This window comes from Talpa europaea (assembly GCF_964194135.1).
Source record: "Talpa europaea genome assembly, chromosome: 7".
NCBI lineage: Eukaryota > Metazoa > Chordata > Mammalia > Eulipotyphla > Talpidae > Talpa > Talpa europaea.
This window is the reverse complement of record NC_140074.1, coordinates 60634036-60913544: the sequence shown is the minus strand read 5'-3', so window position 1 is coordinate 60913544 and position 279509 is coordinate 60634036. Positions and strand designations below refer to the sequence as shown.

At 42.7% G+C, this 279509-nt stretch overlaps 3 protein-coding genes across 8 annotated transcripts; all 3 read left to right on the top strand.

Moving 5' to 3' along the window:
• Positions 1-45065: 45065 nt before the first annotated feature.
• EPB41L4B (erythrocyte membrane protein band 4.1 like 4B) lies at positions 45066-169837 on the top strand (the record flags this gene model as incomplete). Of its 5 annotated transcripts, XM_084236140.1 has the most annotated exons (26): positions 45066-45368; positions 77965-78069; positions 88185-88227; positions 89046-89124; positions 91059-91103; positions 92921-92973; positions 97908-98028; positions 99096-99183; positions 99336-99424; positions 99712-99781; positions 99881-100050; positions 102026-102135; positions 103298-103328; positions 106433-106466; positions 110320-110384; positions 134144-134358; positions 135870-135988; positions 141208-141333; positions 144396-144463; positions 147145-147243; positions 153132-153309; positions 154888-154965; positions 161322-161438; positions 163855-163923; positions 168676-168821; positions 169768-169837. In XM_084236140.1, 26 exons carry the CDS (start codon positions 45066-45068, stop codon positions 169835-169837), a joined length of 2691 nt encoding a protein of 896 aa, XP_084092266.1. The 5 variants fall into 5 exon arrangements, with proteins under 5 accessions (XP_084092266.1, XP_084092268.1, XP_084092267.1 ...); XM_084236142.1 differs by lacking the exon at positions 161322-161438; XM_084236141.1 differs by lacking the exon at positions 161322-161438 and having other exon boundaries at positions 153123-153309.
• A 6640-nt stretch (positions 169838-176477) lies between these two features.
• FRRS1L (ferric chelate reductase 1 like) lies at positions 176478-195033 on the top strand (the record flags this gene model as incomplete). Its single annotated transcript, XM_084236794.1, has 5 exons — positions 176478-176730; positions 186259-186343; positions 188705-188843; positions 192007-192253; positions 194861-195033. Exons 1-5 carry the CDS (start codon positions 176493-176495, stop codon positions 195031-195033), a joined length of 882 nt encoding a protein of 293 aa, XP_084092920.1. The 5' UTR covers positions 176478-176492.
• A 14550-nt stretch (positions 195034-209583) lies between these two features.
• TMEM245 (transmembrane protein 245) lies at positions 209584-275290 on the top strand (the record flags this gene model as incomplete). 2 transcript variants are annotated; one of them, XM_084236792.1, is made up of 18 exons in its annotated part: positions 209584-210180; positions 218969-219086; positions 220761-220862; positions 226049-226165; positions 227360-227578; positions 229740-229909; positions 231646-231669; positions 236446-236550; positions 239133-239215; positions 240968-241058; positions 242536-242634; positions 244580-244711; positions 248903-249025; positions 249154-249299; positions 257414-257514; positions 259379-259553; positions 261821-262015; positions 275152-275290. In XM_084236792.1, 18 exons carry the CDS (start codon positions 209584-209586, stop codon positions 275195-275197), a joined length of 2643 nt encoding a protein of 880 aa, XP_084092918.1. In that variant the 3' UTR covers positions 275198-275290. The 2 variants fall into 2 exon arrangements, with proteins under 2 accessions (XP_084092918.1, XP_084092919.1); XM_084236793.1 differs by lacking the exon at positions 231646-231669.
• Positions 275291-279509: the final 4219 nt, after the last annotated feature.

Below are 279509 nucleotides of genomic sequence, written 5' to 3'. Positions count from 1 at the left end.
CTGTGCTTCCAGGCGGAACTGGAACTACTAGCATTCTCCTGCCCCGATGCTAAGGACACCCTGATGAATGTACTAAGTGCAAGGTGGTGGGATTTCAGGCCGAAGGACGAGCAGAACCATCTCTGCCCTCCCTTTCTCTGTCCCACCTCCCTGCCACTTCCGATGCTTGTATTTCTGAGAATAACGTCCGAGATGCCCGCTTTCTCCCTGCATTAGTGCCCTCTTCAGGTTCACACCCAGTGCCTGGACCGGATTCGTGATGGAGGCTCGGGTGAATTTTCAGTCGAGTCAGAGGGCGAGGGCTCTCGGCGTTGTGTTGTGTGTTACTTTTAGAAGCAGGTGCTTACTCTGCGCACCTCTTGCTGGACGCTCAGCACCCAAGACTGGAATCATCGACTACTGAATCTACTTCATGTATTGCTGCTACTTCAAGCTCTTACACTTGAAACCTTACGATTTTCCTGAGGAGAGATGGGATAGCCTCTAAAAATTCAGAATCTTTGGCCCTTCCGAGAAAAGATCTAGTCAGTAAACCACCACGGGAAACCCAGCTTCTGTGTGTGTGTGTGTGTGTGTGTGTGTGTCCATGGGTGAATGTTTCTCAGGATTCCTAACTTGATTCAAATTACAGTTGAGTTTATATAAAGAAAGAGTCTCTGTATAGAAGAACAAATGTGCACATTCACCATGAGTTACAATGGTCTCCATTTCATTTCAAAGGAGAGGATCAGACTATCTGAATATAAACACATTTGATGTTAATTTATTCTAAGTACACCATGATTTTGATTGTCCTGAAGAATTCTGCCTTTGTTAATACTGTGTTAAATTTTTTTAAAAATTTGTGACAGGATTGTAGCAAATTACTATTTAAGGAAAATAAATTACATAAAAATTTTAATGTGGCATTTTTAAATAGTGGTTTTTGTGTAGAAGAGGAAGTTAAGCCAGTTTTCTTAACAGGATTTATAGAAAAAGGATGCTTTCATGGTATAGTGCATCTAAGTGAAGCCATTTTGATGTTTAGCAAACTCTGGATCGACTGAGTAGTTTCCTGGTTGTGAGATGGGTAATGATCAGGAGGCCAGGTTTCTAAAGGCTCTTTATCTGCAGACCTAGCATGTTCCCTTGCATACTTCCCACTGATATCTTTTCCCCACTGATATCTTACTGCTAAATGGCAGCAGCGAGGGTAGGGGGGACTGTTATATGGTATCGTATAGCAGATGCCAACACCCCACACTGCGAAATGGAAGACCATCGAAGCCCCAACTTTGTCAGCATAATGCCAAGCTAACAGGATGTAGCGGGAAAGTTTGGAGCAATGGGTGGAAAATTTTTCTCCTGATCACACTCAAAATAACTAGTTCAAGGCACTCCTGTTTCCTCCTCCGAAATAGAAATAACATTGAGAACGTTAGGTTGACTGTGAGGATTGAATAAGATTGTGTTAATGTGACTTTTCATCAGCTGGAATCTAACTGACAGAGCTATTGATGAGTTACTTGGAAAATTAACTTATCAGAGAAAATCGCTTTCCTTCTGGAGAAAACCCAACGCACAAAGGAGTACCCTATCAGTACTTATGTTCAGTCTGGACTCAGAAAATTTCATCAGCAAAGGACCAACAAAGAGGGGAAGACTGACGTAAATTTAAATGTCATCAGGATATTTGGCAAATGGCTGCCATTTGACAGAAATGTATCATCACGGTGTTTGCAGAAACTTGAGAAGTCAAATGTGTTTGGAGATGTATTTTATTTTTTTAAAGCTAATTAAGTTTTTTAGTGGGTTTGCAGAAATGCTGCCAATATGTTACATAAATTTCTGAAAAGCTCACAGAACGTTGCAGCCAACCTCTTTCTACCATTGCGCGGACCACTTAGTTCACACCCAACAGATGTTACCCTAAACAAAAGCCATGTAATACTGGGGAAGAATAAGACTGGAGGATTCTCTAAAGCATCAAAACATGTAAGTACGTACTCTAGGTATTACCAATTAAATTTTGTAGCTCCAGGTTCCTGCGTCACCACCTTATATACTTAAGCAATGCTACTTAACAAGCCTTTTTTAGTCATAAGAGAAGAACTTCATCAAAACCAGAATAAATATTTTGCCTGGGCAATTTGGGTGTGAATGGAGAAGACATTTACATCCTACATTCTGGCGCTCTCGGAAGAGCTAATTAGATAACTTAATGTGCTGACTTAAGACGGGAGATCCCTTCTGGTGTTCCACTCCAGAACTTGCTCTTAGTGTTTTCAATTTCTAGGAAAAAAGAGATTTAGTTGAATTTAGTTGGGGGGAGAAGGGAGTGTTGGATCACAAACTTATGATGGCCTTTATATCTGTCACAGCAGTTTATCCTTAAATATGCTTTTAGAGTAGCAGAGGTGCTACTGCTGCTTTGTTGCTGATTGCCTCTTTTGGTACCTCAGAGTTTATCATTTGACAGCAAGCAACAGGCCTCCTCATCTTCCAGAGGCCACAAGGAAAGGCAGCATCAAAGGTAAAGATTGTAAGAGGCAGGACTAGGGTCTTGACCTAGACCCAGCTGCCCTCAGTTCTTCCCAGCCTTCTCCACGAAGTCTGCACCACCAGCAGGCAGAGAGGGCAGATAAGATGCCTGAGGCTCAGGCCCCTCGGCCTCTCTGGTGGCAACAGGACCTTTGAGAGCATCATCCACAAGGATATACCAGCCACAGTTATTTATGAGGATGACCAGTGTCTTGCTTTCCACAATATTTCCTCTCAGCTATCCACACATTTTCTGTTGATGGCCAAGAATCATATCCCATATTTTTGTAGAAGAAGATGGTGATGAAAGTCATCTTGGACATTTCATGATTGTTGGCGAATACTGTGTTGCTGATCTGGGCCTGAAGAAGGGTTATCGAATGGTGGTGAATGAAGGTTCCCAGGGGATGGTCTCTGTCACGTTCAGCCCCATGGACTTGGACATCAGCAGAGGAGCTGGCCTCCAGGTTAGGCACACTTTTAGGATAGTCTTCTCTGGCTGGTGGTTAAGTTTAGAAGTTTCAGTGTGTTGAACAGTACACTTATTTTGTCTACATATGAATGAAAAAAATAATGCAAAAAACCCATACATAATAAAAGATACTGTTGCATGGTTAAAGAAAAAAGACACTCAGTTTTCTTATATGTTGGACCCCATGACCTCCTTTGTTCGTAAAACATTTACCTTTGTGGGAATTTGTATTCCAGAAAATCAAAATTATTCCTAAAACCCAAGCTGTAAGGCTTCTAGAGAGGTCTGTCACATTTCTGTCACTTTTCCCATGAGGCAGCCCCTCTGACACTGGCGCTGTTGAATGCCAAGGCGACCACTCCCTGGTTCTTGCCCATCGTCCTCAGCTGAGGATAGATTCGTAACGGTGGCAGAGACTGTGACCTCAGTCTGGGGAACCCAGCACATGGAGGCCGACAGCCAGGCTAAGCGCCATCGTTATGTTCTATTCGGAGCAACCAAAGGATTTGTCATAAGTCTTGCAGTTTCAAAAAGTATTTTAATTGATGAACAATGTTCTTTCTGTTAATTTGGAATGCTTTTCATTCTGACCTGTTCTGTCAGTGACTCTACTGAAAAACAATTTGATTAACATAAAAACATTCAAGCTATGCACACTTTTGCTGTGTGTTGAAATTTTTATTCTGATGTCTGGATCTCTGGAAGTGTTTTCTAAGTTTGTTTGCCTTTTAAAAAGCAAATGTTAACTCTCTGGGAGGAAAATGCTCTCTGCTCATCTCTGCCTTCCCTCCAGCCCGGAGCATGACCGTTCACAGTACATATCTCTGCCTTGACTTTGTGTGGCAAATTCTACATCGGAATTAGATTTGGCTGTTACAACACAGTAGCTTATACAAAGTAGAGTTTTCTTTACTCGCTTTCACGCAGGGCTGTTAGGGTGGCTCCAGGATCCCCAAGATACCAGGTTCCTTCCAACTTGTTGCTCTGCTCTACCTGGGGTGCAGCTTCTGTGTGGAAGGTCATGATGGTAGCCCCCTTGTAGGACACGAGAAAGGAGAAAAGCAAGACCTTTTCCCATAGGTTGTGTCATCTGGGTGTGATCCATCCCATTGACCAGAATTTAGTCACAAAGCTGTATGTGCTACAAGGGAATCTGGGAAAGGTTTTATTCTGAGAAGCCATGTGGCTAGCTATAAGTCAGGGATTCTGTTGTTTAGAAACAGGAAGGAGTGGCTTTGAGGTACAGTTAGTGGTCTCTACCTTAGCTCAAACCCTCTGCTCACTTTTCTTGCCTTGAAGACAGCCCATTCTGCCTCTCCTTAAGGTAGAATCCCATTCAGTTAGCACTTGAAGCTAAAGCTAAATCACCTTTGCCATCTTGTCAACCCTGGGGGCTTCTTGTGGTCCAGGGACCTACAAACTCAAGATCAATTATCTCCTCCCAGTCCAGCCCATAAGATAGTGAAGTAGATACAGGCAGGCAGCCATTGGAAACTCATACGAAGGAAGAACAGGAAACACTGTTTCAAGTAGTTACCAAGTCCCACACACAGGAATTTGGTGAAGTGGCCTCTAGAGATTCTCCAGACAGCCCGGTCCACCTCTGGAAGGAGCTCCACGTCCACCCACCTTCACAATTACCTCTGAGGCACTACTGCAGAGGGCAGTCTTGGGGACAACACGGTTTTGTAAACTGCTCATTCCTGGGGCAGTGGGGGAAGGAGGCAGGTCCTCCAGTGTTTCTTCATGGTCTGGAAGAACAGGCTTGTGGGGTGTTTTCCCATAGAATGCCATTAAGAACCCACAGCTCAAAGTCTGATCTAGACTGATGTTCTATGCTCTGCTCATCCCTCTTTCTGAACTTGAAGGTGCCTACAATTAAAGTCACCTGAAAGAAGCTTGGGTGGAAAGCAACAACAGTAACCTGATCTTTGGAGCTATCTGGTTCGAATATTCTGGCAGAGAAGGCTTGAAAATGACTTGCTGTCCCTGCTCAAGCCTGTCACCTGCTAAGGCTGTCACTTCAAGGTCACTGCCTGAATAGCTGCAGTTTAGAAAACAGAAGCAGTGGGTATTTTATATACTTGGAGACTTTAACCAGTATTGATCACAGGCTCCGGACAGTGCCTCTCTCAAAGCAAGATCCCCTCCCATCTGCTGTAGTCTGGCTGGCTGTAGTCCAGTTTGTCTTGGTTTTATAAGACTTTGTGAAAAGCATCCAAGAGGAACAGTCATACTTTTTGTACCCTCCCACCATTTTCTCCCTTGCTGTGACTTGATAACTCTAATTTCATCACTCCGCTATCTTCAACATGCATCTTCCACCTTATAGTCCAAAATGGCTGCCCCACCTCCAGCCATCACATCTATAATTCAGCCAGAAAGAGGAAAAGGGAGAAAAAAAGGATTTCTTTCCCATTAAGCATGCTTCCTTCCCTTTAAGCCTGTATAAACTGCTCTGGCTTACATACAGTTGGCTGAAATGTAACCATATGGATACACCTAGCTGCAACAAAAGTTAAAAAAGGTTGTCTTTACTCTGGGTGACACTCTACTCAGGCAAACTTCAGCAGTTTTATTATTATTAAAGGTGGAGGGAATGATTATTAGGGCACAATTAGCAGCCTCCCTGCAGATTTCTTGGCTTCTGATCTACTGAAGAACTGGTTTATGAGGAGTTAGCCTGTTCAAGACCCAGCACACAGAAACAGATGCAATTATGTCATTTAAGCAAGACTGATTCCCACCCTTCCCCCCATCTTGAAATATTGCACCGTCAGCTACTGATAGGATCAGCACCAATCCATTATCTACACAAGAATAGGCTGGTATCACAAGCCTATGTTCTAGAAACCCCAGAGCTCTGTCCATTCCCCATCCCTAAATTATACAGGTCCATCTTCATCTATGGTCACATTTATGTCCTTGGTTGGTTAATTCCTAAACCTCTGGGTTGCTCTTAGGATCAAGAACTCTCTAGAATTTCTCCAAAGGCTGACTCAGGGTTTCCAACGTTGCCCAAAGCAGAGTTAGAGCCAGGGAAGAGAACCTGTCGGGGCGTGTGGCTAAGGCCCATGGTGGCAGTGAGGGTGAGCGAAGGTGGCTGTAGGCCAGAGAGATTTCAGAGGGAGAAGTATGACTTGAAGACGCATGGGTGTGCAGAGGGAGGAGCCAAGCATGGGGCCAGCTTCTAGGCTGGGCACACAACCAGGAGAATTAGGTGTGGAGAGGATGAAGAGCTTGTCCTCTGGGTCTGAAGTCTCCCTTTAGCGACGTGTAGAAGGAACCAGTCTGAGGATTCTCATGCAACAATGTCGGAACACGAAAGTGGATTCTTAAAATGGCACCCCAGTTGGCCCACAGTCTTGTGCCATTCTTGTTTTCATTGAAATCCAAATGATTTCTGTAATTAAATCCATCTCTGAAAATAGCCTATTTGGGGTGCATATACCGTTGTCCTAGTCTCCTCAGGTTGCAGTAACAGGCTTATACAACGACATTGATTTCTCACCTTTCTGGAGCCTGGCAAGTCCATGATCAAAGTGCCTGGGAGAGCTGCTGCCTGGCTTACAGCCTTAGGCTGTGTCTTAACCGGGGAAGAGACGGAGCCCTGGGGTCTCTTTCCTCTCTTATCAGGCCAACTAGCCAAACCATGACCTCATTTAAAGCAAACCACCTCCAAAGACCCCATTCCCAGACACCAACACATCGGGAGTTAGAGGCTTCTACGTAAGAATTTTGGAGAGGACACAATTTAGTCCATAGCAACAGTTAATTTTATAGTTATTTTATCATCACAGTAATCAGAGATGCAATTTCTCTCTGTATTTTCTTCCTGACCACACCTCTATCTACCTGTAATTTCTTACCCTCACCCCCCCCCACCCAAGACCCGTAAGCAAGACAGGCAAGAAGGTGGGTACTGCTCAGGAGGGGGCTGCATGCCAGGGCTGGGACGAGGTCTCCACCTCAGTCTTGGGACAGTGCTGTGCATCATTTTCCTCTAGCTGTATTCAGTGTCATTCTCATCATGGGGGATCAACCTTCCTTCTCCCCACTGGAGAATGGGGAAGGGGTGGGGGGAAATATCCTCCTTCAGGCCCCATCAGTAGCACCCTCCCAGCCCAGTCACTGAGTTGTACATCCCATCCCTCAGCCAGTCTTTTTTGTATCAAATCTGAGTTGCTCTTAATAACAGCTTGTAGGAAGTCTATTTTTGTCTTATCATTTGAAGGCCTTGGCCAGCAGTGCAGGAGCACAAAGGAGCCAAAGAGCTGAACCCAGTGACACCCCCACCTCCCACCTCCTTTCTCTTTCACTGCTTAAGTAAATTGACCTCAGACCTACCTTTCGCCACAAATTCTTTTATCATCTTTTTCTGCCTCATCTCAGGAAAAGGTCTCTTCTCTCTTCATATCGTCTTGATAGATGTTTTTTAAAAAAAGATGTTCCTGTCAGGATTCTTCGAGTAGAAATAAAAAGTGGAAAACACCCAAATGTCCATCAACTGACAAACGGATAAACAAAAGGTGGTCTTTCCATGCGTGGAATATTATTTAACCATAAATAAGAGTGAATAAGTGATACATGCACCAACATGGGTAGACCTTGATAAGCTAAGTGAATGAAGCCAAACAGTCCTATGGTGTAGGATTCCATTTATATCCATTTCCAGAAAAGGCAAATCCATAAAAATAGTCAGAAGATCGGAAGTTGCTAGTGGAAGAGGTATGGGGAATGATATTAATGAGTATGGGACTTATTTGGGGGAGGGGGTTGATGAAACTGTTCTGAAATTAGAGAGTGGGATGATTGTACCACATTGTGGCTGTTTTAAAACCATTCAATTGCACACGTTGAAAGGGTGGCTTTTATTTATCTGAATTTAATCCCAATTATTTTTTAATTACTAAGATAAGAAAAGTAAAAAAGAATGCCACCAGTGCCCTGAGGGAGAGTTTAAGTTGTTCTGGAGATAGCTGCTTGCAGACATCCAAGTCATTGCATTTGCCAAGCTGCCCACCAGGTAACTTTACTTCAAGGAATCTGACCACCAAGAATAACTGAAAGGTTTTCTTTCAAATATTTTTTTAACAGCAAGGCATTTTTTTCTAATAGTAAAAATTGGGAAACAGCCTCCACGCTCACCATCTGAGTCTAATTTAATGAAGCCTGTTGCATTAGAGCAATGAGAATCTGTGCAACTCTGACGCTTGATGTGAGAGCCACAGGTGTCTCTACACAGAAAGATCCATGATGCTTCACTGAGAATGAGACCCAAGTGACAGAAGAGCATTACTCTGTGAATCTAACTTTAGATGAAGTCGGGGAAGCATGGTGCCTAAGGACAGAGATTCTGGAGTCAGAACACTGGATTCAAATTCTGGCTCCTCACCACTCACCAGTTGTAAGTCCTAAGCTCTCCTAGTTGTTTTCTCAACCTGTCTGAGCTTTGTTGAGCTTCAGTTTTCTCATCTATAAACTGGGCATAATAATAATACCTACTTTATGGGGATGTTGTGAAGATGGAGTTAGTCGGTGGAAAATCAGACTATTCATCATGCATAAAAAGTCGGTTATTACCATTTAGATGGTAGATAGAAGATGTAGATTGATGATAGATGATTGATACATACATACACACACATACATATGTGATAACAAAAACTCAAGGGGGAATGCCACATGTTAAGAGTGGCTATCTCCAGGGGTAAGGGAGTAGGTGGATTTTCTTTTCTTCTTTTTGTTTTTTGGATAGTCTAAGTTTCTGTAATACAGGCATCACTTGCATAATACTTTCTTATTGCATAAAATAACTGGGGTATAGAACAGAGGTGGGGGGGAAGGTGAGAGGATTCACCAGAGACGGAGTGGGGAACAGGACAGGAAGACTGACTGAAATACACTGCTGAGGGGAGCAGCGGGCAAGTCAGGAGAGGCCTGCTGCGCCATGTGGGTCAGCTCCCTGGCCAGGGATTGAACTCATAGTGGTGGTAGTGCTGAGATTTAACCCCTAGGCTATCAGAGAGGCTAGACTATTGCTACTAATGCATGTTTATTGAGGTGAAAGATAGTTGCAGTGAAATTAAATATAAGAATCAGAGTCCCTTGCTCCTTCTCATGTCATATAGGATTCTTTTGATTACAAATGACAGGCTCCCAGCTCAGGTTAACTTAAACCATGAAGGAAGACTGGTGGATAGGACATAGGGCAGGTGTACAGAAGGGAGGGAAGTCTCCATTAAGGGACTGGATTCTTGGCTCCTTTTGTTTCTGTTCTTCTTGGCCTTCATTATCTTGGATGTCTTCAAATGGCCTGGGAAAGGTTCTTCCTCACAGCTGAACCCTACAAGGCCCTGACATTTGGCAGGCCCTACAAGGAGCCTCTTACTAGCCAAAGCACTTGACATCCTGGCCCCTCTGCATAACTGCTTGGAAAGTATCCAGGGCCTCCTCCAGAGTCGTGAGTTACTGAGTTCCAGCCTCATTTTATTTGGATTAAAACTGTATTACCTGAGAAGGATAGAAGACCTTTCATTGTGCTTCCACTTTGATTCATTTCAGCATCAAAGATTTGCTACCAGTCAATGTTGCAAATATAGTATGGATTAAGCACATAAGTCAATTTGGAATTCCAAACCATCATAAGAAGACCTGTTTTAACACAATTCGTTCTTTTTCCCTTTCTGGTTTTTCTTTCTTCCTTTCTTTCTTTGCTGGAGACAGCAAGTCACTCTAAGGTTGAGTGTTTTGGTGTGTATATGTTTTGGCTTTTGGATTTTTTTTTTTTTGCCCGGGCCTCCCACAGTGTCTTCTTGCTCTTTTCTTGGCAGGAATGTGACAATGCTTATTCTCAGCAATTCCCACAGTTCTGTATTCTCTCCTCTTATCCACATATCCCATGCCCTTTCTAGTCACCCAGGTCCAACTCATGTCCTCTCCTCCAGGAAGCCTTTGCTTGCCTCTACCTGAAGTGAAGCCATCTTCCCTTCTTTGGTTCTCTCAGATGGCTTGGAACACGTTCCCTCTCTTTTATTAGAGTCGCCAACTATGTTCACCTTATTGCCCTACTAAAGAGAAAAGCATACATGGCTCTCCCCTATGCACAAATATTTCATCCCCTACACATACACACACACACACACATACACAGAGAGAGAGAGAGATAAGTAGGTATCAGTAAAGTCTTGCTGAATGACAAGAAGCCAGTACTCTTTCCCTTGCATTGTCCACCCAATGGCAGGATCTTTTTAAAGGGTTTGGAAGAGATAAAAGGAAATGATTTCTGTATCTGACCACATAAAAATTCAGAATACTATAAACACAATAAAAGAGAAATCAAGAAACTAAGACAAATATTTGCAACAAATATGACACATTCACATAAGAGATGTCATTTTAGCTTAAACTTGGCAACAATAAAAGTCATGTATTTGAAGCATATTTAATGACAATTTTATGGAAAATATTGAATAGAGAGAAGCCTAGAAATCCAGCAACATTTCAATAGTGATTCAACCAAAATTGTGTGATACAGTCTTTTTAAAGTTTCGCTCTTTTCCAAGAGTTTCTAATAACTAAACATTATATATGTACATAAGTACAAATCAACATATGCCATCATCTGCTGAGTTTCCTGGAAGACTCCATGTTGGTAAGAAATGGTGAGATGAGCATAAATTGCTACAACCATCCAAGAGGGCAATTTGTCAGTATATATTAAGAACTTGAAAAATACTAATATTCCTTAACTTCTAATCATTTATTCTAAATACGGAGTAAAACATGACCAGGAAAAACTTCTAGTCATTGATTTAATGATTAGAATAAAGTGAATAGAAAATCAAAAAAGAAATGAAAGCAATTATTTACCTATAGCAATATTCATTGCCGAGGTTTCTAAAGTGGAAATTTCTTGTGTCCATTGTAGAATATATGGGTTAAATAAAGTATAGTGAGGTCCTAGAATGGAATCATGAAAATGTCATTTGTAAGAATACTTGAATAACATAAAAACTGGTTATGATATTTATTAGTTCACTGTAAAAGGTTCAATCAAAAGCTAGGTAAACAGGTAGCAGACCCCTCCTGTCTTGCCTGCTACTTCCCTCAGCAGTGTATTTCAATAAATCCACCTGTTCTGTTCTCCCCTCTGTCTCTGGTGAATTCTTTCACCCCCGTGCCTCTGGCCTACACCCAATTCTTCCCCACGATAATAACTTTTTAAAAACCAGTAAATTTCACCATTTTTTCCTAGTTACTTTCTATGGGGTGAGGGGGAAACTAGCTAAATAGTGTGGTCTCCAACTTGAGTATCTGCAGATGGACATACTTGAAAAGGGATTCTGAAGACAGTACCAATCCATCAATGGTGAATAGGTTTATGAATTATGGGTGAATTTAGTTTTTTCCCACAATTATCATTTATTTTTATAATCAGAAAGAAAATCACTTTTATAAAGGTGCCCATGATTTTTAACTACTCAGAATGCTTTGTAGTGCCACCTAACATCACAAATGCACCTTACTTTCACCTAACAAGTGACTAATTACTATAGATTAATTTGCCTGTTCTTGAACCTCCTATAAATGGGAAATTACAGGGAAAAAAGAAAAGAAAAATATACTTCTATAAAGGGAATATTCATTTATTTGCCAATTGTACTAGATACAATTATTACTAAAATAATAATGAGAACAACAACATATGTTTTCCAGACTCTCTTGCATCTAGGGTTCTATTGGAGATTAGTTTTTCCCAATTACACCCATGGAAGTCTTTCCAAGGATATCAGGAAAAGTGGGCCTGGCCAACATGTGGGGGTCAGTTGCTGGCCCCCCATCCCACTGCCTGCTCACCTCTTTGTCTAGCAGCGAGACACAAGCAATTCCCGACAATAACGTGGCGGGGGGTCTACAACACAGGTCCAGGGGCAGTGCCTGGTGTCTGAACCTCTGGCCCTTCCAGCAGTTCTGCAAGCATCTAACTCCCTGTATTTAAAAAAAAAAAAAAATTTGAATTGCTTCCCCCAATCTGTTCTGTTGCCTGCTGCCCTCCATCTTCCTGCTGACTGTATTTCTTTGGGAAGGCAGGGGCCAGATAAGGCCTTGGCAGGAGGAGAGGGCTGGCAGGTGGCCTGTTAAAAAATAAAAATACTTGGCAGGCGCATGGTCTGGGAGCACCTGCCCGGTGGGCACGCCGAGGTCTCCTTGTGGAGCACAGCATGTACTGCGGGCAACAGAAGGTAAGGAGATCTGTCCCAGTGGTAGCTGACTGCTCGCGGGCTCTGCTCTGACCCCAGTCGGCCCAGCTCCCTCTGCTGCTGTCCTCCTGTGGTCCGACATCTGGAGTTCGACTTCCCTTGAAACCAGATAGCATCAGCCCACGCGGCTTCATTCCTCACATACCTGCTCTTCCTCCGCATCCCTCAACTCTTCCTTCCAGATCCAGCTGGTTTTCCCCTTAGTCAAGAGCACAGAGGTGGCAGTGCTCCCCCTGGCTCTGCCTGACAAGGTGTTCTGCTTCTGTCCCTTTCCTTTCCTGGGTTTTCAGGAGTTTGGTTTGCCAGGAAACACCCCCTTCCAGCACTAGCCTTGCTAGGGGAAACCCTAGGACCAGGAGCCCTTCCTCACGCCCTGCTCCCCACAGCCACCACACAAACGTAGGTGACCCAAAGGCAGTCAAGCTATTAGTTTTCTGGCAGCCCGTGAGGTAGCTTGACTTGAAAAGATAAGCTAAGACTACTAGATGCTCTCTTGTGGAACTTGTACAGAAATACCAGAGAATGAGTGAGCTTACAGTGGGAGATAAAGCTGGAAGGAAATATTCCAGGCAGCAAAGGTCACAGAGAGCCAGATTTGTCAGGAAGCGGTCATGCAGGCTGTGATGAAAGAGAGGAGGCTGCTGTGCGAACTCCCCCGTCCCAGCCCTTGTGACTAAAGACTTCACAAGGACCTTGTCACAGACCTTGCCTTGGGTTTTCTGGAAGTGGACTCTTGGGTTTTCTGGAGTGTGCACATTTATGGAGGAACATTGTGGGTTTTTCTTTTTTCTTGTGACAATTTTTAAAATTCTTTTATTGAAGGATCACTGCATTATATCATTGTATAGGCTTCGGGTGGACAGCATTTGGATGTAATTTGACATCTGTATATGCCACATTATGTTCACCACGCAAAGTCTGGTTTCCATCCTTCACCATACAATTAACCCCCTTTACCCAATTTATTCACCCCATATCCCCATCCCTTCTAGTAACCACTAATTTTCTCTCATTGTCTAAGTGTTTGTTTCGTTTTGCTTCATAGACTTGGCTGTTGTTCTTTTCTTTTTCGATGTTCTCACATACGAGCGAAATCCTCTGGTATTTGTCATTCTCCACCAGACTTATTTCACTTAACATAATATCCTCTAGGTCCATCTCTATTATTTTAGATGGTAGAATTTAATCTTTTCTTTTTTATAGCTGTGTAGTATTCCATTATGTATATGTACCAAGTCTTCATTATCCATTCATTTACCAGTGGGTACTTGGGTTGTTTCCAACCCTTGACTCTTGTGAACAATGCTATGATGAACATGGGGGTCCATCTATCTCTTTGAATTAGTATTTGGGGAATGCTTTCCAGAGCTATACCTGTAAGAAGATGAAGGGAGAAAGGATTGGATTGATGAAGAAAGATGAAATGTAGTTGCAAGTGAACCTCACTTGATCCTTCACGGAGTTCAGAAGCCATGGTGACTCTTCAGAACTGTCCCAAAATTGAGACAAGAGAGTTGGGCTTATATCCACGCAATAGCCAATCACTGGCATGGGCCTCCCCTGGGTGGGAGCACAACCTGGATGCAGGCAGCTCCCTGCAGCTGAAAGCAATTCCCACTGAGGTAAATGAACAAAGAAGCCTCTCTCTCCAGCATCTGGGGTATTTGTATGAAGGAGCTAGAGAGGGAATCTAGGTGGAGCAGCAGTGCTCACATGACACATCTCAATGCACACACACACACAAACACACTTATATGTGGAGTTCCTAAAGGCAGAGACAGTAACATTGTTTTTCTCATTTCTGGCCTAGCACCTGGAATGGGGCACTGTTAGATTTAGGTTCAACAGCTACACCTTGAACACCTCTGCTATGCCAGGCACATTGTGTGGATTATTTGACAGAATCCTCAAAATGGTTCTATAAAATACACATTTTTGTAAAGTACAATTTTTTAGCACCAGTTTACAAATGGAGAAATTGGGGAAAAAACTTGCCCAGTTAACCAGGAAATAAGGGCAGAAGTAAGATTTGAATGTAGGGTTTGTTCCCTACTCTCAAGATATCACAAAACAGCTAATTACTTAAAAATACCAATTCTTTTTAAAATCAGGGAATCCTGATTTTATGGGGGATGATTTGTGCCCAACTAAAAGACTATATTTCCCATAATTCCTCATGTTTATAGGGTGCCCAGTGAGAAATAAATAGAAACTATTAGATGAGACTTGCAGAAAAGTCTTGGAGAGGAGACACTGATTCACCTTAAAGACTCACCCTTTCCCTTCCCAATTCCTTCCTCCTGACTGAAGTTGATGTGATCTCCAAAGCTGCAGCAACCATTTTGGAACTTTGAAAACAGAAACCACACTCTCAAGTTGACATAATAGAAAGCTAGAAGGAGACATCAGAATTTCCACCAATCTTATAAGACCCATCTCTATCTGTTTAAGCCACTTACTAGTTTAGGGTCTTTAATTCTTATGATTTATTAGAGTAGAGTTTGTTTATTATCTTGTTATTTTGTAGCTACAACCCAATATTGCATTGGGATCAATTGTTCTTTGAAATTGTATGCGAAAAAATATTTTTGCCATAGTCAAAAATTCTAGTAGGCAAGAGACTTTCAAGAAGTATTTAGAATACGCAGTTCCACACTGACATATAACACACTTTTCACATTGAAGTAATCATAGTAACACTCTACTTTTTTCAGCTCCTGTGAAAGGTGCGTTATCTAATTTGGTCTTTCTAACAATGGTGTGAAATAGCCTGGGAGGTGCTACTTTTCAATGGATTAATTAAGGAAAGTGAAATTCAGAGGTATCAAGTAAGAGAATCTTCAAATCTTGGTACAATAAAAGATCTTAAATGGTCTGATTGTCAATTTCATTTTTAGTATCTTTCAGTTCTTTCTTGTCTACAGATAGAATTCAAACTTCTTAGATGGCATTTAAACCATTTAAAGACAAGATCCAAAGCCAACTCTTTGTCTCCCAACAGGACTCTGTATCAGATAATATTACCCCAGCTAATGGACAAGAAAATGTGATGGGCAATGGAGATTTAGCCTGGTCAAGATGCTGAAACAAGAGCCTGAGTGTGGGGAGTTTATTTGAGAATTGACCACAGAAGTAAGAATGAGGTGCAAGAGAAAGTGAAGCAAGAAAAGAGGAAAAGCCAACGAAAGAGCATGCTTTTTTGTTAGTCACATCGGGACCTATGGACCCCAGTCCTGCCTGGGCCCTCTGAAGATCACACAGGGCTCTTTTTGGATTTGTCTGCTAAAATAACTAGAAATATTTATCCATTGACACCCATCCCCTACTTTTCCATAATCGTCCCAGAAGCTCTTCATGCCCCTGCCCTTCTGGGCTGTGCTTGTGTAACTGCCAGGATCTCACATGGCAGCAGGGGAGAAGCCTTGGGGCAGAAAAACGAAAGGTATGTGACCTGTCCTTGAGAGAAGATGCTATGGGGCCAGAGGAATTAAAATCCCACACAGAAGTCTGTTTTCACATCTAAGTAAGATCTGGCTGCATGAATTATCCTACACAGAATAACAGGGGAAAAAAGAGCTAAAAAAGAATTCTCCTGCAGACACCAGCTATAAAATCCAGTCAGGATAGGAAGAGCAGCTCTCTGGAGGCATTAGAGGGGACACAGATGCAGGTGGGTCCTGGGGCAGAGCACTAGAGCTGGGGGGGGGAGGGTGGATCTTGTACAAAATGCTGCCCTATTTTCATAATGTCCACTTTATAATGTGAACCATCCCAGTGTGGCATGAACCCCAGACAAGGAGAAAATCAGCTGGAAAAAAACACCAAGATAACCCAGATGCTAGACTAAAAACCAAGGATTTTTAAATAGCTATCATTCTCTTTTTTTTAATTTAAATTTTATTTTTATATTCCCCATACAATTACAACCCCCTTATTTTTGCCCCAAGCCCTCCTTTCCCCGCCCCCCATAGAGTGTCTCTGGTTCATAGTTATTTGTTGATTTTGATATTTTCTTTCCTATAGTTATTCTTTTTCCTGGTCCCTTATTTAAGTTCTCTAGATTCCTGCTATGAGTGAGACCATCCGGTATTTTTCTTTTTTTTTTCTGGCTTATTTCACTGAGCATGATCCCTTCTAGCGCCACCCATGTTGCTGCAAATTGCATGTGTTTATCTTTTTTGAATGCTGAGTAATATTCCATGGTGTATATATACCACATCTTCTTGATCCAGTCATCTATTTTTGGGCATTTGGGTTGTTTCCAAAGCTTAGCTATTGTAAATAGTGCTGTTAAATAGCTATTATTCTCAATTAAGTAAAACAAAATATTTTCTCAGTGAGTGAGAAGATAGAAAATCTTTTTTTTCTTTTTTTTTTTTTGCTGTGCATATTTTTAATTTTTTAATTTTTATTATTTTTTAATTTTATACATTTTTACATCATTTTTCATTTTTGCACAATGTATGCATTTTCACCTTGGTTATAGTCCCCATACAATTCCCACCCTCCCCCCATTGTTTTGATCCTACTCTCTCTTCCCTTCCCTATAGTGTGTCTCTGGTTTATAGTTGCCTGTTGATTGGAAAGTCCAGAGATGAAAAACATAATATTTATGTTTTTAAAATGTAATGGATGAAAAAAATCCCCAAGGACAGGGTTCAGAGAGTTTGCAGGCAGGTGAACACGTCCACAGACTGATTGTAAAGCATAAAACAGAAACACTTATGCTCAGAATCCACCCTGACCTTGTCCATGGACCTCTTCATCTGGCTGTTCATCTGTGGCCTTTGATAAACTGGCAAATGCATGTGTGGGTATGTATGTGTGTGTGTGTGTGTGTGTGTGTGTGTGTGTGTGTGTGTATGTACACTCATTGCTGATATAGCCCCTAAATTCCAGGCCTTTCCTTTGGTAAATCACCACCAAAAAAATGAATGAAAATGGCTTTGATGCTATCTGAAAAATAAAGAGGTGTCATCTCAATGCAAGGTAAGTCTCCAGGATAGACTTCTGTCACATGTTTCTTGTTGAATGAATGAACTGGCTCTTGGCCCTTGAGACTAATCTCTCTGCTGCCTCATTCAGGGTAGGCCTGTGATCAGCCTCTTAGAGTGTAACACTTCATTGCTCTCTAAACAATTGCTTCCTATATGTAATTGTTGTCTTTCCAAATAATCATTTCTTGTGGGCAAGAGTCTTTAAACACTTCTTTGGTGTTTCTGCAGAATTTTGCAGAGTCCAGAATAAAGACTTAATAAATGTAACAGATGGACTTAATGCAAATGAAAGTAACAGAGGAAAGAGTAAGTGAACTTAAACATAAAGCACTAGAAATTATATAATATGAAGAACAGCCCCCAAAAAATGTAAAGCAGAAACTCAGGAACTGTGAGATAACATCAAACAGTCTAACATATAGGTGGCTAGAGTTCCAGAAGGAGAGGAGAAAAAAAAGAATGGAGCAGAAAAAAACATTTAAATAAATATGGTGGCCATTTTCCCAAATTTGACCAAACACATAAATATATAGATTCTTGGTGTTCCATAACACCGAGCAAGAGAAACATAAAGAAAGTTGTGCTAAATCACATTGTCAGCTGCTTAAATTCAAAGGTAGGAATAAAAGGTTGATAACAGATTGAGTACAGGAAGAGCTGAGTTTATTTGTAGGCATTATGATTGAGTACACGGAAAATCCTAAGGCATATACACAAAAAGTTAAACAGCTATAGAATAAATAAATCCAGCAAAATTCGGGATTCAAGGTCAATATACAAAATCAATTGTGTTTCAGTGATGCCACCAAAGGCACCAAGTCCTTCTATCTTTGCTCTGTGCTGTCCTTGGTTTGTTATCTTCAGTCTCATGTTTCTTGCCTCATTGCTCAATATGGCTGCTGCAGTTCCAGTCATCACAGCATAACAGAAGAAGAAAGAAAGGACTAGGAGTCATACCTGCTGCATTTCTTTCCTTTCCTCACAACAGTGAGTGAATTTCTAGAAGTGCCCTTTAGCTGACTTCTGTTTAGTATTCATTGTCTGGGGGAAAATGTCACATAACTATCACTAGCCACAAGGAATCTAAAAAGTAAGGAACAGAATTGTCATAATTGGCTACCTAGATCAGCTTGGAAATTGCAACTATAGATGTGTCAAATAAAATTAAGAATCTGTTAGCAAGGAACAAGTGTGTTGGATCATTTACTTAGAGTGTCTATCATTTAATCCTAAACTCTAGCCATAAAGAATACTTTTATTTTCCAACACATACCCAGTTCTTTGTATCTGCTGCCAGGAATGACACTGCTCTTTGCCTTCACCTAACAACAACTTCTTTCAAAAAATCAGAGCAATTTTACCACAATAAAGATAATATGCATTAAAAAAAAAACCAGGATAAAACAAAACCTTAGGGCAGACAACATCTCCTTTGGAATATCTTTCCTCCCTCCTGCTCTCCTTAATATTATTCTTTCTCAGGAGTCCCTGAATTCCCAACTGAGAATACCTAATGGATTGTTATGAAACTAAAAGCCAGCTACCTTCCTCCTTCTCCCCTCACAAAGTGAGAGCAAGTGACCAGACACATCTCAGTGACTTTGCATGTCTTGGTTCTAATCCCAGGCTGATGCTTAGCTGCATTTCTGCAGTTTGATTCTGAAAGAGACCCCAAAAATCCTTCGAATTCTTACAATAAATATCCTTCTTTGTTATGTTAACTCAAGCTGCATTCTGTTACTTAAATCCAGTATCTTAATCAAGGCACAGTCCCTCACTCACTGGTATCATAGGATTACCCATGTGGTCAGAGACACTTAATGATCACCCAGTACCTAAGAATTCCCCTACATTTTCCAGCCTCCACTAAGTTAGCTTGGGGTAGACCATGTCATCAGTTCTAGCTATATCTCCTCCATCTCTCTTTAACCCCTGTGATAACAATGTATTCCAGATAGCGAAGCTACAAGATGGAAGGGGGCTTCCTAACTTCCATGGGACTTTACATGAACAAAAGCAAAAACTTTTTTCATGATAAGCCACTGAGACTTGGGAGGGAGGGGGGGAGTTGTTTGTTGCTGTAGAAACCATTAATTACAGTATTATATACATTAAATTATACCTATATATTACTGATCTCTTTCATTAGAACATGATCTGTTTGAGGTCAGTAGCAGGTGTGCATCTTATAATTCCAGCCCCAGCCCCTACAGGGGCCCGAGACATTAAGTGTGCTCATTAAGTGCATGTTGAATAAATTACAAGTGAATGAATCATTCCACTTGATGTTTCAACACCTCAAGTGAACACTTACTAGTAACCTGAGGAGTCTGGAATCTTCCAAAGCTGGAAATAAAGCCTAGAATCTTCAAACTCCAAGCCAAGGACTTTTTGCACGTCATCATTGTGGATAGATGCTGGGAACTGAGAATTAACTGCAATGTGTGGCAGTTCAGCAGACAGGGAGTCTGTGTGTAGCTTTCTAGGACAATTATTCTGGAAAGTCATTTCTGGGAAAGGGCCCAAGAATTTACACACAGCAGAGGAGAAAGACTTCTTTAAACATTGGCTGCTTCTGTTGCTCTGGTCATGAAACTCTGAAAACAACACAAGTCAGAGGCTTCCCAGGGGACAGAGGAGCATCTGTCCTTCCAGAAATTTCAACATTCCTGTTAAACAATTTCTCGGAGTCAACAAAGGGGTAAGCGAGCAGGAAAATTCTTCAAATCTGACAATAAGTCTTAAAAAGTCAGTACAAGTTCAGGACAGAGAAACAAGTTTTAGGGCAGCTTGTGCTGTCTGAATTAACTGCAAATTCAGTAATAATAAAGACAAAATTTGCTTTGCTGCTGCCAATGGGTGAGTCTACTATGTGTCAGGTACAGAACTGGAATCCACATACATTCTTATTCCTTACAGTAAAGTGGGAAGCTACCACATGCAGCTTACCATTTTGCAGGTGAAGAAAATGGGTTCAGCATAGTTATGAAACTCACCGAAGGCCACAAAGCTAGTGAGTGGTTAACGAAGGATCCAAACCCAGACTTTTGAATCCAAAGCCCGTGCTCTAGGTTTTCAGATGTGGTCAAAGCTGATTTTATTTATTTGAAAATCTCAGAAGAGATTGTGAACCAATTTAGACAGTGAGACTTTATTGGCTCAAAGAATCCAAGATGGAATGACCATCCACTGGAAAGGCAAGGATAGTTCTGGGCTTCCTGAGCAGCCGCATCCAGATGCCAAACTTTGCCACCCATTCTTCAGTCTCCATCTTTCCACTGCCCTCAGGGTCCCTTCTTGTTTGCTCATGCGCAGCGTCTTTCCACCAACCAGCAGGAAAGGTGACAGCCAAAGTGTCTGTAACCTCACATCCCTCAGCTCCTGCCAGCAGAGGGCATCTGACCTGCTTCAGTTTAAGTCTGAAAAACCCCAGGGCAGGAAGCTGATTGGTCAACTTGGGTCGAATAGCTCCTCTCTACCTATCCACTCTGGTCATGGGGAGGGGCCCTTTAAGAACAAGGCCATTCTTTATTTGAGAGGATAAAGTAGAAACATATATATACACAATAAGGACATATGTATACACAATATATGTATATAACATACACTATATATATATACTGTATGTGTATATAATATGTATATCATATAGGTATATAATGCATGCATACTATATATGTATATAATATGTATATAATATATGTGTATTTAATATTTATACACACAATATATGTTATTAAGATTTAGGGGGAAATCCCTGTTATCTTCAAACATCTGAAAGTCCCTCACGAGGAAGATTGGAGAGGTACTGGGTCACTACAAGACTTAGAATAGAAGTTTCCAGGAGATAGATTTCAGGTTCTGATTTAGCATCTACTGAGTGCTTCCTGTGTGCCAATATTATATTAAATTCCTTCACATATATCATCTCCTAATCCTCACAACAAATCTGTCAGATAAATTTCATTACTGCTGTTTTGCATGGAGACAGCAGACTGAGATAAATAAAGTTAATTGCCCAAGTGACCGGGATCTGAACCCAGATGTTCTGCCTCTGATCCTGCCACTGTATCATCCTGGTTCTTCACATATAACTCCAATAATTATTCCACTTCAACGAGAGTTGGGATTTTCCAGGAATAAGGGAATGCCTAGGCCTGAAAGTCAAAATGGCCTTCTTCCCAGGACTTGATTAATGGGATTTCAAAATAGTCGAGATAGTTGGACCAGAAAACCCTAAGATCCCTTCCAACTTTGAATCAATAAATTCTTCAAGCTTTCACAAATTCTTTCCCTGTGCCCTTCCAGAGCCCTCTCTGACCTTTTGCACTCTGCTCTCAGCCTCATCCTGCCACATGTAGGCAATGAAGCACAGTCTCCCTTCTCTGGCTTCCAGCACGTTCTGTCTAGTAGGGATCAAAAGGAGGGGGTGAGTGACTGTGAGGTCAACTTTGGTTGGCTGTTGCTCCGACTGAAGGTCACCACTCCCTTCAATGGCCTACTCTGTACGACTCTTGTCACTTCTCATTCTGTTCACTCCTTCCTTACCTCTTCTCTTTCCCAGAAATGGTGAAAACTCTATTTTTCCTATATCCCAGGTCTCACAGCATCCCTTGGGGTCCCCTACACGAAACTTCCATGAACCTTTGTCCACGAACCTTCCTCAAACTGTTCTGATTTTAATATGTCATCATTTCTAACTGAAATTCTGACTTATTTAAAAAAAAATTTCCAGATTTTATGTTCTGATTGTATTTTTCTACTTGTTCAATGTGAGTTTTTCAGATAAAGACTGAAGTAGAAGATAAAAATCATCTATAATCCCATTCCTAAAAGGCAGGTATTTTTTCCCAACATTTTTCTATGCACATAACATGTTTTCAGGTTTTTTTCATGGTGGTCAAATATAAGTAACAAAATTAACCACTTTAGTCATTTGTAAAGTATACGCTTCAGTGGTATTAAACATATTCACAATGTTGTAGAGTAATCACTAGCTAATTCCAGCCCTTTTTTTTAAAGACTTTATTTTCTTGGAGCAGTTGTAAGTTCATAGCAAAATTGAGAGGAATGTATAGAGATTTCCCATAGACCCTGCTCCCCTGACTCCTGCCCCCCCATCCTCCTAACCACATGCCCAGACTCACACATTCTCCTGTACCACAGTGGTCCATTTGGTACAATTGATGAGCCTTCATCCACACACTCTAAGTGCCCAAAGCCTGCAGTTTATATTAGAGCTCATTTGGGGTGGGGGGGTGGGGGTGGGGAAGGTGCACTTACTAATTCTCCATGGGTTTGGACAAATTTAAAATTGTTGGTGTGACCTGGGGAAGCTGAGCCCTACACACACACACACACACACACACACACACACACACACATGCCTTAGGGCCTAGGTCTTGACCACACCAGCTGCTCCAACATAATGACATGTACCCATCATTGTGATAGCATGCAATATTTTCACTGCCCTAAAAATCCTCTGTGCTCTGCCTGTCACCTGTCCCCTCAACGTATGTTTTCACACTGTTTTGATCTCAATGCATAGGCAATTTCGTTAACACTATTGTGTCATACACGTATCCCCATGTTATTAGCATGCCTTTCATAAACATCAAGTTTCAAAGTTGTATATATAACATGGTTATTTTTCTACTTTTCCATTTAGGATTCTTTTTTGGTGTTATCATAAATATTGCTGCTATGATTGAGCTTCATAATTCATGTCAGTCCAAATTTCTAATTTTTTCCTCCTTAACGCTCCAGGAATGCCCAATATGTTGCACACACTAGAGGGAGCCGGGGAGTCTCAGAAACAATAGTTTTCTGTGCCCTATTGAAGAACGAGAATAACCTGCCAAGACCGGCAGAAATATTAAAGGCATTTGAGGGCTCCCTTCACCACCAGGAAAGCTATGCCTGATCTCATAATCAAACAACGCAGGCATTTTCTTCCCAGGACTCAGCCCATCTTGGGTTAGGAGCTGAGCTCGGTTGTTTTGGCTGGCAGCACGTGTGGCCATGAACCTTTCCATCTGTGGATGACCAAACACTGATCGCAAAGACCAAGGCGGTGAGAGAGGCCCCACCCCAGCCCCAGGAAACCACAGTCCCTGAGTGAGTTCCAGAGCCTAGGCAGGCCTTGTTGTGGAACTCGTTGTACGAGTTCTCTGCAGCTGCAGTGGCTGTGCTTGGAAACTGTGGTGGGTAAGTGCCCTCAGCCCAGGCTCAGGGTCACCAGCAAACGAGTGGGTGGCAAGTCTTACAACAGGGCACTGGACTGAGGAGGAGAAGGTGGGGGCTGGGGCCTACACCCGAGCGCTCCAGCCTTAGCTCTACCTCTGTGGCTCCTTCCAGTTTCTTAAACGATTCTGACACAAGAGATCCTGCCAGAGTCCGTGCAGCCAACGCTGGCCTGGCCCAAAAATGCAGGTGAGGGGAGATCACAGAGAGCCCTACATCCTTTGGACCAAGGACTTTGCTTCTTCTTCTGCCATGGTTCCATCTTCCCCAGGATTGAACCTATAGTTGAATCCTCCTGGTTTACCATGTCTGACTTGCTCATTTATGCAGGAGAGAAATTAAGACCCTCTTTCCTAAAAACTAAATGCAAGAAGAGTTTTGACTGCACATCAGACTACGTGTGTGACCTAGGATGGCAGTGGGACTGGCAGAGTTGGCAGGAATGGTAAGCCTTGGAGGAGGCAGATGAAACCAGGTTCAAGGGCCCATGATTTCATTTATTATTTTTTTTTTAGAATTTTTTTTAAGGATTTATTTATTTATTTATACAAGCACTGGGTACAGCCAGAAGCGCGGGAGGGTGAGAGAATTCACCAGAGCCAGAGCGGGGAGCAGAGCAGGCAGAAGGACCGAAGTACACTGCTGAGGGGAGCAGCGGGAGGCAGGAGAGGTCTGCCCGCCATGCAGGACCCTCCTCTGGTGGCCGGGGAGCAGCTGGGGATCCAACCGGCACTGCAGAGGCTGCGGGCAGCTTCACAACCCAGCGCTCAACCGCTGCGCCACCAGGGAGGAAGGGCCCATAATTTCAAATGCTAGAAGCAATACAGGTCGGGTTAAGGTAATACTTCCGTTAAAGCCCTGGTTGTCTCTCTCTTTTTTCCCAAAGATTTATTTATGCATACAAGAGCTGGGGTACAGGCAGAGATGCAGGGGGCAGGGGTATGTGAGATGATTCACAGGAGACAGAGTAGGGAGCAGAACAAGCAGATCCACTGAAATACACTGCTGAGGGGAGCAGCAGGCAAGATAGGAAAGGTCTGCTGCATCATGTGGGTCACCTCCCTGGCTGGGGATCAAACTCGCACTTTAGTGGCTGCTGATAACTTTGTAGTGCTGTGTCCCAACCCCTTGCTTCACCAGGGAAGCCCCAAAGCCCTGGTTCTCAATCTTAACTGGACATAAAATTTCCTGGGGAGTTTTTTTTAAATTCCCACTCTCAAAACAATCACAGCACAGTCTCAGGAGACGGAACCTATAGTTGGCGTTCACCAGGTGATTCCAATGTTTAGCCAATGTTGCGAGCCACTGGCCTTTAAGAATCATGAAATAAGATCAAGGCTTTAGTGGGTTGATGGTCATATAAATTTAATAGCCATTTTTCAGTCTGTACTTAGATTTTATTTCTTTAAATCTTGCTTTATAATGCATTCTAGTCTTCACTTGTAAACTCAATTAGAGATTTATAAACAATATATAATTTTAACAGTTAGATTTAATGAGAAAAAAAGTATCTTGTGTCATTGTGCTCTGGGAATTATCCCCATCTGGAGAATGCTTCCCTTAGCTGGCATACCCAAGGCCACATTTGTTTTCACTGAGCAGTTAGATGGTGTGGCAGAATAAAAGGAAAGGTCAAAATTCATTAAAGCAGAAACTTAGAGTTTGCAGGTGAGAAGCTGGGAGAACCTAAGGTCTACACCCAAGAGAAGACGTCTGCATTTTAGGTACAGTAGAATAACTTAGTGTGTTCAGAGGGTGGCAAAGAGTCAGGACCTCACCTGGTGGCATGCCAACTTTCTGGAATCCCTGGCACTGGACTTGGGCTTATACTGTCAGCAGGAAAGCTGATATTCATCAAATTCCAGGGCCTCCATTTTCTGCATCCTCTTCTTACCTCAACTTCCTTTCCCCTCCTCTGTGGTCTTTTAAGAAGTAGTGTGGGATACAGAACAAAGCAGGGATCTTGGGATCAGACTGATGTGGTTCACAGCTGAACTTCACTTACAAGCTGGGTGACAGTGTGAAGTTTAACCTCCCAGGGCTCCATTTCTCACCTATGAACGTGATCTGAGAACGTGGAGTGGGCTGTCTACTGCTAGGTACCCATGGATCAAGACAGCATCTCCTGTTCCCCTTGGATTAAGGATTTTGCCTCTTCTACTGGTACATCTGCCCAGGGTTTAGCCCTCCTGCCCCTCCTCATCTGGCTTGCTCACCTGTGTAAGAGATAAAGTCAGGCAAGAGGGGTCTCTGCATAGGTCTTCCCAATGTATAGAGTATTGTTTCAGTGTTCCTTTGCATGTACTCCTCTTTCTAAGTGAAATGGTTGTGGGGGCCAAAGGGACCCACCTCTTAAACCACATGCTACCCATCCTATGCCACATGGCAGGCACTGATCCTAAAATTCCCTGTCCTCATGGGTCTGGGGTATGTGGGTGCTGCTCCCCAGATCCATCCTCTTCAGAATGAATTATACTACCTGTCTGAGCCTGATGGAGGCCAAGGGCAGCTGCTGGAAGAGGTGAATAGAGCAGAGACATCTGGTTGCCAATCAGGCATGTTCTCCTGGTGACTTAGGACAGAGTCCATGTTGAGAAGAGAGGGGGGCAATTCTCTCTGTCTCACCACATTTCAGCTCAGAACACTAGTGAACCTAGGAATTCTAATTTTGAACTTGGCCTCCCACATTATGAAGATGTTTGCCAATTTTGGAGGTTAACACAGACTTTATTTAACAGCTTCTTAGCATGATTTCAGTGGTTTGTGGACCTCCCTGGATACTCTCCCCTGCAAACGTTACAGGCAGGCTCTGGGGAAAGAACGCTGTCATTTAGGTTGTTGTAAGGATTAAAAGGAAAAAACTGCCTGAGTGTCCATTCAGTGCTCAGTAAAGATGATTGTTCTTTCCTTCCAGCTCATGAATGCAGCTCAAAAAATGCAGAAGAGAAGCCGTCTTGAGGTGGGCCACTCCCTGGTCCTTTTTGGTTCTAAGGAACAGCTTCATACTGTGTGAATCTACTCAGGTTGTCTAACACACCTCAAGCCTTCCACTTGAGGGGATGAGCCAAATTTGAGAACCGATTCCAAATCCCTCATTAGCTGTGACCCAAGAAATGACTGTTAGGAAGGTTTGGCCCTTGTGAAGTGAAGTGGCTCTGGGGAGAAGCAGCCTTAGGTAGGGCAGAGCTTCAGGAATGGGGCCTTCTGCCTGTGTCCGGTCTTCCGGAAAGAACTGTGGAGAGAGATTTCTGAGTGAAACAGTCACTGGAGATTCTGAGAGCTGTCTGCAGAAGTCCTTTGGGCTGAACTGGGGAGTGGTACCTGAAAAACTGTCAGAGCTTCTACAAGGGCCAGGGGAGGGTGTCAGGGGGAGGGGACCCCACCGGTATGGGACTCAGCAGTTCAAGATTTAGAGAAACCTGACTTTTCAAGTAAGTTAGAACCAGCAGAACTGGTTTATTCTGAATGTGTCTCAAATTGGCTGCAATGTATGTCCTTAATAATTTGAAAGTAAGGTACCATTTATTGTCTGCATTTTAAATAGTAAGTAGGAGTGAGCTAGGCATCAGAAAAGCAATCGGCCATGCTGAGATCCCCTTGAAGCATTCTAATGTTGCTTTATAGGTCACAGGGAAAAAATGTACTTAAGACCCCGTAATAGGGTTTCCTCCCGTGAAAAAAGTTTCTATAAAACTGAGGAAATATTTTCATATTGGTTACTAAATGTCAAGAAACACTGAACCCACCTACCCGTCAAACCTATTGGTGGTTGAACTCTGACTCTGTCTCTATCATCTGCTATCTGTCTTATCTATCATCCATTAATCATCTATTTTTTAAATCATCAGAAATAGCCATTTATTTCAAAACAAAGAAAATTTTTCAGTCACAGCAAAGTTCATCTGATAAGTTTGGCTTACCACTTAGTTCTAGGAAACAGATCCCTGAGAATTAATACAACAAAACATTCCTTATGCCTCAAGATCTCAAAAACAAATTTTCCAAATATTTTCAGGATAGTCAAGTGCTAGAGAGGGCTGTCCCTCTCAGAAACAGGCTCTGTTGGTCATGCTGGGCTGCTTCCATCAGAAATGTGTACTTGCTCTGAGGCAAAGTATAAACTTTTTATATATTTTACCATTTGCCAAATTTTATCTGAAGGGCCTGGGTTTAGGGATCCAGTAAATTCACCCCCATACCCACTCTGCCCTCCTGCCCCCTCTGCACACTTTATTTTAATTCCCTACTGCACCTCATGTGAAACACAGGTGGGCTAATTTTGATGGTAAAACACTAGTCCTTTATACCTATTGTTGGTATAAAGGCAACATTGTTTATTTGCCAAATCCCCGAGAGGCAAAAATCTAATTAATCTAGTAAGGCTTCTCTTGGAGAAAAGTCAAGCCTTTCAGATGGGAAACCTGGGTGGATGTCATCAGTGTTTTGCAACAGGGCTGGAAGGATTGCTGTGGACAAATCAGACCTTCTCTGCCGAGCACGTTGTGGGGTTCAGGCCGAGAGAATAGCAAGCTAGGAAGGCAGAGAAGGGAGCAGTTCTGTTTGGGGTTATTCCGAGGGAGAGGCTTTTAGCCTCCAGGTCAATGCCCAATGCCCTCCAAGAGGAGCAGCCTCCCTGTGTCTCCAGAACTAGGGCTAGAAAAAGGGAAGATGCAGCTGGAAATGGGGCCTTAAACACCCACAAAGCATATCCCTATAATGTTCCAAAAATCATGCTTGAGGGTGAGGTTCAGCTCTACCACGTGACTGTCTCCCCCAAGGCTTTTCCTGATGGGCCTGGCCCTCATGGTAAAAGGGTTCATAAGAACCTACCCCCACCCCAACAGGCCTCCAAGGACAGACACCCCACTGTTTGACGCTGGAAGTTGGATTGACGAGATTGGGCGGTGTGGTCGGGTTTATTTTTAAGCTACAGCTTTTTTTTTTTTCTTTTTTCTTTTTTTTAATAAAGATTTATTTATTTATTTATATTTTATTTATACAAGCACTGGGTACAGTCAGAAGCACGGGAGGGTGAGAGAATTCACCAGACGCAGGGAGGGGAGCAGAGCAGGCAGAAGGACCGAAGTACACTGCTGAGGGGAGCAGCGGGCGGCAGGAGAGGTCTGCGCGCCATGTGGGACCCTCCTCCAGGTGGCCGGGGAGCAGCCGGGGATCGAACCGGCAGAAGCTGCGGGCAGCCTCGCAACCCAGCGCTCAACCGCTGCACCACCGGGGAGGCCCAAAGCTATAGCTTTTCATGTTTTCTGCAAAATCTTAATGGCTCTTGACCCCTAAACTGGTTTCTTCTTTCAAGTCTCCTCTCCCTTACAGGAATATAGCAACCTATCACTCGCTTATTGAAATGAAGACTGTGGCTGTGTTGCTAGAAAAGTGGAAAAGGAGGAACCAGTAAGCCCTCGTTCTCCAGAGGGAAAGAAAACCTCAGCAATTCTCCATCCCAGAAACCTCTGAGGCACACTTAAGAGAGCAGAGCAGCCCTACTCAGAGCTTTTGGCTCCTTAGGTCACCAGGCACAAATGCTAAACCATCTAGAGACTTCCAAACTGGCTTTGTGACACCTGCACCCGCAGGGTGGGTACATCTGGCAGGGGAGTGGCAGGAAGAGATGATGCTTAATCTACAGTTTATCCCACAGAACCTTCTGAAACAAGGGAGTGAGTGACCTTGCCACACTGCTTCACAGCACAGCCACTGGGTATGTGTGGCTGTTGACTATTTGAATGTGACTAGTAGGATGAACTGAAATTTTTATTGTCATTTAAATTAACATATATTTAAATAGCCATATGTGGCCAGCCAGTGGCTACTATGTTAGCTCAGTAAAGAGTTTGCTGACCTTGAGATACAGAGAGAGGGCAGCTTCAATGTCACCCAGTCTCCTTTTTTTTCTGTATTATTTCTCTGGACATTTGGCTTCTCCTTGTTCATCTGTCTGGCAGCTCCATTGCCGAGGCCTATCCTCACTTAACCCTACTGTGCTGGCCAAACTTGAACAAGAGGCAACATTACACTATCTGCTTTGAAAATTTTGGGTATGGCTCTCTCTGAGCTGGATGAGGTTGGCAAGTTTCACTGGAGCTGAGTGTGATCGTCCAAACTGCTAATTTGCTAAAATAATTTGGGAAAGTGCTACTTAAAAACCCTGATGGGAGGGAAAGTGAATTTCTGAAATTTGTGGGAGGCCAAAGTCCATGCTACTGGAGGTTATGTTTGCTAATTGTCTCAGTGGTTGTTTATTAAATGGCAATGGAATATTTATTTCTCTCTGTCAGAGCACTTGGCCCAGAAAGGCAGGCTCATTTGCTGAGATTTTCTGCTTCTGACCTAATCCAAGGATTCAGTCTAATTTGTGATCACCTGCAAATTTGGAAGCACATGGTCTGTGTTTTTTAAAAATGTCTTTGCAACCCAGGCCAACTGTCGAGGGCATAAATCCTGCTGAAAAGAGTGACAGGTAAGAGTGACAGGAGGGTATTGGTGTTTGGATCAGAGTGGGGCATTGATCGCAGAGCATCGATTTCCTAGGCTGCCCAGTGACCTCTGATCTGGCACAAAAAAAGATTCTCTCTCTTTGGTATCCAAACTGGGAAGCAGAATTTGAAGCTAAAAATGTCAGGAGGGGTTGAAAGGGAGGGAAGCAAGTGTAGCGGCTTAGGTAGGGAGCTTGTAGCCAGAGACTACATTTGCACAAATGGGATAAGCCTTGGAATCTTCTTTAAAAAAATCCTCAGGGTATTTCAATGCACTGAGAGCCATTTTGTTTTAATAGCATTATGTGCTTAGTCACCTCCAACAGGACACTTCTTCACTCACACCTCCCATTTGAATCTTTCATCTAAGATACAGCTAGGCTTTTGTTATTGCTGATGGTACTAGAGTGTCAGGCTTTCTATTTAACATTTCCTTAGGATAAACTGCAAGAAGTGGGATTGCCAGTCAAGGAGATATTTATCTTTGTGTTTCCTGCTCCATATTGACTGCCTTTCAATGACTGGTATAAATTAGTGTCATTGGTTCACTGAGTATGTCATTTTCACCAACTTGCCAGCATCGGAAATAGCATTTTGCCTCGCATTCCTAATTCCCCATGTTGTTGTAGTAAATGTCAGAAAAATGCCTCAAGTCTACTTTCATTTGCATTCTTTTTTATTAGAGTTAGGATAATCATTAAGACAATGTTTCTCATCAGTCTCTGTTTTCTGAGTTTCCAAAAGTAATGTCCTGTAGACAGCCCCTTCTACCAAAGCACTAAGCCTTTCCCTGGCTATCGTTTCTTAACTGCAACACAACTTTTAACACTTCCACAGGCAGCACCCTAAAACCCGACCTGTCAGAAAAACAGCTTTTTTCCTATGTTAATTAAACCTTTTTCATAGTTTTTTCCAACAATGTTTGCACATGGCTTATCCAGTATCCATGACACTTTGGTTATGTGGCCACATTGTCCAGTGGTCATTTAAAGATAAGGAAACTGGGTTAAACAAAATTAAAACCAATATCTTAACTCTAGGACTGCTTAGAGCCTTCAACGCTTCTTTAACAAATGCTTGTAAGGGGGAGAATGTATAGGGCGCCTTCCCCAAATCTATTGTGCCTGCCTCTGACTCCTGGTGTGCTGGAGACAGCAAAGGAATGGAGACCTGGAAAAGGTACTTTGAGAAACTCTGCTGTGGCATAGAGGTCACACTAGCATGCAAACATCTCACCTCACTCCACTTCAGACACAACACACAGCGACAAAGCACAGGCGCAATTTGAGAAACACTTTACTCTATTGGAAAGGACAGTAGGAAGTTGGAAAAATATTTTGTGTTGCGTACAGGCAAGGACAACTGGCAAGTGGAAAAGGATCCCATTTTGTTTAGAAAAGAAATGTACATCTTGTGGGTTTCTTCTTGTTGCCGCCAACACCCACCACCACTAAAGTGTAAGTTGCCTACATCATCAACGTCAAGTTATACAGACCATTTTAAGTGTGCTTAAAATTTGAAGATATGGGATCTCCCCTGGTGGTGCAGGTGGTTGAGCACTGTGCTATGAGGCTGTCTGCAACCTCTGCAGTGCAGGTTCGATCCCGGCCAGCCAGCGAGGGTCCTACATGGCGCTGCAGACCTCTCCTGTCGTGCCCGCTGCTCCCCTCAGTGGTGTATTTCATCGGTCTGTCTGTTCTGTTCCCTGCTCTGTCTCTGGTGAATCCTTTCACCCTCCCGCGCATCTGGCCTGTACCCTGGTTCTTGTACAAATAAATAAATAAATCTTTAAAAAAAAAATTTGAAGATATGTTTATATTGATTTTTTTTTTAAAGATTTGCTTATGTATGCATACAAGAGCTGGGGTACAGGCCAGAGATGTGGAGGGTGAGAGGATTCACCAGAGACAGAGCAGGGAGCAGAACAGGTAGACTGACTGAAATACACTGCTGAGGGGAGTAGTGGGCGAGACAAGAGAGGTCTGCCACGCCATATGGGATTCTCACTGGCAGGCCAGGATCGAACCCATGCTGCAGAGGCTGCGGACAGCCCCACAGTGCAGTGCCCAACCACCTGCGCCACCAGGGAGGCCCTTGATGGGTTATTGTGTTTGTTTATTGCACAGTCATGTTATGCTTTCCATTTAAAAATGTGTTTATATTATCCTTTTATTTAACCTACAGAATGCTGTTTACTGAGTAACAACAAAGGCATATGGGAAAATGTGTATAGCAAAATGACTATTGGTTTTCTTTGACTAGTGGGATTGTGTTATTTACTTATTTGCTTTTATTTGTCCCTGTCAGTTAGATATTGCCTGAGAATAATGCTCTCAAAATGATTATGTGTTAATTTTATAAGTGGTCAATTAAAGCCATTTTTATTTTGGGAAAAATATTTCAATAAGGAGGGCCTCCCCTGTGGTGCAACAGTTGAGGACTGGGCTGTGAAGCTGCCCTCAGCTTCTGCAGCGCCTGTTCCATCCCCAGCCACCAGCGAGGGTCCCACATGGCATGACAGACCTCTCCTGCCGTGCCCACTGCTCCCCTCAGCAGTGTATTTCGTCAGTCTGCCTGTTCTGTTCCCGCTCTAGCTCTGGTGAGTTCTCTCACCCTCCCATGCTTCTGACTGTACCCAGTGCTTGTATAAATAAATAAATAAATCTTTAAAAAAAATTTTCAATAAGGAAAATACATTCCAGCATCTACTGTGCCCCAAACATCTCAACTATTTGATATCATTTAATCCTCCCAATTATTATTCCAATTTTACAATTGAGGATACTGAGGCACAAAGAACTTAATTGACTGGCCCACAATCATAATGTAAGTAGTGGAGCAGTATTTTCTTTTAAATTTTGGTAAAATATACATAATGTAAAATTTACCATTTTAACCATTCTTAAGTGTGCAATTCAGTGATGTTAAGTGTCACTTCACAATGTTATGCAATGTAGTGTTGTCATCATTATCTATTTCCAGAAAAATTTCACCATCTCAAACTAAAATGTCATATTGATTACAGACTGAACTCTCCACTGCTCCCTTCCCCAGCCCTTGGTAAACTCTATTCTGCTTTGTGTCTCTGTAAATTTGCCTATCCTAGTTTTCTCATATGAGTGAAATCATACATTTTTTTCTTTTGTACCTGCTTTATTTCACTAAATATAATGTCTTCAAGGTTCAGTCATGAATTGGAATATATCAGTACTTCATTCCTTTTTATCACTAAATAATATTCCATTTATGTATATATCACATTGATTTGTCCATTCATCTGTTGATGGACAATTGGCTTGTATGGTCAATTGGCTTGTTTCCATCTTTTGGCTAATGTGAATAGTATTGCTATGAATATTAGATTATTTTTAAGTATATGTTTGATTATATGCTTTCAAATATTTTGGGTATATAGACTTAGGAGTGGAATTGCTGGATCATAAAATAATTCAATGCTTACCTTTCTGAGGAATTGCCAAACTGCCACAGCATCAGCATCATTTTTCATTCCCCACCAACAATATACAAGGGTTCCAATTTTTCCACATCCTCACCAATATTGTTTTCTGTTATAGTTTTTATAATAGCCTGCATAATGGGTGTGAAGTGATATCTCATGGTGATTTTTATTTGCGTTTCCCTGGCAGCTAGTGATAACAATATCTTTCCATGTGCTTGTTACCTATTTATTTGTCTTTTAGGAAAAAAAGGTCTTTCCAAATCCTGTACCTACTTTTAAATTAGGTTGTTTTTGTAGAAATGTAGGCATCCTTTATACAGTCTGGATATTAACCTGTTAGCAGAGATATGATTTGCACATATTTTCTCCCATTCTATGGGTAGTCTTTTACTCTCTTGATGATGTCTTTTGGTGCATGAAAACTTCATTTAGATGAATTCCAATTCATCTTTTTTTTTTTTTGGCCTGTGTTTTTATCTCATAGCCAAGAAATCACTGCCAAATCTGATGTCATTAAGATTTCCACCTATACTTTCTTTTTTAAAATTAACTTTTTAATTTTCTTACATGGTTTTTCAATTTTTTTAAGATTTATTTTTTACTTATGCATACAAGAAGTGGGGTGTAGGCTAGGGGTGGGGTGGTGGTGAGAGGATTCACCAGGGTAAGAGTGGGGAACAGAACAGGCAGATCTACTGCTGAGGGGAGCAATGGGCGAGATAGGAGAGGTCTGCTGCACCATGTGGGTCAGCTCCCTGGCTGGGTATCAAACTCATGCTGCAGTGACTGACTAGAGATAGCTTGATAGTGCTGAGACTTTAACCCCTACACCATCGTTGTTCATTTTTATACAATTTTTGATTCCTCCCCTTAGGGGTAGTCCACCTATATTTTCTTCTAGGAGTTTTATAGTTTCAGTTTTTACATTTGGGTCTTAACCCATTTTGAGTTAATTTTTATATATGGTGTAAGGTAAGGACCCACCTTTGTTCTTTTGCATGTGATCATCCAGTTTTCCCAGCACCATTTAGTGGAAACACTGTCCTTTCCCTCTTGAATGACCAAGACACCCTTGTTAGAGCAGAGATTGGAATCAGCTCTGTCCATTAAGCAGTATGGCTTTGTAGTAGATGTGTGCCTCAGTGTTCCCTGAAGCTGTCTTTCTCTCAGACTCAGAAGAGCTGTGATAGGCCAGGACTGGAGAGCTCCTGACATTGTGCCTCCCAGGTGGGGTGAAGTGGCCGCAGGCGTCACCCAAGGGCAGTCCTGCTACAGGTCAGCCTGCTCCCTCCAGTTGCTTGCTATACCAGCTGACCCAGCCTGGTCTGGGGACTGCCCAGACCAGTTTGTAAGGTTTCTATTCCCCTGGGAGCTTGTTCTCTGACCAGAGTAGCACCTTTCTCTGTGTATTTCTTCTCAAATTCAGCCCCTCATCCCCACCCTTGCCCCCGCCCCTACCCTTTTCTCACCTCTCTCCCAGTCCCTGTATGCTCCCTGCCAAACTCAGCCCAAAGTCTCTGGGTCACTGATATCACTTTTATCTACCTACCCAAGGCTTAGACCCCTTAATCCCCTAGTTCTCCTGCCAGGCCAGCCAGGCTGTGACCCAGAAGGTTCCTATTTTTTAAATGGATATAAAATTATCCTTAATTACATGAACAGAAATGCTCACAACAATAATTTCACATTTATGGGATACTTTACAGACATAGTTGACATATTTCATGTCATTTAATCCTCACAAAGGACCCGTGAAGTCAATACTATTATTATGCCCTATTCACAGATAAGAAACTAAGGTAGGAGGCCCAAATTCTGTGCCCAAGGTCACACAGCAAGTAATTGGCACAGCCAGGATTCAAATGCCACCTCTGAGCAATGCCTTTGGGCTGAACTAATACTGATTTGTGTGTGTGTGTGTGTGTGTGTGTGTGTGTGTGTGTGTGTGTGTGAAAGAGGTATTGGTGAGGGGTATGGAGGAGAGAGAACAAATGTACTAACAGGACATGAAGGCCCAGGGAGAAGAAGTCAACCAAGGCCAGGATGGAGGGCAGGTATAGAATTAGTTCTCAGTTAGTTTGTTCCCACTCTGGACTATCTAGTTTCTAGCAGGCACTGACCCTTACATAGAGATGGGAGAGCAGGTTAGGGGCTGATAGCCAACAACTGTAACTTGTAATGAAAGTTCTGGAACACACACCCAGGACCACTCATCAAGTGCCACCCCCTCCCACAGACCTGGCTCTGCTCACTGCCTCTGTCCTTCCAGCTTCTCCTGGCTGGACTCACTGATACTACTCTCCTAGCAGGCTCGGGCCTGCCCTGGTTCCTAAAGAATTCCCCCAGTCTGGCCTGCACAGGGCAGAGAATGTAGAAGTAAATAAGATATGCTTCCACCTTCAGGAGTTCTCAGTCTGGGCAGGCAAGTGACTTACCAGCCAGAGCCCAGGAGTCCCCTGACACCTGCCTTTCCACAGCCCATGCATCACCACATCATATTGGGTTCACCTACCTATTACTTCTCAGTTCTGTCCGCTTGCTCTCTCCATGCAAGGTCAAGCTGCCATCATCTTCAATTGCTAAGAACTTTGCCCCATAGGAGAAGGGGAACCACTGAAAGATGAGGCCTCTAAGAGTAAACTCAGATCTAAGGTTTGTTCACCTTCCCAGCAAATATAGACTGGCTAAAAAATATTGATGTAGAATCTATGCAGACATGAAATGTAAGATGGCCCTAGGCCTTTTCATTTTTACCAGTGTCTCTCATCATCAGTCCTGCTAAAAGATTATAAATATGGGAACAACTAAGAGCTGGGTAAGGAATGGGTTGGAGGAAAAGTTGGGGCCTGGGAGGAAGATGTTGAGGAAGGAGCCAGAAACTCTGAGATTGCATCATGGATCGAGAAAGGTCCTGCCTAACTCCCCACACCAGGTAAGTCGCCTTCCTCCTTCTCTGATCTCTTCTTCAAGAAGATGGACACTAACCTGATTGGTCCGATTCCAGCCTGATGATTAGGTCACATTTACTTGTGTGTGGGGTCAATGAGAAAAAAAAAATGACACACAAGAATGTAACTCTTTTTCTTTCACTCATACCTACCTGTGCTCATCTTTGTTTCTCTAGTCAGCTACTGAACAGAAGGAGGAAGTAGTCCCAAAGCAAAGGAGTGAGAAAGGCTGAGGGGGAGTGAGAAAGGCCCTTCCAGGCCATTAGTCTAAGCCCCTGCTCCATTCCCGTTATTCAGAGAGACCCGGACACTTGTGCAGGTCCTGCAAAAACAAAGCACAGCTTGTATCCCTCCTCTCCATATCCTTAGCCCTGCTTCCCTCGGGAATCTGGCTAGAGATAGGGAGTGGCAGGGAAGGGCAGGCCTGCGTGACTCCCATCTTAACATCATGAAAAACCCTGGCCTTTATTTCTAACAGCTTAATCAAAAGGGAGGAAAGGGCTATGGGTGAGGGCAAGGAAGGGATGAAAGGGAGGGCGTGGCCTTGAAGGTCAGAAAATTGCTCTGGGGAGTAAAGAACTGGGCCCCGCCCAGTGAGTCAGGGAGGGCGGGAGCTGGCAAGGCCTTGGGGAAGGGCCAGTTTCAGTTTGGAGAGGGCATGGAGGGAGGGAAGGAGGCCCAACCAAAGGGCTGTGGGATCCAGGGCTTCCAATCCTGGTGTACACGGCTGCTTACCAGCGATGTAACCTCAGGCAAATCCCACAGCTTCTCTGGGCTCTCATTTCCTCAGCTCTAAGCTGGGGATAAGAACACCTCAAAGCCCGGGGGTGTCATGAAGAGTCATTAAGTGTGGTCATGTCTGTGACAGCACTTAATAAACCATAAACCTCTGCACAGTATAAAGGAGTGTTATCCTTTTCATTCTTCCCTTGGGAATGAAAGGCAGGGTGCCTCAGATCAACATTTGTCAATTCTCAGCCACTCCCGGCTTCTCTCCTCCCAGCCTTCCCTCAGGCTTCAGAAAATGCTATCTACTCCCAAACACCCTGGGATATTCCCTCAATCCTTTGGTGTCTCCTTCCTTATGGGTTCTTCTTTCACAACTCCCCTTCAGTAATTTGAATCTGCCTACCTAATTTTGAAATAAGAACCCTGCCAAAAAAATTCTTTGCTGGATTCCATTGCCCCCTCTAGCAATGGTCCCATTTCCTCCCTCTAGCTTTATGTTTTTATAGCATTTTGCAGTTTGCAAAGCTTTCTGCTTTGTTATATCATTAATATCATAGCAAAGCTTGGAGGTTAGTAGTACTCACCCATTTTACAGATGAGAAAAGGGAGTCTTTTCGGCTGTAATACAATTCGAAGTTCCATGTTTTTTCTTTGATATCTCACTGCCTCCCTTTGAAGCTAAACTTTTAAAACAAATGGTCTAGATCCACCATCTCTATTTCCCTGCCTCCATTTTCTCTTACATACGATTCAGTCCCTGTTTCCACCATTCTACTGTGTATGAGGTCACCCAGGTCTCTTTGCTTCTCCCCAGCTAGTCCCTTCAGAGGTTCCTCATTGGTGGACCTCATTGCTCTCTGCCCTTCATGAACACGCTTAGATGACTTAACTCTCCACTGATTTCTGTATAACTCTCTTTCTTCAAATTCTCTTTCCTGACTTGAGTCTTCAATGGAGAAGGAGGTAATGGGGAGAATTCTTTTTGCGTCTGTCGTTCTATCCCTTGGTGGTATAATGCTGATGAGTCATGGGTCCCTCACTTTGGAATGCAACTTCCATGGTATACTGTGAGTTGTGGCAAGATTTCAAAAGCACGTTCCTCTATGACCACCAGTCCATCTACCAAGGGCTTGCCCCAAAAGAACAATTTGCCCTGGTTTTGATCAACTTGGCAGAAGATGATTTTTATATTTGATGGCAAATGGGAGTAGAGTTGTCATTTTGTGACTTGGCTAGGTATGGAAAGTTTAATGTCAGGGCGTGGGGTAGAGCAAAGGGGGTCACCACGTGGAGCTAGACTCTTCTGATAAGTAGAGCAGTGGCTAGGGACTTGGCCCACTGTGATGGTGTGGAGGTGAGGTCTAGTTCTGCATTGTCCAATATGATGGCAACTCATTATGTGTGGTTATTTGAATTTAAATTGAAATGAAATATGTTGCTCCTTCAGGACATTAGCGCCTTATAGTAAATATGGCTAATGGCTGTCATTTTGTACAGCATAGATATCTAACGTTTCCATCAATATAGAAAACTCTACTGGACAGTACTGAGTTTAAACCATTGGGAAGCAGGTGGCTAATAGAGCGTCAGAGACAGATAAGCTCATCAGGGATGGCTAGTGAGGGAGCTCAGCATGCTCAATACAAGGGTGGATAACACTGGAGACGTGGACAGGGCAGGGGAGGCACCATGGAAAAGTGGCCCTTTCACTCTCTGAGTCCATCTCCAGCATGAATGTCAGCATCATTGCATCAGAAGTACACAGGTTTCTCTACAATGGGATGCATATCCTTTGAGGTAAAAATGGGTCCTCAGGTAACTTGTGCATGGGCTGGTATCAGGGAAGAGGCAAGAGGCACTTCTGCTATCTCCAGAGATTGATCTCTTGGGTCTAGACAGAGGGCTGGATAGTAAAAGTTCAGAATGGTGACCTAGGAGTTAGATGTTAAAGAGGAAGTCAGAAATATGATTTACAGCAGAGGTAAAGGATTGACTAAAAATATAAATTTGAGACTCAGCTGTAGTCACCAAAGTCTTTTTCATTGCCACATCTGGATCTAAAAGCTTAGATGACCTAGCTCTCCAATTGTTTCTGTACAATTCAGTGATAAACATCACGTTGCTAGTTATTTTGCTTGGAGGTGAGTCCTTTAAAGAATGAACAAAGTGAGTACATATTCAAAACAATGCTTATACCCATGTTTAGGAAACAGAACATGAAATGAAACAAAAGAAAGATCTTGGACCTGGGAAATCTTCATCCTAATCTGATTTACTGCTTAAATTGCAAATTCCAGAGGATACGTCTACTTTCAGGCACAACTGCATCCAGGCAGTCAAAATAAAATCGTCATCAGAAATCTAGGTCTTTCCATCTCTTGGCTCTATTCTCTTGCTGTTGGTGTCATCCTCAGACTTTTTCCATGTGGTGTCAAGGCTTTGTGGACTCCACCCCCACTCCAGACCAAAGCCATCAAGACATTGGGAAAGACAAATCCCATCACCACCAAAGGGAAGGTTTCTGGGACCTGAGGGTGGAGTTAAGCAGCCAGGTTTGGTATAAAAACCAGACATGTGGGCCATGGGGTCTGGCTCTCTCGCCTCTTGGCTCACCTCCAGCTCTCAGAGTACATTTTGCGATTCCAGATCAGCTGAACGGGTAGGACGCATTTAAGACTTTATCTCCTACTTTTCTCCCTGAGTTGTACATTTCCTCATTTCCCCTTCCCTTGTGAATAAATCTTTCATTAACTTTTTGTGTGTGCCTGCAGTGGAGTATTAAGTCCCTTTTAAGCGCACCTGTGAGGACACACAGTCAGGCAACCAGTTTTATATCAGGGCTGCCCTGTAACAAAGGTAGGCCCATAGCAAGCAGTTCCAGGCTTACCCACTCCTGGGGCATCAGTCCTGGCATCAGGACTGTGAAGGGCGTCAGTGAAGGGCATCAGTCCCTTCACTCAGTAATTTCATCAAGAGTTCCAAGGTTGAACTTCATTGGCCTGACATGATTACTGCCCATTCATGAACCAGTAACAGGGCTCTGGAAAATGCAATGCTTGGATTGGCCAGGCCTGATCATGTGACAACACTGGAGGCAGAGGGTAGGGTCAGTTCCACCAGTCTAGGTCTCTGAGTGGGGGGTGAGAGGTGGTGGACAAAGTATTCCTGCAATGGAACCCAAACTCCGTAACCCCCCAAAAGGAAATGGATGCCAGGCTGGGAGAAACCACAGCTACTTTCTATGCATTCTTTCATTAACGTTAGCTATTATTATTGTAAAACAATAGCAGGAAGATGGAGCTGAAGTTTATTAAACACTTGGAGAGGTAGGGCAGACTTTGTGGAATATAGTAAGGTTTCAGTAAATGTTTATGTAAAGCAAAATTTACAAGGGAGTGAATAGGAGCATACATTAAGGTGTTATCTTGTTCTGTGCAGAAAATAAAGGAGTCCGAAGGAATGAGGGCACAATTTTATTGAGTCTAGGAAATGAGCCAGCAAACAAAGGATAGGGATAAATGGCACATTTCTGAAAGGAGTTCCTTAGAGACCAGACTAAGGGCTGTTTAATTAACGTATAAAGCTACTCTGGAGGAAAGCAGTGCAGAAGGAACTCTCCAAGGTTTGGTTATGACACAGAAGTCCTGAATAGTGATAGCAAGGATGGTGGGAAGTTCTCATGAACCCGAGAAGGGGGGCAAAGAGGTAGTAACTGAGGTCTAACCAGGAGAAGGCAAAAAGGCAATGCTAGGGATCAAATTCGAAATAATACCCATGAAATGAGCAAAGTCATGCGAGGAAAACACCTCGGATGCAGCCTAGACTGTTTCTTGAGAACTTTAGCCCAAGATAGTTCCAGACAGAAATGCTGGTGAAATACTGAGGATTGTGAAAGTAGTCTGAGGACCAAAAAAACCCATAAAAGAGTGGCAAATGTATGTATGGACAAATAGGATACGTATGCAGTTCTGGTCCATTCATATTGGGCAGAGAGGAGGCCTGAGAAAGGGCAAATACAAATTTTGAAGGCGTGGTTGAAAGGATTCAGATGACAGGAATAGGGACTGTTAGGTCTGAAAGGCAAAGATTAAGCAAGAACAATGATTGAAAGACATAACACTGAGTGCAGACAAAATGCAAATTTACTCATCAAAGGTTGAAATTCTGAGGTTGAAACTTGAGTGACATGAATTTTAATCAAGGGGAGGTCTGAGTCTCTGTTTCTCTGTGCAGTGGAGAAAATAGTGCTTAAATCACTACTGTGATGAGGACTGATTGAGATCAGTTAGGTGACAGTGTCTAACACATCTTAGGTGCAGGTGAAACTAAGCAAGCTGGAGTTCCCAGAGGATTCGTGATGACATGGGGTTGTTGGTGGCATGTGGCATCTGGAGTCTAGCGACATGAGTGTGAGCTCATGCTCCACTCCCATCTTCATTTTCCCCATCCGTTAAAGGCAGTAACAATACCTACATCACAGGGCCATGATGGCTATGAAATGAGATCCTGCATTCACTCAGCACACAAAGTTAAATACTGGGTGGGGAAAGAATGATGAATAAATAAAAATCCTGTCCTCATGGAGTTTACTGCCTAGTGGGAGATAGTAATAGTGGATCATCACAAAACTGAATGACACTTACTGTGAGAGGAGTGAGAGGGCCATAAGACTTTGAAAACTGAAATGCACCAAACTAATATCACTTACTATTTTACTTACATTCATTCCCTACTGCCAAGTAGCTAAAAAAAATTATAGATGTGGGCCTCCCCCGTGGCACAGCGGTTGAGTGCTGGGCTGCGAAGCTGCCAGCAGCCTCTTCAGCGCTGGTTCGATCCCCGGCCACTGGTGAGGGTCCCACACGGCGCAACAGACCTCTCCTGCCACGCCTGCTGCCCTCCTCAGCAGTGTATTTCATCAGTCTGCCTGGTCTGTTCCCTGCTCTGGTTCTGGTGAATTCTCTCACCCTCCCGTGTTTCTAACTGTACCCAGTGCTTGTATAAATAAATAAATAAATCTTTAAAAAAAAAATTATTGACGTACCATGCTACAATCCTGGAGGTCAGAAATCTGAGGTAGACCTTACAGGCTAGACTCAAAGGCTGCATTCCCTCTGGAATGTCCAAGGGATAACCTGTTCCTAAACCTTTCCCACCTTCTGGTACCTGCCTGCTTTCCTTGGCTCCTGGACCCATCACTCTGACTTCTCTCACATCACTTTCTCTGACTCTGACACTCGCGTTTCCCTCCTCTGTGATAATTTTTGGACTGACCCAGATAATCTAGGTTAATCTCCCCACCTCAAACTCCATAACTTAATCAAGTCTCAAAGCACTTTCTGCCATGTCAGGCAACATATTCATAGGTTCTGAATATAGGGACATGGACAGTTTGTGGGGAGGAGCCCTATTTAGTCTACCATGATTACCATTTACTCCCTGGACTATGTAATGAAGGAAACTACTGATCTTTAGAAAACAGTAAGCAGGCTGGGCTCCCTTTGAACACCAGCTTGCTAACAGTGTTCTATCAACTCTAGGCTTGAGGGAGGGCAGCACGGTGGGTGTCAGAAGGCTGGTTAAAGATGCTCCCTCAAGGTACTGTCATACGAATAACTCCTGTAGAGTCATAAAGGTAATGCTAGCCAGCAAGTGAGGGTCCTGGCTGCTGCCAAGTAGAAGCTCTAGACGCAACTGCCATAAACCTCAAACTCCACCTAAATTAATGGGGATATGTAGAACTATTTGGAAAGGATGGAGTGAGGATTAATGAAAACATCATCCATGAAATTGTTAGGGGGAAAAGGATGTCCTAAAGTTAATTCCATACAGGCTTTGTGGACTCCACCCCCACCCTAGGCCAAAGCCAAAAGACACTGGGAACTCCAAATCCCATCACCACCAAAGGGAAGGTGGCTGGGACCTGAGGGTGGGGTTAAGCAGCCAGATTTGGTATAAAGCCAGACACGTGGGCTTTGGAGGGAGATCCCCCATTTTGGCTCTCCGCCAGCTCCCAGCGCTTGGGCAGCTCTGAGAGTGCCTTTGGGTTTCCAGGTCAGCGGATCTGGTAGGACGCATTAAAGACTTTATTTCCCTATTTTCTCCCTGAGTTGTACATTTCCTTATTTCCTTTTCTCTTGTAAATAAACCTTTTATTAACCTTTTGTGTGTGCCTGTAGTGGAGTATTAATAAGTCCCTTTGAAGCGCACGGGTGAGGACCCACAGCCAGGCAACCCGTTTTATTTTATATCGGGGTTGCCCTATAACAAAATCACCTAACACACTGTCTGGTCCGCAGTTAATGGCTTTTTTGGAATGCCTCCTGAATTCATACCTCTCTCTTGCTATGGCTACTGTCTTCACCAGGCTTCTCAGAAACCTTCATTATTTGCCCATCACTCCACATGCCTCAGCCTGGCACTTAGAGAGTGGTGAGGAGCAACAGCTTTGAAACTCAGTGAACGAGCTGGTGCTAACCACTGAATCTGGAGCAAGTCTCAAGGTCTCGATTTTCTCCTCAGTACCATGGAGATAAGAATGTCTATTGAACAAGGTTGTCCTGGATTAAGGAGGTGAGAGTGCAAAGGGCTTAGCACAGGTCAGGCACAAAAATTAAGTGCTATTCTTCTCCAGGGATTGCTATCCTTTCAGCCTCCTCTTTTCCACATTCCTTCTTCAGCAACAACAGCCCATTTCCTGAGGCAGGGCTGGAATTTTTCTACTAGAGGGGCATTGTTTATAAACATTTCCCTCTGCCTCCTACATTATCAAGGTATCCTACACAGCTCATCCACGGGGTCTCATTTCTACTCTGCTCCCGGGCAACTTGTTCAAACTCTACTAATTTCTCAGTGATGACTATTTATGGGGGCCTCAATAAGGCCGTGGGTTCCTGAAGGAAGGGTGTTTTTCTGCGTAGTATTCCCCATCCTCACCTTGCCTCAATTTCCCTATTCGGAATGAGTCCACCAGACCGCAATGGCCGAAAGGGCCCTTTCAGCTCTGGCCTTTTGAACTGACAGACCAGAACAATTCAGCAGCCGGGATCTTGTCCACCACCTCGCCTGCTCCTCTCCTTCCCCCGAAGGGGAAACTGAGGGCCCGAGAGGGCCTTCACTTAACGCTCCTCCCTCCGTCGCGCCTCCGGGCCCGGGCCGCCCAGAGGGCTGCCAGTCCTGTTTTCCTAACGAGGCAAAGGGAGACTCTCGGGCGTCTCCCGGCTCGGGGCGCCGGAAACACGTGTGTGCTCACCTACGTGTACACACGTGAGCACACCTACAGCAGCAGGGGGCTGTGGGGCCGGCAGGGGGCAGCACCGGCCCGGCTTGCAATTACCCGGCGCAGCCCCGAGGGAGGAGGGCGTGCTGCAGTCCCGGCGGCCGCGGCGGCTGGAGGTGCAGCCTCCCAGGTGGGAGGCGGGGGCCGCGGGCGCAGGAACAGGCGCCTCGGGAGCGGGCGTTCGGCGGGGCCTCTCCGGGCCCCGAGCGCGGCGCGGCGAGGGGGAGCGAGCGCGCCGGGAGCACGCAGGCGCCCTGCTCCGGCTGGCCCTCGGCCGGCGCGCGGCGCGGGAGCAGCCCGCAGCCCGCCCCCCGCGGCCCCCGCAGCCCCCGGGCCGCCCGCGGCCGGCCGTCGGGAGCGGCCCCTCAGCCGGCAGCGCCGGCGGCTCGCCCGGGAGAGCGCCCCGCGGCGGGACGGCCCCCGCGCCGCCCCGCGCGCGCCCTCCCGCCCGCGGCCACTCGCAGCCGGTGCCGGCCGGGCCGGCGCGCCCCGCAGGCAGCCGGAGCGCGGCCTCGGCCTCGGCGGGAGCGAGCCCCGGGCCGCAGCCCGCGGGAGGCGGCGCGGGCGGCCGCGGGCACTGACGGCGTCGCGGGGCGCTCCCGGGCGGCGGCGCAGAGGCGGAGGCGCAGGGGGCGGAGGCAGGGGGCGCCCCCAGCCAGGATGCTGCGGTTTCTGCGCCGGACCTTTGGCCGCCGCTCCATGCAGCGCTACGCGCGGGGCGCGGCGGGGCGCGGGGCCGCCGGGCTGGGGGACGAGCGCGACGGGGGGCTGCGGGGGGGCCCGGCCTCCGCCGCCGCCTCGACGCTGCCCGCCGCGCCCGGGGGCAGCGTGTTCCCGGCCGGCGGCGGGCCCCTGCTCACGGGCGGCGCGGCGGTGCACATCTCCGCCGCCGGCGCCGCCAAGGCCACCCTCTACTGCCGCGTCTTCCTGCTCGACGGGACCGAAGTGAGCGTGGACCTGCCGGTGAGTGACGGACCCGAACCCGGGCGCTGGCGCCCCGCGCCCCAGGGGGCGCCCCTCCCCCAGGGCGTCCCTCCGGGCTGCTCTCCCCGCGGCTCCCCGGGGATCCCCTCCCCCTTCCCGGAGCGCTCCTTAACCCTGGTTCCATCTTGGGCCACCCCGTCCGGGTCTCTTCCGGGGCCCTGCTCCTGGCTGGCGCCCCGGCCCTGGCACTTTGCGCCGCTGCCCGGCGCCTTCTCCGGCCCCCACCTCGTCCCTTGGGCCTCCGTCCCTCCCGCCCCAGCACACCCAGTCCCCCGTCCCGAGCCCCCGAGTCCCCGAGTCCCCCTGCGCGGGTGACTGGTGTTCTTCAGCCTCCCCCCCACCCCTAGGTTCCAGCCGGGGCTTTCTTGGTGCTGGATTATTGGTTAGAAAATCTGGAAGCAATGTGGGGTGCCCCCGGCTGGCCCACAAACTCGTCACCGGGCCTTGGTGAGATGACAGGGAGAAGCCCTCCCCGTTTGCTGCCTGGCAGGTGCCCCAAGTTTGGGAGGGAGTCAGGGGACCATTTCTGTGCTCCCCAGATCCCCTTTCACCCCGCCCCCCTCATCTCCATCCCAAAGAGCCCACCTGGGCTGCAGCCTCGCAGGGGGTTGGGCCACTTGGGAGCTAACTCTAGAATCCACTGCTGGAACCTGGCCAGCTTTGCGCCGTCTGAGCCCTAGCAGGTGCGTTGAGAGTCGGGCCCCAGGCGGCCTGTTGGCCTGGCGTGCTGGACTTTTCCCCAGGCAACGTGCGTGGGGCCTCGCGGGCACCCGAGGGCGACAGCGCTGGGGCTTGAGTCCCCCGTCACCCGCCCACAGGTGGTTGCATCCCGCCTCCCTCCAATGGACGGCTAGGCTGGTCCTTCTGTCCGGGCCAGGGCGTCAGGCCACCTACTGTCTTTATAGCCTCAGGGGCCAGATCTGATCAAATCAAACCCTCACATTAATGGGGCGCCTGCTGTGCACCCAACCTTGCAGCAGAAGGTGCCTTTGGGAATCCTTTCGTGTGACAGGGCACAGCAATGATTGAGCTTTAAAATAAATGTTACAGATCATCCCGAGGGTCTCAAGGGGAAAAAAACAACATCCCTGGACTTTCAAAGAGAGCATTTAGGCCTCCTTGAGTGAGGAAAATTCTATGGATTTCTTGCGAGAAGAGGATCCTGTAAGGTCTGCAGAGGGGAAAATCAGAGCCAGCCTGACCTGGAGTTTAAAGCTTCCTTGTATATGCTTAATTTTGAGAGGTTTCAATGTGTGGCTCCTCCTATGCCCCCCCCCTTGTGATCCTCATTCTCTGTAGATAATCATTTTGTTATGATAATACCTTTTGGGGGGGGGGCTTTTAATTTAGGGGAAAAGGAGGCAACAGAGCAGTGCTTAGAGCTGTTGTCTTTAAAATAGCCCCAAGAATGAGGCTTCCCAAGAATGAGGCTCTCCAGCATTTAATCTGTTGGGAGAAGAGGACTGAGAGCCTGGCAGTGTAGGGAGGTGGGCAGCTTGTGTGTGGAGAGGATGTGGCGTATTTTGCTTCTGGGATCTGGGAGAGGAATGGCATCCTTGGGAACTTTGACAGTGCTCCTCGCTGATGGTTTTCTTGTCTGTTCCCCGGGGATGATTCGTTTATAAAATGTATTGCTTCTGTCAGGTTTGTGCGACAGGCTTAAGTGGTGTTTCTGGGATGAAAAAATGCAAACTGAGTAAAGTGCGTGCTTGGGGAATAGACCCAAACTTGTACTGGAACGAACCTGCAGGCAGGGGGTGCCGGCTCATGGCAGCTAGGGGAGCCAGCCCTGAGCTCAGGACCCCTTGGGAGAGGCGGAGCGTTTGAATCTGCAAAGCTTTCTTCACTTGTCAAAAGAAGGTTTTCTCATGATGGCAAATGATTTCTTGAGGTCTTTAAGATGTGGTTTATTTACGTACACATGTATATGCGTTCAGTAGAAAGGCAGATAAAAAAACACGGGGGGCTCTGTCACATGAACTCTCTAGGAGGAAATATGAAGAATTGCCAGTGTGCACACATCATCGATTTATTAAAGATTTATTGGGTATTAGAACTGCACCACTGTCTCCTATGCCAGTCTACCCGAATTAGCGTTTCAGTTCTGATTAATTCTGGGATTTATGAGATTAACACCAGGCGGCCAGCTCCTCATCAGCTTGTGTGTGTGCTCCTTCCTCAGACCCGTTTCACTGGGCTCACTTTTTATGTTGTCTTTTTTGACTTTTGGCCCCAATTGTCATCATTCTCCTTTTCTGCCATCCTGAATTTTTACTACTTCTGGACTTGCATAGCTGCCTGTGCCTCACATATGGCTTACCTTTGTTCCCCAAGCTGGACTCTCCGTCTCAGTTGCTTCCAAAGCTCTCTGCGCACTTGCCAAGCTAACCACTGCTCCTTTGTCATGAAAACCTCTGTGTTGTTAGCTTCAGGAATTCCTTTGCTCAGCGTACTCAGTGGTTATGCATTGCCATAAACCACTTTATTAGCCCTCATCAGGATACTTATGTTCTGAAATTGCCTCGAACACACCACCCTCAGTGTGACTGTGCCTGGGGCACCTCAGCTTTCAGTTCAGTCAACATTTATGGAGCGTCTCCCATGTGCCTGGTGCTATGCTGTGGACACAGAAGTGAGTGAGAAGTGTCCTTGAGACGCCACACAGGTTGAAACATCTTTGTGTGAGTGACGCTAAGTGATGTGACAGGCTCCCCAGGGGAGGTAGGAGGGGGGAGGGCTGAACTGGAAAGACTTCCTGGAGACTTTTGATACTTGAGATTATAGGGTCTCTACTTGATTGTCCCTTGTGCATTTTTAGAATACCTGTTGTGTCAAGTCAACTTATTGGCCAAGCTACAGCCCAATTGTGATGTGTAATAAAGGGGGAGCCACTATAATGTTCTTTAGCTGTGATCCTTCTCTGGTAATGGACTTCACCCTCCTGTACCCCTGTGTATTCTCTTTTTTTTAAAGATTTATTTTTTATTTATGCATACAAGAACTGGGGTGTAGGCTAGACGTGCAGGGAGGTGAGAGAATTCACCAGAGACAGAGTAGGGAGCAAAACAGGCAGATCTGAAATACACTGGGGAGGGGAGCAGCGGGGGAGACAGGAAGGGTCTGCTGTGCCATATGGGTCACCTCCCTGGCTGGAATCGAACTCAGGCTGCAGTGGCTGGTGATAGCTTGATAACACTGAGACTTAACCCCTGTGATACCAGGGAGGCCCCGCTGCATATTCTTAACCTTTGCTATGGAGAGTGGTCTCTCAGTCTTGGATAAAATGAATAAAAGGATCTTTCAAAGTCTACTATAACATGCGGCCTCAAGTGGACTGTACACACCCAGCATCCAGTTGAGTCCCTGGCTCACCCTACAAACCAGAATGCCACTGTGAGCCACTCCTCTTCAGAAAACCTGGCCCTGCCTTGGACGGTGACTCCCTCTCTCTAGCCTGATCCTGCCCTGCCCTGCCCAGCCTTCAGGTGTGGTCTGGTCAGAGCCGAGCAGGACTCCCTCTGCCCGCCCTAGTCCCTTTCCTTCTATTAATGCAGCTGAAGATCCCATTAGTGTGCTTGGCAGCAGCACCCACTGTTGACTCATATTAGCTCTCTGTTGACTAAATCCCTGGCATCCTTTTGCTCGTGCGGCTGTTGCTCAGCCCCTCCTCTCCCCTCCTCTGCATGCACAGTCTTCCAGCAGCTATGTGTGGAAAGCTTCAGGCTGTGTGGCTGGCTGGTTAGCTCCCACCATGCCTTGGAGGGCCAGTGTCCGTACCTCAACACAGGCTCATTGCGGTGGGATGCAGCCTTGGAGCTCTTCAGAGGACCCCGGCTTTGAGTATTGCCGGCTGGCTGTGCAGCCTAGGGCAGCAATTTAAGCTCTCTGAGCATCAATTTTATGGTCTTTAAAATGGGGCTGTTAGGAGGATTGCATGACAAGAAGGCTATAAAAAGCCTCTGTAAGCAGCTGGGTGCTGAGGGTTGCTTGCAGGTTGTAATCTTAGACATGTCTTACGCCTCCTCTTTGGCCTATGGAAAGGATTTGGAAAATTTTCTAGTAAGGAACACTTGGGAAAAAAAAAAAGGCTATGCCAGAAAGGCTCAATATTACTTGGGTCTCCTTTAATGAAAACTGGAAGTTGGACGTAGTATGAGAGATGCTTTTTAAGAGTTTCACTTTGATTTAGAAAAGGATCCCCACCCCAACCTAAAAAATTGCAGGTTCTTGGAATTTTAAGACTAGAACTGCTGAGCCAGCAAAATAGACATGATATAACACACACCTTATCGTGGAGTTGAAAGGGAATTTAGGCAGCGCCTATTGTACCTGTTGTGTATGTGGGAAACTGAGGATATGCACTGATGTGGCTTTAGCCACTCAGTGGAGAGCTGGAGTGGGCTTCTTTAGGGACTCTGCTGGTCTGGTCTTTGGAGGTGAGCATGGGAAGACTGGCCCCTGTCCCACACAGGATGGTGGAGGGGAGCAGGATGTATTCCTGGCAGTTGACGGTGTAACACATTTCCCTGAAGGATGGGACTCCCTAGCATAGTGGTTCTCTAACTTCACCGTGCTTAGAATTTATGTAGGACTTTCTTTTCTCGAATTAAAATTTCCAGAATCCACCCCCCAAATTTCTGGCTATTTCAGGAAGCTGGACTTACAGGTAGCCCAGGGGATTCTGATGAAGGTGGTCCTTTCACATCCTTTGAAAATCAGAGGTGCCCTGGAATTGGGAGAACAGATGGCAGCAGCTGCACTGGTCACTAAAAACTGCTGGGCCCCAGGTGATGAGTGGCTTTGAGTTGGGAGTTGACAGTTTCACACCTGAGCATTTGGGAGCCCATTTTTTTTCCAGCAGAATGGAGACTTGGCTGGAGGAGAGACTTAAGACCAATGATAAGCTGTTGCGTTAGGTAGATCAGGTGGGAGCAAGAAGGACAGAGGGTCCAGGGCAGGTGGCAGGCGGAGTTGAATATATGGATGAAGAAGGTAGAAGCATTGTGAAGTCTATCTTGGGGGGGCAAAGGTAATCTCTCTTCAGCCTCCCTTGGGGGAAGAGATAGGGAGCCATGGAAGATACCCTAGCAAAGAGGAGAAGGCAGCTCCTCATTTCCCTCCACTCCCACAGTTCTGACTGCCATGGGCACTTTGCCTTATCCCAGGCTGCTGGGTGGCTTGCTTTTTCCTGCCCTCTAGGGAAGGTATTTGGCTCAGTGTGGCCCTACAGTGCTTAGGGCCTCCCACCCCCTGCCAGAAACCAGTGAGACCATGGGGAGCCTGGAATATCTATGTTTAAAAAACAAACAAAAAACCTTTGTTTTAAAAGGAAGGCTGGGGTAGGGGTGGGAAAGAGGTGGATGGTGAACATCTGTCCTGAATGGGATATGTGTGTGATGTCTAACTCTGGTTCCACATTTCCAGGATTTGGGGTGTTAAGGGTGTGGGGGCATGTCTCCAGCCTCTCAGTGCCAGTAACGTGACCTACACTGGTCCAGGACTGAATAAATATTAACCTGCTAAACACTTTCACGTGCATAATCGCATTGAATCCTGTCCCTAGTGCACCAGTGCACTGCTGTGGATGAAGGCACAGGTCTGTTTAGTTTTGAAATAGCAGGTCAGGGGGGTGGGGGAGGAGGAGTAGGTAGAACTTTCCTTTAAATCCTTGCATAGGGACTGAGAAAAAAATCCATTCTGTAACCGCAGAAATCCTCCGCCCACAATTTGTCCTCAAAACACATGTTTCATCCCTCTCCACTGCCGAGCTCCTTGGCCAGCCTTCTCCTGACTGCCTGTAAGTCTCCGGATCCAGCAGGCTTCTGTTGCCACCCCCCCCCCCACTCTCTGGCCATGGAAACTGCCTGTGGGCAGGGTCAGCAGCTGATTCATCTGGGCCGAGGTGGCTTTCCTCCCAAGCTGGCAATTGCTTGCCTCCCCTACTTTCATTTCACATTAAAACATGTTTATAAAGTAGCCCCATTAGAACATATAGAGAAGTTAAAACATCTCAAATTTCGTCAAATACAATCACTGTTCAAATCGTCGTGTGTATCCATCTGGACTTTTTTCACATTTAGACGTAAATATGTAGTTAAAATGATCAATTTAAATGAGTTGATGAAAGTCTCCCCTTGGGAATTTATACCCCAAGTTTGTATCTCTTTAGGGTGAGGCCCTTGATGTGCCCCCCACCAACCCTTTACAATAACTGGGACCATTATCTGGGGTGGGAAGCCCCCAGTGCAGGTTGCCCACCTGAGCCACTGCCTACTGCTCCTGCCTGGGTGAGCAGCAAACCCTACGTTCTTGGAGCTCCTTCCCCATCCATCAGCTCCACTTTTAATAAAAGATCCTACTTGTGTTGCATTTGGGACTTGTGTTCTAAACACCGCTTTGGGTAGGTCTTCACTCTCACCTGCCTAGAAGGGCCCACATTCTGCTGATGTAGCAGAGACAGGTGGGGGCCTTGGAGCATCCCAGGTGTGCCCCCTCTGCCCTGGACCCCCTAATGTCACTCCTCCTGCAGCCTCTTTAGCTTCTCGCTAGAGATATATGTATCTCACTAGTCCCACTTGATTTTCATTTCTGGCTTACTTTTTTTTTTTTTTTTAAGATTTATTTATTTATACAAGCACTGGGTACAGTCAGAAGCGCGGGAGGGTGGGAGAATTCACCAGAGCCAGAGCGGGGAGCAGAACAGGCAGAAGGACCGAAGTACACTGCTGAGGGGAGCAGCGGGCGGCAGGAGAGGTCTGCGCGCCATGTGGGACCCTCCTCCGGTGGCCAGGGAGCAGCCGGGGATCGAACTGGCGCTGCAGAGGCTGCGGGCCGCTTCGCAACCCAGCGCTCAACCACTGCGTCTGGCTTACTTTTAATCATTTTCCAAAATGTATATATTTTTAGTCAGCAATGGCTTATGAACATTTAGACTACTTTAAATATTGGGGAGGAATACAGGAGGAATGCAGTCTAGCAGGGGAGACATTATAACTTGTAACCTCATGTGAGATAAAGCTGGGGTGAGCTTCTGGACTGTGCAGTGGAGTTGGAGATGGTTTGATGCCCAGAGTGACCTCAGCTTGTCCGAGAGGATGTATAGGATTTGGTGGGCAGGTGTCGGGGTAGAGGAAACAGCAGGTGCAAAAGCTTGGAGCATGGGAGCCAGAGAACCTTGCTCCCTGGGCTCTGGGACCCTTGGAGTTGGGGAGGATTTTGAACTCAGGCTGTGTTCTGGAGTCTTAAAGGGCTGAGTGAGGCATCTTTGAAGTGCACATAAATGTCTTAAGCTAATAAGAGCAAAGCTTACAAAGCCCCTGCTATGTGGCTGGTACTATGCTAGTTAAGTGATTATCTGGTTAAATCCTTGAAAAACCTCTGTTGGTGGTTGCTGTTTTGTAGAGAGGAGAATGGGACTTGGCAGGTTAAAAAGTCTAAATTTGCTCGTGTCACATGGGTAGTAAAGAGAGTCTGGGCAGGTCCCCCCTGTGAGAGCGCGACGGGACATGGGAGGCTGGCTGGGTGGATTATGAGCCTCCCCAAAGGTCCCAAGGTGGAGGGGACCCCTCAGCTCAGAAGGGTGTCCTCCTTTGTTACCTGGGGTTTCCAGAGATCAGATTTACATCTTTTTTTTTTTAAAGATTAATTAATTAATTAATTTATTTATTTATTTATACAAGCACTGGGTACAGTCAGAAGCGCAGGAGGGTGAGAGAATTCACCAGAGCCAGAGCGGGGAGCAGAGCAGGCAGAAGGACCCAAGTACACTGCTGAGGGGAGCAGCGGGCGGCAGGAGAGGTCTGCGCGCCATGTGGGACCCTCCTCCGGTGCCGGGGAGCAGCCGGGGATTGAACCAGCGCTGCAGAGGCTGCGGGCAGCTTCACAACCCAGCACTCAACCTCTGTGCCACCGGGGAGGCCCAAGATTTACCTCTTTAGTTACACTTGCTGACTGTCTTTTTGCCCAGAGTGCATTTTCATTTGATGGTTGTAATTCTTCAACATGGAGATCAGAGTAGGCTGCATTTTAAAAAAGTGCTTAATAGCACATTAAAATTATCACAGAGATAAAAATCTTACATCTTCCCATCCTGCTGCATAGCAGCTAGTTGGTTTCATTCTGTTCCCTTACATCTTCACACTTCCCTCTACTGATCTGTAGCCTTATTTATTTATTTATTTATTTATTTGTTTGTTTGTTTATTTTAAAGGTAGCTGTGGAACTTTATTTTTTATTTTTTTAGGATTTATTTATTTATTTATACAAGCACTGGGTACAGTCAGAAGCGCGGGAGGGTGAGAGAATTCACCAGAGCCAGAGCGGGAGCAGAGCAGGCAGAAGGACCGAAGGACACTGCTGAGGGGAGCAGCGGGTGGCAGGAGAGGTCTGGCCGCCATGTGGGACCCTCACCTGGTGGCCGGGGAGCAGCCGGGGGTCAAACCGGCACTGCAGAGGCTTCGGGCAGCTTCACAACCCAGCGCTCAACCGCTGCGCCACCGGGGAGGCCCCCTCTGTAACCTTTTTTAAAATAAAATTTTCCCCACCTTCCAATCCAGCCTCCTGACATACTTCTTCCCAGTTTGTTGCCCCCTTCTGTGCTTATTCTGAATTATTTAAATCGTGTGTGTGTGTGTGTGTGTGTGTGTGTGTGTCCGTCTCTCCGTGTTGAAGGTTGGTATCTTACCTGTTACACAACCCAACCCCCCAGTCTCACAGAAAGTTTGACATGTCCCTTAATTGTCACTGTCTGGGAAGATATTACTCTCCCCTTCACACATGGTCTGGGGCAGCAGATGTCCACTCAGTGGCAGAGCCAGAATTGAACCTAGGCTTCCAGACTCAACTTCCGGTGCTCTTCCCCCCAGCCCACACCGTGCACACCAGCCTTCCTGTTGGAAATGTGTGCCCCTTGGAATGCCCTGGGAAGCTCAGACTCCTTTGTGATCAGACTGTTGAGATTTCATGCCATAAAAGTCCCCTCTCTCCTGAACCACCTTACCTTTTGGCATCACTGGCATTTCATTTCTTTCTACCACATCTCCGCATTCGTTGCGGCATCTTTCCCCCAGAGTCACGGCTGGCTGAGTGCCCACCATTTCCTTCTTGAAGTTAAGAACTGGAAGGTGATACCCCAAGAGTCCTGTGCTACTGTGAGGTCCACCGGAGCCTCCTTGTTACCCAGCTCTGCGCTGCGTCCCAGTGGGGCACAGACTGCCTGGTTTTGCTGCTGCCAGCTTTGTGGTGTCTCCTCCATGCCTTCTTGGCATCTGAATGTTGTTGTCGGCTGCTGTATGTGTTAGCCTGCTCTGATGGGTTAAGGTAGGCCTGGTAGTGCTTCTCCTTCATCCTGCCTGCTCTCTTCAACTGCATATACCTTGAATTATGGGTTGGTTTGTTTTTTAAATGTGGTAAAATGTAAGTAACATAAAATTTACATTTGAGCCATTTTTAGGTGTACGGTTCTGTGACATTAAGTGTATTCATGTTCTTTCCCAATTGTCGTCCCAAACTGAAACTCTGTACCCACTAAACACTAGCTCCCCTCCAGCCCTGGCAGCCAGTATTCGGCCTTCTGTATCTGTGGGTTTGACTATACTAGGTACCTCCTCTAAGTGGAATCACACAGAATTTGTCCTTTTGTATCTGGCTTCCTTGTCTTAGCATCATGTACTCAAGATTCGTCCATGCTGTAGCCTGGGCCAGAATTTCTTTCCTTTTTAAGGCTGTATGGTATTCTAGGGTATGTGAAAACTGCATTTTGTTTGTGCATTTGAGCTGTGGATTTCTATGCATAGCTCAGTTCTGCCCTGTCATTAGTGATTCTCCCACGGGAGACTTGGGTGTCTCCAGCCCTCCCCTCGTGGTTTTAGTCTCGGCATTCTGATAGCTCCCTCCTGGGACTCTTCTGCTCCAAGGTTCTGTGGTCATAGTTTCCCGCCTTGTATTTTGGTCTGAGTTGCTCAATGTTGGCAAGTCTTCTGTCCAGAGCATTCTTTAAATTTTTTAATGATGACATAGAAATACAAAAGGGTATCTGTAACATGAATAGTTGAACGGAAAAATAATACAGTGGCCATCAGTGTACTCATCACCCAGCTTAAGAACAAAAACCATTACCAATGCTGTTGCTCTCCCTGAAGTTTGTAACTATCTTTCCTTTATAGGGTTTTGCTGCATATGTTTATAGAGCTTTATAGAGGTTTGCTGCATGTTTCCCTAAACAATATGTTGTTAGTTTTGCATGTTTGCAAAGTGATTTTTCACTCAGTACCATGTCTGAGATTCATCTGTGTCAATGAGGAAACTTTTAGTTTCAATTATTCCATTTTATGAATATTCTGGAATTTATCCTTTCTCTGTGGACATTTGGGATGTTTCTAGCTTGGGGCGGTTAGGGGAAAAATGCTGTTTCACACCTTCAGGAATTGGTCTCCTGGTGCACATATATAAACAAGCAGGCATCTCTCCTGGGCATGGACCAGCAGGGAGATGGCTGGGAGAAGTGGGTAGAGCCTTTTAAGCTGGGGTGAAGTTGTTTTCTAGAGCCCAGCAGCATCTGAAAGCTTTTCCTAATCCATTCTTCTATAGCACTTGGCATTGTGCAGTTTTTGTTTTATTTTACCAGGCTAGTGAGAATTTGTTTGGGCTTCTCTTTCCCCTGTTATTGTTGGGGTTGGTGTGCCTGAGTATGCTTATGAGCCATTTGTATTTCATCCTGGAATGCTCTGTTCTATGATTTATGCCTTTTTTAAAAGTTCTGTTTTATTTTTCTCATTTATTTTGCTCATTCCTACTGTTCTTTGTGAAATTGTCTCCTGAAATCCCCTTCCTCTACTAAGGTAACCTTGGTGGAACAAGAGCGAGCACCTCAAGTCCCCACTTAAACATGTTTCCCTTGCCGGCCTTTTCTCGCTATATAGGAATTAGGAATTCATGTGACGCCTTTTGTTGAGAAAGAACCAGAGTCAGTTGCCGCTGGTGCTTTTGGTGGTCAGTTAATTGCAGGAACTATAGGATTCACTTCAGTGTTGCCCACTTAAAAAGTTTTCTAAAAGTAAGCTCTTAGACTATAAAATCAAATTAGTAATCTTAGGGACAGGAAGGGACAGGGGTTGGGTAACTTGGGTAAACAGAATCAAGTTTTTTCTTTCTTTTTTAAATTTTTTTAATTTTATACATTTTTTACATCATTTTTCATTTTTGTACAATGTATGCATTTTCATCTTGGTTATAGCCCCCATACAGTTCCCACCCCCCTTGTTTTGATCCTGCTCCTTCCTTCCCCCCACCCCCCCGACGTAGTGTATCTCTAGTTTATAGTTGCTTGTTGATTTTGATTTTTTTTTAATTTTTATTTTATATATTTTTTACATCATTTTTCATTTTTTGTACAATGTATGCATTTTCATCTTGGTTATCATCCCCGTAAAATTCCCACACCCCTTGTTTTGATCCTACTCTCTTCTCCGCCCCTATAGTGTGTCTCTGGTTTATAGTTGCTTGTTGATTTTGATTTTTGCTTTATTATAATTAGGTTTTTTCCTGGTCCCTTATTTAGGTTTTCTAGATTCCTGCTATGAGTGAGACCATCTGGTATTTTTATTTTTCTTTCTGGCTTATTTCGTTGAGCATGATCCCTTCCAGCTCCATCCATGGTGCTGCAACTTGCATGAGTTTATCTTTTTTGATTGCTGAGTAATATTCCATGGTGTATATGTACCGTATCTTCTGGATCCAGTCATCTATTTTTGGGCATTTGGGTTGTTTCCATAGCTTAGCTATTGTAAATAGTGCTACTATTAATATAGGGGTGCAGGTGCCCTTTTGAATTAATATTTCTTAAACAGAATCAACTTTAAGATGAAGAATAAACTTGGGCTTTTTGTAATCAATTGAATGTACTATATACAGATGTTGATTTATAAAGGTGCACCTGAAACTTATATAATGTTAAATGCAGTTACTTAAAAAAAATTAAACAAATATAAACCTGCCTATAAAAAGTTAAAAGAGAAAAAGTTTTATTATTGGAATTTCTCAGTGTGTTCAGAAACGAACCCCAGGCATCCACTATCACCCTTCACTTCTTAGCATTGGGCCTTATGTCTGTATGCTCAGGTCTTTCCCTTCACAGTTATTTTAAAACAAATTCCAATATCAACCATGTACTTTACATCTCTAAAAGATAAGATAAGGGCTATGTTCTATAAAATATATTTACAATATTAAAATACTTAATTATTATTCTTTAATATTAGACATTAAGTCAGTGTCCAGATTTTTCTGTTTGGTTGTCAGCAAGGTCCTTTACATGGCATTTAGTTGATATTCTACCTAAAACCCTCTATATTGTGTTAAAATTCCCCCTTACATGTAGCTGACAAATAAAAGTTGTATATGCTTAAGGTATATAACCTGACGATTTGATACACAGACACATGGTTACCACAGTCAAGCCTGTTAACACATCCTTCATCTCACCTGTTACCTTTGTGTGTGTGGTGAGTGTATTTAAGATCTATAGTCTTGGGCCTCCCCTGGTGGCACAGGTGGTTAAATGCCACGCTGTGAAGCTGTCCGCAGCCTCTGCAGCACCGGTTTGATCCCAGTCGGCCGCGAGGGTCCCACATGGCGCTGCAGACCACTCCTGTTTCGCCCACTGCTCCCCTCAGCAGTGAATTTCGTCAGTCTGCCTCTTCTCTTCCCTGCTCTGTCTTTGGTGAATCCTCTCACCTTCCGTGCGGCTGGCCTGTACCCCAGTTCTTGTATAAATAAATAAATAAATAAATAAATAAATCTTTAAAAAAAAAAAAGATCTAGGGCCTCCCCTGGTGGCACAGCGGTTGAGCGCTGGGCTGTGAAGCTGCCCGCAGCCTCTGCAGCGCCGTTTCGATCCCTGGCTGCTGGCGAGGGTCCCACATGGCGCGCAGACCTTTCCTGCCACCCGCTGCTCCCCTCAGCAGTATATTTCTTCATCAGTCTGCCTGTTCTGTTCCCTGCTCTGGCTCTGGTGAATTCTCTTACCCTTCCCCGCTTCTGACTGTACCCGGTGCTTGTATAAATAAATAAATAAATCTTAAAAAAAAAAAATCTACAGTCTTAGCAAATGCCAAGTATCCTATGCATCATTATTGACTATAGTTGTCAAGTTGTACACAGGTCCCCAGAATCTTAACTGTAAGTTAGTACCTTTGATCAGCATCTCCCCACTTCTGCTTCCCACCCCTCTCCCCAGTGCATTAAAGTCTTAATCTGGCTCCCCGCTGCTTGTTTGAGCCACCATTTGTGCTGTATAGTTCTCCACTTTCTAGATTTTTGTTGATGGCATCCTCAACATTTGGTTGCCCTGTGACGCAGTTGTACAGGAAACTGACCTTGTTTATTGGTAAAACACATGACTCAGGGAACACAGGACAAAGAGGTTCCTTGCCCTCAAGAAGCTTGAGTGACGGCAAGTAATTATGCTTATTGTGAAAATGCCATAGAGAACTTTCAGTGAGCTCAAAGGAAGGCCTTAGCTGTGGGGAGGGGGATGGGGGATCTCAGTGAGAAATTTGAGTACAGGTGGGGAATACGGGATCTGTCCGTGGGATCCCCATAGCCAAAGCTTCTCAGGCATGGAAGAACACACCTCAGACTCCTGCTCCGTGCTCAATCCCTGCCTCTGAGCCTCCTTTTCCACTCGATGTTGCTCCCTTGAAAAAGTCTATGTGCCTCATCTTTGGAAAATTTCTCAGCGATTTCATGAAAGCATACCTTTCCCTTTTCCTCTGTGCCCACCTTGTGTTTCTTCATCAGCTCCATGAAGTTGATTTTGAACTTATGTCTCCCTTGACCTTCGATTCTTTCTTTCCGTAGCTCAGTCTGGTCTAGTCCCTTTACTCCCTCGGGGAGGCCCCTGTGAGCCCTTCCAATCTGGCCTGGCTGGAGGTGCCGGCAGACATTTTTGGGAAGGCAAAATCTGAACACTTCAGAGAGAAGGGAAATAAGGTAGATAGACTGTAGGGCAGTGGGAATCCCTGGATTTTACCCCCTGGAGTCCTTGGAGGCTACATGTCCACAGCGTCCATCTGGGGTGACAGATCTTTCCCGTCTGCACGGAGCCCTGGCTGCTGCTGTGGTGGCCAGCCGTGCTCACTTGTGGCAAATGGGCAGCAATTGTTGCTTCGGCCCGTGGCCCTCCCAGCTGCCACTCACCGGCCCAGTAACTTCAGCAAGCTGCTTTGGCTCTCCGATCCGCGGTTCTCCACCTGGCCTGGAAGAAACACCGCCTGCCCTGCCAGCTGCCTGTGAAGTGGACCTGGGCTTACTCGAGGAAAGCCGGGTAAACTATGAAGGCTTATGAGAGTCAGTGACTAACCCCCAGCAGTCCTGGCTACAGCATTTTACAACCACATTCCTTTTATTGCTCCTGTATGCTGGGGCCTGAGACCCAAGCCACCTGCTCAGCAGTTGTGGTCTGTATTGGGTGGCGTCTCTTTCATGTGGATAGCAGCAAGAGTGACCGGTCAGAGTCCAGGGAGGGGCCCGGACTGGCCAGGAACTGGCTGGATTCATGGATTCCAGCTGGCATTGTCAGATCCGCGGAGTACTCTAGGATGAAGGCTGAGGAAAGGAGAGGCCCATATGGGCTATTTTGATGCACAAGCAGGGAATCCGAGGTCAGAATGATTTGTTCAGAAAACCTTAATATTCTATATAGGATTAATTTTTCTTTGAAGTCCAGCAATTTTTAACTTTGAAAAGCTGTGGCGGGTAGTTCCTCTTCATTAAATAGACTCCTGAGGAAAAATGCAAAAAGTATGTGCTGTCTTTTAAGAGAAAAAGACTTGTGTGCTTGAATTATTGTACCTTGTCATCTGTCTTATTAACTTAATTCTGGGAATGAGCTCTTCCACATATGTGCGTTTTCCAGACAGCCACAGTATATTCTATTTACTGATAAGACTTGTTCCATTTCAGCTGTTTCATTTGTTTTTTACAAATAAGAGCAAAAAAGTAGAAATCATACAGGCCCGGAGTGAAGAATATGAAGTGACCCAACAGTGTGGATCCTGTTATAAGGAGCTCACTTGGAGAGGGATATGGAGTTTTGTTTGTTGTTTTTTTTTTTTAAGATTTATTTATTTATTTATACAAGCACTGGGTACAGTCAGAAGTGCGGGTAGGTGAGAGAATTCACTAGAGCCAGAGCGGGGAACAGAACAGGCAGACTGACAAAATACACTGCTGAGGGGAGCAGTGGGCGTGGCAAGAGACATCTGTCGTACCATGTGGGACCCCCGCTGGTGGCCGGGGTTCGAACTGGTGCTGCAGCCTTGCAGCCCAGCACTCAACCACTGCGCCACCAGGAAGGGCCCCGTGGAGTTGTTTTTTGACTGCATCATACATCTAGCCCTCCTAAAAAGGAGAAGGAACAACTTTGACCTTGCTTTGCTAGCCTAAGGTCAGCCTGCTGAGGACATGAAGGATAAAGATACACCATGGCCCAACGGTTCCAGATCTTCACATCTTGTGGCTCCTTGGGGTCAGCTTTGTGTCACATTCCAGCCTTTAGAGCATCAGTCATTTCTATCCTGGCTTCTAAGGGAGGATCTCTGGGTATGAGGTGGGGGACCCTTTTCACCTGGGAGTCACCTGAGGTGACTGCTCAGATGCTACCGTGTTTATGAAACTCATAGCATATCATGTAGCATTCCCTGTCCTGTATGGGAATCTGTGGGCCATGTTTCTCTTGAGTGGGACCTAGTACATTTTATGTTATAGCAGTTATTTATATAGGAATTGGGTAATAGGAAAATAACATTATTATTTTGCAAATGATTTCCTTTTTATTTTTGTAAAATACACATTAACAAGACAAGTTGACATTTTGTGACATTAATACACTCACAGTATTTGCAACTGTCACCACTATGTAGCTCCAAAACATCTTCATTATCTTCAGAAGGAAACTCTGGACCCACAACAGTCATTCTTCTTTGCCCACTCCCAGCCCTAGGCAATCACTAATCTGCTTCTCTTTCTAGGAATCTGCCAACTCTAGACGTTTCATATAAAAGGAATATCACAAAATATTTGGCCTTTTGTGTCTGGCTATCTTGTAGCATGATGTCTTCAAAGTTGGTTGGCCATTGACATTGATTTGGGCACTCTGCATAGCTTAACTCATCAACTCCACCACCCTAAGAGCTATTGTTCCTGTTACCATCCTTATGCAGGCGAAGAGACTGGGCACAGAGGAGTTAGGCAGTGTGCTAGAACACACACAGCACGGATGTGCTGTCTCCTTCAGTCTTGCCAGTACAATGTGGCAGACCAGGATGTCTGGGCCTAGCATCCATGCTCTTTGTCCTTTTTTTTAGATCTGAAATTTCTGGTTTTGGTTATAACATACCTTTCTTAAGGCAATGCAAACAGAAAAACCTAGTTGTTTGAATAGGAAGAAAAAAAGGGAAAATGCTAAGAATATTGGTTTTATTAAAAAGAAATGTTATCATACCAGTTCTGTACTTTTTTGAAAGTGTTTGTTTTAGAATGTTTAGGAGTTACTGATTTTTAAAAAGTACAGAATAAAAATCATATATGACACATCTACTATGAGATTACCACTTCATTGAGATTTTGGTGTATATTTCAGCAGCCTTTTTTCTAAGGATGGCTCAAAACTCTTTTTTTCATGGTAAAACATTTTCTTACTCTTTATACTACATCTTATATTTGAAGAAAAGCTTAGGGAGGCTGGGTCTTTCTACTGGGAAGGAGAAATCTTACCTTTGCAGCCAGGGGGCAGCTGTCCCCTGGGATGGATGGGTCAGCAGTGGCTGTGGTGTGAGAAGGCAACATGGCTCATAATAGGGTTGGAGCAGCCCCAGTTCTAAGCCCCTGAAAACATTGGATCTTTGTTTGCACCCCAGTCTTCATCTCCTTTAATCCTCACCATAATCCTTGTGGGTCAGCAGAGCAGGTGTCACAATCCCATATCACCTGACAGAAGAGGTAGCCAAGCCCAGAAAGGTGTATTTGTTTTTTTGATCCTTTGGAGCTCTCTGCCGCTGATGCTTCTTGGATAACCCTAATACCAGGCAGAAACGACTTGGGTGCTATCAAAGCTGGATAGGTGAAGCCTTCTGGGGGTTCCTTGGACGTTCAGGTGGATTTCCATAGGGAGTGGCTTCAGGAGAGGTGATTATGGGTTGATTTTGACATGGAGTGGAGGAGAATTAGTGGTCTAGGTGGAAGAACAGCTTGACTAGCCTCATGAAGGAGGTATTTGAAAAACAAAATGCAGTTCATGGGATGCTGAAAGAGGGAAGACAGGGAGCGAGGCTAAAACCACTGGATGCTTTGAGCTGTGGTTGATGATGGACAGAAAGACCAGCTATTAGCTGTCTTTTGGGTCTAAACTAAGGTGGACCAGGACATGGATAGGAAGGGCAGATGCAATGGAGTTTGAAGACCTGTAGTCTAGTGGGTATGGTGACTGGATTTGCAGTGGAATTGATGGCAAAATCCAGATGTGCTCCCGTGTTCTATGCATAGCAGGTTGGTGAGATTGAGGTCCCAGGGGTGGAGCAGCAGCTGGGAGGGACCCTCACACCATGATCCCTTGGTCCTTGATTTTGCCAAGTTTGCCAGCTGAAGATAATATTTCTATTTTCTTTCTTTAAGAGGACCTTCAAATAGGATCAGCTTTAAGGTGCCATAAAACCTGTGTTCATTCCTAGTTATGTTTCACTTTTAGCTCAGTGTGAGGTGCCTGCAGATCAGACCAGAAACCTAAGGGTTTGTGCCTGTCTGACAAAAAGCTGGTTCTGGGCCAGACGGCCGGTGGCTGCTCACCTGAGCTGTCCCAGTGCACACCGAGCCTCTGAGCACAGGTGCTGGTGTTACTGTCGCCATTTGACAGATGAGACAGGAAGGCAGCCGCGTTTTTGGCCACTCTGCTCTGTTGCTTCCCAAGGAAGAATGAATAATGAAGAGCAATTACTGAGGGCCTGCTGTGTACACAGAAGCAAGCCAGGAGCCAGGGGATACAAGACTGAGTCAAAGATGCATGTCTTTCCTTTAGCAACTGCCAATTCGCTGGGTAGAGGTGTCCTTTTCATTTGCAGAGAACACTGTGGTTTGTATATGGTTTTATCCATTAAAGATGAAGAGTCAGGGCAGGAAATAGAAAAAAATAGTGGTCTACCTTGCTTCTCAGAGGACACTGCAAAGTCGTTCTGGTTGATCAGAGCCCTGGGGTAGTTGCTGCTGCACATTTTAGCAGCAGGAACTGGAATCTGGCACAGGGCCCCCAAGGAAGAAAGTAGAACTTGAGGAACTTGCTGAAAACAATGGTTCTGAACCCCAGTGTGGGTTATGTTTATCTCAGAACTTTCTAGCTTACCCACATATGGTGGCATGAGAAGGGTGGTGATACGTTTCTACAGTTTGGCCGAGACTGAATTTTTTTAAAGCACATCTTTTTGTATTGACACACATTATGCTGAGTAAAAGAAGCTTTCCACAAAAGAGGACCTTCTCTATGGTTTCATGTTGCTGTTCCAGAACTGACAAAACCAATCTGTGGAGAAAAATCAGAATAGCTGTTGCTTCTGGGGGGAGTGCCGCAGACTGACTGGGAAGGGGTATCCTGGAACTTTCTGGGGGAGACAGGGATATGCTATATGGTGTAAGGGTGTAGGTTCCACAGATGTTTCCTTCTGTCCAAATGAAACAGCGCAGATCTGTGCATTTTGATGTAAGCAAATTTACCATCACCCCTGAAAAAGAAGTGTTAAAAAAATAATAATGGGGGCCTCCCCGGTGGCTCAGCGGTTGAGCGCTGGCTTGCGAAGCTGCCTGCAGCCTCTGCAGTGCCGGTTCATTCCCCGGCCACTGGGTGAGGGTCCCACATGGCGCACAGACCTCTCCTGCCGCCCGCTGCTCCCCTCAGCAGTGTGCTTCGTCACTCTGCCTGTTCTACTCTTTGCTCTGGCTCTGATGAATTCTCTTACCCTCCCGCGCCTCTGACTGTACCCAGTGCTTGTATAAATAAATCTTTAAAAAAAAAAGTTTAAAAAAAATAATAATAATAATGGAAGACGGGAGTGGTGAGCAGAGGTGAAGAGGATATAGAATGTTGATAATTGTTAAAGATGAGTGACAGATGTTTGTTATACTATTCTGGTTGTATTTGTTTGATATTGTCCATAATAAAGATTTTATTTAAAGAAAAACTACAGCAGGTGATCTTTATGGGCTCCTCCTTCCAGGAAGTTAGGGAGCAACCCACATGGCACAGTGGACCTCTCCTAACTCTCCCACTGCTCCCCTCAGCAGTGTATTTCGTCAGTCTGCCTGTTCTGTTCCCCGCTCTGGCTCTGGTGAATCCTCTCACTCCCCCCCCCCCCGCCCTCACACACACCTCTGGACTGTACCCCAGCTCTTGTATTCATAAATAAATAAATCTTTAAAAAAAAATGCCGTCTCTGGGATTGGTCCCAGGAACACCCCCTGCCCCTCGGCTGTCGTTTTTTGGGACTTGCTTCCTTTCTGCCTGGATGGTAGCCATGAACTTTGAACTTTGGCTTCTTCCCCCCTCACCTGCCAGGGCCCACATCCTTTTGTCATCCCTTTGACTCTAGAGCAGACCTTCCCCTTCTCTGGGACTTTGCCTGGATAATTTCTTTCATGCCCGTTCCCTTATCTGACCCACCCTTTGTGATTCCAGGTCTGCTGGGAGTTTGTCCACAGAAGGTACACTGGCTTGGGTGTCATTTCCTTTCTGCTTAGGGTTGTGGAGTGCTGCCTGTGTGCTTATTTCCAGAGATCAGGGTTTGCTGAGAATCCGAGGGCCTCCCTTCCCCAGGCCACTGTGAAAGAGTACATGCTCTGTGGTTCTGTTTATATGACCTTGAATAGGGAAAACCAACCTGTGGCACCTATGGGGAGGAAGGCAGGGGTGGACACTGGGAAGAGACACACAAGGAGACCAGAAATGTTCTAATTTTTAACCTGGGAGGTGGTTGCTCTGGTATGCTCACTTCTGAGAATTTCTTGAGTTATACCCGTCTGTGAATTTCTATATGTCACACTTCAATTAAAAAGTAAACCAGAGGTCTGTGTAAGACTTCTTAAATTGCTCCATTTCAGTTAAAACATCCTAGCACAACCGAAAGATCTGATAGCATGGTCTGACCTCCGTGGAGGGGTTGGCTTATGATCCACTGCACACCTGTGAATGTTCACCATTCTCTGCAGCGTCTAGAGTGCCGGTGTGTGGGTGGCACTCTGCAACCTCTCTGGGTTTTCCTCCTGCTTTTACATTCTGTGGATCTCCTGTGTATGTAGGGGAAGTTTGGGGCATTCCACACCTGGCTCAGTAGCAGTCTCCTGAAAATACCTTTTGAGTTGGGTTTGGAATCCTGGCGCTCTGGGGTCTTGTGTGTTAAACTATTTCAGGTGAATTAGTTCTGCACGAACTGGGGAGAATTGGGGTTAGCTCAGACTTATGCATAGCAGTTAAAGATGATGGGAAGTTGTGTTCTATAAGTAATTTCCTATTTGTGTCTTCTATTTTAAAGTAACATAACACTGCCAGTTAATGCTTGTACCTTATTGGGCATTCAGTGGTTGCTTTATATAAATACATATATGATTGAAAGTTTTTTTCTCTATTTAATGGGTCAGCCAACTATTTTGTGTGGTGAACTTGTAGTCAAGATTATTCTCCCAGCAAGTCACACTAACCACAATCCTGTGCTTGGAGAAATAATCTTGGTAATGCCATCCTTGCCAATCCAAACCTACAGAAAGACTGTAAGCATCTCGTCTGAATGTGTTTTTCTCTGCCTTCTTTTTGCAGGAGGCCTTTTTTTTTTTTTTAAGACTACTGACTCACTGAAAAAGAGAAAGAGGAAAAATCAAAGGCCACCTATAAAAAGACAACTCTGTCTACCCTACCTTCAGATGAATGGACAATTGTGCCTCAGTCATAGTTTTATGACCCTGGCAGCCACGCTCACCATAGACAAGGTTAAATAGGTTTTATGTGTGTTTCCAACTCATTAACCTTTTTGAAAATCTTACGTGCATACGGAGCCAAGTAAACAGAAAAATTCTGTTCTTTAGCAGTTGATATAATCACTAAAACACAGGCTGCTTTGCTAACTGGCTTCACTGCCTAGTCTTATGGATATATAGTACCAGCTATGATGGGGCCCACAGAATCTGGGGTCCAAGACTGTGTCTTCCCTGTATTTGCTGCCATATAGAGTGCCACAGACTGGGAGACTTTAAGAACAGAATGTGTTTGCTCATAGTTCTGGACCCTGGAAGTCTGAGATCAAAGTGTCAGCAAAGCTGGTTCCTAAGAGGTCCCACTGTTTGGCTTATAGAAGATCTGTTCCTGCCTCTTCTCCTTCTGTCTTCTCATGGTCTTTTCATGTCCGCTGGCATCCTTGATATCTCTGCATGTGACCTAATCTGTGTGAGGACACCCATTAGGATTAGGGCCCCGCCTAGTGAATTAACTCTTTAAAGACTTTATTTCCAATACAACCGCATTCCAAGGTACTGGGAACTAGGGCTCAGCATATCAATTTGGGGGGTCACCCGACTCAGCCTATCACACTCTCCTGTTGATTAACTTCCATAAATCTCATCTCCTGTAAACCAGCACGCTGCCTAGAGTGGTGCCTCCCCCATCACTGGGTCTATCTTACTGGCAAACCTTGGGGCCACAGAAATTCCTGTTAAATTTATCATTTCATCTCATCCTCAAACATCCTTACTAGGTTAGAAATCTCTGGCCGCCTCCTGCTGTGCCTTCAGTCACTGTATCAGTTGTGATGCCCAGAACTATGCTTTCAGCTCCAAAGGGTTCTGCAGAGAAAGGGGGAGCAGTCACTGCATGTCTGGGGAATTTAGAGGTGCTTCCTGCACAAGGTGGCATGGACCTGCCTTGCTTGGTAAATATAGTTGCTTTCTTAAATTGCAAGCTGGGTGGGAGCAGCGGTTCACCCAAAGTTAGTTCTTTCTGCTCACGTATCTTGGCTGGGTTTCCTTGGAATTTGTTGCATGTTTATTTATGTGAAGTAACTTGCTTTCAGAATTGCAAGGAGGGGGAATCTGCAATCTGCTGCAAAAAGTAATTTGGCAATTTATTTTCAGGGCTGCCCTTCTTCCAGCCGCTTGTTTGAAACTCAACCTCTTGGCACAAAGGCATCCATCATTTTAATTGCAGGTTACTGTTTAGTCAGGCACAAATTTGTTTCATTTTCTTTTTCCTTTCTCCGGCATTTTTTCCCTTTCCTGGTCACCATTAAAAACAGCCAAAAATATTTCCCCAAATCAAGCACTTTTTATAACCAAAGTTTTTAACACTGAGATTTCTGGGTTTTTGGTGGTATGTATTGGTTCTTAACCTTTCCATAGCAAAAACGCCAGCGTTGTTCTTACCATGCCTGTTCAGGTAACAGTCATAATGCAGTCATCTTAAGATTGTCCTGAGAAAGAAAATTCCATTGCTCTCAGGGACAGTATCCAGTCCTGGCTTTGCAGTGGCTGTCTGGTGCCCACAGGCACCTGCCTCTGGCCCGTGTTTACCCAGTTAGCAAAAGGAGGGACTTGGGTGCACTAATTTCCAGAACAGTCTTACTTGGTGGCTTGGAGGAGGGCTCTGTCCCAAGGTCTGCTCTCTGTGGCTATCAGGCAATATCCCCCGAGGAGCTTGACCTGTCCCTTAGCAAAAGTCTGTTGCTCTGCTGGGTCGCAGACTGTAATGCTTAGTTCAGGGTCAAAAATCAGCCCAGTATCCCTCATAATCCCTCATTATGGTGACTCAGAAACATTCTAAGGGGTAAAATCATTGTTTCCATGAAATCAGCTAGGGGAGAGTGTTAACTTTGGTATCTAAAGCTGGAAAAATGTCGTTTTCATTCTTTTACACATTCTTTCTTGCTGTGAAAATGTTGTTTGTGAAACTGAGCACACAGTGTGCCTCCTCTGCACCAAGGATGGGGGTGGGGATAAAATGTGACTTCAGGTCCATGGCCGGTAGGTGCTGGGCTAGGTCCACACAGATCTGTGTGTCGTGTTTCGTTTCAGTGACGTGGAAGAAAATCGGTTAATGGCTTGGAGTCGTTTTCCCTTCTGCATCCCAGAGCACATTCACTGTGGACGCAGACGCCCCTTCCCAGCCAGTGGCTTGGATTCTCCAGAGCAGAGTTTAGGCCCGCAATCTCCAAGTGCCAGCAATCTCCAAGCCCCAAGCTCTTTGCAGCGTGTGAGGTTTTAAGTTTTGATTATGGAGACTTTCAAACACAGAAGTCGAACAGTTTGATGAAGCACTCACATGTATGCACAGCATCCCTTTATTATTATTTTTCTGGAGTATTTTACAGCAAGTCCCAGATAACCCATTTAAGCTCTTAATATCTAAGTAGTTATCTCTCTGCCTGTTTCCTAATATATATAATATATATGCATACATATACCCATAATTCCATTATTATATTCAACAAAATGAACAGTGATTGATTCCTTAATATTGTCTGATACCAAAACCTCTTTTGGTTTGTCCCAGTCACCTCAAAGCCTTTTTTTGCATTGGTTTGTTCTACTTACAGACTGCACAGTGTGTTTGTTAAATATGTGTATGTTAAATATGTTTGTTAAATATCCTTTAATCCCTACCAGTTCCCTCCTTCCCTTTCCAATGCAATTTTTTGAGGTCCAAATAAATCCTTAGTGAATGTATAATAAGGCAGCGCCAGGTATTTCCACTTTAATGTCCTTCTCCTAAATAGTTTGTGGCCTTCAAGAACAATTTTTCAGTTTATTCCCCTCCCTATTTTATTTTATTTTTTTTTAGCGAAAGAATTCACATTTGTTATTCTATTCCCTTGTCTCTGAGCAGGTGATATGTAAGTTAGCATCCCAGTAGGGGAATTTCCTAAGAAAACACTTTTTAAATTACAAAAATAGTTATATATCCTAAATCTTTTAGGTATGCACGTATATGCCATGCACGCATGCTGTGTGTGTACATCAGTGTGGTTTTCGTTCTAGCTCACCATTGTGACCTAACAAATGTCCCCAGTGCTAGGGCCTTAAAACAGCAACTGTTTCCCATAGCTCATGGAGTCTGCTGCCCAAGACTTTGAGTGGGCTTAGCTGGCAGATTCTTTTGCTGCTCGTGGTATTGACCCAGGAGTGCTCAGCTGGCAGGTGGGCTGGTGTGGGGGACCTCAGACTGGGCACGCAATGGCTGGTCCCCTGGCACTAGTGAGCAGAAGGCTGGGCCCAGCAGGACAGTGGGCTGGCATACCTGCTCCTGCCCTCTTCTGCATGGCAGTCTTAGAGTCACTGGATTTTTTACAAGCTGGCGGGCTCTTCCCCCAGAGCAAACATCCCCAGGGAACTGCCACCTCTCTTTGGAAGTCACAAAATATCACCAACACCATCTTCTTTTTGGTTGAAGCCGTGCCCAGCCCTTCCAGAGTCAAGGAAGACTTTGAAGGCCTTGCAGACTTATTTGTAAGAACCAGAGTTTAAAAGAACAGCACTAAAAGGAAATCTTCAGGAACTTGCCACCTGGACCTCTCAAGTCCCCATGTTCATGTTGGTCTTTTGATACAAGATTGAGGCCACTCAGGTGAAAAACACCTGTCTTGGAGGTCATTCAGGCAGCCTGTGCCCCTTCCCCATTCACTGGGCATTCAGGTGGACTCAGTTGGGCAGATGGCATTGTGACAGGCAGGTGACTCACCATCCCAGTGATAAAGGGGACACGGAGAGGCTCCTGATCCAGAACTGTGAAAGAAAGCCGTCTAGTGGACCTTTGTTCTAGGGAGGTTTTGTTATTTTATTAATATCTGTGTCAGTAGGGATAATATATTAAAACATGACTGATAGTCTCAGCAACAAATGAGAAATGTTCATTCAGCATGTGCTGTTTCAGTGTTTCTTATTGAGCGTGGGAGGCATGATATATGAAGTATTGGGTGAAACCAGTTTTCAGAGTAGCCAGGATCAAGTGGCTTTATGTGTCTGGACTTCTTTTAGCATCCTGAGGAATAAATGGGAAACCCCCGACTTACTGTTAATTCACTGGGTCAGCATGCATGGAAGAGGCTATAGAGAGACTGAAATTGAGGTTGCTAGATGTTAGGTGGATTGAAAGAAGATTCATAGGCTCTTGGCCAGTGGGATCATTTAATCCTCACAGCAGCTCTGCGAGAGGGATGTTGTGGAAGGAACAAATGAGAGCTTTGAATCTCCGCTGAGATAGAAATACAGCTTGAACCAAAGTCAGTTTATCAGCCTGGTACAGAGTCTAATCAACAGTCGATAGTGCAACACAGCCTCAGTGCCCTGAATCCCTCGTTAGTTGAAGCCAGTGTGGCTGTGGTAGACATTAAACATAAAGCTGATGCTAAAATATGCCTCTCCTGACCTCCTTAAGACATTGGGATCCCCATCCCTGGTGGAAGAACCCTGATTGTCTGTGGGTGGAGCCAATCAGTGGTGTCACACACTATGAGGACAGTCACCTTCTTCTAAAATTGCTCTTCCTTGTTGATCAAAATTAAGAGCAGTTGTTTTGTTGCTTCCTCTGATTTCCAGGAGATTGTTAGCCAGGCGAGTCAGGAAATTAATAACATGTGCTCTGTTTTACCAGAATTGAATTTCCAGGAGCCACCCAGACTGTTGCTGTCCCTGCCCAGTGTCTGGTTTCTGTGTTTGTGGACAAATCTACATTTCCATTCAGCCGCAACTCTCTCGTTCCCCCAAAGAAAGTGGGAATTGCCTCTCTATCCTGAGGTCTGTTTGTGGTCTGACCGTGTACCCTTGTATCCCAAGACCACGCCTGTCGAATTGGGCTTAGGAAATATTTTTTGTTTGCAGGGCACGTTTGTGCTCAAAGCCGGTGAGGTGAACTGAATGACTGCAGGAGTAATGGATGTACAGAAAGGACTCTCCTAAGATTCAGGAAGGCTGTTGCTGACTCTAGGTCTGCCACTTCTAAGCAATAGGAACTTGGTCCTGGAATTTCTCTGAGGTCTAGTCTCCCTCTGCAAAATGGGGTGACTTTGTATCATCAAAGTACTCTTCAGCTGGCAGGTGGGATTTGCAGGCCGGAGCTTGGTCACCTCACACACTAGTTCATGGACACTTCTGCCTGGCCTTTAATCAGTGCAGCCCAGTTTTGAGTTGCCAAATCTTGCTGATGCTTGAGACGACATTTCTTACTCATGAGAAAATTTCAAGGGAAGTTTATTTGGTGGTTTCAGATATTTTGTCTTTATAACATCCTGGAGTAAACAGTTAATATTTGTTTATGATGATTTAAGTTGAGTGTGGTGGCAGGAGGGACAGAGACCCCGGGGCGCTGTGTGTGTGTGTGTGTGTGTGTGTGTGTGTGTGTAAGTGTATGTGTGAAGTTGAGGGCTAGTTTCCTCCTCCTAAAGTTCATAGAAAACTAGCACATTATCAAGTTTTGGAGGTGGTAACTAACTGTGAAATGAGCTCTTAGAATCAGTGGAAAGCAGGCCCTGAGGCAGGTACCTTCTGGGAACTGCTGACCAGGAAGCCAGTGATGATCCCAGCTGGAGTTCTGAGAGCTGTTTTAAATGAAGGGTGTATAAGAACTTGGGAAGGAAGGAATTGATCTCTAGGGATCAGTGTAGGCCACAAAATTCCCCCAAACAGATTAGTCTTCATTTTTTTTAATGGGATTATTCCACTACTCTAGATCATGGGCCTTCTGTCAGTTTTTGGTTAGCATTTGACAAAATATACATTGTGTTATACTTGGATGAAAGTAACTATAGTTCCTTTGTTGTGTAGGACACCACAATTTTATTCACTTGCTTTCTCACTCTTTCATTAATTCATGACTGAGGAGTTGGTGTCCCGAGACCAGTTCCTAAGGTTTGTGTAGGCCTCCCCACACCAACCAATTCTCCAGCACCAATGGGTGTCTGAGAATTCAGTTCAGTCCTGACACGATCCGTTGATAATGTCAGAATCACAGGTAAAGGCTGCATCTCCCAAGACTGTGCTCCACTTCAGATGCCAGCTGCAGTCACAGGCAGGTACCTGTGCTTCTGGTCCACTGCCTGAGGACACCCTCCTCAGCTTCCGGTAATTGACTAGAACGACACACAGAATTCAGGAAACCAGTTAGTTCACTGATTTATTACAAAGGCTGTAATTCAGGAACAGCCAGATGGAAGAGACACATAGGACAAGGTATGGTGAGAAGGTGCGAAGACCCCCATCCCCACTCTAGGCGTACCCCTCTCCCCAAATCTTTACATGTTCACTAACCAGGAAAGCTCTCAGAAGTCCCTCCTCTGGGGATTTTACAGATGCTTCATTATATAGGCATGGTTGATGAACTAATTGGCCGGTGGCAATTGAACTCAACCTTCTAGCCCCTCTGGTCCCTGGAGATCCTGGGGTAGGATTGGAAGTTCCACCCACTATGCGTGTTGGTTTTCCTGGTGACTACCCTCCCCCCAACCCCTTCTCAGTTGTTTTACCAAAGATAACTTCACTAACATAGCAAAAGTCACCTTGAAAACTCTCAAAAACTTAGAAAACCCCCAGATTCTTGGGGGCTGAGACCAGGACTGTGAAGGAGACATGTACTTCGGTCTTCTAAGTGAACAAATACATATTTCTTATAAATCATATTATCACAATGACTTACAAGGTTGACAAGGCAAATGAGAGCACCCCATTTTTCAGGTGAAGAAGCTCTTGGGGGAGTGCTAGAAAAGAGATAGAACTAGGCTTCTAACCCATATGTTTGCTTCTGAGAGTCCGGGACTTGGCCCCACATGGTACGACTGTGTGCATTTATAACTGGCTTCTGGCCACCATCATAGGGGTTCCCTTAGTACTTTCCAACTGAAGAAAGACCAGTCCTCCTACTACTCCCCAGCTCGACAACCCCTCCCCACATCTCACACACCAAATTTCTCATACTGTAAAACAGAGGTCAGTGACTGGTATATGGGTTAACAGCCTGGAACTCATATTTGTAACAGGAGAGATGATGAGCCAATTTAAAGGTTGAAATTTAATTGGAACAAATGCAAAGCCTGTGCTTAGGTTTAGAAATCATTGCAATTATTTGGTTATTTTTTTAACCCATATGTTAAAAAGCCAGGACTTGATGGTATGTCATGTGTATGAGACACAGTCAAGCTGAGGCCCCAGCATGTCTGTTTCCAATACACCTTTGTCCTAGTCTCATTAGAACACACAGGAGGTCTGGGAGGGAAGATGGGGGTGCACCCAGGTTCCCCCTGGCTAAGCGGATTCCTAGCCCAGACTCAGACTAGAAAGATCAGACTTCTGAAAAGTGGGTTGTTTTATGACTGTTGTGGGAACTGCGCACCTTAACCATCTCAGGGTCTATGTTTATTGAGCTTCAGAATGTCAGCTGGTTCAGAAGCAAAGACAGGGCCTCCCCTGGTGGCGCAGCGGTTGAACGCTGGGCTGCGAAGCTGCCCTCAGCCTCTGCAGCGCCGGTTCGATCCCCGGCCGCTGGCAAGGGTCCCACATGGAGCAACAGACCTCTCCTGCCGTGCCCACTGCTCTCCTCAGCAGTGTATTTCTTCAGTCTACCTGTTCTGTTCCCCGCTCTGGCTCTGGTGAATTCTCTCACCCTCCCACGCTTCTGACTGTACCCAGTGCTTGTATAAATAAATCAATCAATCTTTTAAAAAAAGAAGCAAAAATTAATCTTTTTTTTTTTTTTAAAAAAAAAAAGCAAAGACAAACATGGCCGGATGTTGCCCACAAGCAATTTAATGACCACTTGACAGAGTGTGTGATTAGCTTGTTGGAGGTGGGGAGAGGAGGGGGCAGGTGGGAGGGGTTCCCAGGCAAAGGAAGGACACAGACAATCCTGGGGTAGGCCCTGCTGCATGTTGGGGTACATGAGTTAGTTGCCTGTGTTTCAGCATTTGAGGGCCTGTGTAGGGCCTGGGGGATTAAGATGTGTATTGGATTGGGCAGCACTGATTGTAAAGAGTCCCTGAACCTGGCTGAGCTGCCTGCAGTTCATTCTCATGGGTGTTTTTGTGCAGAGAAGTGACTGAGAGGACTTGTGTGTGGGGATGCTAGACCTATCAGGACCCCAGAGAGGGGGCAGGCAGGGCTGTTGCTGAGCCCAAAGGAGGTAATGTGGCCTTTCTGAAAGCGCTTGCAGAGGCACGTGCCATCTGATGCCTGTGGAGCAGGTGGACACAAGGTCCCATGTGCCTGCAAGGAACTGGCAGCTGAAATCCTTTCACTGCTCAGATGTCAGCTATTTCCATTTTAGTTCGCAACTAGTATGTGGACGCTCGACTGGCACCCTCACTCAAAGCTCATTTTCTTCTTCCAAGCCTACCTGGGAGGCCTGGCTCCTCATCCTGGGGAGACTAATGTCATTTTGGATGCGCTGGCTTCTATCTTCTCCCTTCCAGGACCAGTTAACCTGTTATGTTGTTGCCAGTTGCCTGTTATCTTAGAGGGTCAGGATCATTAATTTATTTGGGGGACAGTTAAGATATCAACAGTGTAGTGGTCTTCCTTATCAGGAACATGGCTGGGAACCAGTACATAAGCAGAATAGGACCCTCTGACATCCAGCAAAGATATCGCTATGTCCATGCCTTGCCCTGCTGGCTGTCTGCCTGACCCAGTCTGTACTTGGCAACTCTGTGCTTTTATTTTACACATGACTTTAATGAGCTTGGGTATTCTGAGCTACTTTCAGATCAGAAGGAGCTGCTACAGAGAGACACAATGACTCAAAACCTCTGGTTGTGGTTCTTGTGAAAAGTGATGTGTTGAGATGGGTAGATGCCAGGACTCAGGAGAGAGCGCTCTGCCCTGCTGCATCTGGGGACAGCTTTCTGGTTCCAGAATGGTGATCAGGACCTAGCAAGGTTTTACATGCAGTTTCTTCTGCTTGAGAATGTGGGGAGCTAAGTGGCTCTGAGAACCTATGGGTTTGGATCTCAAACTGCTTTGGATGACTTTGCTCCCCAAGAAGTACCTGGTTAGTGAGGACTACCTGTAGTTCCTCCCTTCCCACTCTGGCCCCACTGTACTCCACACACTTAGAATGATAGCTGGCACCTGCTGAGCAGTTGGTAAATATTTGTTGAATGAATGAATGAAAATGAATTCATACTGAAGAGGAGACCTAGTTAACAGAGAACGAGGAGCGGCTTCCAATTTTGTCACATTAACAGATCTCCCATTATAACCACTAGACAGCACTTCACTTAATAGCCACAAAATTGTGTTGAGGTAAACAGCCTTGGAAGCACAGCACAGTTCCCTAGGCACTTGTTCGTAGAATACTTAATTTGAAAAGATTTTAATGAGCGTTTTTTTTTTTTTTTCATTTTTCTTGCGGCCACTTTGTGAAATAGCATTCTGTTGGGCATGCTCACCCCATCCCAAGGATCTGTTTCTTGGCTCCAGACCCACCTGTGCCCCAGCCCTCCAGTGCACAGAATTCATGCAGCGCCTGCTGTGTGCCAGCCTTGCACCATGCTTTGCGGATGGAGGGCGGTGAGGAGGTGTGCAGATGAACACAGCTGGTCCCTGCCCTTTGGGAGGGCTCAGTCTGAAACAGCAGCAAGACAGGAACCCAGGCCACATGGTGTAATAGCAATTGCAGTCAATAAAGGCACTTGCTACTGGTGAGAACACCCAGGAGGGGCCATTTCCCTGGGACAGGAGACCCCGTGTTTAGGCTAACCCTGAAGTGATGGTTTATGGGCTTCTAGGGTCTTCCTCCTCCCTCCACCCAGCCCTACCACTGAAGTCCTGGCTGATGGGACAGGTGGACTAAGGTATCTAGAGCCTTCTTAGTTGTAAAAGCGAATGCTCTTCAGGCTGGGAGGAGTGAGAGATGGTGGGTTCAAGGGCTGTGGTCTCCACCCCACCCCTTTCTTCATCCTACCCACTGGGGCATGTTTGGAGGGCCCCCATGCCAGTCCTCATAATCCTCATAATTTTACCACTCTATTTTTGGCATCAGAAAGGATTGTTGGGAATTCTGTCTTCAGCAGAAGAGGATACTTGAATGACATTTTCTACCCACACAGCCCCTCCCCAGCCCAGGAATTGCAACTGCCCTGATTTTGTTGTAATCACACCTTTTCCATTTTTATCACCTAGGCAATGACGTTTTTAGTTTTTAATATTCTCAGGGGTTTTTTAATGTCTCTTAAAGACTCTTTTAATCTGTAGGTTTCCCCTCCATCTTTTCTCTTCCTTGTATCTGTTTGTTGAAGTAAGTGGGTCATTTGTTTCTAGAGTTTCCTACAGGCTGGGTCTTGCTTATCTCCACTCCACATAGTTTAGAATGACCCTCTGCAGGTCCTGCGTTGGTGGCAGGGTTTAATGGTTGAATTGGTTCCAGGCTTGGTTTGGTTTTTGTGTGGAGAGAGAGATTTGGGGAGCAGGTTATATCTTTTGCTCATTGATAGATACTTGATGTTTTTACTTTTGGGCTATTATGAATCATGCTACTTTGTATAAATGGACATTTGTGTACATGTTTCTGTTTTCATTTCATCTTGGGTATGTACCTATGAGTGGAATTGCTGGGTCACATGGTAACTCTGTTTAACAATTTGAGAAATTGCCAGGCTATATCTCAAAGCGGCTGCACAATTTTACATTCCCATTAGCAGTGTATAAGAGTTCCAGTTTCTCCAACATTTGTTATTATCTGTCTTTCTTATTGTAGCTGTCATGCTAGGTAAAGTGGTATCCGATGGTTTTGATTTGTATCTCCCTAAAGATTTATGATGCTGAGCATCTTTTTATTTGCTTGTGGAGCATTTATATCTCTTTTGAGAGCTACCTATCTGTGTATCTATGTATGTATTTCTCTTGCCCATTTTAAAACTGGATGTCTTTATTATTGAGCTGTAACAGTTCTTTATTCTACATAGAAGTCCCTTATCAGACTTAGAATTTGCAGGACTTTTCTCCCATGATTCATTGTCTTTATACTTTCTTGATGTGTTGGCATCCTTTGAAGCACAATAACTTTACTTTTTGATGATGTTTGGTTTATTTTTATCTGTTGTTGTCTCTGTTTTGTGAGTCCTGAGAAGCCATTGTCTAATCCAGAGTCATGAAAATTTGTGCCTATGTTTTTTTCTGAGAGTTTCGTAGTTTTAACTCTACATATACATCTTCAGTTCATTTGAAGTCAACTTTTGTAGATACTGTTATCTATTGTTGGTTACCCAGGGCTATGGACAACCAACAAAACTAAACAGATAAAAAAGCAAACAGCCGAAAAAGCCAGGATCAATGCTTGATCCTTTCCGTTCATATACCAGTGTTCATAAGAAGGCATGGGCTCCCCATGCTCAGAAGTTGTTTTTTATTCATCATTGTAAGTGCTTAGATTTAATGATAAGTTTGTATTACAGTAAAGCAAATTAAGAATTTTAAATGTGTGTACTGTGGCACATTGTCTATGCACTACAAGCCTTTTGTTCCTTACCCAGCTGTCATAGCCTACATTTTCATCTTCCCACTTGTCTTCCAGAAACACGCCAAAGGCCAGGATCTTTTTGATCAGATCGTATACCACTTGGACCTTGTGGAAACAGATTACTTTGGCCTCCAGTTCCTCGACTCCGCCCAGGTCGCAGTATGTATTTCTTGATTCATTTCTGGAGAGATTGGCTTTTCATGCTAATTGTAGACCCACAGTTGCTAGAAATTGGCAGAGAGAAATAAGAATAAAAATACAATATTGACGCAGTAAAGAGTGGGCATGGCTGCCCATGTGAAATGCATCATGATGGCCTTTCCTTGACCAGGATAAGAGGAAAGAGAAGCATTAGGGATTCATAGGCCTGCATCAGCGAAACATTCCAAGCACTGAGATTAACATGGTTGTGTTTGTAGAGGAGGTAGGAAGAAGAAATATCATTATAGAGGTTCCTTTAATGATACTACCTTTTTTTGAAGCAACAGAAGATGCTGTACCACTGTCCTGTGGTCTTCCTGGGCAGGTCTTGGCATTGATTGAGACTGGATTGCAGCTTGTGTCAGGGCAGCAAAGACCACACTGAGTTTGCCTGAGACAGAAATAGTCACAGTGGAGATGTGGAGCCTGTGGGCTCAACCCAGCTCAGAACCTCTCTTTCAAAAACAGGAGCGACTTCAGTTTCTCCCCCAACAAAATGTAGCTTTGGGTTTCAAAGATAATGTATTAAGCAATCTAAAAAGGTTTATTGAGTGCCTACTATGTGCTGGACCGGTTCTAAACACCGCAGATAAAGTAATAAACATGTATTTAATACGATGGATGATAGTAAGTGTTAAAAAGAATAAAGCAAGGCCTCCCCTGGTGGCGCAGGCAGTGGAGCGCTGCACTGTGAAGCTGTCCACAGCCTCTGCAGCACTGGTTCGATCCTGGCCGATCGGCAAGGGTCCCACATGGTGCAGCAGACCTCTCCTGTCTTGCCCGCTGCTCCCCTCAGCAGTGTATTTCAGTCAGTCTGCCTGTTCTGTTTCCTGCTCTGTCTCTGGTAAATCCTCTCATCCTCCCGCGAATCTGGCTTGTACCCCGGTTCTTGTATAAATAAACAAATAAATCTTTAAAAAATAATAAAGAATAAAGCAGGAGTAGGGGATAGATGGTAGGGGCGGTGCTATTTTGAACAGCTTCTGAAAACGTGGGTTTCCAGGTAGAGACCTGGAGTGCATCATGTATGCTTAAACCTTTCTACGAGAAAGATACTTTTTAGGTACTTTCTAAAGCTCCTAGTGACAGTTGTTAGATAAAGATGCTCAAAATAGGTGCCTGGAATTGGAACTGCCTGAGAATGTGTCTCCATGAGTCTGTCCATGGATGATACTGTGGAATGGGGACTGAAATGCATCCTGGCTCAGCACCCCCTGGGCAGACTCTTCCCCCTGCTCCCTCTGTACTTCCAGGATTTCCTGTCTGCTGAGTTGTCCCCTCTCTCCCACGCCATTGCCTTGCACTTTCTAGATGTTTCTTCCTTCTGTTAATGGTCCAGATTCCTTCTCCATTTCCAAGCTGGAGACTCTTACTCTGGACCCACCTGGGCCATGGAGAGGAGGCAACTGATACTTCCCTTTCTGCCCCTTCATCCCATTCATCTTCCTGTACAGCTGGGCCACCCTGTGCCCTGCCCTCTAACCTCGACACTGTCCTTTCCATCCGGCAAGGCCTCTGCTGACTTGGATTTTCTCTTGCCCTGATCAACCTTTGGATTCAGGGTTCTGGACACCGATCTCGTTAACATTTCATAGAGCAGCCTCACACTTTGGGTCCTGTCACCTCCCAATTGCTCCAGGATCCAGAATTCCATGATCACGTCCCTTTAGTTCATCTTTCTAGTTCAGCTTCTGGTCTCAGCCCTTAATGACCCCCTCCCACTTTACTCTCCTTTCTCCAGCTTCCCGGCCCCTTCCTCTGTGCCCTAGCAAAGCCACAGCCGTCTCACCTGTGTCCTCACTTGCCCTTTGATTCTTCTGTCCCATCAACGTTGCGACCCATCTGTTTCCTTTGCTGCTTCTCATGACTGCCAAGCCTTGCTGGAGAGTCACGCTGTGCCTTTTGGCGCCAGCACAGATCACAGGTTCAGCAAAGTCCAAGCCCCCGAGCTGCTCCTCTAGCCTTAAGTGCCTCTCAGCTCTCCTTTTGAGCCTTCCCCGGACTCATAGTCGAGTTATTTGGAGATTCTTCCGACATTGGCCTGCCCTCTAGCTGAGAAGAGCGGGCCGTCTCATGCTCGGGTCTGGACGCCTTTCACTATTCTGTCTTAAGGGAGTACGCCTGAGTCTCCCGCCTCATTCCCTGCACCTGCATCTCAGATTCCTTCCCGTTGCTTCCTGAATGCCAAGTTTAGAGTTTCTGTTCCCAGTGTCTGACCCTCTGCAGCCCTCTTCAGCCCTTCTTGTCCCTGAAATACTTCTCTCTCTGCCTTCTCTGATGTGTCTTCCTGCAGGTGATGCTTTTGATTTCAGAATATCTCAGGCCCTGGACTGGGAATTGGACCTGGACCTTGTTCCCGCCTGGACCCCTGACTTATTAGGTGCGCATTAGTTACGCCACCCTTCCCCCTCTGGCTTCAGTTTCCTCATCATAAAATGGGGTCTTGCAGTTATTCTCTCAGTATAATGTTTGGTGATTCTGAGTCTAAAAGAGAGGCAGCTGTGCCCATCCGGTGCCTCCTCCCTAGTGAGAGAAGATATCCATCACTTCTGCCCTTAGAGCTGAGCCTGTTGCCTGAATGACATGTCATCCCCAGGTAACACTGCTCCCCCTCCCCCAGCCACTAGGGTTCCCAGAAAGCCACGCCTGTGTCTCCATTACAACAGACTTTGCTGTGAACCTCTGCTCCCTCCTCCTCCAGGCTTTCCTGCCTGCAGGGCCCTGGCTCTGGGCAGGCTGGAGGACGCTGACAGCAGGATCTAGGCGCCCTTCCCAGGAACAGACACCTGCAGGCTCTCACACTCCACAGGTCCTGAAGCCTGCCCAGCATCCAGCTCTGCAGACATGAGCAGGTGCAGGGCCTCCTGGTCTGACCGGGGATCCAGAGACCCTTCTTGCTCACCAGTCTTCATTTCTAGCTGGGCTGGGTTCTGGTGGCAGCTGCGCTTTTCTAAGCTGTCTCTGTTGGCACCGGGTCCCCTTCTGGAGCACCTTTTCTCACCTGGTTTAATTTCTGGCCACCCTCTCAGGTGACAGTCCTTTACACAGCATGTTCTAAGCCACTGACACATTTTCCTCTAAGTAAATGTTTCTCTGAGCTTACTTTGCTTTGTGTGGTAGTTTGTTCATTTTCCTCTATTTCCTTATTTGTGTATATGAACAAACCTTGTGTATTAGATCCTCAGCTTAGGACTTCCTCTTCTTGACTGGGTGACTTCTTGATGACAAGGCACACAGCCTAGAACTTGGTCTCTAGTCCCAGAAGGAACCTTCAGAGCCATTTGTTCAATTTTTCCATCTCCTAGATGGTGAAACCAAAGCCTTTTGACCCTGGCAAGTCAATCAGTAGCACAGCTCAACTCCAACCAGGTTTTATGGGTTGAGGTTTAATGCTCATTTTAGTGCACTGGACTCTTGGGTCTCCTCTTTCCTATCTGCATAATTCACAGAGAAATGGTGGGACTTAGGAGGTTACGGAGGACAAAAGTTTTTATAATCCGCATATTGCTGTGGGCCTCCACTTCCTAGCTGGAGACGCTAAGGGGAACCAGAAGTCTTTCCAGCTTCTACTGGAAGTGTACTGAGAAGGTTAACTGAAGCCTGCAAGGCCACCTTGTCTGCAGGAGCAACCGTAGCAGTTTAGGCAAGAGCCCTTTGGGAGGTTTGCTGAGCCAGCTTCTAAGGTAGCATTGATTTTTCCAAGGGACTGGAAGGAGTTGGTGGCAGGTTATTGGGTGCTGTGAGAGGTGTGTTTCTAGGGAGAATTGGGGCCAGGAAGTGGGGGGGGTGCTTGGCCATTGGCTTACTACCCCATAATTGAGGCACCTGCAAAAATTGACACTCCCCCGGCTAGCAGATCTGAGGGCTGGCAGTGGCAGAGCTGTTGGCACAGCTGCCCCAGCTCTCACACCCCAGTTCCCTGTGAGGAGCCAGGCCTGGTTTCCATAGTGCCCTGCCTAGCCCTGCAGCAAGGTCAAAGTCTATTGGCATCGCCTATTTTTAGCACTTGGGGCTGGGGCCTCCTGTTTCCCTTTGCCATATCAAAGCAGGAAGTCCACCCAGGAATCCACTCTGCTAGATCTCACTGTTACACAGCTCAAAGCTCTATTTTTACATGTCAGTGCTGCCTTCTGAAAGCTGGGTCTCTGGCCTAGCCAACCCAACTTTCTCACTGCTGGTCATGATAGCTGCTGTTCAGCTCTGGTAAGCTCTGGGCCAAGCACTGAGATTAAAGGCTTAATGTAGATTTCCTTTTACATTCATCACTGATCTGCAAAGCTGGTCATTGAGCAGATCCATTGTACAGATAATGAAGTTGAGGCTATGGAAACATTGGGAGTCTTGAAGGGTAGGGTGAGGGACAAAGCTGGGATTCAGAACCTGGTCTCATTTCCAAGCCCAGCATTTTCCACAGTAGTGTCTCTTTGTCTGACACACACACACACACACACACACACACACACACACCCCTTTCCATCAACAACCATTCATCAAACTTTGACTTGGAGCTTACTTGATGCCAAGCACTGTGGTGCAGGGTGAGCTGGGCACCGCCCCTCCCTGCCATGTGCTGGTGGGGGAGACAGATGAGCCATCCCTTGGTAAAGTGTGTTCACTTCTACACTCTGTGTGCCTCTATGAGGACAGGCTCCCTGAGTGTCATGGTTGAGATGAGCGAGTTACCCAAGCGGAACGTGGGTGTGGACCACAGAGAGTGAGAGGGATTTGCCAGGAATAGGAGTGACAAGGATTTGGGGCAGGGGCAATAACACACAGCCCCACCTCAGAGGTGACTTCCTCCTGTCTTTGTCACAGCTGTTCTGGAGGGTGGGTGTGGCCATCATAAACCCATTCCTAAGTTGCTCCCAACTGAAAAGCCAACATCTTATAGTGGTACATTTTGCAACACGGAATACAAGAAAAGGCAGTTTTGGTTTTTGTCTCAAGGCTCATGAGGTGTTTTTGCAGGATAGCATCAGGTACATGGGGGATAAGAAACCCAGGGTAAAGAGTGGTTGACACAGCTCTGGTGGCTGCTGGAAGGACCTGGGGGACAACACTGCAGATGCTATTGCAGCTCCATTGGCTTCACTCTGATGATTGGTGGAAATATTATCCCACTTGCCACCTGTGTAGACGCTGCAGTGTGTCCTCACCCTTTGCAGATACCTGGAGGGGGAGTAGAGAGCTGGGAGCAAGTTATGTGATTGTAAGAGGACATTTTTAAGAACCGCCTTCTCTCCCTTTGAATGGTTCATTCCAGTTTCTGTGGACTCAAGTCAGTTCTTCAGACAGTGGCTGCAGATAGCTCAGACACAGATAAGGAAGCCAAGTGCAGAAGGGGGAGCCTTCTCGTGACCACACTCCAGGGGAGCGGCTGGACTTGGGATGTGTGGACTCTGACTTTCTGCCTCCTTCCATTTTAGCACAAAGATCTGTAAAAAGCCTCAAGAAATGCTGCAGGATGCCCTGCAGGCTGATTCTGAATGTTGTCAGTGAGAGAGCAAGTGTTTTCCTGCCAGTGTGCAAATATTGGTGCTGTTTGAGAAGCTGATTAAGGGGTCTGTGCCATTACTATAAGGAACCCCAAGAGAACCTCAAGGAGCTGGTATAAATGAGTTTCCAGGGCTTCATTTTGAATGAGGAGGCGGAAAGACCCCTCCTGTGGGTGAAGAAGTTACATAAGACAACATGGGGCCTGGAGACCTAGAGCAGGAGACACATTCCAGCCTGAGTGAATCTCACCTCTGCCTCTTACTAGTGCCATAGTCCTGGGCACCTCGCGGGCCCTCTCACAGCCACCTCATCTGTTTGGAGGCCCAAAAAAGGGAGAGTTGCAACACAGTCCACTGTGTGTTTTTCCCAGTACCCCCAAGCAATTAATTTAGACACTAGCTACCTAGAGTTAGCGCCTAATACCATGGGTTAAGGGCTCAGTCCTGTAGGACTGCCTGCCCCTTGGTTCAGGTGCCCATCACAAGTCCAGGTTACGCCTGTGATTCAGACCCATGGACTATAGATGGGCTTTGGTTAACGTGCTAGGAAGATTTAACTTACTAGATCACCAGTTTCTTATAAAAGGATATAACTCAGGAACAGCCAGATAGAAGAGAGGCGCAGGCAAAATGTGTGGTGGGGCTGGAGGGGTACAGAGCTTCTGGGTTCTCCCTGAGTTCTTCTCCCCATGTCTTCACATGTTCTCCAGGCTAGAAGCTCTCTGAACCGTGTACTTTTGAATTTTTATGGTGCTTTCCTCACATAGATGCAACTGATTAAATCATCGGCATTGGTGATTGGTTCCACCTCCATGCCTCCCCTCCCCTCCCCCACTTTCTAATCACTTGTTGGGCTCTAACTTTCTAATCACTTGTTGGGCTTCCCTGCTGGCCACCAATCCCCATCCTTAAGTGCTTTCCAAAAGTCACCTCATTAACCTAAAATTGGGTGTGGTTGAAAGGAGTTTGTTATGAATTCCAGGGAACATGTATTGCCCTCATGACTTAGGAAATTTAGGGTTTTAGGGGCTCTGTGCCAGGAAAGGGACAAAAATCAAATACATATTTCTTATTATAAACACAGTGGCACACATATTAAGCTTCCAAAGTGTTCATTCCCCACCTTTTCTTTTCATTTTTTGGGCACAATTAACCTTTAGATTTCTTCCAGCTCTAACTTAAATGAAATAGACACTTATTCATAAGCCAAGAAAATGTACAGGCATGGGGGAAGCCAGTTAAGCTCCACCACTCAGACTTGGTAGTGAGGGCCCAGGGGTTGTTCAGGCAAAGAGTCTTTAGACCCTCTTCAGCCCCTGTGCTTCTCTTTGCTGTTGTGGTTCAAATGTTTCCGAGTAGATATTAGACAATTAAATTCTACAACCAGCTTACGTGTGTCATAGGTCCAAAACTAATGTATAATTAGAAAAGATGGGCCTTGCCAAGTCATCTCATATCTTGATTTATGGGAAGGGTTTTCCAGATGAACTTGGACAAGAAATTCAGATCAGAAACCACTTTTCTAATGCCCATTAGAGTATTCGAATTAAGTGTCTTGCCCTCTGAACTCAGAAACACACCTGTCTGCATTCAGCGACCGGTTTAATTGTCTGTTGAGAGCAAGAGCTAGAGCAACTGGAGACGTGGCTATATTTAGCCAGGATGCTGATGAACAGTGGAGCCGGGTCCAGCAGCTGCTGAATCCTTTAAGCAGGGTGCAGGATATGATTCACTAAATTCTACGTTAGGCCTTAGGGCTGGGGCCTCCAAGTTCCAAGGTGGTCTTACAGGAGAAAATACCAGTCGTCAGAGTCCGGTCAGCTCCTGCAGCTAAGAAGAAAGTCAGGTCATTTTCAACTAGTGGATAAATGATAGGTTTTATCATCTCTTGTTTTAATATTGTGATTGGGTTTCTTATCGCCTCAGATGCAGGCAGGCAAACCTGATCTGAGCCCCATGTTGTCAAGGAGCTTTAAAATGAGCCATTTCTGAGTCCTTTCTCGGCTTAGCCAGGGCCAGATGTTTCACAGGCCTTTACCCTGGCAGGTCCTGCTTTGGGCAGGGCAGGACAGAGACCAACCTGCAGGAATGGGACAGGGGGAGGGGGTGACTTCTACCAGTGTCTCCACAGGGAAAATCAGTCTGCTGTGGGAGTGTCTAGCTGTGCTCTGACTGTGAGTTAACTCCAGCCATAGACATTTGGCCAGTAAAGCCTGAAATTGCTTGAGATTTTATAGAGGTCCAACAGCAGTTTTTACAAGGGGTCATGAATGTTTCAAGCTCCCTAAGATCATTAGGACAGGTTCTTGGGTAGGAGAGGATGTGGAAAGCTTCAGCAGTAAATATTTAATGGATGTAGGCTTTAAGCAACACTCACGTGCCGAGATGCTGTTTCATGGGTCTTGAGTAATCGTGATTGCAGTGCACAGTCAGGGTCAGAAACCACAGCTGCACACAGCACCAGCTGGACCTGGATCAGGATTAGAGTTTGACAGTGGGAAGGTGGACTTAAATTTGTCCTAGTGCAAATATAAGGAGACTTGGGAAAGGAAAGAAATGGGACAAGCTTCTTTAAGCTCTGAGCCTCTGGGGCTAAAGAGATTAGAAAAGGCTGGTTGCGGGAGAACTTTCTGGTAATGGTGAATTCATTTGAAAGTGAGCAAAGACAGGTTTAGTCACAGCAATTGGCATGATGCTTAGCTTTGGCAGGAAGGTAAATACTATGCTTTTATCTGTCTGCATCTGTCCTCCTGGGGGCAAAGGTGATAGGGGGAGTGGGCAGGGGGTTTAACTTGGTTAAGAGCTGCGGGGATATCTAATTCTAATGAGGCAAGCTGATCATTAAAAACTGCCTGATAGGCAATAATGAATGAATTATGTAATAGAAATGACAACCCTCCCTGCCCACGCCCTTGAAAATAATATTCTCATTAAAAATAAAATATTAGCAGAGAAGTTTTTTAGAAAGTAAATGGCATTCATAGGTCCACACCCAGAAATAACTTCAGTAAGTCTTTCTGGGCACATCTTAATAGAAAATAATTTCATATAAATAAGATCTTACCTGCTTGTTTTTTTTAATCTAACATTGTGTGGCAGATCTCTTGCAACATCAATAAATAAAGGCCTAGATCTGTTTTAAAGACTGAATAGTATTTCATTATATGGATGAGCCATTTTTTTCCTTCTGTCTTTGTTGATGGACATTTAGGTCATTTCCAATATAAAGCTATTAACAATGAGATAAAGCATCCTGTGCATGTGCCTTTGAAATCCACATCCTGCTTCAGGGATCTGCCGCTTTTATTACATGGTTGCTTAGCTGGGAGCCAGATGATAAAAGCCCACGTTCCCCCATTGCACTGCTCATAGCTTATTGTGTTATAATTCATCCGTTATTTGCTTTTGTGTTGCCTTATCCCGCTCCTCCTACACTGTGACAATGGGCTCTTTGGTGAGGTGTAGAGTACACGGTGGTACTAATTTAGTCCCGCCCTTTCTCATTATCAGAATGTGCAGAGTTTAGATTGCTTCTGAGAGTATATTGACAGTCAACAGAATGGCCTCTGATTCTGAATAGCTAGTCAGAAGCCCACTCTGGCTGTGTCATTCCAACTGTTATTGTGACAGTGAAGTTCAGTGTGTATTGCACTCATGTAAAGTGACAGGAAAAGTCTCTGTTTGCCTCATTAAAAAAAATCTTTAACATTTATTTCCCAAGAATATAATAAGGACCTGCTGGATGCCATGCTCTGTCCTGGACTTGGGAAACAAGTTGGTGATTAATTACATGGTCCCTGCCTTCCTGGGCCTTAATTTTGCATGGAGGGGCTCACAGTGTTGTTTCCCTAAATGTGGTTTTCCATGGAAGTTAAGCTGCTCCCCGGGACTGTAATACATAATAGAGATACTTTCCTGTGAGGGAAAAGGTTTTGTAATTTCCTTGGATGGATAAGACTGAAATGGCTCTTCTGGTGAAAAAATTCTGGAGGAAGTTAAATGCCTGCTTTAACCAAAGCAAAAGTTTCTTAGGCAAATGCCTGCCTGTTTTTCCATCCTCAGTGTGGGCCATTTTCCTGGCAAAAGAATAAAGGGTTTACAAATTTTAGTTGTATGTTAGAGTTTAGGGAGACAGCACCGCAAGATCCATGTGTGATTAGAGGTTCTTGGTGGTGGGGTTTGCAGTCATCACTAGGTTAAGGGAGACCTGAAATAATTGGAGAAGATTGATGGTAACCTGAGAAGGTCAGAAGCAAAAGGCAGTTGGTGGCTGCACTGACTACAAGGGAGTTCACAGATCAAGTAGTTAAAAGGTTTCAAGTTCTTTCAGGCACCACTCTCAAAAGCTAATGGAAACTGTGGGCCCTCTCCCCAGAAAAAATGCACTTCTTTTTAGAAGTACAGATTTTCTCATGCCATCCTAAGCGGTGAGCAAATCCCCAACCTAAGAGCTCGTGATCTGGTCCGATGCTGGATTTTATGGGTAGAGTTACTAAGACTTGTGTTGGAGGATCACTATGGGGAAATGTATAATCTTGCTGATGAACTATTTCTCAAGAAACATTTTCTTTCTTTCAGCACTGGCTGGATCATTCCAAACCCATAAAAAAACAGATGAAAAGTAAGTAAGCCAAATCTCCCCTCCTCAATTCTTTTATCAGAGAGTAAACTCTTTTGCCAATGTTTTCAAGTGTTAGGATTTCTTTGTACTTGGGAGTATTTAAAAATAGATTCCATTTTAAGTGGATGATTTTTTAATTTGTTAAGATTGGCCAAATGTTAGAGTTTAAAATTTGAATAAGAGTTTTTAGTAGATATTAAAAAATAGACTACGCTCTCAGTGGAAAATGGGGGCACCCCTGCCAGTGAGAACTGATTAATATGCTATTCAGAAACTTGACTTTACACCTGTTATATTCACTTTCCAAAGAGTTACAGAGTTGGAGAATGGGGGAGCAGGAGGGATCTCTGACAGCCTGGTCCTGTGCTCATATTTTGCAAGTGGTAGCCACATTCCCTTCAAGTGGTTTGTGCAAGGATCATTTTAAAAAATGTTTTATTCTCTGGAAAAATTTTAAGGTGATTTTAGATTACAGAACACTGCTGTTTATGTGTCCCTTTCCTCAAGCCCATATAGTATTTTGTAAAACATATCAGTCTGGAGTCTGCAATCAGGTGAAAGCAAAATATCAGCTCTTAGTAATTCATCTGGATCATCAGTGTTTTCTCCCAGAATGAGGTTACTAGCCATATCATCTCTGTCAACGCGAAGTCTGCTTTTCAGTTTTCCACACTAGAACTGAAAGGAATTTACTAGCTCAGTGCCCCCATTGTAGTGGGGACTGAGTTCATAGATTTAACATGTTTTTCCTTTTATCCATTCCGTGATCTTCAAAACTGGGGAAAAACCTCTTCAACCTTCCAACTCCAAATATTTAGCTGGACCTGCTTATGCTTTGCACTTTCGAGTTAAATATTATTCCTCAGAACCGAACAACCTGCGTGAAGAGTTTACAAGGTAGGACAAAATGCAGAACAAGATCCCCCTAGTGGCACTTGTGTGGCTCATAATGTACGGGTCTTCTCAGTTATGGATCTGCCTCTCCTCTCTGTTGTCTTTATATTTCGTAGCGAGAGTTATTAGCACTTTGCTCATTCTTAATCTCTATGTTCTGTTGGAAAGCCACACTTTGTTTAATTTGACCTTGTCTTAGTGACTAGAATTGAGAAGATTCATTTCCTTGTCATGGTTTTATCTTGGTGGACCTTAGATAAGTTGATCAGCTGCTGTGTGTTTGGGGCGCTTTGTTTTGCCCTGTTGCAAAGAGCGAAGGCAGGTATTAGGTGAGCGTGCCTCAGTTTGAAATTGCCATCTTTTTTAAAAACATTTTAAGGGACAGCAGAATGTTCCCATGATTGTTATAATATCAAAGTTGTTAGAATCCCTTCATGCTACCTTTCAACCCCACTGTGTTTCTTTTATGGTGTGCCTGCCCAGGTCTGTCTCTGAGACTTCAGAAACAATGTAGATGCACAAGAGACTTAAATAACTTTTAAGCTTGGAGTTTTCCTCCAGCCATATTTTCTATCAATGAGATTCTCCACCTGGCCTGCTGCTGTTTTTGATGCCCTAGATGCCCCCTGTCACCTGTGATGGACAGTAGAGGTTGGAGACATGTAGGTCCTTGGTAGTGCCCACTAGCTTGGAGATGACCACCAATAACACTTAAAGACTGACTGCTTATCACCATTTCCCCCCTCTTGCTGGGCTTCTGTAGTTAGGTTTTCCTGGAAGAATTGGAAATTGTTGAGTACACAAGATGGTATCCTGATTTCCTAAGTAGGATTCAGTGGTGGTTTAGCACCTGTCAGGGAGCAGCAACTTTCTGGCATGTACTAGAACCTTTAGCTCTCCCCCCTATTTGATTTCTGAGGCACCCACATTCTCCTATATCCATTTCACATAGTGATTGTCTGCATTGTTTTCAAAGTTCAAGCAAATTATACCACTGTTCCTCTTCAGAGTCCTTTATGAAACATGCTGCTTCTAGCTGCCTTCAGAACCAGTGACTCTTAACAGTTGTGTGAGTCAAAAACACCTGGGAAACTTTTGAACAAATCAGATTCCTGGGCCCACTCTTGCACGTCAGATTCTGATTCTGTAGCCATGGAGTGGAGCGTGGGCAGCTTTGGTTTGTAAAGAGCACTCCAAGTGATTCTGGTGCCCCATAACCTCCTAGTAAAAGACCTAGTAAAAAAATTAAGCCAGAACACTTAATTTTTTTTTTTTTTACTTACACGACCGCCCCCCTCCTGCTTATGTTATTTGCTGCCTCCCCACCCTCTATTTTTATTACCCTATAACGAGATACAGTCCAATTCCAGAATTTTTGTTTCTTGCGTGTGTGTATGTGGGTGCATTTTGTTTTTTAAAAGGCAGAGTCTGCAGTGAAACTGCTTCAAAAAAAAAAAAAAAAAGAAGCCTCAAGCAGTTGCTAACTAAGATCAGCTGTAAACATTTTGATAAAATCAACTGCAACCTTTCTGGAATCTGCTGGTGGGACTGGCTAAGGGCCAGGTTCCAGGTCTCCACCCTGCCAGTTTGATTGGACATGTTGCATGCCTGTGTGCTGAGCTCTGTGTGCCCTGATTGGCTCTTTGGGGGGGAGGGGGATGAAGGGACCCGTCATTGGACCTTGCAGTGTTCCATGTTCCATCCTCCGAGTATCTTGCACATTCCCTACACACACTCACCTTTCTAGCTAGGCCCTGGAATCCTTCCTGGAGATTCATGAAGAGATACTTTCACCAAAATTCTCATTTGATTTGGACTCCCTTTTTACAATGCAAAATTCTAGTTGGCATGCGTGGATGGGCTCTGTGATGGGACTTGGAGGATTGGAAGTGGCCGGGAAAGATTATCCTCTGTTGACTTTTGTATATGTTTGTCAGGTACCTGTTTGTTTTACAACTCAGGCATGACATTCTTTCAGGAAAGTAAGTATGTTTTTGTTCTAACTCCTATCCCAGAATAGATCATAGTATCTTTCTAAATAATTCACTGTTGTTTTTTTAACTCTCCAACCCTTGTTCCCTTTTCAAAATTCAAAAAAAGTACACCAGGCATTGTAAAGTGAGTCTAATACTTGTATCACTGTCATCATCATCTTATTTTAAATGATTACTCTATGGCTTGAAGCATTTCCAAGAGCATTTAATATCTTAAGTGATGTGTATTTGGGGATAATTCTTTCCCTGATCACATCATTGCCCCATTCATAATGGCTTTTGTCATATTTGCAAGATACTTTGTTAGTATGTATACACTTATAAGAATTTGGGTAGTCAAAAAGCCTCATTCATCCCCATCTGCATTTAAGTAACATTGTAAAGAGGGCATGTTCTGATTCTGATAGAAAGAGGTTTAGACATCTCATCTCATTTCCTTTCCCCCCTCTTAAAAATGCTTTTAAAATACTAGGCCTCAGACTATACAATGATTGTGGAGCAGGAGAAGCATTGGCACTGAAGTGGTTGATTTTGAGTGCAGTATTTATTTTAAAGATAAGAGATTTCAACAGTATTAACTTGTACAGTTGTGTCATTTCTCTACCTGTGTATTGAATATTTTCTCTGACATGAAAAACTAAGACTATACTGAGTCTAATAAACAACACCAGATATTATCAACAAGAACGTGCTTTGATTTTGAATATAATCTGAAGGAAACTTAAAATGTGATTTCTGAATTTGCAAACTCTCAGTAGAATATGTGCTAAGAAAATCTTAGTGGGACGTACACCATAGAACAAGTAGATTGTACAGTGTATACATTTGCCTTATTCAACCATGCAATACAGATCTTTGGTGTGCATATTATGAGTGAGTGCGTGTTTATTTTTATCACTCTCTCCATACTGTGCTCCTCATACTAAAGCCCTCTTAAATCTAATAATTATAATTGTCTTCAGTTTGGAAAAATAGTAATGGCAACACTGTGCATTTGTACAGTACTTTACAGTTTTTTTTTGCACTTCAGCCTGATTGATCACCCTTCAAAGCAGAATGGTGTTCTGGTCTCAGCACCACCTCCTACGAGTTTGATGATATTGGGCTGGATGCTTTGACATTCAATCCCTCATCTCTGAAATGGGGGATGGGAGAACACCAGCCACATCTATCCTGGGGGTTTACCAAATAGATACATGAAATATGTGTATATGTGAAGCTATGAAGTGCTGTACCGATGTTTGTCATTATTATTTTTCTAACTGTGTTTGTAATATGAAAGTTTGAACGAGATCCCTGGATTTGTAGTAATACACTTCTGTGACTTTGTCTCGGTTACACTTATTAGGATGCTTGACTGTGTGCAGCTGTCCTGGCAGTATGCGATATTGTGTCTGTCTGTTTATTTTTAACACTATGACCTGGTTTTGAGAAAGATTTAAGACAGCTTGGAAAGATGCACGTGCTATTTCAAGATAAAATAAGTCTAAAAATAATTAAGCAAGAAGAGGCTTTCACTCTATTTCCCAAACATCCCCAGTCTTGCCAAATTCAGTAAAATTGCCCACAGGGTTAATATAAACTATACCTGGGTGATTTTACCATATGATGAGAACTGACTTTGGGAACTATGTAGTGTAAGTCAACTTGTTTGCGTTCTTTAATGTGGACAGCAAAAAAACAGAAACCACCAAGAACAAAAATCACTATCTAAATATCACTACCTTTTGAAAAATGATGTATGACATTTTGTGAAGTTATGAGTATTAAAGTTCATATTTACAATTAATTTCTTTTCTTTCAAGATTGAAATGCCCCTATGAAACAGCTGTGGAATTAGCTGCTCTCTGTCTACAAGGTACATTATTCTTTAGTGGTAATTAGCATTTTAATGTTACTGCTTTCATTTCCACAAATGAGAGTCTGTGTGTCCCAGGGACAGTGCTCTGCTTTGGGGGTATCATGGAGATAACACTGTCTTCGTCCCCATGTAGCTTGCAGCCCCATGGGGAAGGCAGGCCACAGAGTCCAGTGCCACTCCTTCTGGGACAGAGGCTGGCGGGAGGCTTGGAAGAGGGGGAATGAGTAGATGAAAAGGAGCAAGGGAACCAAGCCACAGGCAGCAAAGTGCAGAGAGGAAGCAGCGGTTACACAGGGCCTGAGAGTGAAGGTCTAGAAGCTGGATGGGTGCATGACTTTGGACTCTATTGAAAGCACCCAGACAGTCTGCACTGGTTCCTTTGAAGGTTCCTAAGAGGCAGCCGGCCCAGTCAGATGTACCTTTTTTTAGAAAGGCCCCCCTCCAGACACCGAGAAGAAACTGGAGCAAGCCCAGGACTTGGTGTAGCTGAAAGAGAGGTGAAAGCAAACAACTGACCAGGGCAGGGGGCTAAACACCACCTCTCCCCTCCAAAAAAAAGGCAGTGGCAGGATGGGGTGGCATTGGCCAGTGGCCGGTCTGCGAGGGTTTGGTTGCGAGATGCTGGTGGGACCTCCAGCAGCTGTGTCAGTGTGCAAAAGGCTCCAACAGAGAAGCCAGGCCTGAAGCACTGACGGGGAGGCAACTGAATGATCAGAGGCTTGTCTGCATGACGATCAGCATTGAGGCTTCCATCTGAGGCACTGATGGAATTCAGTTTAAATGCACAGGGAACACTTACTAAAATCTACAGCTCTGAGTAAGAGGATACTGATATTTGGGGCACCCTCGGAACGTCATGGTGCCTCAGACACAGTGCAGATGTGTTCACTACCCTCATTGATACCGATGGGTTATGAATCATGATGTAGTCATTTGTCATTGCGAATTATTTTTAATACTTTAAGATTCAATTTCCCACTTTTCTGTTTACCAGTTTTTAAAAGTAAAGTCTTTCCAAATTATAAAATTAATTCATATTCTAGAATATCCGGACAGCAACATAAAATGAGATGAGTAGAAGGAAAGAAATAACCCACTGTCCTGCCAGCCACCAGTGTCGGAATTTTGAGTAGAATTTCTAAGAGGACATACACAGTTTCTAATATTATTTTCTACTTGATATTTTTAGTGGACATTTTTATCATAGAGATGATATTTAATGACTGCAGGACACTCCCTTACCTGACACTTCCTTTCCTTTGTCACTTTTTAGTTTCTGTCCTCTGCTGGGGCTCAGTAAGTACAGAATGAATTGAATGAAGTTGGGGAGGCCCCCTAAGGACCGCTTGAAGGGAGATGTCCACCCATGATGTCTGAGGTCGTGAGTGGTAGAGATGACAGTATTGTCATCTGGAGCCACCTGTGCCAAACACAGTGCTAAGTGCCTTGCAGGCATATTTTCTGGTACAATGACAGTCCTTATGGCCAGAGCCATAAGACTGTGCAGTGGCATGGGGAACATGGAGATGGACTCTCCATCTGGCAGGCAGAGCTGTCACCACCTTGCCCAGTAGTATCCACTCTAGAGTGTAGGAATCACCAGGAGGTTAACCATCAGGTTTGGAAGCCCAGCAGCTGTCAGGATGTGGTTAACGGATGGAAGCATCTTTGTCATACCCGAGGCCATCAGTCCACCATAGAGGTTTCTTCATAAGTCTGTTGGTGAAATATGCAGCTTATAAGTTGTCCTGAATGATTGGAACATGAGGCACATAAGTCACTGTCTGTCCTCCTGCACCCTATGGGATGAAGACATCACCACACTCGAAGTCCAAGCCTCTAGTAGAAGCATGAACTGTGCCCCAGAGCCAGAACAGACAGGAACATCATCAGCTGTCTGGGAGCCCTCCTTGGAGGAATTACCCATTTGAGTTGGAACCACATTTGTGTAATTTAAGATGAAGTCATTATGCTACAAATGAAAAGTATAAAGATCTAGACACACAAATGGGGAAGTTCTTGTGACTTTGTCCCCCATGTGTGTCCCCCACACCCACTCTCCTTCCTGTCAGTAAATGTATAACCTACTTTTCCAGTTCAGCCACAACAGAGCCAACTTGTCTCAGACTGTAACGAGGGCCAGCAGATCTGTGGGTTTGAATGAAATGAATGGTTGTATTTCTTGCTGTGCTAAAGCCTTGAGGACACGCTTGCTATGATAGTCCTGGAGTTAATGGTGCCTCCAGAATCATAATGCAGTGGTCCTACTTGGGTGGAGGCTGTACTCGTTTGGAATCTAAATTGATGATAGATTTAAAAAATTAGGCAAAAAGAAAAGCAGGGAGGAGGGGACATTATTTATTATCTGCCCTTTTATCCTTATACAGTTCCCCTCTAGGGTAAGGCAGCCGAGAAGCAGAGCAGTCAAATGACTTACCCAAGGTCACACAGGTAGTCTGCGACAGAGTTGGGATCCCAGCACCTTCTATAGCTACAGAATCTGCACCTGGCTGCAGAGTCTGTAGACTGAATGAAGTGTCAAGTGTTGCTAAGAGGTTCTTGGAAGGCAGGCACACACCTCAGAATAGGTGTACCAGACCTCACTCACGCCTATTTTAGTCATGTAATGGTGAGGAGGCGTGGCGTGAACCCAGCAGGGAAACTTGCCGTTGTCTGACTTCCTCCTCTTGTGCCAGGTGATGTTAGTTGTGGTGTCCAGACATGCCACTGCATTCTGGACTCCGTAACCTTGTCAGGTCCCTAGTTCCAGGTGAGAGGGGGCCTCCCTGTTGTAGGAGCCCAACCCTCACCTTCTCTGGATAAATATTTCCTGAGCAGAGTCTTCATTTGTGACTTTGCCCAAGGTACCAAGCTACAGCACACCCTGACCCAGACTACCCTGGGGTGCCCTCTGCTTCAGAGTTGCAGGTGAGGGGCTCAGTCAGAGGAGACCTTCAGCAGATGCTTACTCTGCATCAGACACTGTCTCCGGTCCTCCTGCCACTGAGCTTTGTTATAAGACATCCTCTGCAAGTCCCCTGGAGGCCCTCCCTGGAGTGGTGGACTCTGGGACTGCTGTACTCTGTTGCCCCATTCAGGCTGGTGTGGGTGATGGGAAGGGCTGCAGGGTGGTAATGAGTCGCTATCACAGGAGGTGGGCAGGCAGGTGCCAGCTACTCAGTCAGTGTGATTTGTCTGCTAAGTGGTGGTTTCACAGTATGTTCCCCAGTTCAACCACACCATTGTCATTGGGAAGCTTGTTAGAAATGCAAAATCAGGGCCTCCCCGGTGGCGCAGCGGTTGAGCGCTGGGTTGCGAAGCTGCCTGCGGCCTCTGCGGCGCCGGTTCGATCCCCGGCTGCTCCCCGGCCAGCGGAGGAGGATCCCACATGGTGCGCAGACCTCTCCTGCCACCCGCTGCTCCCCTCAGCAGTGTACTTCGGTCCTTCTGCCTGCTCTGCTCCCCACTCTGGCTCTGGTGAATTCTCTCACCCTCCCGCGCTTCTGACTATACCCAGTGCATGTATAAACAAAACAAACAAACAAATATAATAAATAAATAAATAAAAACATGCCTCTATAAAAAAAAAAACTATAAAAAAAAAAAAAGAAATGCAAAATCATACCTGATTCAATATGGAATCAGACTCTCTAGGGATGGCATCCATCCCATGTGCATTGTAATGAGCCCCTTCAGGTGATTCCAAGATACACTCAAGTTCAAAGCCACAGTGCTTCTCAAAATAAAGTGTGCACCAATCACCGGGCATCTTATGAAAAGGCAGGTTTTGCTTGGGTAGGTCTGGTGGAGCTTGAGACTCTGCATTGTGAGCAGGTGAGGCTGATGCTGTAGCCTGTGGAGCCCCCTTCATGTAGCCAGGTGCAGGCCTACCTGCACTCTGTTAGATGCACTCTGTGGGCTACTGTGTTTTTACACCAGCAAAAAAGACTACAACTCACTGAAGGCTCTAATTTTGGTTAGCATTTTTTTAGCAACAAAATATTTTTAATTAAGATAGGTGCGTTGTTTTATTTTTTTCTTTTAGACATAATGCTGGTACACACTTAATAGATTAAAGTATAAGGTAGACAGAACTTTTACATGCAGTGGGAAAACAAACACTTGGTGTGACTCGCTTTATTGCAGTGTTGAGAAACCAAACCCACAGTATCTGAGGTGTGCCTGTGTTAGAGCATTTCTTTTCCTTCTGGAATCTACATCCTAAGCTGCAGGGGTGGCATGGGGAGCAGCAGGAGTAGATTTTCTTATCTCTGTCATCAGGTTCTCCATTCTGGGGGGGAATTAGCCATCCCTGGGATGGGTAGCCCCTCTGGGGCTTTTCCTGGGCCCCCCAACATGGCAGCTCCCCTTTCCACCACTGGCTCCCTCCCAGACCTGTCTGAGTTGTTGCACTTGCTCCTGTAGACCCCTCCCCACTTCCTCCCTGGACCTCTTGCTTTTCCTGTGTCCCTCCCAACTTCCCCCCCACCCCCCCGAATTCTGCCTGTCCTGAATTCTCCACGGGTCCCCTCCAGCATTGCCGACTCTGAAGTGCTGCTCAGACCTACCCTTAATGAGAGCCTCGTTAATGGATGTTTCTGGGCTGGTCCTCATTCCTTATAATTGCCTTTTATTGCAAATTCAGGCTGTACCTCTTCACAGGGGATAAAGTAATGGGACCTCCCTGGGTAGGAGAAATCTTCAGGAGAAACAGAGTAATAACTAAGATGGCAGTGTATTGCCCGATGGGGAGGGCATTTGAATGGTTCCGAGTATTCATGTGGGTACCTAGTGGGAGATCCGTCCTCCTGAGTTGTACATCAGGGGGTACCTATGCTTTATGATCATGCAAAATGCCTTTGGACCTGGCTGCAGCAATAACCAAAAACATTCAATGTCTCCTATTTTCCTTCCTTTTATGAAACTTTCAGCGGAGCTTGGGGAGTGCGAGCTTCCAGAACACACGCCAGAGCTTGTGTCTGAGTTTCGGTTCATTCCAAATCAGACAGAAGCAATGGAATTTGATATCTTCCAGAGATGGAAAGAGTGCAGGTACCGTGATGCTACCCTCTAGCATCCTGATGTATTTACTCTGTACTGTGTAAGCATTTGTCAGACTTTTATCTGCTGGTTGAATTGCTCTATTGATGACTGTAAAATTGCTGCTTCAACTCTTCACTTCTCTCCTGCTTCAGTCCTATATTTCCCAATTCTCACGTGACATCTCTCTTTCCCAAGATGTCCAGTAAGAGCCAGCTGTACTCCTGTTTCTCTCTCTGCTTTACCAACTCTGGTCCTGATGTGCCCCATTGCTGCGGGGACACCCCTGCTGTCCTGGCTCCCTAGAGAAAGCCAGCGTGCTGCCTTCACACCTTCCCACACAACTGTATCTCTGCCCATTCCCTGAATCTTCTAGAACAAACCCTTTAGAAATCTGCCCACTTGTCTCTTAGAGACACTGGTATTTGAAACTATGTGTGGTATATACAATGTGATACTTCAGGCATGTGGTCACTACAGCTAAATCCAACCCTGTCCTGTATCCCCTAGTTTCCCTCTTCTGAAGTTGACAAGTCTAACAGTCTGGACCAATGCCAGTTTCCTCACTTCCTGCCCCTCTTCACCCTACACTTCCAAGTCCCTCCTGGACTCAGAGACTTAGCATGGCTTCTGATGGTCTGCAGTCGTTTGGAAGGACATAGGACTTTTGTGAAAATGCAGACAGACCTTAGGCACCCTTATGTCTCATTGAAACAGCTTAGAAATGTGTGACTGTAGAGTCATCTTGCCCCACTCCCTACACACACACGTGCACACACACACACCTTTGTGCTCTCCTCCCTGCAGAAGCCACTGTCACCCTTCAGGGCTTAGCCTTGCAGCCTTTATCCTTTGCACATGCTCATCAGCGCACCAAAAACGGCTGTTTCCTTAAGTGTTCATGTGATAGGCACTGCTCTGATCAGTCCATCGCAGTTTATTCTTGGAGTCTGTTCATGTTACTATAAGTCAGTGTCCCTTACTCTTTAATGGCCGCCTGCCATCGTGGCGTGGCCGCCCCTCAGGAGTCCGCGGTGTGCGAGTTGCAGTTTACATGTATTTCCATTGGTTTTTCTAAGGGGAAAGAGCCCTGCCCAGGCGGAACTCTCCTATCTGAATAAAGCGAAGTGGCTGGAAATGTATGGGGTAGACATGCACGTTGTCAGGGTAAGAACTGTGTGCGTCTAAGCGCTTGGGTTTTACTGTGACTGAAAAAAAATGTGTGAACGGTGTGTGAACAAAGTAACGTGGTGAGGAAACTGTTTTGCATTGTGACACCTGTTAGAACCTCTACCGACTGTCACTTCGTTTATTTGTAGGGAAGAGATGGCTGTGAATATTCTCTTGGACTGACCCCGACAGGCATATTAATCTTTGAAGGAGCTAACAAAATAGGCTTATTCTTTTGGTAATTTAGTTTTGTCTAATATTAAAAATGTCTTTTCCTATTTTTGTGGTGGAATTATATGTGATGAATGATCATTGAGGGATATTTGCAACACCCAGATTCATTGGAAAGACACCATTACTGCTGTGTTTGTGGGTGTGTGACAATGGCAGTCAAACTTCTGGATAATCACATTTAAATGGATGGTTTCTTTAGCAAATCTAAGCTTAAAAAGTAGAAAGGAAAATGCTGTTTGGTGTGGAGTTTTGCTGCAGATTATACTTTTAAAACATTTTCTCTCTGCCCAGGCCTAAAATTACCAAAATGGATTTTAAAAAAAGCAAATTGACACTCGTGGTGGTGGAGGATGATGATCAGGTAGGGCTGGCTCCCGTCTCCCCCCTCCTCGCTGTGAGTAGTCCTCCCTCAAGATCGCAGACACCCATTTAAACGCGAGCCCTGTGCTTCCTCTTTCAGGGGCGAGAGCAGGAGCACACGTTTGTGTTCCGGTTAGACAGTGCCCGGACCTGCAAGCACCTCTGGAAATGCGCTGTTGAGCATCACTCGTTCTTCCGACTGCGGACGCCGGGAAATAGCAAATCCAACAGATCAGACTTTATCCGCTTGGGGTCTCGCTTCAGATTCAGGTAAGCATCATTTTTTGAAGCAACGGTGTGTTCAAAGGAGGTCAGGAGAGACGTTTTGGTGAAGGGAGCATTAGATTTGTGCACAGAGACTTGAGTTATACATCTGGCTCTTGATGGTTCTTAAGATCTGACCAATAGTTGAGTCAGTCCTCTGGCCTCCATATCCTCGTTGATAAAATGGGACTAATAATAAGAAATGTATTAGTAGCTGGCATTTTCCTGGAGTTATGCTAATACAGTAGACAATGGCCCTAGGTGCCTTCTTAGCTTAATTAATATCAAACATACTTTAAAGGTAGTTTCTCAGTCTCACTGACCACGTGTCGAGTGCGCAGTGCATTTAAGGCCGATGGCTACTGCGGTGGGCAGTGCAGAGACAAGGACATTTGGCACCATGCAGACAGCTGCTGTCAACCACACCCACTAGAACTTCTGTACAAACCGGTAATCCTCCCAATCCTCACAGTAAATGTATTAAGATAAGTCCTCCTCTTATCCCATTTTGCAGATAAGGAAAGTAGGACCAGGGGGTTAGGTCATGTGCCTCAGTCACAGACAGTAAGTGATGGAGCTGAGCATCCCCAGGCAGGCAGTCTGGCTCTTATATCTAACCACGACCCGTTGGTTTGCACATACCAATGGCCATAGCTCTGGTGACAGTTAAGAACGACAGTTAAGAACAACAGTTAAGAACTATGTGCATCTGTGACCCAAGGTTGACTAAGCAAATATTTGAAACTGAAAAGACCAGAATTTATTCTGACCTGTTTTTAATTATGAGTCCACAAACCATGTCTCTCAAAGTTTATGAGACCTCCCTGGCTGCTTGTTAAAAAATGAGGACCTATGACCTCATCTAAAACCTTTGTAATTGGAATCTGTGGGTGCTCACATATGCATGTATGAATGACGCCGGAGAACGTGCGTTTCAAATGCTCTCCTAAGGTTGATTTCTAAAGTGTACTTACAGGTTGGAGAGTTGCTGTTGCCAAGATCAAAAACTTCACATAGTTTCATAACCTCAGCCCACACATGGCATGTCCTTGAACCTTGTGTAAAATGCCAAAAGATGTGCTCATTTCAAATTTATCTCCTGTCAGGGAAATGTCTGTGCATTTGTGTTGAAAGAATTATTTTGTTTAAATGTATTTTTTTACATTTTAAAGGTTAAAAAAATGGGGAGTGGGATTCAAGTCGTTTTGGAGAAAGAATCAATTCAAATGTTAGAACTACAAAGGTTAGCAGAGACTTTGCTGACATTGCTCCAGTTGAAGTGACTGGGGCAGACTATGGGGTGGATGCTAAGGCAGGCTTTCCTGTCCTGGGAGTAAGTCCCCCAGACATGCTCTCTGAGAAGGGGAAAGAGGTGGGGAGTTTGGAGATGAGGTTGTCCCTTGGATATACAAAGAGCAGGTGGCATGTGGCTCCTTTTTGCTGATAAATCATAAATCAAGAGGGATTAATGAAGCAGTGATAGCTTAGACCAACATAACATGCCTCCTGGGTGTCAAGTTGGTTGAAACCAAGAAAACCTTGGTGAAAGAAGTAATGCTTCCCTTGGTATAGTAAGGGAAGCCAAGGTTTAGTTAAGTGGTCATTGATAACTGTCTTTTAAAAGCATTTAATATCTATGCAGTGTGTTTTATGAAAGGTTATTTTATGTGTGAATCAATGTTCTTTTATTCAAATGTTCCAAGTACTCAGCCCTGCTGGGTTTGTGCAGCTAGGTGGCTGGTACCTAAATTGCAGGTTTTGTCCTTAAGTGGAAATATCTGCCCCTATAATACAGCCTGGATTCCACAAAGGTGGTTTTATTTCCAAACGGGAGGCTAAATTTAGTGTGTCTTTACCAAACAAGTTCAAGATAGATTGAAATTTACATTGGCGCTCATGGAAATAAAAGTTCACTTCTGGATATACATAATGTACTGATACTCTGATATTGGTAACATGCAATAAAATATTTGTTTTCCAGTGGGCGGACAGAATATCAGGCTACACATGGCTCCAGATTAAGAAGAACCAGCACCTTTGAGAGGAAGCCTAGCAAACGCTATCCATCCCGGAGACATTCGACCTTCAAAGGTGGTGTGTTTTTTCATTCTGCCTTGGAATTTTACATTGTGGTTTGGTTGGTTGAGGCCCATGAAACTTGGTAAAATAGTTTTGGAAGAACTTTGTACTGTTTCTGCTCTGTCTGCCTGAAGCTTTTGAAAAAACCCGGTGGGATTCTCTTGATGAGAATCAGACCGCTTCTGCCATCCTGCTGTCTTTAGTCTTTTTTCCATTGGATGTGCTTATTCTGCTCCTTTTCCACATTTCTTTTCTTGTGCCTCTTTGCTGCTCTTGGACCTGGGACCTCAAGAATATCATAGGTAAACACTTCTTGCCTGTGGAAGACGATACTGTGTCTTAGAGAGAAAAACAGCCTCGTCTCTCTTCCATCTTGCAATTTCAATTGGGGGCTCATGAAAACCAGAATTCAGACTGCATGAGAGCAGTTCCAGAACTAGTACTTACTTGACTCAGCAGCTCAGACACACCTTGCCCTTGAATTTAGCCAGGCCCTAGGATGCTTGCCTCTCCCCTGTCTTTCTAGACCCGTTGGTGTGACTGTCACAGAAGGGGATGGGTATCCTCTGGCTTGACCCATGGGGTGGCTTTAGAGCTCTTCCAGACTCCAGGTTCTGTGATTCTCTTTCACTTTCTTCCTGGTCTGTATCCTCTTTCTCTTTTATATTACTGACATCCTTTCCAGCCAGAGTTCTGGCATCTTCATGAAGTTTTTAATGATTTTTCTATACTTTTTCAAACAAAGTGGAGTCTAGGTAAATAAGCTCTCCCTCTTTGCATGGCCCTTTCCACCCAGCACACCCCTGCCCCTGGCGGAAGTGTCTGCCCAGAGCCCAGCACAGTTTCATCCTTGGATTTCAGCCTTTGTTATCTGATGCTGTGTTTCACACGTCTCTGTGTGTCAAGACTCTGTCACTCCTTGCTGCATCCTGGAGCTCCTGGCCCTGGGCACTCTCTCAGCTTGCGGAGGGAATTGCAGGGCTGGGCCCAGAGGAAAACAATTCACTTTTCCTCTAGAAAGGAGAAGTAGTCAAGGTGAAGATCGCCTCCTGGGGTTGGGGCTCTGCTGATATCACAGACATCTCTTTCCTGGGCATCTCCTGGTGAAAGTGCTAACGCTCTCTAAGATGTCATGCTCTCTAAGATGTCATACTTCTGTTTTTTTCCTTTAAAGCAAGCAACGCGGTGATAGCAGCTCAGCTCTGGTAAGTGCCCCTGGGCTCCGGCAATGGCTATTTAATTGTTACACTCTCAATGTTGACTGTTTCCTTAATACAATTAAGTCATAGAGTGAGTCACCTGATAGTTTTTTGTTTTTTTTTTTTTCCTTTCTGCTACCTGGCTATACCATCCTTTTGGCTTTCAGCAAGCACACAATAGAATGTTCCAAGGCAGTTTGTTTTTTTGGAAAACACAGCTGCTTTGTTTGAGTAGCTTTGTGCTTTGTTTATTATAACAGGGGTGATAAAGGTGATAGGAATGTGTGCAGCACACCTGCTCGTAGCGTTGCAGGCAGTGATGGGAAAGACAGACCATGTTCTTGAGCAAAACCACACGAGAGCAAATGCTGGATTTGCTCAGTGATGAGCTGGTTTAATAGGCAGACAATGTAGAAGAACTTCATTAAACACCTTTATTGAAATTCTTGCAGGAAAAAAAAGCTCATCACAAAGCTGAAACTCTAGCACAGGAGTCAGAGACCTTTCTGTGAAGTGCTATTTAGTAAATGTTTTAGGCTCAGGTGGCTGCACTGTCTTTTTCATGACTACTCAGCTCTGACTTTGGAGCATGAAAAATGCCATAAAACTGTACATAAATGAATGAGCAGGATTTGTGCCCGTAAAACTTTATTCACAACTGCAGGTGGGCCAGGTTTAGACCAAGGAATATAGTTTGCCAGCCTCCTCCTGGGCACAGGTGTTCTTGAACTTTCCTGTGTGTTGGAATCCCTTGCTGAGCTCTGCAGTGTCTTCCCATCAGCCAGACCACACCCTGGGTAATTTCTGAGGTGGAGCCCAGCTATTGGTAGTTTTTAAGGCCCCCACGTGATCACAGTGTGCACCAGGTGAGAACCGCTGTCTTACCTTGAACGTGTCTCTCATTTTACTGCAATAGCTGTTTACTTATGTGAGTTTTGACCTATTAGGTAGACACCTCTCATGCTATTTTGTCAACTCTTGTGTCCAAACTCCAGCCACTGACCAGACATCCCAGGCACAGTCTCACAGCTGTGCCATGCACTTGGCAGAACTTAGCATGGGGTGGCACAGGGAGCTGACGTCCTGGTTAGGGCTGAGCTCTGGCTGAGTCGTCACCACCTCACCCCAGCCTTCTCTAATCCAGTTCTGGGGCATACCTTTTCCCTTTGTGGCCTCCTTTTTTTCTCATTTGAAAACAAGGAGGTGACCAGTATCCCTCTAAACCTCTGATTTTTACCTCCCAGAAGAAACCTGACCTAGAGATCTAACATAGACAACTGGCCAAGTGGAGCTGCTCTGAATGTGGCGAGTGGGGAGGGCAGGGTCAGTGCCTGTGCTGCTCCTTCTCCTCCTTCCGTCCCAGGCAGCCCAAAACACCTGCCCGCACCCCACCATTCTAGAAAACATAACCCTTGTTTCACACAAGTAGAAGCTCAATTTCTAATTCCAAACTATGGGAAAAGCATCTGACTTGTCATGGGTTCTGTTCTCAGTATCTCATGAAGGGGCTCCAGGGCCCAGCTAAGCACCCCTGCCCCTTCTGCCTCCCCACCCAGGGTGAGAGAAGGTTGCAGTGTTTTGCAAGCTATAGGACTGTAGACTTGCCATGTTTCTAGGAGCCCTGAGGCAGGGCATGCTAAAAGTATTTGCACCTTTCTCAGCAGCTCAGCAGGTCTTGCTTTAATTCTCAGAGGCTTGTGAGTTGTAACATTTCTTTCCTTTGCTCTCCACGAAAATGATTGTTTTGTTTGTTTTTCTCTAATAAAATTACATTTTCTGCTTAGCGTCTAGTGGAGATTATATATATTGGGAACCAAAACAAACTGAAAAAAAAAAAATCTCCACCAAAAAAAAAAAAAAAAGAAAGAAAGAAATCAGTAAATACACCCTTTAGGAACAAATGAGCTAATAACCACTGTTCGCAGCTGTTCAATTGCTGTTCACAGCCCGAGGGATCCCAGGGTGAGTAGGATTGCTATGGGAGGCAGGGATGAAATTGTGCTCTGGGGTACAGAGGTGATACCAGAAAAATAGCACCTTGCAGAACATTTAACCTTCTTGATGAAATCCTGCCCCAGGGGATCCTGGCTGGGAGCCTAGCTCTCAGCACTGGCCCTGTCTGAAAAATGGAACACCAGGCCAGTTAGACCCCAAGCAAGACTGAGAACAATGATAGGCTTCCCTCCCTTTGTTGAAGAAGAAATAAATCTGATTTCAAGCACACACCCTGGCAATGCAGCCCAGCAATCGTGTTTGTTTTGGTTTTCCTGGCAAATGCCAGACTCATGTAGTAAACCCACCGTGTTTTATACCCACCTTCTCCAACCATATATTTGTTTTTATCATAGTAGATACATTTAAGATTCAGTCAAAACAGGATTGTGCATGAGGACCCCAGAACCTTTTCCCTGGCTCTGAGAAAGCCAGCTTGGCTTAGCGAAGAGAATGTAGGTTTGGGGTGAGTAGCGGTCTCCCAGCCCTGGAGGTGCTGCCGACAACCCGGGCAACCCTGAGCAGCCCAGGCAACCCTGAGCAGTTTCTTTACTTCCCTGCAGTTTCCTAACTTCTCTGTTAGGCAACTGTTCCTTTATCTGTAAGACGAGGTGGTAACACTTACTGACCTCAGAACCTTGATGTGTGGATTAAATAGTAACAGATGTGCAGTTCCCAGTCTGGGGCCTTGCTTGGGACCAGCACTCCTGATCGGTCGCCAGCCCACCGCAGCCCAGCCTATGGAGGCTGGAGACCTCCCTCCTGCTGGGGCTGCTTGGTGCTTTGGGCCACGGAGCCATTCCAGTGCAGGCCTGGAGTGGCAGCTGAAATTCTTGGTTTGCCCGACTGAAATGACCTTTCTTTTGCTACTACCATGACATCAGAAACCAGAATGTGCAATGTTACTGACATATTTGTATATGTGAGCTCTGAATCGATGAAGGAAATTTGCCGTTGGTTTCCCTAGTTATATATTCATTAAGCAGCTAATGACCAAAAAAAAGTAGTATTCATGAAAATTTCTAGTCACACTTGGAGTTAGTTTATGATTGCTAAAGAAATCTGTAATAATCTGTTATATTACAATTACAATTTTTCTTTTCTTTTTTTTTCCTTAGTGCTAAAACAAATCCTGAAATTCATAATTACCAGGTGAGATACTGCGTCTAAAGATTTTTATGTAATACTTCATAAAGTTTATAAATGTAATACTTCTTAAAGTTTATAAAGTTTTCCATGTTGAACAGTTATTACCAGATTTTGAAGAAGTCATTACATTACATGTTTGTACATGATTTTTTTTTTTTTTTTGGTAAATAGTAAGGAGATCTCCCTTCCCTATTCCCCCAACCCCCACTCCTGCTTCCTCTTGGTCATCTGAGCTGCCTGTTTTACTTATCAGCTGGCAAGCAGCAGAGACATATGTTTAAGTTTCTGGGTGGTCAAGCACAACCTCATAGGAGCACTCAAGTGAAGCAGTTTTTTGGTCAAAGCCCAGAGAACATGAGGCACTGGAGAGGCATTGAGAGGCTGGAGTGCCTCAGGCACCTGTTTGGAAAGTGCTGCATCCTTCATTCCCCTTTGTGGGGATTACAGTGCCCATGGGAATGACAGACGTGTTGAGAAATCCTGTAAGAATGACGCATTTTATATTTGAAAATCTGGTGTTTCCCAAAATCATCGTGGATAACCCCCCTCCCACTGAAAAAAAAAGCAACAACTAGCTAGTCTTCCCCCCTTTTTAGGGGGTGTCTCCAGTTAACATCTGTGCAGCAGTGGTTTGTAGCACCTCCTTTGTAAAAGCCTCGTGCTGGACCTGTTGCTACAGAAGCAGCCTGGATGTGTTTCCAGGTTCTACTGTCTCAAAGCTGCCAGCTAGGGCCCACACCGTGCCTGCCTGTCCACCCTCCCCAGTGGAGCTCTCGCTGGCTACTCACAGCTCTCTGCAACTTGACTCCAGCTTGCTTTCTGACATTTCTCATCACTCCTCATCACAGATCATGTGTTTGACTCTCAGAGGATTGCACAGGTGATACCTCATGCTTTTCTTTGTACTGCTCTGTCATCCGTATTCTTCTGCCTGGAACTCCTTCACCTCCTGCCTGTACATTATAATAACCTCAGAGTCCACCGCGTAGGCCACCTCTTCCCAAGGGCCTTCTCTGATCCTCTACATTGGCAGTCACTGGTACCGGGGTTCTCACCCCTCTGAACATTGAAACCATCTGAGGAGCTTTAGCAGGGCCACCCCTGCTGAGAAGCACCCCAGACTGATTGAATCAGAATCAGAAGCACCCCAGACTGATTGAATCAGAAAGTGTGGGGGCAGGATCTGGGTGTCAGCGTGTCTAAGATGGTTCTCATGAGCAGCCAGGCGGGGGAGCCCTAGTGCCCTGGCCCTCCCTGCCTTGTTGGCGTTTGTTTGTGCTTGGCGGTGGCATCTGTGTTTGATGACCTCCTAGCCGGGGGTCAGTGCACTTGCTCTGGGAAGGTATGAGGGACTTGGCTCTTGCAGGTTTCTGTGCCCCATCACTGGCTGATTTTGAGTGTCACAAGTAATGGAGCTCCCCCATAGCATGCACTGTGGAGCTCATTCTCGTTGGTCTCGCTCTTGGTCCTCCTTTGCTACAGATAGTAATTCCTGCGATGGGGCTGTATGCTGTCTTTCCAGGGTCTCCACATTATGTTTCAGAAGGATCTTGTGATAGCATCTTCCATTCATGAAAGGAATGGAATCTGTGTTCCCAGCGTGCAAAACCTGGACCATGACTTCTGAGTTTTCGGAAAACTTACAAAGTGCTCTTGACCTGAGACCAGATCTCCTCATCTCCTTGCCTTCTCTAGTTTCTTGAATCTTATTAATTTACAGATTGGTGGGTGGGGTTTTTTGGTTTTGTCTTTCATTTTTTTGGTTTTGTTTTTTCAGGCATTTTCAGGTTTGAGTTGAGTGCCTGGAATGTTGTGGAGGAAGGGAGAGTCGTTGACAGGTGGTTACTGCTTGAAAGAAAAAATAAAAACATCAAAGCAGTCCTAGCTGGACGCTCCCCCACCCTCTCCCTGCCAGCCTTGAGGTGTGTTCTCCCTGTACATTCTCTGCTCAGAGTGAATCTTGAGGCGAGTGTTGAAGTCATATCTGTGAAAACCGTTACCTGGACACTGTTCTCTTGGCAACTCAGGCAACCCTGGGTCCTCTGCAGTTTAGAGGTTCTTTCTTTGTGACTCTCAAGATTTGGGAGTAAATTGACTAGGAAGAGAACATTTTAAGAAATGGCCTGATTAGCATCTGAGTGCTGAGAGAGATTTCCAGGAGGCTGGTATCGCCACCTTTGTGTTATTCTGAGCTCAGCGAGATTAGCCAACTGCAAAGGATGAATTGCTGTGTTCTCCACGAAGACACTGTTGGCATCTGGGGAAGACAGTTCTTCATTGTTTGGGACTATCCCTAGAGTTACAGGACGTTTAGTTTCCCTCTTCTTTGCCCAGTTGTCATAGGTAACCCTCCAGTCATTGAGGATGCAGAAATGCACATGTCCCCAGCTGCTCACTGTTACATCCCAGTTGTGAGCCATGTGAGTTAACATTATTAGAATATTCCTTGGTAGCTATAGTGTGAATAAATTACCAAGGACGCTTCTGAAATTTCCTTCTTCTAGATCTTTATGGATAAGATTCTCACCTTTCTCTGATGAATCTTGAAATGGTTGTGTCTGAAGGTTAGTTGTACAATGAAAGGTCTACTATATTCTGGGATATTCTCTATTGTTGAAAACCAGTCAACAGGCCCTTAATTTTGGGCCTCGTTGTGTGACCAAAACATCTGCAACAATTCAGCTTTGGGCAGATCATCTGAACTCTTGAGTTTCTGTATCCTTTAAGAGAGAAATGTGAAGAGACTGCATCTGGGCATTCTAAAACCCCAGGTCATCTCCTAAATTCTGCTACTGGGACATTTTCTCCAGTTTCCTTTTTTTCTACAACATGTCCCTTTGGGGTCTGTACAGTGAGCTTGCTGACAGACAATTATGAAGGAGAGAGGCCACTGGAATACAGAATATGCAAGGAGGGCATCTCAGGTCCCCGAAACTGAATGAACAGAATTGCTGAGAATTTTCCATAACAAGAGAGCTGCCTCCTACCTATTAACGTAAGCAGCAGGGGAGGGAAAGGAAAGCGTGGAAATAATTAAAAGAGTAATGGGTGGCAAGGCTGTCCTAACAAATGTCAGGAGAGCCTAATTTGCCCAGTAGAAAGTTTAGCCTTGAGGCGCCCCAAGGCTTCTGGCAGCGTCTAGGTCCGCTGCCCTCTGCAGGCCTGAAGTGGAAAGACAGCCCTTACCCAGCCAGGCCCATCTCATTTTGTGAGTCACCCCTGGGGATCTATTTTCTCATCTTAAAAAGGCCATCTTCCTTCCACTTTATTCTGATAAATAGTACTCTGGATGGTTTGGTTTGTGGTTTTTTTTTTTTTTTTTGGGGGGGGGAAGGGTTGGGGAGGAGAGGGTTTGTATTTTGTTTTGGATCACACTTGAGAAAATTATTTTTATTGCTTAAACAATGGAGGAAAATAAAAAGTTCACCCATAACCCTGCTACCGCCTGGGCCTCACTGACCAGTCCTTTATCTGTGTGCAGACATCACTGTCAGGGGTGGTGGGTTGTCGTTTTTAGAAATTGTTTCGGAAGAAACTACTGACCATCCTCCTGGTCTTTCTGGCACCTTCCATCTGTTCCCTCAGATGAGTACTGCCTGTCCTGGGTGCTCTTAGGGACCTTTCAAGGCAGACACTTTCATCTTTCCTCTGAGGGCGACTGCACAAACCCCAGCCTTTGTAAGGGAAATGTGATCCTCCTGGGAAACGCTCGCTCCCCCTCCCGGCCAGGGGTAGTCTGCAGCCACTTTCACAGACCCCTGGCCATAGGTGGAGGCCAGTGAAAGGGAAAGTAAATGAATGAAAACCATTGAAACCAAAGGTCATGGAATAATGGAGTTTGGTGTTTTATTTCTAGCCTCAGTATCATCCCACTGTCCACCCCAGCCAGCCTCGGTGGCATCCTCACTCTCCAAATGTAAGGTAAGTGCCTGAGCTCCAAGACCTGAACTTTCTCCAGAAAAGCCCACATTTTACTGAACTGTAAATGGAGATTCTGCTTTAGAAACAACTGTTAAGAGTTACCTTGTTGTGGCAGAAATCAGCAAGTGGCAGAGCAAACGAAGCCAGAGATGAGACTGGCTTTAGCAGAGGGATGCTTTGTGGAATGAAAATGAATTGGTTTTTTTGGTTGGGTTTTTTTTGTTTGTTTGTTTGTTTATTTTTAGTCATTGTAGCCTCAGATGCTTTTGGTTAATTTTGTGTTTGAAATGTTGCTTAAAATGTTATCCTCTCCTGAGAATTCATTGACTAAAAATGTGACCAAAACTTGGGGATTTTTGTTGTGGATTTTTTTGAAAAGATTTTTCTCAGAGGGGAGAGGGAGTTTGCTTCCTGTGGCAGTGAGTCTCTTTTTTCTAAACCCAGGGATTGGTCAACTTTTTCTGTAAAGGGCCAGATAATCAACATTTTCAGCTTTGTAGTCTCTGTCACAACTACTCAGCTCTGCCATTGTAGTAGAAAACAGCCCCAGACAATGCAGGAGTGAATGGCCATGGCGTGGCTGTGTGCCAGTGCAACTTACTTAGGAAGAGATGGTGGGCCCTGTGTACCCATCTCTTCCCTAGCCAGCCCCAATCCTTCCTAAGTAGTCTGGCATTTGCCTTGCTGTTCCTAGCTAGGCTTGAGAGTTCTTTCTTTCTTTTTTAGAGAGAGTTCTTTTAATGCTAGCTTTGTAAAGGCAAATTTCCTTTTAAGATCTGAATTTTAGATCAGTCTTAATTGGTGTTTATGTGTGAAGCTCTTTCAGAAACATAGTTGGTGAATTCAGCTTGCATTAAGTTATTTCTTGGTGAGGTTGCTGGCATTCCTCCTTGAGAATGGAGTGATGGAAACAAATCCCTTTCAAGTAAAGTAAATGAGATCAATTAGTTCTCAATAGTTCTTACCCAGTTTCTTGGGGATCTCGAAGAACAGTAGTGTAGATTTGTCATAAACAATGGATCGTTTGGACTTTTTAAAGCAAGTTAGTCTAGTGGAGTAACAATTCTAAGTGTTTCTGTGTTGCAGAGGCAGTTTTCCAGACGTAAGAAACGAGAGGTTTACAGAGACTCTATTTTTATCAACCTGATTTTTTACAAAAGTTTACACTTCTTCCTGCGTATTTTGTCATATTAGTTCTTTCTGAGGCATGACCCAGCCTTTCCTAGGGGATTCTGAGGAAGACTGGAACAGTGTTCCCACCTGGCAGCCTGTATACCACCTGGTGCTATTAATGCTGATTCTCAGCCCCACCCCAGACCTACTGACCAGAATCCTCGGGGACAGCACAGCTTTTCACCAGGCTCTCTAGAGTTAGGGAAGCACCATCCAGAGAGCCCCGGACCTCAGCAAATGCTACCTTTGGCATTCACATGTGCTACCCTGAGGGGTCCCCGGTAACAGAGCCCTTTTACCTCCACCCCACTTCCCCACACTGACTTGAACACCAGCCACTCCTTAAGATAGGACTGCTCTCGACTTGGAACTGCATAGATGATGGCAACTGAATGTCAAAAATACTTTTAAGTAGAAAAGGCACGTGTTTCCATTTGTGAGCATCCCTGGGCACACAGCTCATGGTTTCCCCATCCCATTGCCTTTGCGCTGTGTTGTTTCACTCACATTTCTGCATTTTCTTCCATTCCCCCCACTAACCATTCACTCTACAAACAAAACAGGCCATCCTTTCAGGATGACAGGCCACATTGGAAAGCGTCGGCCAGTGGAGAGGACGGCCATTTCGATTATGTCCACGACCAGAACCAGAAGAACTTAGGAGGCGTGCATGGTATAATGTACCGAGATAAACTCATGACTGCACTTTGAGAGACCGAAGCATCTCACTTCCATTCACCACTATAGTTTCCTTACATTCCATGAAGTGTCTTGACATCGCATGGATGTGCGTGTAAAGGTGTCTGTGAGGACTAGTTCTGAAGGTATTTTCAGTGTCCATGTAAATATTTGAAAATAACCACAGCAGCTATTCATAATTGACTGTTGAGTGCATCCTTAATAAAATGAAGGTAGTTAAAGGCTCAGGAATCATTTTCATATTCTGATTTTAAAATTGGAGTTAAAGTCTGTGTGTACCCTTTTGCTCTGTTCCTGACATTTCTTTGTTATTTAACGAATGGGACCAAATAAAACCAAAACAACTTGGAGAGCTACTAGGTGGATCGTTCCACGCAGTGCCGTGTGGACTGACACAGCTGGAATCCAGCCCCTGCACTGCTGGGCATGACCTTACACAACCCTGTCCCTTCGGGCAACCTCGTATTCCCACCTGGACAGAGTAGGTTGGACTAAATGATCGCCAAGGTCTTTTCCTACTCTAAAATTCTGTGATTTGTTAAAATTTAATATTTTCGGGCCAGAAACCTCTCATTTGAACTAAATTTCTCACGGAAAAACCGCCCTCTCCCCTTCTCTAACACAGGCTGACCATTTTCAGAAGCTAAATAAAGTCTTTAACTGTTATGTACATACTGGGAGACTTTAAATTTCAGATCTTAAAGCAGTTTAGCACTTTGATGTTTAGCGATTTTACTAATCATAAATTGCATAGCATCCATTTTGATAGAATTTGCTGCTCGAATTCAAGAATAATTTCTTAATGTCTTCACAATTGGTGCTGCTAACTTGGTGATGTCAGAAGATGTGATTATGAATATACGCTGTCAGAATTTGTAGAATTTGAGGTTTGGTTTTTAGCTTAGACTTTACTCTTTTAAACAGCGACATGCAATCTGAAATGGGTTTATGGCTCAAATCAAAGCATATGAGATTTTCATGAAGTCGTGCCAAAGTGTCCTGTAGCATAGGAGAGGAGAGGGGCGTTGCACAATTTTCGTGCAGAACCGGAAATCAACCTGTTGTCTTTTAGGGTAGAACTCATCCCACAGTATTTATTCCCCCCCTCCCATTTCAAACCATGAGTCAAGCCTTTTTCTTTTCATAGATGGGACTGAGATATTTTTCTTTAGTGTTTTTGTGAAATCAATTCTGACACCTTTTTTATATAGGTAATCATCATTTGGCCCATTTTAGGCCTCCTTTTAAAATGTATGCTAGAACTGGAGAGATAGATAGATATTCTTGGTTACTCAAAAATGTATCCAGAAGGAGGGATTCAGCTGCACACCCTGCCAAGTGAAGTTGGTGACCTATAAGCCCCCAAGGTACTTGTTTACAGGTGTGCTCCACCTTAATAGATGCTCTGCTCCTCAGTGTATATGCTGCATAGAAATAAATGTGTTCTGAGTCTTTTAATCTTATTGATATATTTTTACAAATGTGTTTCTAAGGAATAAAGATTATTCTTGCGTTTTTGGACTCCATCTTCATTTTATGATGCGCAGAAGTGTCATTTGTGAGAGATGTAGATAACGGGCAGTGAGCTCTTAGACAATCAAGCTCGTTGACTAGATGGCACAGAGCACGCTCATCCTTGGAGGTTGTTCTGGGGGACAGTGACTCTTGTGGGTGCAGCAGCTGAGGCATTTCTTCATCTGGGGCAACTCTGGTGAAGGTTCTTGTACCTGGTCACAGGTGCTGAGCAGAGTGCATGGGGGCAGTGGGGCCGCCCCTGGCAGTCTGTGGGGAGTGTGGGTCTTTGTCTTGGAGGCCACTGCTGTGCTGGCGGAAAGACATCCAGACCTGAGTTTGAGACGTCCTGGAGGTTGTCTGGGAAATACCTCTCTGCTTAAAGGAACTGGAGTGGGTTCAGTTCTCTGCAACCAAGAAGTCTAACCAGTCTGCATGCTTAAGATCTCCAGATTGTTATGGCACGTGTACAGTTTTCAGTCCTCAGTATCGTGGACCTTTCTCTGCTGCATTTACAGTAGAGAAATACTGAACTTCTTGAACTTGAACTTCTCTCCTCTTGGTTTCTGTGATACCTGATTCTGTAGCCCTTGGGCTTTTTCTGCGGTCTTTGGGACAACTTCTTCTGTCTTCCTGTATTGGTGTTTCAATCAGTATTGGTGTTTCCCAGGTCCTTGCTTGACTTGCTCCTTTTCTCACCTATCAGAGTGTAATATGGGTCTTCTCACCCTCTTATGTTGTCTTTGAAGCTATAATCTCTACCCCAGACTATTCCTGTGGGTTTTCAGACTTGTATATCCCACAGATACCTTTCACCCCACATGGTGAAAATTAAATTTATCCTCTCACAGGAAAAAAAAGAAAAAGAAAACATTTCCCCGCTTCTCTCATTTTCTACCCAGGTGAGAAATTATACTGCATGCACCATTCTTCTGCTTCTTGCCACTTACATCCTGTGGCCTGGTCTGCTCAACTCTGCCTCTTTGGTGTGTGCATTGCTGTGTCTCTTTTCCTACACTGACCTGGTAGCAGCATCTTTTCTCTGGCTGAGAAGCACTCTTACTGTGTGCCTGACTGTGGTCTCTCCTGACAAGCTTACTCCCCTCACAGTCGTTGTGAGGGATCTTTTGCCAACACCACCTGACCGTGTCACTCCAGTGCTTGACATCTGCCAGATATCTCCACCACCCCCACGAGCAGTCCAGGGCCTTCTCAAGGGAATTCCCTGCTATCTGCTTCCTTCCTGTTGCTCTAGCACGTTTCCCTCCCCCCACCCCCACTTCTCATCCTCCTGTTTAAACTCCTACAACACCAAACTGCTTGTAGTTCCTGGCATTCACCATTCCCTGCTGTTAACTTCCATCTGTGCCTCTGCAAATGCTGTGCCTTCTGTGGAGAGAGCCATCACTTCCATGCCCTCTGTCCGACTCCTGCTCAACCCTTAAGCCTCCGCTCAGATGCTGTCTTCTCCCAGGGACTCTCTGGCTGTAGCCACCTCTATGTTCTACCCACGGAGGAAGATCCCACCCCCCACCCCCTCCCTTTTACATCATCCGGTATGTATTCAATGCCGCTCTTGTTCATGCCCTCTGGAGCCTGCTTACGCCTTACGTGTGAGCTTTGTGTCACTCACCTTTGCTCCCAGCACCTGAGGGATAACAGGTGCTCAGTGAACTGAAGGAAACATCTAACAGGTAACAGTGATGCATCATCTCTAAGATAGTTGTAAGGTACCTGAACAGCCATATCCAGTCTGAGCACTGCATTTGGAATAGGCCCTGATCACCATGTATGTTCTGTATTCACCTGCTTCGTCTGAGTATTATTCAGTATGCCTCGGGGGTTCTTATTCGAGGCATTGGTATGCTGTTGAGCGGGACCAAGGACTGGACCCGCTAGACTAACATTGATCCAAGGTAATATGCAGGGGCTGTAGCCAGGTGTGTGCTTCCCGCTCTGCACGAGCCAGCTCCTTTGGTCCTCCTGATCGCCGCCAGGTGGGTGGATCCAGCAACTCAGGCTTAGGGTCTCACCGAGCAGCTTGCACGTGGTTATGTCCGGTAAGTGGGAAGTCCCGCCTCCTGTGCTGGAATGCCCCTTGAGGCTGGTCCTTCCACCACCTGGGCCCTGTCGAGCCGCATCGCCACACGAGACTCATTACATCTGTTGGAAGCAGAGTTCACCACTCTGACATCAGCTTGTGAACTTGAAAGCCACCAGCAGCCCAGGAACTGATCATACTCCCTGCACACCAGTGTCTAGTAGCCTTGCCCTTCAGCATGCCCAGTGAGCTGGTGACTCCCCCTCATACCCACCTCACCCCCCACGCCTACACCCCCTTGCCCCTGTGATCATGCCATGCTCAGCAGCCTACATCTTGGCCTCCAGCAGTCTAGTAGCCCTGTCCACCTGGCCATTTTATTCAACAACAGCCCCCTTTGCAAAGGAGCGGGCACACTGAGCATTTTTTTCTTTGTGAATCATTCTTGTTTGAAGTAAACCAGTGCTCCTTCTTAGAGCGCACAAGCTAATTATTCCTTCTGGAATATCGCCTGCCAGCAAAACCAAGCTCACCATTCCATAACTAATGAAATTAGCATTTTGCATTTTTGAAACTCAGAGACTTGTGCTCTTGTCTCATCCATTATTTTTCTGTGGTCCTTCAGAAAATATCTAACAGTGAATTGACAGTGTTGTCAGATTGACTGTAATTCTTCGGGACTGAAAATCTTGAAGTCATACCCGGGAATTAATTGCGCTGGTGTTCAAAAAAACCCTTTTGCCTGTTTCGTTTCTTGGTCTACCATTTCCAGTGAAAATGGTCCTTGATGGCAGAGACTGAGGGAGAAGGACAGTGTGGAGTCCTTCCTTGTTTTCCCTGCCAGTTTATATTGCCCCATCCTTCCAGGTCAATGACTCCAGCCTCCTGGATCCTTCACTAAACACAACTAATGATAGATCCTTTTTGTTGTCCTTGACTTTCCGGCTTTTAACTAGTCCTTTAGGATCTGAGCTCATCAAAGAACTCCCTTTGCAGCCATATTGATCCCTTTGGATCAATATTTCCCAAGCCTGGCTTGAAAATCAATTCCTTGATCGATTGAAAGTTCCAGAATTGCCAGATAAATGCCCTAGGTGGGCTTAGGATGATTTGCTTCCGCCATTTCACTGCAGGAGGCAACCAGCAAATGCCAAAGTGATGTAATGGGGCAAAGGTAGAGAAAGTGCATACTGCTGTTAAGGAAGAGCAGTTTCTTTGCACAAAAAGGCATATTTTAAGTCCTGGGAGTATCTGAAAGGTGAAACAAATGTGCATTCTGACAGTCAGTTGAACGTCTGCAAAAAAGAAATTATCAATAATTCTGCAGCTAGACCCACTTCTCCCCAAAATTAGGGAGCCAAAGAAAGCTGGCTTCCACAGCCAATTGAAAGTAGCAATTCTAGACTGTTTAAATGGTTACAGGTGCAACCTAAGAACCTTCATTTCAAGAGTCACCCCAGGAGAGTCAGGCAGGTATAGTATGGGACATCACTTTAGAAAAGCACAGCTTCCCATCTGGTTATGTTTGTGACTCAATTTTAATTCTTAGTAGAGGCTAACTTTTTTGTTTTTTTAAGTAGGCTTGCTGTCAAAAAGTAAATGGGTAGATTCATCATCTTAAGTAGCTCGATCTGTCTCCCCAACATAGTTCTTCACTTCCTTAGTCTCAGTGGAGCAGAAGAATATAAGAATTCTAGGGTTTCTTTGTATGGCTAATTTAACTTCTTTCCTCATGGTCCTGCTCCCCCTCTAGATGTAAAGGCTAATGAATTCCCATTGCTAGGGAAAGGACAGGGAATGTGAACCCCTAATCTAGTGACCCATGTTGAGATAGAGCCATGGTGGGGAGGCAGGTGGAATTTGGCAGAAGCACAATGGCAGGGGACTGCAAGCTGGATGAGAGAAGGACTGCAGAATCCAGGGTGCAGTTGCGATTTTGTTGGCAACAAAACCTGCAGTTCTCTGATTAGGTAAAATGTGGACTCTGAATTCCAACTTTGCTACTCCCTAGCAAAGTTTGGTCTGTTCTTACCTCTTTACCTCTTTTTCTAGAATAGAATTTAACAATTTCTGTTGCAAGAATTAAGTGACACTTACTGCTTTGTTGGATGCTAGCTGGTAGCAATTATTAACCCTTTGCACTCCGAACCATTTTACGATATTTTGATTTAATTTCTTGTACCATTTCAAGATAAAACTTCAGGGAAACATGCATGTCTCAAAAAGTTGCGTTGAAATAACCTCAATTCCCCGTAATCACTAATAAATTGCAATGTCCCCTGAGAGGGGACATCCGAGTGATATGCTAGAATTCCTATGTCCCCTGAGAGGGGACAGCGGAGTGCAAGGGGTTAAGTGGTAGCAACTTTGAGAGTTAAGACTGAGAAACAGGACAAGGAGATTCAAAGTCTAACTCAAGGATGGGTGTATCTGATGCCTGGAGGGTGGAGGGCTAAGTTTAGCTCTGGGAGGAGGAGCGCTTGCTTCCAAAGGAGAGATGAGGCCAAAGAGGGTAACATAATACAAAAAGACATGCCTCTGGGGCCCTAACAAGCTAAGAGCAAAAACACCCTGGGGATCTTTCAGAGGAGATAAAAAGAAATGATATTTCTGTCTGAGACTAGTAGGACGCAAATGTCCAGGTGGAATGTGGATAGTGGCTTCCAACTGCAAATAACAAAATTGGCATAGAGGAAGGAACTGGTGAAACTACCAGAAATCCATTCTTCTGGGAGGGTTGAGACTCAAAAGTTTAGAGAATTGAAACAAAGTGTCTGCTCAGTTCCAATCTGGCAACTTAGAATTTCATCTTACACAAAGAGGAAGTTTAACTATTAGGACACTAATAGAAAGTCATTAAAAAAAAAAAAAACTGTGCTTTTTTACTTTTTAAAAATAATACAGGACATTGGTAAAAATTCAAACACAGTTATCGTAAAAGCTGCTTTTTCTTTCTGTCCTTTTTCAGAATTCCCTAGGTATCCTCAGAGACAAACTGGTAGCGGTGTTGTCAATCTAGAGCTGTTCAGTGTATAATGCACATGTGTGTGTGTTTAACCAATCAATACGGAGGGACATTTAGGCTCCCTGAATCTCTGAAATTACAATTTTCTTGCTGTCCTCGTATGTTGTGATCATGCATTTAAAGAAATCTGAGATTAAATTCCCTACAAGTGGAGTAACTGTATTAAAAGGTATGTGCATATTTACTTTGGATATTGCCTAGTGAAATAACCTCCAGATATAATCTACCCATTCACTTGCTCCTCCCTCAGCGATTTGACAGTGGCTCTGTGATCCCACAAGATGCAAGCTGATAGCTTCAGCTAGCTCTTTAAGGCCCTTATTAGTCTGATGGGTAAAACCAGTATTTGTGTTTTAATTGCTTTTCTCTCTGCACAAAGTTGCACACTTTTCATCCTAGCCCTGTTTGTTAGTTGTTTTGTGTGATCCATCTTTTCCTGAGTCATGCTCTTTAATAAAGATCAGGGTGCTGAAGTAAAATTTATCATGTCATCTTAGCCTTTTTCATAGTGAAGAAAGGAAAAGCTGGGAAGAATTGATACTTACCTGACAGTTTTTGAAAGCCAATTTCCAGAAGTTCAGGTAACCATCAGTGTGATACCCGGTACTGGAGCTCTGAAAAAGCAATGTGAGCAGCATAAAGATAGCCAGGGTCAGGGACTGATTCTAATACCCATGTGCCCTTTCCTGTTTGAAAGTTTATTGAGAACTTCCCACTCAAACTTCTCAAATACCCACCCAGACACATTATGAATTTCTCTAGTATATTTGATCAGGGAAGGACAGATTTGTTATAAAACGATAATATGTCAGATCTGAAACTATAGCCACATCCCAAGAGTTACCAGTGGTTTACTGAAAGAAAGACTGAAGAATTAAAAATATCAAACTGTTGTAGTCTCAGAAAGCCACTGAAAAGGTTAGAATAATTAGAGGAATATCTACATAGGCTCATGTTCTAAGAAACCCACAGAAACCTACCTACTGGTCCCCTCCTGAATGGCGAATGGTTTAAACATGCGCTTTCTGCAGCTGAGACCTCAAAAACAAGAGCTGTTTCTCTGCAAAGGGCTCAACCAGCCACATTCTGGGGCTGAATAATGGATGCTCTATCTGCGTTAAAAGCAATTAAACACGCCCTTAAAATTAGGCCCAGGGTGTGGTTCCAGGGGCTATGTATGTTTATAGTAGAAGAGCCTGAAAAACCTAAAAGAATTGGGGAGCAGTGAGAGAAGGACATTTGAGGAGATTTATAAGCACTTGTGAAAACCAAAATAGATGAATCCTTATGCAGGATTCATGGTGTTCTGCTCTAGCTCTCGCTTACACTGGGATCTTGTGCAATTAGAATGTCTAAAACCTGCCTTAGGAGAACGTGCATTTTATTCATCCACCCTGAACTTCAGTCTGGAATGAATAATAATTTCCTTCATTTGGGTGAGTTGGATGGTGTCTGCGGAGTGGAAAAATAACACTCTGAGCTCATGCCCAAGTCTGCCATCACTCTTGGAAAGTGCAAAAGATGATAAAGGACCGGCGTTTTAGACATTACTTTACACACTAGCAGCTGTGCTTTCTTGGCAATGAGTATATTGCCTTCATGTTCCTTGCGGGCCCCCATGTGACACTGTGGGGAAGCAGTTAGAGCAGTGGCTAGGAGCAAGTCTGTTACTGCTGTTACCCAGTGAAAAGGAATCTTCATCTAAGGCTAAAAGTGGACACTGGAATGCAGAAATAAGAGACCAGAAAAATCTGTAAGAAACCAAGAAGAGGAAACACTGTTGGATTTATTGGAGGTGACGTGATAAAGGAAAACAACTATATTTTTGTCAGTATTTTTTAAGGCAGCAGAGAGATTGAATAAACTCTTAGTCATGAGCTGCTGTGCCAAAATGAACTCATCAAATATTTATTCTTTGGGCTCAGGTTCTGAAATTGATCTGGGATTTCTAAAATCCTAGATCTCAATGCAAAATTCCAGAGCCCTTAAGTCTCACGTGGCAAATCAGCATTTCCAGGCCTCACATACAATTAAAAAGCCACTGTGATCGTTAGCAGAAATAACATCAGGATACAATGGATCTCAGGGCAGGAAATGTTGAAGGCCTGCTCTCATGCATGCAGACATTCATTGAAATCATTGGATAGCAGGAAAAGTCCAAACTCAAGGGTGAAGGCACATGTCCTGTTATAACTTAGATGAAACAGACTCAGCTACCTGCCAAAACTGAAAAGGCACTCACCACTCCTTAAAATGTAGAATAGTGTACTCTACAGTTTTGGAGACTACTTAATATTAGGGACATCATTAAATTGTGGCATTCATAAGCAAAGTGAAATTTTATGAGTAGACGCTTGATAAGAAATAAATTTAATGTGCTATAGCATTCATTCAGCAAACATTTACTGTGCTACTGCTTTGTGCCAGGCACCATAATAGGCACTGGGGATTGATGTTGAGGAAGATGCCACCTGTGGGTGCAGATAGTGAATATGCACAACAGCAGCTCTTGACCTGGTGTGAATTCAGACAGTACCTGTGCTAACAATAGAATAAAGCTGTCCCAGGTTGGTTGATTGGAACATACCTGAAAAGAAATACAAATTGGAAGTTTTTCCTTATGCCTATTAATCTGTAGAAAGAAATCTTAACCCTACCCAAAAATGTAAATTTGACCTTTTCAGGCAAGAGAAAAATGAGGTAGAGTCATCTCTTCTTTCTAATCACTTAAAAGAAAAACCCACCACGTTACCATAAGAAATCATCTCTAATTAATAGACCTAACATTTGTAATGTGTCACATTTCTAAGATGTTGATATAATTTTCTTTTCAAACCTATTATGGAAAAGGTACAATTTTGCAATATCCTTATTTCCCGCCAGATGTTATGCTTGCACTGAATTAAATAGGAACTTGTAGCAATGTGTTGTTCTAATGACCCTCTGTTTAGTGTCTACTAAATTAAAGTTGAAATAAAGTGACAGGTATCCTGGAAACAATGATGAGTAAATGCAGCTCCTCTCATCTCTGAATCGGACAAGGCAGAGATCAGATTATTTCATTGAGCTGTAATTCCTGGCATAGAAATGCTTTATAAATGTTTGCCCCCAAATGGGGCACTGCTAAGTGAATTATACCTAAGATTGCCTAGCTTGGCAGCAGCAAAGCCAAAGCGAAGTGCCAGCCAGTGTTCTTTTCTTTTTTATTTTAAGATTTATTTATTTATGCATACAAGAACTGGGGTGTAAGTTGGGGGGCGGGGGTGTGGGTGGAGGTGAGAGGATTCACCAGAGACAGAGTGGGGAGCAGAAAAGGCAGATGTGCTGAAATACACTGCTGTGGGGAGCATGAGCGAGGTGGGAGGGGTCTGCTGCGCCTTGTGGGTTGCTCCCTGGCCGGTGGCAGCTTGATAGTGCTGTGCTTAACCCCTGCGCCACCAAGGAGGCACAGCCAGTTCTTTTCATTGTTACACTGCTGCTTTCACCCACAAGACAAAGCAGTGTCTCTGCTACCCCTGTATTTTATTTTTAATATTATTTTAAAGATTCATTTATTCTTATACAAGAGCTGGGGTATAGGTCAGAGGCGCAGGAGGGTGAGAGGATTCACCAGAGAGCGGGGAGCAGAACAGGCAGACGACTGAAAACATTGCTGAGGGGAGCGGTGGGCGAGACAGGAGAGGTCTGCCACGCCGTGTGGGACTCACCCTGGCCGGCTGGGAATCGAACCCGCTCTGCAGAGGCTGCGGACAGCTTCACAGCGCTGCACTCAACCCGCTGCGCCACCAGGGAGGCTCTCTGCTACCCCTTTAGAGAGGACAGGGCTCTTGAGCCAGATTGCCTGGGTTCAAATCCCACCGAGCTCTGCTATTTACTAACTCTTAGACTTTGGGGAAAGTAAGGAGTCTCTTTCTGTTTCCTTATCTATAAAATAAGGCTAATAATTGTCCCATCTTCAAATGGTTTTTGGAATATTCAGTAAATAAATAGATGGCACAGTGTATGACACTCAAAAACATTAGCTTTTGGGTTTTTTCCTCTGTGAGTATTTAGAGAACATGTTTATGCATTAGTGTTCAGTCAGGAGCTATGATTCTGCCTGACACCATCTGCTCTGAAAGCGTGGTAATTGAGTAGATTCTGCTAAAAGAGTTCCAGTTGGAGAGCCACAGTGCTAGGCCAGTGGACAGGATGTGAACTTGTGGCAATGCTCCCCAATTTTTTCTCATCCTTGGCACACATAGCCAATTTATGTAGCACATTAGGGTGAGCAGACAAGCGGCTGGAGGCTCTAAGCTCCCAGGGCCTGTCTACTTGCTCCAGGGACTGAGAGAATAAAAAGTTCAACACTTGCTACCCTGCTGAAGCCATCATTTGGAAAGCTCCACTGAGATATTTGTGAACATATCTGGATGCTTTAGTTCTGATTAGAAATACAGGCTTGTCCCCCAGTGGGCTAAAAGTAAAGCAACAGCCAGTTTGTCCCAAGCAGACTCCTCTGGAAGGTGGTTAGAGACCTTGAGTGTTGTGTGGGCTACTCAAAAGCTACACCTTCTCCAGGAGCCCTGCTCTGGAGTTGAGACAAGTGCCACAGGCAGAGTGATTCTGACATTAAGCAGCACATCCTAAGTGTGCAGTGAGCAATCCAGATGTACTTGCGTGGCTTGGGGGTTGGGCGTGCTGGGATGGTGAAGGTGGTTTTCTCAGGGTGGTTTGCCCTTTGCTTTCCTGGTGTGCTGGCCCCTGCAATTTCCCCAAATGTGAGAAACCTGACTACATAATTTGTGGTAGTGGGGACTGTATTCACACTTTCCCTTATTAAAAAAAAAAAGAAAAAGAAAAAATATGCCAGAAGACTCTGGATGGAGGGCATGCAGTGTGTTTTCCTAAGACTTCAAGCTAGTGTAATACCTCTGGGGGTTTCTTGGCCATCCAAACATTGGCACTGAGTTAAAAGCAGAGCATCTGTTGATTTCTTGCCTTCTTGGCTGGTGATTTGGTTGTTTGGAAGATAGAAGAAACACTGCTGATTTTACTGTAATTAATTCTGGTCAGCAAGGAAGACTAGGTTATAAATGTGTGGCAAGAACCTTGGGAGAAAATGGCCCTGATGTCTTGGAATCATTAATATGAAATGAGTGGAATTCGGGGCTCAATCCTGCATGTATGCTAATCTTTAGACGATTAGATTTCAAAACTCTAAAAAAGATTCAAAAGGGAATTTTTTTCCACATGGGCTATGAGTATGTCATAGATAATCTGAAAGAGATCGTCTTTAAGTGCCCATAATTGAAAAACAGTATTTTAAAGAGAAGGAAAGTGCAACAAAAGGCATAGAACTTTTTTTTTTTAAGGACCTTTAAATTTTGTAGCTGCGTGCCTGAGTTGGAACCAAACGACGACGGATGATTTAGTAACAGTCGTTCTTGAGATGGCATGTGAGATTATACAGGACAGCGGGGCTGCTCAACTTCTGTTTTGCTTTTCTTTTTCTCATCAGTGTACTAACTGCTGAAGGTAAAAAGAACAAAGAAAGCGAGATTGAAGTCCAAGATAAGAGATGATAGTCAGCAAGATTTTATTGCTTTATGATTAGCTCGAGTCTTCAGGTTCCGAAAAATGGTCTCGAGAACACTGACAGATTTGCATATGTCACTGCTGAGTCAGCACTGGGACGCTGAAAAACTTGGGCATCTTGGAGAAATGCCAGAGGAACACACGGAAATGCCATACTGTTTCTCAAAAAGAAATTTAGAAAAACTGATAAGCCTGGGTGATACCAAGGGAAGTTTGAGAACATTCTTTTTTAAGCACTTAGTAAAGAAAGCCATCTTCACTTGGATGAAATAACGTGTATTTGCTGAGAATAAATCGCATTAATCTTGTAAGATTCTTACTAGGCTAAGAGGAGGACTGATCTAAACCTGATAAGCTGAATTTGTCAGAAACCAACACTAAGTGTTGAACATTAGATAATCTACACACTTTGGAAATAAGGATGAGTGCTAATAATATTCAGTGTCATTCTAGAGACCTTACCAATGCATTAAGCCAAGAAAACAAAAAAAGGAATAATTTGTCGCAAAGGAATAAACAGAATTCATGTGATTATCTTCTTAAAATGCAAGTGAAGTTCAGTTAATAAGAGAATTCAGCAAAAGGGCCAGAGGCAGAAATAACCTGAAGTCAGGTAATTTTACTACTACCTAGTACTGGACAATTAGTGCAAATGTAATAATTAGTGAGCTCTCATTTTCAATTGTAACAAAGCTGAAATATACCTAGGAGTATGTTTCATACCTTTATAGAAAAGTTCTGACTGTACCAATTGATTTCACCCATGTGGAATACAGAGAAACAAAACAAAGGAACAGAGAAAGGCAAACCAAAACACACCCAAATCTGACTGTAAAATTGAGAGTACCAAAGGGAGAGAAGGAAGGTGAGGATTAAAACGGGGAGGTGCCCAATAGACTACGGTGAAGGACTACAGGTGCCTTGGTGGTGGGTGTGGTGTGGTGACATCTTAAGCTAACCTATGCCTCTGAGTCATACACAGTGTTGTAAACCAGTGTTACCGTAAACCACCAAAACCAAGGCTTTTGCTCTAAACAAAAATGTCTTTGCACAGAGGAGTTTATTATACAAGGTGATCACAGAAAGACTGGACAGGCTTAATGCCCTAAAGGAAGTGACTCTGCATGGCAGGGGTCCTGTGGTTATATGGGGGGAGAGGGTAAGGAATGTGAGGGTGCCACATGTGAAGGAAGTGAGGGACTTTGCATTCCCTGGTTTGGGAAGGTTAAGGGCATTATGTGTTCCAGGAATTACAGGGGTTTTCTTCTTTAGCAGCAAGTGTTCCTTTGGGGTTCACAGCCCTTGAAGACCAGCAGATGCTTGCCCCGGTGGTACCACCCTCTGAGGGACACATAGAGCTTGGTTAGAGATATAACACAATTCATTCTCAAGGTTGGGGAATGGAGTTGGAGAATAAATCACAAGGGGGGAGAGGGAGGGAGAAGGAGAAGAAAGGGTGCTCAGCATTTGATTCTTCTTAGTTTAACTTTTCTAACAAAAATTTAAGCTACAGGTGGTGGGGGGAGGGGTGTCCAGCTACATGATCACACTTTAAAATAATTCTGACTGAAAGCATTTTTAAAAATCTGAATAAATGAGAAATGTCATGTTCCTTGTGAATGATTCTCCCCGATTAATGTATAACATTCAATGTTCTAAATCAGAATTCCAGTGGGATTTTTTGTAGTAACTTGAATCTTAATATAATCTGGAAGAATACGTGCATGATAATAGCCAGGACAAAATACAACATCAAAAAAGACAAAGAAAATGATGTAAGGAAACAGGATTTGTCTCATCAAATATAAAAGCATATTAAAACAAATTAAGACATAGTAAGACAATCTGGTGCTGGTTTAACAATAAACAGATGGATCATAATATGAAGAATCCAGAATAAGCAGGTAGATATTCTGTATCAGTTATGGGCAACCTGGAAAACCAAAACCACTCTAGGCATTTCTTACAGAGGGAATTTAATACGGGTAATTGGTTCACTAGTTCAAGGGATGATGAATTATGAAGTTAAGTGAGGCAACCCATTTAGCAACCTAGGATTCCTAGAGCTGGAGGAACAAAGGTCCAGGCGCTGGGCCACAGGAAGCCGGTCAGTCAAGCTGCAGACATGGGATTCACAGGCGTTGCTGGAAACCACCTGGGGCAGAGAGGGACAGACAAGGATTCCCTCCCGTCTCATCGGTGCCTCCTGTGGACCAATCCTGCACAGAAGCCAGAGGGCAGGGAACCTGGGAAATGCATTACCTTGTAAACGGAACAAGCTCGAGACCAGGGACTAGATCTGAGAGCAGTCAGGCAAGTAGCTGGCATAGGTAGAAGATGATATTTCAAGTTAGGGGGCCAGGACAAATTATCCCTTGGTTGTCATTGGCCACCTGATTCTCCCTTTCAGAAAAATGAGAACTCTTCCTCATAATACTGCATAAATTCTCTTCCTTTAGGCTCTTCCCAGACTGGTTGGGTACCCATCCCCTGCATACCCTTCTCAAAACACCTGTCACTCTGCCATGGACTTGTTACTCAACAGTGAGGGCAAAGGCAACCTCTCATTTGTCCTTTCCCTCATGCCTACCGTGGGACTTGGCACAAGAGTTGGCGCTCAAGTGTTTATGGAATTCATCACTCTCGATTTTTTTTCAATCTAGCCAATATTAGTGGAGCGCCCGCTGTGTGCTTAGCACTTTTCTTAGCACAGCAGAGAACCCCAAAACATGAGATGCAACAGTCTGCTGCTACAGAGGTTAATGTATCATTGGGAAAACAAGATGTGTGCACAGGGATGTCTCTGGCAGTGCAGGTCTGAGGACGTGGGATTTTCCCGTTGAGTGCATTTGCTGCCTTAAATAGAAGCGGAGGCAGATGGGAAGATGCAGCAGATGGGCAGCACTTGAAGCATCGAGCGGAGGGGCAGGAGTTCTGGATTTTGTCCCGGACTCAGCCAGTCACCGGCTGTGTGACCCGGTCACCTCACTCCCATGTGGGCTCATTTCCCCATATGCAAAATGAACTTGAACACTAGGGCAGTGGTTCTCCGCCTTGGCTGCACAGTGGATCTAGAAATAAGCGATGATATATCTGGTCTGGGTAGAGGCCAGGCACTGATATTTTTCAGAATCTCCCTTGATGATTTTTTATCGGCTTTAAGATATAAATCACATACCATACAATTTGCCAATTTAAATTGATTCAGTGGTTATTAGTGTTTTCACCAAGTTGTGCTAGCATCACTACAGTCTAATTTTAGAATATTTTCAAGAGGCCCAGTACCCATGAACAGCCACTCCCTATTTCCACCTGTCCACCCCATTCCTAGGTACCCACTAATCTATTTTAAGTCTGTTCTGGATTTACCTTTTCTGGACATTTCATACAAATGGAATCATATACTATACGGCCTGTTTTAGTCTGACTTCTTTCATTTAGCATCATGTGTTCCTTGCATAGAATGGATCAATATTTAATTCCATGTTACAGCTGAATAATACTCTATTGTATGGGTGTGCTGTGTTTTATTTACCCATTCATCAAGTGGTGGGCATTTGGGTTGTTTCTACTGTTTGGCTACTGTGAATAATGTTGCAGTGAACATTCACATGTGTTTTTCTTTCTCTTGGGCACATATCAAGAAAAGGTCATAGAATACGTTTTTCAAGGAACTGCCAGACTTTTTCAAAGCAGTTGCTACATTTTGAATTCCCACCTTGTATTGTGGGTTCCCCTATGATTTTAATATTCATCGAGGGTTTAAAATCACACAACTGGAGAATGTCTGAAGGGCTCCATTTCTATAATGTCTTATCCAGGTTAGAGCCCTAGGGCTGATCCCCAAAGCCCTTGTCCCCCAGAACTTCACTGAGCTGCAGTGTATGACCCGCTCCTCTGAGCACACTACCACTCCAGGCCTTGTTTTTGAGAAAAAGTGCTGTAGATTCTGTGCTCCAGTTCAGGACCTACTCCCATCCTGCCCCAGACTGGTCATGGTTCTGGCAATGGATTCCAGAGGATTGTTCTAAATAATTAGATGGTTATTTTAATAATTATTATAATTGTGATAATATCATTAATGATACTGTTATAATGACTGTAATGTTGTTCTGAATAATTATACATGATCCAGTATGCAACACAGTTTGATTGAGCACCATGCGTTTGGGATCCCAAGGTCAGGGAGGGGAAAGGTTCTGGTCGGGAGTGTGTGGAGGTTAAGACAGGACTGGGGGAGACCCCAACCTCACCAACCCTGCACAGTTGTACTCACCCCATTAGAGCTAATGGTCCCATATGCATAGCTCTCAATAGGAACACTAATTTCTCTGGAGTAGGAGGGAGAAAGAAAACCAAAGGAAGGAAAAACACAGATCTGGTTCAACTTCTTGCTGAGTTTGCTAACAAGGCATGTTACTCAGTTTTGTTAAGCCCCAGTGCAAATGAGGCCACAGCAGCTTCCTTGCAGGGTCTCTATAAAAGTTCGTTGAAATACCTAGCATTTTGTGGGGCGCAGAGCCAACCCCTCTTCCGCATCAGATTCATTTTCAACTGTCAGCTCATGGAAGAGAGTAGACAGCTCAGACCCTTCCTCCTTCACTCACTGAACCAGGACTTGGGATGTCCTTTTCAGAATGCCAGAGCCTTGTGAGCCCAGGCTCTGCTGATGGTGGTGCAGAGCTGGCTTCATCTCTGAATCTTGGCTAATGACCCTGGGGGCTGGTGGCCACTGCCAGTAGTTGAGTGGCCTTGACCTTCTCTGCTCTGTTCTCTGTAAATGGGTGGATCCACAGCCCTAGTGGGTGTCGTCTATGCCCTACTTAAACGGTGCCTCCAGGAGTTCTGCAGGGAGCCGCACATGCGGCCTTGAGCAATGTTGGCCCTAATAGACCTACAACCCCACAAAACTCTGTGGGTTAGATTCTCCAGGATGGTCAGCTGAGGCTATGAGCTCATTAAGCAACCAGGTCACTCCACTTCTGCTCAGCAACATTTGCTCTTCTAAAGCCCCTTTCCCTAACACGATGCAGGCAGGTATTTCTTTTCTTCCCATTTATCTTTCTCAGTTTTCCCCTTGAGTAGCTATAATGTAAAAATCACACCTGCATATTTCACTTGACATGTTAGTAAATGCAATTTATCACTTCCTGCATGTATATATATATATATATATATATATATATATATATACATATTCTTGTTTAACTCTTCAGTCTAGGTTTCCTTGAAATAAGAAACCATACTTCACAAATACAAGATACCGCTGCTCCCTTCCAAGTCTGGAGCAGACATCACTAATCAATCACAGCACTTTCCTTCTGAGCTGGGCACAACCTCAGAATCTGTCTCAAGCTTGCCTTCCAAGCAGAGTGAGAATCCGTTGAAACTGGCAATGGAGGTGTTGTCCATTTTCCAGCCCTTAGAAATTCTTACTCAAATCTTTCCACCTGCAGCCTGAATGTCCACCAGGTTTCTGCTACAGAGACGTTTTCCCCCTTGAATGTTCATTCCTACATTCAGTGTAATCCATTTAAAGCTCAGTTATAGGGCCTCCCCGGTGGCGCAGCGGTTGAGCGCTGGGTTGTGAAGCTGCCCGCAGCCTCTGCAGCGCCGGTTCCATCCCCAGCTGCTCCCCGGCCACCGGAGGAGGGTCCCACATGGCGCGCAGACCTCTCCTGCCGCCCGCTGCTCCCCTCAGCAGTGTACTTCGGTCCTTCTGCCTGTTCTGCTCCCCGCTCTGACTCTGGTGAATTATCTCACCCTCCCACGCTTCTGACTGTACCCAGTGCTTGTATGTATGTATGTATAAATAAACAAACAAACAAATAAATAAATCTTTAAAAAAATTAAAAAAAATAAAGCTCAGTTATAATTTGTCCTACTCCAAGCAGCTCTCACCTTCCCCCCCTCTTTTTTTCAAGATTTATGTATTTATGCAACAGAAGCTGGGGTGCAGGCTAGAGATAGGGGGGTGAGAGGATTCACCAGAGACAGAGTGGGGAACAGAACAGGCAGACTGATGAAATACACTGCTGAGGGGAGAGCGGGTGAGACAGGAGAGGTCTGCTGCACCATGTGGGTAGCTCCCTGGCCGGGAATTAAACTCATGCTGCAGTGGGCTGTGGACAGCTTCATAGGGCTGCATCTTAATCCCTTCTGCCCCTTTAATGGGAGACCCCTTTTATGACAGACCATTTACCTGGTCCTCCAGGCTGAAAAAATAAAAAACACCAGAAACCAGTTTTTTGATCCCTCTCCTCCCCTTCTCCAGTCCTGTTTAGGGCCCCTTCCTATCGCTCTCTTCCTTTGAGTGCTTCTCTGACTCATGGCTGCTGCCTGGACAGGTGCAGTGCCCTTCGAGAACTTTCCTTGGCTGCGGCAGTGTGGGTGGCAGCCTTAAGTTGTGAAGCCCCTCCAGGCTTCCCAGCTAAAGGGAACTCGCTCTGTTCTGAGCTCTCAATTTCTGCACCTCCTGAGAACAGATCCCATTTTCAGTATCTCTGAGAGAGAGGTGAACAACACTGACAGGCTTTGGAGGCTGCCAGAGCGCCACAATTTCATTCATCTTTCCCGCCCTCCTTCCTTCCCTCTCTCCCTCTTCCCTTTTCTCTTTCCTCGTATATGTGTCCACAACTATAAAATGGGATATTTTGTGTAAAATAGCTGGCAGTGCCTGAGACAAAGCTAGTCTTGGTAACTAGTTGGGGAACTGGATGAATCTCAGACCTAGAAATGCCCTCAGAAATTGCCTGATGCCCCCCTCATACTAACGATGAGAATATTGAGGCACAGAGTGTCCAAGTTTCCACCACAAAATTGGGGGCACAACTGGAAACCAGGTGTTTCAACTACAACTCTCCACTTCTTGCTGTCCCCATCACTGCCTCCATGGGGAGATGGATCCCCTTGGTTATGTTTCAGGTTGGAGAGGGGAGCCTGGTCTGTGACCCCCAGAAGCCCAAATCTCACGTTTTTCCGTATGTTTTACACACACACACACACACACACACACACACTCCTGAAATAAATCTCCTGGAAGTAATAGTCAGGATGGACCAGAGACCGCGCCTCTGGGTCAGTGCTGTTTCTTCTGGAGTGTATCCGGCATCTGCAGCAGAAGCTGCTGCTGCTCCTCCTTTCTCTGGAACCCCAAGCACCAGGCCTGCAAGCCCTGCCCAAGCTACTTGAGGAATATCCCTGGGCTGCTCTCATTCCAGAGCCCCTGAGCTGTTCCGACCACTCCCTGTCCCAGTCACCCAAGAGGCACACTCCAGTCTCTCCCCCATTAGTCTGTCCTCTACACAACACTCAACAAGAACTTTGTAAATTGAAATTCCAATCGTGTTACACCCTTGCTTAAACCCTTCCCATGGCGCCTTGCTGCCCTCAAGATAACTGGCAGGCTTAACCCTTTATAATCACTAACAGCTTGTGGTCTTTGTCTCATGTCTTGCTACTTACTGCTACTTCACTCCTCACACTCTTTTCTCCAGACATCCGGCTCTTAAAACCGTCACTCCTTTGCTCACACTATTCTTCAAGCCTAATGGAACAGCTGTTGCTATCTTTTCACTTGAAAGAAATCCCACAAAACAAAAAACAATTACAAAATAACATACCTTAACTAATTTAAAACATGCAGGTTATAAAGGAGGAAACCCAACTATATCAAGGAAAAATAAAGGAATAAATAAGTCAGAATTTACTGGACCTTATTAAAAACCTCAGTGATAGGTCCAGCTTCAGGCATAGCTGGAACCAGGAGCTCAAACAATACCATAGTGTGTTGTTTCTTATCCATCTGCCTTTTGCCGCTGGTCATCTTCTCATTCTCACAGATACTTACTTGCTCTTGCTTTCCAGGGGAGATGATCACAGTGGTCTCAACTAGCAACATCCCTGTTGCTATAGCCAGGTTAATCATTAGGTAAATCCAACCCAGTTCGTTGGGCCCATAATACTTTTAGGGGATCACAAAAATGTTTTCATTTCCTTTAATATCAAAAGAAACAACATTTTTCTTTTAAAAACTTTCAATTGAAAAAAATTATGTTACTAATATATTCAGTTTCATACAATACAGTCATAAAATAGAATTTTTAATGTTTTTTATACTGAGGAGGTAAAGGCAAATGTGCCTAGGTCCTATAAAAGTCACAAGAAGGCCCTGGTTGATGCTCAAAAAAAAAGAAAGAAATCTTTTCTCATAGTTTCCATGCATTAACCCTTAGGGATAACTCTGATTGTCCCTGATTGGATTCTAACCCAGAACAAATCCCTTTACCTAGAAGGCTGGAGAGCTCTGGCCAGACTTGCTTCTCAGACCTCCCCCTGGGGGCCAATACCAACCTCATACACAAGGAATGGGGTTTCCTGTAAGAAAGATTTTATGTCAAGTATGTCTTCCAAAGCATGATTATCTCCCCCAAATATTCCCTCCCAATACCTTTCCCTTCCCCAGAGAACTATTTGCTTGCACTGCCATGCTTCCTTAGTCCTTGCTCCAGTATCATTGAGACTAGTTATATCACAGATTCCCACACTGGGGTCTGAGCTTCTTGAAGGCAGAGTGGAGGAATAGGCAGTAGAATTGGTCCATAGGAATGAGTATAAAGAGAGCGTAGATCTGCACCGAGGGTGTGATCTGGGTGCTAAAGCCTGGAAATCTTCCTGGAGGAAGGGGTATCTTAAGTAGGTTGAGGGACGAGGAAAAGCAGAAAGAGGTGATAGGCACCAAAATGTAAAGAAGTTAGGGTAGAGAGAAGGAAGTAGCAGGAGATGAGCTGAAAGGAGAATGGAAAAATATCATGGGAACCATGTGTGACACATAAAGGAATTTGGATTTTGTTCCCTACTCCCAAACTCCTCTTGGCATATAGGGGTGGGAGGGAGGGTAGAAGAACTGAAATTGAGTATGAAATGTAGCATTTTGATCCCTTTTCTCTGCAGGGAAGTTCCATAGATTTCCTTGAGATTTCCAAAGGCGTCTCTATCTTAAAATGGGTAAGAACCAGTAGCAATAGAGTGCCTTGAGGATGGAGTGCTGTGCTCTAGAATGTGATAGAACAACACTCTGGCTCCTGCTCCGTGAAAAATGGGCTGAAGGAGACAATAAGGCAGAGAGAAGTCTTTCGAGTCTGTTTCAGGAGTTCAAGTGGGAGAAGACTTGGCCTTCCAATAGGTTGATATTGGTAAAGGGGGAGAGAGGAGCAATTAGAACCTAAAGATATAGGAGAGATTGGGGTCAAAATAAGGGGGTTGTAATTGTATGGGGAATATAAAAATAAAATTTAAATAAAAAAATTTATTAAAAAAAAAAGAATCTAAAGATACAGCAGTTACTAACTGGTCCTGTCTGCATGGCAGAGTGATGGAGAGGATGAGAAAGTAACCCCAAGACTTCCTATTTGGGTCAGTGTCTTGTCATGAGTTGGTTAAATTCTTTTTTATAATTGATTTTGATTGTCTTCTCCCATTTAGAGAACAACTTTTTTTTAACTAATTATTTTGTTAAGTGATTTGGTTACAAAGTTAAGACTTTTTTTTCAGTTTGAAAAAGAACAGGACACCCACAAATGTCAGCTCTTTCTCTGAGCCCCCGCCGTCCTGTGTCCTATCTGCAGTAACTCTGTGGGTCTGTTCTTAGTGCTTAGCAAGCACCTTTTAAAGTGCACACAGGAATATCAAGGCACTTGCTCTTCTAAATCCTGACTTTGACACCCTCCACAGCTACCCGCTCCCTTCCCCAGGGCTCAGCAGCTTGGACCGGCTGCCTTTTGGCATCGAGGAGAACGGGGGCACGCCATTCACCACCAAAGTTCCAGGAAGGCACCACCACCACCACCATCAGCACCAGCACCACCCAAACTACGGCCTCTCGCTGACCCTGGAGAACAAGGAGGGCCCTTCGAGGTCCCCAAACTCTATCAGTAAATCCCTTCCAAGTGAGTAGGGGTGGAGGGGCCAGGGGTGGGAGAGGTGGGGAGGGAGAGTGATGTTGCAGGGCTTGGGGGGCTTCCTTGGATCCTCAAGCCGGACCCCTGCAGGGCAGCGTGGAGGCACAGCCGTGTCAGCGCTGGGTAAAGGTCAGGCAAGAACAGACAAGAACTGTGTGCATTGAGGACGGAGCAATTTAGTGATTATAGTTTAGCAGTGAACTCTGATTTCATTCCAAGGCAGCGATTCTCTCTCCACCTCATTTCTTAGCAACTCCCTGCTTCCACAGTACCCAGCAGAAACTCAAGCGATGGGGAAGAGAGAAGAGGGAGGTTTGAGAATGGGATTACAGGAAAACCCACTCTGTCCCTTTTCTGACACCCCTCTTCTGAAACTGAGGTGATGCCAGCTAGATCCAGTGCCCTGTTCCAGGTCCTAGCGATAGAAGGTGTGGAAATGGCGAGCGAGCAATTGGAAACATGTTCAGCAATATGATAGAGTGATTCTATATCTGTTAAAATTAATTTAAAATGTGGGCTTGGAGTTCACGTGTCTGCTATTTGATTTTCCCAGAAATTCACTTATATTTCACCAAGTCTGATCTGTGGCAGACTGGGGCTAAGGAACTGGTTCTTTATCACGTAGTTTGAAAACACCTTGAGGTAGGCAAGGGTCAAGAGACTTCCTTTCTAGGGGTCACCGTTGAACCAAGCCCCTTTTGGATCCTTGATTTTCAGTGAAATGGGGTGGTATGTCGGGGTAGCCTAGGTGCTGGCTCTAGAATCTTCCAGCTCTGACGTTTCATGAGTCTGTGAGCTGGTGAGAAGGATGAGCCATGGAAACTTCACCTATAGATCATGGGGAAAAATTTTAAGTTGATGGAGCCAGAAATGGGATTTCATCATCCCCTGATGTTGAGAATCAGAACTGTCTCCCCTCCTCACCATTGACCTGCATTTGACCCAGGCCACTCATCTTTATGTACCTGGTAGCCATAACAGTCCCTGAAGGGCCCCTCCTGCAGCACCATCTCCGTATTGTAGCTGCCAAAGTGGGGCTCTCCCCAGATACGTTCACCCGGATGTGTGAACACCCTTCAGGGGTTCATCTCTGTCCTGGGATGCAGCTCAGTGGGCCTCCAGGCCACACACTGGCCTCCCCAGCTGGCCTCTGCCCAGGTCTCAGCCTTCCCCTTGCTTCCCACTGCTCTCTACCCACCCAGGGCTGCTATCCTCTCACCACACAGTGCTGTGTCCCAGCTCTGTTCTTCGCACTGCTGTTCCTTTTGTCTGGAATGCTTTTTCCCACCTTAGGGAACCCCTGCACATGGGGGAGAGTTAGGGCTTGAAACCTTGACCTTAGATGTAATCATGCCTTATTATCGGGTGCATATCAAGGGATTCAAACTGCCAGAGCAAGAGGCAGGCAGGAAGGGTGCTGGAGGCCAGCTCTGCAAGTGTCTTTTATCACCCATGTCTCTCCTTCAACCTTTCCTTACCCATCCCCTGGCTGCTTGTAGAACTGAGTCCAGGACCACCTGCCCTGTTCAGCGAAGCTGCTGCCCATCTCAAGAAGCTGGAACTGGAAACCGTGAAGGCTGCTGGGCCCTGGCCTGCTCTGCACATCAACATAAATAAGGTGGGAGGTCTGACCGATGAGCATGGGCCGGGGCTCACATCCAGCCCTGATTATTGCCCTGGCCTGTTCCTCTGCCATGCGCCTGTGTTTTGGAGGGATTCTGCTCAATCCTTCCTGACATTTCTGTTCAGCGTGTCTCTTAGGAGCGGAAATTCGCTTATGCTCTCTTTGGGTAAATGACAGCTTAGACATTGCTCCTGGTGCTGGGGCTGATAGGCCAGATCAGCAAGTGGTCTCTCCCTCCTTCTAGACTGAAGGTTGTACAAGGAAAGTATCACACTCACCTCTTTCCATGGTCACCCCGCGGGCTTAGTCTACTCAGCTTGCTGTAACGAGGCTTAATCCACAAGTGTTCTGCACTGTCTGGAGGCTTGGGGGTCAAAGATTAAGGTACTGGCCTATTTGGTCCCCTGATGAGGGCCCCCTTCCTGATAAGCAGTCACCTCGGTGTCCTCGCTTGCTAGGAGAGAGCGTCAGTCTTGCTGCTGCTGCTTATAAAGCACTAATTCCAGCCTGAGGGCCCCACCTCAGGACCTCATCGAAATCTGATCATTCTTCAAGGTGACCATCACACTGGAGGTTACAGCTCCAGCGTATGAGTTTAGGGAGCACACAGTGGGGTCCATGCACCCTCTATCTGTCACTCACAGTGTCTGCACAGTAACTGTTTACTGATGTATGGAAAAAAAGGATTAAGGATGGAGGGGGGTGGACAGGGCAGAAGCCAAGCTCTCTTTAGGCTCGACCTGTTTTACTGGGGAGCTTTTAAAAGCCAGATTTTATCTGAGAACTGTAGAGTTCTGATGTTGGGTTCGATCTGTCATTCAGTTTAACCTTCTAAACATCTGCGACCAGAGGAAAGGAAATGATTTTCACAAAGTCACACAGCAGGGACTGGATCCCAGGCCCTGACATCCAGGCCAGTGCCCTTTGCTTCTTCACTCTCTGCCCCAGGGTTTCTCAGCTTTGGCACTAGTGACATTTTAGGCTGATGATTCTGTGTGTGTATTTGGGGGATGGAGGGGTTGTCCTGTGCACCGTAGGGGTGTTTTGCAGCACCCCTGGCTTCTAGCCACTAGATGACAACAGCAACCCTTATCCAGGTGCAACAACCAAAATTGTCTCCAGGTAGTGGCAATTGTCCCCGAAGGGCAGAAGTCCCCAGTTGAGAGCTGCTGCACACATAATTTAATATTTTAAATCCTCAAAGGAACAGAATAGTCTTCTTTACTCTTGGGTCATTTCTTTCACTTTAATGCTTAACTTTGCTCCTTTATGATGCAATAGGAAGAAATGGGAAGATCTATCCTACGAAGTCCCCCCCCACTTACCTGTGCTAGTGAGCCTGACAAGGTTACACATCTTTTCTGGGCTGTGCTTCCTCCCTCCTCCCACAGTTCTCTAGTCTACCCCACAGTTCCAGGACTTCTCAGAAGACCATCCTGCTTTGCGCTAACTCCCACACACCTACCAATCCCTCAGCAGTGCAGCCTAAAGTCTCTTTGATCAATAAGGAGCCCACCTTCCATGCCTTACCTCCCACCTTTCTACTATGCCACTCTCCTGCAGAATGGCACTTACATTCATTCAATCAACAATTCTTTTTTTTTTTAAAGATTTATTTATTTATTTATTTATTCATTCATTCATTCATTCATTCAAGCACTGGGTACAGTCAGAAGCGTGGGAGGGTGAGAGAATTCACCAGAGCCAGAGCGGGGAGCAGAGCAGGCAGAAGGAACGAAGCACACTGCTGAGGGGAGCAGCAGGTGCAGCAGGAGAGGTCTGCGCGCCATGTGGGACCCTCGCTGGGGGCTGGGGATCGAACCGGCGCTGCAGAGGCTGCGTGCAGCTTCGCAGCCCAGTGCTCAACCGCTGTGCCACCAGGGGAGGCCCTCAATCAACAATTCTTCATTGAGCGGGTCTGCACTAGGTCCTGGGGAGTCAACCCATACATCACATGGCCCCCTGGATTGGTCTTCTTCCTCTTAGTCTCTTGCTTTTCAGCTTTTCTTCTGCATGATACACAGGATATGCTTCTAACGGGCCTTACCTGGTGTTTGATAACATTCTGAAATCTATTTCAAGGAAGCAGCATTTAACAGCAGGGAACTCACAAACCATGTAATTCATACTTGCCATGAATATTGATGGAGCATCAGCGATAGAAGTTGGTTCAAGGTTAAGGCACAGGTAAAACAGTTGTGGGTTATGGAGCTTTTCCCTGAAGCTCCAGCTATCCTGCCCCTCCTTTCTTTCCACTTAAAGAAATGCATCAGTATGTAAGTAGGCTAGAGTGATGTCAGGTAACCTTGATGTTGTCCTAACATCTGAGCAAAGCATATTGCTTCACATTAGGGATCTTTAGTATTAATAAAAGATTCCTTGCAGCTGTCCTCACACTTACCTGATACCACAATTGGGAACCGATGAGCCTTAAGGTTTTTCTATCCTCAAGCATTGAGAAGCCTCTGATTCTTCTAAGGGTAGATAAGTTCCTTTTCTTGTTTTAGTGGTGAAAATAAATTTTCATTGCCTGTTTCCAAAGCTGTACCCAAAATTATCACAGGGATTTAAATCTCATTAGATTTCAAATGTGTAAACAATGTATAAACAATTTACAAATGCATCTGATCATTTCTTTATCCTCAAATGACATCCCCAAACAGATGGACTATTTCCAACCATAATAATATTAAAGCCCAGTTGTCGTTCATTTGTATCTTTTGAAATCTGTATTTCCATATTGAATGATAAAGCATCTTTGCACAATTCAAATGGAACATAAAAAACAAATATGGTCATGCAAAAGAGAGAAAGCACAGAATTCTTGGAGCCACCTTTTGGGCTAGAATTGGGGTCTGGTTGTAATCTAGATACCTATCTCCCATAAAAGATTCCTTTTATGCAAACATATTCACATAATACTACTCAAATTTTCCAAAATTTGTATTGGACTTCACTTGAGTCAATTCATAGAGATGAACATTAGCTCTTCCCTTGTCCACATTCAACAGGAAAGCTTGACTGTTACCCAAAAAGCAGTTTGGAATTACTAAATTCAAAGGGAAAATCAATGCTGAATTCTCATCCTTTCTTATATAGTGGCATTCAGGTTTTTAAAGTAGTTCTTCGGTCATTACTGTCGGTTTAACTATATCCCCTTAAGCTATTGTCAAAGACCTCAAATGGGCTTTCAAACCAATTTAATTCCTGTATATCCCAGTGTAGCATTCAAAAAAAAAAAATGTAATTTAAAAATTAACTCTTCACACACCAGTGAAAATACCCACTACAAACACATAATTTATCCTAAATTTACACTGGAAACCTCTCAAAATAAACAGATTGCCATTTGCTTTTTGGCTTATGCTAAATCTTAGAATAATGATTCCACTTAAATGAGTCAGTTTTCTTTATATCCAGCTTGATGGCTTTGGATCATTACTGTCCTCAGATCTGATGTTCTTTTTTAGTTATATTTTCCTTTCTAACCAAAGAACCTAATATGATTCATATCTTATTTTCTCACTTGATCATTATAATAATCTTATAAAGAATGAAACAGACTCAGAGCGATGAAAGGAGGCAGTAAAGCTAAGTGATCAAGGACTCTAGCTTTTGTTTCCCCTCATCCTGGGTGTGAATCTTGGATCTTCCTGTGTGACCCTGGGCAAGTGACTTACCGTCTCTCTGCTTTGTTCTCATCTGTAAAATGGGGAGAATGACAGTACCTATCTCCTATGGGAAGGTTAAAGTAGATGACTCAATGAGATGGGTGTCTGAATGCTTAGCCAGCCACTGGCCCATAGTAAATTTTCAGTAAATATTTTCCTTTTCATCATCGCCAGCATCATTGTCATCATGCTTATTAAGGTTTTTTAAATGGTGCTGGCAAGGGAAAGAGCTCGGATTTAAATCCAGGTCTTGGTCCCTGCTTTTCTTGCTGTGACATGAAATTGCTGAGTTCTGCGTGTTCTACCAAACGCTCTGCTGTGTGTTTGGAGGTCCCACTGGGAAACTATTCTAATCCCTCTTTTCTTTGTTAAGTGATGTTAACCAGCCAATTGCCCTGTGCTTCCTCCAGGGCTTTCATAAAACTCCTGCTATGTGCACCAAGGTGCTCCACAGAATTTTTTAATTAGGGAATGAGATTAACTTTGGGACTTGCAGAATTTGAAGCCTTTAGGACAGTTTATTCTTGCCCGGGTGCTTTGTGACTGACATGACACCCTACGTCCTGATATCACTAAGTGGACTTTCAGCAATCACAGGGTCTTATATCTTTCTTGTTAAATACTTGTATCTTGCAATAATAACTATAGATCACTATAATTTTCTTAAGGACATATTTATTGAGCTGTTTTGTGCCAAGCACCATATTAGCGCTGGAATGGCCAAGGACCACAATGGGCCTGGTTAACAAGGAGACATAATTTCACAGAGTGTGGTGTGTACCATCAGAGATGATTTTAGGTTTTATCCATGGATGAGTAGGATGGGTATTTTTTAAAAAGTTATATAATTATCAGACTGTGTATTAGAATAAATTTAATAGTCGCCAAGCCCATGACTTCAAAGATATGATTACTTAGGACATGCTTAAAACAGTGAGTCACAAGGTAATCCACCTTAACTGGATTATATGAATTATAGGTAGGTGTTCACTTAATACATGGGAAATGGCAAAAAAAAAAAGAGTGATGGATGCACAAAATTCCTAAAGTCTGAGATGCTTTGTAATGAGGTCACATAGAAACAAGTTGTTCCTTGAGAGCCACCGCGTTCAGCAAGATTAATGACGGTTTCACACTCTTTTCCTCGACTCAGCAAGCCCCTGAATCCTTGTATGTAAGAGGTGACATTGTGGGGGCGCAGCATTGCAAGGGGTGTAGACCTGGGGCCTGGAGGCCTGGCTCTGCCTCCAGCTCCGGCTCTGGTTGCAAGACTTGGGAAGAGCCTCTTCACCCCGCCTTCTGGTCCAGGGGCTTCCTCATACGTCTGCGCCTTGCTTTCCAAGAGAATGAGAGGATACTTGTGAGTCCTTTGCAAATAGGAAACGTCCTGCCAGTCATATAAGAATTTGATGACACAATTGTCTATATAGTGTGTGTGGGGAGGGAGGTAGGATTGCAGTTGTGATTGTTGGGAAAGGTTAAGGTAGGTGTTTCCTTTTGTCTTTGCTTGCGATCTCTTGCATGTACTTTGGTTCCTTATAGGCTGAAGAGAAGAAAGTTTCTGAGAAGACTCTTCAGACCCCACTCTTGCCGTCCCCAGTGGCTGATCATGTGAAGTGCAACATTTTGAAAGCCCAGTTGGAGAATGCTTCCCGCGTGAGTGCCCAGGTGGGTGGAGTGGCACATTCCTGGGGGTTCAGCTCATGAGTCCCTCCCTGCCTCAGAGGAGAGGCACTCCAGCCCCAAGATGTTGCCAGTCAGGGTCCTGCCGGGAGACAGGAGCCACACCTGTTGTGTGAGCGGAGACCTCAACATTAAGAATTACCAACTGGTATGTTGTCAGTAATGAAATAACCAAAAGAACAGAAAGAGAACTCTAAGACAATGGTTCTTGAGAGTTCACTGTACAGTCCCCTCTCTGAGATTCAGCAGAGCCTTGGGGGCTCATGTATTTGCATTTCTTTCTTTTTTTTTTTTATGTATTTGCATTTCTGAGGAGCTGATAGGGCCAATTTGAGTGGCAGTTCTCTGACACCCTAGAGTTGGTGGCTATAGGAAGCACTTCTGACCCCTACATCTGAGGGAACAAAGACGCTATAAAAATTAAATGTGCAAGCTTGGGGGAGAAGTCCACAGAGACACCGACTTCTGAGGAGGGGCCACTGTGACCTGTGCTTGTGTCTCTGAACTTGGAGGACAGATCCCACAGGGTGTCAACCTAGTCTCTAACCAGCGATGGGTGCCCGGATGTCGGAGGAGCTGGATGGGCAAGTGGTGGAAACTGCAAGCTGGATTCAAGGGCTGCTCCAGGAGGAACAGCTGCTGCTGGGGGCTAAAGAAGCCAGGCTGGGTGACTCACAGGAGCAGGAAGCAGACGAGAAGGAGCGAGTCCCTCCCCACTAGCCTCCCCTATGGACAGATCTTGTCAAGGAGCCAGCTGGCAAAGCAGAAATGAGAAGGGTTTAGAGATGAGAGATGATGCTTTAATAATTTCCATAAATTCCCACTTGCTTTCATAGCAGATACCACTGGTTGATTGTGATACGCTTTAACTCTCAATGCATCCTCAGAATCTTTTGCTGCATAGTTTTTCCAGGAGACACCACCAGTGGATCAAAGTTGGCACTCAAATTGAAAACCATTTGCCATCTCTCCCTTGGAAACATCATATAAAAAGCTGCAGTTTGTCCATGATTTCATTAGAAAAGCATTTAACTATCTTCTTCATTCTTTTTGAACCTAATAGCTATGCCTAGGTTGCCAAGAATAAAGTAAATACTCCGTTATCTGTTATATTATTGTTTCTGTTTATGAATGGTGCAATATGAATAATTTAGACCCTTTCAAAATACACTGGTGAGAGAAAGGTTACATTTCTCCCATTTTGGCATCGTGATATAAACATCAAGCAGTGAGGTAGAGAAGGCAAGCTTCGAAGTCAGATAGTCTGGGTTTTAATCGTGATCTCCATTTACCAGCTACGTCATCTTCAGCTTCTTAATCTCTCTGAGCATAACTTCCTCATGTGTAGAAGGAGGATGACTTCCACCACCATGGGTGGCCTTGGAGATTAGGTGGTACAGTCTATATAAAGCCCCTGACACAGCACATTTTGTCACTGTGGTGATAATCACCTCATGATCACAGATGTGATGTGATGACAGTGTTGGGGGCATGGGTGGGTAGATGATGGGCACCACTGAACCATGGCAGTGCTTACTGCAGAGGGCAGCTTCCCCTCTTACCACAAACTCAGGGTCCCCTGCCACCCATCTCTTTGTTGATTCTGCCTTCATTGTTGTAACGTGTGCTATTTATTATACCACCAATGAACAAACAAAGCCAACGTGTATTTCACTTGTCACCTGCGTTTAGAAAGTTCTGTCATGTCCCTGTGGCCCCATGTTGCATGTGTCAGCTTGGGAGGACCCCCGAGTTTCTGGGCCACTGAAGGAATGTAAGGAGAGAAATATTTCACTTTGTAAAATGTAGGGAAGAGATGAGAAATAGGTAAGAATACAAGAAAATGTCCTGGTCGAGCAGACATAGTGCACATGTGCAGAGGCAGGAAAGGAGAAGTGGGCAAGTGTGACATTAGTGGTTGCAGAGCGGTGTTCCCCTAGATGTTATCACAGCGCTAGCCCCGGAGGATGCTCCTGGGTCATTGTAGAAGTGCTGCACACTGATCTCCCTGTCACCTGTGCTTTAGCATTGTAGAGGCTCTGAGAAGTCCTGCAGGAAAGCAACCAGATTCCTTTGTTTCACACCTACTCAGCCACAGGCCTCTTTGTAAAGTGACTTCCACTGCCATCTGCAGGCCTTGTTCATGGGAACACAGGGACATGCTTGGAGAGGCCCTGTTTAGAGTGTGAGCAATTGTGATGGAGGATGGGGGCAGTTATCAGATCACACTGCTCAGGGTGTAAGTGTTAATTCCCAGTTGGCACCAGGGCAGAGGAAGGGTGTAGAGGAAAGAAGCAGAAATCAGACAGGACAACGGTATTATCTGTTGCTGCCTCTTAAAAAGGCTTTGATCAGGAAATAGGGCTGTATCCATACATAGGCCCGGTGGGCTAATAATGCAATGCCCTCTGAGCTAGTAGCCTGGAAAGCTTAGCTCAGAGTGTATCAGGCCAAGCTCTGTCCATTGTGATGAGTGTGTGAGGACTGAGGCTGCTGTCTCTCCCGTTGGCCTCCAGGCTGGCTGAGTGGGTGTCCATTTCTCCCCCTCCATTCTTTGTGAGACTCACGAGGGAGGCAGACAAGGCTTCTCTCAAAATTCTATTATGTAATTCCTCCCAGCCTGGTAACAGTGAGATGAACGGACAGACTCAGAATTCCTTTGTAAACTATGCCATGTGAGCATAGAGCCGATTATTATTCCTGATCTAAAATGTGAAGGGAAGGATTAAAGTAGGGGTTTGACTTTTCCCACACCATCCCTTTCTCATTTAAGCGTGAGCTGGCACGTAGCGGGTACTCAGTAAAAGAATGAATGCAAGAATTGACTGTGTCTGAATGATGAAGTCTTGATCCCCATGATGAGAATGACTCAAGAAAATATTTTTTGTTAATTTATATAAATACCAGAGAGACTTGGTTATTCACTGATGAACTACCTCTTTGATAAGCCCCCTTCACATTTCTATACCCCTTTGAATGTCAGAGATGTGAGATTTGTGTATGCCGAAACATTCAGTTTTGACAAACCTGCCTGTTTTCTTCAACAGGTTGGAAAAGAGGAGTCAACGTTTGTAAATATCAATAAGAAATCCAGTCTTCAGGACACTAATGTAAGGTCTGTTGCTTCTTGCTTGAATGAGGAAACAATACTCTCTGTATCACCAACATTCTCTTTGAAACATTGCTCATGAGGCATTTGTTAACAAGTCAGAGGGAAAAGAAACCTGAGAGAATGTGAGCTTGAAGAGCTAGAAAAAGACTGGCCTAAATAACTTCCTTTAGGCCTCAACGATGCTGTTTGTACTGTTTTACTATTTACCTGCTGTACTAACAAAGAAATCACTTTGAGTTGCTTCTCAAGTATGTAGACCTGGCTTGTCATTCCCATGCTTGAAGTCCTTCAAAGGCTCCGCTTTGCTCTCAGAATGGAGGCAGACTCCTTCACAGAACACGAGAGGCCCTTCCACCTGGCCTCTGTTCCCTGCCCCAGCTCAGCAACTCATTTGTTCCCTTGGTCTATTTGGGTGCCCCTCATCCTGAACCCTTAATGGCACTAGAACCACCTGTGTCTTTTAAAGCTCCCAGACCACCACCACCTCAAACCCAGAGGAAAACTTTCCTCTCCTGATCCCACAGAGAATAGAAACTCTTCTCCTCTGGGCCCAACTGAGGAACAACCTATAGACCATGGCCACCTAATGCCACCTGGCTGGTCCACTAACACTGGCTGGATCTCCTGAAAGTACCTTTTCCTAAAATGTACCCAAGGATAATTGCACTAGTCTCTTGTTAAAAGTGGAGACTCTTGGGTCCTATTTCAAATCTTTCGGATCCTTTGGGGGCTGGGGCAGTGGATACGAGGGCCAGAATATCAGCAAGTACCTCAGGTGATCCAGGAACCATTGCCCTGGGGAATTCTTATACTTGACACCAAAAATAAAACATTTCTCTGTGTCACCTAATGATTCCCTATCCATGTCCTTGGTATCAATTTGTCTTACTCCAGAGATACATAACCAACTGCCTCCTGGACTTTCAAAACCTTAATTCACCTTTTCCCACCCTAACCCACAATCTCTTCATCTGTTTACCAGTCTTGGGTAATGGGCTATTATTTGCCTGTTATCCAGGCCTGACCCCAGGAATTCTTGACTTTCTCCTATTTCACCCCTCATCTAATTGACTGCCAGGTCCTGCCAGTTTGACTTTCAGATTATCTCCACATCCATCCTCTCCTCCTCGTCACAGTAATCCCAGCCTACTCGAGTCCTCCCTACTTCTCTTCCTGGAGGACTACCACTAGCTAGTCTTCTTTTTTTTTTTTTTTTTAAAGATTTATTTATTTATTTATACAAGCACTGGGTACAGTCAGAAGCGTGGGAGGGTGAGAGAATTCACCAGAGCCAGAGCAGGTAGCAGAACAGGCAGACTGACGAAGTACACTGCTGAGGGGAGCAATGGGCGGCAGGAGAGGTCTGTGCACCATACGGGACCCTCGCCCGACGGCCAGGGATCGAACTGGTGCTGCAGAGGCTGCGGGCAGCTTCACAACCCAGCACTCAACCGCTGTGCCACCGGCGAGGTCCACTAGCTAGTCTTCTAAGATGCTCTTGCCCAGCATCCTCTTTGTTCTTCTGAGGACCCTTGTAAAATGCAAGTCTGACTACACCACTCTTTCACCTAAAACCTCTAGTGACTGCCATTGCTTCAGGTGCACTCCTCAGCCTGAGGCCCTGGTGACCTGCCCCCTCTGCTCCCCTCTTGTCCCAATCCTTCACTCCTCTGCTGGGACCTCGCATGTCTGTGCTTCTAGCCCCTTGCATTCTGTCAGCTCTCTGCTTTGTCTCCTACCTCGGAAGTCTTCCCTCCCTCTGCTTAAGTGTAGGCTCCTCCTAGAAGCTTCCCAGAAAGCAACCATCTATCTCAGAACATTTTGTTCTTCCCCAGAGACAGTGGACTCTTGCAGGAGTTGTGTTCTGTGGACTCTGGGGTCCCAGCTCGAGGAAATCACGTACCTAGAAAGCAAGGGCCGTGATCGCTTATTTGTTCATTCATGTGTTTGTTCAACAAACATATTAGGCTCTGGCCACATATGCCTCACCGTGTCAGGCACTGAGTGAAAGGAAAAATGGAGACCTCCAAGTGCTGACTGACTTGCCACAGGTCCCTTGTGGAGAACCTCAACTTGTTTTGATGCTTTTTGGTGCAGGAAGATACTCTATGATTTTTGAAATGAAATTAGTAATGACCACTGCAACATGTATGGAAGCTTTTCTTTCAAATCACCATTTTGTGAAGCTTAATGTTCACATATATACATATATATGTACATATATATAATTAAGATATATTGGAGCAAGTCTTAAAGGTCTTCTGATTATGCATCAGCCATATTAAATGCTCTATTGTTCTTTGTCTTTAAATATACGTTTTCCTGTGCTCTGTTTCAAATAACATAGATTCCAGATTACTTGAATTTAGAAATGTATTATCCATGGGTGTCTCCTCACTAATTTTACTAGCAAAGCCTGATTATGAACCAAACCCTGATACTGGGGGTGGGGGAGATTGGCGGGGAAATTCTATGTGCTGCCCCAATTATCGTCAGCTCCCTTCTTGCTAGATTTTCTTCTCTATGATTAGTTTTATGACTTTGAATTTTCTGTGGTATTTTTTAAAACTGCGTTTATTAACGTTATTAAACTACAAATTAACTGAGAAAACAATCACTGTAGCCAAAAAATAAGACCATAAACCTTTTCTTGTGTGTTGTTCTGTTTTGGGCTGTGTCTCTAGAAGTCCGATTCCTATACGTGTGGAAACTGCCCAGCCAGTGGTGGAAAAGCCAGAAATCAAGCCTCCCCGAGTGAGGAAGTTAACAAGACAATACAGTTTGTGAGTTCTGTACTGCAAGTGTTTTAATTATGACAACAAAATTGATGTTACAGGTTTGATTGTAAATGCATCTTAGCCCCATGCATCATTCCCAAAAAATCATCCCTCAAATATGGGGAGTTTTCAGTTTAAGTCATAATGGGACTAGGCCTTTCTCCCTGACAATATTCCATAGTGGGCAGAGGTATTCACTATTGATTGCTGGGAGCCAATTACTCCAAATTTTGGTGGTTTAAAGTTCAGCTCTATTAGCTCACAGTTTCTGTGGGTTGAGAGCCCAGGCAGGGCTTAGCTGGGTTGCCCTTGTCAGAGTTTCCTGATGGCTACATTTAAGGTGTTGGCTTGGGATGTGTGCTCATTGTAGGTGTATTTGTGTGGCTTGGGGCAGGATGCAGTTCCCCTGGGGCTGGAGGACTGATGGCCTTAGATCCTTGCTGCCTGTTGGCTGAGGGGCGCCCTCTGATCCTAGTCACTTGGGCCTCTCTAGTTTTCTCCATTCAAGAAAGCTGAAGGAGGAGCAAGAGGGACCTCTAGCAAGGCAAAAGTCACAGTCTCTTATAGCTGAGTCACATAGAAAGGACATCCTACCACTTTGTCATATTCCATTCATTAGAAGCAAGTCACTAGTGCCAGCCCACATGCAAAGGGAGTGGACTATGAGGAGGCATGAGTACCAGGAGGGGGAACTGTGGGGAGTCATGTCAGGAGCCGCCTCCATGGCATATTAGTAAGATGGTAGAATGGTCTTTCAGCAGAACAAAAGCTAATCACTGAGCCATGAGACTCGCAGGAGGTGCCATATCCCTGAGTGTCCCAGACCTACCAGGATTTTTCCAGTTCTGTTCAAATTAACAAAAGTTACTTGGTGGCCAGATGCACAGGGCTTTTCTGGCCACCATGGGGGAAGAGCAGAATTGACTTCGACAACTCCCAGATGAACATTCATAGTTTATTTTTTTTTAAAAAAAGACAATACAAATAATTATACTCTGAAGAAGACAGGTAAATGCTGGCATAAAAGTGGTGATGGCATCTGTAATAGAAATATTGCCACTGTGCATTATTACTAGTGACACCTCCTGTTTCTTGACCTCAGCACCATGTCCAGTGCCTATCTGCTCAGAGAGCTGGTGGGGATCATCCGGTGCCATGGAAAGCATTGGGCTAGACATGCTTCTGGGGATGGTCCTGCCTAATTTATAGCTGCAAGCTCTGGGGAAAAGTACTCTTTGAACCTTTCTCTCCTCATCTGTAAAATGGTGACATAATTGCTTGTGAGAAATTTTGTGAAGACTAATATGAGATAAGGTGAAAAACCCATTGCAGAAGATCTGGCTGTAGGATGAGTTCATTCCCCTTCCTTTCTTGTCGAGATTCTGAGACAAGGTCAAATTTAAGGGGTGCCAGAGTCCAAAGTCTAGATGAGGTAGCATAACTCCAAGTGGAATGACCAGCCAGTGATCTCAGGATGCCATTTGCACCTTGTGAAAAGAAGTAGGGCAGACACATCCTTCCTCATTAGTCTTAATAGAAACTTATGGACAGTTGTATTTTCTAGGAAAGCCATAGTGAAAAAGATTTAAATAATTAACAGTTCTAGTGACCTCAGGGGGACACATTAAACCATGAAAAGTCTGCCCCCTGAGGATTAAGCTGGCAAGGTCAGCCTTTCCTTTTACATTTTGAACCTCAAAGTGTTATTATCACCTATTTGGGCTATGTAATTATGTTGGAAACTAAATGAATGTAAGGCCTGGAAGGAAAGAAAATTTCACTAACTCACTAAATTGGCTCTTTTAAGGAAACGCTTTTTAAACCTCTGACTTCATAGGTGTATTTAAGTTGCCCCAGAATATTCTGTTTGGAAAAATCAAAGACTGGCATCATGTCCCCTATTTACAGTAAATAGTAAGATTAATGGGTGGTATCTACTTAGATTTGTTTTTGTCCCATAAATAGCTCTTTTTAAGATTTATTTATTTATTTTATTAATGTATAGAAGAACTGGGGTCTAGTCCAGAGGTGCGGGGGTGAGAGGATTCACTAGAGACAGAGTAGGGAGGAGAACAGGTGGATCTACTGAAATACACTGCTGAGGGGAGCAGTGGGCGAGACAGGAGAAGTCTGCTGCACCATGTGGGTTAGCATCCTGGCCAAGGATCGAACTGAGGCCCACAGAGTGGGCCGTCTTGGTGATAGTGCTGAGACTTAACCCCTATACCACCAGGGAGGCCCCCATAAGTAATTCTTGAATCATTGACACAGGTCAGGCCCCCATAAGTAATTCTTGAATCATTGACACAGGTGCTCCTCTCATAGATATTGATAAGGTTAATAAACACACAGACAAAGAATACAGTTGGAAAAAACTCATTTTTCCCATTTTCTAAAAAATATTTCTACATCATTATTTTTTTTAAGATTTATTTATTTATGCATACAAGAGCTGGGATACAGGCCAGAGGTGTAGGAGGTGAGAGGATTCACCAGAGACAGAGTGGGGAACAGAACAGGCAGACTGACTGAAATACACTGCTGAGGGGAGCAGCGGGTGAAGCAGGAGAGGTCTGCCATGTGGGTTGCTCCCTGGCCGGTCAGGGATCAAACTTGTGCTGCAGAGGTTGTGGATTGCTTCATAGTATGGCACCTAACCCCTTGCGCCACCAGGGAGGCCCTACATCATTATTCTTGAGATGCAGACATATGTTTGCACACACTACCATTTTGACTGTTTCAGTATTTTTAGTTCCTAAGCCAGAATTATGTGTGCTTAGGTTTTTAAGATGCTTCTCCAAGAGCATCGTGATATTCAAGAGCTCTGAACAAGCTTTCAAATTGCTGCTTTTAAGGATAAACAAAAACCTCAGCCATGTTCTTTCCTGGAAATAAGACATAGGAAGGAAAAGTGTGACTACTATGAAGAATAAAGGGAGAAGCAGAACTCTGCAAAGAGTTTGAGACAGATGAAGTGTCATTTATATTGGTACCAGGTGATCTGTTTAGAAAATGACAAACTGCTTCTTTTACTTCCTCTTTCCTAGTTATTTAAACATAAAAATCTAAAAAGATTCAAGCCAAGACAAAAGGCCAAACAGAAATGTGATCAGTTTCTTGCAACCACGCCATCAAAAATAACCAATGTCCACATTTAATGGCCATGACCAGACATTTCTCTATGCAGACATATTACTAAAATAGAAAGAAATCATTTCAAAGAAATATATTGTACTACACATAAATTTTTACTCATTAAAATGTTGTTTCATGAATTTGCCCCAGAAGCAGAGGTAAAAGTATAAGACTTGCTGAACTTTAGATATCTATTTTTTTGTCCCAAGATCTGTTAAGACAAAACATTAAACCATTGTGAAACTGGAATCTTTTTCAGCTTTACACAGAATCAGTTGACTTCTTGCTCTGTAACTTTAGCTATGTTTTTAGAATGGCCTTTTATATAAAATGAAATAACAAGTATGCTTTAAATTTGCAGTTTTTTTAGTGAAGTAGAAAGAAAGGTTAATCTCACTTCCACTTAACTAGCTATGTGACCTTGAGTAAGTGTACAGCCTGCCCCTGAGTATTATCTGACTCTGAAGATGGAGAGCATGTCACAGGTTTGTTATAAAAATCAAACAGGCTGGGCCTCCCCGATGGTGCAGGGGGTTATGTCTCAGCACTATGAAGCTATCCCCAGCTACTGCAGCATGAGTTCGATCCCCAGCCAGGGAGCTGACCCACATGGTGCAGCAGACCTCTCCTGTATCACCCACTGCTCCCCTCAGCAGTGTATTTCAGTAGATCCACCTGTTCTGCTTCCCACTCTGTCTCTGGTGAACCCTCTCACCCTACCCCCACCCCCATACCTCTGGCCTATACCCCAGCTCTTGTATACATAAATAAATAAAATAAATCTTTAAAAACTACCAGTTGGGCTAATGCATGTGTAACTGGTCTGACTTCTCAGCAGGGAACCAAATTCATGGTGTCTTTTTTTTTCTACTTATTCAAACCCCACTTGTCCTCTTTATAAGTAAAAGTCTTAACTCTTCCTTTTGAAGTGTATTCTATGGGGTATGGGATAGAATGATCTACCCCCCCCCCCCACCAACCTCCCAGCCCTGCTCAGTCAGTACCATCCACAGCCACATGTAGTGATGCCCTCTTGTGGGACCCTGTGCAAGGCACACTGACACCCACCGGGGCGGTGGGTGGGGGGCGTTTCACCTACATTGTTTTCTCAGACTTCATCCTGAAACACCATCCCTGTGCCAGGGTGGCTCCAGAAGCTCCAGGGGAAGAAGTGTGGAGGAGGAAGTGTGTGAGTCCCCATGATAACCCTCAAGTTTAATGATTTGCTAGAAGAACTCACAGAATTCAGAAAAGCTGTTACACGCGTGGCTGTAGTTTATTACGCTGAAAAGATACAGATTGGAATCAACAAAGGGAAAAGGCATAGGGTGTGGGGTCCAGGAGAAACCCAGCCCATGCTGCCAGTATCCTCTCCTAGCAGGACTCACGTGGGTGGTGCTGAGGTCTCCCGACAACATACGTGACATCTTGACATATTGCCAACCAAGCAAGCTCACCCGAACCTTGGTATCATGGGTTTGTACTGGGAGTCAGTCCTGTAAGCACGGAATGCCCATGTGACTGACCTTAATTACTCAGTCTCCAGCCAACCCAGGGGTCAGTCTGATACCCCAAGCCCCAGGCATTCAAAACAGGTATTGACCATATATCCCTCTGCTAGTATAAAATACTCAAATATCATAAACTGGCCCAAAATCCCAGACACTGTTAACAGGCAGGATAGTTCAAGGGCCTACGTGTTCTCCCTGGCTTCTTGTCTCGTGTCCTTGTCTATGTGATTCATCCTATCCCCTCAGAGAGGTTCTAAGACCAGAGCTACTTGGCTCAGCAGATTGTTCATCTCCTCCCCATAACCAGTTTATTATATGAGGGACAGTCGCTGTTAGGCCACAAGAGGGGCTGTTGTACCCTTCACTTAGCGTGGTGGTTTCCTACAAACCTGGCATTTACCCTCCTAAGAGAGGCCCATCAAAATTATGTCCCTTGGTTTTGTGGTTCCTCAAAAACTTAAACATAGAACTATCATACAATTCAGCAATTTCATGCCCAGGTGAAATTCCAGTCCAAAAGAATTGAAAGCTGGGACTCAAGCAGATATCTATACACCCATGTTCATAGCAGCACTACTCATAATAACCAGAAGGCAGAAACAACCCAAGTGTTTCATGAATGGATAAATAAAATATAGTCTATCCCTACAATGGAATATTAGTCAACCATAAAAAGGAATGAATTGTTGACTTAAGTACAACATGGATTGACCTTGACAATATTATGGTAAGTGAAATAAACCAGACACAGAAAGATGTATGTTGTATGATTCCACTTATATGAGGTACTTAGAAGAGTCAAATTCATCCAGATAGAATGCAGAACAGATATTACCAGGGACTATAGGGAGGGGGGGCTAGGGAGCTCTTGATCAGTGGGTATAGAGTGCCTTTTGGGGATGACAGAAAGTTGTGTGTATAAATATCAGTGATGGTTACACAATATTATGCATGAATTTCATCCCACTAAATTGCATACTTATAAATGGATAAATTGATAAATATTATGTATACCTTTCCATAATAAAAAAAAATTTAATCTCTTGGCAAGTGACAGAAGGCCCAACACAAATTTGCTTTGGCAGAAATGTCAGGTTATCAGATCCTATGAGCTGGACATCCGGTGGACATCTGTTGGGAGGCTCCCAACCCCCACATGGTGTTCCCCCCTCCCTGCCCTTCCTCCACTTCCCACAACCTGTTTATTATTGTAATGAGCAGAGCTTCATGTGCTTTTAGTAACCGCAGTGATGAAGACGACCTCCCTCCGGACCTGGCTGAGGCAGTAGGAACACCCACCGCTGCCACCTCCACCACCACAGCCACCACCACACAGGTCTCAGCTCCGCTGGCATCTCCCAAGGTCCACAAAATCAGCTCGCCTCAGAATTCTGAAGGCCAGGTTCAGCTGTCCCCAGGGGTCAAGGTATGGGCCAAAGCCCCAAGAGGGAACTGCACTCGCTGGGGCTCACTGGGAACTAGTGCTTGACCTTCATGCGCATTTACATTTTGCATCATCCACTCCTAAAACAACAGTAACAACCTCCAAAGCATGCTTTTTGATATAATCTGTCCCTGAAAGATAAGCTAACCTTTTGTGAGAAACAAAGAGTAGGATATAAAACCATGTATACTCTGCCTTAAGGGAAATTAAGAGATTTTTCTAGGGCAATTTAATTTTAGAATATTCCTATGAAGATGTTACACCACTGTCAAGACAGAAAGCAAGAGCAAGGTCTTTCCCCTCATAATGGAAAATAGAAGTAAAAACAGAATTGTGTCCCCATTCCACTCCTTATATTGAATAATCTGTATGAAGTTTAAAAATCAGAAATATTTTATATGTTGGTTTGAAATTTCAAGAAATTGCCAGAGATGGGATGAGCTGTGACAACAGCCTAAACCAAGACATTTTTCTTGGTTTTGACATCCCCCACCCCTAGCTGTGGTCACTCCTCAGCAAATGTCCACACACAGCAGAACCATTGCTCTCCAGGAGAGGCCGGGTCAGAGCTGGCTCCACTACAGGCCCCACAGAGGAGTGGTGTGTGCTGTCCCCAGGACCTGTTGCCAGCTGCTCTTTTCACTCCCCTTGTAGTCACTCCGCAGTCCTGGTTTCTGCAAGCCTTCATCTAAAATGGCAATAAGATCTGCCACCTGCTTGGTTCATGGGCTAGCATGGGGTCCAGGGGAGGTGCTGTGCGAACTGGGTGCCCGAGGCCTCTGCAGCCTCTGGGGTCTCCAATCCCTGAACAATTCTCATGCCCCAGGCCAGTCTTCCCCTGGCTCCCTCCCCAGGTGACCCCTGGAATGAGTACCTCAGTTCCTCAGCAGGAGCCTGGCTGGACCCCTAGCCAGTGACTGACCAGGACAGAGGCTCCCTGTTCTTCTCTGGTCTCCTCTTGCCATCTCAAGTCAAGCTCCCTCCAAGGTGCAGTCCCTCGTACTGTTTGTCCCAAGTGTGGACACAGGCTCGCAGCACATATCCCACACCAGGGTAAGCCAGACTGGAACACGGGCAAACAGAAGGGAGTTTGGTGAGGTGTGGGTGGCATTCTGCCGCAGACCTCAGGGCTCCCTCTCCTGGCCGCCTCCTGCTGGCACCAAGTTGGTGGGGCTTGTTTTCTCTCCCTGAAGAACAGACCTCAAGGCTCCTGCTGTGACCCCCCAGGGCAAGAGGAAGGCTTGTTTTCCCAAAAAATGATTGTTTTCAGAGCTGGCACCCTCCCGCCCTAAAGATCTTCCTCATTGTTGTGCAGATGAATTTAGCTCCTGGGTCCAGGATGGAGTCTAGCTCTTCCTTGATATATTCTTTAATGTTTTCCCTCCCAAGGTGCTGTCAAGGAGATACTTGGAGCACTTAGTAAAAGTTGTTTGCTGCTTTAAACACCACAGTTCCCCACCCTACACCCTCCTTCTATCCAATTAAGGTTTCAGTAAACATGTAGGGTTTGGTCTCAACGGACTTGCCTCTAACCTGGGATATTTTTATCTGCCTTCACAGAGCCCCTCTGACCGAGGAGGTGCCTTTACCTTGGAGCCAGGCGATCTCCTGATGGATTTCACAGAAGCCACTCCTCTGGTAAACTTCCCATTTTGCTAAAAGCAGAACAACCTCAGACATAGAAATGCCTTGGCAGTGGGACAATGGACAGAGGTGGCCGGTGCTCTTGGGAAGGCACTTCCTCTTGTCCCATTCCCAGCCTGGGGGCTCAGGGGTCAGGCACCAGCTCCCTCCAGCTGCCTCCCTGCATCCTGGAGGGTGGCTTCGGGGTCCTGCCTTGCCTTCTGCTGCTGCTGGAGCATTGTAGGTGCTTGAGGTTTGGCTTCTTGGCAACCTGTCCCGCACCCCGCATGCCCTCCCAACGGGCAGCTCTTGCTGTTGCTTCCAACAATGTGCTCTAGTCTGAAGCATGGACCCGAGGCCTCACCACAGCTTTCCAGGCCCCACATGCCTTCCACCATCCTCCATCCTCTGCATACAGGTCTCCCCTTAGGGACGGTGACCCTCGTGGGACTCCTACAGGTGAGAAACCCTTTTAGAGGAGAGAGCACTAAACCAGCAGTCACACAGCCCAGACCACTCCACTCTCTGCTCTCCTCCTTAAAAGCCTTGTCATTTAAGAATATAAAGATGTGAGGTTTTACTAATATTATGAGATGACACAGGCAGATTTGAATGTACCTTTGGCTCAGCTCAACCTAATGCCTAGAGCACTTGGGCATAAATCAGGGCCCACACCTTTGGAGTGTGCGTCAAATCTGAGCCAAGTCAAAAAGCACTGAGAGTTTACCATGTACCCGGCCATGTGCATGGCTCCCCGAAGAGACAGACCACTTGAGGCTGGAGGGGACCAGGTTGATGAAGGGCTGGGGTTGGCAGCAGGGCTGTGAGAGGATGCTCAGGGGGAAGCCAGACGTGGGAGCCATTCAGGACCAACTTTCTGGAGGAATTGGGGAGGATAGCAAGAGTTTCTGGAAGACTTTCCAGAAATTTGTTCCCTTTCAAGAAGGAACAAATGAGGCCAAATGTTGTACTGGCTTTGGGCATGATGCCATTCCTGCCTCTGCAGGCACCAGGAACTCAACTGTGGTTTATACGGTTTCACTTCTGTGGCGAGCTGACCCCAGCCACGAGTGTGAGTCAGCCCCTTTAGATAAGCAGCGAGAACAGATGGTGAATGACACCTTTCTCGGGGAGACTTCACGGCTACTCCCTTTCTGTGTTCAAGTAGATGGAGCCAAGATTGTTCATAGATGCAAGGCCTCTTCTCCCTTGCCCTTCAAATAGGGTATCCCAGAAACAGGGGGCCTTCCCCATCAACTTGCATCTTCACGCACATAGGAAAACCACATCCCAGAGTGGGGTGACCACTAGGGCTGAACCAGAGCACAACCAGGTGTCCAGGCTCCTCCATGACGCTTTACACTAGATTGCACTGAATGGCCTCCTCTTTAGGAATCTTACCACTCTGGAGAAGAGCAATGCCTGGAAAGGACTGTGTTTGAAGCCCTTCTCCAACTGGTAAAGTTCAATAAAGTTCAATAGAGGAAGGGCCAGAAAGAGGAAGGTAACCTGGGCCTGGTGCTACCTCAGTTTCCCGACTGAGGCCTTACATCCTAGGAAGGTCACACTGTGGGAAATGGAATCCTGGGCAGCGACCAGAGGACATCTAGTCCAGCTGGAGGGCAGTATCCCCCAGAGGGACCTGGGAAGCCCTAGGCTACAATCTGAGAGCCTAAGTTCCTAGACTCAGGTTAAAGAAAACGTGCCTGGCAGGATTAGAAGCCAGTGGGGAAAATGATCTCTCTGAGTTAACTTCTTGAGCAACTTCCAGGCTGCTAAAATATCCTGCAGTAAAAGCCACACTAGAGTCTGTATAAACTGCTGCTGCAGCACCAAACCTGTCTGGGGGCACTGGGCTTCATGACACAGGGTTTTAAAGTATAAGTAGGAATTTGCCAGGTGGAGGAACTGGAACAAAACATTCTGTAGAGGTTACAGCATGAGCAAGGTGCTATTTCTTAGAGGGCCCAAAGGACCTCTAAAAACCAGGATCCTTATCAAAAAAGTACTTTGTAGCATGGACAAGAGTGGTGGGATTCACTTGTGTTGTGAGCCCAGCTTGTGGATTTAATTACCCCATATTTTCTTTATTTGAACATAACAGACTGCAATTAGAAAGGAAGCAGCATCTGGCAGGGACAGAGAGGTCCCCTGACCTGAGTGCAAGTGCCTGCCAAGTGACTCTCCAGCCTCTCCTTGCACTCCCTCAGCCACACAGAGCTCATTCCCTCTCCCCCAGACACCCTGTTTACCTCTCTGGGTCGCTCTCACTTAGCTCTGAAACTGGGCCCAGGATGCTGCACCATCCAGGCACAGGGCAACTGTGGTCCTTGTACTTCCCCAAGACACAGCTGCTGATGTCATTTGTGCAGTCTGCAGTGAATAGGTGTTCTCAGGATGAAGCACCCTTTGTCTCGCTGGGTGAGTCTGAGGAGTTAGTGCATCCAGAAGGCACGCAGGCATCCTGGAGTTCAGGCCAGAGCCTGCTCCTTTTGGGCTTTCCTCAGCACTGTTGGCTTTGACCTTACTTTACTTCAGTGTGCTGACTTGTGGGTCCTGGAGAAGAGGAAGGACTCACCTAGCCTGCTTGTCCTTTTGCTAGTCTTCACCATCTGCTCCTCCCAGTGGCATAGAAATGCAAGCAGCTGAGCTCTGCTTACTGTTGGGGTGGTTGAGAGATGTGGCATCTGTGTCTCGGAGGTAAGGAGAGACTGGACTGAGGGTCCAGTCTCACTGGACTGCATCATGGATGCCCTCGTCAGAACTGGGAGGTCAGGGAGCTGGAGAGATAAGAGTGGGCCAGGCTGCCTCACATTCCACCCCACACTGTCAGAGCTGGCTTACCCCTTAGGACTCTTAATCTTATGATCTAGTCTCTGTGTGGAGTGGTTTACAAAGAAGCATAGTCCAAACAGTTGAGAATAATAAAAATACTCAATCTTTAACTGGCCTCTCTCAAAAATCATGAAAAATAATTAACACCTCTGCCAACCCTTCTTGACTCTTCCTTTGCTCCTTAATTCTCTGCACCTTGCAGTATTCCAGATACTCCCATCCTCAAACTCTCTGCAAAGACATTCTTTCCAGCTTCACTCTTGTAGCATTTTTCCTCTGCTTTTCCAAGTCTTGTCTTCTCTAATCCTCAGCTCATTAATTATGTAGCTCAATGTGGCATTGAGTCCTACAATCCTGCAGCTTGGTGTTAGCCATTCCCAGAATCTACATCAGAGACCATCACCAGCTCCACATTGCTGCTTGAGATGGAGACCTGGGTCATGAGGGTGGCAAGGGAAGAAGACAAGTGAGGGAAGGCAGCACTCACGCTGCGCTTGGTAGTCTGTCTTGGGTATGAGTGAGCATGTGCAGTGGGTGAGGAGTTGACATTGATCGGGGGAGGAAAGTTGGAAGCTGACCCTATCTGGAAACACAGTCTGCATCCCACTCCAGGTCAGTCATGCAGCTGCCCTCCTCGAGCACACAGACCATCAATACCTATGTCTTCCCTGACCCTCAGCCTTTCCTTTTTGGGGCTTGTCCTTCTCTGGCCCCCATTCTTCATGAACCACTCACCTAGCCACACAGCAGTGCTGGTCAGGAGTCCGCGTGTCAGGGAGGAGAATGGTCTGGCCAAAGGCAGGTGGTGCAGGGCACAGAACATGGCTTGGGCTGGGTGTCAGAAGAATTGGTTTTCCCAATTGGTTCTTATTTTGAAGGTTGTGTTATCAGGAGGGCTAATGGTTGATCACAGATCAAATCAGGATGCCTTTTCCACCTCTCTGGGATTTGATCCACGTTTCTCTGGGCCCTGGGAGATGGAGGGTAGTGGGTCTAGTTTGTGATGTCATCTTCTTGCTGGTATGTCTGGGGCAGTCTCCGTTTCTCCCATGCCCTGTGGGTGGGAAGATATCACTGTCCTGCAGGGATGTGAGTCCCCATCTGCTGGACACACCACAGAGCCCTCTGCCCTGGGAACTAACACCTCCCCAGGTCCACCCGAGGAGCGGGGCACAGGTCCTCTCTGCTCTTTAATCCCTAGTCTCCAGCCTCAGTCCATGGAAAGGGACACCAGGACCCTTTGCACCTTGTTCCCTAGTCTCTACCCCTCCTCCTCCCACTCCATCTGACTTTTCTCCCCCATCCTCAAGCTGGTACTCCCTCTTCTTATCTGTGTGATGAAAATATCTTACACATTTCATCATCATTTATTTATGCCAAAGTCTTTTTGTGTTCCAAGGACTCATAGTTCAAAACTCAAAAGTAGAACCTAAGTTGCCTACATGTGGGAAAAACCCAAGGAGGAAAGGAAATCGCGGAAGAAAGAAATAAAATGCAATTTCAAAATAGTATCCTAGTGTGTTAATTCCTGTTCAATTACTAAGTTTTGAGAGTGAAAAACGTTCTTTTTAAAAAAAAAAAAATCTCCCCTGGGCCTCCCCGGTGGCGCAGCGGTTGAGCGCTGGGTTGCGAAGCTGCCCGCAGCCTCTGCAGCGCCGGTTCGATCCCCGGCTGCTCCCCGGCCACCGGAGGAGGGTCCCACATGGCGCGCAGACCTCTCCTGCCGCCCGCTGCTCCCCTCAGCAGTGTACTTCGGTCCTTCTGCCTGCTCTGCTCCCCGCTCTGGCTCTGGTGAATTCTCTCACCCTCCCGTGCTTCTGACTGTACCCAGTGCTTGAATGAATGAATGAATGAATGAATGAATGAATGAATAAATAAATAAATAAACTCCTCGGATGCACATTTAGAACAGTCAGAAATGCTTGTGGGATGGATCATTTCTTTACCATAAGAGTTTAATGATGGGAAAAGTCTTACATCATTCATTATCATCTTCAACTAAGACACAGGTGACTTGCACATACTTTGGCCACATTTGGCACACATGTACATGTGTACCCACGTGTCTTGGTCATGTTTGTGCCGGGTTTCATTTTCATCAACAAGCACACAAGCCTGCTGTTATCTGCGGGCTAGCGGTCTCTGATGCAGGAACCTGGAGGATTCATGCACTGGGGCAGTTGTGAGAACTGAGCCTGGTGACAGGCAGGAGCCAGCTTCATGCAGACCTTGGATGCCGTAATTATAGAGCGTGGGATTTATGCTGGAGACCAAGGAGAGCAGAGGAGGGATTTTTAAGTAGGTTGGTAAAACTTAACTTCAGGTAACTAAATGGACTCACTTGTTTCTGAAGAATGGATTTAGAAACAGCCAACAAGAGGATCTAGAATTGTGAATTTAGATTTTGCAAATGCACTTTGTGCTCCTTCCAAATTTAAATAGTCGAACACGGCTATTGTGAAGACATGTGGTTATAAAAACCCCTTGGAAATTACCCAGGACTGCACAATGGTAAAGAGGCTGAAGTTAGATCAATTTGGAGATGGAAAAGAGGCCTGCAATTTTCTTAATCATTTTTCAATGAAACTTGCCCAGAGGCTGTGCTTTCATGGTTATGGCAGGATGATACCGGCTATTGAAGGAAAGCCTTGAACTAAAAGATGTGTGTATCTATTCTCTAGAGCAAATGGTCCCCCTGAAACTCCAACTAACCCTGTCAGTGGCCCCACCTAACATCAGAGCTTTCTCTCTGTGCCATCCTCATCCCCACTGGCACAGGCCATTGGACCTCGGCCAGGAGCTTGGCACTGTTTAGGGTTGGGGAGGGGGACCTGGTAACCCATGTTCCCTGACATTTTCTTCCAGCATTTGGTATCTTCCAGCTAAGCAGCAAGGACCCCACGCCAGTAGGTGACACCAAGATTCATGGGCAGGGCAGGGCAGCATGTTTTCTGAACACTGATAACAAAGCACCATGGCAGATCAAATCCTAAAGTCTGCTCCTTCTTGCTGATACATCATTTTCCCTGAACATTCTGTGGGATGTGACTCACCTGTACACCATGATGTGGGCCCTTCCTTTGGCAGAGTACAGGAGGGCCCTAGGCATGGAGGGCACTCAAGAGTGTGGCCACTCCCCACATTGCTTCCATGACCATCACTAACTCATCGTGATTCTCTTCTGGCTTGGCCAACGCTTTTGAATCCTCAACAGCATGCCAGGAAACCACTGCCAGTCCCATGCAGTTGGCACAGCAGATGCCCCTACGTGCCAGCCCCGAGAATGGGGTTTTGATGGGTCGTTGTGCTCAGATAGTGGAGAAGACAGACGAGGGCTGGAGAGAGGCTGAGAGGAGGGAGGCGGGAGGGGCTCACGCAGTTCCAGAGGCTGGAAGTAGGCTGCGGGTGAGCAGTCTGGAGTTGATGACAGATCCGTCTTGCACTGTGCTATCTTTCTCTCCTTCCCCTCCCTTATCTCTTCTTCCTCCTCCCCCTCTCACCATCCTCCTCCCCTTCTCTCCTCTCCTCGTGAGCAGGCAGAGCCCGCCAGCGCCCCCTACTGTGCCCACTCTCGCTGTTCTCCTCCACTCTCTCTCCCCATGAAGGAAGAGACCACTGGAGTTTGCATGCACCCTCCAATCAAAACAAGGCTGGTAGGTACCCTGGCAGGGAGAGGGGCCTGGCCAGGAGAGGTGAGGCGGGCAGCAGCCACCAAGCGACGGCCCCACAGGGGTGAAAGCCCCAGATCTCCGCAGGAGCCGTGCTCACAGGTGCTCTCACTCCAGGAAGATGCAGAATTTGGAGACCAGCCAGCTCCGGTCACACTGGGACACACAAGTGTGGTCCCCCCGGGCCCCCCGGATGTCTAGGTCTTGTCTCTAGGTCTCACGTTCAGGGAGGGTTTGTTTTCCTAGAGCTTGGATGAACTAGATGCTTTTGCAGAGAGAAGAATCTTAGTTGCAATTCCATTGAAATAAAAAACTTTAAAACTTGGCTTTTCCTGCTGTTTATCAAGATAATAGTATGAGCTTTACGACTTAAAAGGAGTCACCCATTTTCCCAACTTGGCACTTTTTTTTTTTTTTCATTTTTGCATGGTTCCTTCTTATATTTATTCACAGTCGCCCATTATTTTACACAATGAAGTCGGTGTCCATATCATTTCCTGTTTTTCTCTTTTCACTAAAGGTTGTGTTGCTATCTTGTTACAACATTCTACATGACTGTGTATATTGCACCAAATTAAAGGTCCACCGTTCACCTAACAGATTCTTTACTGCCGGATGTGCATTTTGTCTCCAGCTCATCACTATTTGTGAGAACACATTAGCTTGGGTGTCAGGTATTTCATTTCCTTAGGCTGGGTTCAACATTGTGACATTGGCTTTTGTTCCCTTATGCCACCTCACGGTGTCCTCAGGAGATATAATACATTTTGTCACAGCTGAGCAAACAGCGTAACTGTTCGGAATATATTTCATTATAGAGAGTGGGTATAAATAATTCTCTGAAGTTGCCAACTGTATGCTTCTTTAATAGCCATAATAACCCTCTTTTTTCCTTCTACTTCATGATGGTCTGAGAGTTTCTTCTGTACGTTTCTTCCTATGTTGCTGTGGGTCTCAGAACACCATGTTGACCCATTAGGCCGAGAAGGTACCGCCTGGCTCACCCTGAGTCCTCTCCCTGTACCTCAGTCTGAAGGCAATTTGGGTCTCATTTTTGCATTTCGAGATGTTTAGAGACCAATAAGAGTTTGGGGGAGGGGGGTAGGCTTGGCCTGGACATCTCAGAGCACACGGGCAAGGTCATTGCCATTCTCAGATTGGTCCAGATCTGCACCACCCGCTCAGAAAACCTTAGCAGATTATAGAGACTGGCTTGATGTGTTCTTGCTCTTCCCTACCTTAGCCTCCATTAGACTCGAGGATATCGAGGACCTATCCCTGGTTCACATTCTGGCCACTGTGATTACAGCAACGAGAGTCCTGGGGGCCTGGACTCACTAGCCCAGAAAGCATTCCCTGTCTATTCACTTTAGCTCGTGGACTCCTGGTTAACTCTGAGCAATAGAGGGAAACCTCAGGAGCCCCTGTAGGCGTGGGGTCCCTGGGCTCTAGGCAAGATCCCAGGAGACACAAAGGCTGCTGTGGGTGGGCCCTGGTAGCCTCAGTGCCTTGGCTGCAGCCCTCTCGTGGCAGACAGCACAGTACGTTCACAGGCAGGGGTGCAGATAATTCCTGTGCCCCAAGGGTTGCAGACAGAGTCCTCAGCCCCTAGGCCTGCTGGTAGTCCTTTAGGCTGGCTAGAGAAATAAGCACCTCCCCTCCCATTCTCTAAGGCCTCCGAGAGACCAAAGACAAAATGACGAAGAGAAAGAACTCTTTGGCCATACACCACTACCCAATCACACTGTATCCACCCCCATCACACCGCCCTGTGCCGCAGCCAACCCCAGCCCTGGCACTTCAATCACCAAAGGCCACAGTGGCAGGATTCTCACATGCCTACCCGGGTTTCCCCTCTGCTGCCCAGAGTTTACCCAGAGTCCACTAACTGAAGTGTATGGGCAGCGAATGCTTCTGGGCTGATGAGTCCAGCTGCTGGGTGCTCTGGCCACTGTGATAGACAACGTCTCAGAATGTGGCCCCTCAGCAGTGTGTACCCCATGCCCCACACCTGGGGAGCAACCATCAGCAGGCAGCCCTGGCCTGCCTCGTTATACACCCCAATCATGGCCTTCTGTGGATCAAGGATGTAGGGCCCAGCGTGCCCGGGGAAGTCCAAGCTAACCGCCGTGGAGGGAGTAAGGCATGGGGTGCCTCCCAAACACGAGACGCAGCCTGTTGTCCCTGCTGACAACGGGCTCCACGGGACAGTATCGGGCGCAGGTACAGCCAGGCAGCAGCGCTCCTGAGAACCCTTTGTATGTTTCTTTCCACCAGCACTGAAGCTTCTACGTACGTTCCCCCGAATCCTTCAGCCTGGTTTTAAAAGTGCACTGCCAGAGATTTCAAAACTTTGTTTTCTGATCTGAAAGTAACACTCTTGTCTTTCTCTTTTTTGAAGATAAAAACATTCCCAGCTGACGCAGTGCCCCCGTTTCCTGATCCTTTCATTACAGGGCCACAGTTTACTGTAAGTAGACCTAAAAAACAGATCTGTGTTTTCAAACATTGTTCCCCTGTGGCCTGCCTTTCTGTGGAATGCCAGACAGAAACACCCACAGCTTCTTTTGATCACTGTGGGGTTGGGAAGGAGCTGTGGTTTGGGGGTCTGCATGTTTTGGTGATTTTATTTCATTGAGGTCAGCTTCACACACATACAATGAAACATTGTAAGGGACTATTCAGTGACATTTAATACATTTACAGCCTTCCAGCTATAATCTCTGTCTAGTTCCAAACATTTTTGGCACCCTCAGGGGAGAACCCATGCCTGATAAAAGTTGCTCCCCATTCCCCCTTCCTTCCAGCCCCTGCCGACCGCCAGTCCGCGTCCTGTCTCTCTCCATTCGCCTAGTGTGGATATTTCGTACAAATGGATTCATGGGATACGTGACATTTTGTGTCTGGCTTTTTTTCACGTAGCATGTCTTTGAGATTCTTTTTGAGGTTCATGCCTGCTGTAGCACATGCCATGACTCTTTTTTGCTGGGATAATATTCCCTTGTATGTAAATACCACGGTTTGTTGATCTAATCCTTCATTGAAGGTATCTGAGTCATTTCCACCTTCTGGCTATTGCGAATAACGTTGCTGTGAACATACAATCCATGAATTTGAATCCATGTTTTCAGTTCTCTCGAGGTTGGCTCTGTCTTGATTATGGTGCGATCTTAGGTGAGTCACTGTACCTTGCTGGGCAGCCGGTCTCCTCCTATTGAAAGTGGAAATAGCCATATGCATATCCTCGTATCTGGTGGAGGCAAGGATCACAAGGGTTCAAGAACTTAATAGTACTTGACCAACCACAGACCATCCCACAGATGCCAACTGTGACTGTTGTTTCTCAAGGCTGTAGAGGCAGGGTGGTGTAATTAACAGGAGCAGGTAGTCATGACAACCAGTTTTGTGTTACCACCTCTCTGTGTCACTAGGCAACTTATTTAAACTCTGCAGAAATGTTCACAGGTTTGTTAACATTTAAATCCTGTAGTTTCTTCATCTGCAAAATAAGAGAGTCTGAGGATTTTCAGGCTTCTTTTCATCAACTCAGCTCTCTAAATGAAAGTGTCTGAGCAGCTCACTCTGGAATAGGCTGCTGTGTGGAGCAGAAGTGGGGAGTCCAGGGTCCCCTCCTCCATTCCGTCAGTTCCTCTTCCTCCCAGGAATCAGTTTGCTGTTCCTGCAACCAAATGATCCCTAAGGCGCCTTCCAAATGCGCCTGACCAGTCCGGAGGATCCATGAGTGGGCTGTGAGGGGGCCCAGGGGTGACGCAAAGTACATTCTTATGAGCTGGATGGTGATCATCACCACATGTGCCTTCAGCCACATGGAGAAGGAGGGAAGGAGGAAGCAGTGTCTGATGCAGAGGTAAAAACAGGTGCGTGGAACAGTCCACTTCTAGGTTCTTGAGCTGCTCAGGACTTGCCCTTTCAGAGCTGGAGGACGGAGACAAGGGCGCTGGGCCAGGTTGGTCAAGGCTGCTGCCCCAACCTTCATCTGGCCCTGCAGTTTTACTAGACACAGTTCCCCAGCTGGAAGCTCCTGCTCCGCTTGCCTCAGCTGGCTATGGCGGGCACTCTGGCCTCCTGCCCAGCCTTGGCAGTGCCGTGAGACACCCAGGGAAGCCCTTCCTGAAAAGCTGGGGGCCAGGATGGAGCAGGAAGCCAATGTCAGAAACCATGCTGGGCGTTTTAAAATCTGGGCAAGAGTGACTGGAAGGCAGCTGGAGCAGGAAGAGGGAACAGCGTGAACCAGAGTCCTGGGGCAGGAGGGACCATCCCACATTCAAGGGACTGAAAAGAAGGCCAGTGGGGCTAGAATGCAGGGAGGAATGGCGTGGGGCATCAGGGGCGGTAGGGGAGGAAGGCAAGGACAAACTCCAAAGGGTAAAACTTTGCTCGAACTTTGTCGGCTGCAGTAGGCACTCTGAGCTGTAACTAATGGCAAGTCTTTGAAGGACACCAAGCAGGGTAGTGACAGTGGAATAATCCTGAGGTTGCAATGGGAGAAGAGTTGGTCTAGGCAGAGTGGATTCTGGACAATAGTCTAGAAATTTAGGACAATAATTCAAGGAAGAGAGGACAGAGAGCTTGACTTAGTGTTTTTGATGGTGGAGGTGGAGAGAAGTGCACAGATGGGGAGATAATTAGGAGGTTGATAGAAATTGAGTTAGATGAGGGAAAGAAAGATCGAAAATGACTCCAGAATTCTGACTCACGGAATGCGGACAAAGATGAGGAAACCTGCAAGAAGACGGGACTGGGAGAGAGAATGAGTTTGCCTTTAGCCGTGATGCATTAGACATGCCTTTGAGATATTTCAAAGAAAAGGTGGAAACAAAGAAAAGGCAGGTGACTATCCAGGTCTGTGACTCAGGAGAGAGGACTAGATTGGAGATAATAATTAGGGAGTTACTAACAGCGTCCTAATTGAAAGATGAGTACTCAGAGTTGAGATTTAATGATCTTAATAATTTTCACTGTTACTCCAAGGTCATTCTGAAATGAAGCTGGCTTTTTTTTTTTTTTTTGCCACTTTGAGTGCATGGTAGTGAAATATACCATGACTGCTGTGTGGTTTGTTGCTACTACCTAGCTCCCTGCTAAATTGGCAATTTTACCCACCACTGATTTTGTAGGATCAGTGTGAATTTCCCTCTTTTTCTATCAAAAGTGGCATCAAAAGCCCAACCTCCACCCTTGTCACTGAAGCAATAAAATAATTTTTTTACCCCAGTTCTTGTTTCCAGAAGGATGGACTAAGTCATGCTTTAAAATGACAGGTTGAATTTCCTACCCATCTGCATGTTTGTCGTGGGTGGTCTGAGGACTTTGCTGTGTGCTGGCCTCTTTCCGGGACCTTGTCTAATGGAGCAGCTGCCATTTGGAACGTTCCTAGTCACAGTGGCAGAGGGAAAGAGGAAAGGGTGATAAATCACATGCTGGTTCTTAGACCTTTCAAAGGAAATGAAACATGGTACCTCTGCCCACATTTCCTTGGCCAGAGCAAATCCATGGTCATGCCTAGCTTCAGAGGGGTAGAAAATGCAGTCCTACTATGTGACTGGTGAGTGGTGAGCCCAGGTGCTTGGTGAGCCACACAGGTGACTCTGGCAGCCAACACCATGAAAGTTCTCTGTGGCAGACAGCAAGTGTATGAGACTCCTATTCTCAGGGTCAATTTCTTTGACATTGCTCCATCCCAGGCCAGGTCAGTTCTCCCTCTGGAAGCAGGTGTAAAACAAACAGGTTTGTATTTCTCACCAGTAGCTTCAGGACCCATCAAAGGATAAACATCTCTCTGTTGTTCAAGGCAGAACCACAACTTTAGAACCACACCCTTTAGAATCACATCTCAACATGGTATTTTCAGTGGTTTTCCATGTTTTCCTAGGAGGGAGGACTCATCACTTTGCTCATTTGATGATCAAAGTCTCTTCATTATACCATGTGATCAATTTCCCAGAGTTTAGGGCTGGGAACTTGTATGACAAATCACATTTTCAATATATAGCTAGTATTAGTCAAAGGATATTGACCAAACTAAAAGTATACATCGAAAAAATACTATGAGCAAATACATGAATACCAACAGTAAGGGATTATGGGGATTCATCATTTATCTACTTCTATACACCTTCTAAGTTTTCTGCATGTTTTCTTTTTTTTTTTTAAAGATTTATATATTTATGCATACAAGAACTGGGGTACAGGCCAGAGGTGTGTGTGTGGGGGTGAGAGGATTCACCGGAGACAGAGTGGGGAACAGAACAGGCAGATTGACTGAAATATACTGCTGAGGGGAGCGGCAGGCGAGTCAGGAGAGGTCTGCTGCACCATGTGTGTCACCTCCCAGGCCAGGGATCGAACTCTTGCTGCAGTGACTGTGGATAGCTTCGTATTGCTGTGTCTTAACCCCTCGCGCCACCAAGGAGGCCCCAATATTCGATGTTTTCTATAAAAATAAGCATAGCATGATTTATAAAGAAAACAACAAATATATCCTGTCCAAGTCAGGCAATGTACTGAGTGTAATTGTCAAACTTTACCATGTGTCAGAATCATCCAGAGGTCTTGTTAAAGCACCGATTGCTGGACTTCATCCCCATTCTCGGACCTTAGATGGGGCTGAGAATTTGCATTTTCACCAAGTTTCAAGATAGTTCTGATGCTACTGGTCCAGGGACCATACTTTGGAAACCTCGGCTATGGTGATAAAAAAATGCCAGTTATGGGGTCAGCTAAATGCCGGTTCCAAATACTTGTTCTTAACCCTTACTAACTCTGTGGCTTGGGAGATTACTTAACCTCTCTGTGCCTCATTTTGATTTTTCATAAAATCAGTTCTGAGAGACGCATTTTTTCCCCACCTTTTAGCATCTCTGACATCAGAATGTTCATTACAGCGTGACAAAGTATGAATATTCACAAATATTCGCATTTTTCTTTTTCTGTGGTGCAGGCAAAAATGGCACACCTTACAATTGATGGGGTTTAAGATATAATGAAATATAACCTCTATCTCAGAGGATTGGTAGGAGGTAATGAATGTAAAATGCTCAGCATAGTATCTAACACAAATGTGATATCATTTAATAAATGGGAATTGATTTTAGCTACTATTAAAAAAGAGAAACTATTTGTTAAAGCATAGGGAGCAGCTGACTGTGTGAAAATGGAGCCCAAATTGAGATTGATTTCCTCTTTTCTGTTTCCTCTCCAGGCAGATTTTAGAGACAGTAAATCACAGTGCTGTCCTGGCCAGTCTTCCCCGCTCATTCCAACAGCGACCCTGAGGCCTTTGACAGAGACCAGCTCCACAGTGCAGACCATCTACACCACCCGGAAGCCTGTTTCTCTGGCAGCCAGGTGAGTGATCAGCAGGTCCTGGCAGGGAGAAGAACACCAAGGTGAAGTGTAGTAGGTCATGCTGGAATGGTCTCTTCTTGAGAGCATTTAAGCAGAGACCTGAGGTGATAAGGGGGCAAGCTTGGCACAGCCAGTGCCAAGGCTTCTGAGGTGGAGCGTGTAGGGGCCAGATTGTGTAGGACCTTGTTGGCCATAGCAGAAAATTTTTATTTCTACCTCGAATGCAATTATTTAAAAATAATTGGCTTAATAATACTCGGTTATATCTTAGAAGATGTGTACTTCCTCTGTGTGTGTGCGTGTTTATACAGTAGAGACAGGTTCTATTAGTAGGCAACTGAAGCTGAGGACCAAAAGTCAGAGGTACCCTCTCAAAGCAGCCAATTTTACTTCACTCAGTTTGGTGTATTGAAGCGTGGAGGGAAACTCTGGGTGAAAGTGCAATATGTTTTAAAGAACTCTAGCCACTGGACATCTTCCCATTCATTCAAAAGACTTCTGCTGAGTGGTTGCTGTGTGCCAGACCCTGTGCTGTCCTTTGGGGTTTCAGACATGAATGACACGTATAGTCAGTTCGCTGATGAGTGGACCCTTGAGGAACTCTGTCTGATGGAAGAAAGCCATAGGGAGTCAGAAAATTTCAAGTTGCCATAATGCTAGCAAACACCAGGGGTCCTTAGGAGCCTGAAAGGGAAAGTCAGGAACTGAGATCAAGAAAGAATCTGGGTCAGAATGTTCCTAACCAATTCTGGCTTGGTAATGCCCAATTTGAGTCCATTTTTTGCTCAAACTCTTGAAATTCTTCAATGGGAAAAAAAGAAGGGAGAGAGAAAAGGAGAGAGGGAGGGAGGGCAGAGGATAGATCTGGGAGATAAACTTTAGCTGAATCTCCTCTAATAATCTTGGGGGGAGTTATCTCACCCTTCTGTTACCTCCTCTTTTTCAGTGCAGAGACGCTCCGGCAAGAACTAGAGAGAGAGAAAATGATGAAAAGACTGTTGATGACCGAATTGTGAAATTCTTCCCTCGTTGCCTGGAGGATGGCACGGTGCCTTCTGTCCGTTTTCTTTCTTCGGGCTTTGTGTGCTCACTCTAGCACAACATACAATGCGTGTGCTCTGTTTGCCCGGTCTCCATGGTTAGTTGAAGCCAACTTGTGGCTTGACTTGTATTGGAAACGTTACTTTATGTCTCCTGAGTATTAGAGTTTTTCTACTACTCATTGTAGTTGAGACAGAATTTGATAAGCCTAGGAGAAGAATATGGGGAAATGGGGATTCCTTTTCAGAAGTACCTGTGTGTGTATATATCAGTAACCACAGGGATTAACATGGCATGGAATCCTTTACTATCAATCACAACCACGATTTTGTATGATGGAAACTAGCACCAAGCTTTGTTTGTTAAAGAGTCATTTTTAATGAGAGAATAATTCCTTACTGCTGATTTTTTTTTTCATTTACACTGGTAAATACACAGATCTTAAAATGTCCTTAACATTCATTTTTATTCAAACATGAGTAGTGAACTAAAAAAGAAAGTTGTAACCACCAGGACTGAAAGTACTTCAGCTTCACTTGAAATATAATTTATCTTGTGAATTTGTTAGATACAATTTTATTTGGGATAAACAAAATTCATCGTTGAACTCAAAGTATGGCTTCAATTGTCTAAAACACCCTTCCAAGGTTGAAAGGATTCAATATCAAGATTCGTTTGGGTGTCCCATAAGGAAAACTATTTCTAAAGTTGATCAATTCATGTCCTGTTGATAGAACCTTGACCAGAAGAAACTTTGCTCTCTTTTTATATTGTTTCAAGAAATGTGTTTTTAGATTTTTATTATGCACTTGAACAACTTTGCAGGAATAAAGAAACCCCCTAACCATACACTGTCCCTTTAAATTGTTTCCCAAGCTTTCTCAATATACCCCCCACCCGCCTTTTTATGTAGCTCTGGCCATCTGGTTGTTCTACATCTAACACATATCCCCTCTGATCAGCACAGATCCTACACTCACCACTTTAAATGTCTTTGTATCCATGTAACTCGATTAACCTCACTTCTTCCCATTATAAAACATTTGCATTATATCCAAGTTTTCACTCTTATAAATAGTGCTGCTATGAATGTCTTTGTAAAAACAAAAACAAAAAATATTGATCCTTCATTTGGACTTTTCCCTTTGGAATATCTCCAATGAAGAATTACAAGGTGAAAGAGCATGAACTATTTTATAGCTCTTGTTTCATATTGTCAGATTGCTTTCTAGAAAGATCCAATCTCTGGGTTGGAAGGACCTTAAAGGTCATTTAGTTCAACCCCCTATGCCCTCTGAATGCTTGAATCCCCTCCACAATTTATGATGCCACCAGCAATGTATAAGCATTTCTATTTACCAACAGCTCTGCCAGTGTTGGGTTTTGCCATTTTTATTTATTTTCGCTAGTTTGATAGATGTGTATAGTTGTTCTTGAAAGGTTGTTTTACTTCATCAGTTACTAGCAAGGCTGAGCACTTTTCCATGTGATGATTTACTAGCTGTATTCCTTTGTGTGTACAATGTCCATCCATTTCTTATGACCACTTGTTAAGTGGAATTGATCACGTATATTTGTATCAGAACTGTATTTTTATGTTGTATTGTATAGTTTGCTCTCCTGTCCCTATCCTTAAAACTGAATGGTGCCAATAATTTGATACTAATGATTATTAAAAAAAGTAATGCCTCATTTACTAGCATTGTTGTGAAATGAGGCAGGTAAGCAAATATTCAGATAACAGAGGATTAACCCTTTAAGTGCTGAATCTTTAAAATTTTAATATTTTTTGAGGGAAATCTTTCTAAAATGTATTACACACTTCCCTGCCTTAGTAAACAGAGTATTCTGGAGAGTATTTAACCTTTTCTTAATGAGTCACGGTCATCGTTATGAACATCAGTCCCTTTTGTACCTTGGTGTGGTGCAGTGATGTCATCAGGAGCTTTCAAAATATGTGGGGCTTGGCTTTGCCTCTCACGGACCAGTATGCTCTTCTCACTGATGGCTTTTACTGCCGTCTGCCGTTGGTGAAGCCATCTTAGGGCAGTCGTGGCATTTGGGACCTTTTACCCCCATGCTCCATGACCCCTGCCTGTACTTGTAAGTCAACTCTAGCTGTTCTTAATCTCGTGCACATGATACAAAGTGTGTTCCTGTACAATTTGGAGGTGATATCTGTGTCAGGGCTGTCGCCTTTTGTCAACCCTCCACTCGCCTCCTCCTCCAACCTGCTTCCTGACTCTTCTGCTCCCACTTCCTGCTCTCCGGTGGGCAAAACTGAAGTTTTCTTGGGGAAGCCAGGAAACACAGTGTTCCATACGTGTCAGGTTGACTTTGCTTCTTAGGAGGGTGCATGGGCTTTTGGCCGCTGTTTTCAGGGGGCGCTAAGCCCCCTGCTTCTTCCCCTCTTCCCTCTGGGTTCACAGATATTTTAGAAGGTTGATGTCACTTGAAGTCTGATTACAGTCTGGCTGTTACTGTATGTGAAAACCCAGTACCTTTGGCAGCTCTACTCTAACCAGTAAAATCAAGAGGATTCCATGGTTTTGGCAGTTGTCCTGGTTATTTGCCTGCTTAAATGTCTGATGGGTGCTTGGCATGGTGACCTGAAAAAATGACATTGTGTGGGGTGCGTTCACAAGGACAAAATTGATTTGGTACAATTACTTCACCTTTTTTTATATACTTAAAACCAAAACAAAAGCCCCATAAGGTCACACAACACACACGTTATTGGGGGCTGGGGGATCAGCTTGTAACATAAGCCACAACAAGGATTGCCAACTGTGAGTCAGAGTCCTGGTGAGCATGGAGGTCCCTGCAAGGGGCCTGGAAATCCTGACCACAGGGGGTTTGCAGACTGGAGACTGAAAGGGGAGCCTTTTGTTTGAAGAGTTTAAAACTAGGCCCTACAACATTCAGAAGAGCCAATCTGAATGTACCCCAAATTTTATGTTCCCCAAATAGCACAGGAATATTCTCATATCATCTTTATCTTTTCTTCACCGGCTCAAAGATCACATTTTTTTTTTTTAAAGTTGAAATAAAATTCACCATTTTCGCCATTTTAAAGTGTATCATTCAGTGGTTTTCAGTATATTCCAGTGTTGGGCAATATTACCAATACCTAATTCCAGGACATTTCATCCATTCCAAAAAGAAACTCCATATCTAAACCATTAGTGGTTCCCTCAGTAACCACTAATCTACTTTCTGTCTCTGAATTTCTGTCTATGGATTTGTCTATTCTGGACATTTCATATAAATGGAATCATACAACATGTGGTCCTTTTGTGACCAGCTTCTTTCACTTAATGCAATGTTTTCAAGATTCATCCATGTTGTAACATGTATCAGAATCTCATTCCTGTTCATGGCTGAATAATATTCCATTGTTTGGATTGTCCATGTTTGGTTTATTCACTTACCAACTGATAGACATTTGGGTTGCTTCCACTTTTTGGCTATTATGAATAATATAAACATTTGTGTATAAGTTTCTGTGTGAACATATTTTTTCAATTTTCTTTGGTGTATAAATGAAGTTGGAATAGAGGGATCACATGGAAAGTCTACGTTTAATTTTTTGAAGCTGCCAAGATCACCGTTTTTATTCTTAAGTAATCAAAAGTAAACAGAAAAGCACATGTTAGGCAGACAGAGGTCTGGGCAAATCTCTTACTGGCCAGGTACCAGATATAGCACTGATTTGGGGGGTGGGAGTTAATAACAGAAAAAAGTTGTTTTATAAAAATCACTTTGATGAGAGGAGAAAATAAAGGTGCTGTCTTTCTTTTAAAAATGAAAAGGAAATGCAGCTCAGTTTCATCTCTAAATTCTCGTTTGAAATAAGCCAGGTCTTATTTCACTTTAGATCAGAGTGGTCAGGGAAATTTCTTGCCTAGCTGTGCACAAAGGAGAAAATCAGAGTATTTCTTGGCCACTTGGTGATTCACATTACTGAATGAAGCAGAAGATCTCTGCAAAACCTGGGATGTAGGCAATTTGTGCTGAGGATGTGAGCAGGTCTCCCTCTAGGGCTTAATCTTGTAAGAAAACATAGAGAATAAGAAAATCTCCTGAGGTAATTTAAATGGATGGGGGATAACCTCATGAAAATATGCCAAGTTACTAGGGAATTGGAAACTAAAGCGGGTTTGAAAACCCTGGAAAGGCATGCAGAGTTTGAAAGACCTGGAAAAGCAATGGGTATCTTCTCTAGAAAAACCCACGCATCACTACATTTATTCCAGCACTTTCACAGGATCCTCGCACCACCCCTGAAGACCATCATGGACCCCAGGTCCTTGATTATACATAAGTAATTGAAATGCACAGATTATCTGCCTGCTTCATTTGGTTTCAAAGATTCCTCCATGCCTCCCTCTCGCTCTCTGTGCATTCATTCTCTGCCAAAAATAAAATAAACTTGAAAAGTTTACATGGTTTTATTAGAACCATTTACTAGAAGTATTTATGTTTTATCTGGTCCCATCATTTTTAATTGTAGTAATGGAAATGAAAGAAATGAGAGGACGGTAATAGGTAACAGGTTAGATTCCCGAGCCACAGAATCAATACTGAAACCAAAAGTCCAATACTTGCTATTTTTGGGCTAAACATTAGCCTACTTTAAACTGGCTTTATCTTCCCTGGTGTGCAGGAAGAGAAGAAAAGAAAGGCTTTTCAATTCAAAGAAGGGTTTTAAGGATACTACTTTAACAGATTTTCAATCAATTATTTTTTGTATATTAGAACGTTATGCATTGCAAAGCTATGTTTTTTGAAAAGAAGTCTCTGATTTTGTGATTATAGGTCATCTTATCTTTTTCAAGCAATAAATATGATCTATTCTTGCAATAACAGTTGTTTGGAGACCAAATGTAGCTCAAGGTTTTCATGCCTTCCACTTCATTGACCTGTCAGGATAAACCCACTGTCTGCATCAAACGATATCCAATAGCAACACTTGACTGCTGGGTCCTTTAGCACTTCTCACTATTTTGACAGCAGTACCCTGCTTCTCTTCTCTGGGTCAAAAAAAATTTGTGATCACTGAGTTCCTTTGGGATATTTGTATTTCATAATCTTGCGTATTCATTCATGCCATTAATACAGTGAATGCTGTTGATCTTCCTTCTACATCCTACCTGACCATCCTACCATAATTGCCATCATGGACATTACTGACCTCCAGCCAGTCCAACTTCTGGGCCTATACTGAAATCTCCATGCTTCTCTGCCTCCATAATTATTTTTAATGCAATAAAATAAAAAGAAATACAAAGGGCAGCTAAAATTCTGGCTCTGCGATATCAGCATAGAAGTTGCATCCATGTTTTCTAAAGGACAACAGCTTAGCAGTTGATTGTGTTATCACACCAAACCATCAATAAAAAGAACTCCAGGACCGGATGCATAGTAAGTGCCTGATGTGAATAAATGGGTCGCTGAGTAAACAAATGAAAGTGAATTGCACACCCAAGGCCATCATACATGGCATGTGGCTCTGAGGTCTATGCTGTGTTGGCTGCAGGGAAATAGAATAAACCAGCCACCAGCTTTGCAGGGGGTAGGTGATGCAAGGTTACCTACAGCCTCTGCTGGTTACACCCTTCAAAAATCTGGAGAGGAATCAGGTGAATCCAGTCTAAAGGGCTGATTTCTGGTTTCCCTCTGGCGCTAAGCTCCTCAATCTAAGCACTTCAGTTTACCTATCTATGTAGTGATGACCCCAAGAAATAATAGGTACAGTAAGTGCTTTCTATAACCCGGAAGTGATGAAACAGGGTGGGGGAGGCAGCAGTTCTGACAGTGAGTGTCAGGGGAGCCCTTCTTAAATTCGGACGTGCACTGGGGCCTCCTGGGGACCTGGGTAACATGCAGATCCTGAACATGGTTGTAAAGTGGGACCTGAGGGGCCTCCCTGGTGGCACAGGGGTTAAGACGCAACCTATGAAGCTGTGCCGCAGCCACTGCAGCACTAGTTCGATTCCCCGGTTGGCCAGGGGGCTACCCACATGGCGCAGCAGACTCTCCTGATTCGCCGGCTGTTCCCCTCAGCAGTGCATTTCAGTCAGTCTGACTGTTCTGCTCCCCACTCTGTCTCTGGTGAATCCTCTCACTGCTCGCATCTCTGGCCTGTACCCCAGTTCTTGTATGCATAAATAAATAAATCTTTAAAAAAATAATAAACTGGGACCTGAGATTAGTGTTGCTAACAAGCTCTCTGGGCATGCCGATGCTGCTGGTGGCCCTCGAAACGCATTCTTAGTAGCAAGGGTCTAAAAGAATCAAATTTGCATCCGTAGGCGACTCCCCGATGGGGGCCGGGGGGGAGGGCGAAACAGGGTGGAGGGGGGCACGGCGTTGGGACCCTGGAAGAAAGGACGAGGACGGGGAGCCGCTAGGAAGGGGCGCCCGCGCAGGGAGCCGAGGCTGCTGGCTGGAACAGAGGCACTTTGGGGCCGAGCGAGGATGCGCAGACCGAAGCCGGGGTGCGGGCAGCTCCGCGGCTGCGCGGGCTGCGGGCGGCGCGTGCTGGCGGCGGCGGCGCAGTCCCGGCCCCGCGCCCGCGGCGCCCCCGCTGCGGCCGGAGCGGCCTGGCTGCGGGATCCGTGCGCAGCGATGGTGCTGCCTCCCCGGCAGCGCCCGGGGTCCTGGGCGCCGCTGCTCTGGCTGCTGCTCGCCGGGCCCGCCGCCTGCGCTGCCAGCCCCGCGGACGACGGCGCGGGCCCTGGGGGCCGGGGACCCCGGGGCCGCGCGCGGGGGGACGCGGGCGCAGACGAAGCGGTGCCGCGCCACGACTCCTCCTACGGCACCTTCGCCGGGGAGTTCTACGACCTGCGCTACCTGTCCGAGGAGGGTGAGGCTGCGGGAGGTAGAGGGACTGCGGGCGCGGAGACACGGGGTTTGGGGGGCCGAAGCGGCGACGGGAGCGGGACTGGGGTGTGGGTTGCTGAGGGTGAGAATCGAGACGGCTCGAGCACAGCCGAGACCAGAATGGGGAGCGTATTGCTCAGCCCCCCTTCCTCCTGGAAGACGGGCCCGAAGCGCTGTCAGCACCTTCCACGCGCTGCCGGCTTTCCTGGGGAGACCCATGCCGGGAGAGGGAGGTGGTCAGCCAAATCCTGCGGGGTGCGGACAGGCGGGGCCCAGCTCGGGCGCCCCCGGGTCTCTGCCTGCATCTTGCCTCCACCTGGATGGGAAGGGGTTAGGGGTCCTTCTAGCCTGTGGTGTGCGAGGTCAGGGCAGCTGGTGGGAAGCAGACATCCCAATTTGAAAAGATGTGTTATGTCCCCCCACCCCACCCGCCACCCCCGGTATGTAGTGACCTACATTTGCAGTTTTCAGCGTTCTGCTCCTGCTCTCCTGCTCTGCTGACAGAGCCCTTCCACCCATGTCTCCACTTCCACCCCACTTACCTTCTGTCACCGCACATGCTATGGTTCCCTACCGTGAGCCACCATTGTTGGGGCCTGCTGGGCCCTGAGACTTGGGGGGGGGGGGGTGTCAGCCACAGAACTCCCTGCAGAGCTGCTTCAGTAAGCACAAAAGCCAGACTAATTCTGTTCAGAAGGGACGGAAACTGGCCTGTTCTGCTAGTTGGAAAGAGTGATTTCCGTTTTGTTCTGCTAAGAGGAGTTTCCAAGATTCAAATTGGGTGTTGAAATGGTGTGTGCCCCAGCAACTAATATGACGCTGAGTATTATCTGTTATTTAGGATTAGTGTTGAGCTGCATACACAAACAAACATTAATGGCTTAAATAGACGTTTTTCTGCCATGTAAAGAAATTTAGAAGTAGATAGTACAGAATGGGTATTGGAGGCTCCTGCTCAACAGAGAGACTGGGTCTTGGGTTTTGGCTTCTTCACAATTCTTAGCATGTAACTTCAGGGTCCAAAATGGCTGCTTGAACTCCAGCCATTACATTCACTCTCCAGACATTGGGAAAGGGTAGGTGGGAAGTTTACATGTCATCACCATGAGGGAAAAAGGAGACAGGGAAATGTAACTGTTTTGCTGGGAAGTAATATGCCCAGTTCGAAAATCGAAATTATTATATGAAGAACAGTGCACAGAACGGATTTGAGGAAGTATATTTGTTGGGTAGAGGCTCAAATGCTGGAACAGAAACCCCAGTATATAGTACCTTAAATAAGATTGTTTATTTTTCTCTCATCACTGGTCTGAGCAGGTAGGACAACTCTGTTCTAGAAGGTCATTCAGGTACCCAGGTTCCTTCCATCTTGTCTCACCATCCTTTAAGACTTTGTCCACGTCTGTGTGGTCAAAGTCAGGTTGCTTTCATTTTCTTGTTCAAGCCTAAGAGAAGGAGAAATGGAGGACAATCAAGACAAACATTTACCTGAGCTTGCACACATCACTGCTGCTCACATTCCTATAGTTAGAACAAATTCACATGACCTAGCTGCAAGGGAGGCTGGAAAAGGTAGATTTCTAGCTGGGCACCCATGTGAACAGGAGGAAGACAGAATGGGTGCTGGGAGTATGACATGCAGAAATAGACTCTATCACTCTGGGAAAGAATAAACATTGCAAAGCCCTTTTGTTTTTGAAAGTATCTAATACATATTTATTCTGTTTTCATCAACCTAGCACACTATTGGGTGACTCAAACACAGCACATCAGAATTTATATTCTCGTTGGGTATAAGAGCCTATCAGAGAAAATGTCAGATATTATACATTAGTTTGCACAAACAGAGGGAGTGAAGGTAGTCATAGAATCCAATTTTATGGGCAGCTGGTGCCTGCAGCTATAAGAAAGGCTTTATATCACTGAGGGGACCAGGGAAGGGGCATTCAGTTGATGTGACCCCACAGGGGCAGCAGCTCATGCAATCTGTGTACAAATCCCTAATTTATCTGCTGTGGTTGTAACCTGCTCCTGCATGAAGCTTCAACTCTTATCTGAATTTTTTTTCCTATTGCAATTATCTCTTCGCTCCTCTTATTTGTTCTCCCTGAGCTTGCACTGTTCATTCTTCTGTCAGTCTCACTTATCCCCAGATGTAGATCCTGCAACCATCTGGTGGGTGCTAGTGGAGATAATTGTAGGGTAGAGCTTTCAGGGGCAGCACTTTGAATGAATTCAGTGGAGGGGGAAGGAGGAAGTTTAGTTTTGAAGGAAGTGGTAAATGAAGAGATGGAAATAGTGCCTTTAAGTGTTCATTCTTTTTGTCAGTACAAATGGGGGTTGTCTTTTTCTAGTGATTGGGCTGTGTGTTTCCCCTATTCAGCCATACCCTGTGCAGATTCAAAGTAGCCAAGAAACTGACTTTGTCATGCAAATTATGAAATCAGAAAAACAAGGTATTAGAGAAATGGGAGTGGGAATGGAGAATTCACTAAACCTGTGGGAGAGCCTACTGACCATTTACCTCTCTGTCCAGAAGCTATCCATGGCCATATTGCCCAAGACCCTCAAAGCTAGAGGCTGGACACTGGCTGACTTGGTGCCTCTAATCACCCCCTAATATGTTCACTTTAAAATTTAAATGATGTTTTTATTTAGCTATTCTGGGTTCTTGCATTCAAATTTACCCTATATTTCTTATCATAACACCCCAGCTCAAATAGCACCTCTTTCAGGGAGTCTTCCCTGATTTCCTTCTTCCTTCCTCTGCCCCTTGCAAGGATATTCTCCCACAGTGCACTATCTAACCCCACCATAACCCTTTTTTGTTCTCTATGATCAGAAGTTTGGATAAGACTTTAGTGCTCAAATGCTATCATTTATACCTTTTCCTCTTGAGTTTCTCAACCATGAATTTTTATATTCATAACAGAAGAGTGTAAAACAGATTACCACATGATTACAGGCAAATATCCTATTTTGAGGGTTCTCTAAATAACACTGAGTTGTGTGTTAGCTTCAGGTTAAGTTCCAAGAGAAGGCTCCTGCTCCCTGCTGCTGAGATCTTCAGGCCAGGTCTGAGGAGCAGACCCTAAGTCTTTGTAGACAGCCTCTTGGAGGGTGGTAACTCTGCCCTGGGGCCATACCCTGCTTAGGGAGGGTACCCTATTCATGATTATTGCTTATCTTTAGGGCATAGTGATCTCACCACTTGTAAAACATGACCAAGTCAATGAATTTTTGGCCAGGCAGTTCTTCCAACAGTTTTTCCTGTCTTGGGAAAGAAAAATCAACTAGGAAATTAACTATCTCTTGTGTTGCAAGAATATCTGAAAAATGAGTTTATCATTTCATACAACACAACACTCATTGAAGCAGTTTACAGAGCAGAGAAGAGGGGAAAAAAGTTTTGGCCTCCAAACCATTATTATTTAGCCTTAAGTTTTTATTTTAGAGAAAAAGAAAAAAATGTATCACCAAAGTGGAAAGTGGAGGAAAGGAACAAGCCAAACAAAACAAAAAACAGTAATGAAAAAGCGGGAATGGGCAATACTAAAGGGGGAAGAAGCTGGCCTTGTGTGGATGGTTCAAACCATATATCTTGAAGCTGAGGATGACAGCTAAGTGTAGAGGAGGCCAATAAAGGTTTTTAAACATTGATATCACCAGATCAGATTTCTGTTTTAGAAAGATGGCACATGGCAGAAGAAGAGGGAGCAAGGGGGAATCAAACAGGAGGTGGTAGAATCGCCAAAAGGTGGGTACAGGTGTCTGAGGTAGGAATAAAGGAATGATAACTGAATAAATGTACCAAGTGGAGAAATCCAGGACTGAGGTTCCCGAGGGGACATCATGGGTGAGTAGTGGGATTCCTCACTAAGCATATAAGAAGGAACAACATTGGTGAGGTGGAGGAGCTGTTATTAAACATATGGAATGGATTTGCTTAAGTGCGGAATATCCAGATAGACACCCCTGGAGGCAGTTTTTGTTGGCCTTAATGTTGACATAAGAAGAAATGCCAAAAAATATGAAGTTAGAGAAAGAATAGAATAACACTAAAGAAAATAGGAGGAAACAGTAATGAAGATTAAAACCTAATTTAATGAAATAGAAATTAGGTACTAGGTAAAGAGGTTCAAACAACCAAAAGTGATTCTTTGAAAATGTGAATTAAGTGAATATGTGTATTGGTCAGGATTCTGTAAAGAAACAGATCTAATAGGGTATTTGTGTGGATGGATGGGTGGGTGGATGAATGGATGGATGGATGGATGGATGGATGGATGGATGGATGGATGGATACTTTACAAAATTGGCTCATTGGCTCATATGATCACAGAAGCCAGTTGGGCTGGCAGGCTAGAGACCTAAGGCAGAGCTGAAGTCACCTTCTACAGAACTCACTCTGGCTTGGGGAAAAGTCAGTCTTTGTTCTATCCAGATATTCAGGTGTGGTTGAGGACCACGTTATGAAGGACAGTCTGCTTTTCTGAGAGTTCATGATTTAAATGTTAAATTTTAATTTCAAACAAAAACACCTTCACAGAAACATTCAAAATAATGTTTGGCTACATATTTGAGAACCTTGCCCAACCAAATTGGTATATAAAATTAACCACTACAATAACTTGCTGGTGAGATTGGTCAAGAGAAAAAGAGAGAAGACAAATCATATTAGAACTGTTAAAAAAGTGAAAATAAACATAAGGTTAAAATGTTACTAAGTAACAACACAACAGTAAAAAGACAGTAACCCAATTTAAAAGATGGAGAAAGGCTATCAATAAACATTAGAAGATATATACTAGCCAAAAAGCACATGAGAAGATGCTCAACCTCATTAGTTATTAAGTAAATATAAATCAAAATTGTGACAAGATACTATTTCATATTCCCTGGGATGGCTATTTTTTTTTAAAGATTTATTTTTATTTATTTTATTTATTTATACAAGCACTGGGTACAGTCAGAAGCACGGGAGGGTGAGAGAATTCACCATAGCCAGAACAGGGAGCAGAGCAGGCAGAAGGACCGAAGTACACTGCTGAAGGGGGCAGCAGGCGGCAGGAGAGGTCTGCGCGCCATGTGGGACACTCCTCCGGTGGCTGGGGAGCAGCCCTGGATCAAACCGGCGCTGCAGAGGCTGCGGGCAGCTTCACAACCCAGTGCTCAACCGCTGCGCCACCGGGGAGGCCCTGGGATGGCTATTTTTTAAAAAGATCATCATACATTGCTGGTAGGAATGTAAAATGGTGCAGCTGCTTTGGAAAATAGTTTGGTAGTTCCTCAAAAAAGGAAACATAGAGTTACCATATGACACAGCAATTATGTTCTAAGCAATTATGTTCACACTCAAACTTGTGCATGTATGTTTTGTGGCAGCATTATTTGTAAGATTCAAAAAGTGGGAAAAAGCCAAATGTACGTACCAAATGATAAATGGACCAGCACATGTGATATTTGCATACAATGGAATATTATTTAGCCACAAAAAGGTAGGAAGCACTAAAACATGCTGCAACATGTATAAGCCTTGACAACATTATGCTAAGTGAAAGAAGGCAGACCCAAAAGGCCACATATTAATGAGTCCATTTATACGAAATGTCCAGAATATGCAAATTCATAGAGGCAGAAAGTAGATTATGGTTGCCTGGGACTGGATAAAGTGGGGGTGACTGCTAACAGGTACAGGGGTTCTTTTTGAATTGATGGAAATATTCTGGAATTAAACAGTGGTGATAGCTGCACAACTTTGTGAAGACACTAAAAACCACCAGTTGTATACTTTAAGATCGTGAATTTTAAACGAATTACATAGCTCAATACAAAATAGAAGCAGATTTTATAAAGGAAGTCAATGAACTTGTCAACGAACCTGAAAATGTAAATGAATAAAATCCTACAATTTCCCTGGTTCCGAAACATTCAAGGGACAGCTAAATGCCAATGTTAAGCATTATTTCAGAAGACTGAAAAAAGAGGGAATGGACCCCAGTTCATTTTATGAGGATAAGATAACCTTATTTACAAAGCCAGAGCAGAATAGTATGACAAAGACAATTACAGAAGAGTTTTGTTCATGGAAATAAATACTTAAGTGCAACATTTTGCAGGAATAGAAAAATCGTATGCCAGGAAAAGATGAACCATAGAAAACGGAGGTGACAGCAACATAATTCAAGACAATATAATTAACACAAAACCTCAGGGGTAAGTAATGTTCCATATTGATAAAAGAAACAATCAGGCTAAATATAGCTATAACAATATAGCTTTCAAATAACATAAAACAGTAACTGGTGGAAATTAGTAGAGAAATATAAAATCAACATGTGCCATTGAACATACCATTCTTAGAATTGAAAAATCAAACAAAATTTAAAAGAGAAGACATGATTTGAATACACCGGTAATTCAAATATAGGATCCATAAATACAGAATCATATTCTTTTGAGATATGCAAGAAAGATCTGCTAAAATTGATCAGATGCAGAAAATAAGGAAGTCAGTAAATTGCAAAGAATCTACATGAAATGTTTTCTGACTACACTGAAGTAATATTTAAAATTAAGAAAAATGTAGGGGGAATCGCCTGTGTTTGGAAAGGAAAAACAAAATAACAATATCAAATAACCCATGGGGTAAAGAGAAAGTCATAAGGAAAATTAAGATGCATTTACAATGCCCATCAAAGCGTTGTCTGTCAGAAGAACTGAGAGGGAAATTTATGGTTTTGAGTATAATTATCAGAAAATACAGAAGATCGAAAACAGGTGAGCTAAGCATTCAACTCAAAATAAAAACAAAAATAATACAGAGCTGCATGAGAATAAATGAAATGGAAAACACACAAATGAGATGTCTACCCAAGCCCAAAACTGGTGTGTAGAATATTATTCATTCAAGAGTCATGACAAGTTTCACATTTACATATGTGGGTAGTTTAACAAAAAAAAATCATAGTGCAAATTGCTAACTGATGTCATTTGTGTGGAGTAAAAATATGCAAACTATTTTTCAAGAACGCATATTTAAAGGTAAACATGCAGGCGAGAGGTGGTGGGTTTGAGTGGATCTTTGCTGGTCTGCTCTGCTCAGGTGCTTCCAGATCTTGTGCACGGCTGTGGAGTGGCCAGCGTGGTGTGCTGTGGACTGTGGGGCGGGGAGACACTAATATACCTGTAACGGGAACTGTAGATCCAGGTTCTGCTGAAGGCATGTGGGGTTATTACCTTATAATCATACAAGAGTTTCAGGACAGTGGTGTTGGGAATATGAAGGGTATTTTGGGACTTGGTAGGAACACACCCTGGATAGGCAGGCCCCATGTCCTGTAAGAGACTGGTAGAGGTGAGCTTAGCCCAACTGCAGGTTGTCTGGTGTCCATTATTACTGATGTGCCCTTTCAGTTTATCACAGTAAAATGTTGCTTTTCCAAAATGTATGTGTCAGAGTGCACATTTTGTTAAAAGCGCCCTTCTTTTCAGAAGAATATGCACAAGATGCTCTAGACTGAGTGCCCACGTTGGGGAGGAAAAGGGGCATAAATGCAAGTGTGACCCCAGGGCTCATGAATAACAAAGGCGGTTCTTGGGAAATTCCCAAGAATTAAGGTTGTCTCTCCTAGGAGCCAGGCACAAAGGCCAGTCACATTCTTTGCTATGCAACATCTTACAGAGGAAGAGGAAAACGTTACTACTAATGGATGCCCAATGCACTTGACAGCACAAGTTCTCATTCCAAGTATTAGAACCATATCAGAGGAAATGAGTGCTAGAAAAGTTTTAAGAAATAAATCATTTGCCATCTAATTTGATACATTTCTAAATGAATTTTCACCCAAACGCTTTCTTACTGGGGCTTAGAAAGCCATTCTTATAGAGACAGTCTTACCTAGTGGCTATTGGTTCTAAATCCAGTTTACAAAACTTATAGTCATAATCTAGTAGTAATAATAACTGACTTTTATTGAGCTGGAAATCTTATATGCCAATACATTATTTTAGAAGCTAGGAAGAGATAAGGAAAATAAGTTTGAAAAAATGGAGGAAGATGGGAAAACTGAGTCAGAAGCAACATTAAAAGATTGTCTTTGTCAGTCACCTTTAGAGTCTATAAAACAAACAAGTAAGTAGTCATTGAATTCCTGGACAGATATTTAATGAAAATTGGCCTCAGCATTGTGGTGAAAAGTAAGAGGGAGAACATACATCAACAGTAGCTCAATAAATATTAAGAGAAAAGCAAAAAACTCATCCAAGACAGTACTCAGCCTCTGATAAGTCAATATAGGCTTAATAGAAAATACATTTAAAACTAGAGAAAGAATGCATTTGACCCAATTACTTGAAAGTGATGAAAAACTGGGGCTTTCTTTTAGTGTGTGAGTAAGGGAAAGGGAAACAGAAATGAGCTGTACAGAACACAAAGGTGTGGAGCAGGAATGTGAGACCCAGTGACTTTTTTATAAAGTGTAATCTCATGAGACAAGATTAACAAAACCTTATTTTAAAGATATTACAGGGCCTCCCTTGTGGCACAAGGGGTTAAGCACAGCCCTATGAAGCTATCTGCAGCCTCTGCTGCACGAGTTCGATACCCGGCCAGCCAGGGAGCAGCCCACATGATGCAGCAGACCTCTCTTGTCTCGCCTGCTGCTCCCCTCAGCAGTGCATTTCAGTCAATCTGCCTGTTCTGGTCCCCACTCTTATCTCTGGTGAATCCTCTCACCCTCCCCCACCTCTGGCCTGTACCCTAGTTCAAAATAATGGCAAGAGAAAATAAAATAATTGTTAAAAGTTTATTTACATTACCTAATAACATGGTGATTCTGCTTACATATTTGGCAATCATTTATTCACTGTCCAGTGTCAAATACTATGCAGGGCAGAAAATACAAGGTGGATCATACATGGTTCCTGAGTGCATGGAATAAACAGCCTTGGGGAAAATATATTTGTCACAAACTGGAAGCACAATGCAGATGTCTCCTTCCATGTACTGTTTTATATTGATTTTATCTTGAAAGATACACAGCTGTTGGGGACAGTATGTTTTAAGAATTGAGACATGAAAATGTTCTATATATCTTAAGGCAAAAAATGGAAGTTCAGAGAAATGGAAAAATCCTATTATCATGAATATAAATGGGAAAACTGCTATTATTACATAAATGTATCATTGTTAAGTATTTCTCTTACAGCATGTCTATTGTGATTTTCCATACTCCCAGGGTACAATAGCCAGTGGTTATAGGACATTATGACACTTCTTACTGCCTCAGTTTCCTTACCTGTAAAATAAAAGCATTCTCAGTTAATACTTAACTCTGAAGATATATATGTAGCTTATAAAGATTGTGATGACACTTCAATAAAAAATTTTCTGAGGCTCTGAACATTTCTAGATATATATATTTTAAAAAATTGTCAACATATTAAAAAAATATTTCACTGGAAAAGTTGCTACTGGATTTTCTAACCATTGTTTCCTCTTACTGCACAGGTTACCCTTTCCCTACTGCTCCTCCTGTGGACCCATTTGCCAAAATCAAAGTGGATGACTGTGGAAAAACTAAGGGATGCTTTAGGTTGGTAGACCTTCGAGTTGGATGACTTTAAGGCTAAGGCATTGGTTTTTTTCTCAAGGTAGTATTTAAATTGCGTGCATGTCATTCTAATCATAGACCTGTGCCCCCTCATAATTCCAGCAATGGTGTGCCTGTTCCTGGTGGCCTTCCCAGAGCTCAGTCTTAAGGTCTTAAGCTCTCACATGCCACTAGGCACTAGAATGTTCTTTTGTGGTCCTTCATTTCTGACTAGGCTGCCCTAGGCCCATGCATCTAACCACCTGGATGTATGAGGAAGAATCGTGTAATACAGGTTATGTCTGTGCTTATTTAACAGGGACTGTGGGCGGGTCAGGTGATGACAGACATATCTAATAACAAATCCCTTTTCAAACAAAAGTCATGACTTACAGGTGTAATGTACAATACTAACTAGTCAATAAGCACTGATGATTGTAGCCGGCTTGTTATGTCACATGTAATGAGTCCCTTCAGGATTATTAGCAGGGTTCTGTAAAGACATGTTAGGTTGGAGCAAGAAAGCAACTGTGCAGACAATGGGTCTCTTTTCTAACCAGCTCCACTTCATTGGCAAAGCCTCCTTCTCTTTGAAATCTTTATTTCCTGAAACAATTGTCCCTGAGTAAAGATTTGATGGTCACTTCATGGAAAGTTCTGATTTTTTTTTTTTTGTTCAGTACTCAGTTTTTGTTTTTTTTTTTAAAGATTTATTTATTTATGCATACAAGAACTGGGGTACAGGCCTGAGGTACAGGAGGTGAGAGGATTCACCAGAGACAAGAGTGGGGAGCAGGGCAGGCAGATCTACTGAAATACAGGGCTGAGGGGAGCAGCGGGCAAAACAGTAGAGGTCTGCTGCACTATGTGGGTTGCTCCCTGGCTGGCCGGGTATCGAACTCATGCTGCAGAGGCTGCAGATAGCTTCACAGCACTGTGCTTAACCCCTTGTGCCACCAGGGAGGCCCAGTACTCAAGTTTTAAGGAGAAAAAAATTGAACATCAGGGTTTCTCGGATTCCAGGGGCATTTCTAAGGAATAAGAAGATGTCCAGTAAAACTATTACTAAGGAAGGTAGCCAGCAGTGTGTAATTCTGGCAATTGAGGGGTCTTCTGAAGGGAAGGAATTTAGTACCTTGCTGGCTTCTTGGTGACTTGTTCGCTGGCCCTTGACCTCTTCTTTAGTTTTTCCTGCCCCTTTTCAGCTTTTTCACCCCAGTTCCATGCTGCCTTGAACTCACATCTCTTTCTGCCTGTTAAGGATATCTGTCAGCCTGGTGGCATTTGCCTCTGCCCCTGCTTGGTCAGCACCTGACAGCCTTATCCTTGTTTCTTCACACTCCTTCCATCTGAGCTTCCGTGGTGCACCCATTACTGTAATTTTCTGTCATGCTGAAAATGGTATAATACAGTGTTCTTCAAACTAGGGTTTGCCCATTCTTAAAGGAGCCACAAGTTCTCTGTAAGAAAACTGAAATTTGTGTTTTCATTCCAACGATGCTCCTTTGAAACATTGATGTGTTCCTAATCTGATTGTCTAGAGAACCACTCTCTACTGTTCCGTGCTTTAGTGTCTGATTTGTAATTGTATCGTAGTTCGTGTAAGTATAAGAATAAAGAATAAAGCCAAATTTTAGAAATTAAGTCTGCATTTTTGCTCAGGGAGCACCAGATAAAGATTCATTTGGTGCATTTTTGCAGCAGTTCAAACAGATAAAAATCGAGGACAGTGGAGTCATATTTACTAGTAAGAATGTGCTCAAAGACCCTACAGAGTCAGACATACCACCTGACATAAAGCATGCCATATCATCTATCACATGGGTATTGTGAATTTAAATGTTCCTAGTTTTGTGGTTTAATTTACATTTAATTTGTAAATATATATTAGTTTACTTACATCAAAATTTGTAGGTACAAAGAATCAGTATGCATTTAATTAACAAAAACAATCTATTACTTTGGAGAATTTTTTCCTTCTGATAGGGATTCAGAAACAGTTCACTAATAACTAATATCTTGATACGCTAATACAATGTAGAGAACACTAGTTGGGAGTTTTGGGACCCAGAGTCCTGTTGCAGCTCCTGACTGACTATGCAAACTTGGGCAGGCTCCTCTGACTGTGCAACCTTGGGCAATCTCTGGAACTGGGCTTATACGTAGATAATATGGAGCAAGTCATCTCTGAGGTCCCCTTGAGTGAGACTGTGTTTTTGAGACCCAAAGTCACAGTGATCTAATTTAGCCTACAGTATTGCTTAGTCTTCTGTCTCATACGTAGAGACAGACATACATGTCTCGTAATGTATTTTGAGTAAGTGGACGAAGAAGCCATGATGTCTGTTTGCATATATCCTATAGGTATGGGAAACCAGGCTGTAATGCAGAGACCTGTGACTACTTCCTCAGCTACCGGATGATTGGGGCCGACGTGGAATTTGAACTGAGTGCAGATACTGATGGTTGGGTAGCAGTTGGATTCTCTTCAGACAAGAAAATGGTAAGATGCTGATCATGCTAGGAGTTGATTTTTCTTTTTATTTTGCTGTGCTGCTTTAGATTTTAAAGAATGGTTGTTTCTCTAAGCTACCATGCCACTCTTAAATATTAGAAGCTAATTTCTGGCATTGATTGTCTTTCGCAAAAAAGCAAAGCAAATGAATTAATGAAGGCACTGCAATGATTATATTAGTTATGCTCTCTGATTACAATAAAAAAAATTCTAGTTTACACAGAGAAGGAGTTCCAGCAGTCCCTGGAACCCATATTCAGTAGTTATTTCCTGCAAAAAGAGCTTCCACAGCAACATGGCTGATAACACTAAGCATTTACTTCTTGCTTGCATGTGTGTGGATTGACTGGGGCTCACCTAGGCTAACCTTCAGTCCATGGGTTGAAATTAGTTTTTAATCATTCTAGGAGTAGCACATACCAAGTACTGTTGTTTTCATGGCAGAGACAAAAGAGCAAAGCCATCGAGGCTTATTTCAGAAACCTCTACTTGGATCATACCTGTTAATATTCCATCACCCAAAGTAAGTCACATGGCCAAGGCCAGAATGAAGGGAAGGAAGTGCACTAGCCCCTCTGCCAAGAGGCCCTGCAAAGACGTGGGTACACACTACTACTGCAGGGGAGCAAGACTTGGGTCTGGCAGTTTAGTCGTCCATAGTACCCCCCGGGCCAGAACACATCTGGACCTCAGAAAGGACTGGGCCTGAGCAGGCAGGGCATCAGGAACCCAGGCAGCTGTGTATCTCTTGCCTCTGCTTCTCTCTGTGTGCCTCCGCATGATCCTTCCCTCTTCTCTAGCCCTAGCATTTGCCACTTCACCAAGCCAGGGTGCTTCCCCAATAGCCAGAATGCCTCAGGCCTCTGTACCTGTGCACCTGCTGCTGCTCTGTGTGCAGACCCTTCCTCTTCTCTTCGCCTGGCCTACTTTGAGGCACGTGTGGTAAGAGGAGGGCAGCTCAGACAGAGTTATAGCCATAGGGGTCGTGAGAAGTGCTCAGAATTTGGATATGTTTGAAGTCAGTACTGATGAGGTTCTCTAGTAGATTGGACGTGGGGTGTAGGTGGGGGGGGGGGGTAGAAAGAGACCAAGGAAGCAGTCCAAGCTGTCACAGCTTTGTTCTTTGAGAGGTTACCAAGAAAACGAGCTTCTGGTTCAGGTAGTAAGACAATGGGTCCAACTGGTAAGACCACGTGGATATGAATCTATGTCACTTACCTCCCAGTCAGCGTATGTAAATATGCATTTGTACTTCTTGTGTGGCTGTTAAGGTTAGAGGGCTCAGAGGAGTGACTTTAAATGAGAAGCATTCAAATTTTATATTTGCTATTTAAAAGCCTTGTAAAATATCGGTCTCTCTTTTCTTCTATTTGTTCCACAAGAAACACAGTTGACATTTTTTTCAAACCCCAATGGATAAGTAAAGCAAAATGAAATTCCATTTTAATTGCTTTCAACTTCTTTTATAATGGGCTGCATTATTGGGTTTTTAAAATCAGACTTTGGTTTTCAGAGAAATTTTAGGTTTACAGCAAAACTGAATTGAGGGTACAAAGGTTTCCCATGTGCCCCCCAACTCCACACAAGCACTGTTTCCCCAGTCATCAGCATTCCTCGAACAGTGGGCCATTGCTGTCGTTAATGAATGCCTTTAAGTGTTTTAACAAAAATGTTCGTCTACAGATAAACTGCAAGGCCTAGTGCAAAAGCTCCTACATAAATGCTTCATTTAGATGGACCATTGAGTACTTCTTTAATTGTGGTAAAATATACATAACATAAAATTTACCGTTGTAACCATTTCAGTGTGTATGCTGTGGTGGCACTGATCCATGCACAGGGTGTAGCCATCACACTGCCTAGTTGTGGAGCTTTTTCATCGACGATGACATTTGGTAACACATGCTTTGTCTCTCTCTACAAATACCACCTATCACTTTTAGAAAATTTTGGAGATGAAATCAAAGGTATTATGATACTTTAGCCCTAAATATTTAACCAGGGACCTCCTGAGATCAAGGACATTCTCTCATTTTGCAACTTCTTAAGTTCAGGACATTTAACATTGATATGATAATGTTGTCCAATATATTGTCCATTTTCAGATGTTTCCAGTTGCCCCAGTATTGTTGTTGATAGAAAGTTTTGTTTTATGGCCTAGGGTTCTGTCTAAGAACACCAGTACCTGCCATGTGTCTTTAGTCTTCTTAATTGTGAAATAGTTTCTAAGCCTTTTTTTTTTTTTTAGTCATTCATGACATCAACTGTTCTGTTTTTGTTTTTGTTTTTTTATTTATTTGTACAAGCACTGGATACAGTTAGAAGCGTGGGAGGGTGAGAGAATTCACCAGAGTCAGAGAGGAGAGCAGAGCAGGCAGACCGACGAAGTACACTGCTGAGGGGAGCAGCGGGCAGCAGGAGAGGTCTGCGCGGATGGAACCGGCGCTGCAGAGGCTGCGGGCAGCTTCTCAACCCAGTGCTCAACCGCTGTGCCACCAGGGAGGCCCATCAACTGTTCTGTTTTGAAGATTACCAACCAGTTTTTTTGTAGAATGAATTGCAATTTGTGGCCATCAGGTTACTTCTTTGTGATTATGTTAGTTTTTATGTTTTGGTAGAAATACAACATAGCTGGTGATGGATTCTCCTAACATCATTTTGGGAGGCATTCAATGTCAGCTATTCTGATGCTAACTTTGGTCACTTGGTGTTAAATCTTAATGACATTTAAAGTGAATTTGGGGGGCCTCCCCGGTGGCGCAGCGGTTGAGCGCTGGGTTGCGAAGCTGCCTGCGGCCTCTGAGGCACCTGTTAGATCCCCGGCTGCTCCCTGGCCACTGGAATAGGGTCCCGCATGGCACACAGACCTCTCCTGCCGCCCGCTGCTCTCCTCAGCAGTGTACTTCGGTCCTTCTGCCTGCTCTGCTCCCCGCTCTGGCTCTGGTGAATTCTCTCGCCCTCCCGCGCTTCTGACTGTACCCAGTGCTTGTATAAATAAATAAACAAATAAATAAATCTTTAAAAAATGTGAATTTGGGGTGCATTTCAAAATTACAGAGGTAACAGAATATATGTCTAGGGAAATTTCTTTCTAGCAGGTAAGATTGCAAAAGACAACACTTTGACTTTTCCCTTCATCACTTTTCATTAGGGTGGTGATGATGTCATGGCCTGTGTCCATGACGACAACGGCAGGGTCCGCATCCAGCACTTCTATAATGTGGGCCAGTGGGCAAAAGAGATCCAGAGAAATCCTGCCAGAGATGAAGAAGGAGTTTTTGAGAACAATCGGGTCACCTGCAGATTTAAACGCCCCGTAAATGTTCCCAGAGATGAAACAATTGTCGATCTGCATTTGAGTTGGTATTATCTGTTTGCATGGGGTCCAGCCATTCAGGGTAAGCTTATGTTGTGACATCTGGGTCAAATGCCAGATATCACTGTATTTGTGTTCCTTATTTATTGGGCAAGAGATAATAGAAAGGAAAAAGGAGAGATGATCCTGCCTTCAAAAGGACTTATACACTTCAACATATAAATGGACAAGTTACACATGCGCTTAGCCAGAGCAGTACAAGAGTCTGTGATGAAACAGATTATCTGCCTGCTATATGTGGGATGTGGGCTCTATTTAAGTCTCAGAATATCCTCATTTATAACGTACATGTCCTTGAGAGGACCTTCATCCTCACTGAAGAGAGATTAGGGAACGTGCTCAACAGCTAAAAAAGGAGGAACTAAAATTCAGTCTTAAATCTGTCTGACTGCAACATCAGTGAGTACTCATAACTCTTATGCTCCAAATAAAGAAACACTGAGCAGGAAAGCACTTCTGGAGATTCTTTAGAGATTGGCACTGAGTGTTTCATTGGTGCTCACTTTATGATTATTCCGGCAATCACAAATCCACCACATTATACTATAATTTAGCACATTAGTCCTCAAATTTTAATGTGCATAGGAATTGCCTGGCTGTATCATTAAAATACAGTTTTTCATAGGTGTGGGGTGGGGCCTGAGAGTCTGCATTTCTAACAAGCTTCCTGGTGATGCTTTGGGTAGCCAGGCTCCTTAGCCTTTCCCCCCAAAAGACCCAAGGGTGTCTCGAGACCTTCTAGAGGCTGATAAAATCAAATTACACTGTGTCTTCAGCATTCCTCCTGGTTGATCAGCTTAATGGCCTGACTGAAAATGAAAGTGAATTCTTTGCAGGCCTTTTGCGAGAACTCATTCTGGCTCCTGGTTGTGTCTTTTTTACTGTGTGCTCATCAACTAATTGTTGCCTTGTCTGATCTGTTTTTTTCCCCCTTCAAATTGTTTCCATTGATGGGTCTGGAGATTTCATTTTTTACCTTTTTTTCCCCTTTTTGCCCATTCTAATTGAGAAAACATTTGGAACCCCCTAGATTTGTGACACCTTTTCCACTTGCTTATTTCCCAGATTACCGGCAATAGAACTGCAATTATATCTTTGAGTACTTTCAGTACCCTAGGAAATAAATTATATCTCTGGAGAAATGAGCTTATATGGAATGATGTGGAATCTAACACTTGGGGTGTGCCTTCTTCTCAGTGGTAGCTGTATCTAGCCTTTAAATTCTGAACTGCAATTTCTTCATATCTAAAAAGGGCATGACAATAACATTAATTTCATAGGATTATTACAAGCATTAAATGAAAACCATGGCTGAAATTGCTTTACAGATTGGAAATGCTATACTTCAGAAGATCATTTTCTTGCATCTGTGGCATAAGACTTTAATGTTCAATCCCTTCCCCCTTTGCCTGATAAGCTTGCTCGGGACTTCTGTTGTTATTCTCACTGTCTCCAAACAAAACAGGCTCATTCCTACCCCAGATACAGGCTTGTGTTTTCTTTTTTCCTTTTCCTGAATGTCCTTCTAATAGCTACCCATCCTCTTAAGGTCTCTCAAAAGAAGATAAATTTTGAGCTAGGACTTGAAGGGGTACATGGGATTAGATTTCTTCAAGGAAGTCAAGAACTGGAGGAACACAGTTAAGCCTAGGAGTCCATATAGGAGAGACCAGTGAGTGAGATTAGGTAGGAGAGATGACTGGGATCTGTTGAGAGAAAAATCTCATGCCAACCTGAGGAGTTAGAGCTGTGCTAACAGCAGCCGGCACGGACGCTGGAGCAAAGAATGGACAGCGAGTTTAGCAGTTTCCCTAACACACAGGATCTTTAAAACCCTCACTCTCAGCCCTATTTCCAAGGAGACCTTTGCTCCGAACTCATCTGCCTTAGTTTCCCTATCCCAAATTTTATCTGGATTATTTAGGAGGTCAGGCATCCTAATCAACTTCAGTTTAGAAAGCATCCTTTGCACAGTATTTCTCTCTTTTCACTTCTAACCAGCTTTAAAAAAAATGTTTCCTGTCCAAAGACTTGTTTGGTATCTTAATCCTCCTACTTTGTGTTCCATTCCACCCTATTCTGCCAGACACACACACACACCCTTTCTTTACCTGAGCAGGTACACTTTATGACCCACAGACAATGAGGGAGGTTTCCACTTGTGGTGAGGAGTCTAGTGTGTTCAGGAGTTGTTGATGATCCATATATAAAAGATATATTTGAGAAAAAAATTAGTAACTTGCCGTTTGAAATCAAAATATTATTTTCTATTTAGTATTAATTAGATACAACTCACTAGCAACCTTAAAGATAGGAATTCATACAATACCAAGGAGCAGTCTTAAAACTGGATGCTGTGGAGCACCCAGTAGCATTGATCTGGTAAGTGTGCAAGTTCATGAGAACCAGTGTTTTTGGATAAACTTAACTAATTTTTATATTCTTTCTTAATGTACAATTATAGAAAATCCTGATAACTGATTGCTGATTCAAAATCCTTTTAATCATGACTTATGTATTCAACATTGAAGACATTCAGCATTACTTAGTTTTTCTGTTGTGTGCATCTATCATTACAAACCTGTGCTTTTTTTCTGTCGCCCTCTTCCTTTTTCTTTCTTTCCTAAAGGCTCTATCACCCGACATGATATAGACTCACCGCCCACTTCAGAGCGTGTTGTGAGTATTTACAAGTATGAAGACATTTTCATGCCATCTGCTGCCTATCAGACCTTCTCCTCTCCGTTTTGTTTGCTTCTCATTGTTGCCCTGACTTTCTACTTACTGATGGGAACCCCTTAACTACAGCCACGAAGCCAACGCATTATGGATGAGAAAAGTCTTTGGTATAAAGATATTTTTAAAGAATATGCAGTATAATTTCAACTTCTATTATTCAAAAAAAAAAGACTCATACATTTTCAGTTTTTTTGGAAGAAAAGGCAGGTTTCTTTTCTCATCTAAGAAGATGTTTAATAATGATGCCATACTTTTGGAATATGCTTTAAACTTTTCTAAGCACTTTCAAATGTGTTTTCTTATGTGAACTCACACCCTTTCTGAGTTGGCATCTTAATGGGATTTGAGACCCAGGAGAACTGTCTTTTTTATGAGCACATGCTAATTAGCCTTGGCTACACCATCGGATAATGCGGAGGGCAGAGAAAGAGCAAGGTGTAGAAATCATGGCTCTAGATAACCTTCACTCTTCCAACTACACCACCAAGAGAGTTATTTGGTGAATTGCTAAGAAGAATGTCACTGGATAGCCTGGATATCCCTAAGTGCACAATCTTTTAGGCAGAAGATCTTTCAAAATCTATGAACCATAAATGCTTTTGGCTATTTACACAGTGATAGGGAGAATGGGAGAAACTACAATGATGTGGAAATAGTTCATATTTATTTGAAATGAGAAAACCTTTTTTAATGCTGTTTGGAAAAGGTAGAAATGAAATTGTGAGTGTTGCTGAAAATGTAAAATTAGATTAATGATAAAAACATGGGCCTATTTTAGCCGTTAGCATGTGGATTCTTCTACCACTATATTTTATAAACCAAGGTATTCACCCATGGTGACAGCTAATTCTGTTGTCACAGTCAGCATACACTAAATATTATTAAATACATATTATAATAGGCAAATCACCTTAATAAAAGTTTAAGTCATTTTGATAGCAAATAAACATTTTTGGAAATTTGGAGTAGAAAATTTTTAAAGATGAGGCTTTTTTCCTCTTAATTAGAAAATGGGAAGTGACCCTTAAAGTGAATTCATATCAAGTGAGTATCCATTCAAAGTGTTCAGTCATTGATCATAATGACTTGACCTCATGCATTTTCTTTTTTAAAGGAACCCAGGTGTTCCTGTGTTCCAATGTCTGCGCTAACAGCTCATTTAAAGGAAAAAAGCCTATGGGCATAGTCACACACATTGTAGAGTTCCAGAGTCATCTTGCTTGCTCCCAGTGCTTTTACACTGGCTTCAACTTGGAGGTTTTGTTATTAAACATCACTGGAGGCTGATTTCTAATACCAACCTTGGAATTCATGCGGGGTGACCGTCCTCCTGTGGGAAGAATGCTCATATTCTTCTGGAACTAAACAAAAATAATAAAATAAGGAAACAAGGCAATAGGAAAACATTGAGTGTGACATTGCACAGTTGACTGAGAGCGTCTGAGTGAAGCAGGAGAAATAATCCTCATTGCAGATGCAGAGAAGTTACCTAACATCAGGTGAGCAATGGTACTGAGAGGACACGAGCCACCTGGTTCAGGTCTCCACCTGACCATCATGGCCGGGTAACTCAGCCTTCCAGTCATGGCTGAGGATGGTCGGTGAAGCCCCTTCTAGGCTAGAGTGGTTGTTCAGGAGTGAGGATACTGAGTATGCAGGCACCCACATTGTAAATAAGAAAGCAAATATTTTTATATTTCACTCTTTGTGTACAATATTTCAGGTATAAATAGGCTAAAAGTAAAGAGAAACTTCAGCTTGTCTCTTTTGCAGGCAGGGAAGGAATAAATGAATGAAATTTTCTTTCTGCTTACTTTTCACGTACATTTCAAGTCAAGCTAATTTTTTCACCAATTGTTTCTATTCCGATTACCCGTTTTGCATATTTGTGCTTAGAATTTTCAATTACTTCTTTTTGCCATTAAGGTAAAATGCAAACTATTTTCATCACCTCCAATATCATCTTTTGACACCGCTGCTCATTTTTTATGTCCCAGCAAAACAATTGCTCTCGGTTCTTTGAACCTGCTTTCTCACCTCTCGCGGTGTTCCTTGTGCCCAGACACTGCACACTAACTGCTTGCTGAACTCCAACTAATCATTCAGATCACAGCTTACCTATTTCTTCCTCCAACCCCCTGGACAGGGTAGGTTTTAGGTCTCTGGCAAATGTTCCCATAGCACACTGGATATCCCTATCCTGTTACTCATCACACTTTACTGTCACTGGTAAATCATTCTCCCTGCTAACTCCCTAAACAGGAACCTTTTCTTCTTACCCATCACTGTAACATATACTACCACCTAGTAAGTGATGTCAACTTGGTGAGGTGTTGGGTTCAGAGAGTGGGGTCCTTGGATTACCTCTGATAAATTTCATTAGAGTTCCCCTTGCAGCAGCACATGATGAGTTTCCCTGTGAGGCAAAGACTTTTGTTTATATCCAAAAGGGCAGGCTTATTATTTAAAAAAAAAAAAAAGGAAAGGAGAAGACACTTGTACAGACACAAGTGGGCAGAAAGAACTGCCTCTAAAAGGGACAGGTTTGTTAAAAGAGATGCCTACATAGTCACAGGTGGGCAGGAGAGCTATGTTTGGAAGGGACAGGCATGTTCTAATGTAATCTTTCCGTGGGGAAGGTGTTCCTTTCTATGTGGAATTGTTAACTGTTAGGTTAATTACTTCTATGGCATGACTAGATAGGTCTGAAGAGGACGGTGATTCTCCGTAATGGTCCTCAATCTATATTCCTTCATCTCTGTTTCACACCTGTGGGTGTTTTCTAAAGCAGCCTTTTACACTGGCCAAAAGTTCCACATCCCCTCTTCCCAGCCAGGCCTAAAGATTTTTCATTTCTATAGCTAGTTATTTGATGATCTAAATCATCTTTACCCTCACTTCCAGTTTCCGGTCTTGTCATGCCACCTTCCCAAATTTTCTACTCTAAACCTTGGTCAGTGAGGACTCAAGAAAACATCTGTTCAATGAATAGAGAAATGAAACTACCTGTATGTCAAGTTTGTTTTGTTCAGAAGGATTGTGTTTCATATACACTGCCAGACTGGGCAACTTTTTATACTCTTTCACCTCTGATCAAGCCATAGCCATTCCTTTAGCAAATACTGAGCTCTGACTTTTGAAACATAAACGGGAAGATCATTAGTAATGATGCTGTCTAGTTTTGTAAAACATAGCTGAAATTTTTAATATCATTGCTCAGAAATAGGAATTAATAGACCGTGGATGCAGAATAGCATTTGACCATGTCAGAGAATCATCAGTTTATAGACATGCTAATGATGTTAAAATCTGTAGACTTCAATTTTATTCATTCTTACTCAATATAAGAGAATCAACTTCTATTTTATCTCTGTATTCCATTTTCTAACAGTGTACTTGTTACAGGGAGATGCCAATCAGAGTATTTTTGTAAAATGCCCAAATGGAGTAATGCTACTAGCTAAATGCATTCAGTGCTGTTCTAAGCACATTACATGGATTAACTCACTTAATCCTCATGACAACCCTAAGAAGTACATTCTATAATTCCATTTCATAGATGAAGTAACTGAGGCAAGTCATTTAGCATAAATTACCACTGCTGGCAAGTTTGTAGAGACCATTTTATCCAATGCCCTTATTTTAAAAGGGGGCAGCTGAGACTTATGGAGGTGATATGGTTACCCATACATTCATGTCTTCATGCACATTCATTAAAAGGAATCCATTATTCACATTCAAATTAGTTCCCTTCCCCTTTAGTAATTAATTTACAATAAATAAGGGGACTGTTTATAGTTATATTTAGGGAAAGGGACACATTTCACTTGCTATCAACTTTCTTCTCAAAAACATTTTAATTACTTTACCAGGCATTTTCGTGCTTTCAATATTTTTTTTTTTCCCAATAGACAGAGTGAATAAGCCGGGAAGGATGTATTTGTCTTAGTTAATTCTTAAAAGTGACCTGCCTGAAACCCAGGCCCTCTAATGTGGAACCCAGCGCATTCTTGTTACTCCACTGTGGTGTCAAAGATAAGCTTATGATTTTAGACAAAGTACAGGAACAATATCTAATTATCTGAAGTTGGCTTTTGTCATTAAGGAAATCAGAAAGTTTGGACAACTCAGGGGTGGATTTCCATCCCAGATGGTTTTCACTACTTGTTCTGTAATTAAGCTTATTGTCTGTGCTCAGGTACCGACATTACCTTAGAGGCTGGGAGTGAGTCTTGGCTCTGGCCAAGGGGTCAACAAACTTTTTTTGTAAAGGGTCAGATGACAAATATTTTAGCCTTTGTAGTTTCTGTTCCAGCTGTTCTGTTGTAGACAATATATAAACCAACAAGCATGGCTTTGTTCCAATAAAATTTAATTGACTTTGAAATTTAAATTTCATACAATTTTCATGGGTCACAAATATTCTTCTTTTGATTATTTTTATAAAATCTTTTTCAAGGGTATGAATAATTCTTTGGCTTCACAGGCAGCAGGCTGGTTTGTTCTGTGGACTTACTCTTCTTTTTTGTTTTTTAAAGATTTATTTATTTATGCATACAAGAACTGGGGTATAGGCCAGAGTTGTGGGGGGGTGAGAGGATTCATCAGAGACAGAGTGGGGAGCAGAACAGGCAGATTAACTGAAATACACTGCTGAGGGGAGCAGTGGGCGAGACAGGAGAGGTCTGTTGCGCCATGTGGATCACCTCCCCAGCGGGGGATAGAACTCATCCTGCAGAGGCTGTGGACAGCCTCAGAGTGCTGCGTCTTAACCCCCTTGCACCACCAGGGACGCCCCGTGGACTTATTCTTGACCAAGGAACCATCAGGAATTTGTTACAGGAAATTAGTACTTTGTAAATAAATTAGAGTTAATTTATTTTTCTTTTGATAACGGCATTCCCAGGTAGTTACCATCTAGTATATTTTTCTGATGCCGATGCAAAACAAGCACAGTAAAGTCAGAGCTGGCTAGGCAACAGTTTTGTTTCACATAAACTGTGGCCACGGTGAATAACTTTTACCACTGTGCTGCTCATTATGGTGGAGATTATAATATTTCTGAGTAATTTATTTCCCTGTTAGACATTTTTTTAAAGTTTTATCGAAATCTGCTACACTATGGGGGTGTTTTGCACATGTGACTATGGCATCTGCCTGTGTATTGTATTGGAAAACTGAAGGCCCCTGCAATAGGTCAAATGCTGAGATGTGTATACTTTGCTGTATATAATTGTATGTCCTGGTTCTCTAAACAGAATTGGTTATGTTTAGTGAATATTTTGATCACTCTCATGTGCTTGTACATATATGTATATTTGTATATACATGATGAGGCGTGTATTTATACATGGGTGTCTATATGTATATACCATGACCATTTGACGGTCTTTGTTGGGACTGTTTCTGTTTCTGATATTTTGAAACTTTAAAACCCAAGAGAAAAAGAAACTTGTGCGTGTTACAGGCAAAACCACTCTTGAGTTTATATAATTTAGTTTGTAGAAAGGATTCCTGGATCCTTCACAAAGCCTTGCCTCCTCCATTTGACATTAATGAGTTGTTAAGGACGGATTAAGTGTCACTGTTGGATTTGACTTTTCTATACTGTTAGTTAAGAAACTGAGGCTAGTGTTCACTGAGTAAGTGGCATGTTGATGCAACCTGTATATGTTTTGTGTTTAATTAGATTTCTTAGTTATTCAATTTTTAGTTTCAAGTTGGACTTTGTTGTTTTATATTTAATAGATGACTTAAGTATCAATTCTTTTTCATGAAAATAGTGGCTATGCTAATGTGATTTTAGATAACTGAAAATTTAAGCAAATCATCAAGCTCTTTGGGATTTTTCACTTAAAATTTACTGATGCTTGACTAATATTTTCAGTTTCCCCTTGGATAGTTGCTGTTAGGTAAATAGCTGTTCAGTTCCATCCTTCTAGAGAGGAAGTGGTTCTCTAGGGTTATGGGGGGCTGCGGTGGTTGTGACTTTCATCCAGGTCACTGGAGCAGTTACCATTTCATCACATAGAATGTCCTGGTCACCTGGAAGTGTGAGTGCAGCTTCTTCACATGCCTTATTCCCACAGATGTGCTGATATGCTGGAACAATCTGACTCCAGGAGTATTGATATACTTTTTTTGAGACTGCAAAATACTATTTTATAAAAACAATGCCTTTAAATAGACATTGATGGGTTATATTTGTTTTATAATAATTGTGTAAGTAATGTTCAATTGTGATTGATTTTGAGAATTATGTATATTTATAAGCCTGTACTGTGTGAATTTTTACTCTAAGATGTGGTACCTTACTAATAAAGATACACATTTCTATTTACATAAAATAATCACAGCAATATTCTTAGATTTTACCTAAATGATCATTCTGCCCATTTGCCATCACAAATACTTTTACCTATAGAGGATTATGTTATAGTTAGACTATATTAACTAGATTTAAACTTTAAAATATAAATTCTCAACATGGTTTGAAATTCTTCCTGTTGATGTAATTAAAGTTAGTTTATAATTACTTATTGCTTTGCCCTGGTGTATTTTTCCTTTTCTGTTTATTTGTTTTACATCCTTTCATCAGTAAAGTTTCCTTGAAATTCACAGACACTGGAGAAGATGACAGCCTTTCTGTCTGACAAGAAAATCATGTTGCAGTAGCAGGTAAAAATCCTTTTAGAGAAACAATTTGCAAAATAAATCTGCATTTATGGTTTCAATTTAATAGCTTTATCAACCAACAAATGAAGGCCTATAATCCCATTTAAAGTGTATTACTTGGTTAATAGCGCATAGCTAGCTCCAAGAATTTCAATTAAGAGCCTTTATAAGTAGCTATATCATATTGTACCTTAGCAATAATTAGAGCTTATGAATTTGTCACAGCTTTATGAATCATCGGGGAGGTATGGAAATTGCAGAATGTAATAGTTGAGTTTTTGGTACCACTGGGGAGTAGTTTAGAAGATCATGGAATGGCATATAAAGAATTAGGCATCATCATGTTCTGCTGTGTAGATTAATCCTCACACATACACCTTCCAAAACCAAACATTTTGTCAGGTTTTTATATTATAGGTGTCTGCTGTGGGATTTACTTATAGTATCCTCAGTGGGTAGCCCAGCAATTAGACTTGACGCTGGCTGATGTCTGCTTTAGTTCTTAGAGCTCAGTTGCAGGTGCAAAGACCAGGGGATAAGCTGTAGGAAGGGGACATGAAAGTCACCTACATCTCAGGCAAGAACCTTTAACCTCTTGTTCGTTCATTCATTCATTCAATAAGTATTTACTGGGACTCCAGGAAGTCCAGCCCTTGATACCTTGATAACATAAACACCATGACAATACCTTTTGATGACTGCTGTGGAAAGGGAATCCACGTGTGGTACAAACCTGCAGCAGGGATCGTCACCCAGCCTGGGGCAACCAGGAAAGCAGGGGGTTGTATTGAAGCTGAATCTTAAGGAGTGGCAATTTTAAGAGTGCCATCTCCAAGAGAGGGGAGAGCAACAGTGAAGAAAGATCAGCAGGATGTTGGGGAACCATTGTCAAAACTTACCCATTTCCTATACCTGTTGTAAGAAGTTACCATAAATGTAGTGTCCTAAAACAACAGAAATTATTCTCCTGCAGTGTTTGAGAAGTGAATCTCACAGAGCTAAAATCAAGATGTTGGAAGGTCTAGTTCCTTCTGGGAGCTTTAGGGGAGAGAGTCCTTCCTTGCCTCTCTAGCTGCTGATAGCTATTGGCATCCCTTAGCCTGTGGGCTCCTCACTCCAATCTCTCTGGCTCCCTGGTCAGATATTTCTCTACTGCAGTCTAACCTCCCTCCTGTCCTCTGGCAAAGGTATTTGTGATTACATATAAGCTCTACCTGTATAATCCAGACTAATCGCCTGGGATAAAGCCTCAAATTCCTTAATTTAATCACATCTGCAAAGTGTATTTTATTATGTCAGATAACTTCACAAGTTGTTGGGCTTAGGACCAGGATAACTTTGGGGGCCATTATTCTTGCACTAAACTGCTGGAGGATAAAGACGAGGCAAGGAAGTAGGGAGTAGGGAGAGGTGAGGAAGGGTGAGCAGGCTTCATAGAGGGACTTGCAAATCATAGTAGAGTTTCCCACAGGTTAGGAGACTAGAAGTTTATGCTGGTGAAGATGTGGAGAAAAGGGAACCCTCCTATACTGCTGGTGGGAATGCAGACTGGTCCAGACCATGTGGAAAGCAATGTGGAGGTTCTCAAAAGATTAAAAATGGACCTGCTACACAACCCAGTAATTCCACACCTAGGCAGTACCCCCCAAATTCAAAAATAGTAATTTGAAAGGAAACTTGCACCCCCATGTTTATTGCAGAGCTATTTACAATAGCTAAATGATGGAAACAACCTAAGTACCCCAAAACAGATAAGTGGACCAAGAAGATGTGATATATACACACAGTGGGATATTACTCAGAGATCAAAAAGGATAAGCTCATTTGTGGCAACATGATGGAGCTGGAAGGGATAATGCTTAGAGAAATAAGTCAGAAGGAGAATGGTAGGTGCACTGCAGTGGCAATACCTAATGGGAGGCTGTGACCTTAATAAAATTAAATAAATAAATAAAAGTTTATGCTCAATTGACAGATGGAGAAACCAGTTAGACGCTATGGTGACATCGGTATACAAACCAAGAGTGTACAAACAAGTGATACTTAGGATTCCAAGCCCACATATTTGAGTCTCAAGTAAAGATCTTTTATGAATAAAGAGGGATTAGTCTGGCCAATTTGAAATGAATCCACCATTTTCTGGTTTTGTCTTGCTGTGAATGGCAGCAGAAGGCTAGTTATTTATACACTGGGGTGACTTCAGCCTTAGTTTGAGTATATTGGTGGGAGTAAAGCCAAGGAAGAGGTAGGCTAAGAATTCCAAAATCTGATCCCTAACTTTCAAACTTCAACTGTTCCCGATAAAATGTAAGTCACTCCTGCAAAGATGAAGGCACCCATGAAGGAAACTGAAGAACCGGTTACTTTCTGGACAGTCCACTCTGGCTTTCAACCCATACTTGTAAATCACAAAATTTACCTTGCAGATGTCCATCCTCCTTAACAAACTTGTTTGCAAACTTTAAAACAAAGTCCCCCTCTCCCTCCAAAGAACTGCCCAAGCTTCTTTCTATTTATCTGGCCTTCTCCTGAGTATGTGAGCCTTAGTTGGGTCGATTGAATTGCCTCACTAACCTTTTCCAGAGCTAGTAAAACTGTCTTTGTTGATATGGCCTGCAATGTCAGCTGCAGCTGGAGGGCCCAGAGCATTGGACAGGAATCTGGAGGCAGAAAAGATTACATTCCACTCAGTGAGCCAGCACGACCTGTAACTGTAAGTAGGGGTCATGTGTCCCAGTCTGCAGAGAGGAGGTAGAAGGGGAAGTTCTGAGGGAGTTAGGCAAGACCTGGTGGTATCAGACTTGTTTGCGTCAGTTGTCCTTCAGTCATTGAAATAAAAATAATAGAACAATAAAACTCAAATGATTCCCAAACTCTTCCTCTAGATTGGTTATCTTCTGCCAATTGTAGCCAATTGTTTTAGTCTGCCAATTGTAGCTAGTATCAGACACTGGTTAGTAGGAAGGGCAAACAAGTTTCATCGTGCGTGCCTACTTTGTTCAGTTAGTAAAGGTTCCTTAGAATATTCTGCTGAGGAGGATTTGAGGTAGTATCTGGGCTCAGTGGTTAAGAGTTTGGTGATTAACAATGTCTGCCATGGATTTAGCAAGGGAAATGGTAACTTACATTTGGAATCTGAATGCATCTCTTTTTGATTATATTTTCACTGGCCTTCCTCCTGACTTTCCACTTCTTTATGCGTGATATATACATTCCATTATAAGCACAGGACTTTGTGCAAAGTAGGTAGGTGCTCAGAACAACTCAGTAAATGTTTGCAGGAATACTTGGAGTTCCTAAGAGAGACACGATGTCCTAGAGAATCCTCTTTGCCTGTGTTTTATCTCTGGAGCTGTTGTCCTGCGACCTTGGGAGTCTGTGGTCACGCATTGCTATTTGGGAAATGCCTCTTGGCTTCTCTAGGACACAAGAGTGACCCCAGGACATGAGAGAACTATCAGGTTCTCAATATGTCCCAGGCACAGCACTTCATCCTCACAGTAACCAGTGATGGAGGTATTACCATCTTATCAGCCAGAAAGCTTTCTGTTGCAAGCATAAAACCCAACTAAATCTGACTAAACTGATTAGGAAATTCATTGACGCATAAAATAGGAAGGCCAACAACCACATGATCCCAGGGTCAGCTTGATCCACTATTCTGAATCCATTTCACCATCACTGTATCCTGGATATCCATGGAGGCTGTTCTACCCAAAGGTCATTGGAGTGAGTTACTGTGTGGGGCCAACAAAGAAATACCTGAGTAGCCTTGCACTGCAGAGGGAATATCAAAAAGCTACGTCCTGTGGGCCAGAGATTTGAGTGGACTGGTTATGTCCTTCTCAAATTTAGTTTGTAGGTCTTATATCCTAGTATCTATCTTAATATTTCTCTGCTCTGAACCCTAAGAGGCTGTTGGTTTTTGTATTTTTTTAAGATTTATTTATTTATTTATACAAGCACTGGGTACAGTCAGAAGCGCAGGAGGGTGAGAGAATTCACGAGGCCAGAACGGGGAACAGGACAGACTGACGAAGGACACTGCTGAGGGGAGCAGCGGGTGGCAGGAGAGGTCTGTGCGCCATGTGGTGCCCTTGCCCAGCAGCCAGAGATCAAACCGGCGCTGCAGAGGCTGCGGTCAGCTTCACAACCCAGCGCTCAGCTGCTGCGCCACCGGGGAGGCCCCTAAGAGGTTGTTTAAGAGCTGTTTCTTAGGAAGAAATATGCACAGTGTTTCAATATCATCACTGGAAGGAAGCACAAATGGGTGTTTTATTTTATGACTGGAAACCCCTCATTCACTCACTTGCTCAGCAAACATTTAGCAAGCATCTCCTCTGTACTATGAGTGTCCTATGGTGTAAAAGGTGCTAGGAACACAGAAATGAAGACAAACCATGCCAATCATGGACTTGGTCTGCAGTGGTGTGTAGTCATAGAGGGATGAGCTAAATCCTATGGAACCAGCCTTGTGTAAGGTAATAGTTAGATCTAGGACTTCAGCCTTAATTTCTATTAGAGTTCCATTTTTTTTTTTTTAAGTAGAGGCATGTTTTATTTATTTATTTGTTTGTTTGTTTGTTTTGTTTATACATGCACTGGGTATAGTCAGAAGCGCAGGAGGGTGAGAGAATTCACCAGAGCCAGAGTGGGGAGCAGAGCAGGCAGAAGGACCTAAGTACACTGCTGAGGGGAGCAGTGGGCGGCAGGAGAGGTCTGCATGCCATGTGGGACCCTCCTCTGGTGGCCGGGGAGCAGCCGGGGATCAAACCGGTGCTGCAGAGGCCGCGGGCAGCTTCGCAACCCAGCGCTCAACTGCTGTGCCACCGGGGAGGCCCTAGAGTTCCATTTTTTTTAAAGATTTATTTATTTATACAAGAACTGGGGTACAGTCAGAGGCACGGGAGGGTGAGAGAATTCACCAGAGACAGACCGGGGAGCAGAATAGGCAGATGGACAGAAGACACTGCTGAGGGGAGCAGCAGGCGAGACAGGAGAGGTCTGCCACACCATGTGGGTTTCTCCCCAGCCAGCTGGGAATCAAACCCGCATTGCAGAGGCTGTGACCCGCAGCACACAACCCTCTGCACCACGGGGGGGGGGGGGCCCTAGAGTTCTATTCTTAACTAGAAATCCTGCTGAGATCTGTCAGTTCTATTGTTTTTGGTCATCAGAACAATTTTGGCATTTTGCCTCTCATTGAGACTTGGAAGCAGAACACTATGACAGAGCATTTTTGATTTGTTGAGCTAGGATCCAACGCAATTTAGGCAACATTACTCCTGACTTGTCATGTGCAATGCATACACATGTCAGTTTTTGTTTGTAGAGCTTTTGTTGTGTAATATGGGAGCTTTCATTTTGTAACTAGAGGAAGAGAGCTCAGTCTTTGGTTGGAGGAGGACAAAGGGGATGGTTTGGTCTTTGTTCTTTCATTCACTCTTTGGATGGACTTTGAGCCCCTGTAATTAAGGCAGACATGGAAGGAAGTCTTCATGAGAAGTGTTATAATACACTGGGCCCAAGTAATGTGTTTTAGGGCTTGGGTGACAACAGGGCACAGAATCAGTAAGTCAGAGAGAAGGGTTTCCTTCCCCATCATGGAGTGGAACCCAGCTCCGCTTGGGTTTGGGAGTATCCAGGATTAGGAGAGTATCACAAGCACTGGCAGTCTTATGAAGGGTGTTGGACTCATTGGAGCTAAGCTGTGTGGGCAGCAGGTGGTTTTGCTGGTTCACTCATGTTGGTTGGGTTTATGTAAGTCACCCCCTTTGGGACACTCTAGAAATAACTAAAACTTTTTGGGAGGGAGGCTGGGACTTGTTCTTATATAATGGGAGCTTGACTCGTGTAAAATGTATACTGAAAGCAATTGGGACCATAATTTGTAATCCTAATCTCTGCATGCCTGGAAAAAGAAGTTAAACAAAGCAAAATGTAGAACAACTGAAGCAAAATATTTACAGAATCAGAGTCCAAAGACCACTTGAAAAACAGGGAATGTGGCCTGACACCCAAAACATGATATGGAAAGAATTATTTTTTTCTTTTTTACTGAATGCCCTTGTTTCCCAATCTTAGCAAGCAACATTTTTCTTTAACCTGGGAATTGAATAACAACCACTTTATATTTAGAAGAGAAACAAGAATTATGTCAAAATTAATATAAAAACTTCATGAAAACCGAAAAGGGTTAACCTGCAGGGCTTTGAAGCATAAACACACTGAGTACTAAATAAAGTCTCTTTCTCTCTCATTTGTTCTTTTTTACTTGCCTGCCTGTGACTTTCTTTCTTTCTCTTCTTGCCTCCTCCTCCTCCTCCTTATGTTGTTTCAGATATATTAGGAATAGTAGGTGTGAATCCCGGACCTTTCCAACAGGAGAACAGAAGGACTTTGCATTGCTCCAGAACTTCCTCTTTTTCTCAGAACCCTGAGACAAGGGCTTCTATTTTTATCGTTCCCATTGACAGAGAGGAAATGGCTTTTGGGGGCTTAATTGACCTGACCCCAGGTATCAAAAAGAAATGAGCAGCTTGAAACTCTGATCTAGAGCTCTTTCAGGATTTTAGATTGCTCCCACACCCACACTTGCCCCAGATATGAATACACACAGTGGGTATACATTACAGTCGTGTGAGGAACTTTAAAAATTGTCATGGGATCCCTTGTCAGAATTAACATAGTAGGTAAGAGTATAGACTTAGATGCCACGCTCTTTAGTTTGAATGGTCTGCCACTTACTAGTTACAACGTTGGCAAGGTATTTAACTTCTTTGTGCCTCAGTTTTCCTCTTTATAAAATGAGGACAGTAACACCATCTTCGTTGTAGGTTGTTCTCGGAATTAAATAAGTTAATACAACTAGGCAGTTAGAACAGGATCTGCCATTGGGTAATCTATTTAAAATATCCCAGTGCAAACACTTTGAGTGTTTACGAAATAAATCAAAAGGGCCTCCCTGGTGGCGCAGGCGGTTGACCGCAGCACTGTGAGCTAGCTGTCCGCAGCCTCTGCAGTGCCGGTTCTATCCCGGCCTTCCTCGGTGCAACCCAATGGCGAGCAGACCTCTCCTGTCTCCTGTCTCGCCTGCTGCTACCCTCAGCAGTTTATTTCGTCTTTCTGTTCTGATTCCCGCTCTGTCTCTGGTGAATCCTCTCACCCTCCTACGCATCTGGCCTGTGCCCCGGCTCTTGAATAAATTAAAAAAAAAAAAGTAAAGAAATAAATCAATAAAAATGAACATGGGCTCCCTGGTGGCCAAAGGGTTAAGCACCGCACTATGAAGCAATCAGCAGCCTCTGCAGCGCGAGTTCCAGCCCCTGCAGGCCAGGGAGCTACCCACATGGCATGGCAGACCTCGCCTGTCTCACCCGCTGCTCCCCTCATTGGTGTGTTTCAGTCAGTCTGCCTGTTCTGCTCCCCACTCTGTGTCTGGTGAATTCTCTCTCTCTCTCTCACACACACACACCCGCATCTCTGGCCTGTACCCCAGCTCTTGTATGCATAAATAAATAAATCTTTAAAAAAAAGTAAAAAATAAATAAAAAGGAACCTAGGAGTCGGCCTTTCATGCGTAGTCCCCCACGGGATTCTAGCGTGCAGCTTGAGTTTTCAGTCGGTGAAGGCAGTAGCTCTTTCAGGATTTCGCCTTCCGAAAAGCTTACTTTAACCAAGAGGTGAAAGAAACTTTTTCCCCCCGGCCTCCTGCAAGACATTGAGCCCAGAAACCTGTTACCTGGAGTCTGCAGGAACCAATAAAGAAGGGAGCCCGGGGATGAAGGACTCGCCTAATGCTCTCTGGAAGTTGTAGTTCCTCAAAGTCCTCTCAGCGCGCGGCGGCCAGCTAAGAACTACAACTCCCACAATGCAGCGCGCCCCGCGTCTCGCCCGGCGCCCTCAGAACCGCCTCTTGGCGGCGGCGCCAGAAGCACCATGGCCGACGACGGCGGCGGTGGCTCTGCCGGGGCGCCCAGTCCTCCGGGCTCCCCGAGCCGGGCGCCGCGGGCCCCGCGCGCTGTCGGGCCGGGGGCGGGGGGCGGCGGGGGCGGCGGCGAGACCCCGCGGGCGGCGGTGCTGGCGCTGCGCTTCGACAAGCCCATCAAGCAGGCCTTCTACAACACCGGGGCGGTGCTGTTCGTGTGCCTGTGCTGCGGCGCCGCGGTGCTCGTCTACTTCATCCTGGAGGCCTTCCTGCGGCCGCTGCTGTGGGCAGTGCTGTGCGGCACCTTCCTGCACCCCTTCAAGAGCTCGCTGACGCGCCGGGGCCGCCACTGGCTGCAGCGCCTGCACCGCGCGCACACGCCCATCGTGCTGGCGGCGCTGCTCCTGCCGCTCTGCTTCGCCGACTACGGCGTGGAGGCCCTGGGCGAGCAGGCGCTGCGCCGCCGCCGCCTGCTGCTGCTGCTGGGCGCCGGCGGCCCGCTCCTCTACGGCCTCTACAGCATCGGCAGCTACCTGGGCATCCAGGTGCTGCTGGCGTACGTGGGCGCCCTCATCTGCCGCGGCCTGGACTACTTCAGCAGCCTGTGGGTGAGTGAGCGCCCGCGGGCCTCCGGGACCCTGCGGGCACGCCGTGCCCGCCTTCACCGCACTCCTCGGTCGATGGGGGTGCAGCCCCGCAGCTCCTTCTCCCGGGGCGAGGGCGAGTAAAAGGCCACACCTACGCGGCAGGGTCCCGTCTCCGCGGTCCTTCCCACGCACCTGGGCAACTTGGCGCCCTTCCCTCCTCCCACCTGAGAGAGGGTGGGTGTGGGTTACAGCAGTCTCGGCTCCTCGCCTGCTTCCTGATAGACCTTATGGGGTCGCCTTCTCTGGCCGGGAAGCTCTTGTTCCGCTTTGCAGGTACGGGGCTCCGGAGCCCTGGCTGGAGGACTGGAGTTACTCCTGGTGGAAGGGGTATTCCTGACTTCTGCTCGCTTGGGACTTGTGGAATTCCGAGCTGGAAGGGACCTGCGAGGTTCTACTCCAATCTATCAGCCTCCATAGAGAGGAGGTGACTTCTTAACAGACTAGGGCTAGTTAGGGACAGAGGGGACAGATTGACCTCAGTTTCTCAAGTCTTGAAACAAAGTTTTCTGCCTGGTTGGTGCTGCCACTTTAAGTTTAGGTGATTTCGATATTCTCTGAGCAAGCACCGGGTGCTGAACACCCTCCCACTTACAGCTTTTTTTTTTTTTTTTGCGGGGGGGAACTGCTTATGTTGTGCTGGACTGCTGTACACAGCACATCTCCAGATTACTTCAGCAGGCTACCTAAAGGAGAGGTAGGTCTGTGATTGTTGGAATTGACCCTGAACTTATTCTTAGAAATCGGGGAACTTTTGAATTGGAAGGAATTTCAGAGATAATTTAGTGACACATTTTTAACTCGGACGAAACTTTACCGTAATTATCTAAATACTTGGGGACTGTTACAAACAAGCAGATATTTAATGCATGGTAATTCATCAATAAATAGTACCATTTTAAAATAATTTTACGGGCATCCCCGGTGGTGCAGCGTGTTGAGCGTTGTGCTGTGAAGCTGTCAGCAGACTCTGCAGCGCTGGTTCCATTACTAGCTGGTCAGGGAGAAACCCACATGGCGCGGCAGACCTCTCCTGCCTTGCCCGCTGCTCCCCTCAGCAGTGTTTTTGGTCCCTTCCTCTGTTCTGCTCCCAGCTCTCTCTGGTGAATTTACTCACCGTCCCGCACCTGTGACCTGTACCCCAGTTCTTGTATAAATAAATAAATCTTCTAAAAAAAATAATTTTACCCTGCCAGTAGGTGCTGTACATTTGTGGCAAGTTTTCAAGACTCAGTTGCCCGACTTTGTGCCAACCGTGTTTGGCTGGGCATTTACACAGGAAGGGATAGGTAACTTTGGGTGTTTCATTAGAAAACTATTATCCTCTGTTGTACACTAATTCTATTAAAGTTCTTTTCTGTTAAAAAATAAATAAAATACAAACTTTATTCACTTCTGTCAGTGAAATAAAGTTCCACACACTTTGACATCATTAACTTGCAAAATAATTCCCCATATCTGTCAAGCAGGGCTTTGACTTGGCCTGCTGATAGTAGTAGAGCGATGATTGGTGTCAGACTCCTGTCTCATTTTGTTTTATCAATACCACCTCTCAAAGTTAAATATTGATTATGTTGCTAGGTACTGGATGGTGAGGGATTTGAAAAATGAGTAAGATACAGGTTGTCTTAAAGGGCATATAACCATAGGTGAGCATATTCTCATCGAGTGGACTAACAGATAAAATCATTACCCAGTAATTTTGGGCTAGCAACTTATGGCAGGGTTTAGGGGAGCACCTCAGCCATTATTTTGGCATGCTGCCTGCATGTGGGACAGCTAGTGGTCAGACAGAAGCCTTAGCCTCCAAGAGTCTGAGCTTTTTCAATTTTGATAGGATGGATATGGAACAGCCCTTTTTCAACTCATAGAGCTTGTTGGATTGTCAGGTGGAAGTAATCCTACAACTGTCAGATCCCCACCAGTCTTCAGAAGAAGTTCCCGAAGCCCAGGGAACATGATTGTCCTAACGTCACACAGCTTGTGAACAAATCCACTGCCCACATTTGTGGAGTTCTAGTTCAGTGATGCTCTTCCTTTACTTTTTTGTTTCACAATTTGTTTGAATTGATTGAATGTTGGCTAAGAAATATATATATAAAGACTTGATTCCTGTTCTCAAGAAATTTAGTCTTGTCAGATTCAGACACATAGATTCTGCTAACATTTTTGACTGTTGATACTACAATTTATTGTAAATTGTTGTAGGTAAGACCAAGTAGAATAGCCACTAAATTGTAGAAAATTAGATAAGAATGGCCTAATTATATGAATTGCGAAGTTTCATGCTAGAATAAGAAGTTGAATACATGGTAAAATTGTCATAATTAGTGGAAAGCAGGGCATTTCTGTCATTTACTCTCAGTGGAAAGAGATGGGGAAACCAGTCCTTGTGAAGAAGTTCCTACGGCAACTCAGTGTATGTAGCTTTGGATTCAAAGCTCATCTCTGTATTTTACTTAATTAATTACCGTTGCATGGATAGTAGATGAGCAGAATAAAAGGACCAAGATAATAGGCTAGAAGGGGTGTGGAGGAGGGCAAGCCAATTAATAATTTTAAAAAGGCTTGAAATAGCTGTTTGTTAAGGGAAGGGGCAAGGCAGAAGAGGAGGGGTGAAGAACTCATTATAAGAGACAGTATGAATTAATTCCATGTGAGTAGGGAGAGGCCGAGAGGATAAATTGAAAGAGTAGGTCCCAGAAGTTGATGTGAGTTTGAGGAAAGCAAGGCCTGCGGTTGTATTTTCTTGAAGCAACACTGGAGGGGGGCGGGGGTGTGAGTGGTTGCATGAGGGTGAGGTGTACCTGGGAAGTAGAGTTGAGTCCTTAGCCCTCAACCAGAAGTGCTTATTAAGGCCTGACGGGAAGTGAGAGTAGGTCGTGTAACCAGGCAGGGGGCCACACTCTACTTTTCTGTCTTATATAGTTCATAGCGGGTTTGGTTTTTGTGATTCCAAGCACACTGCCTATTACAGAAAAATACTCTATGCTTCCCGGACAACTTGTAAAGAGAGGCAAGAGAAAAGTCACGTTTACACAGTCACATTTAAGCAAATCTACATTTTGGAGAACTGACAATCCATACCTTTGAGATCCAGTTTTTGAGGCACTATATTAGGCACTTTCATGCATGTTATTTCATTGGCAACAATCCTGTGATGTAGGTGGGAGGATTTCATAGATGAGAAGGCTGTTTTAGAGACTGATCTGTTCATTCTATTGGTAAATGGTGTTCAGTGGACTTAGCGGTTGAAGTCGCTTTGTTCTCCAACTCTGTAGTATTAATCTTCAATAAGGATTTCAAAAAGTTTCCCCCTCAGTGTGTTGTGTTTAATTTTTTTAAATTTAATTTTTAATATAAATCAATTTTAGTTATTAGGAAACAGAAGAAGATCAGAATTGGACTAATCACACCTGTTCAGTTACTTCCAAGTGCTGTCTGGTTTTCCTCGGTAGTGTTTTCAGTACTGTATTTTCCCTTGTTACCAGTATACTTTGCCAGTCCAGTTCCTCCTCACCTCAATTTCTTGGGTTATGTCAGTCTCCTAGTTCTTTTCCTTAATTCCATTCTTCTAACACCGTTCTACTTACAAGTGAAAGATGAAGCATCTATGGTACAAATAATCCTTTTTAAACAGTTCAAAACATTTTAAAATATTCTACTCACTTAGTAGTTGATTTCTAAATACTTTTAAAAAATGTCATCTGTTGTACCAACGATGCACTCATGTCACTCAGTTCTTAAGAGTTCTGGCGACTCCTCCTGTGGTAGGGTTGTCAACTTAAAACTGAAAAGCTAACCCTTTCCCCCTTCATTTTTCTTGGCTGGGAGTTTTATTTCCTTCCCTTGTTGACTTGTTAGAAAATTCAAAGACCATTCACAGTTTGCAATGGTAATAGACTTATTTTCTCCATTTTATTTATAAAGAAGCATAGGTGGAAAGAAGAGTGGATGAAAGATGAGAAGAGCGTAAGTTGTAAACTAATTCCAAGAGTACTTTGAGACCTTGGACACACCAGGACCCTCCTCCAGGCTACTCAACCACAGTGTGCTGCTAAGTGAGGGGTGAACTTGGATGACTTCTAATGTTACTTAATGTTCATATTTATGGATCCCAAGAGTTTGGCAGTATTGCCAGCAAGACTCTTAAGCACCTTAAGAGCCAGCCAGACCACTTGTGAACCTTTTCCTGGATATGCTTTTGCACTGGCAGCAGTAAGGAGAGCCCAGTGTTTAGTTTCTTTGCCAGTTAAAGATTTTTTAAAAGGCAAAAGATTTATACCACTTGAAGATAAACCAGAGCATCCAGTTAAAAGCTTTTTAAAGTAAAAGATTCTTGATTCTAAGTTGCCATACCATAAAGAGAACAGAATTCAAAAGCTGTCTTAGAGGGGAAGAAAGTACCTGATGCAAACACTGGTTGGGGCCAGGGCTGTGGCTCCAGAACTTGGCAAGAAGTCTACTCCTATAGTCTCTCTGTAAAAGACATAGGAAACTATGTTGCAGAAGTATGCAACAGAAGCAAGGCAATTGTTTTTCAGACTAATTCCCAAATGGTAATAAATAGAACAGTCTAAAAGGCAAAGCCTACTTAGGTTTTATGAATTTAGTATTTAATCATAGTATTTAATCAGAAAAATATATGTCTTAATGAAAGGAAAATGTTATGTATTTGCTTGTAGTGCTAAACGTTGCCAGTTTTTATGCAGCATCTTAAAGAGCATCTAGTATACAGTGGTGCTTGAAAATGAGTGTTGAATGTATATAAATTTTTTTTTAAAGATTGATTTATTTATGCAAGCACTGGGTACAGACAGAAGCTCAGGAGGGTGAGAGAATTCACCAGAGCAGGGAGCAGAACAGGCAGACAGATGGAGGACACTGCTGAGGGGAGCAGCGGTGCAACAGGAGAGGTCTGCGCGCCACCATGTGGGACCCTGGCCGGCGCCTGGGGATGGAACTGGCGCTGCAGAGGCTGCGGGCAGCTTCACAGTGCAGTGCTCAACCGCTGGGCCACCGGGGAGGCCCTGAATGTATATTTTTGAAAAGGAAACATTGTTTTGAAGAAATAAATTTGGAAAAGTATGCCCTCTTGTTTGTGAACTGTGGCTCATTGGTTTATGCCTAGAAAAAAATTTATTCTTGAACAGGTTGCTTAGAAATGAAACTTACGCTCTGAGATAGACAGAAATCATGCTGCTAAGGACATACTTTTAGGAATTCATATTAGAAATTAGGTATAAAATTTAATGCACAAATAACTTATTTTTAGTAAGTTGTTCTAAAGAATATTTAGAAATTAAAACAATTTGAGTAAAACATGTTTATATAAATCACAGTTTAAACAATGTAAGAAAGAGTTTCTATGGTGAAAGGGAATGGTTGGCTCTGCCACATATTGGTATTTATTATTGTTAACAGATAAATAGCCTTCTGAATTTGTTTCTATGCCTATGTGAATATTACAGTTTTTGTTTTTTAAGACACATATGTATGTGTGTATATAATTCTGCACCTTGCTCTTTCATTTATCATTGTATCGTTGCTCAGACACTTTAGTGATGGTAATTTATTCTATAGAAGACTATGATTTGTTCGAAAAGTGTATCATTGTTAGAGAGTTTATTCTCACATTGACATGAAATGTGCTACTTCCTAATTTCCACCTATTATTTCTATCCATGGAATCACAGAAAATAAAGTCTTTTCTTCCCAGATGACATTTCCCAACTATTTGAAGATGGCTATCTAATCTACATATTTCCTTTTCTTTACTAAGGGAAGTTGTTTTTCCCCTGCTACACCTTTATCTCCTATGTTGTAATTTCCCTTTCTGGATTTTATTGCTGATGTGATTTGTTGGTGCAGTATTCAGTGAAGTAATCCCTTTCCCTGATAATAGTACTGTACTGTTAATAGTAGACGCTCACACCAGTTAATCTACTCTTGATTCATACTGAACTGAAAAGTACCTTATATGTCTTCATTCTGCAGTTAAATTCTGAACCTGAAAGCAGAACTTTGCATTTTCTCTATTACATTTACTCTTACTTGAATTAGCTCATTATTCTAGCTTCAGGGTATCTTTTTGAGTGGCTTTTTAAAAATCTCAATTTTTATTGACTTCCCAATTTTGTATATTCTACAAGTCTGGTTAGTATGCCTTCCTTCTAGTCTTCTTCTTTTTTTTTTTTAAAGATTTATTTATTTATTTATACGCGCACTGGGTACAGTCAGAAAAGCCGGAGGGTGAGAGAATTCACCAGAGCCAGAGGGGAGAGCAGAGCAGGCAGACTGATGAAGTACACTGCTGAGGAGAGCAGCGGCGGCAGGAGAGGTCTGCACGCCACGTGAGACACTCGCCCGGTGGCTGGATATTGAACTGGCGCTGCAGAGGCTGCTGGCAGCTTCGCAACCCAGCACTCAACTGCTGCGCCACCAGGGAGGCCTCCTTCCTTCTAGTCTTTTCACCTAAATTTACTGTTGTTACTTTTAGGAGGGTGGGTCTATACCCTGTGTGGTATAGCACCAAAGACCATCCACTTGCTGAGGACCCTTTTTTATTTCAACAATTTGTAGTTGCCAAAATTGACTATTTTCCTTTATGAATAGTAGAGCAGCTTTGCCTTTTTTTTTTCTTTTCTTTTTATAGTACTGAAAGCGTTTTTCCTTATAGTAAAGAAAGCATAACCTGGAGCCAGATTCCTGAGTTCTAATCCTGGGTCTGTGACTTATTAACTGTGTGTGACCCTGGGCAGGTCACATCCCTGAAGTCTATTTTGTCATCTGTAAAATGTGCAGGACAGTAGTACTTATTTCCTGGAGCTATAGGAGTTAAGTGACTTCATAAATATGAAGTGATGGAATAGGGCTGGCCCATAGTGTTATAAAAATGTACCTTTATTATACTCAGATCTTGTTCTGAATTTTATTGTTATATAGCAAGTATTTTGAATTCCCAGAATTAACAATGAATTCCCAACTTTATTGTTAATGCAAAACTATTTTGAAATCCCACAGAATTCCCAGTGTGGTTCGATAAGCTTGAACTTCTCTGAAGCAACTATAGTCTTATGCCTAGGTCTTAAGCTCTCCTTAATATTTCATTTACTAGAGTTACTTGAAGAAGATTATTTTAATATTCTTTTCATTATAAAAGAATTATTGCCCCCAATTAATTGTGGTGGATGGTGACTGGACATTTGGTGGTGGGTGTGGTGTGATAGAACTGAGGTTAGAAACTGTATACCTGAAACCTATATGGCGTTGTAAAATAAACATCTAAATAAAAAGTTTAAGAAAAATTAGTGCTCATTAAGGCAATTTGGAAAATATAGAAACAAATAAAGGGAAAAACAAAATCTTACCACCCAAATACAACCACCAACTTCTTAGGGCATTTCCTTTCCCCCATCTTTTGGTAGACGGAATCCTATACGTGTTTCTGTTTTTTGCTTTTCCTTAATGATCTATTCAGTATATTTTAAATTATGCAGTCTTTGATTTAAAAAAATCTTTTTAGTGGTTACATAACATTTTATTGAGTGAATCATGTATCACTAAACCATTTCTCAGTTGTTGAACTTTTAGGTGGTCAACTTACCATTAATCTAAATTGCACTTAATAAGCTTCTTTACGTTTAACTTTTTTTTTTAGCATTTATCATTATTTAGTTAGTTTCCAAAAGTGAATTCTCAGATCAGGTGCTATAAACAACTGTGAAGACCTGAAGACTATTTTTATTGAGAGATAAGATCAAAATAAAATAAGAGGTAGTTTTTCCGTCTTTTGTAGTAACCTTGTCAATTCTTTTTCTTCATTCTTGGAGTTAGTGGTTAGTGTTTAAAATTCTCTCTCTCTTTTTTTTTTTTTGGTTTAAATTTGGCTTTTTTTTCAGGGTTCAGATTTTTAAAATAAATTCTTGGTGCTCACATTTGTTCTGAATTAAGTATTTCTTCCTTCTTTTGCAAATGTTCTGTTAAATCTGAGCTACTTGGAGAGTTCCTGTGAAGGCTTTTTCAGTCTCTCTCAATGCTTTGCTAGAGTCATTTAGTTCTAGTGTGGGGAGAACTGAGGAGGGGTCCCTGGCCAGTTCTCCAGATTTGCTGTTTTATCTACTGGTAGCATTTTTTTTTTTTTTCAGCTGTACTTCTTCAGCTGTGCATATAACTGGACTAGATTCTAACCATCTGTTGCCTAAATTATTTCAGGAGGATCACACTTCAACTGGCTGCCTTCTTTCTAGCTTCTACACAGTTCTTTTTGTGGTAACAAGAATATTTCATAGGCTGTAATGGAATCGTTTAACCTGATTCTTTTTGGAAAACTTTCCTTTTTTTTTTCTATTTGTTTCTCTTCTAGAAATTAAGCTATAGGAAAAAAAAAAACTAAGAATCCCACAAGATTAAGCTCTTAATTTAAGTTCTTGGCTTATAAATTGAATATTTTATCATACTATTTTTATGCATGCAATAGTTTTTGAATTTAAATATAACATAAAACTGTATTTATGTATTTTTGTTAAGTAGTTATTTAATAGTTTTTACTACAGGTGATTTCAAATGCCTGCTTATTTCAAAACTGATTTATCTAAAGAGAGGCGGAAAACCTAGCCACAGTCCTTTTAGCACTGTACCAAGTGTACTGTACCCAGAGCTCTGAGGCTATCTAGATACAGTTTTTGTACAAATTGTAGGTTTACTTTCATGTGTATGTATGTCTTAAAATTGTGTCTATATTTCATTTAAGATCTGGACGTTGGTAGTTGGCTATGTGTTGACTGTTTCATTCAAGTGGAATGCAAGCACTGAACGCTACTTGAGAGCAGTTTCAATTCCTGTCTGGATTATATTGCTTTTTCATTTAGGTGGGTTCCATTTTCTAAGTCTAGCTTAAGGTCAGCAAAGGCTGACCATGTAAATGGAAGCGTTACATGTTGCATTTTTAATTCTTTAAAATAATCTTCAGAAAATGTTCTGCATTAATCTTTCATGAAAATGCTTTGCTTTAACATGTCTATCTTTTAATTACATTGGATGTTCATTTTCAAAAGGTCCTTTAAAATAGGTATATATCTTAAAAAGTAGATTATTGTGGCCAGTTCTGAGTGTCTCACTTGAGGGTATAGATGAACAGTCAAGAATAGTGAGAAGGGTCCAAGACTCTGTGTGAGAAATGTTAAAGAACCTAGAGATGATCACCCTGGATAATAGAAGGGCTACTGGACCAAGGAGGAGGTGAAGGGAAGGAAACATGGAAACCTGTTTCTAGTATTTGAAGCGCTGTCCTGTGAAAACAGTGATTTAAACAGATCTCTATAGCCAGGAGGGAGAGAGGGCAGAGCAATGACTAGTTTCAGAGACCAATCTCTGCTCACCATAAGGATCCTAAGTGTCAGCTGCTCAAAATAATGAGTTGCCTGTCCCTTGGGACTTCACTGTTAGCCAAGTGGTTGCTTGGATGTTGTAGTGATTTTTCAGGGACCTTTTTTCTCCAGAACTAAGTCTATGGCAACATTAAGTTCTAATTAAAAAATAAAATTCAGTAACTCAAAGCAGTAGATAGCCTATTTAAAGTAATTATAATTAATTAATTAATTAATTTTATTTTCGCCTCCAAAAGGGCAGGTTTATTATTTTAAAAAAAGAACGAAAGTAAAGGACACTTGCACAGACAAAAGCTGGCAGAAAGAACTTCCTCTGAAAGGGACAGGGTTATGAAAAGAAACACCTGTAATGTCACAGCTGGGCAGGAGAACTGTGTTGAGAAGTGGTAGGTTTAAGAAAGAGATGCTTGCTTAGACACAGGTGGGCAGGAGATCTGCCCTGAAGTCATTTTTAGAGCTGCATGTTATTTAAAATAAAAAGCAGAACTGATTGAACATATGTCTCTGCATAGAGTCTGATGTTGAACAAAGTGTTGCTCTCATTTTGTTCACTTGGAATGTTGGAGTTATTATCAGCAAGATATCTTAATGTCTGATGTGACTCATTTTGAAATTGGGGCAGGCAGAGGAGGGAAGCAGGCAGCTATGTCCATGAGACCCTAGAAGAATTCTGGGGACTGCAAATTGCCATGAGGAGGCAACTTATCCTTGGCCACTTGTTAGCATGCTTTTTGCATCACAGACTAAAGGACATCCTGCCTGTCCTTTGGGTCATTGCCTCCTTTCTTGAGAGAGTTCGCACCCAGTAGCATTTTCAGGAAATCAAGTTTATGCCTGACCCAGGTCATTCTGGGGCTAAATGGGACCTTAGGGGGTGGTTGAGTAGTATGGTTTTATACCCTGCATGTGCTTTAGAATGGATTCCTTAAGTGATCCAAACCCCTTAAAGGTAGGCTGGCACATGTCCAATCCTGTAGACCAGGGATCTCTTGAGAATAGGGCTTCATCTGGTTCAGTGATTTTTTTTTTCCCCCCTGTGAAACAATTTTGCTGTTAACATGTATGCCAAATTTTTCTGTCAAGCTACTAAACCAAGTCTTTTAAAGACAAGTTTTTATTTCACTAAAAATGTTAATGACTTTTAATAATTTGCAGCATCCCTGGCTGGCTCATGGAGAATTCCAGTATTCCTGGTTATTGTTTTCCTGATATCTGTGGGCACCCTCTATGAAAAACAGAATGGAAAAGAGCCTCCTGGTAAGAAATAGGGCATTCTATTAATATTACTCTTGAATCATTTTGGAGAGTAAATTTATTTTAAAAACATGTTATAGTGAAATGGTTTTAATGCAGTTTAAAAATCTGACATTTTTTGAAAAGAAAATAAATTATTTAAAATATTTTAGGTTGATAAACCATGCCCTACTTACGTTTTTGCTTTTTTAAAATTGAAGTATGTCATATAACATAAAATTAACCACTAACCATTTTAAAGTGACATTTAATACATTTGCTGTGTTGTGCAACCGTTATTTCCATCAAGTTCTAAGACATTCATCAGACCCAAAGGAAACCCTGTCCTTACTAGGTAGCTAACTGTAAAGTTAGGTTATTTGAGATCTCTGACAAGCGTTTATTGCTCTAAACTGCCTTCATAGAACGTTTTTTGCATCCCATAAATTTTTACGCATGTTTCTAGTTTTATTTGAGTAAAGATACTGTTTGATTTTCCTTTTGACTTCTTTGACACGTTGGTTAATTAGAAGTGTGCTCTTTGATTTCCACGTGTTTGTGATTTTTTTCCAGGTTTTTGTTATTGGTGCTTTTGTTATCTTATCTTACCAATCATTGCCAAATCCAAGGTTGTGAATTTTTACCCCTATTGATTTTGTATACTGCAAGTTTGTTGTATTTGTTTATTAGCTGTAGTAGGTTTTTTGTGGACTCTTTAGGGTTTTTTATGTATATGTTCATGTCATCTGAGGATAGACATAGTTTTACTTCTTTTCTAAAATGGGTGCTTTTTATTTCTTCTTTCCTGATTGCTGTGTCTAGAACTTGTAGTACAATTTTGAATACATTGTGTTTTTTAAAAGGTTTTATTGTAGATTATTTTGAGGGACATTGGTTGCAAGTGACCTATATCCAGAACAGATTGTTCAACATACATGTTTCTAGAGAATTGTAAGGTTTGGGGGTATAGTGGAACTGTAGCAGATTTAGTAATGATCCTTAGATCATCAGACTGGATTTAGTGTTAACTGGCTATGTGCAAACAGCTATGACTGGACTGGAGAGGCATCAGGTAGTTTCTGCAGTGACTTTTGTTTGTTCCCTTGCTTCTTTCTGATGATTATACATAAACTCAAAGAATAAATTAAAATTCCAGCACATTTTTAAAAGGAATTATTTTCTCAACTATTAGTTTGTGACAGCTAGAAAATTCAGAGAAACAGGGGCCTCCCTGCTGGCCTAGGGGCTAAGTTTCAACGCTATCACCTGCACAGCTTAAGTTCAATCCCCAGCCAGGGAGCTAACCCATATATTGTGCAGCAGACCTCTCCTCCCTCACCTGCTGCTCCCCTCAGCAGTGCATTTCAGTAGATCTGCTTGTTCTGCGCCCCACTCTGCCTCTCGTGACTCCTCTTACCCCCTGCACCTCCACCCTACACCCCAGTTCTTCTACGCCAGAAAAAAATTTTTTTCAGAGAAACAAAAATAAGAAAATAAAATCACTCAAAATCTCACAACCCACAAATTATACCAAAACATTACTAATGGTTTTTATGCCTTCAAAGTTTTTAAAACAAAGAACAAAAATACTGAATCATAGTGAATATTCCCTTTTTTAACCCACACTTTTAACTTAATTATGTCACAAGCAACTTTCTGTATCAGTAAATATCCTCTGTGTTACTTTTAACATCTTTATTTTATGCTAATCAAGATTATCGGTGGCACCCTGGTATATTCACACAGCTATCTTAAGGATTTTTTTTCATTAAGTCGTTCTTTATTATTTTATTTAGTAGTCAAGTAATGTCTGACAATTTTAAGACACCATTCTTCATACGTATTTATTTAAAATTTTACAATACCTGAAATACAGAAACCTTAATTACTTATCTCTCTGATTGGAAAAAAGGAAATATTTTATGTCAGCTTTTTATTATCTTCCTAAGTTTTCTTTGCTCAGTTGGTTTTCCTGGTGACAGTCAGTTAGATTCTGTGGTCACGTATCAGATCAGAAGACCTAAACATCCTGTTTTTGGCAACTACTATAGGAAGTGATTGAGAAAGCTCTGCTTACCCCTCACCCTTAACTCCAGGCCAGTTTTCTCCTTTTGACTGCTTTTGTGCCTAAGTAAGTGCTTTATAACAAGTAAATGAGTAATGCAGTTCTAGACCAGAGATTTCAGGTGAGTTTTCTCTTGTGTGGACCTCTGAACACAATTCTAATACCAAGTTTTGAGCTTGGGGAAAAAGAAAGACAATGTGTGATTATTATTAGCCATAAATCATGACAGTGGTGTGTTAGCTTGCGAGCCACATAATTTGGGTCTTGTATTCCTGAATAAGGGAATCCTAGGGACACAATAAATATTGAGAGCAGATTTGGAAATGTTGGTTTTTCCTTTTTCATTTACTTCATAACAGCCAGTTTTGGGATAAGTTATTTTTGATCTAGAATCCTTTTTGTGGACTTACAGTTTAGATTACCCTGATCATAAATCTTTTAAACATTTTTTCTAAATTTCTTAACTTTTTCCCCCTCTTGCCCTTAGAACCTTGTTTGTTTTAGGCATCAGAACTCAAATCATGTCATCCCTGTTGAGACCACCTCTTCCTGTTGTTCACTGTCAGTTCTTTCCTGTAGGTGTCACTGTGATACTGCAGGGTGCAGCAGGGCTCTCTGTCCTGAGCAGCACTGTGCATGTGTCGCTTCCTTGTGCCCAGTAGGTCTTGCTCTTGGGTCCTAGTCACCTGTGTAGACATCTGTGTGTCTTTTGAACTTTGAATCTTTTGCTGCTGTGGGAGCTTTTATGATCGATGGTTTACTGGACTCACACAGTTAATCCTTTGAATTTCATCAGAATGGAAAACATGAGTTTATTTAGTTCCTACACCCAGAAAACTCTTCTTGTGCTTCATTGTTGAGTTAGTTTCAACAGTTTCTTCTGAACCCCATGGCCATACTCAGTGGTATATTCTTAGTCCCTGGGAGCCCCTATTTGGTATTTCCTGAAACCCTGAGATAATCCACAAACAAAACAAAAATATCCACAAAACCCTTAATTTACAGATGAAGGCATTTTATAGGTGAAGCTAAGATTTAAACGTGGGTCCTTGACTCTCAACCTGGTGTTCTTTGCTTTCACTGGGCTCTTTGAACAAGCATCAACCACCATGGAAAAGTATTGCCTGCTGATCCTTCTGGCATTTGATTGTACTTGTGACCTCTTTCAGTCTTCCTTGTTGGTGCTATGGGCTCACCGCAGCTGTGGGACTTGCTTCTCTGCCACCTGGGTCCCTGAAATCTCACATGGTAGTACCCTGGGTTATAAGTGTCTTTGTGTTCAGTGTGTGTTCTATGAGAAAAGAACAGTAGCATTACTTGAGTTAGCTAGGTAAAGCCTAGTTAGACTCTTTAAACATGCTCTCTTGTTTAATTTATTTAGTAATCCACTGAGAAGGGCATTATACTTATTTTTCAGATGAAGAAACTTTGACTCAGAGTCTGGTTTACTCTACATATGAGAAGCATGACTTCAAAAGCTAGGGAAGTAAGCATCAGATGTACCTTTGATATCCTAGGCACCCAACCTGAGAAGTATGGGCATTTTCCTCCTAACACTGGTAATTGTTTTTAAATGACCAGAAAGCCCAGAAACCTGAGGTCTTCATCTACCTGTCATATAGCAGGTAATCATGTGAAAGACCAGGGCTCGTGATATCAGTACCCTATTCTTCCTAGAGAATCTGGGGAGTTCTCAAATCTCTTGTAGGGCCAGTTAACAGAGAAAGGACTGGAGGAGTCTCTGAGTCTTCAGGATAGTTGAAGATGGGGGCACTTCCCATCTTTACTCCAGTAGCAAAAACACACTTCAGTGAATGCAGAGGATCTACCTCGTAGACAGTATAAATCTTCCCACCAAATGGGTTACGTCTCAGGTTCATTTCAAATTCAGTTAACCCACCACCTTATGGAACTTAGACCTACTAATATTTTTGTTCCTACCATCATCTCAGAGCAATTCAAAATCTAATGTAAAGAATCTTTGACTGTTTCCCTAATCTAGAAATTTGGGGTGCCATTCTTGACACTTTATCTCTTTAATTCCTTTTATTCTTTGATCACCAAGTCTTGGTTGACTTTGCCTACTCTGTCTCTTATTGAAGCTACTTTTCCAACATCTCACCCATTAACTACTGTAGGCTTTGTTACCATCATGCTTTGTCTATGGTTTTGTAATAACTTATCTCCCTCTGCACGTTCTTGGCACACTCTACTGTTTTTTTTTTTTTTTTTTAAATCAAGTAGCAAGAGTGAGCTTTTCATATCTCAAAACTGATCATTTATTTACATGGTGGGAAGCAGGTGTGGACATGTTAAAAAAAAGGACAATGGGAGAGATCCTTGCAGTATCAGACTGTTTTACATCTTTTATCTATGTTGATATATCCTGATTGTTATACTGCACTATGGTTCTGCAATATTTTACTATTGGTGTTGTGTGAGCTAGTCTTCTTGTCTGCCAGAGCAGGTTGACACTGGTGCCAGTAAATATTTTGAGTCTAGAACTAGTGCTAATTAAGCTTTGGTACTACCTATTAGGAACTTAACATCGTAATGTAGAGCTTGAAACAAGGTAATGACGTTCTTTTAGATTTTCAGGAGGTAGATTTTACCTGTGCTGAGTTGTGTGCTTTATTTATCTGTACAGTTGTTCATAATATTTATACATTTGCATATTCATCCATGGCATGTTGTCATTTTGAGCACCAAGTATGGACTGCCCTTTATAGCAATAGGCTTGGTAATACAAAGGGAAAGAATTAAAAAAGTCCGCATTAAGGGCGCTCACAAACTTGGCATGACAGTGTTTTTCATCAGAGAGATGCATTAAAGTTAACTTGTGAAGTTAAATATAAGCATGACACGCCACATTCAATTATCCAGTATCTAACATACACTTCAGCATGATGTTCCCAAGTGAGGGAGGTATGCAGAGTCCAGGAATCAGCATTTTTAGCAGAAACTTCCTGTTGATCCTTAACTGTTTTCCCTTGGCAAAGAACCATTGGTCTGGTGAGTTAGTAATAACCATTATTTTATTGCTGTTGAAAATGTAGGACTTTCAATTTGTTTCAATTTGCAACAGTTATTTTGTACTTTGTTCATTTGCTTTAAAGAGTTTTTAAAAAATACATGCTTTTCACAGGGGCAGAGTTACCTGGGCAAGTTATCTCCATGGCAGCTTCTACTCTGGCAAACTTGGCCATCTCTATCACTGGGTATGAATCAAGCAGTGAAGACCAGCCCTCGACTCAGCCTGCAGGTGACTGATGTTATGAAAAAATGCCTTGAAAACCATTCTGGAAAATGAAATAGACATAGAATGCTAGGTTAAAGACACTAGTACTTACTAGTCCTTCATTTTTCCCTTGGTTTCATATATTTATGCTCCCTCCCCTTTGTTTTCATGTATCACTTAGTGATGTACACCTAGCATTTATTACTTTAATAGTTACATGATTTCTAATGTATATGGTAAAACTTGGAAATAGAAATAATATAACCCTATGGTAAAATGCAACACAGTAGTTAAATTATTAGAAGACAGTGCTGTATGTAAAATAATTCAGTATGGTTTCCTTTTATCAGAAAACCCCCCTCACCTTCAGCAATTTGTCATATCTCATGCTAAGAGAAAGATATGTTTCAAGAGCCTAGGTTCTTTGTATATGAGTAGTTGGTTCCATTTTAGGTGAAATAGCACTGAAAGGCAATATTGTGTCAGAAATTTTATATATATACGTATATATATATATATACACACACACATACATCTAATATTAAGTTATGTTAAAAGGGATAATTTTTAAAACAGGAATTCAAGTGTTTTATGGTTTGAATAATTTGTATGTGCTCTCTAAAATTCTCAGCTATTTTGTCATATGTTTTTTGCTAGTTTTTCTTTCTTTAATAATATGTGATGTATGTTATAAAAAACTTGAATGGGGGCCTCCCTGGTAGCACAGGTGGTTAAGTCTCAGCACTATAAAGCTGTCCACAGCCACTGCAGCATGAGTTTGATCTCCGGCCAGGGAGCTAACACATATGGCGTAGCAGACCTCTCCTGTCTCGCCCACTGCTCCCCTCAGCAGTGTATTTCAGTAGATCTGCCTGTTCTGCTCCCCACTCTGTCTCTGGTGAATCCACTCACCCCTTGTACCTCTGGCCTACCCCCCAGCTCTTGTATGCATAAATAATAAATTTTAAAAAATTAAAGTAAAAATTCTCCATACCCAGACCTCCCCCCAACAAACTTAATTTCCCTAGATTGAAACACTGTCAATATTGGAATTTTCCATACCCTTTAAGTGCATGTACAGACTACATCCAAATCTGTTTTCTTTTTTAACCCAGTGCATTAAAGACTTAAAATAGATTACCCTAGGAAATTGTTCTGCATACTTGTTTCCCCATATGGACTAATAGGTAGGGTGAATTTTTTTCTTTCCCTCTTCAGAAAACATGGACAGGGGAGAACCCCCTCCAACCTCATCCTCATCTCCTTCGCCCTCATCACCTTCACCCACTCTCAGCAGACAAAGGCCTGAAATTGGAACTTTTCTTAGAAAGAAGAAAACCAGTGATGTCTACTTTGTGTTTCTGGTTTGGGCCATCATTGGAGTCCAGATCTGGTTGAACCTGTGGATCGTGCAGTTGCTGCCAGTGCCTATTGCAGGTTAATCTGGTTCATTAGATCTTGCCTTTAAGGGTCTTTGTTTGTTAGTTTGTTTTTACATTTGGCATTTAATATTCTGGGATAATTTTACTGTTTTTTGAAAAATAAAGTCATGTTTACATTGGAATAATAAGCATTGTTTTAGAAATTTATTACTTTGACATCTTAATATTTCACTTGTAAACTTGAACATATATTCATTTCTGTAATTTTGTTTCATCTGAAGAGTTCACTATTCAGCCATCCATGGTTCTGTGGAGGAGAATGTTAACAACAGTCTTGGGCTTTGGGGTTTACAACTGAATTTTCATTGCTGCTTTTATAGTGAAATGTGTGTTACATTGCATTTTAATTCAAAGAAAATGCAAGTTTTGAGAAATATTTATATGCCAAGCCTTGAGTTTTCTTTTTTTTGACAGAAAATTAGACTATTGCATGTATGTTTTTTTAATCAAAATGAGTCATATGGCTTTTTCTATAAATTTTTTAATTAGGTACTTTGTACCTAATTATAATGGTAATATAAGGCCCACCTCTATTCTACTGATTCTCATTAAAGCTGTCTTCTAAGGCTGACAGCAGTAAGGTAGCGTGTTCTCTGGATCAGATGCACTGTAGAAGAGTCTTTTGTTTTATACTTTCTTGATTGTTTTGGCTTTCTTTCATTGTAGTCATAGTGTGTACAAAGCTTATTAAGTCCTCAGTATATTCTCTGCTTCCTGCCATCTAGATATTGCCTACATTTGATTAGTCCTTGTCTCCTTTATAAAGGTTTTTTACTGACATAATAAACACAACCTGATTTTTGAAGGCTTACTTTTCACTATGGTCTAAAAGTCTAAACTTAATTTGGACCTTTTACCTTCTGGATCATTACTTTTCAAACTTATTTTTTTTGTTATATTAGATACTTGATTAGTTACCATTATTTTAAAGATCTGTTATGACCAGGACACTGTAGCATGCCTGTCCATGGGGAACTTGCGGTATGGGGGGTTGAAATATGTAGGGTTTTTTTTTTGTGTGTGGCTCATCTTAAGAACTTGACACAGCCTTAGGAGAACACAGTCTGAACAGGGTGGTCTCCAAAAGGTTTCTACAGCCTATAATTGCCTGTGCTTATTCTAGAAACCACAGGAACTTTCTAAAGATTTAAAAATACTAATGAAGTTTTTGTTGAACTGGTATGTGACATTGAGCTTATGGTTCAAAATAGTAAACTGAAATATTAGATTAGAAGCCGACAGCTAAGGACACAGAAACCCCAGAGTTAGGGAAGTTATACTGTTAGGATCAACTGTCCAGAGTCCAAACTTCAGGGTAACACTCACAGATAAGTAACTCTTCCTCAGATCCCACCACCCTCTTAGATCATTAGCAGGAAGCGTAAACCCTGCTTGAAGGGCCACAATATTGTCTAATCTCAGAGGGAGGGCATTCCTGTTATGGTCTGTGAATGAACCTCCCTGTACACAACTCAGGAATCATTTGTACAAGCCCTGCTTGTATCCAGCTAGCCTTCCTACTGAACCCTGCTAAAAGATCCAAATGTGCAGAATAGTGTCAAGTGGAGAAATAGGAATACAAGTGAAAAAATTACCCAGTAAAGGTGTAAAGTCATGATACTTTTCCAGTGACTAAATATCAAACCTCTAAGGAAAAGAGCAAAATTTGACAATTTTATAACCCACATAAACCTAAGATATGCTCATGGTAAATATTTCAGCAGCCATAATCTGGCCTCCTCACAGCTTTCCCTTTCCCAGGTGAAAAATAGTACCCCTGTCAAGTCCTAAACTCCTTGGCTATTATTAGGACATGACAGGGGTACTATTTACCACCTGGGAAAGGGAAAGATGTGAGGGGGCCAGATTACGGCCACTGAAATACCTGCCATCAGAGTATTTTACGTTTTTAAAATGATCCCTGACTCCTTCAGGGACTCATACTTAACAGAGGTGGTGTAGTCAGGTAGTGGTTCTGTGAAAAGTTACCTGTCCCAATAGCATCTTTGGAATACCTGGAACTTTCTTCCTCTTCCCTCCTTTTTTTTTTTTTTAATTTTTTTATCTTTATTTTAGGGTCACATAAATTAAGGGGCTTTTTCATGCTTTAACTATCTAATCTATAGTTTGTTTATATGTGTTCCCTTTCTCTGTAGTCTGGGCACTCAAAAAGTTTGTCATCCATTTTGGAGTTGTGAACTTCCTGGAGAAGCGCTGCTGCATGTGGCGTCAGGTAATCGACCACTTCCTGAAGGAGCGGCAGGAAGCCCTGGCCCCCTGGCCAATCATCGGCATTGGGAAATTCTTGTTAAAAGTCGATAGCAAGGTATGGTTTTTTAAGAATATGGACTGTTTTAATGGAGTTGATATTTTCATGGTCTGAAATACTCCATTTCATGGTCTATCATGTTGCTTTTGCAATTGTCAATAACACATTGAATGTTCAATTCTATAATGAATTTAAAGTTAGCTATTATGGTTTATATAACATAGGGTAGACATAATGTAAGTATTGCTTAAGCAGTTTCCCCCTTAAAAGGGAAAGAAAAGGATCGTATAGAATACCTAGTTCAAGTCCCTCATTTTGTAAGGACCGGTTGAAATCCAGAGGGGTTCAGTGACTTACCTAAATGGTAATGGCTCAGTTCAGTGAATATTTTTGAAATAATTCCCATCTGTGAGATATTGTGCTAAATCCTAGAGAAAGTCAGATGTCGAAAGTCTATTTGGTGAAGAGAGAGTAATCCATTAAATTTCAGAAGCTTAGTGGTTGAGGTCATGGGTTCTGAGTCCAAACTCTGCTTTCAGATCCCGATCTGCTACTTACTAGGTGTGTGACTTTCATGCAAATTAAATGTTGGCTGTTACAGTTTGTGTCGGAAAAGTAGAGGCCACAGTGAGAGTGCTGAAAAAGAAATGACTTGCCTTTGGTGAGACAGTGGGAGAGGAGGTGTTTTGAAGAAAAGTAGTGCCAGACATGGTTTGAAGCACAAGTAGGAGTTCATTAGGTAGACAAGAACAGGACGGCAGAGCAATGTAAAGACAAAGACTTCACAGCATGAATTCATAGAGAAAGCCAGGAAAATGCTCATGGCAAAACATAGGAAATGGTGATTAGTGGGAGGTGAGACTGGAGTGACAGGGGAAATTGAATCAAGAAGGTCTTTATGTGTCATCTGTGCAAGCAACTTCACCAGAGAAACTAGTAACTATATCCTTTAATGTGTCTATCCATGACTCCAAGTTGAGAAATGCTATTACGGAAACCAGTGTACATATGGATGCTTATAGTTACTGGTGTTCTTGTGAGGAGGAAGGAGGTAGATCTTTCAAACTCATAACAAAGTTCTGAGTCAAAGGCGATAAAGTGGATAAGCTTTCTTATATTTTACATGATTATCTTTAAAATGTTGGCCAGTTTTGGGTTTCCCTGGTGGCGCAAGAGGCTAAGTCTCAGCACTGTGAAGCTATCTGCAGCCACTGCAGCGCGAGTTCATAACTCATATGGTGCAGCAGACCTCTCTTGTCTCACCCGCTGCTCCCCTTAGCAGTGTGTTTCAATCTGCTTGTTCTGCTCCCAACTCTCTCTGGTGAATCCTCTCTTGGAAGTGTGTGTTTAATCATGTATTGGGTATACTGCAGGGAAAACTCTGTGAACAGCATTTACGGTCACACTGATGAAATTCTGCCTTTTAGCCTTTAGGCTAAAGATCTTTTTTGGTACATGAAGTATGAATCTTAACTATCACCTGATTTTTGGAACTTGGTGTGACTACTTAAGCCTACAGGCCTTCAGGTTATTTAATATATTTTTAATTGCTGAATTGCCAACAAACTTGTGGTTATCATCATTTCAGTCTTTTTTTACCTTAAAGTAATATTACATTCACTAAATTTAAAACTTTATTAATACATTATAATTTTGTTTTCTGGTTTTTTCTTTGGGATAATTTCCTCCTCATCTTTCAGTGACTTTCTTTTCTTTTCATACTATTATCGCATTCCCTAATGATGCTCCACTGTTCTTATCTTCTCTTTCTCTCCTTACCCCCTACCCTCAAGCTCTGGCACTGGCTAAATAAGAAGGTAAATGAACACATGGATGTTGACTTTTACTGTTGAGATTCTGTAACCTCACTTCCTTATCTCCTTTCTCACTTTGTATTTCTATCCATATGTCAAATTAAGTTTTTGTAAAGTTCTAATTATAAGCTATGGAAGGTCATGAAGCGTTAATACTGTCACAGTATAATTTGCTGAAAACTCAAAAACTTTTTAGAATATGAATGGCATCTCCTTTTCCAGGTATTTGTTACAAGTTCTATCTTGCAGTCTTTTTGTCCACTGTGGTTTTCATTCCCCTTCAGCTCTATTATGTGACCCAGCCTGACTCTTCAGTCTACTTTGAGGTGGGAGAACATATTAGGCAATAGTTACTGAAAAAGGAAGAGAACTCTTGTTATTTTCTCTATAAATGACACAAGAATTTTTTAAAGGAATAAATCTGTGAAATATTTGTCTGCTTCCCTTGGCTAGTAATTATATGTAGTGTTTTTCTTTTTTAAATAAGTAGCATTCTAAAAGTTTATTTTTTAACTTAAAAAATATTGTAATCATGGCTGTGACATCTAATTTCATGTTATTTCCCAAGGTTTGAAGTTGTACTTATGGTAAATGCTACACGTGATTTTAATACAATAGGAATTACAATAGGTATATTTTTGATTTCAGTAAAGGCTAATGTAGATATATTAGGAGTACCATATCTCTGACAGAGAGTCCATATATAGAATTAAGTTCTAGACTTAATTTCATTAAATCTGTGGGGCAGATAGCAAGAGATGACATCTTTTATGTAACTTTTGTTTAAACACAAGACTCAAAGTCTTCAGTGAGAATACTGTAGTTAGGGTTTAAGAAAGATGTGTCACCTCTTAGAAATAGATCTTAATAAGACTGTTGAGTGTAGAGATTAGGATTTCATTCTTCATGTTGAAATAGAGGAAACGGAAGACATTTAACAATGCCTAAAGTTTTAAACTTTGAAGATAAACTGTGTAAAATACATGAACACATATAACACCATCACCTACACATGACTGTATATACCTTCATTCCTTCAAAACTAATATGAGGAAATGAGTTCAGTCCTTTGCAAATGATAGTGTTGTGAAAATAAGCCACATTTTCTTACTTTGATCACAGTAGGTGGTTTTATATATTCCCCCAATTTGTGTGTATTGCAGTGAAACTGTCCTTAAAAAATGAGAGGATAGCTAAAGTGATTAGTTTCAATTTGATTTGAAGTTCAGTGACTAAATTACTCCGATGTCCTGACCTAGAAGCCTAACTCACAAATGGCTAGCTGTGAGGTAGTTTTAAAAGATTCCTAAGAGATATAATTTTTCCTTTTGATGATTCCTTGTAGCACAGATAATTTCAATGTAGCATTGGAGTAGCTGCTTGATGTTCTGAGAGTGTGCTCCAGGAAAGCACATAAATAAGTGGATGATTGTTTTATTACAAGGTCAAAATATTGCAGCATTTGGTATTTGGTTTCCAAGGTCAAGTGAGGTGAATTAGGAAACCAATTCAAAAGAAGAAATGATTGTGAAAGAGAAAAATTTATGGCTAATTGAAATGTAACATATTGCTCAAGGCTTAATTGTTTTGTTTCTTGATGTTACTTGCATCAAGATTCAACTAGAATTTGACTAAAAAAGCAAAACAAAATGAAAACCTACAGGCCCAGCATAATAAATTAGAAAGGAAAATTCAGTATTAGAGTGACACTTTCTTAATAGTTGGATAAGTAAGACTCATCTGCTTAGAAGTTTTAGTATCTTGGGCCTCTCTGGTAGCTGAGGATTTAAGTCTCAGCACGATCAATGTGCCGCAGCCTGAGTTTGATCCCCGGCCAGGGAGCTAACCCACATGGTACGGCAGACCTCTCTTGTCTCATCTGCTGCTCCCCTCAGTAGTGTATTTCAGTAAATCTGCCAGTTCTGCTGACCACTCTGTCTCTGGTGAACCTTCTCACTCCCTGCACTTCTGGCCTATACCCCAGTTCTACGCCAAAATAAAAAAAGTTTTAGGATATTTAGATGTAAATATAAATTTATCGACATATGTACATTTTAAGAATGCATACATACCCTTTCCATTTGAAACATCTAAATGTCACTTTAAAATTACTCCCCTCTCCCTATAAAAAATAGAGTTTAAAAAATTAAAAACAACTCTCAGGGCATAGAAAATGGGAAATATTGGAGACTTGGTTTGGTTTCCAGGAGCAGGGCAGAGGTGACAGGTGGTATAATTTCCTTTGCCCAAAAAGTAAGATCAGGAGCATCTCCAGGATTTCTTGGGAATTCTCTCTTTTGTTTCCTTCCCATTCCTCTGTTGCTTCTTCTCTTAAGTTTCTCTTTCTGTATCTGTCTGTGTTCCTTGTGAATCTTGTTCTGTTCAATCTTTCGGGGACTCTTCTCCAAATTTTCTATTTATTTTCTGCTCTCTATTAGCCCTTTTATCTGTGCACCAGTTCCCCCTCCCCATGTTTTTAAGTGTTTCCTGTCTCTTTCCCACTCTTTTCTCTCTTTTGCTATCTCCCTTTTTATCCTATTTTCACCTGACCTTAGCTGGCTGTAATGGGAATAGAAAACCCATTAATATTTTAGCTCATATATTGAGCATCTTTACTTATATTTTAAATTTTGAGGGAAACATCTAAGTCTCATGCTTATCTTGAATATACATTTTTATTCATATGTGATTCTGTGTGGATTTTTTCCAATCTATAGGCATATGGTTTGTGATAGGAAAATTCTACCCTGGTTTAAAAATACAAATTTTTGTAATGTTGGTGTATAATGTGTTTGTCAGTAGTTCATGTTTTATATGTTTAAAATACCAAGGCATAAATTTAGACAGTTACACTTTCTAAATAAAATATTATTTACATTTAAAAATATATTTAAAGGTGTGACTTCTAAAAATATTAAGGCTGCCAGGTTATTTTCAGAAATCATAATTTGGAAACACAAATCTTATCTTAAAGCTGAAATTACTTAATGCTTGCCCATTGAAGTATATATTTACTGAGCACTTCCCATGTGCTTGCACTGTGAGGTTTTGGAGATTCTAAGAGGATAAATAGAACACTAGTCCTTTTCTCAGGAAACTATCTCAAGAACTACGGAAAGTTGGTTTCTAATTTTGAAACTTTTCTGTTTCATTGATTACAGAACTTCTATTTAAATTATGAGATCTGACCTTCCATATCTTAGAAACCTATTATTTCAAATATCTCTGCATTATTGTCAATGCTTTGGTAGCATGCACTGAAAATTAACTCCTCTGTGTGAAGCTGTAATTGTCAAGATGGAAGATGAACTTTTTATTTTTGAGTTCCTATAGCATTGATCTCTTTTTTTTTTCTTTATTTTTTTTTAATAATAAATTTTATTTTTATATTCCCCATACAATTTCAACCCCTCCATTCTGACCCCAATCCCTCCCCTCCCTCCCCCCACTCCACAAAACGTGTCTCTGGTTCGATCTTTTTTTTTTTTTTTTTAATTTTTTTTTTTTTATAGAGGCATGCTTTATTTATTTGTTTGCTGGTTTGTTTGTTTGTTTTGTTTATACATGCACTGGGTACAGTCAGAAGCGCGGGAGGGTGAGAGAATTCACCAGAGCCAGATCTGGTTCGATCTCTTAATGAGAGTATCCTTCATGAAAGATAAAGGAAATGTAAGCTTCTAAGCATTGAGTGGGAAATGTTACTTAAGGAGTCATGTCCTTTTTTTAACTATCATTCCTTACTCTTGGAAAGTTTATTTTAAATCTCTGTTTGGAGAGCACATTTTAATTTATTCAGCAATATTGTAGGTTCTTTGGAGTAGAGGGGTGCAATGTGGTGTTTCAGCAGTCATCAGTCTCATCAATTGTATTTTTGAAGTGTTAAATGGTAGCTTTGCATGGCAGAAATTTTGGAAATCTATCAGAATTATTATATATTATGAAAACAAAAAAATTGTATTCAAAACAATATCAAATAGTATTTAAGGAGAGCATAATTTTCATTATTAAAAATAACCACTACATTAATGGTCATTCTTGATTTAGTTGCTATAATTTATAAAGCTTACATTTTTAAAAAGAATAGGAATTATAAGTGGAATATTGGAATTTTAAAAAGTATTATGAAACATTTTAAATAAGAGACAATATGAAAAACTATAAAGAAAACCTATGAGCTTGATAAACATTACCTATGTAATGAAATGTGTTTTAAACTCTTCTCTGCTGTGCACCACTTCTGAACCTTTTGCCTTCAGTGAAACATATTCTGAAACTTACTTGTTAATGTCCTTATTATATTTTTACTGTTAATATTTTTGTAACCCTAATGACATCAAAGGAAAAAATTTTTTGAATGTGTTCTTATTTTAACTGTATAATTCAAAATATGTGGTCTGTAAGAGACATTGTCTACAGTCATCTATGTTTGCTGACTGATAGTAAAACTATATGATATTTGACATGAGCTAATGGATGATCATTTTTTCAGAATATTTACCAGATTGTAAATTATCATCAGAAATGTAAACATACCAGGGGAATCCAAACATAGATGTTGTTTGAATCTGCCTTTTCTTAGATATCACAATAATAAACTATATAACAGTGATTAATATACTTAATTTTCTTAAGTAGCTTACAGCTTTCACCGTTTTAATCTTTAACCTATAGTTTGCTTTGCAATGCTGAATATCCTATTTTGTCTTCTTGATATTTGAATACATATGTGTTTTTACTAAGTTGTACTTGAAAGATAAATAATTTTTTTTTTCTGTGCAGATGATCATCTGGTTGGAGAAGATGTTAGACAAAATAATTAGCATTTTCATCATATTTTTGTTAGTGATAGGAACCCTTCTTTTAGCCCTACTCCTAACTGCAAAGGTAGAGTACAATTACTATTACCATTAAAAATATGTAATTGTTAGAATTGTGGTGTGGATAAGAAACTAGTAGAAGCAAACGTGAAAAATGTCCCTTGCTATAAATATGTTTCACAATTAAAGTGTCTGTGATTTTTGTATTATTAATTTGCAGTGAATTTAGCTTATTTTTTTATGTGCATCTTTATCATCAAGATGCTTAGGGGTAAATGTGGATGGAAAAATAGAGGTACAGAGCAACAAGTAACTTATCTCAATAGAACTGTGATCTGGTCTCATGACACCTAATCCAGTTAGTACCCTCTTTACTAGGTCATAAGTTGATTAGCTCTTTCCCTCCATGTCTCATTGCTCTTTCTGCTGATAGGCTACTGTGGAATCTTTACTTTCCAGGTGCGTATTCCAGTTTCCATTTCTTCTCTCCCCTCCTAGTCTGGGCTGCTGTAACAGAGTCCTAAGTGACTTAAATAGCAGACATTTCTCCACCTCAGTTCTGGAGACTTGAAGTCCAAGAACAATGTGCCAGCTTGGTGAAGTTCTTGGTCAAAACTCTCTTTCTGATTTAAGACTGCCATTTCTCCCCTGTATTCTCACAGAGTGGAGAGAAAGATCATCTCTCTTGTGCTTATAAGGGCACAGATTTCATCACGAAGGCTTCACCCTCATGACCTAAGTTCCCAAAGGCTCTACCTCTTCTTAACCATGACATTGGTGTGAATTTCAGTCCATAACACCCCCTTTCATCAAAGAAAATTATTCTAAGTACAGCTAATTTTTTTTCTGTAGTGAGATCTCTTATTTTTATAATGTGTCTTAATCTTTCTTTTATATGAACTCTGCATCTCAAATTTTGATACGTTGTTTTCTAGGAATTTTGAAGCTTACATGAAGACATAGATACGAAAAATTTTCATATAGTATTGTAGAGATATGGCAGTAACTGTTATCAATAGATAATCTCATGCAGCAATTTACTAAAGAATTGCATTGTTTCTTGAGAGTGATTCTCTCCTTCAAAGTCCTGTTCTCAGTCATTCTCAGCTTTAGTATGCCCTTAGTCTTATTTGTTCCTAACAGACTGCTCTCCCTGACTCTGTGTCAGTCTCTATATAGTAATTATCTGGTTTTTGTATGTTAATCACTTATGGTCACATATAGACTATACAGATTTGTTTAGAAGCCTTTCATTGTTTTTGTCACATGTCTCCTGAACCTGCCACTGTGCTATCTTCCTTCTTGGAGAAACCCTTCATTAGTATCATCTTCCGTTTTCCTTTCTCCTCTCTCTTCTGCTCTTCTATTCCACTTTTCTTTCTTTGTCCCTTTGCAAGATAAGGTATTCTTGCTTGCCCATCTCAATAAGGTTCATCTTTCAAATCCTTTTTCTTTGTTCATCCCAGCCTCTTGAGAGCTTTTACTACTCTGAACCTGATTAACATGTATTACTGAACCACTTCTTGGTGGTTGAGGATTTATGTAAACTGAGCTTTGAAGAAAATTTACTGGCCATCTAATTCATTCTCTTGTCAGCCAACAAACACTTCATTCTCCAAAACATCTTGACAGTATCCAGTTGAATGTCTATGTAACTTATTAAAAACTGAATTCTAGATTGTCCCTAACTTTTTTGATCTTCTCAGCCTCTGCCCATTCCGTTGAATGAACTCCATTCTTCATGCTCAGGTGTGAAGCCACAATGATTTTATTGAACTTTTGATTATATTTCTCAGCTCTTACGATAGCTCAAGCAGGGGGTGGAAGTTTCTAATGTGAAGTGTCTGAGCATAACTTTTGCCAAAATCATTTGCTAACTGCTAAACTATGTGGGTTCAGTGAAAGCCCTTAGAGAGTTAGCCTTCCCCTCCCTCCCCCCTGCCTTTTCTTTAAAGATAAACTAAAAACATGGAGCAAATACATTAGTGCCAGGGAGGATAGAGTTAGCAGTTTGAGTACAGATAAGTAAATTGCTTATGAAACAAAATAGCAACAGCTCTCAGAGACAAACCAGAATTCATAGTTGCCACAACATATTTTTTTTTACATCCAATTGTTAAAGTTAAATTGTCCAGAGTTACTGGACATATATTGAAACACAAAATTCATACTCAGGAACAAAACACTGGATTGTTCCTCATTTTTGCATTCAGCAAGGTTAATTCTGAAATGCAGTTTCAGTTGGCTTGTTTAAGTCATGGACATTGCTCAATAGCTTTTTAAACTGTTAAGTCTCATGTTGCCTTATAGTTCCATAAGTTCATGTAGTGTTGATAGTGCTTTTATATATAGATACACACCCTGTATATGCACACATATGTGTACTAAATTTATATATGTGGCTATGTGTCAATATTTATACATTTCTAGTAACATTTTTCCCCCTTAAATTGTTGAGCTTCTTGAAGGTAGGGAGCTCTCATGTACTTTCAGTTTCCACAGTATATGTCAAATGATATTATGCATATTGTTCAGAGGAAGTTTCTAAATTAATTGAAAGTAACATGTGTAATTATTTGACTGTAAAATCACTGTTTTAATAAATAGTATAGAAAAATAATTTTTGTCCTCTCCTTGTCTATATTACAGGTACATCAAGAAAGTGTACATATGATTGAAGTCACAAGCAGTTTGATTAATGAAACTCTAGCAAATCACCCTGAGTGGGCAAAGTAAGAATATTGTTTGACAAAAATAGAAATGGCTGACTTAGGTTCCATATCTGTGTGTGTTCTCACAGTAATCAGTAAGATTTATTTTCAGGCCTAATAGACATTTGTTAGTTATTAAATATCTATACACATGTCTCTGTGAGTCCTCACACTTTTGAGTATCATTACTCAATTTGTTAATTTTTTTTAACACTACTAGACATAATTTTCCCATAAGAATGTAGAACCATATATTCATATGGTTCATATGGTTCATATATTCATATATGGTCCCTTGAAACCATTAGTGAATCCATTAATACTAGAATAATTTAATTTAATTTCTCCTAGATCCTGTCTGTTTAGAGATCTAAACTTGTTCATATACTGTAAGGTTATTACATTTGTAAGCTCCTCTAAAATTTTGTTTTGCTGAGGAATATTTGAACTGAGTATTTGCTAAAAAAAAAAGCTTCACATTTTAATTTTATTTGGAGTATAGAATGAACTGGTTAATATTAAAGATTCAAACTGTTATCATTTGACATTCTGCTTTTTAATTTCTCAGACATGTCTTTTCTCTGGCTAAGGACCACCATTTTCCTAGGCGTCATTACTCCCATGGCTGCCTCTGGCAGTTCCCTTTCTCCTTATGATTGTTTTATGTACACATATATGAGCAATTTATCACTTCTGACCTCCGTATAAATCACCAGTATTCATAGCTGTTATGAATTGAGGATATTGCACGTTTGACTAGACTCACTGTCTCCCACATGCCAGGTTTGTAGCATATTTGGACCTTAGTCTTGCCATGGTCTTTGGCATCACTCATGAAGAACTGAAATTAGAACTGTCAGATTTGTGAATGTTAGCAGCTCTAGTAAACAGCAGTATGAGGAGAATCAGAACATGTGAAACTCCTTTTCTCCTTTGGGTAACACTGGGTATGTATAGCATGTTATTAAGGCCGATGAAGCAGCCCAGTTAGTAAACAGAAAAATGGGGGTGCCACCTCTCACTGTACAAGGAGTCAAGCTTGTAGATTGCAGTTCCTTGTACATCTGGAACTCTGCTCAGGAGTTCTCACATCTTAAAAGTGGGTAAAATATTTAAAACCATGATTTATCCTTTATTTCCTTCCTCAATTCTTTACTTTCTTAGATCAGTGATTCTCAAATTTTAGCATGCATTAGAGTCACCTGCAGGACTTCTTAAGCTACAGATTGCTGGACCCTAACCCAGAGTTTCCTTTTTTATATATCTGGGTTGGGCTTAAGAATTAGCATTTTAACAGGTTTCTAAGCACTTTAAAAAAAAAAAAAAAACTGAAGTAGTGTTGCCTTAGAATATTATACATTGGGGGTGCCTATCATTGAAAATCAACATGTGTATCTACTATCCCAAGCAGTTCTGATACTACTGGTCTGAGGACCACACTTGGAGATGCACTGCCCCAGTTGCTGACTATCCCAGTGTCCCAGAACAACTTCCTCTGGAGCTGAATAAGACAGAGAAACCAGGCAGAACAGAATGAAAGGGAGGTTGTAGGGAAAGTGGGCTAAAAACTAAAGAAAGCTTGAAAGGAAAGGCTGAATATTTGATTCAGACCAGTTAGGCCTGGAAGTCAAGGATTCCTTCTTGTGATTCATTTGTATCTTTGTGGTGACTGGTCATCAATTTGTTAGTTGCTGATTTTTAAATATGTTAAATTTCAAGAGTTATTGGTATAGTACACTAAAGGTGTACATTTCTTTCTTCATTTTAATTTAGTTGGCTTCCCGAGGCTCAGGTAGTTCAAAGAGCCCTCAATTCTGCAGCTAACAATGTATACCAATATGGACGAGAGTGGATAACCCATAAGGTAAGGAAAGAACCTCTTTTTGTGGCTTTTTTTGGGGCAGGTTCTTCATTGGTAGTGACTTCTTCCTTTGATAAAGCATAAGTGGAGATTCTGTTTAGAATAGTTCCTGTTTTTGAAATAGACTTAAATCTTTAAGTGAATAAGCAACAGATAATGAAATTAAAATTTCTGTATGATCATATTAAATAGTGCTGGTAGCCTGAACAATATTGAAGTTGGTCATTTGCTTCATGTTCAAAATAGAGCCAGTTCTTTATTTCTGCAGTAGGATAGAATGATCACTAAGCTAGGGTGTTCAAATAAGACTTTGGGGGAGAAACGGTATTAGCACATATTAAATTTTATTATCCAGTTTCTAGTTTATTTCCATTAATCTTTTCAAGAAAAGTGTAGTAGTCTGAATTATTTTGCCTATTGTGCAGTTGAGGAAACAGACTCTGAAAGGCTACGAATGTTCCTGGTGTTGATGTAGTAAATTGCATACTGTGGTTTCATACTGCAGACCGGATCCAAATCCTTACTTTCTATCATCGTATGCTAGAAGTATGAACTTGAAACTGTGTTGAGTATTTAATGTGGCACTTGAGATAAATCTGAAGGAATGATAAGTCTTAGATGAATAAAGGGCAGAGTATATTTTAACAAGAGGTGTTTATCTGAGAGAGCAGTGTGCTTGAGGAGGTGCTTATGACCTTTGTGAAAGGAAAATGATAGAGGAAAAGATATAATTAGCAGAGTTAAGGATCAGACTCCATGATAGAGTTATGATATCCTTCCCCCACACTTCAGTATTGCCTATGGAATAAAAGGTAATTAGAAGTTTTAATATGTTGAAGTAATTAGGATCATGTAGGGATTGACCATCCACACAGCGTATGTCATGGTAGTGATTAAATAATACCAGAAGTTCACAAATTGATGTTTATCTTTTCAAAACTATGTTTAATATCACTACATGTTAAAAATTGGGGTAAGATGCTACAGTGAGTAACCTTTCTCTAAGTTATCTTGTCTCACTGTACTTAATCCCCATGAGGTATGAAGCCAGTCTGATCAGTCATAACTCTGCCACTTGATACCTCTCAGCAAGCTAAGGGAAATATTTGTGTTTATAGCTAAGGTCTTAAATTTAGCTTATAGTACTATGGTAATTTTTAAAATAGTGATACCTGTAGCATGAGACTTCTGTATGATGGATTGGCATTGGAGCTCATGGAAAAGATTTTTCTCTCGTTGGATAAAATTAGATCATGATATCATTTTTTCCTTTCTCTGTAACTTGAAGCTGCTCTCTTAGAGACCCAGGAACAGAGAAGAGATGAAAGAAAGGCAAGGAAATTTACTGGAAATGTTGGGAAGTTTGAGAGGAATATAATGCGGCTAGAGGCAGTTACATAGATTGATTTGGAACAAGTGTAAAGACCCAGCATGTATTAATATTACTGAATTGTTAACTGAAATATTATTTCTGTTCCAGCTTCATAAAATTCTTGGTGATAAGATGAATAATACTGCTGTAATTGAAAAGCAAGTGCTAGAACTTTGGGACAGATTGTATCATTCTTGGTTTGTAAAGGTAAGTTATTTTAGCTGAGTATTTTAGTTGTAAACTAATAAAGTTCTTTTATTTTGGAGACTCATTGACCAGATAGAATAGCACTAATACTTGGATTTCATTTTTTGAAATTCTTAAGCTTTGAAGTCTTAAACCTCAGGTCATTAGAAGGCAGCGTTTTTCACTTACTGTGAATTAATGGTTAATCTTCATGATGGAACCTACCAATCTCTCTGGTGTATCATTATCCTCTCCTCTGTTCATTATCCATTAGGCTAGCTCTTTGCAGTAAAAATGTAGTGCACACCACACAAGTAATGTTATTTTCCTACTGGCTACCTGCAGACTAAAATAAACAGGTGAAATTCATCTTTAACAGTATATTTTTATTAGCACAATATACCTAATATATTATCATTTCAGTATGTAACCAATAGAAAAAAAAGTTATATGAGTTATTTTGTAAATATATTTTTTCATACTAAGTCTTTAAAATCTGCTGTATGTTTTGCACTAATAATACATCTCAATTTTTGGACTAGACATTTTGAGTGCTTAGTATCCACGTGTAGTTAGTGTCTACTGTTTTGGACAGTGCCACTTGATATTGAGTACTTTTCCCTTTGAGGAAGTGAAAATTTAGAGATCTTTATTTTAAATCAGCCCTGTATGCTGCATATACTGAATGACTCTTACTTCAGAAATTATGATGGAAAATGATACCATTTTCCACTTAGTATAAAATTGAGGTTTTGAAAACATCTGGTTGTGCAGTCAGTGCCTTGCCCTGGATTTGACCACAAGCCCTGTGGCCCATCAGAATCTGTGCTGTGGAAGATGCCCATCCAGTTGGGAAGGAGGTAGAGATCGGGCCATGGTTGGTGATGATTTTTCAAGGGAAAAAATGGACCATATAAAAGGAGAGAAGGAAAATATAAAAATCTCTTAACTTGGGGCAGAGGTCTCAATTTTTAATTTGAATTTATTGTTTAATGACCTGTTGGGAATTTGTTTTCTTGCCCTGGGATAAGTGGAGGGGTGTGTGTGTGTGTGTTGGGTTTTGTGGGTTTCAAAGATTGGGAATTAAATTAAGCTAATTGGGAAAATCTAGGAAGAGTATAGTGTATTTGATCCTACCTGGTGGAGAACCAGACAATTGGAAAGGTGGTATCTATTTCCTCTGGTAACTCTGGGGCTTCTGTTTACCAGCAAACAGCATTTACTATTCTTCATCCTTTTTGAGCTTCATTTTAGGCTTAAGGAGGTCAGTATTTTAAAAACATAGGTTTATAAGTGGTTAAAGTACATTGCTTTCTTTTACTAGGACCAAATGTCTTTCTATACTGCATAATGAAGATTAATGCTCACTAGGCTATTAGCAAAGTGGAACACATATAAACTTAACAATTTATCTGTATTTCTGCTTGCCTATCCACTCGCTTTTATTCACATCTCTTTCAAATTTACTCATGCATTCTTGCCAGTGTAACTCTTTCACATGGATGAGTTAGCATCCTCCCCCATTCTTGTTTCTTTTTCATATTATTCTCTCCCACCTCTATTGTATGTGGAAAATTCATAAGGGAGGTGAGGAAAGGAGGATAAAGTAAAAGAAGTGGGAAACCAGAAGAAGGTAGAAGGGCTAAGGAGCAAAAAAAAAAAAAAAAAAAAAATGTAAGTAAACACTGTGGTTTTGTACAGTTGTATATCTTGAAGAATATGGTTTTCACAAACATTTAGGGAGGAAGCAGTTGGCTAGGCTGAGGCACGCTAACTAGGATATAAACAGCAAGATAGTACATTTCATGTGTTTGGTTGGAGTTTTATTTCATTTTTTAAATAATACCATTTTCTTTCCTTGTGAGTACTTAATAAAGTGTTTCAGTGGGCCTAAAACAAAAAGGTTACTTGCTTTTTTTTATTCTTTAAGATGGCAATTTCATCTCTGAACTGTTTTATTCCATAGAACATTACACACTCAGGAAGACACAGAGGACACAAGATGCACATAAGTCGTCAGAACAGCTGGCTGGGAGACATCCTGGACTGGCAGGATATTGCTTCCTTTGTTCACGAGAACATCGAGACTTTTCTTTCGGTAAAAGATAGTCTTTCTGGTTCAACCAAACTTGGAAATAAAGCAGAAACCCCAATTCCTAGTTTTCTTCACACTTAGAGGCCTTTAGTTACCATATTTTTATTTTCTATTTATTTATTTATTTATTTTTTTAGAAGCATGTTTTATTTATTTATTTATTTGTTTGTTTGTTTGTTTTTGTTTATACATGCACTGGGTACAGTCAGAAGCGCAGGAGGGTGAGAGAATTCACCAGAGCCAGAGCGGGGAGCAGAGCAGGCAGAAGGACCGAAGTACACTGCTGAGGGGAGCAGCGGGCGGCAGGAGAGGTCTGCGCGCCATATGGGACCCTCCTTCGGTGGCCAGGGAGCAGCCAGGGATCGAATCGGCGCCGCAGAGGCTGCGGGCAGCTTCGCAACCCAGCGCTCAACCGCTGCGCCACCGGGGAGGCCCAGTTACCATGTTTTTAATATATGACATTTGCAGTTTTGAAAATTCTCAATACTCAGAGGGCGCCTCAAATGTTCTTCCCAGATGCCTCTACTGTGGTTGAAGAATGCGAGCATTACTTTGGCTCTCAGATTCTCATATATGGATGTCCTCTTCCCCTAAGGCTGAGCAGAATGTCCCTAGCTAGACAGCTAGGAAGGGAGCTATCTATTTAGTGCAAATGAGCTTTTGTAATGGAACTATGGTTCCAGTTGCAGTAGCGAGACTGCATAGGACCACTCAAAATCCTAGCTTGTTTTGTTCCCATGTACCACCCACTTCTGCCTTGTTTTCTAGAGGATGAAAGGCAGCAACAAAGAGCTTGCAGCATTGATAAGTTTAGCCAACTCTTCATTCCATGGTGTGTCTTGAGAGTGTCTTGGCATGTGGCTTTTCACCTAGATGAGAATTTTCTTGAGAATAAACTTGTGACTTTCACCAATTTTACAAAAATTGAGGTTGCAGTGCTAGGTTTTTTAAAATTTAATTTTTATCAAAATAATAGATGGCATAGCTGAAAAGTAAAAAATACTTTAAGATTTTTAGTAAAAAATAGTGCTGTATTCCATGCTTCTCCACTTCATCTTACTCCCCAGAAAAAAACATCAATTTCTCTTAACTTTCTTGGGTTGTTTACATTTCTAAAATAATGTTTGTGCTGGGCCTCCCTGGTGGCGCAGGGGTTAAGACACAACCTAAGAAAAAATCCACAGCCACTGCAGCACAAGTTCCATTCCTGGCCGGCCAGGGAGAAACCCACATGGTGGGACAGATCTCTCCTGTCTTGCCCGCTGCTCCCCTCAGCAGTGTACTTCAGTCCGTCTGCTTGTTCTATTCCCCACTCTGTCTCTGGTGAATTCTCTCACTGTTCCCCCCCCTACCCCCCCTGTGCATCTCTGGCCTGCACCCCAATTCTTGTATAAAAATAAATGTTAAAAAAAAAATAATGTTTGTGCTGTCCCATCATGGTTTTGCAGTTTTAGACATTATCTTTTTTTTTTTTTTAAAGATTTATTTATTTATGCATACAAGAGCTGGGGTGCAGGCCAGAGATGCAGTGGTGTGAGAGAATTCACCAGAGACAGAGTGGGCAGACAGACTGAAATACACTGATGAGAGGAGCAGCGGGCGAGACAGGAGAGGTCTGCTTCACCAAGTGGGTTGCTCCCTGGCTGGCCTTAACCCTTTTGCCGCCAGGGAGGCCCCTAGACATTATCTTTTGGCTTCCTAATACGGAGGGCGGGATAGAGATGTGGCTTGTTTTACAAGTCCCTCAGTCTTCCTTCTACCTCCCTTGTGGGTTTCTTTCCCACTCCTTTGCTCCTGTCTCACTTTTACACTCACGCTGTCCCTTCCTTCCATTCACCTAATATAGTTACAACAGTTTGGGATGAGATCTAGAAATTCTTGTTTTTCAGTTTTAGGAATTTTTTTAATGTTATGTTTTTGATACTTCTGTTTTATTTAGTCTAGTGGTTCTCAAAATTTTTGGTCTGAAGACTCGAAAGAGCTTTAATTATGTGGGTTATAGTATTGCTATATGTTATATTAACAATCTGAGAATTTTTAGGCTACTCATCAATTGTTAAAAAATATTACATGTTAACATAAAGAACATGTTTTCTGTGTCTGAAAAATTTTCCAAAACAAACAAAATTTGATTTAGTGAGACAGTGCCTTTCTTTCACATTTTTGCAAATGTGTATAATGTATGGATTTGCATATCTTCTGCATTCATTCTGTTGGAATTTATTGTGTTGATTGAAGTATTTGAAAAATATCCAGCCTCATACATATATGTATTGGAAATGAGAGAACCCTTTTAATAACTTTTTCAGATAATTGTGGCTAGTCTTCTTTGATACTATACCAAAATTCAATGAATGGGATTTCTTAGAGGTTAGTTGCAGTGTGGAATTGGAAACTTTATCTGTGAACTTTTTGTATTCTCTTATGTTAAAGTCTGTTGATCCAGCTTGGTTAAGAATGGGTCTTTTACTCTTGTAATATCCTGGTGATTTGGAATATGGGTTCACTAATTGCTGTATACCTTCTAAATATTGACAGATTTTGTTATACATTATAAAAAAAAATCACAGTTTGTATCATCACCTATCTTATCAAAAAATGTTTTAAGAAGCTGACTGATCAATCTTTCATTCCTGCCATTATTCTTATAGTACTCAATGACTCTTTGTATTCTGAACCTTCTTCCTAATCTCCTTGGGTACACAGTAAGTTTGACTATTGTTGCCAGTCTAACAATTACAAGAGGGTATTTCCTATCAGTATGACCCAAGAGCAATTTAAAAATTTTTTTGATTAAAAATTCCAAAATAACTGATGCCCCCAAAAGAATGCTTGTCAAAATCACAAGTAAGGGCATTGTTGGTTTGTTTCTTGGAATCAGTGGCATTATTCATTCATTCTTTATTCCACAAGGTCAAACAGTCAAACATGCATATTTTTGTAGGCATTGTGGTGCATTTTCTAGAATTTTATGTAAGGAGTTTTTGTAAGTGAAAATAGCCTGTCAAAGTTCTCTTACGAAGACTGAACTGAGGTTTGCAAGAAATGCCGAGGATAACAAAATAAGCCTTTTATCATGACACATTTGAGGTAGGAAAGGAATGGACAGGCCTTTCATAGAACAGACGGTATAACTTGAACATATGACAAAACCCAGAACTGCTATTTTGAAAAGGACACCAAAATAAAATTAGACTTTGGGCTTTCTGGTCCCAGCTCTAGTTTTACTTATTAGCTTTATGTACTTGGACGAGTTTTAAAAAATCTCTGAGCTATAGTTAGACTAAAGATGGTAACGTCTTTCCTCTTAGCGTTGTTGTGAGGTTGATGGGAGCATCCTAAAAACTGAAGGAGGGTGCTTTTCTGATCAATGTGTTTTCATGTTTTTTTCTTATGAGAAAGGATAGTCCACTTTAGAAGATTTGAACAGATGTTATCATGAGGGAATTTAAGTTCATCAAGAGATAGGAAATGAAAACATGTAGGTGTGCTATAGATATTATACATCTTCCTTTAGTAATGTTTAGCATATATTAATAACATTCATTTTATATCTGTTTCTGGTAGATGTGCAGGTGATGAATCAACTGAACTTAGTAGGTCCTCATATAATAGTTGTCATCTTATCTGAGCAAAGATTTTCAGCTGCAGAGCTCTGCCCTTAATCCTATATATGCCTTTCTTTTATTGTTGATTTTAGTGAAGCCATTGAAGTGATGCTTTTGTATTTGTAGATGAATCTTTTGAGTTGGAGGTTGCAAGGGATGGGGGAAATACCTAGTAAGACAAATGCTAGAATTTCATGACCTGCCCTTGTGTTTCTACAAGCTAAATATAATCACAGGTTGCATTATGGTTTACTTTTCTGTACATATTTTTTCTATGCATACCTTTTTTGCATAATTATGCTAAATACAAAATTTTGGTCCTTTTTTTAAATTTAGCATTGTATCATAAAATATTTTTGTTATTAATAGTTATTCTTAATGGTTGCCTAATATTATTTGGATTTGATTCACCCAAATTCACTTAATCTTTCTAGTCAGCATTCAGACTTCTTTAGATGACTTTTGTTTGTTTCATTTAAAATAATACTCAGTTCTTGTCTTTTCAGCTTATGGCATTGTATTAGCACTAGCTAGCTATAGAAACCTCTCTCCTGAGGTTCTAATATTCAGCTTTCCCTCCTGTTAGATCTTAGAGTCTCTGTGGATTGTTATGAGCCGCAATGTGAGCCTGCTTTTTACCACTGTCACAACGCTCCTGACCATCGTCTTCTACAGCGGGACTGCCCTTCTCAATTTTGTGCTGTCTCTGGTATGTACATGGTGATAGGCACACGTCATGTCCTATTCCACAGCAAAGCGTGTTTTTGGCTCCTTTTGTTTCCTTTCTGTAATTTTCAGATGTGATTTTTTTAGGAGACGTTGTCCTTTGTTTTGCAGATAATTTTCCTGACCACGCTATTTTATCTATTAAGTTCCAGTGATGAGTACTACAAGCCAGTGAAGTGGGTGATAAGTCTGACACCACTCTCTCAGCCAGGTCCTTCCTCTAATATTATTGGCCAATCTGTGGAAGAAGCTATCAGGTAGGGATAAGATTTATACTCTTCTTCCTTCCTTCAGAAACTGTTTTTCATGAGAAGCCTCATTTCTGTCTTGACCTGCCTAGTAATAGCTTAAACTAAATAATATGATGAACATTGGTATTCTTAATTTTTTTTTTACTTCCTCCTGAGAGAATAATACGAGCAGTGCAAATGTTAAGAAAAAAAAATTCAGAGCAGTTTCAATACTCTACTCTCAAGTCTGTGATTCACAGGGATTTAATGACTGCCTCCATTGGCTTTTCATGTACAGACTCTTGCTTTAGCTCCTGTTTTATGTCACTTGCTCAGGAAAATCCCCTCTTGTGCCACATTACTCCTCACTTCTCAGAACCCTCCTCTCTCAGGAATTCTAGGTTTGTTCAGGGAAGAGAGTATACCTTCCTATTTCTTCCTCTCTCCTGCAGCCTATGCAGAGGCTATGTCCTCTGCAAAGGGTAGGTTGGATACAAGATGTAAACTTTTTGGTTATCTCCAAGTTGTAGTCTCTCTATGCATCTCAGATGCTGACCAGAACTTTCCATCAGTCATGCCTTCTGAGGTTCATGCACTGCCTCATGGCTTCTCAATAAGATGATTCTCCAGCTTTACTGGCTCCTGGTCCCTTTTCTCTTCATCATTTCAGGTATTGGAGACCAGCCCAGGCCTAGCTCAGCCACTCCCCCAAACCTTGTCCCTTGTTCCTTTTAACTCATTAATAAGACTACAATTTTTACTACTTATGAATAAGCTACTCACATTAAATCATTTTATACATTAGAGCTCCTTTTTCTAACAAGTTGTTAACCAGGTGGTTTTAAGCTTCTCTTAAATAGTGAATCTTTGACTGGCATTTATTTTTCACACACTTAAAAAAAAATACTACTTCTTGAAACTAGTCTGCCACAGAAATCTTGATTTGATCCAATAATCCTGACTGGCTAATCTTGCCTAATTTTTCCCTGTATACATGTGACAGCTGGTGAGGATATCACTTTTATCTTTGGAAAAACCTCAGTTACATTCAAATAACATATATGTTCCTAAAACAGTCTCTCTGAAATCTTTGTTATGTTTTCTCTCTTCTTATTACTGACAAGGCCTGAGTCATCTTAACACTATCTTACTTCCCTGATTAGACATTAATTAGGATTAAAAACTTTTTTTTGAAAAGCTCTTCACCCCCTAAGGTGCTCTCAGCATCATCCATCCATGTAAAGATTCCAGGTTTTGGGTGTATGTTAACTAATGTAACAGCTTCCGGGTGAAGCTGTCTTCAGGAAAGATTAGCTTATTGACTTTAGTGCCCTTTCTAGGCCTATGTGACCACTGCTTTTATCCTTATTGAGTAAATAAAATGATGAAAATTCTAGTAATATATGAACTTAAGTTGATCTAAGTGACATTTGTCTGACTCAAAAATGTCTATGGAAAGGCTCTGCCAAAAAGGAAAAGTAACCTGCCTTCCTATTAGGATAAAAGCTATTGAACCACCCGTATTAAAGGCTGGTTAACTAGAATCCTCTAGTTCAGCCAAGCCTTACAAAAAAATAGCTACTTTGTCCATAGAGAACTTCATAAAGATGGTACTTTATTTTTCGAAGGTAATCTCTAATAACACTCTTATTCCCATTGAAGTTTTTCTGTTTTCAAATTCTGGTTCTTGGATTTTCTTTTGTCCTGTTTTCTTAGAGTGAACCTCTTGCCAGCCATCATCTAAATGTCTGTCATTGAGCCATCTTTTTTTCCTACCAAATACGCTGTTTTAAACTTTTTAATATTGTTTGCTTGGAATTGGTAAGCAAAACTGTGATCTGCATCTCGGTTCAGCTGATTGAACATGCCCTTCTGCTATAGCAGAAGAAGCTGGTTGGGGGAGAAGATCATGAGATAAACTTGTGGTATTGTTAAAACTATTCAGATGGACACAAGAAGCTGGCAGCTAAAAATTTAGATTTTCCACTGGAGATAATTTAAGATTAGCACTGCTGTCATCTATGGAGATATGAGGAAATACATATCTTTTTATCAGTACAAACTAGAGTTGCCTTCTTGGGCTTGCATACATTAATTATGCTCTATAATAGTAGCCTCTATCTTGGTTCCAAAGTATATTAGGGCAAAAATCTTTAGTTTAATCATTTTATTTTAATACAGAAAAATCTTTTAACAACTCTAAGTACCAGAACTATAATCCTAATGGTTACAAAAAATTGATAAATTTTTTCAAGTCTGAAAAATATGGTATAAACTTATGACCCACACCATTTTTCTAACCAATATTAAGTTAAATAAACTAAAATTTATAATTTTAGTTCACATTTATAAATTCAAGTCATACTTGGCAGTTGAAATCCTTTTTTTCTCTTTCTTTATTGGACTAAATTCAAGACACATCAAAATGCGCAGATTTTATGTAGCTTCTTTTGAAGAAACTTCTTAAGCATATATGATAGCTGTGAGTTCTGGTTCTAAGAGCTCTTGTCAAATTTTGCATCCTGAAGGATTGTGTTCAATATGGTGTATGTTTCTTCTTTTAGAAAGTTTTTAAGAGGAAAAATATCATACAAATGTTTATGAAAATCATTAGTGTTCTGAGAGTGCACTTAAGTCTGCAAATTATCTGTGATAAGTTTTATAAGCATCAGTCATTAGTTATCATCAGTGTTGCATTTAAGTAGAAATCATTAAACTCATTTTACATGGTCCATTAATAAGGTAAAAGTGGAATTTAAATTGGTGGTTAACTGCATGATCAGACAGTGAAAGCATCTTTGTTCTTCGCGCATTGCCTTCTGAAATATGTGGCTACTTTAAAATCACTGTCTCATTGAATTTTTGAAGCTTAATTATTATTCTCAATTCTGAATAAGTATTCTTCTAAATTGAATACATTGGGTTTTCATTCATGAATTGTAGAGCTAGTGGCATGCCTCCTTGTCCCCAAACCATTTTCCTCCCCTTAGAGCATGTTGTGTCCCGAATGTTTGCATCGCACCCTTCTTCCCTGATGCTCCCATTCTGCTTGCTCTGGTGGAGATATTGCACATTACTAAGTTGCATGTTGTCACGGCCTCAGTGCAATTTAGTGTGTGTGATATTTTCACATGAGTGCATGCACACGGGTATGGCTCTTGCTTGTGGAGTTACAGCTATTCAGTGTCAGTGGGTGAAAGTCCAGCTGATGAACTGGATGGGAGAGTGTGTGTACCGTGATATTTTCATATGGGAAAATGAACATGCTTCCCCCACTTTTGGAGAATTAGAAGACTTTGTACTAAAAATAATTATTGTTAAATCAGTCATTTAATCAATCACTAGTTCCGTTTTTGACTTTGAATGAATTAAGTGTCCATTGGAAAAAAATTCTCATGCATTTAAGACTATAAACAGTGTTGGTTTAAATTAATATATGTAAGGAAGAGTTTAAAGCTATTCTATAAGAAAATGTATTTTCATTTATTTGAAGAGATATCTCTCTTGACACTGTAACAGAGACAGAAGCTCTTGTGCATATTGGGGAAAATTAAATTAACTACAATTTTTAAATAACAAGGTCAGTAAATGCCTTTTAAACTACCTGATTAAAGGTGGGTCTAATAAACCTGAATCTTTCTAAGGAAAAATGACCTTCAAAAACTCTTTTATATGTTTAACTTCTCATAATGATGTTCTCAGAGTTGTTAGATTCATTTTAATAGGCTTAGAATAGAATTAATATTGAGATACAAATATTTGCTATTTGCCTCTATAACTGAAACAACCTCTTGTTAATTTTTTAGTTAACAGTAGAGTAAACATTCATGTTAAACTATGTAGTAATGACATAAAAATGTTAATACTTCCAAGGACTCCAGACGATCTGATGTGATGCTGTGGTTATATGTTGTCTGTGTGTGACCATTATTCCTAGTGGAATGGGAGGCTACCGTGCAAGCCGCCCCTGGGTCCCCTCAGCAGCATCCTAGGTCTGCGTGAACAGTGTGGCCAGTTCCCTTTGGAATGGGAAATCCAGTGTCAACCAGCTTTCTGTACATTTTACAATGAAAATGGGCCACTCAGGCAGATGAGCCAGGAAAGAGGAAGGCAAGTACCTTCCCAAGAGAGGTTTGTAGTGAGCAAGAGAACTTGGGCTGCTTTCCCCAACTGGTAATTTTATATGCGGTGTCTCTGGAAGCTGGCATGTCCCTTTCCACTAGTCACTCTTTTCTTGAGGCGCAGTGTGTGGCAGGGAGGGTAAAAAACTGGTAAGTAAATAATCTCTTTTGTTTTCTGGAGGAATGACAGTCTCACAATATTCTTATTTCATCATTAGAAAGCGGGTAGAACCAGATAAGGACATGTTGGAAGGAGGCAGAATTTGATGTGGGGCTCTTTACTCTCCTTTTGTTTCTTAGGCACCTGCCTTCTACCCTTCTGTGGTCTAGGGTCCCATGCATTCTGAGGGCCTGACTATGATGTAACATTCTCTCCACTCCTCTCCTTGCTTCAAATCTCATTCCATTAAAAGTAGGGTTAGCTGATCAAATCCTGAGTTATCCGGATAGTTTTCTCTCACTCGGATAAAGAGCAACAATTATCTTTTGGTCAGAAATGAGAGAAGTAAAGTATTAGGTAGCTTGTGAAAGAGGAAGTTTTTCATACTAGAATTTATAAAGGGTAAAGACAGCTGGTTAAGAGGAATTAAAATCCTAACCAATCATTTGAAATCAATTCAAGCATCTATTGCTAAGGAGATATATATATATATATATATATATATATATATATCAGCAATTGATATCAGCAATTACAATTATTTACTATTTATTTATTATAACAATATACAATTATTTATATATATCCTCATATATATATATAATTATATGGACAAGGTGTGGGCACACACCCCTTTAGTGCTCTACAGTGTAACTATACAATAGTGTTTATTCGGGGGAAAGCTAAAAGCAGGAAAAAATCTGATTGTGTGTGAATTTAGAATTTTTATTTGCAGACAGGTATGATTAGATGGGGCCTGAATGAATTGGATGCACTATGATCTGCCTTCTAGTGGAGTAGGGGCCCTCCCCCAGAATGGTCTGCATATGGCTCAGGGGCAAGGAAACATCTACAGGACTAAGAGTGGAAGTTCTTTGAGTGAGTGAGAATGTCGCCCTCCTAGAAGGGGGGCACCTGCAACACAGTGGCTGATATCAATTTCCTCTTCCACTGAACCAGCTTGGCTGAGCAAAACAAGGGATGTAAAGAGCCTCCAGAGTCGTCTGAATTTGATGTTCTTTTTATGGCTCTGTGCTGGAAAAACTTGGAGATGTAGTTGGAGAACAGATGTCAGTCATTAAGAATGACTGAAAAGAGGTGGTAGAAGACTGAGCACAGGCAAATCCTCATCTATTCAAGAGAGGGCTGAGAGAGAGTGGAGGGACACTATATGTTACATAAGCCATAGACTGGTGACCTTGATAAAGGTTTTTTGTAAATGTCTACAGTATGTGATCTTGACTGTGAGCAGTGATAAAGGGAAGAAGTTGATGGTGGTCCTGATGGGGCCATGGATTCACCCAGTGCAAGTCTTATGTAACCTCCCTTAGAAAATGACACAATCGAAGTGATTGTGATTCTTGCAGGAGATTAGTGTGTCGTAATTTCTTCCTTTGATGGCAAGACAGCACAATGCTCATTGAATCTAAGTACTCAAAACATATTGATTAAAAGGTTGTTATCAATGAGTGGACTAAATGAGGGGGATGCATTGGTATGATCTAAGGAATATTCTTGCATTGATTAAACTAATGATTTCTGTTAACTCATTGAAATAGTATTGTACATGCCATTAGTTATATTTGATTATGAATAAATTATTCCTAGCACTCTGAATTTTAGGTTCCAAAGAACCTGAAAGATGAGTGGTTATGTGTGTGTGTGTGTAGTATTTTGGATTAATGCTCAAAATAGCCTGGTTAGTACCTTACAATTTCAATAACTAATCCACAGCTTGGTGGTATGCTATTTGCACTTCAAAAACTGTTGTCACACACGGCTCCTCTTTAGCACAAAGCGAAAAATAGGTATACTCCAACAACTGGAAGGAGAAAAGAGCAGCAAACTATGTTCATTATTTTTAGTTTTATTACAATTCTGGTTAGTTATCACGACACAATGATATAGTAGCACTGACTTAGTTGAGTGCTTATTGTGCACCAGGGACTAAGCTTAGCACTTCAGCCACATTATCCATTTTCATCAAAACACTACACGCTGAATACTCTTAACCCTTTTTGCAGTTGAGGAAAGTGAGGCTCAGGGAAGTTTTATAATTTTTAAGATCATGCCACTAATAAGTGACAGGATTTACTACCTCCTTCTCAAAAGCTTCCTTTTCCTTTTCTGCTACGGAAGTGATTTCATTGTCTCTTTGGCTGGTGTATCTTTGTCTTTAAGTTCCCTCTGAGAAGATAGCCCATTGCCCCATTTTCTCTAGACTTGCCCCTTGCTATAGCTTATCCTTTCCCATGACTATTCTATTCTGTTACATCTCAAATCTCTTGTCCTAAGTTCTCTATTAAACTTTGTCTCTTACTTCTAGCTACCTCCAGGGTATTTTCATTATCCTGTTTTCTTACCATTGCCCAAACTAAATGTATACCCTTTTCCTCCACAGCTCACGTTCTGGACTTCTTCCTGTCTTTGAGACACTGCCATTCTTTTTCCCACAGACTTGAAATCTGAAGCTACGTCATTTTTCCTCTTTCCTTCATCTCTTCTATTCAGTTGCTTTTCAGATCTTTTTTTATTTGCTGTGAACTATCTCCCTTTAGGTCTTTTTGACACCACTTTAATCTGGGTCCTTATTGCCAGAGGTCACAAGGCACCATTAGGGCATTCTCAAGTGAAACTGTTGGTCAGGATGACCAAGAAGGTTTTATAATTTGAGGAATCATTCTATCATCAAATCCATGTTTCAGAACCCTACTTAATGACTGAATCTCTAGGCTCCAGAGCTTAACGTGGTTCTTCTTGGGATGCTTTGGAAAAGCTTGGTGCTTCCTTTTGTGTGTACAGCGTGACCTTTGCTGCCACAGTCTCTGCTATTTCAATTAGGACTATTTTTATTTCTCTCATAATACATGAGCATACCTTTCCTGCACCCCACAGAACCCTGTTTTATAATTTTGTGATACCGTAGGGTAATTTAAGCTTTGCTGCCATTGTGCTTTCTCTGAGCAGTTCCTTATTTTTCCCCTGTACACAGTACTATGTTAATCTCCTAGCTAAAATGCAAAAATGAAGCTAGTGAGATTGTGCATTTTCATGTATAGCATTCCTATTAACCATCAAAAATATGTGTCTATTTTTACACCTCTTATTATTTTCCTCTTTGATTTTACTTTGGAGTTAATAAAAATTTTTTTCTTCATAAATTCTTCCCCAGTGACCTACATTCTTTGACAGCATTTGTATAAGTTACTTTGTAGGTTTGGTTGTATAGCTGAAGCACTGTGGGATGATACTGCAAGAGAAACCCGCATGGCATAAGAGAAGGGAGATGGATGAAGTTCAAGTTATATTATCCTCTACTTGCTCTTCCTAAAGGGAAGGATGGCAACAGCCTCTAATTCTTAGAGTTTAACAATATCATTAGAAATATACTCAACTTTTGGGCCTCTCTGGTGGTGCAGGTGGTTGGACACAGCGCTTTGAAGCTGTGTGCATTCTTTGCAGCGTGGGTTCGATCTTGGCCGGCTGGGGAGATACCCACATGGTGTGGCAGATCTCTCCTGTCTCACCCACTGCTCCCCTCAACAGTGTATTTCATCATTCTTTCTGTTCTATTCCCCACTCTATCTCTGGTGAATCCTCTCACCCTCCCATGCCTCTGACTGTACCCCAGTTATTGTATAAATAAATAAATCTTTAAAAAAAAATAAACATTTCCGAGTTCTAGAATAAGGTATTTCTTTGAAATAAAACACAAACAGTATTCTCAGACTATTGGAGGTGAAATGAAGCCATTCCCAGATTTAGAATGACATAGCCATAAGTCTAGAAATACTTATTTTTCTCAGTCACAATATGGTACTGTGTTCATCAACTTTTCCTTTTATCTTTGGCCATTCTAGAGGGGTGTTTGATGCTTCCCTCAAAATGGCTGGCTTCTATGGATTGTATACCTGGCTGACTCATACTATATTTGGCATCAATATTGTCTTCATACCATCAGGTAACAGTCATCATAACTTCCACTGTTTTCTGTATAAGGAAACCTAAGCCATTTTGCTATATACATTGGGAAATGCCATCTTCAAGTATAAAACATTAAATTTTGTGGTTTGAGATTTACTCTAGTTCAGATTAGGAGCCAAATATTATTTGCAATGTTCGTTTATGGCTGTATCCCCAGTAGTGATAGTGAGCACTGAGCACTGCACAAGTAATGAATCGATGGGCTAGCACTTAGCATAACACCTGGCACATAATTGGCACACGATCAATGTTTGAACTGATCTGAAAAGCAGGGAACAATGAGTTTGGTCATGTAGGTTTGTCCCAGGAAAGATACCCTTCTTAGGGTAGGGGTACATAAACTGTCAGCACATCTTATAAGATCCATTCTGATTAATACACTTATTCCATAAGCACCAGGGTGATTTAATGACCAATTTTTACTTTTTTCCTCTGTTATCTCTCCTCCTTTTCTTTTACTTTTTCTTCTTTTGTTTCTGTAGCCATTTGTCTTCCCAGATAGATGTGCTTTCCACACTTACTTCTGCCATCATTTTTCCCCCATTTGCCTGTGCCCTCTTCCTTCTTTGCATTCCCAAGTTCATAAATGACCTTCCTATTTAATGATCTTTAAGCCACCATGTGACATGCAGGCAAGCCTGAGGGCTCATGGAAATGGTTACTTTTTAACAACTCTGTGAAGTAGGCAGTGTAGGTAGTGTCCTTGTTGTGTATATGAGAAACCAAAGTTTTGCAAGGTCACATACCTGATAATGAACAGTAGGACTAGAACTGGAGTCCATATTGCTTGACTCATTCTGGAGGGCAGCCAGATTTTCTCTAAAGTGCTTCAACATACTGCTCTGGGAGGGGGTGGCTTCAAATAAAGTCTTTCAGCTACAAGGGTTTTCTTTTTTTAAAATTATATTTCATTTTTATTACAAGCAAGATGAGGACTATATATTCATATCTGAGGTTTAGAAACTAATTTCTGATCTGACTTTGGACGCAGTACAAATTTTGACCAGTTCTACATTATAAGACTGGATAATAATTTACCCATGACTCAGAATAACAATTATAGTACACTGAAATGTTGTTACTTAAGAACAAATTCATGAGGTAAATATACAGTTTAAGAAAATTTTATAATATCAGGTTTTAAAATATAGGACCTTCTATTTACCCAAAGGACACAAAAACATCAATTCCAAAGAACACCTGCACCCCTATGTTTATAGCAGCTCTATTTACAATAGCTAAGCTTTGGAAACAGCCCAAATGCCCAAAAATAGATGACTGGATCAAGAAGATGTGGTATATTTTTTATATATACCATGGAATATTCCTCAGCATTCAAAAAAGATAAACGCATGCAATTTGCAGCAACATGGATGGCGCTGGAAGGGATCATGCTCAGCGAAATAAGCCAGAAAGAAAAAGAAAAATAACGGATGGTCTCACTCATAGCAGGAATCTAGAAAACTTAAATAAGGGACCAGGAAAATGAATAACTATAAGAAAGTGAAAATCAAAATCAACAAAAAGCTGTGAACCAGAGACAGTTTTTGGGGAGTGGGGGGCGGGAGGGGAGGGATTGGGGTCAGAATGGGGGGGTTGCAAATGTATGGGGAATATAAAAATAAAATTTATTATTAAAAAAAAAAGTATATGTAAAAAAAAAAAAATAGGACCTTCATTTAACAAGCTAATTGTGTTAGGCGAGTTATCATTCCCCTGAAGTTTGAGCTTGTATTTTCTTTAATTTGGGTGGAAATTTTTAAGTAGGAGAAGCCTAGTAGCTTAGGTGCTGCTGTTTTGTTACTGTGTTGATGTTGTCTTTGTTTGTATGTTTTTAATAGCTTTAGCAGCAATCCTTGGAGCAGTGCCATTTCTGGGGACATATTGGGCAGCCATACCTGCAGTGCTAGACCTGTGGCTTACACAAGGCTTAGGATGCAAAGCCATCTTACTCTTGGTTTTTCATCTCTTACCAACATACTTTGTAGATACTGCCATCTATTCTGATATATCAGGGTAAGTATTGCAAAAAACTTCTAAGTTGCTGGGGAATCATTTCCAGGGATTGTGGTGGCCTTTTTTAAATCATGTTTTTCTTTTTTTCTTTTGATAGAGTTTGATATCTCTTTTTGAAATTGCATTAAGTAAATCAGTCTAATTCTCATTTAGTCATATATCCTTATTCACATAACTTATTAGAAGCTAACATATGACCAATGTTGAATTTTAATAACCTACTCAAGTTCAGAATATGGCTGACTTTCGTAGTAGTGAACATACTCATCTTTCTTTCAGTAAAGCTCATCATTATAATAATGGTAGACAGGGTCAAAGTTTATAGAAAGAGTACTTCCCTTTAGTTAATTTGAAAGTATGGAAGTTGATTTGTATGTCACTTTGTTTCTCTAGTAAGTGAAAGTAGATAATGACAGAGAACTACTAAGTTTTTGAGTAAAAAAAATAAACAACTCCGTGAGCAAGCCAATTGGGAATTTTATTTTATTTTTTTAAAGATTTATTTCCTTTTTTTTTTTAATTAATAAATTTTATTTTTGAATACAAGTGCTGGGGTACAGGCCAGAGGTGTGTGTGTGGCGGGGGCAGGGTGGTGGTGAGAGGATTCACCAGAGACAGAGTGGGGAACAGAACAGGCAGACTGACCAAAGTACACTGCTGACGGGAGCAGTGGGGCGAGTCAGGAGAGGTCTGCTGCGCCATGTGGGTTGTTCCCTGGCTGGCTGGGAATCGAACTTGTGCTGCAGTGGCTGCGGACAGCTTCATAGGTTGTGTCTTAACCCTTGCACCACCAGTGAGGCCCCAGTTGGGAATTTTAATGCCTAAAACTTGAAAGTTAAAGATAAAAGAACATTATAACTTGTTGGGTTTTTTTTTTTTAAAGATTTATTTATTTATGCATACAAGAGCTGGAGTACAGGCCAGAAATGGTGGGGGGGGAGGGGAGGGTGAGAGGATTCACCAGAGACAGAGTGGGGAACAGAACAGGCTGAGTGGAATACACTGCTGAGGGCAGCAGCAGGTGATACAGGAGAGGTCTGCTGCACCATGTGGGTTGCTCCCTGGCCAGCCGGGGATTGAACTCACGCTGCAGAGGCTTCAGATTGCTTCATAGTGTGGTGCTTAACCCCTTGCGCCACCAGTTGAAATTTAAGTAGTATCAGTAGTTATATGATTTATATTATGTGCTTTCATTTCTTTAAACTTTACTATAAAGTTTATATTAAGGTTTGTAGCTAGAATTTAAGATATATATGTGGTTTTATCTTAAAACAATACCAAATTTAAAGTAAAATGAAATATTTTTGCATAAATTGTTTTTTTTAATACATTAAGTTTTAATTTAAAAGCTCTCATACTTTTAAAAAGTGTTTAACCATCTGTTAGATTTTTTTTAATGCTTTGTTTACAGAAAAAGTTATTAGGGTACATGGAATAATGCTCTAAATCCTTCTTTGGATTGATAAAAACAAATTCTGAATATAACGTATTGGTTTCCTGAAGACTGGCTAACCTGAATGTTACTTATTGAGCTATAATGTAATACAGAACATTGTTCCAGGATATTTAGTTATTTGCTCCACACTAAACTGGTCTGGTCAGCTGTGTTTGAACAGTAGAAGCAACGATAAATGCCTTATTTCCAAGTTTCTCTTTATGTTATTGGTCATTTATTATCATTATCAGTGTGCTATAATCTTCCTTATTTCAGTCATGTAAATGATATTGTGATAAGTTAAAGGGCAATAATGACTCTCCTATAAAATAAAAATCTATGGATTTGTGATAGATGTTTTCCTCATGAGGCCTTTTTCCATTACCTGTGACCAAATCTGTATTTTAGGAGGTTACCACAGGTGTAATCTGTGAACAGCAGGGATGGTGTTGTATTATTATTGTTCTATGAAAAGCATAATTAATTGAATTTACATTGTGCAAGCTAAGTTGTGCCCACTTAATAGAAGTACACATAACAGAAGATTTAATATAACCAATCTTAAGCCAACATAACCCACTTCAGGCAACCACATAATAGGTACAAGATTTAGCAATCTGACTTCATTCCTTCAGTTGCTGGACCTATGGAAAAGTAAATGTCACATGTTTCTCGCATCTCAATTTTATTACTGTTAGTGTTCAATTATCTTACTGAGGCAATCTAAAGAAATAATTGTGAATGAACATTATGTTAAAGAACATGTTTCAGATTTACTGCAGGGTTTATTTTTGTTAAAAGTCATGTGCTAATCTGTGTGTTCTGATTCTAGAGGTGGCCATCCTTACCTGACAGGCTTGGCAGTGGCTGGTGGAGCATATTACCTCGGCCTGGAGGGAGCAATCATTGGGCCCATACTTCTTTGCATACTTGTAGTTGCTTCCAACATCTATAGTGCCATGCTGGTGAGCCCCACAAATTCAATGCCCACGCCCAGCCAGACACCATGGCCTGCTCGGACTCAGCGGTGAGTTAAAGTAGAATGATCATGTACTGTGCTTCATGATGAACTATCCTGAGTAGTCTGTACTGGCCTGAGTAGTCTGTTGAGACACAGATATTCCAGTGCTCATGTTCTGCTGAAGATTGTAGAAGACACTGAGTAAATAGAATTCATTTGCAAATTTTTGGGTTTTATATAACAGGAACATTTAAAAACTAAACCGGGTCAGAATTGTTAATGTCACGAAAAGTCACAAATGAAAAATGAAGACTGTTTTGGGATATGATATAATAGAGTAAAAGAAACTCAAGGAATAGGTAATGAAATGCAATGCATCAAGCCAAAAATAGGATCCTGAATTGGGGATGGCATTGATGCCGGCGTGTGTAACAACTGCTGCCGTTTTACCACGAGTTCTTGTCTCGTGAAACCGTAGAAAGGAATTCACAGACTTTTTGAAGTAAGTAAGCAGAGAGAGACAAATCTTGTCTTTGAAAGAAAAGTTTATTTAGGAAGAAAAGAGACAAAGGAGAAAGACTCCCAGGTATAAGGTACCTGGGAGGGGCCAAGATGAGCCTGTACGGGATATTATGTTGGCAATATATACTTTTTCTCCCTCATTATGTTTAAGTTTTACTTTTTCTCTCCCTGATTGGCTAATTCTCAGAGGGTCTCACACTTACTAAGTGAGAGATTTCACATTCCTTATCCAACAGCTTTCCCTTTCCCCATTTGTCATGCTTGTCACTCTATCTTTATGGCCTAGTCCTCTGGGTGAGCATCTCTACACTTTATCTTTATGGCCTAGTCCTCCTGGTGAGCATCTCTACATTGAAGTTAAACAGCTGCCCTCCTAAGTTGTCCATAAATTAAACCACTCTCCATTTCGCTAGTCTCCACCTCCCTTTATCACCTGAAGAAAACCAGGACCATCGTTAACAGCATTAATATTGTCCGTGGTTCTGGGGTATTTGTTTTTCTTAATGGAATTGGTTATATCTCTGAAGCCTCCCTAAATTCTTCAGGGGTCCCTCCTGCACTGTCCCTGAAACTGCCTAATAACCCTAGCTTGCCCTGTGTCTCATTATGAAACAATTGAAGAAATTTGATTGTGGACCATATATTAAATATTAGTGTTAAACTCTTAGGTCTGATAGTGATACCTAGGTTATTGATATATACTGTTGAGTCAGACCTCTTCTGCTCAACATCCTGTGATGATTCACCTGTGATGGATGATTCACCCATTTTGTTGCATATAGCCATTGTTCAACTTGTTTTTTATTGCTACCTAGTATTTCAGTGTGTGAATATACCACTGTGTATTTATTTATTTGCAGTAGTGATGAGCATTGGGTGGTTTTTAGTTTATGACTGTTAGAATCAACTTTCTGTGAACTTTCTTATACTTTTGGCAGACGTGAGTACTTATTTCACGTGTAGCATATATAAAGTCTGGATGTACACTGTTTAACTTTATTAGACAAAACTGTATTGGCTTTCCCACATCTGGACTAGGATCGTACATTTTCTGGCATGCTGGGTCAGAGCAGTTGTCTATCTCTGCACCCTTGAACAGTGTGTTTCTCTGACCTCATGTTTTCTCTCTTGTTCCTCCCCCACTTTTTTTTTCCAGATAGGTTTATGCCATTAAAAAAACCCAGAACTGACATTCTGAATGGCTTTTGAGAGGGCCTGAAGGAAATGTGTGATCAGCGCAGGTCATTCTTTAAAGAGAAATGTAAATGATCTCTGAACTAGTAACAAATGCAACCATTTATTGAGACTTGAGTGCCAATTTCTCTGATTAAACTTTTCATTTGCTATCTTAGTTTACTTAATCTTTCCTTCCTTTGTTCTCATGTGATGTTAGGAATGATTGTTTTCCATGGTTTATAGATGAGGAACTCAAGACTTAGGTTAACTTGCCTGTAGTCACATAACTAATGAGCAGGTATACTGGTGTGTTTCAACTAAAGATCTTTATCTTTTTCTGACCATCTTTTCCCCCTCCTCCCCAAGAAAACACATTCTCCATTGTTTCCTACCTCAGAGATGTCGCCCTCTACATACATGCCATTGTGTATTCATCTTATTACTTTCCATCTCCTCATTCACAGTCTGCCAAGTTCTACCAGTTTTATCTCGCTTCTGTCCCTTACCTTTTCATCTCCAGAGCCATCCATCACCTACGCTGAGCAGGACCCAACTTCTGCATTTTTCCTTTGGATGGCTGAAGTCATCTTAGTTTCCTGATTAGTCTCTTAACCTCTACTTTTACTCTTCTGTTCATTTTCCATTCTGTATCTGATACGTTCTTTTTAAAATGGAACATATCTGCTCGTGATACTCTTACCAAACATGGCCTCCATTGTTTTAGGAGAAAGATAAAAAATTTGACATGGCTAGCGTGGCCCTCTGTGATCTAACCTGGGCCTGCCTCATTAACCCTGAAACATTTTCCCCTTGCTGTCTGAACCACAGCCTGACTGGTTTTTCTCTGGGTTTTGTATACGCGAGGTCCCATTCAAACGTGAGGCCCTCATACATGCTCTCCCTCCCCCATATTTTCTGGATTAATTAACTTCTAATCATTCTTCAGATCTCAACTCAAATGACAGTTCATCAGAGAAGCTTTTCCTGCCCGAGGATTAGGTTACATGCTTTTTGCTAGTTTAATGCTTTTATAGATAGCACCTTGTACCTTTCCTTTACAATGTAATTTTTATTTGTACTTTTAATTTTTTGTCTTTTCCTACTTGTCTGTGGTTGCTACTACTGCAGGGGCCCTGTCAGTTTTAGTTTATCCACAGCAATAATGTTTTATATTTGAATCATTCTTTTTTTTTTTTTTCTGTTCTAAATGCTTTTTTTTTTTAAAGAAATTTTATTTTTATATTCCCCATACAATTGCAACTCCCTTATTTTGACCCCAATCCCTCCCCTCCCTGCACCCCACCCTCCATAGAGGGTCTCTGGTTCATAGTTGTTTGTTGATTTTGACTTTCACTTTCTTATAGTTATTCATTTTCCTGGTCCCTTATTTAAGTTTTTTAGATTCCTGCTATGAGTGAGACCATCCAGTATTTTTCTTTTTCTTTCTGGCTTATTTCACTGAGCATGATCCCTTCCAGTGCCATCCATGTTGCTGCAAATTGCGTGTGTTTATCTTTTTTGAATGCTGAGTAATAGTCCATTGTGTATATATACTACATCTTCTTGATCCAGTCATCTATTTTTGAGTTTTTGGGTTGTTTCCAAAGCTTAGCTGTTGTAAACAGCGCTGCTATAAACATAGGGGTGCAGGTGCTCTTTGGAATTGATGTTTCTGTGTCCTTTGGGTAAATACCTAAGAGTGGAATTGCTGGGTCATATGGAAGCTCTATGTTTAGTAGGTCCAGAAATCTCTACACAGCTCTCCATAGTGGTTGGACCAGTTTGCACTCCCACCAACAGTGCAGGAGAGTTTCTTTTTCTCCACATCCTCGCCAACATTTGTTGTTGCTAGTTTTTTTAATATGTGCCATTCTCACTGGTGTGAGATGGTATCTCATGGTAGTTTTGATTTGCGTTTCCCTGATTACAAGTGATGTTGAACATTTTTTCATATACCTGTTGGCCATTTGCATTTCCTCTTCAGAGAAGTTTCTTTTTAGCTCTTCTGCCCAATTTTGACAGGATTATTTTCTTTGTTGTTGTTGAGTCTCATCAGCTCTTTGTAGATTTTTGTGATCAGTCCTTTATCATTAGTGTTTTGTGCAAAAATGTTCTCCCAGTTGGTGGGGTTTCTCTTTGTTTTTGTTATTGTCTCTTTTGTTGTGCAGAAGCTCTTTAATTTGATGTAGTCCCAGCTGTTGATCTTTGCCTTCACTATCACTGCTTTGGGTGATGTGTCTGTAAAGAAGTCTTTGATGTGCTTCTCATGTAGTGTTTCGCCTATATTTCCTTCTATGTATTTTATGGTTTCAGGTCTTATGTCTAGTTCTTTAATCCATTTTGAGTTGATTTTTGTGTATGGTGTGAGGTAGTGGTCAAGCTTCATTCTTTTGCATATAGCGACCCAGTTTTCCCAGCACCATTTATTGAACAAACTTTCTTTGCTCCAGTGCATATTCTTTGCTCCTTTGTCAAAGATTAGTTGACCATAAATCTGTGGGTTTATTTCTGGATTTTCTATTCGATTCCGTTGGTCTGTGTGTCTGTTCTTGTTCCAATACCATGCAGTTTTTGATGATTATGGCTTTGTAGTATAGTTTGAAGTCTGGGAGTGTGATGCCTCCATTCCCTTCTTTTTTTTTCAGGATAGCATTGGCTATTCGGGGTTTTTGGTGGCTCCATATGAATTTCATCAATATTTTTTCTATTTCTTTGAAGAATGACATTGAAATTTTTATTGGAATAGCATTAGATCTGTATATTGCTTTTGGTAGGATGGCCATTTTGATAATGTTTATCCTTCCAATCCATGAGCAGGGGATGTCTTTCCATTTCTTTGTGTCTTCTTCTATTTCTTTTAACAGTGTTTTATAGTTTTCTTGTATAGGTTCTTTACCTCTTTTGTTAGATTTATTCCCAAGTATTTGATTTTTTTTTGTTTCAAGAATAAAAGGGATGGCTTTTTTTGATTTCTTCTTCTTCAGATTTGTTGTTTGTGTATAGGAGGGCTACTGACGTTTGTGTGTTGATTTTGTTTCCTGCCACTTTACTGAACTGATTGATGAGTTGAATTAGTTTTTCTGTGGAGTTTTTGGGGTTCTCTATGTATATTATCATATCATCTGCAAATAGTGATAGTTTGACTTCTTTTCCTATTTGGATTCCTTGTATGTCTTTCTCTTGTCTTATTGCTCTGGCCAGGACTTCCAGTATTATATTGAAAAGCAGTGGTGAGAGTGGACATCCTTGTCTTGTTCCAGATCTTAATGGAAATGCTTTCAGCTTTTCACCATTTAGAATGATTCTGGCTGTTGGCTTGTCATATATGGCCTTTATGAAGTTGAGGTATGTTCCTTGTATCCCAAGAATTTCAAGGGCTTTTATCATGAATGGGTGTTGCATTTTGTCGAAAGCTTTCTCGGCATCTATTGATATTATCATATGGTTTTTATATTTCTTTTTGTTGATGTGTTGGATGACGTTGATTGATTTTCGGATGTTGAACCATCCTTGTGTCCCTGGCATGAATCCTACTTGGTCATGGTGAATTATCTTATGGATACATTGTTGGATTCTGGTAGCTAAAATTTTAATGAGGATTTTTGCGTCAGTGTTCATTGGAGAGATTGGCCTGTAGTTTTCCTTTTTTGTGTTGTCCTTGTTTGGTTTTGGTATTAGTGTAATGTTGGCTTCATAAAACGTGTTTGGTATTGTCCCTTCCTTCTCAATTTTTTTGGATGAGTTTGTGAAGGATAGGCACTAATTTGTCTCTGAATGTTTGGTAGAATTCATTTGTAAATCCATCAGGTCCTGCCTGGGCTTTTGTTTTTGGGGAGGTTTTTGATTACCATTTCAATTTCGCTGCATGTAATTGGTCTGTTTAGGTGTTCTATTTCTTCTTTATCTAGCTTTGGGTGATTGTAGAGTTGTAGGAATTTGTCCATCTCCTCTAGATTGTTGAACTTGTTTCCATATAACTGTTCATAGTAGTTACTGATTATTCTTTTGATTTCTGCTGTGTCCGTTGTGATTTCTCCTCTTTCATTTATGATCCTGTTTATTTGTGCTTTCTCCCTTTTTTCCTTTGTGAGCCTGGCTAGGGGTTTGTCTATTTTGTTGATTTTTTTTCAAAGAACCAGCTCTTGGTTTCATTGATCTTTTGGATTGTTTTTTTAGTTTCAATTTCATTTATTTCTGCTTTGGTTTTTATTATTTCTTTTCTTCTACTGATTTTGGGGTTTTTTTTTGTTGTTCTTTTTCTAGATCTTTGAGCTTCAAGATTAGGTTGTTTCTTTGAGTTCTTGTTTCTTGATGTGAGCCTCTTTTGCTATATATTTTCCTCTTATTACTGCTTTTGCTGCCTTCCATACATTTAGGAAATTGGTGTCCTCCTTGTCATTCAATTCAAAGAATTTTTTAATTTCTTCTTTGATCTCCTCATTAGTCCAGTGGTCTTCCAGAAGTGTGGTTTTCAATCTCCATGAGGTAGGAGAGTTCCTTGCCTTCTTTTTATGGTTTATTTCTAGTTTGATGCCTTCATAGTCAGAAAAGATGGTTGGTATGATTTCAATCTTGGTGTATCTGTTGATGTTTGTCTTGTGTCCCAGTATGTGATCGATCCTGGAGTATGATCCGTGTGCGCTTGAGAAAAATGTGTACTCCTTTTTTTGGGGGTTTAGTGTTCTATAGATGTCTGTTAAACCCAAGTGCTCTAGATCCTTATTTAGAGCTTTAGTGTCTTTACTTATTTTTTGTCTCGTTGATCTATCCATTGTTGATAGTGGTGTATTGAAGTCTCCCACTATGTATGTGTTTTCTCTGATGTCTGTTTTCAGAGATGACAATAGTTGTCTGATATATTTTGGTGCTCCTTCGCTTGGTGAATATATGTTAATGAGTGTTATTTCTTCTTGAAGTATTGTCCCCTTGATCATGATGTAGTGACCATTAGGGTCTCTTTTTATCTTTTTGAGTTTGAAATCTGTTTTATCTGATATAAGTATAGCTGTTTCTGCTTTCTTTTTTGGTCCATTTGCTTGTAGGATTGTTTTCCATCCTTTAACTTTGAGTCTGTTTTTATCTTTTGTAGCTAAATGTGTTTCTTGGAGACAGCAAAAGGTTGGGTTTTGTTTCTTAATCCAGCCTGTGACTCTGTGTCTTTTTATTGAAGAGTTTAGTCCATTTACATTTAGAGTTAATATGATATGTTAGCATCTGTATTTGCCATTGTGTTTGTCTTTCCTTTGATTTTATTTATTTATTCTTTTAATAACTTTTTTTTTTTTGGCCTTCTTTTGTTGTTATTCGTCCCTCTGAGGTTCTGGCTTTAGGACTCCTTGTAGTATTTTTTGGAGCGGGGGTTTAGTTGTAATGAAATTCCAGAGTTTCTGTTTGTCTGGGAAGGTCCTTATTCTTTCTTCATAGAGGAAGGAGAGCTTTGCGGGATAGGGTATTCTTAGTTGGCATCTGTTTTCTTGGAGTCTGTTGACTATGTCCCTCCACTCTCTCCTTGCCCGTAGTGTTTCTTCGGAGAAGTCTGATGTCAGCCTGATTGGTTTTCCTTTGAATGTTATCTATTTCTTCCCTCTTGTCAGCTTCATTATTTTTGCCTTGTCTTGGATTCTTGGGAGCTTTACTATTATGTGTCTTGCTGTATCTTTCCTTTCGTCGTGGAAGTTTGGTGTTCTTCTTGCTTCTTGTATATCAATTTTCAACTCCTTCTTCATGTTTGGGAAGTTCTCTTCAATTATCTTCTTGAATATTTTCTCTGTTCCTACATCTCTCTCCTCTCCTTCTGGTATTCCTATAACTTTTATATTTACTTTCTTCATGGAGTCAGATAGTTCCTGAAGTCTTTCTTTGGTCTTTTTCCTTTGTACTTCTCTTTCCTTTTCTGTTTTGGTTCTTTTTCTTTCTGTGTCTTCAAGAGTACTTAGTCGTTCTTCCATTTCATCTATTCTGCTTTCATTGCTTTTCCCAGAGTTCTTTAGCGCCTCCATTAATTTTTTGATCTCCTGCATTTCTTTTACTTCCCTCTTTAGGGACTCAATTTCATTCTTCTGATCGTTGATTATTTTTCCCTTATTATTGTTTTCCCTTATGACTTCTGTCAGTTTTTTAATCATGGCAATTTTAAATTCTTTCTGGAAGGCTCAGAAGTTCTTCCAAGTTTCTGTCGTTGCAATCTGGGGGGTGGTTTTCTTTTTGTGGTGTGCTTTTTTCCTGAGGAGTTGCTAGGTTGCGTGTGGTTCTTCTACTCCCTACTGTCTGTTTTCTAATTTGCTGTATGCATTGGGACACTGTGTTGCTGGGACTGGCCGGCATCTGGGGTGAACTTCTCCGCTCCCTTCTGGCTCCTCCAGGAGCCATCTATCAGTCTCAAGCAGTCTTTACTGAAGAAAGGTCCCTGTTCTAAAATGCCAGTGCGGGGACATGCTCCCCTGTGGGCCTGGTCTGCCCCTGCGGTGGGTTCCCGCTCCCCCTCTGGGCTGGGACTGTAGGCCAGAAGGTTCCTGGCGTGGGTGAACTTCCATGCTTACCTCTGGCTCCTCCGGGAGCCTTCCATATTCTCTGAATCATTCTTTATTCCTAGCTAAAGGAGTGAATGAGCTGTGAGATAGTCTCTGCAGAGGAGTGAAGGGCTTGGCTTATATTAGGAATCCTAAGTTGGTGCACTGAGGTAATTGAGGGAATCTGGTTGCATGCATTAGGCAGCCATAATTTCTTTTTTTTTTTTAAGATTGATTTATTTGTACAAGCACTGGGGTACTAGCCAGAGGCATGGGAGGGTGAGAGAATCCACTAGAGGCAGAGCAGGGAGCAGAACAGGCAAAAGGACCAAAATACACTGCTGAGTGGAGCAGCGGGCGAGACAGGAGAGGTCTTCTGCGCCATGTGGGAATCTCCCTGGCCGGCTGGGAGTTGAACTGGCGCCATGGAGGCTGTGGACAGCTTCACAGCGCTGCACTCAACCTGCTGTGCCACTGGGGAGGCCCAGTGATAATTTCTAATTGGAGATGCAGCAGTGATGGCTGAAACAACACATTTACAAGATGATTTTTATATACTACCATCTGTCTTCAGATGCAGGAACAGTATCCACCTAAAAATGGTGAAGGAGGGAACCCTTCCTCCCCTTCTCTGCATCTCACCATTGGTGGTGGTGAATGCAGTGTGGGATGATGGTAAATGTCATGTACTCAGCATTAGACTCCCAATTCTTTTGGTCCTGATTTAGTAATCAAAAAACTTCTTGTTTCCTTTGTTTCTTCTTGTTTCTCTTTTAACATTGGGGCTGTTTGTGATGTGGGGCGAAGGACAGATATACTTGAATACTTTCTTGACTTTCAGACAGGATTATTAGGCTTGATTTGATGTATTAACCACACTCCTATCAAAAACTGAGCAGCAGTCTCTGAATATTTAAGATCAGAAAAACCTCTAAGGAAGAGGTAGGAATATATTCCAGGAGCACCTCTGGAGTGCTGTTCTCTGTATTGTTTTTCTTTGCCCTTTCACACCGTGACAGTACTGAAGGTGGCAGCTGGAATGTGGTCCTTTAGAAACTCAGATTTATCTTTCTATTGAGAAGAGTTATTAGTAATATGTTGCTGTTTCTTAAAACATTGTCTTAACCTGACTAAATGTCTTTCATAATTTAATGCCCAAAATTCAATCAAAGGTATCTTTTCATAAATGAAATTATTTGGTAATGAAACTAAGATTTAACATATCCTCCTTTAGAGAGCAAGATTCTTTTTTTTCCTTTTCTTTGTAAAATGAGATGTGAAGAGTTTCTCTAAAAGCCACCATCCTTTGGACTTTTACATTAACCTTAGCAATTTTGTTTGGCGTATACTCCCTGAATTCTAGTTTGGAATAATGGGGGGAAAGAGAGAAAAGAAATCTGTGAGCACGCAACTCACCCTTTGTTGACTTGCCTCTTCTTTGTTTCTGTCACAGATTTCCAAATCTGTTCATTCCTCTTTATTCCCACAGTTGTGAACCCAATGCTGGGATCACTTCCACAGTGTCCTCACTGACCCGGCCTCCCCTCTAGCTTCCTTCTGATCTAGTTTTTCTGAACCATAAATATTATGTCCCTCTGCTGCTTGAAATTCAAACAATGCCTTCCCCATGGCCTTTAAAGATAAATTTGAAACTTAAAGTTGGTTCATCAGATTTTCATACCTTCTTTCTGGCTCTTTTTTTTTTTTTTTTTAATAGAGGCATGTTTTATTTATTTATTTGTTTGTTCGTTCATTCATTTTTGTTTATACATGCACTGGGTACAGTCAGAAGCGCGGGAGGGTGAGAGAATTCACCAGAGCCAGAGCGGGGAGCAGAGTAGGCAGACAAACGAAGCACACTGCTGAGGAGAGCAGCGGGCGGCAGGAGAGGTCTGCGTGCCATGTGGGACCCTCCTCTGGTGATCGGGGAGCAGCCGGGGATAGAACCAGCGCCGCAGAGGTCACCGGCAGCTTCGCAACCCAGCGCTCAACCGCTGCACCACCGGGGAGGCCCTTCATACCTTCTTTCTGTCTGTAGACTCATTTCTGTTTGTTGTCTCTCTTTTATTTTCTAGTCCTAATCTACTTGTTTTATGACTTAGATAAGTCATTTACTGTTATTAGAAATACTACCAGTGTAGTCTTTATCCCTTTGTTTTTTCCTAATTTTTGAGTTACAGTTTTATGAGCTGATCAGTTAGCTCTGGCCCTCTTTCATGAGGCCAGAAAGAAATCATTTCTGTATCTCTAGGTTACGCAAGTTTGTTTCCCAGGAGATAATCCCAGGTTCGATCAAGATCCATGTTACTGCTGTAGGGTTTAACCCACATACCGCCATCACCAATCACTTGAACAAGTAGAGAAGATAAAAAGTTAAGATGGAAAACTCTGTTTCTCAGCTTGCTGCACTTTGTTTTCTTTCTTGAGTCCTTTGAAGGCTTTCTTGGCCTGGAGGCAGAATTGAATAGTAGGTATGAATTTCAAGGTTACAGCTAAGCTTACTTGTCAACAGAAAACAGTCACCAGGTCAACCACAGCTTTAATCTTATTTCATGCTTTTGCTCCAAGGCAGAAATCTTCATTCATTATTTAGAGGAATTGAATAGTTCCAACTTGCAGGTATTTTAAAAATTTGAAAAGATGTCAAAGGATAAATTTAGAAACCCTGTTGGGTGTTAGAAAATGCTTTGCAATGTTGACCAGTTTTGATTACTGGTTTTGAAAATTTTTCAGGGCTTCTCAGAATTGAGTGCTCCCTGAAATTCATGTTATCTGAGGACAGCTTATAGCCAGCTTTGCCTGTATACAAATATAGAAGTACAAGAGTAGGTGGCATCGTGTGTGTGTTGGGGGAGAATCTCTCTATAGGTATCCTCCTTTCCTCCCTCCCTCTCTCTCCCCATCTCTTTCTTCTTCCCTCTCTCTATCCAGAAAGAGCATGCAGAATGGTTCTGGGGGGAGGGCATGGTTTTGCTTCCCTCAAGGGACAGTTGGCAATATCTAAAGACAATTTGATTGTCACAACTCTAGTGGGTGGAGGCAGAAATGCTGCTAAACATATTGTTATGCACGAAAATGCCAATAGTGCTGCTATTGAGAAGAACTCTGATTTTTTAGCTCTGTAGATAAGTGGATATAAAGTGTAGGTGTGTATATGTAAATCTTTGAAGGAATTTTTCTGAGTATAAAAATATTTAAGGAAAAAAGTATTTAAAGGAAATAAAAATCATTCCAATTCTTTTACCTGTCAGCATATATTCAACATAGAGGATTTGACCATGTCACATAGCCCCATTCAAAGCTGCAGATGCCAGAGCCAGGAACATTACCCATCCCTCAAACTGTTTCCTGGGAAGTGGAGCTGGGCAAGTTAGAAGTCTGCTTCAGAGGGACAAAGAGGCTCAGGGCACCCTCCAGTGACAGCCTTGAGATGATGGAGCATCCTTCAATGTTTTCTTCTGTAACATTTTAACTGTGCCCTCTTCACCCTGGAATATTTTTGACATTGTGCTAAGGAATCAGTTTTAATTTACCCCTGCCCTGCTTCACGAGCTCCCTAAGTATTTGTATGAGCTGAATATTGAGAAGACAAAAGGAGTAAGAGAGGTGGTGTGAGTGTGAAATTGCACTAAAGTTCAAACTATTTTGAACTTCAGAGTAGTAGTACTCTGATTTGTTTAATGTGTCCCTATTTCATTATTTGGAATTCTGCCAGATAGTTACTTATTAGCAGTAGATTTTTATATTTAGGTAGTATTTTTCCATCACTTAGCACAGTGCCTTGCACGTATGACTCTAGATGCTTTGTACCTGGTGACAACTTGTTTTCATCTTTTGCCTCTATAATTGTGAAGTCTTCCCAAAAGTTCTGGAACACTTTGCATTTTATTTTAGGTCTATACCTAATGAGAAAATTGTGTAGTATGATTTACAGTCTCCAACACTTGGCTATAGGTATGAAAATATAATTGCTCTAAATAAAGAAGGCACAACACATTATAGGAATTTGTCTACAAAAACACTCAAAGACTTTAAAATTGATTCTGATAGTGTAAATACTTTAAATTCAGCCATTTTTCTGTGTTTCTAATTGGAGATAATCTCTCTAAAGAATGATAATAAACTTGTGTCTATCTAGAGATAGACTGTCCAGGGCAAGTATAATTGTTTCCTCCTTCTATCCTACTGTTCTGCCAGCCTGGTTGTGATGCCTTTTTGTCTAAGATGATTGCTTAAGCTGAAATTCATCCATAAACTCTGACCTGGCCATTTGACTCCCAGCATAGAGGCAGAGCTGACTGGGTGATATCATCCTAGCTCAGGAGGATAAGTTATGTAGCAAAGGCAGGTTAGCTAGTGCACTCCTAAGGGCGGCAACTCAGTGATGCAGCAGACTTTCCCTGCAGCCCAGATATTACTTAGTCACGTGTTTGTACATAGTTTCATGAGAGTCTGGGGAAATAGTCTGTTGGGTGGGAGACAATGGACCCACCAAAAATAGGGAGTTCTTATTACTAAAGATTGAGAGACAATTAGCAGACTTCAAAACAATATTCAATTATAATATTAAGCAAAACATAGTATATATATTAGCACAGTTCATACTGCATAAATGCTGGGACTAGCAATTTATAGTGCATAGGACTTAACCAATGTTCACAATTAAGTATCCTCTTTGTGATGAAAAGTATAGAATAGCATAAAACTTTATAACAAGGAGTGACACTATAATATTAAAGTGTGTATATATATATATATATATATAAAAGAATCAGTGATGTTTGTAGTATAACTTGGTGTGTAGTGTCAGGAAAAAAAAGTGAAAAAAAAGTGACTGTATAACCTTATAAAAACCCTCAGGTTATAAAAATAAAATATTATTCTCTGGAAATTACTGGTTAGATTTTATTTTTTAAATCCCCCCCCCTTTTTTTTTGCTATTTCTTTCGTTTTATTTTCCAAAAAACCAAACTAATCATTCTTTCTTCTTAATAGGACTTTCCAGGACATTTCTGAAGATCTGAAATCTTCGATAGACTGACCTTGTTCCCACTGAAATGATTTCTCTTGGGATGTTCAACCTTGACAGTGAGTTCAGCTCAGCTGTGGCTTTCTGTCCTATCAGCTGTGCCTAGCAAGCAGAGCCCAGGGAAGAAGAAGAAGCCTCCTGGCCTTCCATACAGAATGCCTGGACAAGAGAGGACTTGCTGTGGGCTGCTTTGCATTTTAAAGCACAACTAAGCTCAGATTTGTGGTTTGCTCACTTAACTGTTGCTAAGATGGCTTGAAAAGTTTTGGTTTATACACTGGTACCATGGCTTGAAATTTTCCCACTTTGGTTACGTATATTACTATAATATATATTTATAAAGTTATTTTTAAGAGCCCTACACTATCTACTGTTAAAAGTATACACCATGTAATTTTCTCCTGCTTTAAGAAGTCTATTCTTTAACTTTTATGATAGTCTCTTCTTAATGAAGAGGGCTTCCACTTTTGAGCATTTAGTTGCTTGAGCAGGCAAAAATGATTCTTTTACCATCCTTCTACAAGGTATGGTCTTCTCTATAAGATAGAATGACTCTTAAATATAAGAGTGTGTGGCTTATAGGACGTTCGGTTGGTCTGAGTAGCAACCACAGGAGACACTAAGACTGACACTCTTCCTGTCCTTTCTTTACTTCCTGTCCCCCATTACACTATTGCCAAATTTCGACTACTTGACTCACCACACTGAAGTAAAATAATTATGAAGCTGCTATTTATGGTAACAATATGATGGAATTCATGTTGTGATTGACTTTTTTCTTTCCAAATATTTTAGGTAAGAAATCTCAGGTGTAGTAGCACTCTGATTTGTTTAATGTGTCCCTATTTCATTATTTGGAATTCTGCCAGATAGTTACTTATTAGCAGTAGATTTTTATATTTAGGTAGTATTTTTCCATCACTTAGCACAGTGCCTTGCACGTATGACTCTAGGTGAAAGCTTGTTGAATTGTGACATTTCAAATATCTCAGATCTCACAACAACCAGCAGAGTGCTTTACATTTGATGTCTTTTTGCACTGTTACTTCACAACCACTTTACATCAGCTTTCATATAGCTTTATATTATTTTACAACAGTTTCACTCACATGGGGAAACTTAGATTGAGTAAAGTGACCAACTCAACGTCATGAAGTTTAATAATATTGACGTTAAATCTTTCTGACTCCATAGTCTACAAATTCTGTATGATATTTTTTCTTCTAATATCTTTTGCAGTGTCCCCAGGATTATGAGATAGCATAGGTGTTGCTGTCCATTTTTTAATGAATTATGACTCGTTCTACACCTAATGACAGGGTTGTGCTCTTTCCTCTGTATGTAACAATCATCAGGCTCTTTGCCCCCAAGGGAATATGAAGGAGCAAGCTTTTTAAGTATCAAAGATGGTCCCTTTGGAAAACCTCTAAAAGCAGAAATCATTTTTTTCTAAAATAACTTCTCATTGAGAATCAGAGTTAATGGTAATTAGCTTAAATTGATTCTGATGTTACCTAAGCAAACCACCTAGAAAAGTCGTCATTGTGAGGTCTTTGTTTATACAGTAGACTACAGGTAGATCTCTTGTTTTTACTACAAATCCTTCAACAATTATCTGATATACAACCCAGGATTACATTTGGTCAAGAAGTAACTCATCTCGGACAAATTCCTACAACTCTACGATCACCCAAAGCTAGATAAAGAAGAAATAGAACACCTAAACAGACCAATTACATGCAGCGAAATTGAAATGGTAATCAAAAACCTCCCCCAAAACAAAAGCCCAGGCAGGACCTGATGGATTTACAAATGAATTCTACCAAACATTCAGAGACAAATTAGTGCCTATCCTTCACAAACTCTTCCAAAAAATTGAGAAGGAAGGGATAATACCAAACACGTTCTATGAAACCAACATTACACTAATACCAAAACCAAACAAGGACAACACAAAAAAAGAAAACTACAGGCAAATCTCTCCAATGAACACTGATGCAAAAATCCTCAATAAAATTTTAGCTACCAGAATCCAACAATGTATGCATAAGATAATTCACCACAACCAAGTAGGATTCATTCCAGGGACACAAGGATGGTTCAACATCCGAAAATCAATCAACGTCATCCAACACATCAACAAAAAAATACAAAAACCATATAATATCAATAGATGCTGAGAAAGCGTTCAACAAAGTACAACACCCATTCATGATAAAAGCCCTTGAAATTCTTGGGATACAAGGAACATACCTCAACATCATAAAGGCCATATATGACAAGCCAACAGCCAGTATCATTCTCAATGGTGAAAAGCTGAAAGCATTTCCAGTAAGACCTGGAACAAGACAAGGATGTCCACTCTCACCACTGCTTTTCAATATAATACTGGAAGTCCTAGCCAGAGCAATAAGACAAGAGAAAGACATAACAAGGAATCCAAATAGGAAAAGAAGAAGTCAAACTATCACTATTTGCAGATGATATGATAATATACATAGAGAACCCCAAAAACTCCACAGAAAAACTAATTCAACTAATCAGTTCAGTAAAGTGGCAGTATACAAAATCAACATGCAAAAGTCAGTAGCTTTCCTATACACAAACAACAAATCTGAAGAAGAAATAAAAAAAAAAAAAATCCCTTTTATTATTGAAACAAAAAAAAAATCAAATACTTGGGAATAAATCTAACAAAAGAGGTAAAGGACCTATACAAAGAAAACTATAAAACACTGTTAAAAGAAATAGAAGAAGACACAAAGAAATGGAAAGATATCCCTTGCTCATGGATCAGAAGAATTAACATTATCAAAATGGCCATCCTACCAAAAGCAATTTACAGATTCAGTGCTATTCCAATTAAAATTTCAATGTCATTCTTCAAAGAAATAGAAAAAATATTGATGAAATTCATATGGAGCCACCAAAAACCCCGAATAGCTAAAACCCTCCTGAAAAAAAAAAGAAGGGAATGGAGGCATCACTCTCCCAGACTTCAAACTATACTACAAAGCCACAATAATCAAAACTGCATGATATTGGAACCAGAACAGACACATGGACCAGTAGAACCAAATAGAAAATCCAGAAATAAACCCACAGATCTATGGTCAACTAATCTTTGACAAAGGAGCAAAGAATATGCATTGGAGCAAAGAAAGTTTGTTCAATAAATGGTGCTGGAAAAACTGGGGCACTACATGCAAAAGAATGAAGCTTGACTACTTCCTAACACCATACACAAAAACCAACTAAAAAAGGATTAAAGAACTGGACATAAGACCTGAAACCATAAAATATATAGAAGGAAATATAGGTGAAACACTACATGACATGCACATCAAAGACATCTTTACAGACACATCACCCAAAGCAGTGATAGTGAAGGCAAAGATCAACAGCTGGGACTACATCAAATTAAAGAGCTTCTGCACAGCAAAAGAGACAATAACAAAAACAAAGAGAAACCCCACCAACTGGGAGAACATCTTTGCACCCAACACTAATGATAAAGGACTGATCACAAAAATCTACAAAGAGCTGATGAGACGCAACAAAAACAAAGAAAATAATCCTGTCAAAAATGGGCAGAAGAGCTAAAAAGAAACTTCTCTGAAGAGGAAATGCAAATGGCCACCAGGCATATGAAAAAATGTTCAACATCACTTGTAATCAGGGAAACGCAAATCAAAACTACAATGAGATACCATCTCACACCAGTGAGAATGGCACATATTAAAAAAACTAGCAACAACAAATGTTGGCGAGGTTGTGGAGAAAAAGGAACTCTCCTGCACTGTTGGTGGGAGTGCAAACTGATCCAACCACTATGGAGAGCTGTGTGGAGATTTCTTGACCTACTAAACATAGAGTTTCCATATGATCCAGCAATTCCAAAGGGCACCTGCACGCCTATGTTTATAGCAGCACTATTTACAATACCTAAGCTATGGATACAACCCAAATGCCCCAAAATAGATGACTGGATATCAAGAAGATGTGGTATAGATACATAATGGAATATTACTCAGCAATCAAAAAGATAGACACATGCAGTTTGCAGCAACATGGATGGAGCTAGAAGGGATCATGCTCAGCGAAATAAGTCAGAAACAAAAAGAAAAATACTGGATGGTCTCACTTATAGCAGGAATTTAGAAAACCTAAGAAGAGACCAGGAAAAAGACTAAATACAAAGTAAAAGTCAAAATCAACAAGAACTATAAACCAGAGACACACTGGGGGTTGGGGGAGGTAGTGGTGGGGAAAGGAAGGACTAGAGTCAAAATAAGGGGGGAGGTGCAATTGTATGGGGAATATA